The following is a 203,429-nucleotide window of genomic DNA, read 5'->3' on the forward strand; positions in this document are numbered from 1 at the left end:
ATGCCCATGCTTCTCCGCCGAGCCTGAGCGGCCCGCTTAGGAGACACGCGCTGCCTTGGCAGCCACCAGTGCCTACCACCCCAGGGGCTGTAGAAGGGAAGAGTGAGAAGAAAACAAGAATGTATTAGGTGCTGAAATAAATGGATACATGTGTCATAAGAAATATAGTGGAGGCTGCACTGTTTCTGCCATACAGTGTACTATAAAAATATTTTTATTATACAGAGGACTGAAACAGGATTGTTTGTATCACGCACAGGACTGAAGCAGATCTTTCTGAAGCAGATTAATGTAATCAAGGTCAGGAACATGTATAGCCTCTACATCAGCTAACTTCAAACTCCTGCTTAATGTCATCTTTTTCCCTAGATACTGAGGGAACCATATAGGAATCAGCTTCCTTAGTAGTACGGACAGCTTCTCAGCTGTTTCTTGGGCCAGTGTGTGTCTTTGCATCATTAATTCATGTGCAAGAGTGCTAACAAAAAGTCTAACGGTGTCATTTGCATCTGCAGTTTGTTGTTGTTTGTCAACATAAGGGACATGCGGAAAGAAGTGTCAGTGACAGTAAAATGGGCCGTCATCAGACTGAAACATTCGACAAAATCAAGAGACGAGGAGACCGGTTTGAGCTCAGAAGGTTTACCAGAAGATGCAAACCCATAGTAAGCCTCAAGAACAATAGCCAGGCTACAGTTTGTTGTAAAGTACACAAGAACGCCTTTACAATTACAGAGACAGATGAGACCACAGTGAAGAAAAGAGGAAAGTTTGAAAGAACAAAAAGAAACTGCTCATGATCCAAACACACCACTTTCATGACATCCAGAGTCTATAGAAATGCATACAAAGGGTAAAATGTAAGTGTATTTGCTATGCATTTCAGGTTTTTAAATGAAATATAAGGTTTTGGATATATCTATATACTTGACATCTTGTGCGGTTGGGGTTATGATGTTACAGCATCTTTCCTGAATCTTTCTTCATCCCGAAGTTGAATGGGATTGTACAAATGGCATCCAGTCAGCTCTTCTGCATACTTAACATCCCATCCTGAGGCTTACCCTTGAAAGGTGCAGCTGCAGATCCAAATCAGACTGTTAGCGAAGATCTAAGGATGCTCTCTATGGTAGCTTTGAAAAATGACATCAACAAGGGTGAGAAGCCCTTGAGCTGCTTCAGTCGTTTTGAAATTTTAATGATGTCCCATTTGATTTTATTTTGAGGTTTGCGTTATTGTGGTTCCTGACATCTTGGGTGATTCCAGCATGCTTCATTGTTGAATTGTATCGGGGGGGGGGGGGGGGGGGGGGTGAAGGGGGGAGTGTGTGAAAGTCTCCCAGCAATGCAACTGTTTCCATAATGTTAGACTGCAGACGGTGGACAGGACTCCCCCACGGCAAACAGTCCATCCCTGTCCATCCCTGTTCTGTGCTCAGTCCTGGGTACCCCGTTAATAAGCTCCAGGAGTGGTGGTGTCAGCAAACATTTTTTTACTGCTGCGTCTGGCAATGAAAATATACACTGAAGATAACTGAGAGGAGTGCACACAGTCCTGTACTAAACCAGTGTGACAGATGAGAGGCCAGCTGGACATAGGAGAACCCTTGAGCAAGTGTGCAGTATTACCGTTTTATGTAAGATTATGTAAATTTCACTTGTGGTCCCTTCCAATGGAGGAATTGTTGTGGTTGTGGCTGTCATGTAATGTAATATAATGTAATGTTATATTATATAAAACATGAGAGGTTTTGAAATTCCCAAAGGATGAGTATTTTGGATTCAGCTGTATAAATTAAAAACAAGCCAACAACAGGCAACAGTATAGACTTTCAACTGTAATGTTTCAGAAATACAGTGAAAGGTTGAACCCGAATAGTGTGCACAATAGCAGACTTCCTTCTAAGAACTACTTTATATGCCATGCATTGTGACTCATTCTGTCTTTTACTGAATTATTTTTATTTTGGGCTTGGTTGAGGGCTCTCTAGCATGCCCCTATTGTTGTGTTCTTGTCTCTGTCATATTTAAATACTCATATTAAAACCTCAGGGTCACTGATGTGCGGCCTGCACGAAGCAACGGCAAAATTGGATTCAGCTGCTCTGCAAATGAAATTAGACTTCATTTAATAATTTATTCATGTCTTCTGTGTAGGAGAGCAACCTTGGGGGAGCCCAGGTGATGATTACCGGCGAGCGGCGCTCATTAGCATTCAGAAATATGCATAATCCTTCTCTGAAAGGAAGAGGGGGGAAAAGGCACGCAAACAGTATCGTGGCTGGGCTAGAATAAAGGAGAGGGAGAGCACGGAGCGGAACGAATGATCAGATGCCAGTGCGTTGGCCTTGGCAGGGTGGAGCTTGTGTGGAGAGATTGTGCTGTTTTGCGGGGGGTGTTGGGAAGACTCACGTGGCCAGGTGTGGGGGGGCCCTTGGGAAGGAAAGGAGAAGAGGACTTCTTGCCACCTGCAGGAGCAGCTTACCTTCACCCATGATTGGCATTCCACAGGCCTGCCCTATCTAAACATAGTCTGCTAATTGGCTCGTCTGCACCTGAACATGACTATTCATGGTAAGTAGGTCTTTGAGGGATACAAAAGCGTTTCGGGATTCCACTGAGAGCAGCGTTGGATGGTTGGTGTTCCCTTATTGTTTTGCCAACCTACTTCTGTTTTTAACATTTCTGGCATAGGTGGTTCCCTTAAACAAAAAACATATGGTGCTTTTTTTTTTTTTTAAGAGAACCGTGGATGAAGGGTCTTGGCCAACCCATCCCCACTCCCTCACAGAAGCAGGCCAAAGGCTAATGAAACGCTTATTACTCCACATAGAGAGAAAAGGCTAATGAAGCGCTTATTGCTCCCGCATAGAGAGAAAAGGCTGCATAGCTGCAGAATGGCATTGTCTGCCAGTAGGATGCTGCCGTCGGCGCTGGTCTCTGCGCTCCAGTCGTGAGGAGCTCTACGGGTTTTTGCAGCGAGGTAGAGAATATTGTTCCACATATTTGTATTCAAATATCGTCGACTGTCTTTGACGTTCATTTTCTTAGCAAGAATAGCTGCTTAGTGACAAACAGCCTTCAGATTGGGGGAAGCCTGTGAAATAAGCAGCTTATTCAGCATCGTTCCTCCTACGATGATGTGCTTTTGGTCCAGCAAAATAACTGGAATATCAAGTGTTACAATGAATTGTAAACTCCATCTACTCTGCATATATTTAAACATTTTTCCTTTTTATTTTCTTTTAAAGAACATCTTTTAGAAGACAAGATAATTAATTTTTATTTAGTCATATCACTAACAAAGACATCTAAAAGGTCTTTCCTTTATGGTTTAATCGCAATGACTGATGGAGGCATAAATACACTCTACATGCCTTTGTCTGGCGTGACACTCATTGTTCGTTGCTTACTAAACAGGCAAGAATGGGAGTGTGCTATTATTTATGGGCTTCTGCTGACACTCCGAACAGGTAATTGGATCTGCAGGACTGTAATTGCTTTCGTTTCTGCCATTCAGTGAGGGACTTGAACAATGCGGAAACGAGAAATATTGAGCGAATTCATTTTACAGGCAGGACATTAAAGGAGCATTCCGTGAGAAATTAAACAATTTAATTAGGTGAATACATACTGTTTGGTCAAGTCCTATCCAGTGTACTCTGTAGCTAGCAAAAAACAAAATAAACTAGTGACCTTTGTGACATATTGTAGTGATTATTATTAGTAGTAGTAGTATGTTTTTTGTTATCTTTTATCAATCATATGGCTCAAAATTGTCTTAAGGAACTGATTTGAAGGTAACTTCATCTGTAGCTGCTTCTACTGAGAGAAAGATTCATGCTTCTATCCTATTTGTCAGTGAAGAATGACTATGTCTGCACAGGTTCTTGACAGCATGGATCAGATTGTGAAAAAAAACAGATTTGCTGCTTTGACTTGCGTTGTCATGGCACACCGCTGTATGTGTGTGCGAGCTGTGGATGCTACAGTGTTAAAGAGAAGGAGCTGTCCATGGTGCGCAACCATACACTCTACAATCACATACCTTTTTCTTGGAGTTTCAGCTTACCTCCACTGTATTCCTGGTGCAAAGAGCTTAGCTATATGGGGAAAATAAGAGAAATGTTGTTCTCTGTTAATGGTGCTGAGACCGTGTTGACCTATTCCAGAATACACTTGCATGAAATGGGGGGAAAGTGTGTTTTGTTATGGCTATTCAAGCGCTCATGCTCATATTCATGAGTGTTCTAACACTCAACTGCCGAGTAGTTTAACGAGAGCAGGCGGGACGGAACGTCTCCTCTCCCTCCTCAGCACTTCCATTCTTCAGCGTGAAAATGTGCCTCTCTTCTCCAAGCCTAGCTCTAGGCCCCTTCTCTCACCTACTCTCATTTCTTCTATCAGGACTGCTGCTACCTCTGTTTAAGCCACACTTGGCCCAGCGTTCGCGTGTGAGTCAGCCCACTTCACAGGCTGAGGATGGCTTATCCACTGTAGCTTACAAGCGCGCGTGTGCTATAATAAGAACTCATCCTTCTCCTCTCTTTCTCCTGCTCCTCTGTCGAGTTCCTCTTTCCTGCAAAAAGGAGGAAGTGACCTACATAGCAGGAGACGTCTTTGTTTCAGCACAGTATTTTGGCGTATCAGGAGGAGGGGGGGATGAATAATGCAGGGCCTCTATCACACCACATCACCACCTTTAATAAAATGATCAGCCTTAATGAGACTTAATGACAGTGAAAGCACTCAAGGAATCAAAGGCCGGGCCAGTCAGGAAACGATTCCTTATGGTCCTCAGGTTAGCCAGAGGTGCTGGCCCAGACTTTGAGTAGCAGATTAAAGCCCGATTTAACATCAAAGTTAGTTCTTGGTTCGGAAATAAATAAATAAAAGTACACTGCACGCAAAGCAAATGCTTAGGCTTTGAGAGGGAGACCAGTCAAACAATGGCATTTTTAGAGGGTGGAGCACTAATGTCCTTTCAGAGGGAATAAGCCCCTCCCACTTCTAGCTCTGATATCTTCACGTCTTCATAAAGGATATTGAACTTAGTTTTGAAATATACTCAGCATTAGTTTTGTTATATGTGTTAAGTGTTTTCTTAGGTCTGCCACTAATTATTTCTCTTTAGTCTGAAAGACTATATCGGAATATTCACCCCATGCCAAATAATTTGGTGTGACCCTAATGTCGCCATGCTAAATATTTAGCACTTTCAGTGGGCTGAGCGGTGCATATGTTATTCATTCAGTGGACCCGTGGTGCCACAAGAGAGCAGGGTGAAGAAAGCTAAGCAATCAGCAGATGCAGTACATCCAGGAGCTGAGAAGCAGCCACTGCTACTCCCACGTAGGTGCGTCTCTTCCACATGGAACAGCAGGCATTTCGCGAGGTCTCGTCCCTTCTGCCAGTGGCCTTTTTCAGGCACCAGGCAGATGGACAGCGACTCTGTGAAAGAAGAAAGATATCAGACTTTGGATGTGATGAAAATTAAGCAGACAAATCCATCTAATTGCGAAAGGATAAACCACTTTCTTTACCCAGGCTATTGGGGTTAATTGGGTTTCCTTCTTGGATTTGCACCCAAAAATATGTATGCTTGGCAATGCTCCTGTAAACTCCACCACAAATCTTTCTCTACCTTTCAGAAGGTTTTACGGACAGTAATATTTTACAACTTGTCATGACATTTTACGACCTTTCCAAATAATAAAAAAGAGAACTGTGACTTCATCACAATAAAGATTTTCCACATTTTTGCACTCATTTACTGATTTGAAATATTTTTTCCCCATTTTATATAGTATGTATATCATGTAGGTTGAATTCACCCTCTATATTAAACCACTTACATCAAACCAGAAGAAATGGGTTTAGATTTCTAGAATGCATTTTAACTGAACTGAAAATCTATTTCCAGCCTGATTTTTATTTAAAATTCAGATTCTAAATGATTACATTTGTATTCTCATGGATTCACACATTTCAAACTAACCAGAGCTCTGATCAAAACATGCCATGTGACATGTAGACTAGGCAAGTCCCTGAAGCACAAGGGTGGTTCTCTGCATTCCACTTCAGTGCCTATTAAACTATAGCCTACTTCCCACAAAAAGGGCAGCCCTTCATCCCTCTCACTGGGTCTGCATGCAGTCCGATTGCCATGCGCACACACGCCATGTTCAGCGTATGGAAAGATTCCACCATGGATTTACTGGACTCAGTTTTTATAATGGGTTCTGCTGAGAAAATGAGCTTACAGTTAAGCTCACTGAAAGGGCTTGTCTCCTTGGCTTGATGCAAAATAATGCAAGCTATTATGAAAATTCGCATACACGACCTGTCACAAAGACATAAGTTATGCTTGTGTTAGGGCTACAGAAGCGAATAGAGAATTGTGTTGTTATTTTATTTGTTTTTAACATGTGGCTCTACATAGATAGATTAATGGAATACATGTCTGTGCCCATAAATGTTAGTTTGTCCTATATGAAAGCTTAAAAATGTAAAAAATGTTAATAGTGTTTGAGGTCCTACCTCAAAGGTTTTGAGTCCAAAGTATGCAACTCTGTGACTGCTTTAACATTTTATATTCCTACATACAATCAATTGAAGGTAAATTACTCTTCTAGGAGCATGAAATTTTATTTCATGTCTTCTTAAGGTAGTTTCTTTTCTAAATATCTGACAACAGCTAAGTTTCCCACCTCCATAACATAACTAGTAAAATTAGCATTTGTCTGACACTGTTGTGTTGTGCATTCACACTTTGTAGTCCTGTGTCCAATCCAGGACTATAAACATCATTTTGCTCCAAGACATATTAAGTATATGGAGAAATGACAATAAAACTTGAAACTTGAAGTAAGAAAAAGCCCTGAGTTATTAATGGTAATTTTAAGTGTGCTCATAGATATTCAATAACCAGTGCAAACCACATTTTTGTATGCACAACTCATGTTTTTGTTGTTGTTGTTCCAACTAAACCTTTACTTTTCTTCTTTTATTTCTTTTTTCTCTTTTTCTGTTTGTTGCTTGTTTGTAGATTTATGACCTCACCACAAGATGAAATGTCCTCAGAAATATTCTTTTTAGTAATAAGAGCTGTGTCAGCAATTATGAAGCAGTGCATAATTTCCATCATTTTCATCTTTCAGTGCAGCTTTTTATATTCATCTGCTCAACAGATGTTGGACTTCTGCTTGGTGTGTACCCTGTATGTGTTCTTAATGCACTCCTACCTCGTAGACCACACTGGCACCCATGCTCTCTGTATACATGGCTGTCTTGGTAGCTAATGGGCCATGGCTCTAATGGGCAGATCAGTGCATGCTCTCTGCAGGAGAGAGAGGAATAATGGACTGTTGATGCTGGCAATTGTTTTGCTGTAATTGGGCTGGGGTGGGATGTTCCTGGCCCTAATGGGGCACCTTGGTATCGACCCCCCTTCCATCTCGCATTGACATGACTGTGAGATCCCACACTAATGCAGTGTCTGTCCCTCTGCATCAAAGCAAGCTGCTGGCTGCCGAAGCCTGTGGTTATGGTACACCAACCTTCCTGACCTAGTTTGAACTTCCTGTTAACACAGAAATGGACTATGCTTAATCACTTTTTGGGTCTGTTTTATTACCAAAGAATCAATAATTTGAAGGGTCATTACAGGCGTGATGTTCAAAAAACATTTATCCAAATGGATAATTATGTTTAGGACACCCTGCTGTTTCCTGAGTCATTTCAGAGGCGGTTACCTCTTTCTCCGACCATGGGAGCCTTCGATGGAACTGATACATGTGACAGGGCTGGTATTGCACTTTGTTCATCTCCAGTTTGGGTGTAATGGAGGTCATTGGTTCAATCCTCAGTATCCTCAAGGTTTTGTGTGATAGCATTTGACTCATGTTGCAAGCCCAAGAAATAATAAGTGCATGTGCTCAGAACATGGTCACCACCAAGCTCTCTATTATCCCCCTTTGTAATTTTTCCCTCTTTTTTCCACTCTTTTTACAAGACCCACAGTCAGCTGTGCTTGGGTTGTCCAGGCTGGCGGTGTTTTGTTGTGCTAGACTGGTGGGCAGCAGCGTTCGCTGTGTCTTGGGGGCTTCCTGAATGTGTTTTAATTGTTTTATCTGGATGACAGTGGTGAGCAGTGGACTAAACTTTGTGCCTGCAGCTCTGGCTCCATGGTGGAAAGTCAATTACAGCGAGAGGAATGTCCCGGAGGTAAACACATGGCCAAGAGATAACAGCAAGGAGGGCCGAGTAACGCTCTGCGCCTGCTTTCAGTTCTCTGAGCTGGTGAGGTTGGATTCTGTTCTCTTCCCCTTGCAGGATTATAGAGATACACAGCCTGCTTTATAAGTTTCGCCTTGGTGTATCAAGGAACCGCCGCTCTGTGTGTTCACTCAGGTTCATTCGGAGCAGAGGTGAGACACTCCTGCGTCTACGTGGGATAATTTCATCATGCTAACCTCTCAGTACTTGGGTGTATGCAGATAAGCTTGGAGAATCTGGTGTTCTCAGGTGCTGACTGACCATCCAGGGATCCCATCACCATGGGTCTAATCAGTGTTCCACAACATTTCCCCATTCCCAATACAGTCTCTTCCACCCCTTGGCCGCGGCCATTATCAATTATGGACCCATTAATGCGGTCTGGGCCTTGCACTACAGGGGGAAACGGAGTGATGGTCATCGCATTGGTCTATACGTAGCAGTACAGCAAATGAACTTAGGGAACAATTTAAGAATCAATGAGATCACTTAGCCAATTAAGATACTAAGAGACGGACGGCTATTACTGCAGGGGCAGATCAATAGGAAGGAGCCAGTGAAGACGTAGCACTCATGCTGGAGAACAGTGAGTCAGCATGACGTTGGTGGGGAACCCCAAGGACAGGGCTCCTAAGTCCTGCTCCCGGGAGAGACCGTTCCTGCATGTGACAAGTGTCAGGTGTGATGATACAAAGGCCAGTTGAAAAAACTGCCCAGTGCTTACAAAAACCTCCGCCCTGTTTGGATTTAAAGCCCTGAATCCAACAAACAAGTGACTGGGATGGTGTGGAATCTAAACAAAGCTGAGGATTTCAGTTAACTACCACTGACTTTTTCAGTAAGTACTGATGGCATGGTAGGAAGGGGTCATTTATGTCAAAAACACAAACCTGTTTTTGTGACAAGTTGAACTCTGAAATGGTTTTAATTACTGTGTCTTTTTCTTGTAAGGCTGCATATTTCCACTGCCTTTAAAAAAATCCAGAATCTTTCATGAGCGTTTGCTAATGATGTCATCAGTGGACATACAGGTAAATAAAGCTTTAGATGAAACTTTCAAAGCAAAAAACTTTCAAAGTTTTTGAACTCAATTATGCATGCCAGCTTTAACACATACTATACTAGTGTTAATGCACTTTTCTTCAACTCTCTGTTTCTGTTATTGCTACCAACAGCACGTGTAGCTCAGACAACACTGATGGTTCAAAAGAAGGAAGTAGAAACCTCTCAGGCTAATGCCGGACTATTATGCTAATGCAAGACTGATACAGCGCAATGTGAAGCCAAACCCTGTGTGACTCGGCATGGCTGTTTACTAGAATCATGTTGTGCAGGGACTGCAGAAAAAGACAAAGGCAAGAGCCAGCACAGTGGCAGAGCGTAAAGCATGGAGGATCAGGATGAATCCTCACACGTTATTACAGCAGCCTAAAGTCCCATTTTGTCTTCATCAGTTCTTAAACTCATAAGACTCCCTACCTTTCTCTACCTCAAAATTGTACCATCTATCAGCCTGGGCGCACTCATTTTTCCCCCTTCTCCTTCCCTCGGCTGTCCTCCCTCCATCTCTCCCTTCTTTCAGCAGAGGGTGACGGAATGGCACCGGATTGCCAAATTATCAAGGGACTCAGGAAGCAGGGCTCTTTTTTGAGGTGGTAATAACCAACCCCTCTCTCTCTCTTTCTCTCCCTACCTCGCTCTCTCTCTCTCTTTCTCTCCCTCTTTCCCTCTCTCTCCTCGCACCCTCTCTATCTTTCTTTCTCTTCATTTCTCTCTTTTTCTCTCTCTCCCTCTCCCTTCCTCCCTCCATTTTGCCCTCTCATTTCTCCTCCTGTCTCCCTTTCATCATGCTGGTGGCTCCTCATTTAAGAGGACCGGTGGCGTGCTCTCAGCGCGGCTGGTGCTAATTACGTGAGAGACAAAGGAAACTGATTCACACTCCCACTCAGGGCTGTCAGACCAGCGCAGGAGAGAGTTAATTTCACACTTACTGCATGCTTTAATTAAAGAAAGAGGAAAAAAAAACCCAAAGAAACAGAAAGAGTACACCCCTCTTGTTGCAGTGTGTGTTGGTGTCTCTGAGTGCCGGCGTGTGCGTGTGCACGTGTGCGCGTATGTGTGTGCGTGTGTGTATGTGTCCATGTGCGAGGTTGTATGTCTCCCTGGAGAAGTTCTGCAAATACAACCTGATATGTATCGCTGCATTCAACGTTATGCAGCTTGTGCACAGGCAAAAAGATGTTATCTTCACTGAAGACTGTGCCTTATTTTAAAGTGTGCTGGATCAATAGCAGAGTAATGCTTCATTAGTAGGGTAGCATGCTACTCTGTCTTTTACCCTGACAGCTGTATTCTATTTGTGTGGTGTAAGCGGCATCACAACACAGACAGATATAACCTAGACAGATTGTCAGTTTGCATTTAAAAAAAAACACAGAACCCCTCTTGTTCTGAACGCCTGGCTCTGTTCACAAACAGACAAAAAAAAAATCTAATTAAATGGTGAATAAAGCTGAGATGGCCTATTAAAATGGACTTTTCCATAAGTCTTTAAGTGTCATAAAAAAACAGGTCCATACCGTGTTTCTTCATCTCTTCTTCCCCTTCATACCTGCTGTGCTGATCAGACACACCACCTTCAATGCACTCATCACATTTCTGGGTGTAATCATTATTTTCAAGATGCCATTGTTCCTCATGTAATTCATGATTATATTCCATGATTGCAAGCGAAACTAAATAATAGAAATTGGAATCAATTACACAGTGGTGAGGCACACTTTGTGTGGTTGAATTCATCCTATTTTACTTTTTATTTATTTATTTGAAAGAAACACAGATGTCTAGTGTGAAATGGCTTGATTAAGTGCTCTTCTAATCATACTCTAATTACACTGCCCATTTTTAATGGCTTTGTTTGTATTTCTGCAGATATAGCAACTTCTGTGCTAACCTACATATAATGCACATTCGGCTAGTATAAGGGTATAACGCTGACCAGAACAGCAGACTGGGTTTTTAGGTTTCTGAGCAGTAGCGCAGCCTTCACCGCTGATACCTCTCTCCCTCTCTCTCTCCCTTTCCCTCTCTCTTGCTCAAGCGGGCAAAGGTGAGTCATACACTAAAGGCTTGGCCAGGAGCCACAGAGAGTGAGGGAAACACCGGGGCATCTGGAGAGTAACACAGCCCGTCTTTCTCGTCCTGCACCATGAAGATCACCCCAAAGAGGTGCCCCTGAATTACCAAAACACAGCCTTTTGCCTCAAGCAAAAGGGGTCAAAGCAAAAGAGTTATAGTCCATTTGCAGGCACTGCCGTGATGAGTAGAAGCCAGCAGTACAGTCCATCATGTCTGAGCCTGGTCCTGATCTACTATACCAGGGGCTTACTACAGTATTGAGCATTTCATAGTTACGTTGATGGACAACTTTTTAACAATCATATTAAGAACAACCTGTTCCCTGTTCCATTGTTGTTGTTGTTATTATTATTATTATTATTATTATTATTATTATTATTATTAAGTATTCTCAGGCAGTACTGATATATTCTCATTGTTTTGTGTCCAGGCTAGAGGCAATGACTTCCCTTGTTTTTTTCTTCATTCTTGTTTTGAAGTACTTTACTCATTACCCATAAACAAAGTTTCGCTGAAACTATTACCGTAGAAACTCACTAGCAAACAAGCCAGCTGCAGGTTCCAGCCACGCAGGGGTAATGAGATGACAAATGAACCAGCTTATAGGGAAATGACAAACTTGAGTTCTTCACACTTTTTTAACATGCTGATATTTTTGCAACCAATATAATGTTGCAAAAGTCTTATTGTTCCTAAATGGCTTTGGGACAGGTGAATGGAAAAGCAAAAAAAAAAAAAAAAAGATTTACAGGTCATTTTACAAAGACTTTGCTTCAAAGTAACAACTTTGGTGATGAAAAATGTCAAAGTACTTTTGAACTTTATGACTTCCTATGTGTGAATTTGACACACTGCTTTTAAATATTTTTTCACATTAGACCATTCTTTTGGTTGGTATCCAATTTTTCTAATACATTTGCCACTCGAGTGGATGGGACTCGGGGCAGTGAGTAATCAGCTAAAAGCGGGCCCAACCGCACATAAGCGCTGGGTCTGGGTGGATGCACAGAAGCTATAAATATGCATGCAGGTGCATTATCTCTGTTGGCCTGGCCCACTACTCTGATAGCATCATTAATTTGTTGAACCACTGATGTTCTCCAGTGCTCATTTTATATGTTATTGCCAGTATTTTCCAAGTGGCACTGAACATTTCCAGAAGGACACACTGTAATGGTCCTTCTAAGGAAGCACTGCACTTTGAGGAGAATTAAGATCATTTGTTTATTTCTATTTATGTAAATCAAACACCAGGTGGAATTATTTAAGTTCATCACTAGATAGTGTTGCAGCTAGAAGTGTGTCTTCATGATAAACAATGGAAGCCATTGAGAATTAAACTACTCTAAAAGGCAATAGACTTATAAAATAAAAATTCACAAAATATTTGTATCTTGTCTCATTGTCATAATAAATAAGGTTGTTCTACAGCTGTCAAAATTACCACATGCACTAAATATTCAAAATTAGATGAAAGATGAAGAATAATAATACTTTGCCAAGTATTGCTGTAACAGATTTAACAGTCGTGGTACACTATTAGCAGTGTCGTAATTAGAATCTTAAATCTGGTGCATAGTGTGGACATCGCGGGTCCACACAGCCAGTAACAGCCACTGCTAGTGACAGATAAACAGCAAGTAAATTAACTTATCAAGCATGTGTGCCTTTTCTTCAATTAAGTATATCTCTTTGGCTTTTCCGCCAGGTTTTCATCAACTGTCACTCATACAAGACGTGCCATAAACATCTTTAGTCGTGTTTCTTAAACTGGCCTTTTTGGCAATAAACATGACCGCTACAGAAAAAGAAGTGATCAAAACATTTAATTGCTAGTAAATAAAACATGTTGCCAATAGAGGTTTGGCAGAAGGGCGCAGACGTGTTCCTTTCTACCTCTGCGGGAGGTCACATGCAGAGGAACGAAACTACCGGCCAGCGTGAGCGGCTTGTTATGAAGAATAGCGAGGCTTCAGATGGAGCCGTCGATGCGAAGCGTGGGAGGAGGCAGAGGAGCAGCAGTCCTGCCAGAGATGGAGAAGACCAAAGGGGTCAACGTCGAGCGAATTAATTTTTAAAAATAAGCAATGGTGGAGAGGCTAGGCAGAGGAGGTGGGCATGTGGGGGCTATATTAGACAGTGGCGATAAGTTCAGGGTATCCTGTCATTTCTAATGAGTGGTTGGTGATTGTGCCTGAATTCATGCATATGTAGTTAGCGCTAAAGATGTCATATGTGCACGTGTGTACATGGATGGGGGGGTGTGGGTAATGGTTCTGTGTTACTTCTCAGTGCGAACTTCTGAGGAACTGAGTGAGGGTTCTTTCAGTGCTTTTCCTCCCAACCTTCACATGTCACATGACTTCATATCAATTTGCAAATTTAAGGTTTTTATTGATATTATAGTTTCTTTTGATTTTTTTCCTGCTATCTTCATGCCTGTTTTCTTTGTCCACAATCAGTGTGCAACACATCACACTCTCAAGGCCAGTGGAGGGCACAGTCATTTACCAGAATGGAATCATGATTAACTTCATCAACCTACAGCCCAGAGTGCTGGGGCCACAAGGAGCCAACGCCATTTTGTGTGGAATTAAATTTCTCTCGGCTTTCCATGAATGCCGAGAGACGTGTATCGATTTCGAAATCTCACCTCTCCGAATCAATAACGAGCAGTGCGAGAGAGAGAGGGAGAAGGAGAGAGAGAGGAAGAGAGGGAGAAAGGAGGAGGGAAGCAGAGATGAGAATGTTGGTCGAAACTGACCTGCTGGCTTGGGTGAAGATTACCAGACCCTGAAGGCTGAAGAGGGGTGCGGGATGTGGAGAGTAACCCCTGGGGCTCACCTCTCTGGGTGACAGGCCAAGGGAGTGAGCACAAGGAGGGCGCTGTCGAACCGCTCCAATTTGGTCTGTGTGGCTCTCTCCATGACCCCTGGAATTGGAACACAGACAGTCCCGCTCTGAGATGGAGAGCCTGCCAGCACTGCTGGCAACTTCCGCACAGGAAGGATGGGGAGAAGACGGAAATGGAGGAGAGATGTGAGAGGATCTAGTTTGGACCGTTCACACTCTCCTAGCCCTCCAAATACAGCTAGCCTAATTAGTGCGAGAGACCTGCTCTGCTGGAGGCGGCTTATGTGCCACCGCTAAGCATCTTGCCCGCACGCCCATAGCTGATGGTTTGTGTGAGGGGATTAAGGGACTGCCAAGCCTTCTGCTGCTGCTGGGAGGGAGAACATACATGCTCCAGCTTCTAGTGAAAAAAAATCCTTCACTCCATGGCTCTGAATTAGCAATTAGCACACCCCCCCCCCCCCCCACCCTATCTGCTAAGGCATCTAGAGGAAAAAAAATTATTTTCAACGATGGCATTTGTATTGGCAATTACCATTCTCTCTCCCTCTGTTACCCCCCCCCCCCTTTCTCTGTTTCCTCTGTCTACTATATCTGTGCATAATTATCACAGATCATACCAGCGAGAGTTATAGTGTCTTTTTCATTTTCCAAAGTAAACGTCAGCTACTTAAAATGAAGGGGAAAAAAAATGTAACGATATATTAACTTTACTTCACAACCTACAGTAGATTTAATCTCATTTAATTTGTTGCCATTTTTAAACTTGGACAACCTTAATTCTTGGACCCACATCATCACAGTTATTAATAATACCCCAATAGTAGAGAGATGGCAAACACTGTACTTGGGGGAACACTTGTTTTGGCAGTTAATATCTTTATGGATTCGAGACTACACAGGCTGCTGAATGTTGAATGGTGTCGGAATTCTTGATGCTGGTTTGACACACTATAAACATTTGTCACAGGGGATCAAAGATCTGTCATGCATAGCTGGCAAAATATTCCTTCTCAAACTATTAGCTGCACTGACACTGGGCCAGAATGTTTTCTCATCCAAACAAGTGTCTGTTGTGCTTTTGCTGGCTCATGAGTTCTTCTACTTATCATTACACCAGCAGAGCCTAAAATATTACTCCGACTCTTTTTTTTTTTTAATTGAGGCTGCTGGCAAGTACAAATCAACTAAGATAACTCTTAGTGTGATGTGTAAAGAAACCTCGAGGAGGATAAGAAGCATTTCACAGCTCTGGACTTCCCCAGAGGCACAGCTTAATAGTGAGTGTAAGGAAGCCACATCTCCCAGGCCATGTCTCCTACATGGGCCTCTGTTCTTACTTTTTGCAATACATGCACCAGAACATGGGTTAGGATGGTTAGAGAAAGGGCTAGAATTGCCCTCTTCACAGGGCACATCACTCATCCAGTAGACTACTGAATAATAAGCAAAATTTCAGCATTAACGTGTCTAGTATGTGCATGTGTTTTTGTTCGTCACACCCCTGTCGACGTCAAGAACATGAATGAATGAGTGCTGGTTGACTCTGCAAAGAGTAGGAGCAGGGATGAGATTTGTGGTTCATGCATTTATAATTACCCAGGAGTCCGCAGATGTTACAAGAAGTGTCAACCCTGGGGTGTAATTGAGTCACAGTGTAGGAATGAGAGTATGAGAGTATGCATCATGCACATTGAGCTGCGTGAGAACTGTGGCCAACATATGGCCAAGAAAATGAAAGCAGAAGCTTGGACTTTGGAGATTTTAGTGGGACATCTAATAAAAGCAACAATCTTACCAGGACGAGGGCAGCGTGTGCATCTGGTTAATGCAGTGTCTGTTGTGTGTGTGTGTGTGTGTGTGTGTGTGTGTGTGTGTGTGTGTGTTTGTACATTCATTCTTATTTGCAGTCCACCTCATATTGCCCTCATGAATTAACTCCAAAACTCGTATGTTCATAGAATTAACTGCAACATAATGATATGTTGATAATATGCTCATTGAATATGTTGATAATATGATAATATGCTCATTGAGTTAACTGAATTAATAAGCTTTATTAGATGTGAACTGTATGCCAAAGTGCATGAGCAAAGGTGACCTCAGAGATACCGGGTGTGCCCCCTCTCTTAAGCCCAGCCTCTGGGGAAGGGCAAACCCATGTAATGCCTCTGATCCCCCTCTCCGCTGTGAGAGATTTCATCCATGATCATGCCTGTTGACAACAGCATGCCTGCCTTCAGCACTGACAGTCAAGTACGACGGGTGGATCTGTGCCCAGGCACATGTGTGCACAGGTGTGAGGGCCATGTTATACTCACGTTAGGGCTTCCATGTGTCATGAGTTGTGTGATGATGTCTACATTCAATGTAAGACAGAGGAACAGAGCACATCACATATTGGCTGGTAGTATAGACAATATGTAAAGGAAGAAGGTAGTTATTTGATTTTCATTTAAAACATGATTTCAGACTGAATCCTAATTTGTTGGTGTATGCCTGTGTGCATTGGAGGGTCCTTATTCCTTAGTCCATAACAGTTTCTCCAGGTGAATTTGCCTGCCAATTGGAACATGTCCTTTGATGACAAAAATAGTTGCCAACTTGTTAGTTGTTACTGGCCATGGTAATATATTTTATATATATTTGACAAAAAGGCTAACATTAGCATCCTCCTAATATTTGACAAGCAGGATAACATTAGCTGCCTCCTAATATTTGATGAACATTAGCTGCCTACTGGCATCACTGACTACAATTAAGACTTACCAAAATCAACTAAAAATATCAAATTAACTGTTGCATATTGAAGTAACTGGTGTAAAGGTTTTCATTCGGTAGTCATAGGATGCAGTTGTTTTATAAGACCAGAGTGCATAGAGTTCCAATGCAGGTGATGTTTCATTAGCTTTATGTAACCTGCAGGCATTGTTACAATGGCTCAGCGGTTAGCCTCAGAGTGATCGTGGTAGATATTAATACTCGATGACATACACTGTGTCTTGCCAGTACAATGCTTTGCTGGTTGTAACTGCTTTATTGAGACCAAATTGTTTACTTGAAGGCATGCTTTGACATTTTAATAATACAAGACATCGTATGTGTAATTTTCCTTATGTAAGTTACTCTGCATGTGAGTGAATGGGCATGTGCTGCCCAGCTCTTCTAACCTACACGCTAGAAAAATAGATATAAAATAGATATATTAAACAAGAATCATCTACCTTGGGGTCCATTTAAGATTTTGGCTATGTGTGCAACTAAAACATTAACCCATTCCCCTGTATGTTACAAATGGAAGCTTTTTAACATATATAAAAAGGAACTTTTACATGTGTTGAGCAATATACATTGCTTTATACAGAGGAAAAGTGTGTTGGGTCATTCCAGGTGGCTGAGACTATTAATAAAGCGAGCTGTTTCAGGTGATCCCACCAAGGGTGCGAGACACTACCCTACAGGGAACAGTTCTGCGTGTAATACATGACTTTCACACCAAACAAGGATTCTAGAAGCACCGCGAGCATGATTTCATGTTGAACACTTTCCCAGCAAGGTGATGTAATTCATAGGCAATGGTTCTTCAGGGTTGGTACATGAACCCAGGCTGTTACTGTGGCCTCGTTTTTGAAGTTCCAAATGGTTGACCATATGGTAGAATGTGGGATAATTGCAGTAACAGTACAGTAGATTCTTACTGTGGACACAGAAATTCTACATACTACACTCTGAAAAAAAATCATAAATAAAATGCACATCATTGCTAAATGATTTCTTTCTAATATTTTTATTTTCAAAATATTGTAGATTGCAGTTTCGTGACTGGTTTGCAAAAGACTTAACATAGAATGACAAACATTCAGTGTTAAATGTTACATTTTTAAATTTGTGGGGTTTTTATGTTGATTTAAGATCAAGATGCATTTTTAATTTAATATTTTGTATTGAATAACATTTTAGAGAGTCCCTTTTGTACAAGTCACAAAAGTTTCCAGTACTTCTGCCACCACTGATAAATGTACCTGAAGTTATCTGTAATGGAGAATATAAAGCCCAGCAAGCAACTCTCTGCAGTTCTAGAATTATACAATCATAATAACATCAACAACAGCAACAACAACAATAATATCATCATCAACAACAGCAACACCTTAGAAGAGAGTCACACAGGTTTGATTTTTGGTTTAATTTTTAAGATCATTTCACCACATCTAAGGAGTGTAAAAAATCAAACCCTTCTGCAACACTCTAGTATCTCCCTTGTATACAAAACACAAACAGCCTTCAAAGCAGATTCTGTTTGTGTGCCCTCTGTTGTGGGACTCGAGCTTGCTTGTCCTGCCAGTTTGTGCAGCGTGACTTTGTGGCGTCTGCAGTGAGGAGTGAGGTCTCTCGCCCCAGGCTGCCGGTAAACGAGGGGTGGTGGAGTGGGGAGAGGCCTGACTTTGGCTGCCCTTGTGTATGACCATGTCCAGCTGTGGGTTCATTAGAGGGCCGCTTCAGCAGACGCAGCTGCCCGCTGGGAGCCGGGGTCAGCGAGGCATGCAGCATGGCCAGCCCTGCGTCTGCTCGCCCAGTGCCCGGGGCTGCGAGGGAGGCTGTGCTGAGGTGATAACAGCAGCCAAGAGCCTCAGCCTGCGCTCTGTTTGTGTGTGTGTGTGTGTGTACAGCCATGGAGAAGCCAACATTTCTTTTTTATACATTTTTAACAAATATTCTCTACACATATTCTACATGGCAGGATTTCCTTTTTATCTGTGTTTTTTTCTTCCACAGCAATCTTGCGTCACTAACGTATACACACATTGATCATATTATGCATAATTTAGTTTTGCCTTGAATTTCTTTAAAGTCCCTCCTTAATTAAGAGACTAGTGGGCCTAGTGGGCCGGCAGCTTCTCCAGCCATTGGACTGTGGGCCATGGAAGGGTTGCGTGCTCTGCAGCGAGAACATATCCCCCAGCTCTGTTTACACCAGCCACCCAGGCAGCCACACTCCTACACCGCAACCATCCATTTCCCCGTTCTGGATGATAACGCTCTTTAATTGGACTATGCTGGGAGCCCGTAAAATGCTGTTTGTTTACTCAGCTGCATCGGAGCAAACAAACAAACACAGGCCGACTACCATGTGTGGCGATCTACAAGCAAACGGATTACGGGAGACTGGAGAAGAAAGGGCCTAGCTTTTCAAACCACTGCATCCTTGATACTGTATGCTCCATTCCACTGCCAACATATATATGTTGATACTGATATTAGTGTTACAGACCGATGTTAGTCTTACACTTAATCTTGTGACATGATTTGTTGCAGGAACCTTTATTGAATAACAGGTCATAAATGATGCACGTTTTCACTACTGAGGAGAGACACAGGGTCTGCGACAGAGAGCACTGGATTATAATCAATAGTCCTTTTTTCCTTGTCCAACATGGGGCATGTAATGTTCATATTTTGTACTAAGCCTTTGTTTTATCTTACTTGTTTCATATTGTTTCAAAGAGATATACCACAGCAGGCTTTGTAAATATGTAATGAATATACTGTTTTGAAATTACACACAATTTTTTTTCTTAGCACAAAGATAAACCAAAATTGTTTTAATGCTTTTAAAACAACACTGTCTGTGTATTTCATAGGTGTAAATAATAAATATAAACACATAAATCAGCAGACACTGGGTTTCTCTCCTGGTTTCTTCTCTCTACTTCATGCTTGTTCTTGGGGTGTTTTACCTTCAGTTCTGACATGTATCAATTGGATTCTCAGGTGATTGTCTTTGCCATTTCAAAACATTCCACTTGTTTGCCTTAAAAAGTTCTCGTCTTGCTTTTGTAGTATGCCTTGGGCTGTTGTCCATCTGTGTCCAACCGTGAGGTGCTGTGAAGCACCGGTTATCCAGCTGTGAAGTGCTGTCTAATGAGTTTTGAACCTTTTGGCTGAATCTGAGCAGAGGATATCACCCTTTTTACTTCAAAACTCATCCTGCTGCTTTTGGCAGCGGTCATATCATCAATAAATATGAAGGAACCAGTACCAGTTACAGCTATACCTGCCTATGCCATAACACTACCACCACCATGCTTGACAGATGAGCCTGAATGAGTTGGTAGCTTTGGATTATGAGCAGTGTTATTGCTCATTTCCATATTTTTCCCATCATTCTGGTTCAATTTGATCTTTGTCTCATATGTCCTTTAGATGTTCTTAGAGAAATGTACATTTGTGGCCAAAAGTTTTGAAACTGACACAAATTTTGGTTTTCACAGTTTACTGTCTCAGTTTTTTTTAGATCCTTTTGTCAGATGTTTATATGGTATAGTGAAGTACAATTATAAGCATTTCCTATGTTTTTTAACTTTTTATTGACAAATACATCCAGTTTAAGCAAAGACTTAATATTTACAGTGTTGACCCTTCTTTTTTAAGACTTCTGCCATTCACCTTGGCATGCTGGATATCAGCTTCTGGGCAAAATCTTGACTGATGGCAACGTATTCTTGCCTAATCAGTGCTTGGATTTTTTTCTTTTTGTTTGTCCACCCTCTTTTTGAGGATTGACCACAGGTTCTCAATGGGATTGAGATCTGGGGAGTTTCCTGACCATGGACTCAAAATTTCAATGTTTCGTTCACCAAGCCACTTGGTTATCAATTTTGCCTTGTGACATGGTGCTGTGTCATACTGGAAAATCATCAAATTGCTCCTGGATAGTTGGGAGAACTTGCTCTTTGATGTTTTGATAGCATTCCTTATTCATGGCAGTGTTCTTAGGCAAAATCTTGAGCAAACCCACTCCCTTGGATCAGTCAAGATTTTGTCTAGAAGCTAAACAGAATGCCAAGGCCAAGTCTTAAAAAAGAATGGACAGCACTGTAAATATTAAGAGTTTGCTTAAACTGGATGTATTTGTCAATAAAAAGTTAAAAAATCATAGGAAATGCTTATAATTTTACTTCACTATACCATATAAACATCTGACAAAAGGATCTAAAAAAACTGAGACAGTAAACAGTAGGCAGAGGCAGAGGCAGTAAACCTTGTGAAAACCAAAATTTGTGTCAGTCTCAAAACTTTTGGCCATGACCGTACAGGCTTTTTAGATCATTTTTGGTAAACTCTATAATCTTGCCTTCTGTCTTGCAATAAAAGTTTCTATTTTGTGGTAAACTCTCTGTATTTGCTCTGGTGAGGTTTTATTTCTTGATTTTTCACTTTGGCAGAGACACACCTACATCCTGGAAGATATTCTTGATCTGGCCAACTGCTGTGAAGGGTTTTTTTCACTAAAGCATTCTGTCATCCACCACAATTGTGTTCCATGGTCTTCTGGGCCTTTAGGTGTTTCTATGCTCACCAGTGTGTTCTTTCTTTTTAATAATGTGCCAAATAGTTGATGTGGCCACACCTAGGGTTTTTGCTAACCCTCTGATGGGTAGGTTTTTCATTTTTAAATCTGATGATGGTCTGCTTCACTGGCAGTGACAGCTCTTTGGACTTTATATTGAAAGATAACAGCAACAGATTGCAAATGCCAATTCCACATTTCAAATCAACTCTAGACCTTATCATGTGTAAATTAAATAATGAAGGAATGACAGAAATCTGGCCATGAAACAATTGTCTGCCTGTCTGCCTACCGAGGGGAAAATAAATAAATAAATAAATAAATAAATAATTTATATATATATATACTTTTTGGAATTTTCTACTCTATGTGAGCCTCTGCTTTATGACCTAATGTTTAAGCAACTACAGTTTTGCTCTTCCCTCCTGATGTGACCTTCCTGAAAAAATCCCAGCATCCATGGAGGACATCCATCTTGTTTCCCCTAGGGCAAGCCAGCTCAAGGTGAGGGGTGCTGAACCTCTTCCACCAGCTGGAGCTCGTCTGCCCACATGGAGCACAGAATCTCTTTAAAATTCACTGAATCACCAGCCAAACATGTCTAGTTTACCATTCCCCCTACCTGGGCCAGAGACCCAGCACAGAACCCACGACCTCTGTTTGTAGTGTTTTATAGCACCTCTAAATGTAAATTAAAAATTAAAATGAGGACGAGCTAGCCTTATTTTAAGCTTATGCATTTAGTCAAATCTTTTTATTGCTACAAGTTTGCAAACATTGAATGTTTTTATACATGAAATTCAGTTTAATTTTTAAATAGCCATCTCTCCAAGACATGTAAAGCCTGCAATTTAGCCTGGGCTGTATTTTATATTTGTCCCATTTCACTTTTGGACTCTGTAGTCCAAGGACATACAGCCAAGAAGATTAGAGTCTTTATTTTTCATGAACTAGATGATGGGCATATAAGTAAATATTGTTTTAGTGTTAGTGCTAAGAATAATTTCTTATGCTTACTTGCATGACTGTGGTTAAAAAGCTGAACACATTTTTTGTCATGTTTTCTTTCACTCACTCAGGCTCTCAGTCAGTACTCCTTTCTTGTTGACATTGTCTATTGTGTGCTTGGGTCTCCTGTGGCTGGGATCAAGATCTTTGCTCCAACAGCAAACTGTTGGAAAGCAAATTTTCTTTTTCAGAGGCACCAATCAAATTAGCCACTCGATAGGGTTATCTGCACCCCAGATGATTAACATACCAGTACAAGCAAAGCTGAACATGTAATGATACATCAGTGAATAAGCACAGTTTAATAAGAAAAACGCAAATGGGGTCTATGTGTGAAATGGGAATGTTTGGTGGTGGAGATAAATCTTGTCGCCATTATATTTCATGAGATAAGATTCTGAAGTCTTGAACATATGCAAACACCGGAAGGCCACAGCCAGAGCATCACTTTTACATTATGTCTAACTGTATCTGTCTTATTCATTTTGCTCTTTCACAGATGAATCTTGCGTCTGACCTGACTAGAGGTTATTAACATTACAAAAAGCCTTTTAATTGTGGGTTTCTAGTATATTTAAAGCCATAAATGCTGGGAACCAAAACAAAAGTACCTTCATAACCTCTACACAACAAATTCTACCAATGTAGAAAAGATCCAGCCAGTGATATGGAAACCAGTAAGTTGAGATCCAAATGAGTTGCTCCATCACTGCTTACCTAAAGCTTGATTATAATGAACTATTAAAACTTTAAATAAACAGTGGATCATCAGTGGATGTTTACATTCTTCCCTTCCTGCATCTTTATATATGCTAATTTACTTGCATAGCTGTGTAGTAGATTTCTGTAGCTATGAATTGAAGCTTATAGTATGAAATCTCATCATCTCATGTGCTCTTTTGTGCAGATAATTTTTGCGCAATCTACAAATCTACAAATAATGCACATGACACAAATCAAGAAAATATAGGTCTGGGTAGAATGGCTTGAAATATGATCGCCACAGATCAGCTCATCAGCACAACATTTCAACAGAAACCGTAAGTGAGAAGGAAAATATTAGATCTGGCCACTCATTTCAGATGCAACTGGCTCGCTAGCTAGGAGTGTAGCTTGTTCTTTATAATTTAGTGGCATCCTCATTATTTGTAAATCAAGTGAATTAGAAGAATGTTCCTGTAAACTGAAGTAAAATAGCTGGCTGAAACATAACAAGGCAGGACTTAGCAGGGATCTTGGGCAGAGGGCTCTGGGATGGGGTGTCAGACCTCTGTGTTTGTAGTGCCTAGTGTGTTCATGAATAACTTTGTGGGAGTTGCTAATGCAGCTTTGATTTCACTGTGGTTTCTGTGATTGTGTGTGTGTCAGCAAAATTGTGACAGGTCATCATGATTTTTTTTTTCTCCAGCATGTCCGTATTTATCTCACTTTAATGATAACACTATTTATGATGAGCTGTTTAGGCTTTTTCAAAGTTCACTGACATATACACGTATGAAATGTACACATTGTGTACCTACCCACATGCATGAAATACACTGACATACATAAGTGAAACTGTCATAAATTAATAACACATGCATGTATGCTCCTGTATAATGTCATATACATGTGGAATACTCACATATATAGCTGAAACATATACATGTGCATATACATGTCTAGTACTATTGCATGTAAAACACCTTCTTATGTAAATAAAAAAAAAGTATACATATATGCAAATGTTGGCAACCAACCAACCTTCACAAAACTGTTACACTGCAATTGTACTCTTAATTGTTTTGTGTGTATTATAGATGGGAATTGTTCCCAGAATGCTGATTTAACTCACGACTGCTATGCACTCACTGATCATCAAACCTATAAAGTAACAGCATTTCATATGATCACACTGATCTAAGCTGAATTTTATTTGTTACAAATACTTATAGGCTTTGGGCCATATTATAGTCTTATAATACTGGATAATGTAGCATTAAATTAATACTTCATTATTACATTATCATAAAATCATATTGGAATGTTTTTGTTTGCATAGCACTTACAGAGTAAATAAAATATATATTATAATACACATGTCTGTTTTGGTTATATGTCATGCCTCTCTCAGGTGGTATGTGTCTCCCTCATTGGCCACACCAACATAACAACATGAACAGATTTATATCACTTGTTGATAGATTTTATACAACACAATTTATTACTGTTAACATTTAACATTTCCTTTGTTGTATCTACATTTTTGTTTTATTTTGTTATTGTTTTTTTCATTTCAAAATATTGTATTGCTTGCTTGTATGTATTGCTACTTCTTTCTGACCTACTGGATATGCGAGACTTTGTTAAAGTGAGTGGAAACCTGCCTTTTGATCAGAACTTCCATTAAATCTGCTCTAATCCTGGGAGATTTTGCTCTTCCACTCCAGAGAGGTATGGTCCTAATCCTAATCCACATGTTCCTTCTTTATGGAAGAGGCTGAATGTACCATGGCTATGTACCAAGAGCACGTCAAATCCCCCTGTCTTACTGAAGACCACCAATCTGTACATTCAATACTTGTGTCTTTTCTATTTCTCTCTCTGTCTCTCTCTTCTGTCTTTTTGGTAATAATATTGGAAGTTAGTATTGTGGTCTATGTTATTGCATGCTTTTTGACTGAATGTGTGCCTGCAATTTAATATGTAATATGTAAAATATTGCAATATGTGCTTGAAATAATGCAATATGCGCTTGATCTATTGCCTACAGTGTCCTACACCTGAATGGCAAACCCTAAAAGGGCACTAACATCCTTTCTGAATAACCTCTCATGTGGTTTACACTGACTGACGTTTGCATTTTGAGCTCAGATCCAGTGAGATCAAAGGCTGGCTGATAAGCATGGGTTGTCTGCATGTTTGCATCCTGTTCATTGGAGCTTTAATGCTGGCTGAGTGAATCCATTGCTGATACTCACTGCAAATATAAAACTATTTATGCAGTTTTCCTTGGACCTGTAACAACACTGTAATATTCAGTTACCACATTTATATTAATAACAAATATAAACTGTACATTAAAACACACACACACACACACACACACACACACACACACACACACACACACACACACAGAGATGCGAGGATGTGAGATACAAGATATTTGTAATTTTTTATAATTTCTTTAAACAAATTTGTGGGTGATGCACACATTATACCAATGCTCAACCATGCCATTATTTTTGTTAACACTCAGTTCTAGTAGTTGCAAGACTTTAGTGAAATGGTAGTTTCTCTGAGCATTTTAAAACCTCATAAATATGTTTATTAGTAGTTGGTAACTGTTATTAATCCTTAACATTACATAAATACTAATATAATAGAGTTAGATTTGTAATGATGTCATCGAAAATTATGATGTTTTATTAAAGTGCTATTACTGCAAAGTTACTTAAGTTTCAGACTACAGATCACTGTTCCTTGCCACAGTAACAACAGGATTTTTTAAGTCTGTCAGATAAATCAGCTTTACACATTAAACACTTTCTCTGAATTCCAACAGACATTCTGCAAGAAGCCAGTAATATTTTGTGAATTAGAAAAATTTGTGCTTTTTTGCACTTTGTCGTTACATAGCGATGTCACAACTTATGGCTATTCTACAAGCCCAGTTGTAAAACAGATTATGTTACTAGTCAGTAAACCCTATTAAGGACATACAATCCCAGTTTTAACTCAGAAACGTTACCTCAATGTTTCTGAAATGTTTTGCCAACTATATGTAGGGTACTAAAAGACAAGGTCATCGATAAAATATTCAGCCTACTTAGTTAGTTTACTTTAGTACATAATACAATCCCTGTGTTGTAATAGAGTAAATTGACCAGTTTGGTAAAGGAGTCCTTGTAGGGCACGTTCTCGATGGTTGATTAACCCTCTTTTTGCGAATCCAGCTGTAAGGCTCCTGAAGCCGTGCCTCTCGGACTCGGCGTGCGAGGGCTAATCTGTGTGCTGCAGTCCCCATCTTGGCTACACGCTGAGGCAGGCAGCTGCAGCCTCCAGCACATCAATCACCAGCAAGCGTGCCCCACTGCGCTCACTGCTCCCTTTAAGCCCCGCTCGCTGGCACCAGCCCCCACTCCCAACCCAGTCGAGTGGGACCGAAGCCATACCCCCCCCGCCCAGCCTCCGAGCGCAAGGGAGGGGAGAAAATGCCCACACAGAGGAGAGAAGAAGGAGCCCTTTTTTTCTTTTCTTTCTTTCTTTTTTTTTTTTTTTTAACCGCACACGGGCTGCCCAAGTCTTTCCTCCTCTGTAATTAGCTTCCATTTTTAGCCGAGTTTGTTTTGACGGAGGGCAGAGCGAATTCGCTTTGGGAGAGTAAAGGTGTCTGCAGCATTGAAGGCGTAGTCAGGTGACATCGCCCCATTCCCTGTCTGCCTCCCACACAGCTGGCAGGGTGGCTCTCTCCATGCTGGGGGGAATTCTGCTCTTGTCTGACATTTTGTAAGGGAGTCATGCAAAATAAAAGTATGTCCATTATTTGAAATGTTAGAAGGACTTTTAAAGGTTCAAAATGTATATTTAATTATTTTTTTAAATAAAAAGAATGTATTATGTGTGTTTGTTTTTAGATCATTTATTGGAGGTCAAATTTTCTAAAGATTCAGTCAGGTATTTCAATGTTTTGGCTGTTGATTGTTTCTTGCTCCATTGTTGGCCAGATATTATCACTGAAATTCTGTCCTATGTTTATCACTCCTCTGGCTCTCTCCTCAAGCTGCTGAGATGGTGTGAAACATTATGGATGTGCTGTAGTGTAAATGAAAAAGGTCTTTCCATTCCAAACATGGTACCGTTGTGCCAGTGGGGGTTCCAGTAACAGTCTAGTAATGGTGGAACAGTCTTTAAGAAGGATTTCAGAAACCATACTAAAATTCACATAATGTGACAATATAAATATGCAAACGCGGATAATGCTCACAAAAAAAAATTGATTCCAAGTGACTGAAATTGTTCATGCTGTGCGGGAAAGCTCATTAAAGCACTTCCGAGATCTGTCTGATGTTTCTGCAGCTCTTTGCCTGGGGGAAGTGTTCTTGTTCGCCTGCAGCACACGGTGGAATAGGGGAATGATGGATGGACAGAGAGACAATTATCAGTGTTTTTAGAGTGGCAAACGGAAGACTTTTACAACATATCAATTATAGTTGAATTGAGTCTTGCTGGCTACAGGCTGATAAGTGACAAATAAGGTATGTTTCCTATAATGTTATTGCCTATAATTCTATACACTTCACCAGGCCCTGTAACAGTGGGGGCTCTGGAGGTTCAATTTATAAAACAGGCCAATGGGAAGAACAAACACTAATAATAATTGTTGTAATTTTGCTTGGAAGTTTCATCCACAAATAGTTTAAATGTTTTATGTTAGATCTCCCTATAGCCCTTATTCTCTACATTTAAAAATGTCAATTCAAATTTCAAATCTGGACCAAAACAGACACAGCAGAAAATATAGTATGGGTAGCTAAAAAGAGTCCATCACACTGGGGACCATAAGTTAAATAATATATGACCAAGCGGCTGTCATTGTTGGGCTTCTCTGTGGTCAGCCACTGACATCTTGCACTTTGTCACATCTGGGGCATGCAGGGGAGTGAGGATACTTTCAGATTATCTTACCTCTGCTCACATGAGCACTTGACTGGGCTTATGTAATAGAACACACACACACACACACACACACACACACACACCACACACACACACACGCGCGTGCGTGCACGCACACTACCATCTTCCAGCATATCATTACGAGCTTTTTCTCCAGGCGCACACAGCACTCATCACTCCCACGGTGCCTTAGATATGCTCTCCCTCCAACGAGGGAGAAGAATCAGGCGGCCATTTTTCCCTGTGTGCGTTTCTCTGCACCCCTCCTCCTCCCACTCCTCCTCTTCCTCCTTCCCACTCCTCCTCTTCCTCCCGCCTGCTCCGAGTCTCTTCAGGCGGCCCATGTCCATGCAGCCCTCGTGCTGATCTGATTCCCCAGCCAATCGGCGGCAAGGCTGCGCGTACGTCATTAGCCATTCTGCTTCAGCTTGACGGCACACTCCTGGAGCTGCCTGGCTACTATTAACACACAGATAGATAGAGACAGTGAGAGAGAGAGAGGGAGAGAGAGAGAGAGAGAGAGAGAGAGAGAGAGAGAGAGAGAGAGAAGAAAAGAATAGTCTGCGGCAGCATTGAAAGGTGTCTTCCTCTTTCTTGTCTCCCTCTGTCGCTCTCTGTCATCGTCTGTTTCTTCCATGGCGGTCTCTCCATGCCCTCTGACCTTTCCATGAAGAAGTCTAAGGTTAATGGTTGGGTGAGGAGACTGATGCTGAATAGCCACAGGCTTCTGTTGTCTACTTACATGGAAAAAAAAAAAAACAGCCAACCAAACATTATAATAATCAAGCAGCTAGCTCGCCAGCTAATGCGCTACATAACACCAGGTAGATCTGAAATGTATAATTTACAGCGTAACATTGTAACATATTCCTACACTACCTATATATCAGCATGCAGTGCAGAATCTCCCTCCTCGGCTCTGTTCAGAGGTAGACACGAGGAAGCGCTGCACTGTGGGTATCTCTCCATCTCTTTATTCCTTCTCCAGTCGGCGAGCGAATGTATTATTTACAGGGGCGGTTAAAGTAGGACACAGAAGCCTTCGTAGATGGCCCGTCTGGGAGCGCATGTGTTCGCATGCATAGAATACGTGTTCTGCCTATCGCTTTGACTTCGTAAATAGGCACCATTTCTCATTCACTCATTACTGATGTATGAAATGTAAGTAACTGGTTTTGGAATAAGGAGAATGGGGAGGACGGCCAGTGAGACTTCTATCCGTCTTCCGGTGCTGGGCTGCTTGTGTTGGAAACACAGAGCTGTAGACTGGAGGCAGCGATATGGTGCTTTTCCGTTCAGCTAGTTTCGGTCGCTGCACTTCTGTCGGATGCGGATTCCTCCTCATTCTTCATCTGCATCTTCATCTGTGTCTCTGACAGGCCGAGATCATGCTCTCCTTCTACCCCTCCCACCTTCATGATCCAGCGTACCCTTTTACATTCCTGGATTTGGCTCTAATGGCTTCATTTCCCTCCACTGCCACTTAATATTGTGGCCAACTTGTTCTGCATTATCCCATCTTTCCATCTACTGCTCCATTTTAGCCTCTATCTTTATAACCTATAGCTTTCTCTCTCTGTCCCTCCCTCTCCCATTCCATCTCAGTCATACTCTCCCTTATCTTTGACTCTGTCCTGGTTTCCCATCTACTTAAAACTCAACCCTTTCCCTGCATCCTTCCCATGCACAGTGAGCCTCTCTGCCTTAGCCTCTGCGTTGTGGAGCTCCATCTGCCTTCTGCTCCCCACATTTTCATATGCTACATTAAACCACTGCAACTCCTCTCCTTCCCTCCTGTCCTTTCTTTTTCTCCCTCTCTCTCTCTCTCTCCTCTCACTCCTCTCCTCTCCATCCGCTCCCTCCTCCTCCTTGCATTCTCCCACGCGCCCCACCCCTCCTCCCTCAGCCAGGCTTTTTTAGTGGAGCTATATTCGGCCCAGGCTGGTGGCAGACAGAAGGAGCAACGCTGGTGTGCTACCCAGAAGGCCTGGCTGGCAGACGTATGCCCGGCTGCCTGTGCCATGCCCATCTCAATCAGCCTGATCAGAAAAGGGCTGATTCATCTCACAGGAAGTCAAAGCACAGGAAGGATGCGGGCAGTCTTATTACATCAGTCCTGCATTCCACATTCAAGTGAGAAAACATGCAATGTGCTTACTCAAGAAAGCTTTTAGGCTGCATTAATATCTGGAGAAGTATATACATTGATTGGATTTGTTGTTCTGTTGTATTGCAGGTCAATTAATAATGACTAATATTAGTTATTTGATTAAACCGTTGTGTTTTAAACAGCAGGTATTGTTTGCAACTTTAGGTTAGTGAGATCCTCAGTTTGTCCAGTTCAGAAGTAGAAATATTAAAAAATGATATGCAAAAGCCTGCCAATAGAAGCAGGCCCTATGACTTACATTTTTTGTCCCATTTGCTGAAGCTTCTTAGAGGTGATGTGATATAGTTATCCTCCATGTTTGAGCAGAGAACATTTTCTGCTGTCTGGCCATGTAACCATTTGGCTTTTAGTGCATGACATTTGATTGTGCTTCATCAACAGTTTAACCTGAGCATTGGTCGGATACTAGTTCATCATACAGCAGTGAAAAAGATTATATGTGAGGGAACCTTTTATTGACTTCAAAGGGTTGTTGTCATTCTGTCGTCTCTTGCCATCATTCTTTAACAAGTACTAAGGGGGGAAATCTTTTCATATCCAGTATTATCATACCTACCCTACTATTCTAGACCAGATACCATGTACCATATCACAAAGAATGTATTCATGCAAGCAAGAGCAAAATTGTAATTTCCATATTACATAATAACAGACTGCATACATTTACATTATATTAAATATTACAGTGTTCAGAACCTAACCTACATTATAGTGCCCCCCCCAACACACACACATACACACACCATTGTCTTACCGTATGATCAGTAAAACAGAAATAAAAGAAATAATTTCCATGATAATTAACTGGAGAGTAATTAGCCGGGCTAATGGCATTGTGGGGAAAGTGGAAATAATATCCGCTAGAACAGAGCTGTATCTCTGTCAGGGTGAGAACAACAGCAGCAGACCTCTATGGCCTCCGCCAGCCTTGCTTAGCTGCTGACTTTGATTCGCAGGACTGACAACCTTATTATGCACCACGCTTATTATTGATATTACTCTGAGCTTGGTTGCCATGACCACCGTGCAAGAGACATTTAATTTTCTCTCCTCCATCATCATTATCTATGAGACCATCTGTTGTGCAAAATGAATTCAGACTCATTTGCATGCCTGATAAGCGCATTCTTTATCTATTTAACAGAAGGTCATATGCCATGGGTTGGGAAGCAGAGAAGGAAAAAGAGAGAGAGAGAGAGAGAGAGAGAGAGAGAGAGAGGAGGTACACACATACACATCATTAATATTTTTTGGGAGTAAGTTCATGTCTTACATTCTGCGCATGCGTGCATGTGTGTGCATATATACATATGTGTTGCATGAGATGCATGCGCATGTGTGTTGCATGAGAAGTGAAGGCTAAACTGTATATATATAAAATATAATAAAACTTTAGCAAAATGGGCTTATTGGCTTCTTTGTTGCTTATCTTATCATTTTGATCTTTAATTCGATATATTAACCTTTATTTGAAGTACAGTGATTGAAAGGAAAAAATAAATCTTATCATGAAAAAATATTTTTCTCAAATCTGTGTGCCACGGTTGATGGTACCCCTTTATCTAATACTTTACAGCTCTGATTCTTCTCCTAATGGTTAATGAGGCTGCTGAGAAACACATGGTAAGGGATCTGAGACCAGTCCTCCATACCAAATCTCCCCACTTCCTTCTTGTAGGTGCTCCTCTTCAGCCCCTCCCACAGGTTCTCTGTAGGGTTTAAGCCAGAGGATTGGGATAGCCATGGCAAAACCTTTATGCTATAATCAGTGAACAATTTGTGTGTTCAATTTGAGGTGTGCTTTTGTGGCAGGTTACAGGTTACATTTCCCTGGGTAAGTCTGGTGCATTCCCTGGGTAAGTCTAGTGCATCTCTGTCTAGCTGCTGGACTATGTTGCTAATTAAGGGGTGTTGTGCTGTGTAAATGACCCAGGGGAGAACCATTTGACTGTTCGCACCTGAGAAGCTTCCCTGCCTGTTTCACTAACAACGTTGTGCTTTAAGATCACAGGCCGTTATAGCGGTCATCAAGGTAGCTAGTTTCACGCTGATTGTACTGTTGTCAATTAAGATGAGTAGTGGTTAGTAGCGTTACCCATTGGAGAACTCTCATTGGGCCATTGATACCAACAAGCTGAGCCCTATATTGATTGCTGCTGTGGTAAAGGAAAGAACGTCATGGCATGTTGCATAGTGACTAAGTTGCATGGTAACTATACTTTTCCAGTGCTGCTTGTCTATGTGGAATGTGAAGCTCAATATGGACAGATTTGATTGGGTGAACAGAGGACTGGTTTGACTCTGACACTAAGTTGTGTTATGTGAGAGGATGGTTCCCCTGTGGCTTCCAGGAGAGTTGTTTATGTTTTTCTTCCTTTTTTTTTTTTTACTCTTTTTGTAATTTTTGTTTAGTTTGAATGTGCTTTCCACTCTGGCTATAAGCTTCCGATTTACAGCATATTTTTCCAATAGGAGCTTGTATTTGATTTCAGCACTCTTGGTGTTCGCTGCTGTGAGCTGAGAGTTATCTGACATTGTGGTTAGTGTTGGTTAGCATTCTCTTCTTATGCACATTTGGTTTGGTGATTCATATATCTTGCTTCCTTTCCTTTGATTCGGTAGGTGCTGAGTGCTCCAGGTGGGGAGGTATGTTGCCTGCCGTGGTGTGCCCTCACTATCTGCTGTGGTGAGCTTGTTTTTAAAATTCCCTATTGTGTGCACATGGTTGATTGTGGTTTTAGATGAGCCCTAGAAAGTTGGCCTCCCCCAGCGTAAGACTCAGCACCACTATTAGATAATTCCCTGGGGTGAATGTTTTAGTTCATTTTATTCCAGTTAGTTGACTGATTTATTATGATATAATAAAGTTGTGTTATTCCTTTTTATTCCAACATTGCTCCATTTTCCTTCTGTTATCTTTAATATATGCTCCTGCCTCCTGGTACAACAAACTTGTGAGACCTTTTAATATATAATTGGAGGTGCTATAATTCCTTGGGTGAAATTCCCAAGGTGGTCTAGTCTGTTTTTCTTGCTAATTTTAAATGTAATTGTTGGAATTTAACATAGACTTATTATTCTAAGTTTCTAATTTTAAAATATATTAACTCCTCACCAACACCACTTTACCACACTTTGGATCAATGTCCTGCTGGAAGATCCAGTCACAGCCCATTTTAGGATTTCTGGCTGATGTAGTTGGATTGTGATTTACTCTCTGCAGGTACTTGGATGCCATCTATCTAAACATCTGGCCAAGGGCCTTTGTAAGAGCCCCACAGGGTCCATGAGGTACTTTTCTGCATGTCTGTCTGTGCCTACACCAAAGCCACTTATGATGTTTGTTGCCAAAAAGTTCAATTTTGTTCTCATCTCACCATAGAATTCTCATCTCAAAGGTAGTATCTAATAACATCTGGCAAACTATAGACGCATGACCTTGTTGGTGTTTCACAGCAAGACACTTTCTTCTGGCAATCCTCCTAAACAACTTTTGGTTATGTAGATGGTGCCAGACTGAAGACCTAGCTAATGTCTACAACTCAACAGCTGTGATCCTCTGAGATTCTTTGTCCACTTGAACAATTCTCTTCACTGTGTGTGGGGTCAATAGACACATACATCATCTTTCTGGGAGATTCATACCATCTCCAGTTGCTATAAACATCTTAATCATCGCCCTGCTAGTAGAAATGGGGCATTTTCAACTGTTCAGCTGTTTTTGTTCATGTTCTGATTTGTGCAGCTCAACATCACTGATGTATTCTCTGGTCCTTCTCCTAGTGAGGGATGACTAAGGGAATTTGGCCTGTGTCACCTCTTATTTATATCCCCGGGAAACAGGAAGCCACAGCTGACCATTTGCATGTTCTAACCATTTGCAGGTGAACTTTAAAGCTCATGAATGGGAATATACTTCAGTTAAATTTTTGTTAATATTTTAAATTAAAGATCAAAAGGATAAAGAATATATTTTAGAGCCCATTTTGCTCAGGGGCATAAATATTTATGGAGGGCACTGTGTGTGTGTGTGTGTGTGTGTGTGTGTGTGTGTGTGTGTGTGTGTGTGTGTGTGTGTGTGTGTGTGCGCGTGTGTGCATATATACATTTACAGGCTGGTATCCAAGAAAATTATTATGATAGTACAATGCCTCTATATATTTTATATTTTATATAAAATTCCCTACATTTATCACAATTCATTGTCTTTGCTGAAATTTGCCCTTTTGTAAGGTTTATAATTTTCCTGTTCACATATACTGTATCTTATGTGAGCAACAATGAAACGTGACCTAATTCCTAAAACTCTATAAGCTCTGCATTACTTCACACTGCCCCTAAAATGTGCGGGAGAGCAACCCATTCATCCATCTAGCAGATTGATCTACTGTTTATCAACCAACATTCCAACTCTTTTTTTTTTTGCCAGTGGTAGGATTTATGCAGCTCGTTTACCTTGCAGGAACAGCATTCGCATGGTTTCATTTCCCCCCCCATTACTGCTGTCTTCCTTAATCCTTACCTCTTTACATCATCACGTTTGTATGCCCAGTGCTCCCTGACGCTTATCCTATCACGCCTCGACAGTCACTAGCTTTCAGCACCAGGAGCTGTCCAGTCCACGAGCCGCTGCCAAGTATCACTAGCTTGTCGAGATTTCCTGCACTTGCAATTCGAAGTTCCATCCCATTAATGACTCTATGAATAAATATAAGGATTAAGAATGGTATGCCCAAATCAAATGAAAATATTATAGCCAATGTCTGAATTGGATCTTTTTTGTTTTGCTTCCCTTTAAATCTGGCGGTTGTAAAATTAATTTCTGCACTGAAACTAGGCTTGAACCTCGCCATACATGCAAGAGACAACATTCTTTATTGCTGAGAATAAACCATTTCTGTGGTGGTTGGCATTATGTATTGAAATGTCAAGAAGTGTAATATTAGATGACCTATAATTAATTTATTGGAAATCACTAATGGGTAATTGCATTGTTTTGAAACATATCAGCCTGCATGGGTGATGTGTAATTGGTCTCATGGGTTACTCCATTTAAAGAAACCATTAGAGATAAATTAGGACTTTGCCCAGTTTGTCCTCATGAAGTAAGAGACATGTCTGAACCGCTCTTCATTATCACATCTCTATATCTGCATTTTATTCACTCGCAAAAGCATGAGGCAAAAAGCTAAACATATAACTGCAGAGCAGTGGCAACACCAAGGCTTGCTCTCCAACCCTGGTGTGGGGCGGTGGACTGGTATCTCCTTTGTCTAGGCGGAGACACATCAGCTCTCTCTAGTAGGGGAAATTGCCTGGCAGTGTAGATTGGCTGGTTCCTAAGCCAGTTATCTTGCCACTTCACAGTGCTGCTACTTTGCCGGAGTTCAAAGCCCTGAGTGAGGGAGGACATTAATTAGCAGTGGCAGGCTGAGCGCAGTGCCACTGTCCTGGGTACTGTGGGAAAGGCTGCGAGCAGGTTTGAGTGGAGAATCTACAGGACTGGAGTCCTGCTTTGTGGCGCGAGCTAGAGATGCGTATTTGAGCCGACCTAATACTAGTTTAAATACAGCAATGCGGGCACATGCACGCAAACACAAACTCATGCACATGAACACGCAGGCACGCATATAAACGCACACACAGATCCGCTCCAGAGACCACAGGGCCTATGGGAGGCGCTGATGGCAGGAGCAGACAGTCTGTAGCTCTCTCTTTCTGTCTCACACAGACACACGCACACACACAACCACACACACACACACACACACACACACACACAGGGAGAGGGGGAGAGAAAAAGAGAGAGGGACCAATTTTAGTCTAGAACAGACAGAAGGGAAAGCACACATACCCTACCTCCCCCATCCCCCCCCCACCTCTCAGCTCTGTCTTTCACACATACACTCACCCTCACACATCCACACACACACACACACACACACACACGCGCACACACACACACACAAACACACACAAACGTGTGCGAGTTGTGAGGTGGCAGGAGGCTTGGTGTTCATCTTCAGGCTCTGTTTGGCCGCTCCTCCTTTGTCTGGGTGGCGCGTGCGCTGGTGGAAGGCTGGAGTCAGAGGCACCGCTGGGAGAGGCGTGATGGTGAGGGTAAGCTCAGCTCCTTCTGCTTTTGCACACACACTCGCCGCTTCAGCGAGACAACCGCTGTGACTCACGTATCGCCTGCCTCTCTCTCCCGCCTTCTCTCCCTCCCTCCCTCTCTCTCTCCATCCCTCTCTCTCTCTCCCTCTCTCTCTTTCGCTTCCTCCCTCTGTCTGCTGCTCTCCTTCGTGTTCTCTTCTCTGCTGTGGTGGCCCCGTCCCTGCCTTCTCTCGCTCCGCCTCATTGGTGCTGCCCCGATTCCATTTCTTCTCCCCCCCCACCCTCTCGCACTCTTTCTCTCTCCTCCACTCAGCTCCAGGCCCATTGGTCACTTGCCTTCAACCATTCTCTCTCTCCATCCTCACTCTACTGTCTCCGTCTCTCTCTGTCTCCCCCTCCTCGCTCCCCGCACGCTCGTTGCCTTTCAACTCCTCAAAAAATGATTTGCATACAGGAGGAGAAAAGAACTTTCCAGCGTGCGCTCTGAACAAGGGAGCGAGCGCGAGAGCTGGCGCATAAGAAGGCGACTGTTGACGAAAGAGAAGAGAGCAAGAAAATCAGGAACGATTTAAAAAAAGAAAAGTTTGAATGAAGACAGCGTTTCAAGACTGGTGGGTCCCTTCCATTTCTAAATGTTTCGATTTACCTAGCATGCATTCTTCCTACATGTGTATGACTATTTTATAATGAGTATAATTAGATATTCATGCACATAGGTTTATGTTGTTGTTCAAAGTGGATGGGAGAAGAGGAGCTATAGGCATGAGCAGATAACTCCAGCTGACAGGTCTCCTCAGATGTTTTTATGGATTCTTGAGATTGTCTTTTTTATAAACTGCAAGCATGGAATGAGGGTGATGTTGCTTACTTTTTACAGCCCTGTTTAGTGTTTGAAAGGTGAGTGTTGCTCACATTGGCTCAACTTTGTTTCCGTGGCGAGTCACTCCCCTATAGTGAGCCGTGGCGAGGAGTGAACTTGACTAAAAAGGCTCTCAGGTCATGGATCTTTTGTGCTTTGTCTCTAAAAGCTTTTGTGGGTTTGGGGGTGTTTGTGCTGTAGGTTACCACAGCACCATGATACTTATGCCTGTATGTGGGACTTGGCATTCCCTGCAGTGTAAAGGGGGCAGTTTGAGATTGTTCCTTTATTGTTAGGGGAGTTGCCAAACATGTCTGTGCACAGTGTAGGAACTTTTGGGAGCACTGAGGCAGAACAAATAGTTTGGGAATTAAACACCGGGCTTTGGAAAAATGAAGATTTGCATACATTTATGATGGTTATTTGTGTTTATATGCTTTTTCTTTTTCACATAAATCAGAGAACAAGGACATGATCATATTTTTAGCTAATGTTCAATTTTTGGAAACCTCATTTTGATTGTCATTCTCTGGATTAGAGAATATGTTAGAGTCTCTGGATTACAGTCTCAGGTCTTTTTAATGGTAGCATACCTCTAGATAGTGTTTAGTGGTGATACTTAAATGATGATGCATTGTTTGATCGTGTTTACTGATGAATTATAGTGCAAAAGTTGAGCATCAGTTTTTTGACCTAATGCCAAGCTAGCACCACTATGCTCTGTTATGTCCGGTATCAGGAAGAACCTGTGTAAAGTCTGAGGAGTGTCCATGGTTTGTGGGGTTCAGAGCTGGTCAGCCTGTGCTCTCCCGTATCTGTAACTCAATCTGCAGGATGTAAAGTGAAGCACTGTGTTCTGGCCATGGCACAAAGTGCACTTTAGTGAGTGCTAATAGCCCATCTCGGGGCAGCTGGAAGCACTAGGTTGCAGCGAGAGGAGAGGCCGATGCACGCCTCTGCTTGGAGGCTGGGCGGGAGCTCTGAAGTTCAATAAGAAAACTTCCTGAAGCAGCACTGAGAGAACAGAGAGCTCCAGCTGCATGTGCAATGCGGCAGGGAAGCGGCTGCCTGTGGAGGCACAGATATACAGTCAGTAACAGGAATGTGAATTATGGTTCAGTCAGTCTTGTAAATATGCAAACAGATGTATGTTTATGTTCATGCAGAGTAAACAGTTACAATCCAAACTTACATTCCAAAGTCTCAAATTCAGAAGTGTGGTCCCTTTGAGTTCCAGTCTGCATACATGTCATTTCTGGGTCACGTGTGGGAAAGTTACACACAGGTATGTGAGAGTGTGTGTGTGTGTGTGTGTGTGTGTGTGTGTGTGTGTGTGTGTGTGTGTGGTGTGGCTGGGAAGATGGACTCTATAGCAGATAGTCACTACTGTTCTTTGTCAGGAACTTTGATGCACAGTAGGAGAAAATCCTACCAATGTGTCTGCAATCATTTAAGACAGATGGCTTAATTAAGTTATTCTGGCTAATTGCATCATGACCACATTACCTTTCTTTTTGAGAGATAACTGAATTAGGAACAGTGGTGAGATGTATGCTCCTCTTCAAGTTTCATTCATTACTGTCATTGCTGTCGACACATCTGATACATTATATTCCTCCTTAGGAGATGGTTTAAATGCTACAGCACAAATTTTAAAAAGTGTCTTTTTAGTTGAATTTATGGTAAAATCACCTCACCATAAATTGCAGCACATTATTCACTAGTAATCATTTTTTCATGGAATACCAAATTCTCCATCAATACCTTCAATTCACTGATCAGTTACATACTGCAGGTATTATGGTGTGAACGTAACAGCTTTATTTTTCTTGTTCTGCTTTTTGCTTGTTTGTTTATATTACTTTTTACAACATTTTATGTCTCAGTCATTATAAAAAAAGGATTTTAGCCTTTTTAAAAATTGTTTGACACATACAGTCTGACACAGTCTTATCTGAGCATTTGCATACAAGTATAAACATACATGAGAAAGAAAGAGAGAGAAAGAGAGAAGGGAGAAACTAGGCTGAGCCTTTGGGCTTGCTCAGACCAAAATAACAGGCTTATCATGAGCGCTTGTTGAGCGCGGATGCCTCTGGACTGAATGGCATGCTGGAGACACACGGCAATGTGATTAAATTATGTAGGGATAGCCCTCAGTCACTGGGTCCTGCCTCCCGGAAAAGCCCTCCTGCCTCAGATAACACTCAGGGAGCTCTTGTTGACAGCTCTCATAACACACTCAGTGAGTCTTAGGCAGAAACACCTGGGCTATCAAAATAAATAACGAGGATCTGGGCTGCTTTCTTCCCTAGTATCAACAGTCTCGATGGTGAATGTATGTCAATTTAGTTACACTATAATTTGTAATTATAACATAATTTAATGTAGTAGATGGCCATTACATGATGGCTGGGACGGTTTTGGATTCTCTAGGCTGGGCGTTTATTGATATGATTGCCTTATTTGGTCTTTTTCCAGAATTGACAGAATCCCACTCATGGAGCTCCTGGAAGTTTGTGTTCAAGGGCTTAAGGGTTTGTTCCGTTGTGCTGGGAAGCTCATGGCCCATTGAGACTGAGGTGTGTGGGAGAAACCGGCTTGGGTGACCAGTCAAGTACAGCCATGAGAACTGGTTGGCTGTATACTTACACTCAAACACCTCACAATCAGAATGACTAGTTATGCTTGTTCTTTAAATGTGTATATGGACAATATCAATCTCCAGAATCCAGAAACTGCACATCTTCAAAATTCTCATCCAAAGTATTCATACAAAGGGTCACATGGGTATAAACAAATTATGAACTGACATAGTGAAGAAAATTATCTAATGTAATGAACAGATAAGCCTTCAGTCTGGAAATCCCCCAAATCAAATGATGGCATGTCAATATTTACCGATCCGGGGCGAGAGAGTGGCTCCCTCCCGGATCGTTGGCTGCACTGCCGCCGATGCTTATCAGGCGGATGGGCGTGAAGGCCATGGGAGCGACTGAGCTCATGCTCCCCAAGCAGTGCTGACGAAAACCCCACCTGCAAATGCTTATTCCCAGTGGCGGAGTCCACCCAGGCAGGGAAAACATGATGTATACCCATGCGGCAGGGCCAATTAAAAATCAATCTGGACTCGGGTGCGGGGATGTAATGGGAAGTGCGGTGAGGGGGGTGATTAATGCCCGCCCTCACCTTGTGCCATAACAAGGCCCCGCAAACATCCATCTCATGGCTGGTGCACACTGACCACTGCTGCCATCACAAATCATGCTGCATCAGAGGACAGCCAGATTTACATCGGTCATGCGCACTGTGGTCAGGTGAGGAGCTGGCACAGAGGGCCTGGGCCCACCAGGGGTCAGCATTCCACATCGAACTCACTCGCCACTAATGGAGCACCCATGCATGATGGGTGTCGTTGGGGATTATCAATGCATTTCTATATGGAGACCCTTCGGTGATTGGTGTGCTGGTCACAAGGGAGGGTGTTCACTACCATGCTGCCATTCCCCTTGTATGATTTATACTCACCTCATTTGATTTTATACTCGGGAAGGTCTCACACCCGCCTTGTGGACCGCTCTTCACAACCAGAGCCTTTTTTGAAACCTAGAGGCATGTCACCTGATCTGTAATTATCACCATATCACAAGCATGGCAGGCTGCCTTCAGCTCCACCCCCTGCCAGCCCCGTATGACGTGACACCTGCTGACAGAGCTCAGCTCAGACGCAAGTGCAGTTCTACTCATCTGGCACCATGTGACAGAGGTGTCCCTCACCTACCTCATGCCTTTTTTATTTCAGTCCTGGACTTCGGCTTTCCTCCTCCCCCGTCCATCCATGCCCTCCAGAGTCAATGAGGGCAGACAAGTGATGCCAGGAAGATGTTGCAGACTTCAGAAATGCCAATGCCAGCATCCTCCGTTGGCTTTGTAACCTCTTCATGCAGGTGCCGCTGACATTTTGCGGTATGTGTCACTGCGTCAAGAGGAAGCGCACGAGGTGGTGGTGCTGGGGGTTGATAAAATGGAGAGGCAAAAATAATCCTTCCTTTGCAGAGCTGAGAAGAAGCGGTATGATATTGGAAAATGATTACAAAACACACATCCATTATTCATCAGGCATATTGGTGAGAGTGCCCTCCTCTTATTTATGCCTGCTCTTTAAATCAAATTTGTCGGTTCTGATCACTGTAAAATCCCCCGTAATATTGCAGTCACACGACTGCAATATTGGCCGAATATTACACTGTCTAATGGATAATTGATAATGGCAAGTGACACTGGTCGGGATGCATGTGCTACCAGTGGGTGGTGTGGGAGGGAGCATGAGTGTAAGACTGCTAGAGAGAACTTGTTTCTTTAGCTTCTGCTTTTGTGAGCAGACTAAGCTTGAGGTGGTGGACAGTTGCAAAAGGCAAAGCTTTTTATTAAGTAATGGTGATTAATATAAGAAAGAACCATTAACAGGCATAGATTTGACCTGGTCAGTTAATCTATGGTTCTACTCACATTTCTCATCATTTTAATTTTTAAGCATATATACTGTAATAAGTTAGATATCGACTGGACAGTTGATGAGGCCAAATGCCCTGCCGATCACCCAGAATGTTCCTATGTTACGCTAGATCTTACTGACCCTGACGTAAACATTGCAGTTTTTCAGCAACTGGAGACGTTATTGCAAAAGTAGTTTTATTGTAATAATGTGTTCATGGTGTGGAGACATCATGCAGGCATAGATCAATAACATAACTGCTCCTTCTAGAATTTGGGCCTTTGTATGACCAAGGTAAAGCTGCAATATTCTCACCATTCTGACAAATGAAATGTGCAAAATGGTGAGATATTTCAAGCACCAATTGGAGCACACTTATTGCTGATTGCATCTCTTTTCATCATGTCAAAACTTTTTTTTGTTGCAAGAAGAATACCTGCCTAGGTACAAGTGTGATTACTTTTATGTATTGATTTGTTTCAGCTCTTTTCATTTGCCTTTTAGAATGGCTCGACAGCTGCATTTTGACATTTGTTAAAGTGATTCATTGGCCGTCTGCACCATTTTGCAGTGTAACCTCTATCAGAGAGCCTTGCTCTGAGCCTAAGATAAAAGTCATTCATAGTCTCAAAGTCTCGGAAAGTCCTTTGAAAAGGTCCTCTGTAAGAGCTTACTTTTGGAAAGTAGACATTTGGATTCTACCTGAAGTTTGATGGTTCAGAGTGTGCCACTGGAGCATGCAAGGTATCTTCACAACAGCCCTGAAAGTAAAGGAATCTGCTTACTTAAACAGTCTGGTATGTGTAAGTGCACATGTGGTATGAGTGGGCAGGGGGGCTGGATGGTGCCTGTGTTCTCAGCTGCCCTACATGACCTGAAATGTCCAGACAGAAAAGCGTAAGCAGGTGCACTGTCATAAGGGCGGCTAATGAATCAGTTTATCACTTCCTCTCAAGGGCAGCCAGGGCTCCTGTTCTGCCCTCCACCACCGAATAAGCTCTCATTACTACTGGCCTGACCACAGGAAGGTACGACAGAACACGGCCGAGACATTTGCACCTACTTCGTTGCGATCCTCGCAAAATGCTGTCACCCGCCTGGAGCAGGCGGCTGATCATGGAGGATCTCCTACAGCTCCAGCGGCACGGGTGTATGCCCAGGAGTGAGCGACAAATGGCCCAATAAGCACACTGCAGACGAGGGGGGGCGGGAGAGTGTAGCCGAGTGGCGGGATAAGGGCCCAGGGGTGCCTTGTCAGCAGGTTTGGCAAGAGGTGGGTGAGACTGTCCCCAGGTGCAGGGCGGAATTGCCCTACTTACAGGAGCTACCTCTGTCCTCTGTCACAGTCCCACTGCACACTCCTCTGCTTCACCAAAGCCCATTGTTTGCCCCACAGCCTACAAAACACATTTAAGATGAACCAAGCAAGACAAGGCCCACATGGAAAGTTACTTCACAGCTTCCATGCCTCTAGACCTACATAATAACAACCCCAACAACAACAATAACAACAACAACAATAACAACGGCAATAATAATAACAATAACAAAGGTTTTTTGTTATTGGAAGCTGAGTTTTGTGATGTCATGGCAGACATGTGGTGTTGTAGCTGGGGTGGCACTCCTGTCCACGGGCTCATATGTGCCCTGTATGAAAGCAGTGGCAGGTGAAGCTCCTTTCTGACCTAGTTTTTTCAGCGCTGCCCAGCATTTTCTGCTATGTGCAGTTCCAAAATAGCTCGGCACAGCAAAGCGTGGCGAGCTCATTTCCGTCTTGCGTAACAGGCTAATCATTCCGCAGCCGGGCCTTCGAAAAATTGCACACGGAGTGATGAAGTTTATGGCTGAGATGGTAGAAGCATAGTGTAAATAGGCAGCTAAGAGAGCTTGGAGAATGAAATAATTATTGCAACGACAGTGTTTCATAGACTTTTGGGCCAAGAAAGCACCATTCTGTGTAGAGAGTTGATATGTGATCTCCCGTTTGCATAGTTTGACATTACAAATAATGTTAGCACTTACAAGCTCATTACATTTTGGCACATATTTGCAGAAGCAGCAGCCTGGCTCTGTATGGGGAGGAAAGGTTTGTGCATACTGGCGTGGGCTTCAGACTGTTATGGAGGATTTCACTTTTGGCAGCAGAGCACCAGGTCCTGACTGGCATTGCAAACTAATGGAACCCAAAGCAGATTCACAACCCAGGAAACATCTGTATCTTTGAGCTGTACCCTACAGAGAACAGATGTTCTGAATAAATCTTTTACACTGTTGTGTCCAGGAATATTCTCTTGTAGGGGTCAATGTAAAGGGTCATCAAACAATACCTCTCCTACAGTGCTTCTTTTCCCCCTTTGCTAATGGCCATAGCAGCATTTGCTAGAGGCCTGTCTGATTGAAGTCTTTAGCCCTTCTGTAGCTGCACTGGTGCCTGCCCCCACCTCTCAGCTCTCAGTCGCCACAGCCCCGCCCTGTCCGGCTGAGGGGCTCATTCTAAGCGTGAAGGGCACTCCACTCGGACGTGCCCACTAAGCATGCCCCACTACCCCACAGGGCCCATCCACCCCCACTTGCCCCTGCTCCAGCTGCCTGAATGGCTGAGACTGTGCAAGCTAGCCAATCCCACGCAGTTATGGCCAGGCTCGAGCAGGTTACCATCGTCCTTGTAGCAGTGAAAACATAAAAGCGACCTAAATGTTGAATTAGCAAAGGATACATTAAAGGTTTTCCCTCATTGACAATGCATAGTTGTGACATTCAAACAACACTGACAATGCATAGTTGTGATTTACAAAGAATACATATTGGGTCATGTGTTACAGGAGCAGAGGAAATAAAACTCAAAATTCTTTAATTTAATTGCGGCATAACTAACCCTTTAAACTTTTTTATGGCAAATATTTCACTTGCGTGATGGGATTAGAAAGCTGCCACTAGAGGTATGGAGGGTTTTTGGTGCCCATCTTTCCTCTGCAATTGCATTATATGCTCATGCAGTGACATAGCGATGGCAGGAGCAGCATCGGTCCCGCCCGCTGGTGCTGCTGGTGTTGGCTGCCTGGCGCTGTCAGTCAGGCTGCAGGCTGCCATGCTGCTCCACTTTGCCCCACATTGCTCGCGTGACTGCTGGGCCACACCTGTCATCCTCAGTGTGTCTGACTGAAGCTGATACGGAGTGACAACTTGGTCTATTTGGGTGTGTGGGTCTCTTTCTCTGTCTGTCTGTCTCTCTCTCGCTATTGTCTCCCTGACTCTGTTTGTGTCTGACTCACAGCCAGGCCTTCATGCCAACCCCTGGATGCCTCCACAAGGCCTACTTGTGTCACAGGGCCGCACACAAGGTACACCTAAGTGTGCCTTAATCACTCTGCTGCTTTAGTTATTGAACTGGAGACTAAAAGTACAAAACCAATAAACCCTGTGCTGTCATGAAGTAATGTCACCTGGGGTAATTTGATGCACTAATAATTAATATAGGGTCCACGAAAATTGTGTCATCTCTGTACGTACGATGAAAATACAATACTGTTATGACAGTTTAATGTTTTCAAATCCCCTTTCTGAGCATTCCACCATAATGTACAAAATCTGGGGTGATCAATCTTTTCAATTTTAAAAGGTCATTTTGCTTAGCAACCCTTCTTGTCAGTGTGCACAGATGTGTGTGTGTGTGTGTGTGTGTGTGTGTGTGTACATCCAAGCCCTTCTCCCACAGACACCCATGAATATGCAGCAAGCTTCCAGAACTGCTCTGCATGTATAATGAAGTGTTATGCTGTTCTCTGCTGATAATGCTCAGAAACAATGTTTTTAAAAGGGAGCAATGAATTCCCAATGAAGTGTGAAAAGACTGATTAAAATGACTGTGGTGGCAAGCCAGAATCATCTGTCGCTCACTCACAACCCAGAGTGGAGGGAGAGAAGGAGAGGGAGCCATCCATTCTCACTGAATGGCAATGATGTGTTTGTTTGGACTCTCTCTACTAACTGTCTGTAGGGCTGTTATTGGATAAAACAGTGACTCCCATGCACTGTGTCATACTGTTGTCCTGGGTCCCAGTGGTTTCAGAAATGTTTTCTCTGCAGCTAAGATGGGTGTCGAGATTGTTCACGTTTTATGAGCATTTCTGGAGTCTTTTGTTTTGGTATGAAATGGGACTAAGTGTGAAGAGAACTGGGTCCTTGGTAAACATTCTGGTCGTGTTGGTGCAGATTTTATAAACAACAGATTACACTTTTATTCCCATTTCAGGAAACAGATTAGGCAATTTAGTGTATTTTGAGTGATACCGGTGCTGGTTCAGTGACTTGGTACAAAAGCATAAAATAGGGCTTATGTAACTCAGACAGTCTGAGAGGAGCTGCAGTTTATTCAGAAACAGATAAATGGATGGCTCAGTCTCTCAAAAAAAGGTAATAGAGGGACTACTCCTGGCCTAAGAGACACCATGTTTGGAATGTTCGGTGAGCACTTGGGCAATGCTTGAAAAACAGATGAGTTTTTGACAATTTCAGGACCTTGGACAGCTCACAAGAGAAGTCATTGTTTTTTTTCAAGGTCTTACAACACTCCTACACATGCTACTGCATTACAGTGCCTTGAAAAATAATCTTGGAAAACCTGTACTAAAGCAGGCAGCCATGCTGGTCATTGCTGAATGTAGAGACTGAGAGGACTGTGACTGCAGCTAACCTACCATTACCATTTCCATCCTATGCTAAATCTGTCTCAATGTGGTGCATTATTTCTTTTTATTGTAGTGTGACCCTCCAGATGAAGCTAAGCCCATGAACACAGGCTGATGAGGACTCCCTTGTGCTGTTTTTGTCTCTGGTGGCAGGATTGTATGGTTCTGGTTGGTGCCAGCCTCCTGCCCCTCATGCCCCATTTACCTAGGGGGTAATCTGGCAGTGTCTCAAAGCATTGGCACCGAGCTCCTCTGCTCTGTATTCTCCCATCGTCTGTCAGAGACTCATAATTGTCGGTTGCTAGCACATTACTGGAACAGAAAACAAAGAGAGAGACAGATGTGTGTATACGACAATTAACTCCTTCCCTGCTGCAGAGAAAATGACGAAGCCGCTGGCATGACCGATGGCAATGCCAGCCCCCTTTTTCTGCCAGTGCCCTGGTGCTTTTCCGCTTTCCCCATGCCACTCATGGCTAAAGGGCATACAGTGAGTGCACATGCCAGCACCGGGCACACGGAGTCAGGTGCTTGATGAGGTGGCACACTCTCAAAGCATGGCAGGCCGCCTCTGCATTTGGACAAAGGCAAGACAAGGGAAAAAAGTACAGAGAGAGAGAGAAAGAGAGCGAGAGAGAGGGGCAAACAAACAAAGAGTGACACAGATTGCATCTTTAATAGCGTTAGCAGAGAGTGGGTTTACCACCGAAAACAAGCGAGCCTCCCCGTTTTCAAAGGCAGCCTTAATGAGCAAGGAGGATCCTCTGAAGGGATTACTGAGAGATGTGCCCAGGCTGCCTCTGTGCAGCTCTTTGTGGGAGTGGGGGAGTAAACAGGGTTGCCAGGAGACTCGTATCGCTCCCATCTCCTTTGTTTTATAGGGTCATTCTATGCTGGGCCCGTATTGGCAGTGTCGTGTTGCCACCGATTACTGCAGTATTTAAACCCAAGAACTACTGGCTTGTGAGCACTTAGATATGGTCTATGCATGCATCAGATTTCAGGACTTGGACGTTACCAGTTGTCCTGAGAACCGCTAGTCCTCTACCAGTAGTTTTCCTCCTGTTTCTGTTGAATAGAATATGATATGCTGAGAATCACTGAGTTGCTACCTTCAGCCGGTATTGTTTTTTTTCCGTCCTCTGGAACTGGGGGAGCCAAATTGGAAAGCGTCAGGCTGGCCAGCCACTGTCAGATCCGACAGCGGGATTCTGCAGTCCGCCTCCATTGTTCTCGCCACCTGTACGTGAATTAGGCCCACGTGGGCTGCTACCGCTCTGTCAGACATTACACACCATTATGTATCATTTGAGGGAGCTCCACATGTCTGCTGGCTCTGCGTAGGTGGCTCTACCTGCCCTGCTTGGTTTGGCCAAAGGATCCCGCCATTCTTTCATCCCATGGCAATTAAAACACCTCTGACTGTCTGATGTGCTGAGAGTTTTTGGTCGAGAACAGACATTCAGAATATACCCTGACAGCATCAATGAGGAGAATATATATATATATATATATATATATATATATATATATATATATATATATATATATATATATATATATATATATATATATGTCTGGAAGCTGCAGAAACCTCTCAGACACTCAGGCAGCAGAGGAGACAGCGACTAGTGGGGATATCTTTAACTGTATGATAACAACACTGGTAATGGGAACAATAATAGGAGCCTGTGCACAAAGCAGCAGCATGACAGCACTCCATTCTGACTGTATCAAAGCTGCATGTGTGTGCATGTGTGTGTGTGTGTGTGTGTGTGTGTTTGTGTGTGTGTGTGTGTGTGTGTGTGTGTGTGTGTGTGTGTATGCATACACATGCATGTGTGAGTGTGAGCAGGCGACTGAAAGAAGGGATGATTGAGATGAGGTGTAATTGAGGCCGAAGATGTTTTGATGGGCCAGCGTGGCATCTCCCAGGGCTGTTTACTTAGGGAGAGGCAGTGCTCCAGAAGCCCTGGCGAGAGCTGAGGAACTGCAGTGTGCTGGGGGAGTGGCGAGGGGGGCAAGGGTGGGGCTTGATGGGTGGTGGCACGGCAGACAGCCAGTCCCAGGGCTCAGTTACAGCCTGCCTCCACCTGATTAGCATTCTACACGCACCTCATCAGCACCTCCAGGCGGACATGCCCCTTCTGTCCCTAATAAACTTATACTCTGGCTCATAGTAACTACCCTAGTGCAAATTTGCATAGACATTCTGATTAAAATTTAAATACTTATTTTTATTATATACATTATATATCGATTTTCATTTAATAGGATATCATTATAAAAGTGGATGAGAAAATTTAATGTCTGTATAATATACAAACTCTGCATGGGTGAAGCAGTGTAGCCTAATGAGTGGTGAGGATGAAAGAGACTGGGAGGCCCAGGCTCTGACTGTTCCCCCAGCCCAGAAGAGGGTTCAGACAGTGCACGATGAGTACGTTCAAAACATTGGTCTAATGAAGGGAAACAAGGTAAGTGGGTGGGTGTGGGTCCATTTGTGCGTGTATATGAGTGGGCGTGGGTGTGTGTTTCAGTGTCAGTGAGTGTTTGTATGTGTGTCTGCATGTGTGTGTGTGTGTGTGTGTGTGTGTGTGTGTGTGTGTGTGTGTGTGGTTCAGTGCAAGCAGAGGACTCCCCAGGGGAGCAGATGACCATGGAGATGTGGGCTGGACAGACTTGGACAGAACTCGCTGTCCAGGCTGTCCTCGCTGTTGGAAAGAGACAAAGACGGGCAAAGAGACAGAGGGAGATGGAGACAGGCAGAGAGACAGCCAGAGATGGAGACAGGCAGAGAGACAGCCAGAGATGGAGACAGGCAGAGAGACAGAGGGAGATGGAGACAGGCAGAGAGACAGCCAGAGATGGAGACAGGCAGAGAGATGGAGAAAGATGGAGTTGAGCAGAGAGACGACCGGAGATGGAGGCAGACTTAGAAATGGACCAAGATAGAGAAAGGCAGACAGACGGACGTAGATGGAGACAGGGAGAGAGACGGACGGAGATGGAGAAGGAGCAGAGAAATGGAGAAAAATGGAGGAAGGCGGAGGAAAATGGAGAGACAGAGGTAGACGGAGAGAGAAAGATAGATGGAGACAGAGAAAGATAAAAACAGACAGACAGTGAGAGACAGAAGGTAGGAAAAAACAGGCATGGTATGAATGGCAAATCATAGTTTACTGGGTATTTGTACAAAGTATTGAGAAAAGAATAAAAAATGAAGTAAAATTCATATATGCCATATGCTGCATTTTGATCAATAGCCTGTTTGGGAAATAATTCAAAGTAAAGGAAGTGAGAGCAACGCTCAGTAGCAATTCCACATGATTTTGCAGTCATATTTCAACATGTGCACATAATACAAGGCATATGGCTATAATTCTGCCCTTTTAGCAGGACATGATGAGGGCCAATGTGATTTGGAAAGCACACCGTATAGTCTGTGGGTTGTGGAGGGTCAGCTTGGGTGAACACTTACACACACACACGCACACAAACATACGCACACACACGTACATGCACCCGCGAGGCAGGCGTGTGTCTGAGATGCGTGTGGTCGCATGCGTAGGAGGCTGTGCTGTGGGCCCCTAAGCTTCTCCATACCTCCATCTGCTGACAACTTCCTCCAGAGTCTGCCTCCCACCTGAGCCCAGTCTGAATGCACAAACACACACACACACACACACACAAACACACGCACATAAACACACACACGTGCTTGCATGCACACGCACACACATTTGTGAGATCTAGGACACATGATCGAAAATTCAATGCAGAACAGCGAGATAGAGGCTTAATCGGAATTAATGAGAGCATGTCGAACAGGCTTACTGTATGCACTGCAGCAGAGCATTTCATTACAGACATGTGGTCTTGCTGTGAAACAGTGATGCTGCGTGGATTTTAAAATATGTGCTTATTGTATTACCCTTATGCTGCTTTTGGCTGCATGGCTTTGATGAAACCGGGGAGTTATCGCAAGCCTGCATGCGGCCTTGCATTTTTTAAATTTTGTATAATTATCTCCATAGACTCAAGTGTTAGATTGTCACATATGTGTCTTTGTTAAGGAGACCCGTCGTCTTTGCTTGGTAGCTGCTTGCAGGGATGGGCTGGGTGCCCATCTAATTCACTTACACTGAGAATGGGCATGATGCCTGCCTGCCTAAGATGCGCGCTCTGTTTATGCGCCCAAATGGATGCTGCTTTGCCTCTGCATCTCTTTAGATGCCAGCCTGTGTTTAACACCTCCGTAGAGTCGGGCACCCAGTGAGCACTAACCACTTGCCTCATAAATTCTTTTGCCGGTTAAAGGTGTAATTGCTGAATCCCCATTTTAGTGGTATACTGGCTTTGGCTTCATAATCTTTTTATTTAAGAACATCAAATGATGCACCCTATTTGCCCATCACACACTAATAGTGCTTATAAAAAGTGCAGAGCTTTTTCTTCATGTCACTAAATACAGAAATCTGAAGGATAATGACAAGCTATCCTTGGTAGCTTGGTTAATTAGCTTTACAGTTTACCAGAAATTATATGCAAATTATAATCTTACAAAGTTCAAAGTGCCAAACTATCATTTCAGGCTTATAACCAGGACACAACTTAGCTTGTCTGGCTCATCTGCCAGTTGAACACTGACCCCAGAATGTCATCAGCGATAGTAGCATTGAAACATCAGTAAAAGCCAACAGGCAATGCAGTACCACACAAATTGGTCAATTCTGAACTCATGAAAGAGAGAACATTTCTACTCTGCATGGTGCAAGTATGTAGTGTTCGACAGAAAATGTATCTTAGAAGTAGCTATGGTCATCAAAATATATTTTGAGTAAATTGCCCTGGTTCCACTATTGGTAAATGACACGTTGCAGTCGTTAATAGCCCGAGTGTTCCAGGCTGTCCAGGCCATGCTGAGTGCCCAGCGTGTGCCCCCTGGTTGTGGGCATGCCTGCTGCGTGGGCACAGGGAGCCTGCGGTCGTCGGTGGGCACATGGTGCCATGTCTGCAGAGAGGATCATTGGTATTCCGTGAGCTGTCTGCCTAGAGCTGCAGAAGCAGCAGCAATCTGCCTCCCCACCAGCCAGCCCAGCCAAGCACACGCAGAACAATAGAGCTCATCAGCGGGCCATTACCAGCAGGACTTAGTTATAACCCGGCAAACACACGCGCGCACGCGCACACACACACACACACACACACACACACACACACACAGAGAGAACACATGCGTGTAAACCTCACAGTAGCAGGCTGCCATCAGTGCATCCTAGAACAAACCAAACACCCTTTCTTAGTACATCCACACACAGCAGCCAACACATTTGCCATATTTGCTGAAACATGGAGATACTGTTCCTAGCATTAGATATTTCCATATCTGGAGGTCTGTAGCATTTCTTCAGTACTGATTGTTCTTGAACTTGATAAAAGCCTTTTATATGGTCATATGGTAAAGAGCCATGTATGGACGTACTGCTCTCTGTTCCAAAACAGTACTGTTTTGTACTCTTCCAAACAGTATTATTTCTGAATGGATGAGAAGCTAGATCTTTGTAGAAGACAACGCACTGGCTGCTGCTCCCAAGTGCACATGGCTCTCAGCTGGATCCACTGTTTATAACTCCTGGCATATGTGTTTCCATGGAGGACATGTTTCGCTTATTAGTTATGTTTATCCAGAGGTTGTGATTTATGATTCCAAGAAACAATCAAATCTCAAATCTGAAAAAAAACCTTTCCCTTTCTTGCAAAAGCGTCTGTCTGTCAAAGTGGCATGATAAATATTTAAAACCCAGAGCAAAAAAATGCGTTAAGACCTTTTGTTTGTTATATGGAGTACTTTTTGAAGAAAAGCTTCATATTCTCCTCATATGCATAGTCTTGGAAAATCAGTTATTTTCTCTATCTACACGTGATCATATGTAAGATTAGTCAGAATTTATATAAAAGAGAACCAGCAGCAGTCTAATTCAACTTAAATTTATACAATTAAACAAGGTTGCAACAAAACAATTCCTGGCTGTAATCCAAAGAATGCAAGGCAAATAAACACTTTCTGCTTACCAAAATATATTGATTTGTTCACCAAAATGTCTGCAGGATGATATGTACTGCAGCAAATCTGTGTTTGCCATGGAATAAAAAGTAATTAACTAAATAAAGAAAAGATTACTCAGTTGAGCAGATTAATATTTTCCACAACACTGTAGCTTTAACTTCCACCCAGTGCAATAGTCACTAGCCCTTCTAAATGATGTTGGATGCTCATGAATTTTGCAATAAGGGATTTTCCAACCTCTTTGATTAGTATGATACCTAGACATGCAGTACTGTGAAATACCTGCAGCACAAGTCCAGAATCATATAGTTTTAAAGTGGTTAATTCTTTTTTTACAGAGGCATTTTCAGCAGTGGAGATAACATGCCAATTAAAGCAACATTGCCGTCCATACTGGTGCTGGTTCGTCTACATTTGGTGAGAGAGTTTGATGGATTCCTTGCTCGTATGCGGCTAAACATAAATCATTCTCATTGCTCCCTGCTGTCGGATGCTGCCTTTCTAGCCCCCCCCCCCATTCACTCTCTCTCCCTCCCTCTCTCCTTCTCGCTGTGTGTGTTCTCGGTTGTTTTTCTGGGGTTTGAGCTGTCGCTTTCCCTGTTCTCTGAGGATCATCAATACAAAACTGATTTGAGCGCAGCTCGCTGGAATAATAAGGCTTTCAGCAGCCCGGCCCGTCACTTGGCTCATAATTAAGGCCCTGACGCCTGCATTTGATGGCAAATGAAAGAAAATGGCCCCACACTCCCGTTGCACTGCCTGATTGCAGCCTGGCATTTCTCACCTGAATTTCACAGCGCTTTGTGCATTGTGAGGGCGATTACTAGAGTGTGGGGTAATTGCACTGCGGGTGGATGGCATTCCCAACTTCAGTCTCCTCAGTCTGGCATCCAGGACACACATTTGTGTTTGTTTGGAAGGTTAAAGGGCTACAGTCCATGCATGATAGTCTGCAACTTCACTGGTCAGTGTTTGGCTGGTCAGTCTTTGATATTGAACAGGATATTATGCACTGTCAATGCCAATTTTTTCTGCATCATTTAACATGTGAGGATTTAACAGCTTGTGTTTTACCTCTTGTGCATATCTACATACATACACAGGAAAAAAAATGTTTTTACATTTGAGAATTTTGTCCAGGCCATTCTCTGCCACACAGCATTATGTATCAGTGCTTCTAGATGGTGTTGTGCATATAGCATGATAGGTATATTGAGGTGGATATGGTGTGGTGGACATGTATGGTTGAATGGTATGGTATGGTATGGTATGGTATGGACTGGCATCAATGGTATGCTATGGCATGTACTGGCATTAGTGGTATGGTATGGTATGGTATGGTATGGTATGGTATGGTATGGTATGGTATGGTATGGTATGGACTGGAATCAATTCTATGGTATGGTATGGTATGGTATGGTATGGTGTGATATGGAATGGAATGGTATGGACTGGCATCAATGGTATGCTATGGCATGGACTGGCATTAGTGGAATGGTATGGTATGGTATGGTATGGTATGGACTGGAATCAATTCTATGATATGGTATGGTATGGTATGGTATGGTATGGTATGGACTGGAATCAATTCTATGATATGGTATGGTATGGTATGGTATGGTATGGTATGGTATGGTATGGTATGGTATGGACTAGAATCAATTCTATGATATGGTATGGTATGGTATGGTATGGTATGGTATGGTATGGTATGGTATGGTGTGGTATGGTATGGACTGGAATCAATTATATGATATGGTATGGTGTGGTATGGTATGGTATGGTATGGTATGGTATGGTATGGTATGGTGTGATATGGTATGGTATGGTATGGCATGGACTGGAATCAATTCTATGATATGGTATGGTATGGTATGGTATGGTATGGTATGGTATGGTCTGGAATCAATTCTATGATATGGTATGGTATGGTATGGTATGGTATGGTATGGTATGGTCTGGAATCAATTCTATGATATGGTATGGTATGGTATGGTATGGTATGGTATGGTATGGTATGGTGTGGTATGGTATGGACTGGAATCAATTATATGATATGGTATGGTGTGGTATGGTATGGTATGGTATGGTATGGTATGGTATGGTGTGATATGGTATGGTATGGTATGGCATGGACTGGAATCAATTCTATGATATGGTATGGTATGGTATGGTATGGTATGGTATGGTATGGTATAGTGTGGTATGGTATTGACTGGAATCAATTCTATGATATGGTATGGTATGGTATGGTATGGTATGGTATGGTATGGTATGGTATGGTATGGTATAGTATGGTATGGTATGATATGGTATGGTATGGTATGATATGGTATGGTATGGTATGGCATGGACTGGCATGAATGGTATCATCTGTTATGCTATGGTATGGTATGGTATGATATGGTATGAACTGACATCAGTGGTCTGGTATGGCATGCTATGGACTGCTATGGTATGGGACCCATACAGCAGTCAGATCATTTTACATGCTGGAGCAGTGCGGTGTGTGTGTGTGTGGGGGGGGGGGGGGGGTGTAGATATGGTGGGACCAGCAGAGAGCTGACAGCAGGGAGGGTGCAATGGAGGTGCCGACAGGTGGGACGAAGACATGACAGACAGCTGCAGGTAGCCCCTTCGGTCCAGACCCTGCCCCCATCTCCCATAGTATCATGGGCTGTCCGATTAGAAAAACAAGGAAAGACACCGTGGTCTCACTGCATGGCAGGTCAACAATCACCTCCACTGTGGCATGTGGGCAAACAGGAAAAACAGTTGCAAAGGGGGAGGTGGAGGAGGTAGGAGAAAGGGGTTCTGTGACAGAAAGTGTGGATCAGATAGTGATGAACACTGACTTAAGATAACAGAGGAAGTCCTGATGCTATAAAACCAAAATATAGGTCAGGCAGCCCAAACTGCACTGAGACTGCACTATGAACTGGTAAGAGAAAAGTATGGCACAAAAGCATTTTATTAATCGTGTGTGGAATTGTTTAGAATGATAGAATTCAGATATGAGCTGTTGAGCAAACTGATGCATTCGGGATATGGAAGGTAACTGAATGAGGAGCTGTGACAGCAGCTCTCCAGAAGACCAACATTTCAGCATTTCAAGACCAACATTTCAAGACCAACATCTCAAGTCTTTTAAGATGGAATGTTGTGAGGTGCTTAATTCCTGTACAACTCAACGAAGGCAGGACTCTGCTGGAGATGGAGCACACAGTGGTGCATGCGGGCTATGGGGAGGCATGCTGATGTTTAATGCATGGCCCCATGTGTGCACTACAGAGCACACAAGCCCTCCCATTTCTCTCTCTCTGCCTCCCCCTCCCCTTGCTCTGCGCCTGGCCTTGGTGCTGGAGCAGGCAGCCCACTCACTAAGCAGAATTAATGCCCGCACAGAGAGCCGCATACTAAAGCAGAAACAATCAAGCATGCGTGTTATATAGGATGAGGAGCCACAGCAAGGATCCTGTGGAGGGATCTCTTTGGGCTCCACCCTTTCTGACGTACCCCCTCTGCCCGAGCACGGATGCAGAGCCGGACTGTCTGGGTTCCGGGCAGCAGAGCAGCGGGGAATTCTGCATGTGTGCCCCAGTGTTGCATCTTTTTAGGTGGCTGCTGTGTTTCTGGCAAGATTGTGCTTTGGCCTTCTTATTCTAACAGCAAAAAATGTGACAGCACGCGCGTGTGTGCAAGAGCATCAAGAGGAGAGAGCAACAATAGAGCTAAAAGAGGGTGAAATACTGGTGAGAGAATTCAGTAAGTGGTGGAATTTAGATGCATCATTTATCTCTTCCAGCACACACACACACACACATACACACACACACACACACACACATACACACACACACATACACACACACACCACCTCATAAAAGCAAGCATTCAGTGTTGTGTGTTGGATTGTGAGGTGACTGATTGCTGACTGTTAGTGAAGGGTGAGGTGTGTGTGCATGTGCGTGCGTGCGTGTGTGCGTGTGTGTGTGTGTGTGTGTGTGTGTGTGTGTGTGTGTGTGTGTGTAGCTAAGATTATATGTATGGTCCACTGCATTGTCCTGTGTTCTTTTCTTGCACTTCCCTGCTACTTTTAATTAGCATCTACAAATACAAGAGACTGATGTAAGCTTGAGAGTATTGTTCCAAAAGACACACATTTCTGTTTCTATAATGCTTCACCTGAGCACACAGCATTTTTCTGTTTACTTCTCTAAAAATGTGGAACTGCTTCAATATGCATGCCTTTTAATGTTCATATTAAAATATATGCTCCAGGCAATATATATTGTAGGAATCAACATTTATTTATCGATAGATTTTTTTAAACTTTATTTGCCTTATTTAACTTGATTTTGGACTCTTACTATCACAGTGTAAACACCAGCACGACATAGCAAGGCCTATGACCACAAAACTATAACGTATGATTGACTTGTCACAAATCGAAACAAGTGATCGATTGACTAATGGTGAAATCAGCTTTGTAAATTTTCTTGTAGCATTAATGTACATTGAATATGAAATGAATAGTATTTCCTCCCTCTCAATTGCTGCTTATTGCTCTTTGAAATAGAGCTGGCAATGGCAGCAATTAACAGCATCTATCATATTCTACAGAAAAGGGGAACAAATATAACTAATGATCCATGCAAGCTTCCATGATTTTTTACCCTGTACTTTTTAAGGTTCATGATGAGGGTGTGCATATATATATATATATATATATATATATATATATATATATATATATATGTGTGTGTGTGTGTGTGTGTGTGTGTGTGTGTGCATCAGCTTGGGTTCTATGGCATATTTTAGTAGGAGAGCACAAGGTCAATATGGTATGCTTCACAGAGAAAATGTGATTTGCATGCAGATTTGAATTCATAATTGCAAGTATATTTTTGTATGTTTCAGAACATGAAGTTGGAAGAGGAGTGGTGACCTCTGGGTGGGGGTTCTTATCTGACGTTTACCACCGTGGGCTGTGAATCAACCAGAGGTCTGGACCAAAGAGCAATCAAACCTGCAATCATATCAGGTACCATTTTTACCACAAGCACCTCTTTCTTTCTCTCCCTCTTTGTTTTCTCTCTCTCTCTCTCTCTCTCTCTCTCTCTCTCTCTCTCTCTCTCTCTCTATATATATATATATATATATATATATATATATATATATATATATATATATATATATATAAGGTAAGGGTTATATATATATTGAAGAAAAATTCTAATAAAATGAAATATGATATGCATTTACTATATTTGCATTGTTTCCTAATAAGATACTGTAACTTACACTACCTAAAAATATAATGCACTGTGTAAAGTTAGCATGACCATTCTAATTCTTAATCAATAAACAATACCTAAAACAGGCCCTTATATACACAGGTAGGTTTCCAGTTTAAGAAAGTTTTTGATATAAGTCTCTCTAATTACTTCACAGAGCAACTAACCATGGACTTGTTTGTCACTGCTTTTATGCAGACATACCAATAATAGCTTATAATGAGACAGATGTCTTGGGAAATTCTTTTACTAAATCCTCTTTCAGTATTCCACTGGGATTTTTAAATGGACCTCATTATCTTAATTAATTCTTTAAAATGAGAGGTTAAATTTTAGTGATCCACCTCATTTTGCATATTTACTGTCCCTCCTACATTGTGATTATGCATCAGAATTCTTAATGATGTCTTGGAACACTGATTTCCATTCTGTTAAGATGCCAAAGCCTTGGCATAAAAAAAAAAAACTCAATACATATATATTTGTACAATATACAATTTATATATTTTAATGTGACAGTCTGTTCAGTTGATTAGAAATTGTTGACAAATTATACTTTTAGGCATTCTCATTAGTTATGCAAAACATTCATTCACAGGACTATTAGAGTATTTTTCCCAGACTAAGGCTAAAACCAGATGAAAACAATTTTTTACAAGTGAATTACATTTATGTATTTTGCAGATGCTCTTTTCCAGAGCAAATTACAGTTTCAATCACATTACATGAAATTTGCAAGTGTAGTGTTAGGAGTCTTGCCCAAGGACTCTTATTGGTAGTGCATGGTTTACTTACCCAGACATGGATTGAACCCCAGTCCCCCATAGCAGAGGTAGTGCTATGATGAGTGGTCTTTTTTCACATGCATTAGCTGTTGCTGTGAACACTGAGGATCATTTTCCCAGACAATATATCACATTCCAAGACCTCCTATGACATTGTGGTTCTGTGGGCCATTGGACCCAGGTGGTTTCCGTGGCACCTAATGTGGTTACAGGCCTACATAGCATGCTGCTATTTCTCTGTGAGAATGAACGTACTGGATCTTTGACCTAACATATGTAGCGTCATAGAGCCCAGGGAAGCTAAAGTCTCTTCTGACCTGTCTAGCATGCACACCTGTGTCTCTGGTTCCTGGGAAAGTGTTGTTCCCTGTGCAGGCAGCAATAAATATCAGAGGCAGAGCAGCACCTCAGGAGCTGCTCATGCTGGATAATACTTCACTGTCTCTTCATATCAGTGGGAAGGGTTTCCATACATTGTCATGGTAACGCCAGTGGTGCTCAGAGTGAAAGCATTCTGTCACGACAGGTTACCCCTTCCGCCTGCACGATTAATAAGATTAAGTGGATGTTTTTAGCCTTGATTATTTTATTTTTCTCTCTTTGAAACATTCATGGACCTCATTAAACTACTCAGTTTGAAACATTTATAGACCTCATTAAACGACCAGGCTGTACAGCATTAGGCAGCAGCTTTAAGTGACATTTAGATGAATGTTATTTTAAAAAGAAAGGAAATTTTGCATGACTGTCAAATGCTTGCCCCATGAATATTTAGTAACACCTGGAAATGTTCTTAAAAATACTTACCATTGGCTCTTTAGTGAATGCATTCATTTAGGAATCCTGTGAACTTGAGCAGCAGTATGACCATTTCATATGCATGCATTTGCAAAAACTAATTTTACCTATGCACTTTTTGCTGGTGATCTCTTTTAACCTCCACCTCTTTTTACTGTTCCAGCATCCATTAGTTATATGGCAAGTGTTATTAGTGTTTTACACAGCATTCAGTGGGTATTGTTCTAATGGAAGTGAACAGCTTTTTAGTATTTAATGAGTTTGAATTTTTTGTTTTGTTGTACCAGACATGAAGACCACTTCACTTGTCTGACACGTGCCTTTTGAGATGTCTTTTAATCAAAAGTAAAGAAAAGCTAAATGCTATACCAGCACTTTTAGATTAGCAGTTACATACATGTGCTCATGGGTCATGCAGCACCATTTGTACAGTGAAAGGATGGAGGTATTTTTGCCACTAACTTGGCAATCGCATCTTCCCAGATGGAGGTGGATGTAGCCGACGAGAAGCGCCACCGCACACGCTCGAAAGGTATTTCCAGCACCTCTTTCTCTGACATCATGGCACTTTGGCACGGATAAAAGACATTTCTCACCGATTCTCATTTGGGAAATAACTGCCTCCCCGCCTGTTTGTCCCTCCCACTACACCCCGCCACCCTCCACCCCCCCCATCCTCTCTCGCCTATTTCCCTTTCCCAGTGCCCTTGGAACCAGCGATACAAGAGCTCTTCAGGTCAGTGTGTTTGAAGGCTACAGCTCGGGTGAAGACCCCTGAGTCCTGGAGCCATTAGTGAAGCCCAGGCCCTGCTCATACTCCGCAGCCGTGCTCCTCTTTAGCCTTTTACTCAGCTCTCTTTTATCTGCCAGCAGGATTAGAAAAGGAAAAAGACCTCCTCTTACAGCAGCTGCATTATGCTTTCTTAGAACCTTAGATGATTATTTAGTGTATGTCTTTAAAAGGGAGAGAGATGTGTTTTTTCTCCTAATGATATGAAAAACAAGAATGAAAGCACATTCTGAGATGTGATGATGAATCCTTTGCGTAAATGCAATGGATATGTGATGAGATGGCCCTGTTTGCTCCAGTATGTGCTGTGCGGTTGCATTGTCTGTGGATGGGGAGCCCCCGAGTGCTGTTTCAATGTGTTTCGCAACAGCATCTTAATAATTCTGTTTGTGAAAGTATGATTAGTGGAAGTCTTTGACAAAGGTTAACTTGGTAATAGGAGTATACTGCAGTTTGTCCACTGAGGCAGCAGTTCTGTAGTTTGGAAAGATGAAACAGCTCTGGGAGAACAAACAGGCAAATGGCAAATAAATTTGACCTACTGTAAATACAAGTAAAGATCGTGAGGGTGATGAAAAATAATTTTTCTGCTGCTGGCTGAAAATGTCTTGCTATCACTGCAGACACAAAGGCTCCTAATAATAATTCACAGCCCACTAAAGTTGTGTCAATGTGTTAACCTTTAAATGCTGGATATGTAGCCTTTCTGTGTGTGTGTGTGTGTGTGTGTGTGTGTGTGTGTGTGTGTGTGTGTGTGTGTGTGTGTGTGTATGTATATGTATGTTGAGCACACTGCAATTTTGACCACCTCTACATCTTTAACTACAGTAAACTGCAGTACTCCCTGGAATCTTATCTAAATGTATATGTATAGCAAGCAAGAAAAGCATCATGTGGAACATCCTCCCCACTGCTGTGCATCCCTGATTCAGTGCTTACCAATATCTGGTCAAAATTTTGCTCCCCTCTTCAGTTGGCTCTGCCACCCTAAGGTACCGATTAATCAACTGATCGATTAGAAGGCCATCTACAGGAGAAGACATCCATAACACTGATAATGTGGGATCAATAGCAGTGCTCTTCAGAAGCAAGATAGTTGTCATGACAAATACAGTTTGACTTTGCACTGGGATCTGGACTGAGAAGATATAGAACTGCAATCGTGGAGGCGGCTCTGAGAATTAAATGTGAAATTATTATGTTATTATATTATCTTAATATATTATTATATGCATACACACATACACACATTCATCCCTCAGAAAGAAACGTGGAATTTCTGAATATGCTGGCATATGTTTTGAGGTGATTAGCAGGAGTGTAATATGGAGAGATATACACATACACATTCACATGCACAAGTATACACACATGTTCCATGCAGCATATACACTCAGGCTGTATTTGTTTCTGTTGTAGCTGCCCTACACCACATTGTGATGGGAGTGGACACATCAGTGGAAAATATGCCAGACACCAAAGGTAAAAAGCTTCCTTTTCTCATTACACTGCTAATCAATGAAGTGTCCCCATGCACAGCAGCCTGTGAGACCAGAGCTTACGCGCCTCGATTCTGTATGTCAGTTTAGCTGCCTTGGTTCAATATGCTTCCACCAAATCTGCTCATTTCTTATAAGCCATGGATTTAAAACGAGGTTCTCTTCCTGTCACTCTGCCCTAATCACATTTAGTGGAGAAATCACCAATACTCCCTTTCTGGAATTTTTTACAGGTTTGAAAACCTTACTCACTGAGGAAATATACATTTCTCTACATAAACCCTATGCTCAGCTTTATGATGCAAAATATTTTCCCCAGGAAGTTTCCATGCAGTTCATTGCATAAATATTCTTGCATATTTCGGTGTTATTTGCATATTAATAGGCACACTTTTCAGGTTCACTTTAGAGTAGCCCTCTCTGCTCCACATTAGCCTAGTCTTTGGATGAATAGGGCCATCTGATACCTGAATCTTTGGGATTCAGACATGACCCAGTGACGGATTCTGCTGTTCCTGCAACATAATGGCATGTAGTGAACAGGCAGTGCGCAACTTGTCTGATTGTCATACAAGAAATAAATATTTGAAAATCACTTCCACTGGCATGTCGATAATGACCCAGACAAAGACCCCTTTTACTGAGATAGATCAAGTGTCAGTCTGAAACTGTGTTGGCCATGGTGTTCTGCTTTTGGTGAGCATGGCCCATGCTAACAGGCTCGATGTGAGTGTATGGTGGCAGATGAAGGTAAACCCCAGCAAATCAGCCAGCATGTTCCTAATGCAACAGGACTGATCCTCGCAACACAAACACAAGAGGCTCATTTTGGCATTACACTTGGAACCATAATATTGAGAGCTGGTCAATTCCATTATTTGTGCTGGTCTCACTTAGCCATCTGCAAATGGCCTTGTCATAAAAAGAGCAGCGTGAGGAATCAAATCTTACTGTGCTGTATTATCACCTGTCCTTTTCTCAACCGTGCCATCATTGAATTGATCTGAATCCGCCAATCGCAAAGCCCATCGTCTGGCAGCCATTTTGATTGTCACTGTACCTTTGATGGACAGCCAAGCTCTCAGCCATATTGATTTCCATCTTGGAGAGGGGGATACACAAGTGAAGAGAACGAGGCAGGAAAGGAGTGCAGTAAGAGATAGCACTGCTGTGCGCCCCTTCGCTCGCTCCCTCTCCACTGTTCGAGCTCCACCACCCACCGTTTGCCAGATAATTAAAGATAAATAAAACAAACATTCAATCCATCACCACCGGTCTCTCTTGCTCTCCCTCTCGCTTGCTCTCTCTCACTCCATCTCTCTCTTTCTGTCTCTCTCTGACTCTCTCTCGCTCTCTCTCATTCACGGTAAAGCTAATTTCTTCCGTGGTCCTCATTTGCATGCTTATCAAAGTGTTTTGACTATCCGACAGAAGCTGCAGTAGGAAGGTGGGATCATTAATATGTTAATTAGTCCTTTTGACACTTTTCACTTGGGTATGTGTGTGATATCCTCCTCATCCATGACTTCATTCACATGCCGGCTGAAAGTACGCACGTCCCCCAAATGCCATTAGCTTCTCTATTCTGGCCCTTACAAATAGGCAGGGGATATTTACAATGGCTGCAATGAGTATGGGGGTAAGTGGCATCTTTATTCATGTGAAGAGGTCTGTAGTGGGTTTATTCCCCCAGAGCTCTTCAGATGTAACTTACAGTATTGTTGCTTCTCCCCAGAGCAAAAGCAGAGAGCACTCGGCCTCATCTTGTGTTCCATGGCCAAATTAGTGTTTTTCTATTACCCTCTTGTCTATTTTTATGTGTTAATACTGTATTAAAAGGCAAACATCAAACCCTACTAAGCCCTGATGCCCACATACATAATGCTAAGTACATTCTAAGTACTTTGAAATGGACCTCATCTGGTATAACTGGTGATTATAACCTTATAGTACAAAGAGTCATTGTCATTAGGCAGGGTTTGGTTGTAAAACTACAAATTTTGCAAATATTTTGATCAAAGAAGCACAATTCCTTCTTTTACTCTTCTTCTGGAAAATGTTGCATCCACTCTATATTCTTCATAATGTAAACAACTGCATGAGACCTGTTTTGCTTTGCGTATAATAAATCAACTGTCGGTCCGAGATTGTCACCTCTTTAAGAATCTGTCAGGTTTCCTTCTTTCTGCTTCGGAGTTGTCTGCATACTCAGGTCGTTCTCTCAGCTGCAGTCCACCCACTCAATGCTGCGCTTAATAATTACTTTCAGCCGGTGCCCAATTTACTCCAGGCTACATGACTGACAAATTTTCTCTCCTGTACCTGGTGGTCAACACGCCCCTCTGAGCGTACGGTGGAATTACAGCAGCCGCTGGAGACAAATTACACCTCTGATAGACCTTTAGCTCAGTAAGAGAAGAACAAGGAGATGATGAATGACAAACATATCTAAAATGAGAGGGGGGAGCAGGGTGCTGGCAGCTCGGTGATGATGAGTGGGATTAGTTACGCTCCTCTCTCTGCCTGCACACTCACCTCTGCACCCCGGAACAATCACACTCACGTCACATGACCCCTTAACACTTTAACATAACCAGAGGAGGTCGGGTTGGACACGACTTCAACTGGATTCAAACACTTGTGCAGGAGTGGAGCAGATCGCAAATGCATAGCTTACACTCACTAGGTTGTGGGTGTTTTTCATCTATATCACAGTTAGCCAAAGGGGATCTGTAGTTTGGACTGTCCCTGGCATTTCCAGAGTGACAGGGAAGCAGCACTAGTATGGATTCCTTTAGGCTGTATCAGAGGGCAAAATTGTAGACCTTGAATTCTGCTGTATACCTGATTTACAGTATACCTGATTGGGCAGCAAGGCATGTGTGCATTGGTACAGCATACAGAAGTCATACTCATTATTCAGAGACAAACAATGCAGACACAAATAGCATTAACAACAACACCCACAGCGCTGACAATGCGCACACACACAGGGTGCATGCATGCACACACATATTCACACACACATGTACACACACACACACACACACACACACTCACACACACACACAAACAGACACACACACATGCTTGTGCACATACACACAAGTACACACACAGCGGCAGCTCTGTGTGACAGCGATGTTTTGGGTGACATTTAGTTTCTGGGCTGCACAAGCTGCTCCATAAATGAGTCATGAGCAAATCTGTGAAAGCTGAATAATGCATGTGTTGAGAGGTAGAAAACAAAGCAGCACTGTTATTATTTGTTAATAAGAAACCAAAGATAATGAGGGGACCACCATTTCCTGCCTACCTCCTTCCTTTTAAGGCATACCCGCAGACCTCCAGCTTAGCTACCCCAGTTACAGAAGATCCACCATATCATATACTGTCTGCCTCACTCACAGTAGACCCACTATATCATATACTCTGTCTTTCCCAAACCCCTTTCACACGTTCAAGGACAGCCATTTTGGTCTTGAGCCAATAAATTGAGTGTGGCCAGTAAAAAGGGTTTATTTTATGTACTAGATGAGGGAAAATCTCCAGAAAAGCCCAACACTAATGGCATATGCATACAGAATCCATCTGTTCTGACCTGCATGCAAATGTGCCAGTGTGCTTGTGTGTCGTCTCTTAAGTCAGAGCGCTGGCGGCTGTTGTGAGGATGAGCTCATAAACCCCTCCGGCTAATAGGCAGTGCGAGCTGGGCCACCCCATGCATTTTACTGAAGTGGCAGTCTGTCAGTCCGGCAGCGCGGCAGTCCAGTTCCGGTTCCATTCCAGCCCATTCCGAGTACTTGCTTCTAGCCTGTTCTTCAGCGTCAGCCGTGCTGCTCTCTCTGCCTCAGCTCTCCCACACAGCCCACCGGTTCCCTCCCCACTCTGAAGACTGCTAATTAAAACTGACGAGACTTAGCAAAGCCTCCACTTAATACGTCAAACGGCAGGCGAGCCGCGACATTTATTAAACACCATCCATTTTGGACTCCTCTCTTTATTTTTAGGTGCTTCTTTTTATCTATGTATTTATTTAGTTTTGTTTGTTTTCCTTTTTTTCTGAGTGAAGGGTTACTGGTGCCAGGCTCTTGATTGCCATGGCTGCAGTTGGGTTTGAATAATTGCCTGTCTTGGCAGGAGCATGTTGGGGTGCTGAAGTCGAGTGCTTTCCTCCTGATGTATACCTCATTTGGATTCAGCTGACAGCCTCGGGGCTGTATTATTCATACCTTGACAGATAGCACTCACTAAAAGCGCTGGCACTGAGCCAGGCAGGCAGGCAGGCAGGCGGGCGGGCATTGGGGGCACCGTGGCAGAACACTGCTCCTCGCTGGCTGTGCAGTGGCATTGGGGTTGGAAGGATGGGAGTGGGGGTACACCACCATGACCCAGCAGCAGGGAGGTGAGGGACGTCTGCCTGGCATGTCTGTGCTCAGCCGCATGGTCCCAGTAGATACCCAAGACGGAACCCAGTCAAGCATAGCCATGTGCACAGGCCGATAAGGTCACATTAATCACGCCACAGGCCCTCAACCCCACCCCATCAAAAGAGCCCCCCACATGCCATCAACTCCCCTCTGAGACAGCCTGCCTTTGCAGCCCACATTTCCATATTTAATTGGAGGCTTAATTTGATTGAACGACTGCATAGTGGAAGCAAAATTGCATAGGGAGGATCTATTAACAATAGGCACTGGCAGAGTGGTGAAGGCCTAATCAAGTCCTATTGTCAGGATCTTGGAACAGGGCATGAAATCACATGATGGTAAGATTCTGCATTCAAATATTCCAGTAACTGATTTGGGCACTCCTATTGGTTGGTTGGGATGTTCCAAGGTAAGCCCGCCCACATGGAACTGCCAATTGTTCTTTCTAAGACAAAGCCAATCCAGAAGTTTTGAGACTTTGACCATTTTTCTTTTTAGAAATTCAGTCAGATTAAAATATGTTTCAAACCAATGTCAAAACCAAGGTCAGGATTGTATTATTGAGTAATGTTTCCTTTTTCATTTCTAGATATTTATCATCTCATTTATTATTTTATTGCTTCATTTTGTCTCTGTACAACATTGTTTGTCCACTTTTTGGAGTTTGTGCTGGGTTTATTGGTGTTATTTTCTTTGTTTTTTTTTTTGTTTTGTTTTGTTTTGGCTCCCAGTGGAGGGAGACGCAGTGAGGAAGACGCTGTGTAGCCTGAGAATGCCTGGGTGCAGGCTGATGCTGTAGCCTCTCTCCCTGCACTGCTCAGCTGTCCCAAGCTTCCCTGTACCAGCCAGGACACAGCAGAGAGAGTGCCACCTGGGACGGCAGCCAAACTCTGGAGTGGACTTCAGCAAATGACACATTATGGGATAATTTCTGACATTTTAAAGTTGTGTATGACATTTGTTTAATATGTCAAAACTTTATGTTTTTTTATATAACATTTTGAATTTGGCCTCTGATGCTGATGGAAAACAAGGCAACTTTTTTGTCCAAATATAAAATCCAGAGCTGGCCAAATTTTGTTTACTGCTGTTGCCAAGAGTAGCAGAATCCACAAAAATCCAAAAGCAGGTGGTCATGTCTGGGCTGGGTAGGGCTTTCTAGTGAAGATTCTTTTGTTGTAATCAATTATATTCTAGATCTTTTATGGGTGTTACAATAGACTTAAAAATTATGAACCATGTGTGTTTGAGTGTGTGTGTGTGTGTGTGTGTGTGTGTGTGTGTGTGTGTGTGTGTGTGTGTGTGTGTGTGTAGTCCCATAAGGATATTGCCTCTTTGTGGATGTATGTTGCACCTTTGCCCTCCTGGAGGAATAGTCAGAATTCCATTGTTTACCGTACGGGTTGATTAATTGCGGCAATTACCCATCTGGTACGTCACCTGAGTAGAGCAGGGCTACATGTGCTGGAGGTGGAGATTCCTGTCTTACAGCCTGCACCCTGAGGACCTGCACAGGCTCCCTCTGCTGTAATTAACCCCCAGCCGCATGGCACAGCCTGAACGAAGGGTAGCACATAGTGCCTGCCCCACTGCCTATGGAGTTAACTTAGAATCAGCCGGCACGACAGGAGTCCTAGCAAGCGGGCTTCCTGTCTGGGTCAGAACTCTCACATATACCTGGGAAAGTCACAGTACACAGTTAGCAGTAACGGGGCATGCTTTGATTGACCTACAGTATGTTTATGTAACAGATAAAAGTGCCACTCTTTCACATGGAAAAAAAAATAAAAATGCCGTTGGTTAGTTGTATGCCATAATTGTTGTAAGCAGTTAGTACATTGGTGAATATAGGTGGTTACTAGAGTGTGGCATGTGTTTGTTGGAAGAGCTCTTCCAAAGCACCTGCTGCGGTAACATTCCTTCAGGCTACTGCTGAGAGCAAGAATCACTACCCTCATTGGTATTCACACTCATACTGTATCCGGCTGAATGGAGACTGCCTGGGAGGCTTGAGATGTGGCAGCAATGGTGTGTGTGTGTGTGTGTGTGTGTGTGTGTGTTTCTATTTCTCTGTGTCTGTGTGCTGTTAATCAGCTATGTATAAAGAGGATTTATATTTATGAAAGACTGTCATGTGTGTGTGTGGGGGGGGGGTACATGTGGAACATTTTGGGACACCCATGCTTTTTCCACCAGGGTCCTGTGTGCATCTGTGTGGAAACAGAATTGTCGCCCAAAAAGCATAGGCTGATGGATTCTCCAGCGTCATGCAAGCTCTTTTATTTGACTTTTCGATGGAGGAAGTCTGTTAGGTCTAATATCATCACTGTACACCCTCCCCACCCCACCCCACCCGCTTTCCTTCGCCTGCCTCCCTGCCTCCCTGCCTGCCAAGATGGCAAATCCCACTTGGATTTGAGCAGGAGATCACCATGGCGACGGCGCTCCTGCCACACGTGCCTATAGATCCTGATAGCTGAGGGCAAAAGAAGAGGGGTGGGCGTGTGATGGGGTGATGCCGTTCGCAGCACAGGAGGCTTTCCGTGCCTGCCTCTGTACCCAGCTCACCCCTCACGGGACGAAGAGCACGCGGCGCTAACGACCAGCTGAAGCCCGAACCCCTGCAGTGGGCGCACGTTAGCATTAATACTAACACAGCATTTCAACAAGACAAGCATGGTAGGATGTGAAGAGCTGGATCTCAGGACCACAATGTCTCTGTTTTGAAGACTTTCTCTGTAAGAGCCCATGCTGTGACATTTAAGTGACTTATTTTGACTATTATATCTTGTTACTGTTGAATGATTTTTTTCTTACAATTTTAAGAAATACCAGGGTTTTAAGCACATTCTATTAGAGAAAAGTACATATCTCACTGTGCTAAAAGGTTATCTCATGCATACCTATACAACGGCAGACGTGATTACAGAAATGATCAGAAAATCTTTTTGCATTAGCATCTTTATTCAACTAACTCAGGTACCTATAGATTTTCAAATGGTTTTGTGCACTGAATCATGTGTAGGTGTTTGTGTATGTGTGTGTGTGTGTGTGTGTGTGTGTGTGTGTGTGTGTGTGTGTGTGTGTGTGTGTGTGTGTGTGTGGGTGTGTGTGTGTGTGTGTGTGTGTGTGTGCCTCCAGGGTCATGTGGTAACAGAACAGAGAATGATTAGAGCTAAGACACTCTCTATGAGTCATCAGCTGTAGGCATCAGGGCCAGCATGCACACACACAAAACACGCACACATACACACACACACACACACACACACACACACACACACACACACACACACACATACATACACACACACACACACACACACACACTCGCAGTCAGGTATACTAGACATGGATGCAGAAAGTATTCATTAGTAATTATCTATAGCACATAATAGCACATAAATAAAAACTTGAGAATATTAACATATTGTATATTGCCTCATATTCTGAATCAAATAAAGACTGTAATCTTAGCTGCGTGCTAAACGTAGTGGTTTATGAAAAAAATATTATTAATTGTGCTTATTTATAATTTGTTTTCATTTGTGATTAGATACTGCTAAATTTTCTGGGGCCTTATACTGCTATATTGGTACTATATAGTATTCTGAGGAGTTTAGGAGGATTTTTAGCACTATACCGGTATGATGGTTTGGAATGGTTAAAAGGTGTCAGCAGCTATGGCCCTTCTGTGTTATCCATGTCAGTCTCCCTTCCAGTCTGATGGACGCATCTCGTGGGTCTTCTGTCCTTCTGCAGCCAGAGCATGGTGGATGTGATTGGACAGATAGGGTGTGTCTCCTCCTCCAGCCTGTCTGGACGTCGTGGCCGAGGCCGTGAGGGAGCCGGCCTCATTTATTTGGGGGGTTACGGAGGCGGAATGAGTGGCATTTTAATGTGCTTTTGAGATGTTTGGTCACAAGTGCTATTGATCACAGTGCAGCAGAACCCTCCCTGGAGAGGCAGGGGAGCTGGGCCTGGCTGTCAGTCCAGGAATGAGCTCCTGCGCCAAGCTCCAATTAATGATACGACGCCCTGGGTGGAAGGGTCAGCCCATTAAGTAATCTCCCAGCCCAGGGAGATTGGGTCTGCCACTGGGCCAGCCAGCTGACTGATGGACACTGGGTAATTTAGGAACTGAGTGGCAGTGTGTTGGTCCACATGGGAGAGGTTGGATTAGGAGTGTGCATGTGTATGTATTTGAGTCTGCGCGTGCATGTGTGTGTGTGTGTGTGTGTGTGTGTGTGTGTGTGTGTGCGCGTTTGTGCGCACGTATGTGTATGAGAAAGGTGTAATACGTTCCCACTTAATATTCACCATAGCCAAGTTATTGGTAGACATTACCGTCAACATAAAGCAAGATGATCGCTATTAACAATGGCCTTTTTAATGACATATAAGGATGAAAGCAATGTAAAGCCTCACATTTAGTGTCCATCTGACTAAACGCTCTTAATGGAGTGGCATCCGTTCCACAGCACACCGCAGTGACCTTGGCAGAGTGCTGTGTTTCACTGCAGCTAGTTTCACTTTCAGCCATCCAAACGGCACACCTCCACCACCAGACCCTGCCATGAATACAGTTCAGCTGCAGCCTTCCTGGCTAAATGCCATTTGTTTCCTCGTATTACCCGCTAAATCCAACTCATGAAATAGGGATAAACACTCTAAGTCCATTCAGTCATGAATCAGAAGCATCTCATAGCTGAATGGGTCTTAACTGAGGGCCTATCTGAGACCAGCAAGCCCAGATAGCCCTGTAAACTCAGGGCTCTTCCATACACCAAAGCGCTTTTGTCATATTCCACTGAAGATGTCTGTCTGTTTAGCAAGGGTGTTGTGCAGTGCTGAGAAACAGGTCATTACTGACTCCCTGTGGTTCAGGGAGTAAAATAGATTAATCTCCAACAGTCACTACTCTGACTGAATACACAGATTATCAGATTAGAGCATTCGCTCCTTCTGCCAGGTGGATCTATAGAATATATTTTAGCTTCAGGTACAAGATGCAATTAATCACCCTGTAATCTTCCAGCTGCTAGGTGGGTGTTTACTGCTGCAGCCTGTCTCTACATGTCACCAGTAGGGTCTTGGTGGGGACGTTTACATTTATAAGATTATCATTTCATTCTTCAATCTATGCCAGAGAAGAATACAGAACTTTCATTTAATCCTGGTAATTTCCAACTCTGTATGAAATGTGTACATGAAAACTATACAAAAACATTATTCTGTTTTACATAATAGCTAATAGGGCTGTCTGGATGCAACAGTTGTTGTTTACTTTAGCCTTATATTGTGAATGTCCTTTAGCATGAGAGGTTAAAGTTATTAATACATGTAAATGACATATTATAAACACTGCAAAAATGTTTTTGTTTTGTTTTTGAGTGCTTACATTTAAACTTTTACAGTATTTAGCAGATGCCCTTGTTCAGAGTGACCTGGCTTACAGATGTGGTGGCTTTGGAAACAAGACTAAAATCTACAGTGACAAATGTTGAAATATTATATGTCCCTCTGCTGTTCTACCATATAAACCAACCACCCTCCACCTTTAACACTGGACCCTATGACCATTTTTGTCAGTAGCTCAGATGAACAAAGTAAGAAACATTAGCCAGCTGGCCTTTTTCTCTTATATACCGTCTTCTACACATGGCACATTCACAACAACCTCTTCTATTACTGTAAAATCTGTTCATACAGTGTGGTCCATAAGTACCTGGACAGTGACACAGATTGTGTTGTTTAGGTGTTGTTCTCTAGCACACTGAAGTTCATCTTAAATTTCATTGAATCTATGTTGGGTGAGAATTATGGCCCTGTTTTGTTGTCCAGTTTCTGAAGCCAATTTCAGAGGATCATAAGTAATGCAAATACAGATCACGAAAGTCCACAGTTGTGGATAACAGTAAAAAACTTTCAACTGTAAACAAGTGAACAGATCAAGAACACTGTCCAGGATTAGGCACAGTTGTGTCAAAGAGTAGAACAAATAGAAGAGTATACCTGCTCGATCTCAGAGGGATCTTTGGAAGATACAAATATCTGGGAAGTCTCAAGAGCAGGAGGGCAAGGTTACAGTTTGCTAAAAAATTCAAATGGCTGAAGAGTATTAAAGCAAAGTCTTGCAGACAGATATAACAATGGTAACCTACAGCAGAATGCTGAAATTTTTACTGATTATATGAGTTCTGACTGAAGCACCAGGATGAATTGGGAAGTGTACAAAAGCGTCTTAACCATTGAGATCCAAACCAGAATCTCAGTGGACAGAGCATCAGATTAAAGCAAGGAAACAGAGCTGCTATGTACTACTAAACAAATTATGTAATTTTTCATGGCCAAATAACAAAACATTACCAACAGACTAAGGCAGTCAATCACCTGCCCAGATTCCACAGTGAGCACGTGTTTTACTTACTGGAGATAAGGCAGACGACAGTAAGGCCCCAAAGCAGGAGCTGAAACTGGATTTATGTTATAGACCTAGCAGAGCACTACCAGGAAGATACCAGGCATCTGGTGATGTCTGTGGGTGGGAAATTTCATGCAGTCATGGATTGCCAAGGATTTGGAACCAAGTACTAAGCATCACAATTTGATTTAAAATGACAATAATTTGTCCAATTAATTATGGTCCCCTGAAGTCTGGCACTATTCTAAAAAGAACCTACATGTTTCCATTATAGAAATAAATACTCATTTTAAAGCTGAAATCCTGTAGACTTAAATCTCATAGTCACTGTTTTATTTTCAGTATGCTGGACGGTACAGAGACATAACAACACTATTCAGGTTTGTGTCACTATTCCTTTACTTACGGATTGCGCTGCAGGTCTACTGTGCATAAATTAGCTCAACGTTTGTAGACTTGATATTAAAGGCATTTGCTGATGGGTTCCTCTAAATTTATAAAGACATACAACAGTTGTTTAATATGGTGTGAGCTCCGCAGATTTTTTTGTCTGGCTCCTAAAAATAGCCTGAAACCCAGGCCTGAGTAGCGTGTTGTGTGAGCGCAGGCCGGCGCGGAGACCAGGGAGATGGCTGAATTGAAGCAGGCCAGCGTTTTAATTGGCTCTCTCTTATCTCTCCCCATGCAGCGTCTACAGCTGCCCTCTGGCCAAGAAGAGGAAGACGCAGGACAGGCCAGCCCTAGAGCCACTGGCCAAGAGGAAACCCTTCCTGACTCACACTGAGCCCCAGCCCATGGAGGAGTGCTACGAAGCGGTGGATGAGAAAGACGTGGAGGAAGAGGAAGAGGAGGATGTGGGGGATGGGGAGGAGGAAGAGGAAGAGGATGGGGAAGTAGAAGGGGAGGAGGAGGTGGAGGAAGAGTACACGGACAATGAGGAACGGGTGGAGCGGGAGGAAGGAGAGGTGGAGGAGGAGGATGAGGAGGAGCATGAAGAGGATGAAGTATTGGAAGATGAGGAGGCTGAGGATGAGGAGGAAGATGTGGATGAAGATAGAGAGGAAGAGGAGGAAGAAGCAGAGAAGCAAGGCAGACAGGATCAAGGTGAGAGGGCAAATTTCTTTTTCCTTCCATCCGCTTTCAGGAACATTAACTCTACGACATTTGACTTGGCTTGTTCCACTGTGAGTGTTGTTGTTGTTGTTGTTGTTGTTGTTGTTGTTTACAAGAACTACTTTGCATTTCACTGTAGTAAGAGCTCAGGGGATCTGAAGCTGAAGTTAAGCAGCAGACATGGTCCTCCAGAAAAGGGCCAATGGGAGGGGGAATTGGCAGCTTGCACTCTATGGAGGAAGGTCACCGTAATTGGAGGTGCAGTTGGGCATTTTTGCTGTGACCTTCAGTGTGGTCTCAGTATCAGGCTAAAAACAGCCCCTTCAAAAGCATTGCCTCAGTTTCTCTACACACTCGCCCATGTCCTCATGCCCAGGTTAGTCAGGCTCTTAGTTCAAGCGGAAGCCGCAGGTACAAATATGCAACGAGATATATAATATTCAGTTAGCAGTCCTTGGTACAATACTGTACTGAGTTCAGATGCCAACCAGAGCACAATCGCTGTCTCAAAATAAAACCTTTTGGGTCACATATGTTGTTTTATTTACTTAGGTAAATATTTAAATTCAGTATCCAGCATCATGTACTGTGGTCCATGTGATAGCACAACAATAACTATTCTAACAGTACATTCCATAAGAGACACATTGACAGGGACACATTATTTACTATTCTGTGTGGTTTTCTGTACTCTAGCTTACCAAATTCAATGACCTTGAGAAAGTTAATTCATTTTTTTTTTTTTTGCATCTATAGCAACCAAATAGCAAGTTTACAACCAAATAGCTAGTAAACAGCTCCACATCTCAGATGACCAAAAGGACAAAATTATATCTATGTTTTGTTGATTTTAGAATTCTGAATTCTGAAATTCTGCTACCCATAACCAACATAACAAACTGGGTACATTTAACTTTCTCACTCTGAAAAACTCAGTTTATTTGGTAGCCTTTTGAGCCAATTACCTACTGCAAATTAAAGAGTCATCCACAGAGGTTTGAGGCATATTAACAAGTGAACATTTGGCAAACATGTGAGCAGTCACACCATCAGTAAAGATGAGAGCCAGGTCTGCTTGTCTTATATGCCACCATGTTTCACAGGTGAGGTCATGTGCTTTAGTGATTGTCCCTCACATTTTCCTTATTCAATCTATATTCTTCAGTAACATGTAATCACATTGAAGCATACGGGCCTCTCTGTTACACAGTCTCACCAGTGGTCTGCATCTTGTGGTGAACTTTCTGAGGTCATGCTGATTTCTCTTTATGGGGTATTTTTGACACATCTACACCTACAGCTAGGCCTAATGTTGTGGTTTTCTACATGACTGACAGTATTCTTCAGCTGTACACTACTGTGGTCTGTAAGGGTCTGCCTAATTGCTTAAAATTGCTAAACTCCCCACTGCATCTTTGTTTTTTATAAATGTAGGAAAAAGCTGATTTTGTCTCCAGTTGATGCTTATTTGGTTGTTATGTTGAAAGGGAACATCGGAAATTGAAAGGCGGCATCAGTAGTTTAGAAGCAATATCATAAGTTGAAAGATAACATCATTTGACCTCTAGACATCTGGTTTACCTCTGTTCTGCATGAGTTCATGATGCAACATTTCAGCTGATCAAGAAAAAAACTGAGCCACAGTCCAGTGTACTTCACCAAGTATAGATCTAAATACCTTCAAAGTCAAACTGAGATTCTGAATTTAAACCACAATCACTGTCCGGTTATATATGAAAAGCACTGTATGTAGGCTTTCTAAACAAAAAATGTACACATTATTTGATGCAGGTTCACAGCAGAATCCTGTTCACTTTGCATCCCTGAGGTATGCTGCAATGTTAGTCTTGTATTAAGTATTTCTGTGGCCCAGAAAAGTCTTGCTAGCTGCATTTGAAACTTGCACCAGAATTACATTACTGGACAGTATGTCTGACTGCCATGACAGCATCCTCATGGTTTGTGGGCCTGCGTGAGGGGGCGGGTCTCCCAGTGTGCCACAGAAATTAGATTAGGTGAGTAATGTGTCTCATCTCCCCCAGATGCTCTGAGTACCACACTGGGCCGCATGCTCCACCCAGTCCCCAATCAGATCTGACAGCACCTTCAAGTCTAATTATGAGTGCCGCCTCTGAGCTGAATGGTTTTAACCCTCTGTGATGTGTTTTGCGTTCACGTGAAGATGACGGTGAGCTGGCATGCCCTAGACTTATACAAAAAGTGTGTCTTCAAAAGAACAAAGCTAATTGTAGTTTGAAGATCACTTCCGTGATAGTAAATTGCACTCATATCACCATCTATTCTAGGGATATCGCTATATACAGAAAGGAGAACATATGCTTTCCATGTTTTTTTTTTTGTTTTTTCCCCAACGCATATCCCTACCAGGGAAAAATAGCAAAAGATCTCTCAGATGTAACTGAAGTGGAATTGTTATCGCTTTCAGTGGTATGCACATGGTGGCATTGCTAATCCAGCCAATTCAGTGTTGCTATGTCCCCTCCTCCATTCAATCTGTTTCACTTCCCACTCTCCTTTGTGTACCTTGATTGCTCTTCAAATTGCTTTTGCATGGCACATTTAAATCGGACAAAAATGACACCCTTGGCTCTGACCTGAAATAAGCGTTACTCTGGAAAAACACTCTTGCGACTCTTTCCACCAGGTGTCCTAGTGTCCAAAGCAGCTTTTATGATTCACTTTGAGACCCCGTATTATTCCTTTACATATATCTCGGCTTTGCAAATCACATGGTATACGTTGCCATCAGTGCTGACATTATGAACAGTCCCTGAAGCATATTTCGATAACTGGTGTGTGGGAATGTATGATTCAGAGGTGTATTATCAGTTGATATGCTCAGTCTTCCATGACATCAAGATCACACTTATTATCCTGAATCTTCTGTAGCTATTTTCTGTCTCTCTGTTGGGCTGTGGGAAGCAAAAGGGAGCATGATGCTCACAATGTGCTCTTGACAGTTCAGCATACAGATATGAAAGGAAAGGTGGAAGACACTGCTGTTCATTAAAGTCTGAAGGAACCGACAAAAGTGGCTCAGTAAATGTGTCTGTCTATCTTGGTTAAACCATCAAAAGAATTATTAGATATTCTGCCTGTTAATGCCAAACAACAAGATTTTACTAACGTGATGTTACAAAAAATCCATTGAATGGAATAAACAAATAATTATGAACAGATTTTTATGCTGGTTCCGTATTCAATAACGTAAGATTTTTATAGAAAGTATCTTTTGCTTTTTACTTTGATTCACCATTTTTCACTATTTCGATTCGTCATTTTTCAGTGTTTGCTTTGATGCGTCCAACTCTCCAAAACATTTATAGCTATATGATGAAATCTGGATCTAAATATCAGTAAAAAGCTTACTCACCTCTTTCACTGGCAAAAATGATGTTTATGTTCTTGTTCCACAGAGGGCAACCAGATGAATGGCAGCTACACCAAGCCCATCCCTTTGGTGGAGAAGGATGACAACAACAACGATGAATATGACAACTATGATGAGCTGGTGGCCAAGTCTCTCCTCAACCTGGGCAAGATCGCAGAGGATGCAGCCTACCGTGCCATGACGGAGTCCGAGATGAACAGCAACTCCTCCAACAGTGCTGAGGAGGAGGAGGAGGAGGAGGAGGAAGAAGAAGATGAGGAAGAGGAAGAGTATGATGAGGACGAAGAAGAAGAAGAGGAAGAGGAGGATTGCGAGGACGGCTCAAAGAAAGCAGAGCTGAGCCTGGATGTGGACAGTGACGTTGTGAAGGAGACAGTGGACTCTTTGAAGCTGTTGGCACAAGGTCATGGGGCCATGCTGTCTGACAATCTTGATGAGAGGACCTACCAGGAAGATCGGATCAAAAACGAGGACTGTGGCAGCGCAAACGGCCTGGCTGGATACGGTTGCAACGGGAATGGCAGCAGCTGCATGCAAGGCAAATCCACCAGCAACAGCCAGATGGTGGCGGAGAGTGACGAGGAGGTGTGTCTGAGCAGTCTGGAGTGCCTGCGGAACCAGTGCTTCGATCTGGCGCGCAAGCTGAGTGAGACGAAGCCGGCTGAGCGCCTCTCGCATGCCCTGGAGGACAACCCAGATGAGATGCTGCAGCCGGGCCTCTACGGAGACTGCCCGCAAATGCAGCCGGACCCTCAGGAGCGCTGCACCTTGGAGCGCAACTATTCGGATATGGTGAACCTGATGAAGCTGGAGGAGCAGCTCAGCCCTCGCTCGAGGGCGCCCCCCAGCTGCGCCCGCGTATATGACAGCTACCAGGGCCGTGACGAGGACACGGCCTCGGTGGCCTCAGACCGCTCCGACGACGTGTTTGACATGACCAAGGGCAACCTGTCACTGCTGGAGAAGGCTATTGCGCTGGAATCAGAGCGCGCCAAAGCCATGCGAGACAAGATGGCATCGGAGGCAGTGCGCAGGGAGAGACTGCAGCTCCACGAGGAGAGCCACGGCCTGAGGCTGAGCTGTGCTGAGGAACGGAAGATCAGGCTGCATCACGACGGCCTGAAGAAGCCCTATTACCCGAAAGGTTAGTGAGCCTTCTTGCAACAGTGTGGTCACATGATACTTACTTCAAAATGGCCTTTAGATGACACCAGAAATGTGTGATTCTTCTATTTGTTGTGGTTGCAATTCCTAGGCCAATAACTGCAATAGCTGCTGATTTAGACCTAGGAATATTGTATTTAGAATACTCCTGTAATACCACAATACTATATTGATAACAGATTGATAATGTATTTGTAATACTTTGTAGTTAGTTTTACAAATACAAATCTACATACTGTACAGAGGTGACGCTGTTTAAAAGCTTCCATAGAATAACGTTGTGCAGTTTATGTGGCACAGCCTAGTTCCGCTTTCTCTGTCTCTCACGTAATCATAGAGGGGCCGCGCCGTGACCCCGCGACAAGCTTCCTCAACCAATTTCAACATCAGCGTCCCCGCCGTGCAGGCGGCACCGGGTTATGTTGTTCCGATAGGCCAGCATGGGCACTTCGAGCGCGCCTGTCACGCATAAGTAATGGCAATCTTCATGGGCCGGGAGGACAGCGAATCGCTTCCCTGGGCTGCAGCCTTCGCTCGAGCCGCCTGTTTATAAACCCAGCGAAGTGCCCCGCTAGGAAATACGTTGCAGCTTTAATACAGGAGAGCGAGCCCACAGTTGAGCGCTGCAAACAGCGTGCACCAAATTAGCCAGGGCTGTATAAACTGGTTAGATTTAGTACTGGCTAAAGCAAAAGACTGCGATCGTGACGGTGAGAACTGTCTGCATTTATTACAGGCGCTGTTGGTCATCACTTAGAAATGTCATTGTGCATACTGTAGATCACTTAGGAGTGAAAGTAAGGTATGAGTGACCACTTTATTACGTACACCTTTTCAAAGCTGTTTAATAGACTGAACTTTACAGGCAACGGTAAATTGTAATCCACCTGTCACTAATATTGTATTCTAAAGACTGGCAACCTATACAACTATATAGTGGGAGTACCACAGGATGTGACCATATGTACAAGCTTTTAGTTTCGAGAGTGGCTCTCAAACTCTGAAGCAGAGTGCTTATACTGAAAGGCAGATTAACGGCTTTCCAAAACCACGCCAATATCATGCTGACATTTACAGGCAGATTATTGCTTCTTTAATATCATTTTTCCAGCTTAATAACTCTTGTTATCACTCGCTATATATGCAGACTTTAAGTAGACATTTGATCGCGGTTACCCATCTAAACTTTCTCTTTTGCTGAGATGGACGAGGGGAGGGGGGATCCTGGCAACCCACACCAAAGGACGCTTGGGCTGGCACGCGGGGCTGACTCTATCGCTCTAATGTCGGAATAATGAGGGATGCGCTGCCATTACGTCACGATAACATCTCTCCCCGGCACAGATAGCGGCAGCCGCTGCCTGACCAGGGGGCATTATGATTTATAAAAGTGTGCCGGGCTGACAGTTATGGAGGGAGCTCCTCCTTAAAGAAGGCACGCTGGCGGAGATGGAAATTGAACAGTATCAGTATGACCGATAACGAACGACAGGACCACTGACTGCACATTAATTATCCCCAGACGCTATGGTAATGGGAGCCATTTGCTATGCAAAGCGCGGCTTGTCCCGAGCCACAGTCGATACTAGACGTTTTCTAATGCGCATTCCGCCCCTCCAGCTCCCCTCTGTTCAGCGGCAGGGAAACAGCTGCATCGCAGAGCCTCGAGGCGCAGTGGCCGTTTAGGCAGAGGATATGAGTTTATATACGGCTGCTGAACACATATAGGTATACACACCCAAGAGATGCTAAAGGAGCTCTTGTATATTGTTTTAGAAGGGCCAAGAGATGCTTCATTATATCACAGGCATGTACTCGACATGAAATACTTAAACTGTTCTGTTCATAGTATTGATTTTTTTCATTCCACTTCCATGTCTCAGTCTAGCCTGTCTTCCCCAAGTCCGTTCTGTCTCTCTGCTGCTGTTTCTTCCTACTGTGTGGGCTTGTTTTGATAAAGAAGGCTATACGATGCTGGTTACTAGGTTACACTAGGCTTAAAATTTTAATCAGCGGTCGCAGTCTTTCACCCACTCCCTCTCTCTGCCCCCCCATTCTCTCTCACTCTCTCTCTTTCTCTCTATCTGTCTCTCTCTTTCTCTCTCTCTCTCTCTCTCTCTCTCTCTCTATTTCTCTCTAACAGTTCTGTTTATCTCCTCTCTGAATAAGGTTCCCTTGCTGGCAGATGTATAAATACTTCTTCAATAGTTATTGACTGGACAGTCTTGCATGCAATATTAATTAAGTTAAGCTAACAAGGACAAACGTGTGTTATCACATGAGCTGTATGGTATCTATAAACAGCGATGGAAAAGACAACCAGAGAGTCCTAATATGTACATTCATTCTCCTCATCATCATATATGGTGGTCTGCACAAGTTCACAACTGAATATATGCAGATATTCAAAGACAAATGAACAAATATAGGGCTGCTTTCCCCCCCAGCCAAGAAGCAAAAGCTCATTTAGTATCCTTCTTTAAGGATTCTTGTGTGTGTGAGTGTGTGCGTATGGGCTGGGGGGGAGGGTTGCATGTGTATCCGTGGTGGTGTGTGAGTGTGTTTGTGCATGTGTGTGTGTGCGTGTGCATATATATATATATATATATATATATATATATATATATATATATATATATATATATATATATTCGTGAATGCGTGCATGTGTGTTTGTGTGTACATGTGTGTGTGTGTGTGTGTGTGTGTGTGTGTGTGTGTGTGTGTGTGTGTGTGTGTGTGTTCATACGGTGGTATCACAGACAGCCTTATTCCTTTCCTTGTCCCAGTAATGCTGTGAATACTTTCACAGGAAAAGCACACAAATTACTGTTTTCTAGTGTAAACAGAAGGTCCAGTGCTCACTCATTCAAAAAATACAATTATCTTCAAAATGATTTCGTATTGACATGGCCTTCAGAAGAGTAGTCAGGTGAAATGTTTTTAATAACAAGCTGATATTTGCATGAGTGAGTGTTGCACATTAATTTCCACTCCTGAGTTCTGTATTTTTAAGGCAGCACTTGCTCTCTTTCGCTCTGTTTCTTGAGCACAGCTTTCAGTGATAAGCCCCAAAGAAGCAGAGCATGTAGGAAGCCTACTGTTGCTTGCCACTTAATGGGAATGGGAACGTGTGTATGTGTGCACAGTGTAAATTGGAGGCAATATTTCCTTAAGTGCACCCATGTGCCTTGGAGTGATGAGTTATTGGTCAAACGCACTTGCAGAAATACATATACACTTACTTTTGTATGCATCTGTGTGTTTCTGTGTGTGTGTTTGTGCACGTGTGTGTGTCTGTGTGTAGATTCTTCAAGGTCGGAGAAGAAAGAGAGCCGGTGTCCAACGCCAGGTTGTGACGGCACAGGTCATGTGACTGGGCTGTACCCTCACCATCGAAGCCTGTCTGGATGCCCGCACAAAGACAGGGTCCCACCGGAAAGTAAGCGTTCTCCAGACGCCCACGCCTCTCTGCCTGCCGCCTGGGCTCACTGTAATTGCCTGCCCTCCCGCTCACTGGCTCTTGTGGCAGACGTGGCTATCTCTGGGATGCTCCTTTGTTCTGGGCACAGATCGGGCTGTGCTTCTTTGTGATTGTCTTTTAAAGATCAAGGCTCATTTCTTCTCAAGTGGCATGGCGTTCGCTTCTCTGTGTGGGCCTGGATTCATTACTCGATCTCCCTTACTCATCCTCATGCATGCTGTGTTTGGCAAAATTGTGTTATTTCGTAAGTAAATCATTGCAGTCTACAATCCAGAGGCGTGGGAACATCCTTTGTGGTATAATGAAAGGAAGCTCAAGTATAACTAAAAAGTATTTCAATTCATCACATCAATTCTCAGACCGTCAATGGATTTGTTGCTTCAATTTAACAAGGAAACAGATTACACCTTATGTTTTTTAATTGGTCAGGTTATATTTTATGTTTTCATATGGTCAGATTATATTTTATGCTTGGTATATGGTCATATTATATTTTATGCTTTTTATATGGTCAGAATATATTTTATGTTTGTTTATATGGTCAGATTATGTTTTATGCTTTTTTATATAGTCCGATTATATCTTATGTTTTTTATATGGTCAGATTATATTTTATACTTTTTCATATGGTCAGATTATATCATGCTTTTTATGGTCAGATTATATCTTGTTTTTTTATATGGTCAGATTATATCTTTATTTATATGGTCAGATTATATCTTGTGCTTTTTTATATGGTTAGATTTGTTTTATTTGCTCAGTTAAACCCAGTTGAACAAACTGTAGTAATTGCACCTCTGTCAGGCTTGCGAATCTACAGCGAAGGCCGTAAACTATCCGTCCTCTCACTCAGCACTCTTGTTCACCTTGTGCAAATCTCCCAATAAAGCATCTTTAACACGATTCATTAAACAGCAGAGAGGACCTCACGTTATGGTCGCAAATGACCCAGACGGCAATCAAACCAAGTGACAGCTTTAATGACAGCCCAGAAAATTAGTTACCATAAAAGATTTGCCTATAAAGCGTCCAGATGTCAAGTGGTGCAATGTGAGTTGCCCAGGAGGCAAGAGTTCATGATATACTGAGAGACATCTGGAATGACCTTAGGGTTAGCTCACATGATCTGGACCCCAGAAATGCTGCGCTTAATTATTAGAAGGCCCAGTGGTTATGGTACCCACAAAAGAGTATAACACTGGTATGATGCGAAGGTCTCCAATCCCCATCAGCATAATAGAAAAACAGTTCTTTTGGTCTAATTATCACAAAATCTAAAGGTGTTTAAAGCTTTTTTTAGCACTCAGTGTCTAGAGGGCATACAAGAAACAATTCTTTTTTCTTCTTCTTCTTTAATGGAGACTTCAGTATTCTGAGAATGTGTGCAGGAGTTTCAATAAGAGACCAGAGAGAGTGGCAACCTAATTTAGCCATCATTTGCACGAGATTTCCCCTGGAACATCCCAGTGTATCGTGAGTTGTAAACGAAATGAAGACATGGCATCAATAATACATCGCCCACTCTCAGTGATAAATGTGTTTTATGGAGGCATTCTTCACTGCGTGTGTATGTGTGTCTGTGTGGGGACATGTATTTAGCTCTTTGTGTTTGCCATGTGTGTGTGTGTGTGTGTGTGTGTGTGTGTGTGTGTGTGCGCGTGTGTGTGCATGGGTATGTATGTGTGTGTGTGTGTGTGTGTGTGTGTGTGTGTGTGTGTGTGTGTGCATGGGTATGTGTGTGTGTGTGTATGTGTGTGTGTGTGTGTGTGTGTGTGTGTGTGTATGTGTGTGTGTGTGTGTGTGTGTGTGTGTGTGTGTGTGCCCGGGACAAACAGGCTGCAGGCTGCGCTCGGGTGGACTCTGTGCTCTCTGGGCAGTGTATTGAACCCACATTGACAGGGAAAGAGCGGCTCTGGGGCTGCTCCACTGCACATAATGCATTTTTTAGCAGCTAGATGTCGATAGCTTGCCATGCTCACAACAGGTCACCTTTCAGTGCACTGGGTATACCACAGGGTGGGCTCAGAGCAGGGAGCAATTTATTATGGAACTAGACGGAAGAACATGCACATGAGTGGGACTTTGCCTGTGTGTCTTATTTATGTGTACATTTCTGAATTGTGTGTGTGTGTGTGTGTGTGTGTGTGTGTGTGTGTGTGTGTGTGTGTGTGTGTGAGAGATAGATGATGAAAACAAAAATCTAAAACACATATTTGGAGAAAATGTAATGAAAACCAGACTAATAACAATGTTAAAATTTCTGCTGCCTGCACATGACTGAGATTTAAAAGCTTTGGCAAATTGTGGCAAATTAAATTCTGTGGCATCAGAAACAAGAAGATTTGGGTAATATCCATTTTGTTAGTGATGAAAACATTTTAGCTCCCACTCATGTGCCTCTAGAGGAACAAACTAAATTAAAGTTCTTTATTAGCAAGATTCCACATACCCTTTAAAGCACATAGCATTTAATTCACTGGGAGCCAAGTCGTGATACACTTGGAGACCAGGCACTAGGTCTGGTCCTGTTAAGCAAACTGTACATTAATTCATATGTCAGGGAGTGGACAGGATGAGGATAAGGGTGAGGGTTTAAGGATGTGATGATGAAGTTACAGAGAGGAAAGAGCGTCAGCCCTGTCCCCACCCCAAGCCCCTGTCTCTCGCTTCTGTCCTGTCCTGCACTTCCTAAAGATCATTAACTTACCTGGAGCCTGCAGGATCCCTGGCCTGCGTGAACGGGTCTTCTGCACCGACAGCTACTTGAAGCGAACACTCATTAGAGACAGGGGCGAGCAGTAAACGGGACACAGTGCCCCGTCCTGCTGTGTGACTCCTCTGATTTCCTAGTGTCCATGTCCTCGGTGCCATTATTGAAATGAAAGTCCTGGCACAGTTTCCCTGATAACAAGCCAGAACAGGAAGAACCTACTACACCAGACTGGTCATAATACATTCCTAACGCTGAATGCTTATGCTAAGATTAGCTGACAGCTGCGGACAGTGAGTCTAATCAGTGCTGTAAGTGTCACATTACATTGGTCATCACTGACTCCAGTGACATGTTGAATTAAGAGACATATTAGACCTGTGACAGGATTGTCTGGGAAACCATCAATCCAGACCCGTGTCCAAGAGTAGAAAGCATAAGGGATGCTTCCCACACCCTCTTTTCCCAACTGCTGGTTTGTGTCATCTCTAAAAAAGCATGGCAAATGGGCACGCTCTCGACCAGTCATGCCTCGCATGCACATCGATGTGACTCGACCACATGTGGAGTAACAAAGGTGTTTTTGCGTTCTTGCGGGTGACTAACTCTGCTGCCTCCTAATTCTCACTCTCTCTCGCTCCTTCTCTGCCGCCAAGTTCTGGCAATGTATGAGAATGTTCTTAAGTGTCCTACACCTGGCTGCACAGGACGTGGCCATGTCAATAGCAACAGGAACTCGCACAGAAGGTAAGAGCACTCACAGCCTGGACAGCCATTATGAAGAGCAAGTTGCCTCATCATGGCTGGCTTTCCTTCATTCTTTTGTTCTTTTGCTCTTCCTTTCTTTCATTCTTTCTGTCTTTTTTTTGTTTTGTTTCTTTTGTAATGGTTTTGTGTTTGATGGAAGTTTTCTTCAGCACGTCTTCATTTCCCTCATTCGTGTTATTCTTTCATCAACTTTGGTTTGGTCACATATTTAGAGTCTTCTGTGTTCTCACAGTTACTATACACACATCCTGATGATTCTCATAACCATTCTCATAAGTGTGATTTCAGAATACACTGTATATCATTGAGCCAAGACTGTCAGGATGGAAACATTTAAAAAATGCTTAACTGTACATAAATACTTAAATTGTCCTTACAAAAACAGCCTCTGTCTGTATATGCCATGGGGCTAATAGATTTGGAGCATGCTCGCAGTCTTTCACCTTAACGCACATATTCTTTTCTGGGGCACTGGAGGTGTGGCGGTCAGCAGCTGGTATGGGAAGGCAGGCGTAGCACCAGCCATTAGCACCTCTGTGACACCCAGGCAGGGGGAGTTGGGCTGATGCTTTCCCTCCTACTCATAACCCAGCACCACCTGTGCATCACACACATGCACGCACACACAGACACACACAGACACACACAGACATGGAGTCCACAGTGACACCCAGACAGACACGAACGCTCTGGGGGAAATGTATGCAAGCAGGCACGTGTGAATCTGTGTGCCCGGATCTCACGAGTGCTCTCTCATGTCTGTGTGCTCAGACCCTGAAGCAAGCTGGCAGCTTGTCTTATGCCCTTGCATGTAGACAGATCCTCACCTGCGTTTGTGCACATCCTGTATCCCTGTATCCTTCACCTGATGTTGTGGTTGAAACTCAGTAATGAACACTGAAACTTTCTTCTTAAGCAGTCTTTACAAACCACATCTCAAAGAGTGAAAGTAAGGCTTCAGTTTAGTGTAAGGTTACAGAGGAGGTATAGTGTGTTTGAGCTGTTAAAAGTATTTATTCTGAACCAGTGATTTACAGTGTAGTCTAAACTGGAGAAATTTGGACTTTCTCCAGACCTGGGATAAAGGCTTTCTAAAGCTGAACCTGTAGTGGCACAAAGACTTTGACCATGTTGACTGGATTGTCTGATAACACACTCCCACTGTATGGAGAGTGAAATCCCGCTCTGCGTTTCTCATTGTGTTGCTGCAGCCTCTCGGGATGTCCGATAGCAGCCGCAGAGAAACTGGCCAAAGCCCATGAGAAGCACCAAGCGTGTAATGGAACCAAGTCCAACCAGGCATCAGACCGAGTACTGAGGTGGGACAGAACACCTGTCACAGGCAATACACTCACATACCTCACATATGTGGGGCTGGTAGACCACACACCAATTTCTCTACATGATACTGATCGTATTTCCCAGTGAAATGAATAAGTTTCCTGATTCAAATGACACAAAGTCACAGCAGAAATGATGTCTTGTATCTAGAAAGATTTCTTTATTTCCTGAGGATATTATGTTTGCTGCTGGTTTGTTTGACTTTATGTTTGCTTGAAATGAACATTTAGTGGTCCGGTCCACTGTGCCCTGAGCTGCATGCCCAGCCACACAGTTCATGAAATGCACTTCTAACCACATTCCTGTGTGGTCCCCTGGACATCTAACCACACTCCTGTGAGGTCCCCTTGAATTGTAACCACATTCCTGTGAGGTCCCCTTGAATTGTAACCACACTCCTGTGAGGGCCCCTTGAATTGTAACCACACTCCTGTGAGGTCCCCTTGATTTCTAACCACACTCCTGTGAGGTCCCATTGACAATTACTTGGCATGCCAACAAATTACAGAATGGCTGCACGTCCTGCTAACTGTCCTGCTGTCGTAGGCCTATGTGCTTCGTGAAGCAGCTGGAGATCCCTCAGTACGGCTACAAAAACAACGTTCCCACCACTACGCCGCGCTCCAACCTGGCCAAGGAGCTGGAGAAGTACTCCAAGACCAGCTTTGACTACAACGGCTACGACGGCCAGAACGTCTATGGCAAGCGCGCCATTGCCCCCAAGCTCCAGGGCCGTGACACCTCACCCAAGGGTTATGATGGTGAGGCTCCACCCCCTGGACATGCCCACCCTTCACGTGCATATTTCACAAAGGCTAAAAGCTAGTAATTGATAATCCCAGTAACATAAGCACATCCCATCATGAATTGCCAGGGCAATTTCCAAAGATGCCACCAGCGCAGCATTTTATTAAAGGTTGCTGCCATTCTCCCCAGGCTCTGAGCAGAGGAATGGAAATGTATGGAAATTATAGAGCAGCAGATGCATAATGAATGGCTGGACAGAGGCGAGTCAAGGTCTAGGCTTTGGGGCGCAGCTAATTGCAATTCTGTGTGAATAGCAGTCAGTTCCCTTGCTGCACTTTAATGACTGAGGGAGGAGGGGAGTGAAGAGTAAAGGAGAGAGAGAGAGAGAGCGAGAGAGAGAGAAAAAATAGAAAGAGAGAGATGGCAGCAGGGTACTCAGTGGGAGATGCCACTTTGATGCCCACCCGCTGGCTGGGGCTCATTGTCCCTTTAGTCAGATGACAGAGACAGCAGCGTTCTCACCTCAAGCTCAAGGATGCAGTGCCATGCAGGTGCCTAATCCCCACTGCTTCTATTCTACCTCACCTTACAGCTCACAGCTGTAGCCACTATTGTGTGCTGGCACTAAGAGTGATCAGTGAAGGGCTACAAGTAAAATGTACAGGAGTTGGTCAGACCTCCTTATTGGAGCCTCTACAGCCTACAATCAACAATTGATGTGGTGCTTAAATTTAATCCTGATGTAGCCTTTTTACAGACTGCACATTCACATTTTTATTTTCTTCTGTCATTGGTATTTCTTCAATAAAGTAAAGGTGATAGTGACTTTTAACCCATATTCAGATACACAGTATGAGATATGTTAAGAGGTCTCTGTGATTCTGTGTGTATGTGTATGTGTTTGGTTCTGTGTATATGTGTGCGTGTATGTTCTCTCAGCCAAGCGCTACTGTAAGAACTCCAGCTCAGCGAGCAGCACCACCAGCAGCTATGCCCCCAGCAGCAGTGGCAGCAGCCTGAGTTGCGGAGGGGGTGGCACAGGAGCAACAGGGGGGCCGGGGCTGGGGGGCGGAGCCGGAGGAGGTGGCGGGAGCAGCGCCAGCAGCACCTGCAGCAAGAGCAGCTTCGACTACACACACGACATGGAGGCGGCACACATGGCTGCCACGGCCATCCTCAACCTTTCCACGCGCTGTAGGGAGATGCCCCAGAGCCTGAGTGGCAAGCCACAGGAGCTCTGCACACGGGTACACTCTGTGTGTGTGTGTGTGTGTGTGTGTGTGTGTGTGTGTGTGTGTGTGTGTGTGCAAGCATGTATGCATGTTTATGTGTGTGTGTGTGTGTGTGTGTGTGTGCGTGTGTGCATGTATGCGTGTGTGTGTGTGTGTGTGTGTGTGTGTGTGTTCTCCCTGTACCATGTCTCAAAAACTGTCTTGTCAAATCTCAAAACTCAACACACATCAGATCTACTCCAGAAACTTGTAGGCCCACACATAAGATCCAGCTTTGTGATTGTGTACGTCTATGTGCCATTGAGGTATGCGTGAGTGAGCTTGTGCATTTTATTTGCCTGTTTATTAAGGCAGGATACCACCTGATGATCCTCAGAGCTGGAGCTCCTGTAAAGACTATCCTGTGTCACTGCGATTACATCCATTACTGCACAGAGTTAGCGACCAGTGTAGCATTTCCTAGTAGGTTATTTTAACCATGGGTGAGATGTGGAAGTAGACATGTGATGTGTTTGGTGGAGTCCCCTGTCTGTGTGTGTGTTTGATGGGGGTAGGCTTGCATTTAGCTCTTTCTGGCATCCAGATGTCCCCATGCTGACACAGTAACATTCAAACCTCATCCCTGTGCCTGTCTGTGGCCGGGCGCTCGGGTCTACCCGCTGAAGTGTGGATATGGCCCCTTTATTTCCCACGGGGGAGACTCTGGGCTGGTGGGGGGCTGCTCCCACTCACCCTGCAGGGCAACAGCACAGCACCTCCTCAGCAGCAGCTGAAGGTTGACTGTCATGGCAAGAGTGCATGCCAGGCAAAATCTCCTTTCACAGAGGAGAAAAGGGGGCTTCCTGCTGAGTCCGTGCTGGAACGATGAGAAATAGTGACGGCGTGATGAAGTTCAAATGAGCTGTGCTTAACTCTAATGTCGCCTTCCACAGCATAACATACCCTTCCATTTTAAATGCAACAAGGTGATGACAACTGTCGGATCATTTCATTTTATGTAAAATTCCTTGGCAGAGATGCATACACACACACACACACACACACACAGATCATTTCATTTTATGAACAATTTCTTTGCACAGACACATGCATAAACAGACACATACACACACATACACATACACACACACACACACACACACACACAGAGATCATTTTGTGATCATAATGTACAATTTCTTTGCACTCTTCACTATTACACTCTTCTAACACGGACAATAATGGTGAGGTGTGCAGGGGAAGAAGGAAGACAAGGACTAAGGAAGGAGGGATGATCACATATGGCAACTGAATGGAAGTGCCCCAAGCAAGAGAGGGCACTCTTTCTCTGTCTCTCTATCTCTCTGTCTCTCTCTCCTTCTTTCTCTCTCTCTCTCTTTCTGTCTCTCTCTCTCTCTCCTCCTCACTGTCTTTCCCTCCTCCATCCATCTCCTGTCACTCCGCAGAGAGGAGAGGAGAATGAGAGGAGCAGCTGGCCTGAGGCTAAACCCATCTCCCACTGCCACAGCCCGACACGCAGTGAGGAGGCTCCAGTGACGGCAGTGTCTTCACCGTGCCTTCACTCCACTGGGCAAGCTTTTCCACAGGAACAAAAAAATTACTGCATCAAATGGAGCTGAAGTAAAGCTGTTTGCCACTGGAAAAGCTGGGTTGAAAGAAGAGTGAGTCAGAATGTCATAATCATACAACTCTATACTGACTCCATATAGGTCATTAGTGCTAGTAATTGCTGGCATTATATGGTATAAGAAAAGAACTTTCTTACATTATTCAAATGTAAGCATAAGCTAGAAAAGGAGTTTCTCTCTATCTCTCACTATATATATTTCTTTCACTGTCTCTATATTTCTCTCTCGCTCTGTGCCCTATCTCTCTCACTCTTTATCTCTGTCTCTTGCTTTGTCTCGGTTGCTCTCTCTCTCTCTCTCTCTCTCTCTCTCTCTCTCTCTCTCTCTCTCTCTCTCTCTCTCTCTCTCTAATTGGTTTGAGTTTGGGAAGTGTAGGAACACTAGACGTGGATTGTGGGTAGTGACCTATTGCTACTTCTTTCTCATTCTCCTGCAGTTAGGTCCCATGGCAGTGTGGTTCAGGCTTAGCATAAGGCTGGTGTATGGTGGGAGAGAAGCAGGTCCTAGGCCAGCTGTTTCCCTTCTCACCTGCCGCTAACGAGCTCCAGTGAGTCTGCTCTGCACACAGGGGCCTGGCTTGCTGGCCATGCCTATACATGCAGATGTACACTGAGTTACCTGACAAAAAAGCTCCACTGGCCGCTGTGTTGCTAGAAGTGATCCAGGCCATTGTCCCTCACGTGGATCCATTCACTTGATCTCACCGCGCATCTTTGTGCCGCTCTTTCTGTAGGTGTAGCTACAAGGTACAGCCCTTCCCTAGGTGGCTACAGCCAAAAGGCAACTGGTGTAGTGTGGTCGGGCAGTGCAGGGATGTGTGTTTAAGAGAGGGACAGAGACTGTGTGTTTGTGTGTGTGTGTGTGGGGGGGGGGGGTGTTGTATCTAGCGCTTACAGTTTATATACAGCTTTCAATATGGATATGGGTTTGAGTAAAATGAACTATTATCATCCGACAACATTTCTCCCAAATTACAAATCAAGGAATTGTCGTTTACAGTATTTATTTGCATAAAATGACATCTGGGCCAGATAACAAAAAAGACCTTGAATAATGCAAAGAAAACAAATTCATATTCCTTTTTAAACAACACAATACAAATGTTTTAAGAGCATTAAGAAATCAATATTTGGAGGAATAACCATGACTTTCAATCACAGGTTTCAAGCATTTTGGCATCTTTCACATTGCTCATTGAATAAGATTTGGTTCAGGTAATAACCTAATTAGTATTCAGACTCTGGTTGGTGTATATATATATATATATATATATATATATATATATATATATATATATATATATATATATATATATATATTTTTTTTTTTTTTTTTTTTTTTTTTTTTTTTTTCTGGATGGAGATGTTGCTCCTAGGATCATTTGTAGCCATTCTCCCAGTTTGGGGATCACAACCCCTAGTGCTCCAATTACAACTGAAACCACTGTTGCTTTCACCTTCCACATCTTTTCCAGCTTTTCTCTCATCCCTTGGTATTTCCGAACTTTTCATGTTCCTTGGGATTGCTACATCTATCACTGTAGCCCTATTCTGCTGTTTGTCCATCACTAGTATATCCAGTTGTTTAGCCATTAGAATTTTTTCTGTCTGTATCTGGCAGTCACACAGCATCTATGCATGGTCATTCTCCATCACCTTTGGGGGTGTTTCAGAAGTCCAAACTCTTACTCAGCACTGATGTTTCTGTATACTATGCCAGCCAGTTGGTTATAGCATTCCATATACGCTTTGCCTCCTAGCATCTTGCATCCCACTGTTATGTGCTGGATTGTCTCAGGGGCATCTTTGCACATACTATATATGGGGTCCTACCTGGTGTGGTAGATCCCAGCTGCTACTGATCTTGTATTCAGAGCTTGTTCCTGTGCTACCATGATTGGTGCCTCCAGTCTTTCAATCCAGCTTTTTCCAGTGGTAGAATTTCTCCATATTAGCCACTTACATTATTTGCTGCTGGTACATACCATGAAGGGGTTTTTCCTCCTATGATAGTTCCTGCTCCTCCTCATTCCCATCCTCCTTGGGTTTCTGCTATCTGATGTACTCACTAAGCACTTCATCACTTGGGGCCATCATCCTGGGGTACTCCTGTGGTGGTTGACACTCACTAGTCCTCGGCCCCCCTCCTTCCTCTTAGTGTATAGTGTCAGAATGCTGGATTTGGGATGAAATCCTTTGTGCATCGTGAAAAGTTTCCTTGTCTTGATGTCAGTTGCTTCTATCTCTTGCTTAGGCCAAATTATTATACCAGTGGGGTATCTGATGACTGGTAGAATGCAGGTGTTCAAAGTTTAAAGTTCAAAGTTCAAAGAGGTTTTATTGCCTGGGTCTTGTTCTTCCAATTCAGCTGACGTCTCAGGACTTCTCTCACTCTTGGTAGGTATTTGACTTTAGCTGCTTTTCTTGTGGCCTCTTCAAGATTCCCATATGCCTGTGAGATTCCCTGGTACTTGTAGCTGCCCTCAACTGTTATGTTACCTTCTGATAGTATGATCCCCTCTGTTCTAGCTATCTTTTATATATATATATATATATATATATATATATATATATATATATATATATATATATATATATATATATATATATATCCATGACTGGGCCTACAAAGTGTCTACTCTCCAGGGTGAGACACAAAACACCCTTCACAAATTGTTCAGGAATTCGTTTGAGGAGCATGACAATGAGTCGAAGGTATTGACATGGCCTCCAAATTATCCAGATCTCAATCTGATCGAGCATCTCTGAGATAGTCTGGAAAAACAAGTCCGATATATAGAGGACCGACCTTGCCATTTATAGGATTTAAAGAATCTGCTGCTAATGCCTTGGTGCCAGATACCACAGAAATACTTCAGAGGTCTTGTGGAGTCCAAGCCTTAATAGGTCAAAGCTGTTTTGGCAGCATGAGGGACACAATATTAGCCATGAAATTTTAATGTTATGGCTGTTATGGCTTCCATTGGATGTTTCCATCACTTGGGAGTAACACATCTATTACCACTGCTACTTTTTGCATCTTGTCTACTATCATAATGTCTGGTTGGTTCATCAACACTTGTCTTCCTCCCTGAAAGTCCAACAGGATTCTAGCATTGTTGTTTTCCATCACTCTCTGTGGTTCCTCATATTCAGACTTGGGGTTGTATAGCTCTTATGCCTTGCATATGTTTCTGTATATAATCCCTCAGTTCTATCTCTGCATGGTTTTCCTGCCAGCATTTTGCATGCTGCCACTAGATGCTAGAATGTGTCAGAAGCTCCAGTGCACAGTCTGTATCTTGGGTCTTGGTCTTCTCTGGTGTGATACCCCTTGGCTTCAATCAACCTTGTGCTTAGTGCTTGATGTTGTGTTGCCATGATTAGTGACTCTGTGCTGTCAATCAGTCCTGCCTTTTTCAGTCACTGGAAGGACTGTCTTATATCAGCCACCTTTGCTGTCTGTCACTGGTACATCCCATTACCTTGCTATGACACTTTCCACATGTTTATGGCTTTGATCTTATTGTTCCCACTGAACTGACCCCTGAGGAATTACTTTACCCTATGGAGGTACTTGGATGTTACTGTCCTCGTTTCTGTCTAATGGTTCTCGTGTGTTTGGAGAATCACCCGGTATTTGTAGCTATCCTCCAGGTCTGTTAAATGGCCTTATGGAAGTTCAAATCTCTCTGTCCTTATCACTGTTCCTCTTTTTCCTATCAGTGAGTCATTTTCCCTTTCCATCCTGGTGTACATCTTGATGTCATCCATGTACAAGTCATGGCTGATGGTAGTTCTACTCAAGAATCTGTACTGCTACCCACTCTTAACTAGCTAAGAGGATTCAGGTGTATGCAGAACAGCAGTGGGGGCATCACCTTGATATTTTCCATACCTTTATGACCTATACTGTCCTGCTTTCAGTTATCTGGCATTTACCAGCTGGTTTATTTCTTCTGCTAGTCAGCCATGCAGAGCTGTTTCTGTTTCTTTAGCCAGTAGGCATGGATCATGGCAGGGCCAGAAACTGCTCAGTTAATCATGTTTCTGACCCACTCTTGAACATCTGCTGTTGTAATGCTGACTGGCTCATGCTCTTGGACATTGCCATGCTCTGCCTTGAGATCTCTTAACCACTGAGCACTGGTGTTATGTGATGATTCATTCTCCTATAGGCTCTTCGGGTACTGCTCTGTTTGAGCTCTGTGTTGATCCACCACATTCAGGGTTGTGTTGCACTGAAACTGAAAGTACACTGCATTTTGGATATTTCATTGGCAAAGAGGACCAGTGCTTTTGGACTTTGTTTAGCAGCCTCTAGAGCCTCACTTATGGGCCACCCATTGTATTTCTTTTGCCGCATGAATGCATTTTTGATCGCCATGCCCTTCTGGAACTGTCAATTTCTTTACTTCCCAGTTTCTTGGTTTCCAAGGGGTACAGCAGGAGTGGCTTGTAGTCTAGGGTCTCAAGCATGCCATTTTGTTGGTTTCAGTTATACTGGTTCTTGGCAATTGCTGCATTCATATCTGTTAGTATACCATCCGATGATAATTTGCCACTCGGGGGAGTTAGCTTAGTCATGATTATCCTCCACATGTTCAGAATTGGCCCACACAGCATGTCCATATTACATTCTGATCACTCTTTTTCAAATCCAGTAGGTGATCTGTCTGGGCAGCGAAATTTCCCTTTGATTTCATCCCCATCTCCAGTGGCATGACACCCCCATCTCCAGTTGTGATAGGAGGCCTCATTTCCCTGGGTAACTAATTGCTTATCTGTGGGTGTGGACAGCCTTTTCATTTTCATCCATACACTTCATATAACCCCTTTCATTGGTCTTGCTGCTGTAGTAGCATTCCATTAGATCCATATTTCCCATCCTTGTCTATCTATAGTTTGTTCTTCCAGTTGGCCATTTATCATCATTCCACAGCTTTCGATGCTGACCTTGTTAATCCAAGCAACTTTCAAGCCAGCATGTTCTTAGTTCAGATTCTAATGTTTCAGATGTAGGTAAATTATGGCATTAGAAGTCTTGCCCAAGAACTCTTAATGGTATTAGTAGTGGCCTGAGATCAAACTCCAGTCTTCTGCATACAGGTCTGTTGTCTTAACCACTACAACTGTTGTACTTTTAGAGCAGGAAACTAATCAATATATTGCACATAACCTTCCTTACTTACTGAAGAGACTGATGCTGCAACAGTAACAATGGCTAGAACCTCCATTTGAGCACATCACATTTGTGCTCATACAAGCACCAAGTCATGTGACAATGCCTAACTCTCCATCTCTCTGCTGCTTTAGTGTTCAGATATCTCTTCCACACACTCAGTGGCACCACTTGAGCTGTTGGTGCCATGCACCACTTACCACACATCTCCAGCCATGCCAGGCAATACCAGGCAATTCCTAACTGCACTCTTAGGGTCAGCTGGGCCTCGCCCTTGCACAGTCAAATGTGATGCCCCCCCAAAACCCCTCTTCCCCCCCTATAATGTGGCATGCTGGTTTTAAGGGCCAGTAAATGACAACAGTTTTTGAGCATGTGTATGTGTGAATGTGCATTGCTGAATTAGGTATGTGAACCACAGGCATCATGAGCTCCAGAGGAATCTTGTGTGCCACCAATTAACATCTATTATACGATCATTAATCTCACAATCTAACAGTGTTATTTGTTATCTGTCATTCGTTTAATCCTCATTATATTCCATCTATTCATTCTGACTGAGACACAATCACTTCCATAGTGTTAATCATGTTGATAATCATCCATATACCCAGCCACACACACATACACAGAACATACACACAAAGAGCTATAACAGCAGACTGCAGCTGATGGTTTTGGGCAAACTGAGGAGAGAGACAGTGTGTAGGATATCTCTCACAGTGTCATTTTTTCCTCCTCTCTTCTTACCTTTCTCTTTCTCCATACTCTGTCTCTTCTTCTCTCATTTTCATTTCTTTCTCATTCCTTTTTCTCTCTGCTCATTTCTATCCTGTCTTCCACTGAATTTTCACCCTGTTGCTCTTGCTTTTCTCACCATCTTTCCTCTTGCACTCCTTCATCTTCTCTTGTTCTCTCCCTTCATCCCTCTCCCCGTCTCCCCCAAACCCACTCTCTCATCTCCCCCCCCCCTCTCTCTCTGCTCTCCCTTCCCCTCTACCTCCCTCTATATCCCTCTCTTGGGTAGAAGCGGGACGTTGAGGTGGATGGCACAGTGGAAATGGGCACGGGTAAGCGCGGGGCCATGGGCGGCCGGCAACCCGGCCCACTGGAGCCCAGCCTGGCCCAGCGGCAGGGGCGGGCGCTGCCCAGCACCCGCTGCTGCCCCCTCAACCGGGTCGCCTCCTGGGAGCTGCCCGTCAACTATACCAGGATCAAACGCCTGGAGCAGGAACCAAGCAAAGAGGTGCCCGCGCGCACCCAGACACATTCACCATGACATAAACCAACCCTAGATAAAGCACATGGAATAGAGAGCCAGACCTGGTGAAAAATAAGCAAAAAATAACCATAGCTGGAGCTGCAGAAATGGTCAGGTTATGGTTGAGTCTCTGCAGTTTTCTGCAATTAATCGTAATTAATTATTAATGCAACTCCGCATCGCAGTCATACATTTCTAGGTACGAATAGGAGTACTCTTCAAATGAGTATGCTAAAAATCGCAAATACTTTCACAGGGTGTAAATTTGGGTCATGCCAGCTCACTGTGTTTTGTACAGTTTGACATCACAGTAAACCATAAAGATGAAGATTACAGTTTTCTGGGCACCTGTTTAGCCCGTGTTTTATTTTTTTCAGTTAACAATCACATGTAACGTTTCATTTAACTGAATAATTGAGTTGAGAGCTGGGCCTGTCTGTGGAAAACCTTTAAGGATATCATTAGGCACCTTGGGCTCCTGTGTCTCCCTCTGACGTTGGCCTTGGGAAGTGGAGCATTTTCATCAGCAGCACGTGCTGAAATGGACCGCATGCTGCAAATGCTTAGTGTCCTGTGGCAAGATCCAGACATGCTGAAACAAAGCCATGCCTCTGTGCACACACATACTTACACATGTAGAGTCAGGCTAGGCGCTGATGGTTGTTTCATAAACAAAAAAAACCACCCACCCAAACACACACACACACACACACACACACACACACACACAACACACACACACACACACACACACACACACACACACACACCCACCCACACACACACACACACACACACACACACAACACACACACACACACACACACACACACACACACACACACACACACACACACACACACACACACACACACACACACACACACACACACACACATACACACACACACACACACACACACACACACACACACACACATACACACACACACACACACACACACACACACACACACACACACACACACACACACACACACAACCCCCTCTCTGTCAGCCCTTTCACCTGCCTTGCAATGACATGTCTGTCACATTGAGCAGGCACTTATAGTATGCGGCTGGAGGCTACTGTCCATTTTCCATCTCACATAGAAACATACAGACCTTTCTTCCTTTTAGGTAATATGTATACCCATCATAATATTGCTTAACAAAGACTGGCTACAGTTATTTAGGTAACAGGAAGTGAAAATAAAGTCTTCTCTTGCTGTAGTGGTTGTGTGGGGTTAAAAATAACAAATTTGAGACAAAAAGCTGCTTTTCCTAATTTTCACACTTTACTGTTTGTTACTGTGTGTTATCTCACTATTCAACTTTTTTTTTTCTCTTCTAGTGTATGTTCTGTTTTGTTTACTGCATTGATTTGACCTTGTTTAGCCAGAGTTGGTCCCACGATGCTTATATTTGATTTAAAAAAATTCACTATTACCAGCGATGACAGATATAGCATAGCACAGCTGCAGCTGTGTTCACATTTGCATGCACACACACACACACACACACACACACACACACACACACACTTTAAGTACACTCATGCTCCGTTTTCACCACACTGCCATCTAGTGTATCACAAAATGATTTTAGCTGCTAATGTGAGATCTTGTTTTAGAAAAAAGAGATGAAACAGAAATTCCATCAGCAATTAGTTTTCTGCCCTTTTGCCACAGGTTCACCCTTTTGAGCTACTGCAGTCTGCTTTTAAAAAGGAAACCCTTTCTTTCACTCAGTGCCATTTCGCACCTTCCCCATTAATGTCCTGTTGCAAGAACCAGCTCAAAGACATGCGCCCGCACATCTGTGAGACATTTGCTTACAAGATCCCCACATCCCCCTGATGCAGTGCAATCGACGGATTAATTTTCACTTCCCCTCTGTCACGTTCCCATGGATGCATTGATTGACTGACGCGGTTCAACAGCCAATTGAGGTTTCATTATTTGCATACAAATTGAGTGTGTGGAACGGCGCTGTGCTTTCTAAGTGAGAGACTCTTGATTTTCTGTGTGTGTGCGGGGGTGGGTAAAGACACCTGTGACTCTCTCTCTCTGAAGACCAGTGGGAATATTTGATTGTTATTAACCATGATGCTGGCTCATTCACAAGCTGATGGTATAGCTTGTGCTGTTAAATGCCGAGTGTTAAAAGTAATCTGTTTTTGTTTTCAAGGTGCAATTTTCAGCTTTTTATAATTAAATAGAGGGCACTGTTTGATGTGTGTGTGTGTATGTGTGTGTGTGTGTTTGTGCACATGCATGTGTCCGTGTGTACACGTGCATAAACACTTGTGAGCGCGTATGTATGTGTGTGTGTGTGCACATGCACACGAGATTCGAGAAGTTTCTCTGGCTGGTCTGAGGCCGCAGGGCAGATGGAGCAACGTGCTGTTGACAGTAGCTACAGCCAGGACCTCCATGTCCCCTCATCACTCTCTGCGCTGGTGAAAATGAGCAGACAGTGGTGCGGAGCTGGCAGCGGAGGAGCAGTGAATGGGTGTGGGGCAGCCGTGTCAGCCAACCCTCGCCAGTGTGTGGCCGCTACATGCTCCTCCACGCTTATGGCACGAGAGCCAACTGGAAAGCCTGCCACGGCAGCAGCAGCTATGGCAACACCGCACACACCGGGGCCTCCGACGAGCCAGACAGGGCTTTCCCAGACATCCACACACACTCCATCCACACGTCTCAGCCTTGCACACTCCTCGCTCACCATCATTCCCATCTGAAATCTCTAAGATATTCAGATAGATTCCCATTTCATGGTATTACACTGTCACATGGCCAAATATGCTGACAATGTGAAAAACTTTTTAAAGCAATGCTATGACAATTTTGTTGTCTCTCTCTCTCTCTCTCTCTCTCTCTCTCTCTCTCTCTCTCTCTCTCTCTCTCTCTTTCTCTTTCTCTCTGTCTTTACAGTCAGACGATCTGGATCCCTTCCAGGACATTTTAGAGGACACTGCCTATGCCACCGATGTCACTATCCCGAGTCCCAAACCGAAATTTGCCCCTTGCAAAGAGAGCAAGAAGGACCTGATAACGTAAGCGCGACAGGGAGGTGACATCCCCCCTCGCCGGTTTTCTGTCGCTCCTTTTGGCTTTTCTGTTCTGTTGCTCTGCTTAGAGCGATCGATCCTCAGCACAACTGCATGCTACATGCCACAGCAGCGTGTCAGCAGGGCCCCTTCATTCCCAGCTGGATTTCCACAGGCTGGTGTGCCCCTGGCTTCCCACGCTTTCCTTCCTGATGCTTTACCGTAATAAAACATCATTCCCATTCGACCCGTTTATGTCACAGCTGCTCCTTAGGAAGCTTTGAGAGTTAGCATGCCTGCACACAAGCAGACAGTGAAGCTAAACTGGAAACAATGAACTATAATCGACAGCAAAGCACACTGAGAATCTATGCGACACTTCATTTTAACCCTTCTAAAGAGTCGAGGCTCTGTGCAGCATTCTTGTAAGCATTACAGTGTTGTTTCAAAATGATGTCAGCAATCAGATGCCTTGACACCATTGGCCACAAATATCTAAAGCCTTAACTGTAATGCTTATAAAGGTGTTATGCAGGCTACTTTGCCAAAATGAAGTGTTTTTTTTCCCCAGTCATATGGCTGCATACAAATTTTGTTTCCTTTTTTGTTGCTCTGGACTTTGGGATTTGATTCTATCTACTTTTTTCTGGAGACAGATGCCCAACACCAGGGTGTGATGGAAGTGGTCACGTAACCGGTAATTACGCCTCACATAGAAGGTGTGACTTCATTTTCTCATGGTGGATTAATTTATTGTTTTCAGCTTACCTCGACAATACTGTCAAACAGTAGCTAGGACAGTACCTATCCACATTAACCCTTTGAGCAATGCACATGGTTATTTTAATTTTGAATGCCAAATTAATAATAATAATAATTAATGACAGAAGGAGGGTCTGCCATTTGCTACTCAGAGGGTTATAACATATTTTAGATTTTAGTCCCCTGCATTGCATCATGGCTTTTCTGCATTTAGTTTTTTTTAATTATTATTTCATTTTGTTTCTATGTAAGGTTTTGTTTTCTTTTTTGTTTTGTTTTGGATGTTTTTGCTTCTTTTCAGTGGGTTTTCTTAACCCTTATTTTGCCACACTAATGTCTACTTTTGCCATCTTCCAGTCTTTCAGGTTGTCCTTTAGCAGATAAAAGCATTCGAAGTATGATGGCTACCAATTCACAAGAACTCAAGTAAGGCTCTGATGGAACTCAAACAATATGAAAAAAAGCTTTGAAGTGTTTTTAACACAGTGTAGTCCATGACATGGTGTAGAACCAAAGCAGCAGTGACCTTTATATGGAATACTGAAGGTTTACACTGAGATAAGAACGAAAATAAAAAGTTCCAGAAACATTCTAAACCTTTCCAGAATTTGAAAGAGTATGGGATATGTGAAATTTCTGCTAAGAGCAGTCACCAAAGTAACTTCCAGCTAGATGCTCATAAGGGCAAGTGTACTATGAAAGCTCATGATCATTGTGTATCGAGATATTAGGATTTTATAATACCTCTGCACATACCCAAATAAGAAATGCTTGTGATCTTGGCAAAAGCTTAATTTTTGATATAAATTAGTTTTGCTCCATTTAACCTGAGCAGATTCCCAGATGCACAGATAAGGTATTTTGCTTCCACATTTAATCTATTTGTAATGAAGCACTAGTGTTATCAGGTGTGTGTAGCTACTCCACTGGTTCAAGCCTGTCTTCTTATGATGCTTGGCAGTAACTGGGCGTATTTCTGTGCCAGGTGCCCGACTCCGGGCTGTGATGGCTCGGGACACATCACTGGCAACTACGCCTCACACAGAAGGTAAAATACTGAATATATGATAGGCACATACCTGTAGAGCCAAATATAATACATACACACATACTTGTACAGATCAATAGACTACATACACACATACCTGTACAACTGAATATACTACATACACACACATACCTGTACAACTGAATATACTACATATACAAATACAAGTACAGATGAATATACTACATACACACACATACCTGTACAACTGAATATACTACATACACACACATACCTGTACAACTGAATATACTGCATACACACACATACCTATACAACTGAATATACTGTATACACACATATCTGTACAACTGAATATACTGTATACACACATACCTGTACAACTGAATATACTACATACACACACATACCTGTACAACTGAATATACTACACACACACGCACACACACATACCAGTACAGTTGAATATACTGCATACACACACATACCTGTACAACTGAATATACTGTATACACACATATCTGTACAACTGAATATACTGTATACACACATACCTGTACAACTGAATATACTGTATACACACATACCTGTACAACTGAATATACTACACACACACATACCTGTAGAAGTGAATATACTACATACACACACCTGTACAGGTACAGGGAACACAATTCTAGGAATGCCCTGTATTTTTTCGCATTTCACTTATGACCAGTGACTCCAAATCTAGCATGTTCCCTCAGTTTATCAGGATGTCCAAGGGCTCGCAAGAGCGGCATAAAGATTACACATAGCAAAGAGGACAAGGAGGACCAGGAGCCAATCAGGTAATGGCCTTTAAACTGTTCAGGTCCCACCCTTCAGAGACTTACCACTGTCACTTAGGCCAGAGGAGTGAGTGTAAATTGAAATAGCACACATGAGGGGTTGGCAAAGAGCACATTCCTCAAGCTTCCAGTTACAGCCAGCCACAGCCCTCAGGATCCCCTTGCTTTTGTGGTGAAAAGGTAAACAAGGAAGTCATCAGCTTCAAAACACCCATGAACATGAAGGTCAGCAGGAGGGTAATATTCGGCCAAGTGCTTCGCTGAAGCAGCTTGTGGGTCAAAGTCACATTCGGAGCTTTAGCTGGAATGAGGCACAGCTCAGAAAGCTCAGGAAGCTCAGGCTCTTAGAGGACTGTAGTGTGGAACACTGTGGCGCCTTTGCTGAAAGTCAGGGATGTGGAAATAGAAATGGAAATATTCTTTTTGAGAGATGTGAGTCAGATGGTTTGGCCTAATAGGCTCCCATATGTCCATCTAACAAACAAACAGCTAATTGTGCCTCTACCCAACATAACCAACAAAGACGGTTGAACGTTTGGAAAGGAACATGAATTCTGTGTGTAGTGAACACCATGAAGAGCATGCACACATGCATAATGCTGACCCTTTTTTACCAGTGCAAGTATTTGAGAAACAAGTTATATAATTCAGGCTTTTAGCACACAGGAGAAGTCTTTTAGGTCATATAAGTACATGGTAGCTATTTATTACATATTCAGCTTCTGCTTTTGTAACCCTAGGTGTCCTGTGCCTGGCTGTGATGGACAAGGTCACGTGACAGGGAAATATGCGTCGCACCGCAGCGCATCAGGCTGCCCTTTGGCGGCCAAACGACAGAAGGACGGCTACATGAATGGCGCGCAGTTCACGTGGAAGGCCGGGAAGGCGGACGGCATGTCCTGCCCCACCCCAGGCTGCGACGGCTCGGGTCATGTCAGCGGCAGCTTCTTGACCCATCGGAGGTGGGACTTCCTTATGTTCACAACAAGAAGTCATCACCAGCAGAGGCAGCATTATCATGCATGAGGGCTAATCCAGAGGATCTGCAGCCTCAGCATAGACGTAGCCAACCCAGATGCCTGAGGGTTAGTGTGCATGGGTCCAGCTTCCCAGCTTCTGTCTGACAGTGTCTTTTGCCCCTTTAGTCTGTCAGGCTGCCCGCGTGCCACGTCGGCCATGAAGAAGGCCAGACTGTCGGGAATGGAGATCCTTACAGTGAAGCAGCGGCCAGGCAATGGTAAAATCTGTCTTCCACAGTAAACATTCCCACGCATGGCTGTACAGAGCATGTGGTGGAGACATTCATCAGATGTGAACACAGGGGAATCTGTTGTGCACCACAGCCATATATTATTAATGCCATCAATTGCATACAAACAAAAGAAAGCTGCAAAATTGCATAAATTAATGCACAAGAATAAAATATTGTAGAAAGGAAATATTTTACTGTGTTGTTTGAATGACTAATAAGCATATGCTCCAGTATTAAAGGACTTCTCTGGTGTTAAACTTAAGAACACATTATTTAACATTCAGGTTTTAGTAATTCATTGTCATATACTTTTCTGTAGAGCTACAGACAAGGCCAAAACAATTACCTCACACAAACCTCCACAGGACATAATTCCAGGGCACCACTGTTCTGTAACTCTAAAATAAATATGTAACACAAAACTACTTAAAACTACTTTGAATACTGAATACTTTTTTTGGAGTATTCCTTTACATTAGTGCATTTCATTCATGCTTTAAAAGTGTGAACTGATTGACAACAGGGTAAAACCTATCAACCAACCTAGTTTTCACACCGATCAACCAATTCTGATACTCTTATTTCAGTAAATCAACCAGATAGAACAACACAAATCTGATGATTATACAATGACATCTACAGTGTTCAGGTTTGATTGTGATGGCACATGACAAAGAATAATTTCTATTCATGAGAAATATTTACCCTCTTTCACTTTTTTCCATTTCCTTTTATTTTCAGTAGGTTTAGACAATGATGAGGACATTAAACAGCTGGATGAAGAAATCAAAGATTTAAATGAATCAAATTCACAAGTAGAGGCAGATATGATCAAACTTAGAACACAGGTAAGAAATTCACAAAACATTAACAAAGTAGCTTTTCTGCATATGTTACATTTCTTACATTTCTAGACTATATGTTTGTGCACTAGTAAATGCATCACTGTGCTCTACATATATGAAGTCAAAAACACATCCTGGGGCATGTGTGGAATATGTCTGTAATTCCTGACCAGAAACTGGAGTGTTTGTGTTCCAAAATGAACACACCTTTTGCATCGCATCAGTGAGAATACAGTGATAAAAATCAGGAGATAATTACTGCACTAAAGCTAACCTCTTTTCACATGCAATACATCCATAACTGACATCTCCACCAATTCTTGTTTCCCAGATTACCACAATGGAGTCTAATCTGAAGTCAGTAGAGGAAGAAAACAAGGTGATTGAACAGCAAAATGAATCTCTCCTGCATGAGCTGGCCAACCTCAGCCAGTCACTGATTAACAGTTTAGCTAATGTCCAGCTTCCTCATATGGTAAGGGCCACCACTGAGAACGGATAGCGGGCAAGTTCTGGAAAAGCAAAGGGCAACTGCGTTACAGCTTGTTTGATTTTCGTATCACAGCTCTCTGTGGCTTCCGGCAGTGGCTTCTTCTGCATGCCATATTGCAATGCGACTGCTTTCATTTATATTGCCAGTGTGAGTGCTGAGGAGTGACTGAGTGAGTCAGCCTTATGAAAGGACAGGATCTGATCGGCATGATCACTACCAGCGCTTCTTTTCTTTTAACTTTTTTTTAAGCAAGGTCACTGGCAGAGATCATGTAACAAGGCTAAAGGCCGACAGTAAATAACCGGTGTCTGAAAACAAGCTGCCAGATACTGGCATTGCAAGTGCATTGGGACGTTCTGAAACCACAACCAATGACATACTGATAAGGCCCGTTCAGGGGGAAGCAATATGGATTGTGTGTTTTGCATTGTTTCATCAAGTCATCAGCTGCATTCTGATTGAACCACATGAATGCATAGATCAATGTCCTGTTCTCTCCCAGTGTCACCCAACAATATGTTTTGTATGAAGTATATACAGCCCGTCAGAACAGGCAGGGGTTCAAATCTTACTATTTGATTTCTCTGTCATAGAAGATGTATATATTGCAAAAGAGATACTAGATTAGTTGTACTGCCTACTTCACACATCACATGCAATGTTAAACTATTATTTGCAATGTACACATGTATGCATACTTATTTACAGACATCCCAAACAAACAAAGAAAAACTTTCTTCAATAGCATCCATTTTGCATTTTTCCTGACCTCCATAACATGATAGAAAATTAAATGTCAAAAAGATACTACATTTAACCTCATTCCATGAACAGATATCATGGCAGTACAGTTAGTACAAGTAATTTTACACATGGAATGTGTGTGGTTAGATATTTTATAACTGGGGAAAAAAATGCACTTTAAAATCTCTAGAAAATGCAATGTTTGAATGTATATATGTAAGTAAGACATTTGTGTGTTATGAGCATTAACAAATATGTTTATAGTTCACTCTCTGTTTTGTAGCTGTTCGTATGAACTCTACATTATTGGTTAGATTTGCTTTCAAGGCTCTGACCTTGCATACATTACATCTGATAACACTCACTTAATTTTCTTTATAAAAAAAAAAAAAAGTCAAATAAAAGGAAAAAAGAAGTAAGCAACCCCTGTGGTGCTGAAATGCTGCTCATTTTGATCTACTGAGAGGAAGTGTGGCGAGAGCTGAGTCAGTGAGACATACTCCTGGATCCGCTAAGAAATGCTGCAGTGGTAAACCTCCACTGAGCTGCGAAATGTGCATGCTACCAGTAGGCTGTGAGATGTGCATGCTGGGTACTGTAGGCTAATACTGTAGGCTAATAGATCTCTGCCTTCCCCTCTAGAAACCGCCGCTACACAAAGAGCCTCCGATTAGAAATAACAGCTGTTTACAGTTGCATCAGCGAGTAAGGAAAACATTTTCCCTGTCTACTTCTTTCCTCTCCTGTTGTTTTTTTCGTCCTTTCCATATACTTTGAGCTGTCCACCAATACTGTTTGCATGGCTTTTTAATGTAGTTTATAATGTTAGAGCTCATTTAAATGCTTGTTATATCAGAGAGAGCATAACATGGCACAATTTGGTGTTTAGTGCAAAACTGCACTGCTAGTGCAAAAGCAGTAATAAGGGTCTGTGTGCTTGTGGTGCTACAGTCTCTGAGAATGCAATGGAAATGTTGCAAACCACTTCCAGAATGACTGTGCCCAATGTTGTGCCCAATTTTTAATGGGAACAATATCAATCAGTGAAAATAATTTTTTGTGATAATAATAGAAGAGATTTGTTTATGAAGGAACTATCTTTGACACTTTTTCATTGTCATCATTTTGCATCGATTGTATTTTTGCTGTCAGTGCTTTCATATTAAATTGATTAATTTTAAGTTCATTCATAAAACCTGAATATTCTGTCAACAAATCACTGACATGTTCAGTCCTGCTAAACCTTTTTTGGTGAGAGGTGGGCAATGCAATCCAATTTAATGAAAGTGCAAAGAGAGAAAAAACAGATTGGAAACTTTGCATTTAAAGAGAAAAAACATACATCAGATTGGAAACTTGTGTTATTAAAAGTGAAACTGAGCAACACATTTATATTCACAGTGCTAGTGAGAGACTGCCCGAGTGCAATTAACAGCAGCCTGTAAAACAAGAAAAAGTTATTTGCATTTTGAGATTTAAGCTCTTCATTATGTTGACAGTTCAAGGATTGTTTTTGTACAGAACAGATGTGGTGTTGCCATGATCCTGTAGAGAAGCCATGTTTCTTACAGTTCTAATTCCAGTGCATTCCATTCAACGGTTCACCACAACACTCCCCCATACCTCCAGCGTTTCTTTCCATCTTGCAGAAAACAAAGAGCAAACAAATCAAAGCCCCATGGATGAAAATCACGACTAGGGTGCTGTGCACCATCCGAGCTCTCCTATCCGTTTCGCATTCCGCTTGTTTCCCTTTCATTTAAAGTCCACCCCCTCCCATCCCTGTTGACGGACGCTCATGACGGCGCACTGGTGCCTTGGAGCTGCGTTTGTAGCAGCCCTGTGAGAGACGTATTCCTGCTGATCTTTGCCTAACAGAATCATTCCTCTGTGTTTCCCAGGACCCGATAAATGAACAGAACTTTGATGCTTATGTGACTACCCTGACAGATATGTATACAAATCAAGACCAATACCAGAGTGCAGACAGCAAAGTCCTTCTGGAGAATATAAAACACGCAGTGCAAGGCATCCAAGTCTAGCTCAGCAAACTGAGAGGATGCTTCCGGAGAGGGGCAGCGTGGGGGGGAGACACGCAGGAAACGGAAACAGACAGATGCCACGCCTCAAGGTTTGCTGCTGTAATTTAGCAGACAGTGTTAAATATTCACATACATCCTTTAAAAAAAAGTGTTATGCTTACAAAACTTCATGATTTTTAATTTCTCTTTATTTTGGGTCTTGCTTTAAAAAATAGTTATTGGCAGAATAGTTTTTTGAAAACATTCACATTTTGTACGTTTTCATATGAGCTAACATAGTGTGATGTAATGTTTGTAGCTGCCCATGTATGCACATTTTAGTGTATATTTCTGAACAGTAAGGCAAACAATATTGGATATACATTCTTTTTAATGCTTGTTGACAAAGCATTTTAGATTAAAAATCTAAACAATTACATCTAAACAATGAACAAGCAAAGATATAGTTACTTTTTAATGATTTTCTCCTCATTGAATGACTATGGAATTTTGGAAGATGTTTTGTGTGCAGATTGTGAAATGGCAGGGCTGTGTTTTATTTTTAACCTTGCTTGAGAAGTTGTTGACTCTTGTGAAAAACTAAGTTGGCACCTGTATACGGGGGCAGGTAAAGAGTGGTTGGAAATGAGCTTTGAAAAAGATATCAAGCTGATGTATGAATGTCACAGTTTTATTGTAAACCTCATGACACGGAAACCTAGTGGTGGATGTCCCAGAACTTTGCAATGAATATTATCAGACACTGAAAAAAAAGATTTTAAAAAACAACAACTAGATTTTGTGATGGTGAAGAGCTATTGTCATTACATCCACATTGGTGTAATACCAACAGAGGTTGTAAAGCTCACCCCAGCATCAGTGTTCATTTAGCTTGTAATAGGCACTAGAATCTCACACCATGTCAGCAATATACTACTTAACAACATTTATGGCCATGAGAGGCAATCTGCAGGAAAACAGATGGGGTATATGCAATTTCCTGTTTGTAGAAGTAGTGGGGAGGCAAACGAAGCTTTTTACTATATGTAAATGATTGATTTTTATATAAATCTTTTAATACAAATTTTTCAAAGGGGGTATACATGGACATTAAATTTAGAGACAGGCAATGATTTGTTTAAATCCATTTCCTTTATTTACAATTTTGCACAGGGACACCTTAGTTTCCATGTTGTGATGGATTTACATAAACTAAAGCAGTACTTGAGAGCCTAACTGAAGGATGAAGGATTTTGTAGAATATATAGAGATATATATAAGCTATGAAAGCGGGACGTACAGGGTCATTGTCCCCACTTTTGTGCCAGTACACTGTTTGCACTTGTCCTAAAGATATATCATTACATGTGGTGGTGTGCAATGTCCAGGTGTCTCTTTGGCACACGATTGGAACAAATAATAGCAAGGATGTTCGGCTGTATCAGAGGAAGACTACTGGGAATCAGAATAAAAATGAGGACAATATCTTTACCAATAATGTAATGAATTATTAAATGATGCTGTTTCATTTTGGTATCCTCTTGGATCTTTAACAATCCCCAGCTGCACTTTATGTCTGTCACTGTACAAAATCATTACAAAAAAGTCAGTCAAAAGGGAAAAAAAATATTAAAATCACGAGGGAGAAAAAATATTCAAAATGATGGGGAATGGAAATGGAGTGAGCAGCAGATTTGCTGGGTGTTGCAGTACTTCCGTATGTCTGTGGCCCTATGGTTTTGGTTCGGTTATTAGCTGTAGCAACCACATTAAGACACTTGCCTTTTGAAGAGCGAACGCAAAGGTGCTTGTCTTTCACCTGATCTCATCCATTGTACAACTCAGCCCTCTTCTAGGACGCCAGCCTCCATAACTGCATATGCCTTCCATCACAGCATCGTGTCTGCAACTTTTTGCCAATATAGTAATGCTTTTAATAGAGTAATAGCTAGTATCAGTTTTTGAATAAATGATTGTTATCAGTACAATGGAAAAGGGATTTTAAGCACAAACATGCTGCTCATCTACTGTTGCTACATAATATCAAATAATAATAAAAAAGATATCTGTGACTATTTACCTTGGGAAAACAAAAAGGTGTCACATACTAGAATGCTGAAATTTCATATGAATTATTGTGAATTCATCAGAGTTTATTTATAAATTCTTCATTTCGAGGTTGATTTGAGTAATCATCGATGAAGACGGGATTTTGTACGAACTATTGTGCTCTCTGTGGAACTGAAGTTTGATTTATTTTTGTACAACACAGCATGAATTTGTTGACCTTTTAATTTTGCTATAAATGTGTGAGATCACAAGTTGCTGTGATTTTTCATTTTTAAATTGTGGAATTTGTACAATTTTTGTCATGCTGGATGTTGACACATCTTACTCTGAATAAAGAAAAATTGTGTTGCCACAGTCTTGCGTTATCCTTATAATTAGAAATTCAAAATTATAAAGTTTGAAATATGCATTTATAAATGGAACTGTTATACACATGCAAAAAGAACAATGATTTTCATTTGACAAACCTCTTATTTTCAGTCCACAAGTACGGTAAAAAAAAAAAAAAAATAAAAAATAAAATAAAAACTATTGGAACCAGCGATAACTTAAGATAGTGAGTGTAAACTTAAGATAGTAGTTCAAACAGGAACAATTTACTGTTTGTGTTTTTAATGAAACGTCACCATGTCATCAGCCACATAAGGATACGCATTTATTTAGGAATTTATAGCATTCTTCCACCAGAGGGCAGCAAACCTCTAAATATCTACGCCTCCTCATATGGCAGGCAAATACTGGTTAAATGAGTGAAAAATACAACGGTAATGACGTTTAAAAATAAATTTTGAGGTAATCAAGCAAAAAAATCAAACAAATAAGAGTACGTCAAAATATTAGGTTATAATAACTCAAATGATAATGTGCTTTAGGCTGTGCGGCCTAAATAAATATTGCCTTGCTTTTCTAAATACCTAAATGTAGTTAAGGCATAGCTGTAGGCAATTCTTTTGTTAATATGCTTTGATTTACTGGAGCTAATCATATAACTGATTACTGACAACTCGTCTAGCGTAAAGTTAACTTGTAGCATAACCGAAACGGATTCCAGAGCGCTGTTGTAACTTAATAAAATTACTTGTCAACATTACCATTTAAGTAGTTTGTCCAGAAATGCATCTTCAGTACAATGCAGTGCATAATCGCATGTGGAGAAGTAAAGCGGCTGTAGGAAGGACGTTCTGTCCTGCATGTTGGAGCCCACTCTGATTGGCCTCTCGCGCCGTGTGATCCGTGACCCTGGCCCACGTCTCGCTATAGCACGAGCGCTCGGGGACCGCTGAATCCCAAGCGCTGGTACACCCGGTGAAAGTGAGTCGGCTAGAAGGGTCGCTAACCTAACCTACCTGGCGGTGTACTAACGGTTCACAGGCTGACGGCTTTGCCATGGCGTTGCGGACTGGCCGAGCCTTACCCTCGTTTTTCCTTTTAGCTGGACTCATTGTGCTCGCCAGTGGTCCGTTTATCGTCTTTGCATGTCCAAGCCGCTGTTTATGTTTCCGGACCACTGTAAGATGTATGCATCTGAATTTGGAAACTGTGCCAGCTGTCTCGCCTCAGACGACAATCTTGTAAGTATTGTTCCAAAAGACTTTTTAAAGAGAATAAAGCCTTTCTCTTCTGGAAGCCTGGAAGTTTGGGACTAGCTGCCTAGGATGGTAGCTAGAAACATCTACTTTAGGTAGCTTGTTAACTGTACTGTAAAAGGGCGATCTTTGCACAGTACTTCACAACGTACTTCACAAAACGTACTTCACAAAAGCTGACTTCATTTTATTTATTCAGCTGTCCTTCCCATAAATTCCAATAAATTAGCTACATTCCATACATTCATTACTACTCTACGCTGTAAAGCTTAGGCTACGTCGTTAATTTATTCGTTTTCCATTAGTAACCGATTAATCTTGCTGTCTTCGCGTTTGGTAAACTTTAGTCATCAACTTTTAAATGTGTATGTTAATTAGCAAGCTAGCTAATAAATTCGTTGTTTGTAAAAAATAATAACAATAATAATAAATAAATAAATAAATAATAGGCTAGCTAGCTAGATCATTTTGGTTCTTTGTGTACGCTGTCAGTGTTGGTCACTCACAGTTCTTCAGTAAAGACCGAAACCAAATACATTCATAAATATTTGTCTAAACCGCATAAGGTCCTATTGCCTAAACAGGCCTATGAGAATGCGATAAGTTGATACTGTGATAAGTTGATAAGTTTAGTGGCCAAAGAACGCGTTTCTCTCCTTTTGTGTATGTGTGGTGGTGTGTGTGTGTGTGTGTGTGTGTGTGTGTGTGTGTGTGTGTGTGTGTGTGCTGCTTTGCCTTCAGCTTGTGTGATTAAATAATCCATTAATCACATACTTAGGACCACTTAACTTCCTCTTGGGTGATCTGTATCCTTTTGATTTTGTGAGGCGATCCCTGGTTTGGAACAAGCTCAACTGAACTTCTCTGTCCAGTTTTTGGTTCTCGATTAGCTGTTTTATCCATCCAAAGAACTGTGTCCACTGTGGCTTTGCCAATGAGGTCAATGTTATATTTTCCCAAGAAGTCAATGGTGTTTTTGAGTAGATCTGATTGAGCAGATTTGGAGCAGATTTGATTGAGTGTCTTTTTGGGTTTCGCTGTTGTTTATTAGTCCAGCAGGCATGTGGAAATGTTGAGTCAAACAGCAAGCCTTTAACTATGCATGAAACAGTCACTCTTGCACAATGTTTACTAGCTAATAAGGAGACTTTCGGGCAGCAGTTCGGTTTCAGCGGTACCATTGGTTCGGCCCTGTGAATGACTGCATGTTGTAGGCAGTTTGCTCACCTTTGTTGCATCAGTGAAACAACATTAAAAACCAGGCACGGTTTACAGAAGTGGCTTGAGGAGAGTGGATATGGATGACTGAAGCGTGCAAACATGAACCTCTTTTGTGAGTCAGAGCAATCGTGTGAGAGGTCACTGGAATATGTTCCCACGTCGATTTGGAATAGTCTCGTGTGATTGCAGTGTACATTCGTTTCCCAAACCAGTATATTGTGGAAACAGAGACCTCTATTCACACTGGAGGGACCAGGCACAAAGAAGGAAGTGAGCCCTAATACAGGACATAGGCTGCTCACTATACATGCGACTTGACATCTGCAAAGAGGCCTCCGGCTCTCAGACTTCCAAAACACTAGTGAGCCTATAAGAACTCCTCAGACACTAGCGAGGGCATAAGAACTCCTCAGACACTAGTGAGGGCATAAGACCTCCCCAGACACTAGTGAGGGCATAAGACCGCCCCAGACACTAGCGATGGCATAAGACCTCCCCAGACACTAGTGAGTGCATAAGACCGCCCCAGACACTAGTGAGGGCATAAGACCACCCCAGACACTAGCGATGGCATAAGACCTCCCCAGACACTAGTGAGTGCATAAGACCGCCCCAGACACTAGTGAGGGCATAAGACCGCCCCAGACACTAGCGATGGCATAAGACCTCCCCAGACACTAGTGAGGGCATAAGACCTACCTTTTTTTATAGCTTGCTCCACAAGCTAAAATATGTGGACCTCATAGTACTTTTTATTCTGAATTCAAATCTGTTTTAGAAATTTTCTATCAAACATAGAGCAATTTCATTTTAGATTAATTACATATTACTTATACATAAATAACTCTATTATTACATTTAAAATATTACTTCTAAAATGTATAATGTATGTTTTTTTTTCCCTATATTTGGCCTCAGGAACATCCTTGTTCAGTGTCCAATAGTCTGCCAGCACAGAGGGCATCCACTTTGTACTGCTTTGCCATACTATACATAATGACATGAGCATACTGGAGCAAAAATACTGTGGGTGAAAAAGAAATTCTGAAAACACATTTTGATTCAATATGCAAAAATACATAAAAAGTATGCTTGCAGGAAGGAAAGTTATTGTTGACCAGTGTAACTGATTCAGAGCGAGCCCTACTTCTCTCTCTCATTTTAATTAAGAATTAAGAATTAATTAATTCAGAGTTCTGCCAGAGATGCATGGAGTCACGTCGGTTTGTACTGCACTAATACATCTTGGCTCGCGTGGTGTAATGCGGACACCTGTTCTCCGTTGCTGTGCTCTGTGCGATCTTGTTTGAACACGCATGGGCCTAGTTAGCTTCCTTGCCCAGACCCCTCCTCCACCCTATTTAACTTTCCATGTAACTCCATGTAATATCATCCACACTCTGTCATCCCAGTTGGCAGGTTCTTCATTGGCTATTAAATAATGTTATCTTCTGACTTGTGTTGATGAAGATTCATAAACAGTGGCAAAAGGGGAGCAATGAGAAGATATTTTATAATTCAGAGTTGAGATTATATTATCTAGATTATATAGAGCAAAATATACACAATATCTTTTCTAGTTCTGAAAGCAGCGTGTGAACCAGTGCAGTAGACAGTAGACTGTTAGGCTAATTGGTAGAGCTAGAGAACTCTACTGTAATAAAAAGGACATTTTAGAATATTGTGAAAGTGTTTTACATTTGAAGCAGTTTCGTTCTCTCTGCACTTGGACCCTGTGCTCTGAGAAAAACAATAATATCTCTCATACTCAATAGTGTTGGAACTGTTATGCCCTCAACAGTTTTGAAAGCATTTCTTTAACAGTAGTAATGGCTTGTAATGGAGCTGATTTATTGAACAAACAAGTCTATAAAGAAAAGTTCTATTGTTGTTGCTTTTTGTTTCTTTTTCCCTTTTCATTTCAGTCCTGTTTACTGGGGTGTTTTTTGTTTGTTTGTTTGTTCGTTTGAGCCATCCTGCTTAACACAACTTAATGTCATCCAAGGAGATGATAGAGGTCTTTCTCCAGTTTGGTCTGATCCGTCTTTCCATGGCTGTGAGCAGATGTAATTTTCACCTACTCTTTCGAATGATGTCCGTGGCTCCCGGGACTTCGGCAGATGGAGGAGTGATTTCTCTCGCACCACAAGTTCAGTTCTGATCACATCATGCAAGCTTTTATGGGCGCTGCAGAAATTCTTCTGCATTAGTTAACCTAGAAATCCTGTGCTCATTGTAATTGGACAAATCACTTGGCATTGTTCAGACATTGGAGGGCAGTTCAACATTTTATTATATCACTGATATTTGTGTGTGTTGGCAGTGACCAGCAGCTTATAAAATGTTTCACAGCCCCATGCTGTGAACTATAGCAGTGATTACAAACACATGGATGTTACCATGGCAACACAGGGGATGATGTATTGTAGCGTGTTAACTGTGCTAGTCAAAAAAAAGTTCTGAAGATCACATGACTAGAGACTATTCACCATAGAGAAAGATGTGAGCTGCTCCAACTAATTAATATGGCAAGAACAATGTTTTCACCCTTTTTTGACTGATGTGACAGCATGAAAAATTATTGGGTTTTGGGAATTGTATACTCTCATAAATGAAGATACAACTATATATTTTAATATTAGGTGGTTGCACAATCACTATAACTAAAATCAGCAACAATATCCCTCTTTCTCTTTGCCATGCTTGCATATGTGCGTGAGAGAGCACTCAGTCATCCTATTAGTCAAAGTCATGGAGAATGTCATAGGAGTTATTAGATTAGGCAGGAAAATGCAGAAAATTCTGTCATGCTAGACTTTTCATCTGAGTGTCATAGGATGTCTTTTGAGCCCAGTGTTCAAAAGCCAATTTGTCAGCTGTGACAAAACTGTGATTAAATCACATCAAATCAAGTGGAATTTGTGTAGTCTGATCCCAGCATAAGGGACGGCTGGTGTGTTAGGTACAGTGAGATCAGTAAGGGACCACTGGTGTGTTAGGCACTGTGTAGTCTGCCTGGCCAAACTGATATCTATAGAGTGACCATACTGTCATTATTCTGCCAGTTTCATTCTGATAGGCTCTCCACATTCATACCCTGTCTGTGCATCATTTTGTACTGGTCCAGCATGAAACATTTTTCTTGTTCTAGCTCAGTTCAGACTTAGAGAACAGTCTTGTAAGTAAGAGAGACATCATTGCTTGTTTGCCGACAGGCTACAGGAAAAGCCTTATATGCACTGCCAACTCTTGTCAGCAATTAGCAGGGTTTCCAATTCATTCAGTTTCCCATGCATCCAGTTAATCCAGTCTAGTTTCCAATTCATCCAGCTCATTCCATTTCCAATTTCCAATTCATCCAATTGTTTGACCCTTCTATCAATTATGGAAATACCTCACAGACAAAGACATAGCTAAGGAAATGCCATTACACAGAGAAAATTAAGAAACTGACACTGACATTGCATCTGGAAAATTTAATATAGTATTCAGAACTCCTGAATTGCTTGTGGGCACTAAAAAGTAGAGAGAGGTCCTACAGACCGATATTTACTGTGAATGCCTTTCCAGCTGTTTAGTTGGCATTACAAGTACAGCATTTCCGCATCTGACTGAGCCATCAAATGCTTCCGTTTTCCCAAGGTCCTCTTTATGACATGACTCAATTTTTAAGATTTCCTCCTTCTATATGTCATGTTAAATAGCAAATTTGCACAAGACTCTCACTAGAAAGTGTGGCAGCACAAGACTAGGCAGAGTTAGATCAGTAAAGGACTGGAAGTGCTTATGCAACACAGCTGTAGGATGGCTGCCAAGGAGCTACCATGTTAAGGCCTATTCATTTGTGACCACATTTTTGACCTCTGCCTTAACACAACCCCCCATTTGAAATAGCCTTGATTTTGGTCAGGTGCCACCTGACTCCTGTTAACACCTCCTTTTACTTAAGTCAGTCTGGGCCCTAGCTTGGATTCTTCTTGCTGAAAACGTTGATCTTGTACAAGTGAGGCAGTGAGGAAGAGTGAGTCTATGGAATTCACTGTTGTCATTGTTTGTCAGGCACTTCTTCTCCATGCTATTGTGGAATACAAAGCCCAAAAAATCCCTAAAGCCTTGTTCATTCGTCCAGGCACGCTGGGAGGCGGAGAGGCACTGACAGGAAGCCTCCCAGCTGCTGTCCCGCTGTGGCAGTGCTATGGAGAGACTTTGTTACCCTGCTCACAGCATTGCTGCAGACTGGAATATAAATCCACATGTAGCCTGGGACCTTGTAATCAATGTCTGTGTAGCCAGAAACAGTTCACCAATTATTTCTTTTTCATCTCATAGCTTGAGCATACTAAATCACTTCACCATAAATGGAATGGTTTACTACATGACATGTTTTCATTCATTATTACCTCACTCTGTTACAGGAACTTGCATGTTCATTGAGTTGGAGAGTTATTTTCCAAAGCGTGGATAAGGGTCTTTTTCTGTGTTTGCTTAAGTTTGCGTACTTTATGTTTGTGCATGTGTAACTAGGGCTGCAGAAATATTTTATTTTAGTAATCAAGTATTCTATCAATTACTCCATCAGTTATTCGGATAAGAAATGCTCTTGTTTTATTAAAGAGCAATAGTAAATATATAAAAGAGACTTTAAGATCTCTTAAAATGAACTAATTGGTCTCTATTATAGAAAAATTAAGATTTTTATTGCTTAAATTACATACAGGCAAATTGCATATTTAAGTACCATATTACACTGGGTTTTAAATAAAACCTTTTTTGAAATGCTAAAACAAATAAGTACATTTAAAAATAATTTAAATGATTTTTTAAAAGATATCCATGATACATTTCACGTGACCTTTTTATTTTTCACATGATTTTCAAGATATGTGCAGAACATCCATTTGTGAAAGGAAGAGTCATTAAACATTATTTTGATGAAGCTGGTGTAGCGATTCTACGTGCTTGTTGATATGAATGGCAAACACAAAATAGATTGCTTTACATGCTTAAAAAATCCATACCAGGTAAAACTAAGTAATTTGCTATTTGCGACTTACCCTAAACTTTACAGTACACTCAGTGGGCCTCAACATTTGTTTGAAAGCAGAACATTTTTGAAAACAGTAGCTAGATTTCTCAGAACACTGAGCAATTTATTACTTCCCTGGTGTACAAAAATGATTCCCTAACAGGATATTTGTTTATTCATTCATTTGTTCAATATACAATTATATGTAACTTAACTTACCCCAATCCCCAGTAAACATGACGACAAATCGCTCTAATACAATTCGACAATCTCACAAAGATAACAAAATACTTTACCAGCTAACTGTCTGGAAAATAGCAGACCTAGAATAGAACCTTTTCAATCTTACTGTTATGAAGATACTGGATTCTGGGAACTTATTCATAACCTCTCCAATGCTTGTTAATGAATAAAAAGATTCGCAAAAATACTTCAAAAAAGTCAATTTTGGCTTCCTCATATTACACTCCCACCCTTCTATGGTAGAAGTAATACAATATCACCTCGCTTTAATGATGTTTTGGTATGACCCCACATTTTTGTTGTTAGCGAGCCTAGTATCTGTATTCTCTATTCATCTTGATGGATGCTTTGCACATATTTCGTGCAAAGCATGATGGGGTGTAAGAATATTGTGGCTAGAGTTGTATGAATTAAAAGAAACTTTGATGCAAAATTTTGCATCAACGATTTTTAGTAATCAAGTTTCTCGAGTTTCTCAAGGAGTCATTTCAGACCTAGATGTGACCTTTGCCCACTAGTTCAACATCAAGTCACTTGAAGAAAGATTCCAGGGCAATTTGAGAGGGTGTTCCTGTTGTATGTGGGAGGCAGCTTTGTTCTTGTTTAACTTGACATCATCAATCTATGGTTCCCATGATAATTCTTTGGCCAGCACAGATTTGGCCTAAAGCCCAAATGTTCCTTTTTACCACTCTATGTGTTCCACATATGGCAAACAAATGCTCACTGGTGCTGCTTATATTTGCAACAATCATTAGGGTCCTCAGTCTTCAGTTACAAAAATTGGTCCTCAATTCACTGACAATGCAAAAATGATATACAGTGTGTAAAAAATTAATCACCTTCTTTTGAGGCCTTCATTCTCAATGCAGATGGAGTCGTAATATTAAAGTAATTCTTACCAATTAAAATAAACAGTTATAACACTTAGCAGGCCAGTTTAGGTCCAGCCAGTTTGTTTCTTTGCCACGCGTGTCTCAAGCTAGCCTCATCTGTCATCGCTGTATAGACTTGAAGGCTTATCCTCCTCTAAGCACTTTGTGGTCACTTGGATGGTGGAATTTCCCCCATGGAATCCCTTGGCAGGCAGCAGAACTACAAGAACCAGGGCTGCTGCATCCTGTTTCCAGCTGTTGTCATGGATTCTCTTTAGGTCACGTCACTTTGTCATTCCCAAGCAGCATATCACTTTGGCTGTGGAGACATGGATATGCCTTGACCTCAGGAAACATGCTCATGCACAAAAGAGCGCTGTTAAATAAATTAAGATTTTACACAGACTCCAAGTCCAAGTCAGTTGCAAGAGAGATGTTAGCCTTGTGTTTGATAAATATGATGACTTGCTGACTTGGTAGAATTGCAGTCTCTTTCACATGTTTTTGTTGCTGTTGTTTGTTTGTTTATGTTTTGTTTTGTTATTTTGATGATACGATTAACTGGTTACACATTTTCTGCAATAGTTTTAAAACTAGCATAAAAAACTTCGTTCCTAAACTTCGGTTCTTTAGGGGTGTAGTTTTGAGGACTTCTGTTACACAACTCTCCCGTTAAGTGAAAGTGACTCCTTCATGTGCAGCAAATAAAACATATAGTGTAACTGTAGATACAAAGAAAAAATTCTGGTTTCTTGTGGCTTAGCTTTAAATCAACCAGTTTGGCTTATGATTGAACAAGAATGTTATGATTATTATGTGCTTTTGATTTTCCCCAATGTCAGTCTGGCACCTAGTTGATGAGCTCGAGCCCTTTGAGATCTTAAGCACATGATGCAAGAAGCAAAGCTCTGTAAACAGAGCTGGCCTGTGAAGCAATGTCTCACTGCCTCTCCAAATCTAATCTCCCAGTGGCCCTCCCTGGCCTTCTCTCTCCTGCCTCTCTGGCCTCTTTGTCTAAAATTCACCTACATTTGTTGACTTGCTGAGTTCACACTGGTGATTGCGGAGGTGTAGTTCTTCCTCCACTTGTTGTGTCTTTCCATATACATGGGAAGCACCAGGTTGCTGGTCTTTGTCATTTGATAAACTGTATGGGTAGGATTTGAACATGTTTTGGTAATCGAGTCGTTTGAATGCTTCAGCTTGCCCCAGAGGCTTGGGAACAATTTCATGTGAGACAGAACCTTTCCATAAAGGTTCTCTTAGGAGAGATGAGTACAATTGTTCTGCTGTGTAATATATAATTATAGAATCTGCCAGTGTGTAGCACTTTATCCAAACATTAAGACTTTAAACCTGCACCACCACACTATTGCCATTTGGTCCCAGAATCCTTTGAATTTTACAAATGTTTTTCCTTGTGGGATTTTGAAAGACTTCCAAAACAGTATTAGCCCTTCTAGCAGGGGCAGGGATTGGCAGCCATGCTGCAGGCATCTAGCCTCTGGAGTTGAGGCGTCTCCGTTGAAGCCCATTCAGCAGCAGTAGTACATGTCTACAAAATGCATTACTTCAATCAGCAACAGTATCTAATTCAGAGCAATTCATTTGAAACTATTCAGTAAACTGCATATAGTGAGTTTCTAGTAGTTTTCTTCCCTGCACTGCTTTACGTTCCCCATCTGTACCCATTTTCAGAAACAATGCAAACATTGTAATATTTGGTTATCAAAGAACTGATAGGATATAAAAGTGGTATTTAAACTCGTATGTAAGGCCCCAAATGCACTGGATAATTGGATGAATTGTTAAGAAATTGCACCGAAATCCAGAAGTGTAACAGTGCCCCTCCTTACCCCCCCCACCCCCCCCACCCCCCCCCCCCAAAAGCATGACACACTGAGGCACACAAAAACAAAGCACAAAACCAAAAACAAGCCAAAAAACAGGACTCGGACAAGATAGGAACAGAATGGGCACAAGGAGCAGAAATAGGAGTAGACTCGTGGGTATAAACAGGACATAGGTAGACAAATGAACCGAAGAGGCAGAAGACACAGAAATCGTATACTCAACAGGAGCAGACAAACACAAGAACCAGGAACGGAAGCAGAAGCGGGAGCAGGAACAGAATACACAACAGAAACAGACCAAGGACGACAAAATGACCGGGAGGGAGGACGAGGAGACAACAAAAGACAACAAACAACGAGGGACGCTCAGAGGCACAAAAGGACAAGGAAAACAAAAACGCAACACAGACCAGGCTAGGGACAAAGGGATGAAGGAAAATAGACACGAGCACTGGAACGGACACACGGATGGGCACATGGACAGAAACAAAGACACAGGAATCAGAATGGGCACAGAAACAGGCACAGGGACAGACAGCACAATAGGGGCAACAGGTTCCTTCACGCAGGAACAGGCTGCATGGAGTCTTCCACGCTGGGAACCGGCTGGTTGGTGCCTCTCACACCAGGGACAGGAAGTGGCAGCATGGCGTCTTCCAGGCCAGTAACAGGAACAGGATATGTGGAGTCCTTCATGCCGGGAATAGGAACTGGCTGGGCGGAGTCCCTCGCACTGGGGACAGGAAGTGGCAGGGTAGCTTGCGGGACAGCCACTGGTACAGGTGAGAGGATCCTAGAGGAACATACAGATACAGAACCCTCTTTGCGGTTTCCAGAGTGCACATGGGCTATGGGGAGCTCATAGTTGCGCTTGAGCACACACTGAGTGCCATAAAATCTGAGCCTTCACGCCGCCTACTCAGTCTTGCGCTGCAGGTCGCTCCCCCCACAGCATTTTCAAGACAGGCAGATTCATGGCGCGCACCTGGGATCTCGTCGTCGTCATAATACACGGGATCTTGTTTTTTCCGGGAACGGCCAGATGCCCGTGTACCCGCAGCGCCAGGGGATTTGTTTTCTCTGGCTTGATGGTGCCAAGACCTGATAGACTCAGAATGTGTCGAAACAGCCGGAGTTTCATCCCAGTGGAACAACCTAATACCAGAGTATTGCTTTCTCGCTGCGTCCTTAGTATGATCATTCTGTAACAGTGAGTGGTAAGGAGGCAGATGCATGTGCGGAGAAGAGCAAGATTTATTAGAAGCTAATCCAGAGTCAGCATCGTAGTCACAGTCCAGGATCAGTTTACCAACATGTAGAATGCGAGAATTCATGAAAAACAAACAAACAAAAGCACACAAAGACAAACAAGGGATGCAGGCTATAACAAAGGGCTAGGAATCGCACAAACAGCAGCTAGATTTACATATGGCTAGAATTAACACAGCTAGAAAACACAAAGGCATGGATTAACACAAACACGACAGAGGCATGGAATCACACAGAGGCTTCAATTCACAAATAGCGGCTAGACTTTCAATGAACAGCTACAAGACTTAACTAACACAGGGCTTAAATACATGATCTAAGGAACACTAAAAAAGACACAAGTGCAAATCATAAGGGGCAGATAAAACAAAACTAAGGAACAGAACCACAACAAAGAAGTAAAGCAAAAAAAGACACAAGACAGGGTAACCATGGAGACAGGAACGCTAGGAGGGTGGCCAATGATGACAAAAAGCAGATTTAGAGACACATATTTTTCATTGTAATAATGACATAATACACTGGGTTTTTTTGTTTGTTTTGTTTTACCCAGATATTTCTATTAGTCATGTGCCAATTTATTAAATACTGATGAAGCCTTACATTGTATGTGTTGAAAGTTGTCTGTGCAGACTGCTGGATTCCTGTTTGAATTCAGATTCCTGGGTATTGGTGTGTTACTGCTAGATCATATTGCTACAAGAAAATCTGAACTTTGCTTCTAGCATCCATTTATGTTCCATTAACCTGGTGTTTAGTAACATAAGCAAAGAGAGGACACCAAGAAATGAACTAAGGTGACCTGTATAGGTCAAGGCTTGTAGACAGCTCGGAAGCTAGGTCACTGGAGGTGGTACAGAGCTATGTTCATCCTAATGATACCTTTAATTGTAGGTTATATTTATAAGATGGCAGTTTGCCCATCCTCAGAGTTTGACATTTCTAACCTGGAGAGAAAAAGGTAAGAGAATAGGTGGGGCATTTGGTCATATTTCCAAAGTGTTTTGTGTGATTTATGCAACTAGTCATTTCAAATGTCTCAGGAGTGCCAACAAAGCCCATTTTCACCCCATTACACGTCATTATATGGGAGGCTTTCACTCCATTATTCATGGTGTAAACAAAGCTTAAGGTTATTAAATACTTGTATTTAGAGCTCTATGAAATAAAAGGAAACAGCCAATCCAATAACTGGTTCACCACTTTGTAATTCTAAAATCATAAAACATTAAATATTGTTTATTATGTTGTGTAAGCTAATGAAAATATTTACTGTAGTGACAATAAGGGGCTACACAGAGCACTTCTGATTTATTTCTCACAAGGTAACATGAGAGTAACAACTTTAATTAGCAGTGTTTTCTTTATTTATTCTGTTTTTTTAAAGTTTTGCCATCACTCTTGCTTTGCTTTGTGAATTGTGTAAATTGAGTGTATTGTACCTTAAATTGTAGGCCTGGTTTCCTATTCAGAGAAGCCACTACAAGGTCAACTGTAGACTTTCCTGAATAAGCTAGTATTGTACTTTGATTTCACACAATATTACAATTTTGATTTCAAGTCAAGAGACTTTTACAATCAAATTATGTTGTGCAGTTATATAGTACAATTATCTTCTCCCAAAAATATACACATAACATTCCTATAAAATGTTTTAATATGTGCAGGTATTGGGCTGGAAAGTGGAATAAAACTATTGTACATTCTTATCAGATGGATTTCATAAAGATTTTGCATGTTCTGTTTCAATGCATGCTAGATGTCTCATTTACTTATACCAAATTGTGGGAATAGTTTGGGTCAACTAAGGCAGCATTGTTAGCCAAAGTGACTCAGCAGTAAATGATTAGTCATGTGACATGGGTTGGGCTAGGGATGTATATGACCACCAGGGAAAAAAACATATGAAATAGGTCCAGTGTGTTCAGTTGCCATCCTGATTTGTTAAGCTCATATCGAAGGCTGTTGACAGCAAGTTGTGCTGAGGCAAGTCCATGCAGTCTTGTTCTGGAGCTGAATAGTTGCCATGTGTAGTGCATCAGATCTTGGCTGAAGGCCTCGCCCGGAGCAGTATGGAGGAGCTCGTGGAATCCAGCCAGCCCCGTCTGAGCATGCCCCAGCACACACAGTTCTCCTGCTGTTCCCAGCATCTGCCAGCAGGCCAGCAGGGCCACCTCGAAAGCAGAGTGGGACAAGCAGGCACTTTTTGTTCTTTGTGCTTTCCTTTTTTCCCCCTGACTTTGTCAAGTTGTGGTGCCACTAGGAAAGAATGTCTTGTAGTTCTAATATTAGGCCGAAGGTTTTTACATGTACGCCTGTGCCTTCTGGTAGTCTGAGGGAGAGGCTATCATCACTCTTTTTCTCAGCCCTCTTTCTAATGTTAGGCCACAGGAAGAACAGCAGGAGCTTCTTCACTCCTTTAGTGCCAAGTAGATAAAGGCATTGCTCTTGCCATACGAAAGCTTCTGTAAACATGGGCGGATGCAGGTTGGGCAAAGATCCAGCAGTCCAGTGACCTGTCCTACCCATCTGGTTGCATGCTGCTCATTCCTGCTGACTAGCTGTGAACCAGCAGAGGATGGGCTTAGTGTTGTACATCAGGCATATGTGCGGTGGAGACTCACACACCTTCAGCCCAGTCTTTGTTGTGACTGCAGATTGTTTGGGTTCTGTGAATGCTCTTCTCATTTCCATGATATTTTGACTACATTTGTAAACATAAATGCCAGAAAGGTTTGATGCTGAATTTCTAACTAACGAAACAGACACCTTTCCCAGAAAGATGGTCATCAGATTATTGACACAATCGGCTTGTAGACTTCCCAGGGTTAGTGGGTTTAACTGTGGGTTTACTAACATATCATGTAAATGTGCATTTTGTTTGCACTAGTACTACAGGAAGATTAGCTATCGCACTTCATTAACACTAAAAACTGGTTTGCAGCAATAACTGACTGGAGCTTTAAATAAAACCAGTTTGAATATATAATAAAGTACCCATGGTTTAGATATTTAATACTTCATTAAATAGGAATTGTCCCCCAAATGTTAGTATTACCTGAAATTCATCATTGCTGAATGTATTTATTTTTGTTTATTTGTTTCTACAGAGACCTAAGGTTTAACAAAGTTAGGGACTTGCAGCCCGGCTCTTTCAAACGACTGAAGAACCTTAACACACTGTGAGTACCTCTCTGGCCGATTAGACTCCCTCTTTTTTGATTGGAAACATTGAGGCATCATTACAGTTTCACAGGTTGACCTGTACCCTGTGCTCCTCCCCACTCACACAGTTCCAGCCCACACGTGCATGTCGCTTCATAATTGGTGCAGCACTTGTTTTTTCTTTTGGCTCTTTAAGACATTTATTAATCACAAAGCACAAAAACATCAATACAGGTATTTCAGTAAAGGTTTTGCATAAAAGGTCAGACCCTGTTTTGATTGCAGTGTGTGTATGTGTATCCTACTTCATTTCTTCTGCGTAACACTTTAAGGAGTGAAATGTCAAATATTGCAGTGGCTCACACAAATATTTGATTTGCAGTGCAATTTGTTGAGTCATTTGGTATTTTCTATGTGATATAGAAACCACATAGTAAAGAGAACACAGAGAGTGTGCAAAGCTGTCATCAAAGTAAAGGGTGGCTACTTGTATAACAATGTTTATCACAGCATAAGCACGTTATTTCATTGTTTTGATACATTCACTGTTGCTTTTCTAAAATGTAGAAAATAGTAAGACAAAAAAATTAACAAGGAGTAGTTGTGTCCAAACATTTGACTGGTAGTGTCAAACCTTGTCAATCTTATAAAAGCGAACATTCACTGTTGTTTGTGAGATTTTGAGGTGACGATCTCCCAAACATTGCTGATTTGTAGAAATAAAAAAGTAGAGCTCCAGTTACTATTTGCTGTGCTCAAGAAGAGCTATTTGACAGAAGTCATGATGTGTCATGCAACTGTATAATCATGTGTTTAGATTGCTTAAGATGCTGTTTTTCTTTTGTTGTTTGTTTGTTTATTTGCATGTTTGTTTGTTATTTTTTCCTTCACTTGCAGCCTTTTAAACAATAACCACATCAGAAGAATACCAAGAGGAACCTTTGAAGACCTGGTAAACCTGAAATATCTGTGAGTTTGCTTCCACACTCATTCTCACCAAATCCCAAGTGTCTGATGTTTGGACAGAAGCTGTGCTGTGCCTTTCTTGTCCCACGTGGCTGTTTCACATCAGAAGAGAGTGAAGTGCAGTTTGAGTGGAATTCTCTATTAATTGTGTTCTCTCACTGTAGCCATTATCAAAAATCTAAATTCTATCAGACATTCTTTCTATGTTTAAAATCTTATTCAACCATTCACCATTGTTTTCAGGATGAAAATCTTAGACGTATTATGACATTAATTGGCTGAGCTATGAATGAGTCTATCTTAAAGCTGTCACCTGAAGGCATGGGAGGGAAAAGAAGCAGATGGAATAACAAGCCCCCACACAGTTCATGCCTTTGTTAGTCAAAGATACATTAAGTGACCGCAGGCCTCAGCTGTGCTGTCTGTGTTTACGTTTACATAAAGTGAGTTTGTCTAAAACATCTGCTTAGTCCACCCTGGCTTCTTTATCACTGGCTTCACCCCATGTAACCCCTTCCAGCATCATTTAGATGTTCTGAAGCCAGCGCCAGTTCACTAATCTGTGAATGTGCAGTTTTTAAGTATTTAGACATCCATTATGTTGTTTTATATATACTTTTTGCAAAAAAAAAAAAAAAAAAAAAAAACATTTAAAAACAAGTCTTTTGGTTTGGTTTTGTGTACTTTTACTCATAATATTTCCTGTCAGCATCAGAGTGTCCCTAAAGACTAGATTCATGAAGATAAAAATTTAGAATCTGGAGTGTTCAGAGACAGTGGTTCTTTAAATTGTACCAAAACCTACCAGGACCAAAAACAGTATTATCGTATCATCAAGGTGACGCAATATAAGCTTCTGAAAATAGCCAAGGAGCTCAGCTAGCACAGACAGAGTGATGATCTCTCAGATTAAAGAATGTGAACATTTCACCTAGGTGTCATTCCCAGGACAGTCCTAAGAGTGACTTGGTGGGTTCTCTGTCTGCCTGGAAGGGTCCTGTAATTGTAGTGGTGATTAAACCTGTTACGACTGAGTTTCATTAAGCATGCAACTTTTAAAGTAAAGCATGACAATTTCCTCTTGGGTCACTCCTGTGTCATGTGCATTTTGACCAGTACATGTAGTAGATGTTCCAGAAGGTATATTACTTTTAAAAATAAAGAAATGTTACCAGCGACTAGAAAATCTAAAGCCAGCTCCATCATTTCAAGGGTGCTTGTAGCTCACCCTCGAAGTCATCTAGTATGACAAAAAAGTTGTCCCCATCTCCACTACCATTTGCTACATTCAGCTCATCCAGTTCAAAGCAGCCATTAGATTCCACTTTACATTGTTTAGAATATTTCTCATCATCTTGTCTGTATGCCAGTACCGAGCTTCAGCTGTGTGGACCAGCGTTCCCACAAGGCCATGGTTGCTGCTGGGCAGGGTGAAATACACGCCTCCTCAGCTGGCTGTATCTGAGGCCTTTGGACCTGCAGTGGTATACTCTGGAACTAAGCAGAGAAGAATTTGTCTGATACTCACCCAAAGTGCAGGGTTGGTGCCATTATGGCATGCCTGTCAATCAAGGAACCTGGAAATCAAGACTGTTTTTTTTGGGGGGGGGGGGTTTGCATGGTATTGGCCTGTATTAAACTTTACAGTTTTCTTCCATTTCTAATTTCTGACATATTGTTTTTCATGGATATAGTTTCCAACCGATGTGTTTAAATTTGAAAGTTTCATTGTTGTTGTTTCCTTTCTATTGACTATCATATTAACACATGCTGCAAATTAATTGTTTCATGGGTCCAATTCTTTTAAAGTGTGTTGACAGTCAGATACCTTAAGAGTTCCTGAATTGTGTAGTTGTGGGTATAATATGTGGATAATTAAGCGATCCATGGTCTCAGACCTGCTCTGCGTAATTTTTTGAGAGCATTTTGACCACTGTGACAAAAGCTCAAAACTTCAAGACAGTTCACAAGTATTACAGCCTATATTTATGCGGTTATCTGTGGGAAATAGTCATCCAAGTTGCCATGGCATTTAGATTCCTTGACCATATTCCCTGCAACCCCCCCCCCCCCCAGTCACAACTCCTTGGAAGGAGTACGCATGGCGCTTACTTCATGTTTTCCACAGATCATCCTGGCATTCCCCACACTGAGCTGTTAGGTGGGGCGCATTCATGTGCGTGCAGTCATGCACTTTTTACACTGTACATTCCGATCTGACTGATAAAGCAAAACCTTCCAGTCCCAGACCCCACCTCTGACCTCCAGGTCCTGTCCAATCAGAGACAGGTGCTAGACACGAGATGTTTACTCTGGTTTCCACTGCAGTATCCTCTTGTGCTTGTTGATGACATGACAACATGTCATGTTCTCAATGCCTAGGTATTTATGAACTGAGACTGATACCTTAGAAATATATTATTAATATTTGCTGTGCAACTCAAGTACACAAATACTAAAAACAAAAACTGCAATGTATACTCTTGTTAGTCAAATGCTTTTACCAGCTGATAGGACTATGCCTAAATGCAATATACATATGTTTTATGTAATTTCTGACAAAATACATATTCTGAGCAGAAAATACAACACACTTCAATCATACTACATTTGCTTAATTTCTCAAGGTCTAATTTCTGGACTATCAGACATTGTGCAGCTTCTTAGTAGGTACAACTATAGCCATTTTTATTAATAATAAAAAAGTGCAGATTATTTTGAATTTTTTTTTTCAATTTGTTTTTGAAAACTAGATTGTGTGAAATAGTGTTTTAATGTACCTGGTTATTTCCTCTCCAGATATCTCTACAAGAATGAAATTCAGGCGATAGACCGACAGGCGTTTAAGGGGCTGGTCTCCCTGGAACAGCTGTAAGTGGTCTCTCCCTCCTTACTTTTCATGCCCTGATATCTCAACCTTAGGACATTTGACTCCTTCTTTCATAGAGATTATTGCTGCTAAAGGAGGTTCCATCACTTTCTAAATATAAGAGTTTACCTTTTCCCAGCCTGATGTGCACATATGTTCAGCATTGACAAGCAGCACAATCTGTGTTGGTTTAAGCAGATTGTATTTGTCTATTATTGGAACTTGGTAGATGATTGGCCCACATTTTATTTTTGTAAGTGATTTAATGCAGAATTCCAAGTAACTCCAAAGTTTCTCAAACTTTTTCTCATAAATGAATCGAACCAAAGAGAGATAACATGCTAATTGCCCAGCATTTACATAGTTTTTCAGTGTATTTAAAGACCACGATTATAATGTTATTGAAATTATTCATGAATATCCATGTGGACCAAGAGGGAGCTGCTTTTTTCTGTTTAATGGCCAAGAGTTGCCACAGGAAGACTGAAGCCCTGCTCTCATTTTCAGGACAGACTATGGTGAAGGCACACATGTTCTGTTGTGTTCAGGACAGAGTATGGTCAAGGCGCACGTGTCACCACATCTGAAACATGCAGCGCATACCTCTTTAGTCCATTGTAGGCTGAGTGTAGTTTGATAGATAATAGCAAAGCAGGCCACTTATAAAATGCGGTCAGTCTATTGAGGTTTTTTTTTTTCCGTTCCTTTTAGCTGAAAGTGGTGCAGCCACAAGCAGGGTATGTAGCATGAATTAACAATTACCACCAAAACCATTTATTAAACCAACTAATTTAACTTGCAGACTGACTTGGAATAAGCGATCTAGATAAAAAATCTGGCAAGCTCACACTTTTGACTTTTCATTTGATTTCTCCTGGTGATTTGACCCATTATGTATATATTGGGAAATTGCTGTCCCTCATGGGCATGTGCAACGGTTGTTTCACTAAGTGCACTTGACTGAACTCTACATGGTTGTCCTTAGTTAGCCCCCATGGGCCGACATGTCCTAAAGAGCGTCAAATCAGGATTAGGAGACTTAACTGCGCATGTTCTCATGTGGGGACAAGTGTTTTTCAGCATTTCAGAAATCTATGTTTTCTGTATGTCAGCACCTGATATAAAACACATGCTTAAAAAAATGTTTTAAAAATCAGTAGAAGTAGCCTAGCTCACATTTTGCAGAGCACTTATGCTGGCTGTGTTTTGTCTTGCAGATATCTCCATTTCAACAACATTGAAGTATTGGAGGCTGAGTCCTTCTCTCATTTGCCTAAGCTTGAGCGACTGTAAGTCCTTCCCGGATATGAACTCTCTGATGTTTCCCGTTCATTCACAATGGCTTTTTTTCAAAAAGCTAAAGAGCCTCAGAAATGAAGATCAAAACAACAATATGAGCTAACAGTATGAGCACAAGTGTGAGCTAAAACTATGTAGCCCATTCAAGAGAATAATGGCAATCGTGCTTGTTTGAAGGGTGGGGGTATATCCCAAAAAAGCTTGAAATGTCTCCATCATGACACTGAAGTCTTGTAATTTTTTTTATGGGACTGCACCCTTTTATTTGTTCTCTGATTCCTGGAACATCAGTGGCTCTTAAATAAGTCCCACGTGACTGCTCAGTTTCAAAAGCTGTGATTTTTTTATCCCGCATGTTCGTGATGATTAATTTGAGCCAGCCTCATGTGGTGCCATGGAGATGGCTGCAGCCCTGAAAGCAGCCAGTTGGCTCTGTGTCATTTTCTCAAAACTCTCCTTCTCTGCATCATGCCTTTGTGTCTTACATCTAAGGAATACATGGCAACCTTTGTACACCAGCTTCTAGTACACAAAAGATAGGCTGTCTGTGTCTCATGAATCACCTGCTATCTTCTGGACTCTGGATGAAAGCGCAACTGGAGCTTAAGCTTGGGATGTCCAAAATTATACATGAGTCAGAGCTGCTAACACTTTACAGCGAACAATGCAGATGTTAGGAAAGGAATCCTTTTTTCTCCTTGTTGCTCTTGGGCTCCAGACCAGGTGTATTCAGTTTGGTCTCTGATTTGAATTCCTTTTATTTTCTTATCCATTATCTCTTGTTTACGAGCAGTGTTGTGGAATCTGGAGCCCCTCAGGGAGCAGGATGGGGGAGTCACCTGGGTTAGCACAAAGGGAAGGCAGCCTCACAGACCACCAGCTGCAGGAAGCGCTTCTGAAAAATGCCTGAACAGAAAACTCAACATAGGGACTTTTGAGACAAGGGTTAGAATGGAACTGTTTTGGTGCAGTGGCTTAGCATGTGCAAAGGAGCCTGGCCAGCTGAAAAACAGGAAGTGGCTTGTCTCAACCAGGGCTTAATGGAAGATGGTGCTGTTGGACATCTGTGATGTCTAATAACTGCTGATAGATGATGTATAGGTTTCCAGAACAAGTTTGGTAAAGAGTCACAGGGTTTGCCACAGAGACTTTGGTAAAGAACCCATATTTTTTCCTGTGTAAAAAAAAGTGTCTTAGAGAACATGCTCTCCAGAGAGCATATGGTCATCCCAGCTGAGATCAGACCACTGTCCAACCTCAGAGGAAGTTCACTGACATCCACTAACACTGAGGTCCACTATGAATTGACATCCACTAGCTGATGTCCGATATAAATTGACCTCCACTGTGAATGTGAAAGATCTGCTGTTGTGAAAGAGATCTCATATTTCTGATGTAGAAGAGCTTCCAGAAATGTTAGTCACAAGAAATCAATTTTTTATACCTTAAAGTTATTGTGTGAAAACATTCCCACACTCTGGGAAGAATGTGTCCACTGTATCAACTACCAGACAGAGAATAAACTTAAATTTGCACATAAGGCTGACTTTTGTTTTCTACAGCCCATTGTGTATTAATCTGATATAATGCCTTTCCTTTGCAGGTTTTTGCACAACAATAGAATAACACACCTGGTGCTGGGGACCTTCTTGCATCTGCAGTCCATGAAGAGACTGTGAGTGCTTAGAGCTGAAATTACCATTTGGCCGCAAATCCGACAAGCATGAGAGGAAGATCACACGGTGCTCAGGGCATTCTCTTAGATTACGTGCTAGGCTTGGGCATAAACTCACTGATTAAAAGTCGCAGAGAGACCAAGCCTTTATATCCCAAAGAAGTGGACATAATCTACCTATCTCATGTTGAGGCAAAGTCATTCTCATAAGTTTACAGTAAAGAATTGAAGTTATTAAGCAGAATTAACGGCTGTTAGAAGTATTTAGCACCAAAAGTTTAAGGATTTAATTCCAGGCTGTCCAGGACAAATTCACCTTATCTAGGGAAAATGTTTTACTTTTTTTTGATGGATTGTATTAGTGTTTTACTGATTTCCAGACGCAGTTTTTTTTGTAATAAATCAGTTTTAATAGTAGCTCAGCAAAATTAAATCACTAAAACATGGACAAGTCCTGACTTGACCCGGTTACTGTTAACCTTGTTGACAGGAACATTAATGAAGTTTGTTTCCATGTGTTTCCATGCGTGTGTGTGCGTGCGTGTGTGCATGCGTGCGTGTGCCTGCGTGCACACACACGTGTGGCTCCGCGCAGACGTCTAGACTCCAACCCACTGAACTGTGACTGCGAGTTGCTGTGGCTGGCAGACCTACTGAAGCAGTATGCTGAGTCAGGCAATGCCCAGGCCGCTGCCACCTGTGAACACCCTCAGCGCCTGCAGGGCCGCTCAGTCGCCACGCTCACCGCCCAGGAGCTCAACTGTGGTAAGGCCCTTTACACATGTGCACACACCTGTCTGAGAAGAGCAATAGCACTCTTCCACAATATAGGATTAGGACTGTAGTGTATTAGTATTAGCACTGTTCTACAGTGTGTCCTTCTATTTGCAAGCAAATGACATATGCAAGCAAATGACAGAAACGTCTGGTGAAATGTCTCCAGTGACAGCTACTTCACCAAAAATTTGCTTCTGACAAATACAAATATGTGGACTGAAGAACTCCTTCATCACACGTGTTATTCAGAAGATCTTGAAGTGTTCTAGTTGTGTTGCAGTGCAACAGATGCTGTTGTGGTTTAGTGGGGGTTGGAGAAGCAAGTTTCCGGATGCACGGCTGGTGTGTTCGGCCTCCTACTCATCAGCTGCTCCTGAAGCAAGTAGTGGGAGAAATGCAACTCCCCGGGTCTCAGACATCTGTTAGGCAAATGAGGGTCAAGTCTACAGAGCCTTCTATGGACGCTGGGCTTTTCCACAGCAAAGCGGGCCAGACGTCGAGCTAAATCATATCAGGTAGCGATCAGCGCGCCAAGATATTTCCTGCACCAAGGAAGCAAAGTGAATACTTTTCTTATTTCTCTGACCAAAAGCTCTAAAGCTTTCATGCGACTTACAAGTAGTTAAACACACCTGAATCGTATTCAGAAACACCCAGTATGTATATGCTTTAAGGGAGCCACAAACCTTTGTAGCAGGCTTGCCTGTGCTTGTCTATGTAATCTGTCCCCTAATGTTTCCATGGTGGAATGTCTCCCACTGGCCTTCCTCCAAATACACACACAGGAACAAAACAGAGTGAGCTGCGGCAGCTGTGAGAACGCAGCGGGGCTCAGTGCAATACTGTCACCGCAGCTGCCAGCATGCGCGGCCGGTACTTGGAGCATGGCTGACAGAGACACCCATTCGTGCTGCTACAGGGCTCGGGGGCTGGGCTGAGTTGAGGTCCCATACTGCTGAAAGGAGGCACCTACCTTGTGATCCTGGAGCCCACATGTGTGGCATTTAAGGATGGCAGAAGTGGGATGGGTCAGTCAGATGGAATATTGAATGCATATGCATGTATGAGGGGGAGAATGAGAAAGAGATTACAAAATATGTCATTCTTGAACATTTTGTAAACCTGGGAATTGAATCACTCTCCCTCGCTCACTTCTCAGAATTTCCAGACAAGGAACTGGAAGGGGTTCAGTTAAATAACACATGTCATTTGGTGTTATAGATATTATTTGTAATAAGAAACCACCACAGCCCTCTATTTCCTTTGTAGACAGTCTAATATGAACAGAAGCCTTGGTCTTCTGAAGCAGATAATAAACAGTTGCAAGATAAACAGTTGTTTTGGCTTCTTTCAGACATGCTGTAATGAATGTGATGGCCTTAGAAGTGGGTAAAGATGAGAAAAACGCCAGCACTTGGAATACAGGGCCTGTCAGCATGTCCACAGTCATCATTTGTCTGGTGTTGTGCCGACACATTATGGTCCATTCTGCCAGAATGGGGATCCCTACAGCAGAGAGGGGAGTTCTGTCCCTCTGGTGCACACATCACCTACCAGCCAGCCTTCTACACAGCACACCCAGGCCACCTAAATGTTCCTTCTTTTCCCATATTTTTTCTCGGCACCACTCCTCTCCATATTCTTCACTCATGGTTCTGACCGGACACCCCCCCTCCCCCACCCCCCACCCCCCCCGGACAACCTGCACGCTCGGCTGCTTTTAGAGATGCCCCGGATTACGTCCGAGCCGCAGGATGTGGACGTGACCTCTGGGAACACGGTTTACTTCACATGCAGGGCGGAGGGCAACCCCAAGCCCCAGATCATTTGGCTGAGGAACAAGTGAGAGCAACTTTTCCTTCAACAAAAAAATAGTTTATTTTTTTAAATAAATAAAAAGGGGGGAGGGGCCAGGTAGGGCCATGTTCCCCCATTTCACTAGATGAAGGCACTCACACCTCCTGTTTTCCCAGCAATGCACTGAACATGCACGACGATGCGCGCCTGAATCTGCTGGAGGACGGCACCCTGATGATTCAGGACACAAGGGAGACCGACCAGGGCGTGTACCAGTGCATGGCCAAAAATGTCGCCGGCGAGGTGAAGACCGGACAGGTTACCTTGCGCTACTTCGGCACCCCATGTGAGACCTGCTCCCGATCACAGACCGCACCCCAGCTGCTAAGTGTTAAAACATGAAGTGGAGGGCTCTTTGATACACACACACACACACACACACACACTCTTTCTGTCTCTCTAACTTCGTCTCTTGCTCCTGATCTCTCTTTCTCGCTCTCTCTCTTTCTTACTGTCACTCTTAACTTCATCTCTCTAACTCTTGCTCTCTCTTGCTCTCTGGACACCCCTAAATCCACACCCGTCTTATAGAGATCGTAATCTAAACTTGTTCTTCAAATATTTGAAGATTCCATGGAGTAACTGCAGTGTACTGCAATGCAGAGTGTGTGTCTGAAAGAGCGGCACTGTTCAAAAGTTCAGTTTTCAGTGTTCAGCTGCAGTTCGAACCTCAGTGGCAGAATCAACAGAGGTGCCATTCATCTCCTGTGCAGCTCGTCCCAGCTTCATCATCCAGCCTCAGAACACGGAGGTGCTGGTGGGCGAGAGCGTGACCCTGGAGTGCAGTGCGGTAGGCCAGCCTCAGCCCCGCATCACCTGGACCAGGGGTGAGCGAGGGGCCCTGCCCACCGACGCCCGCATCACAATCACACCCTTAGGCGGTCTCTACATCCAGCACGTCCAACAGGGTGACGCCGGCCAGTACACCTGCTTTGCCAGCAACAACGTGGACACTATTCACGCAACCGCCTACATCATAGTGCAGGGTAAGAGCTTCACAGGCTCCTTGAAACAGAGCCCCTGTTTAAAAAGAACAAAAACAAGCAAGCTTTTTTGCTTAATTAATGAATTTTATTTGTTTGTTTGGGTTTTTTTTTCTTTCTTTCTTTGTTTTTTTCACAGAAATAATATTCTGTTTGGAAGCTGGTTTTCAATGCAATTTGCATTCATTTCATCAAGAAAGGATAGTATTGGTGTTAGTAGTATGTAGTAATTAACAAAGATTTTTTGTAATATGTTATTTTTGTTAAAGTTTCTCTGAAGTGCTGTGCATCAGTGGGAACATATATGCCAGCAAGATAAAAGAAACAAAAAGAGAACAGCCAAGGTTCACTTCTGTTTACTCTCTCACTTCTAAAACTAATGCTGCCTTAGTCTAACTCTGAATCAATGGCACCTGTATGTGTGCATTTGCCCCCACCCCCAGCTGTTCCTCAGTTCACAGTGACCCCTCAGGACCAGGATGTTCTGGATGGCCATACCGTGGATTTCCCGTGTGAGGCCACAGGCTACCCCCAGCCTGTCATAGCCTGGACGCGCGGAGGTGAGATCGCTTAGCTGGCCTCTTTCACACTTTAAAAGGAGTCTTCTCTTAAGCAGTTAGGGATACTTAATACTAAACTGAAAGATGCATATTTGATTTTAATATTGTCTTTAAGCTTAAAGATGGCGGTTCCCCAGACTTCCCACTCATAGACAGCGAGCACGGCTCTTTGAGGCCAACCTGACCCAAAGCCTTTCTCCCTCCCTCGTAGGCAGCCCTCTGCCAGCCGACAGACGCCACACTGTCCTGTCCTCTGGCACCCTGCGCATTTCCCACGTGGCCCCTCACGACCAGGGCCAGTACGAGTGCCAGGCTGTCAGTCCTGTGGGCTCAGTGAGAGCTGCCGTGCAGCTCAACATCCAGCAGAGAGGTAGGATTCCACCTTAAATCCAGCAGGGCTTGATCAGTTCACTTGGTCGGAAGCTTCGCTATACTTACTAATATTTACATGAACAAAAGCAAACACCATGGGTTATGGTCTTCCAGCTGTGTTTCAAAAACAGGGAATCCTGTTTTTAACAGTTCTGAAAACCTGATGGTGGGTACACTCACCAGCAATAGTTTTATATGAAAACAGACAAAGGTTAGTTAGTAGAAATTATCTTCCTTTCCTCAGAGAAATCCCATCCAGCTTCAGAAGCTGTATTTTATACTCTTTTCCATATCCTAATACTTACGTTCCTATTTTTTTAAGACCAAGTATATTAACTGAATAGAGAAATGCAGGAGTCATCCGTGCTAATGTGCCTTTTAGGCTTCAGAAACAAGAAGAGCACTTGAGGTCTAATTCTTAGATCTTTTTTGCCAAGACTGTGTTGAGATGTGTCAGTCACACCCTCTTCTTTCTATCCAGTCATCATCACTCATGCGGATTCATAGATTAAAGTTCCATAGTTTCACATCCAGAAGTGAAGGTTTCTCACATGCTTGAGAGGAAAGAACAGCTTCAATGTTTATGGAAAATTATAAAATAGATCTTTGGGAAATGCATGAGATTGACCTAAAACTGCTACCTAATTGCCGATCCCAAACCGTTACTGGTTTCTCACACATCTGATTAGAACTGATAAGGCATGTAGCTGTGCTTTGCAGCACTGCATTGGGCAAAGTTAACTTAAAACATGTCCAAGCTTCTGGACAGGCCCCACGTAAGCATGCTAAGGGCCTAGAAGTTTAAAAAAGAGAAAGAAAATGAAAAGAGTAGAATCAATAGAATACCACTTGAACCCATGACCTCCATAATCTTCAGACAGTCCTCAGAATGCAGGCTTTCATTTACAGAGCGGACTGAGGAAAGGAACGCTCCATGCGCACACTCTCCCACATCTGGGGCTCGGCCCTGGAGAGTGAGGGGGCTTTTAGCGCTTGCTGAGAAGGGAGGCAGGGAGTCGACCCCTCCAGCTAATTTGTCGCTTACACCCTGGGAGAGTGCAATTCTAACAACAGTGCCTTCATAAAGCTTCAATGACAGACATGTGGCAGAGTCACTCTGTGTGTCTTAAACCAACTCTTAACTGAAATTACAGGCTTGCAGAGCGGCCCAGGAAAAGCACGTGGCTTTGTAATTCCCACATGAGATGATGTTTTCCATGTAGTAATAGTTGTGGAACACTAACACCAAAGTGCGTGCTGCATAATGCCAGCTTTGTAAACCAGGGTGACAGCACCGCCCAATTTGGAGTTCCACTATTCAGGCAGGAAGTCCATACATTGCCAGGGAAGGATAGAGTTCACATTTACATGCATTTGAAGATGATTGTTGCTTCTTCTTTCTGCTGATTTGAAGTTGTAGAAGAAAAAAGTTACAGAGCGGGATGAACAGAAGGTTTACATACATTTCACACACATTGTGCTACTGTTACAGGTTCTTTTTGTCACAATCCAGATGAGTTTAATTCTGCTTAGTTGAGTGTATCCCTGATGATTTACACCTCTTCAGAGACACCTCATTCTTATGACCTAACTTATAAGAATCGAAATGGGCACCATCACCTGCTGTGATATGTACAGCTTCAGCCCAAGTGCTTTTTAAAAATGTGCGTGTGTTTGCTTGCTTGTTTGTTTGTTTTGCACTCTGTAATCATTAACACATGTTTTTAAATCATCAGTAACGCCTGTTTTCACAAATGCTCCAAGGGACATGACGGTGGAGTCTGGCACTGATGTCCAGATTCCCTGCAGTGCTCAGGGAGAGCCCACACCTGTACTCACCTGGAACAAGGTGACAGAGCTCACCCCATTGTCCAGACTCAGTGTCCTCCAGTGCTGCAGTGCTCACACAGCTGTGTTCTTAGTTCTAGCAGCGGCATGTTTTTAACAACTCTCTCTCTCTCTCTCTCTCTCTCTTTTTCTTTCTCTCCAACCTGCAGGATGGTGTTCAGGTCACTGAGAGTGGCAAGTTCCACATCAGTCCTGATGGCTATCTGGAGGTGCATGATGTGGGCCTTGCCGATCGGGGGCGTTATGAGTGTGTCGCTCGGAACTCCATTGGCTACTCCTCGGTTAGCATGGTGCTAACAGTGCAAGGTAGATCAAGAGTTGGCGCTGCCTTCCTGCCTCTAATGGTCCATTCACCTCCTGCGCCCTTCAGCTTCCCTTCAATCTGCCTACTAGTGGCATTTTCTTGGCCTGTTGGAACCATATTTGCACTTTGCATTAAGCATTTTAATCTACTGATTTCAAATTATGATGTTCATTTGAAATGAAGGATATTCGTAATGATAAACATTATTTCCAATCAAGTACAATGTGGTGCTAGCTATAAGACTGATCACTGACTGAACTTTATACTTTGTATATGTAGGGATACTTTGCTGCTTTACTCTTTTAAGTCCTTTTTAGTAACTCCTAAAAGAGTGATCTACTGTGTGGCTGCTTTCTTGACTGCTTTGGCACAGACCTGTGCTTTTAGGCCCATCCACTCTAAACCTGTTTTGTTAAATGGCTCTGTTAATGTCCTATTCTCCCAAGCTTGAGGTTATGAATAGACACATCAGGCTGTGGATCATACTAAGCCTCTCTTTAGGAGTCATTCATTACGTACCCCCTCCACTCCAAAAAAAAAAGAAAGACAGCAATTTTCTGTATGAAACCCTTCAAGATGTTTGATAGCAGCTTCTCTCTGTAATACGAGTGAACAATGCAGAAAAGTGTAAACAGGATTCATATTCTGCTTGTCTGTCACAGAGTACTCTTATCCAGTGCTTCTCATCTCCTCAGTCCATGAACACATATCTCCCCTCCTGTGCTTCTGAGTGTGGGTACATCTCTCCCTCTCTCTCCAGTCCCACCAGTGAGCAGGGAGGGTGATCCGTTTGTCTCCACATCTCTCCAAGAGGCCATCCACAGTGTGGACAGCGCGATAGACTCCACCAGGAGACGCCTCTTCAGTGGGTAAGCCCACAGCTCCAGCTACTGTCATGCGTCACTTAGACGTTTATTTAAAAAAAAAAAAATCTTCTGTCACACTAAGGTAAGGTAATACGTCAGGAATTTAGTGAGCCAGAGTGTGCCTTGGCTTAAGACACTTTCCACTGTCATGATTCCTGTCTAGTTACCGGAACGGAAAGCTTCAGCTCAGGCTCTGTCAACTGTGGCTGTGTGCTTGCTGTGTTAGGAAGCATGCCAGCTTTCACAGGATCATCGACAGTGTTTGTGTATATAAGGAAATGTCCGCTGAAGATTTGGTTCGGGGCTTTATTCCCAGGGAAGAAGGGTTGCCAAACTAACTGCCAAAGTAATAGAAACACTTGAGCACATGAGCAATGAAAGCAGGTGTATCAGTGCAGACTGCACTGCACAGGTTCCAGAATGAATAGCACACCTCCCTGCCGAACATATCCATAAAAGTCATGCTAAAGCCTGCAGTGAAATGCTCACTGTTGTTTATTTAGTACTTAGTGACAGAAATAACATTATTTCTGGTGTTTTAGATATATCCGTAAGAGTAACCTTTATTGGCTTTGTTTCACAGCACTGTATCTAGAGGGGATTAAATTGAACAGATCAAATGAACAGATCAGCAATTTAATATCTGAGTTTTTGGACTGCTCGACCATCATTTAGTGCACGTTTCAAAGAAACGCATCAAGTCTCCTGAATCAGAGCACTGCACACCATCAGCCTAACTTAACTTCAGCCGAAGTCTAACAGTCCAGAGCGCTGGTGATAGCTGTCTGGCGACTTGGTGTACTGGGGTGTCCGTTTGTTCTCCAGCTATAGGGACACACTGGTAGTGTGTGTGAAGTAAACGAATGCCAGGACCACTTTGGTGGACTACAGGGCTGGTGAATATCTTCATGGTGAGAGGGAGGGCTGGGCACAGACCAGCTCCACTTAGTTCCAATCAGCGCTAATGAACGCATGCTCACTAATAGCAAGCTTTCATTCAGTGGCAATCTATCACTTGTCGTTTAAACAAAGGACTGTGTGTGTGTGTGTGTGTGTGTGTGTGTGTGTGTGTGTGTGTGTGTGTGTGTGTGTGTGTGTGTTAATATACAATAAAATGGCCTGGAGCACATCTTATGAACAAAGGAGCATGTCTAAGTTTGATAACCACTATTAACGTGGTGATAAATGATATGTGATAAATAAATGATTCTGAATGGAAAAGGCTGGAGTTCTTCTTGATTGAGGGATTGCAATTTCACCAGTGAATTACAGTCGCGCTACAAAAACGTACAATCATGTCTGTGATGTCACCAGTGAATTACAATCAAGATTTTAAGGTGACAAAAATGTTAACATGCCTATGTAATGAAAAGGAATGTACTTTGTACTTTCTGTTGAAGTCTATGTTTTGTCGCCCTGTTTGGCCAGCTCGCCCCGCACGCCCGCTGAGCTGCTGGCGCTGTTCCGCTACCCGCGAGACCCCTACACCGTGGAGCAGGCCCGGGCAGGGGAGATCTTCGAGCAAACCCTCCTCCTCATTCAGGGCCATGTCAACCAAGGACTGATGGTGGACACCAATGGAACAGGTATAACAGACCGTTCCGAACTTTGTTAGGACCAAGTTTCTTTGGCTTTGGTTTGTTAAAAGAAACTGCAAAAATTCCATCTGCGATTTACCCTTGCACAGCAATTCAAATGTCTAGTTGTGCTTAAAAGAGCAGTGAGCCTGGAGTGTTTTGTTTTTTTTTAATGTCAGACTCTTTGGCCACTGGAGCGCTTTGTACTGTCAAGAAGAAGCCTCCCTGTTTTTATTACTCATGACACCAGCCAGACTATCATGGTCAGCAAGCAAGCACAGACATTTATGGTTCCTTAGTGCTGAAGAGCTGGGGCTTCAGTAACTTAGGTTATCATTTTACACATCATTTCGCACCTCTCAAATGCAGGTTATGAAAATGAAAGCAATAAAGCATTATTAGTAAGCTGAGTCTCCCCACAAGCAGACTGAACAAAGTAGTTAAGTTTTGTGGGGAGGGTCATTGTTAACCTCAGCTGACAGTTCACATCCATAGTTCATGTTTCCCTACTGGAGAACTTTCAGGTTGAAACATGGCGTTTCAAATGCATGTTACAGCTAGGGCAAATATGCTTAATTTTCATTCTTTTTTCCACATGACTAGCTTTCCGCTACAATGACCTGGTGTCACCACGCTTCTTGGAGATGATTGCTAACCTGTCGGGCTGCAAGACCCACCGCCGCATCAACAACTGCTCGGACATCTGCTTCCACCAGAAGTACCGCAGCCACGACGGCACCTGCAACAACCTGCAGCACCCAATGTGGGGTGCCTCGCTCACTGCCTTTGAGCGCCTGTTGAAGTCTGTTTACGACAACGGTTTCAACCTGCCACGTGGCACCACCAATAGGCGGCACAACGGCTACGCCCTGCCCCTGCCACGCTTGGTCTCCACCACCATGGTGGGCACGGACACCATTACGCCCGATGAGCGGTACACCCACATGCTGATGCAGTGGGGCCAGTTCCTGGACCATGACCTGGACTCAACGGTGGTGGCACTCAGCCAGTCGCGCTTCTCCGATGGGCAGCTGTGCACGGCAGTGTGCACCAATGACCCGCCCTGCTTCCCCGTAATGTTCCCGCCAGATGACCCGCGTGGGCGACGCAGTGGCAGCGCACGCTGCATGTTCTTCGTGCGCTCCAGCCCGGTGTGCGGGAGCGGGATGACCTCACTGCTCATGAACTCTGTGTACCCACGCGAGCAGATCAACCAGCTCACATCCTACATCGACGCCTCCAACGTGTACGGTAGCTCACAGCACGAGGCAGAAGAGGTCCGCGACCTGGCCGGCCACCGCGGCCTTTTGCGGCAGGGCATTGTCCAGCGCACGGGCAAGCCCTTGTTGCCCTTCGCCACGGGCCCACCCACTGAGTGCATGCGTGACGAAAACGAGAGCCCCATCCCGTGCTTCCTGGCCGGTGACCATCGCGCCAACGAGCAGCTGGCCCTCACTGCCATGCACACTGCGTGGATGCGTGAGCACAACCGCATCGCCGGCGAGCTCCTGCGCCTCAACCCGCACTGGGATGGCGACACCATCTATCACGAGGCGCGAAAGATCGTGGGCGCCCAGATGCAGCACATCACCTACAGCCACTGGCTGCCAAAGATCCTGGGCCAAGCAGGCATGAAGCTGCTGGGCGAATACCACGGCTACGACCCCAACGTCAACGCCGGCATCTTTAACGCCTTCGCCACCGCCGCATTCCGCTTCGGACACACCCTTATCAACCCCATCCTGTACCGGCTAGATGAGAACTTCCAACCCATTCAGCAGGGCCACATCCCGCTGCATAAGGCCTTCTTCTCACCCTTCCGCGTGGTGAACGAGGGTGGCATCGACCCACTCCTGCGTGGCCTGTTTGGCGTGGCGGGCAAGATGCGCGTGCCCACGCAGCTGCTGAACAAGGAGCTGACCGAGCGCCTGTTCTCCATGGCACACACGGTGGCCCTCGACCTCGCCGCTATGAACATCCAGAGGGGGCGTGACCATGGCATCCCTCCCTACAACGACTACAGGGTCTTCTGCAACCTCAGCTCTGCCCAGACATTCGATGACTTGAGGAACGAGATTCGCAGTCCCACCGTTCGGGAGAAGCTGCAGAGGTAAGTGAGTGATGGATTCAGCAGTATAGATGAAGATGGAGTCAGCTGTGTAGATGGAGATTGAGTCAGCTATGTAGATGACAGATGGAGTCTGCTGTGTGACCTGTTCACAATGAAGTATGTTTGAGTAGCTTCACTCCAAACTGTGTTCACACTGTTCCCAGGCTCTATGGAACACCCCTGAACATTGATCTGTTCCCCGCTCTAATGGCCGAGGACCTTGTCCCTGGTAGCAGACTGGGACCCACCCTCATGTGTCTGCTGACCACCCAGTTTAAACGAGTTAGAGATGGCGACAGGTGAACTCTCTTGACTACTGAATAAATCTCTTAGGCACAGCTGCATCTGTAAGAGAGGTTTCATACTGGCCCAATTGCTGTTTGTCAAGGTTCTGGTATGAGAACCCTGGCGTCTTTACCCCGGCTCAGTTGACACAGCTGAAGCAAGCGTCTCTCACTCGGGTGCTGTGTGACAATGGGGACAACATCACACGCACCCAGTCAGACGTCTTCAGTGTGGCAGAATTCCCCCATGGCTATGGAAGCTGTGATGATGTCCCCAAGATTGACCTGCGACTGTGGCAGGATTGCTGTGAAGGTATGGATGCTGCAGACTGCACAGACTGACGAGCACTTCCTGATATCGTGTGACCACTTTTTCCATGATTAGATATTAGTCATTGTGTAATGACTTCTCATAGGGGATCATATAGTCTTATTACAGAATTAAATGTTAGTTGTAATGATTAAAGCTGTCTAGTTAACGCCCCATGTTTCAAGTTACACTTGACAAAATATTGATCTAAGAATATCATCACATAGTGTTAGCAAAGCAGTGGGACTAGGCCAGAATTTGTAGCTGTGGATATAATACCATGTTTAGAATACCCTTAATTCTTTAAAAGGAAGTTTAATGTGGGTGCTTAGTATAATGAATGTGTGCATAAAGATTAGTTTCAATAATAAGTGCCATAGTTGTATTAAATGAGTCGTTTCCTTGAGCATAATTAAGTGTTTAAAATCCCTGTTAATTTTGGCTCCTTGTTAAATTTGGCAAATTTTGAGCATGAGTAATTACAGTTAATTAGCCAATTACCGTGCCATTACTGTAGTAGCTCCCAGCTACTACTCAGCCCTTCATACTCTCATTTAGACTGTTGCAGCACCCGATGGAACTGTCAGGTTTATTGCCAGATATGTTATGTGAGCATTTAAGATATGCTATATTTATTACATATGCCTTAATTGCATATGTCGAACTTTTTCAGGGTCATGAAGTAAATGAATTTGGTTATAAATCCAGTATTGGTTATGCAGATTAAAAATTCGAGTTCAAGCTTAAACATAGTTTAGCAAAGATGTTTTTCAATGAAGTGTTTCCCAGCAAAGACAAATACCAAGAATGGCAACTTCAAAAACATTTACTAATGCATTAATATGCTATGATTTAGTCAGATACATCATTTCGGATGTAGTCTAATTCACTTTATGGCACTTTAATCATACATGTCACTTTAATCATGGTCAACAAATAGTACTTGATTTATGTTTAAACATATAAATCCTCCTTTAATAGAGTCAATTATAGGAGGATTTGTTCTTTAACTTCAAAGATGACTTTAAATTTTGTCTTTTCTGTGTTAGTGGTCTAACTAAAGGACCTGTTGCTAACAGAAGGCTCTTTCATGTTCCACTTACATAAGTGCCTTTATTATGCTGATCTGTTCAGACAAGCTCCTTTGTATGGGTGTACCATGTTAAAGCAGTGGCTACATACTCACAAGCTTTGTGTAGATGATGGACAGATCTTATACATGCAGAACACCCTTAAAGGACATTTGAAGATCTGCACCCAATGATTTCAAATGATTTCTCTATCCCCTGGTTTGAGTACAGTGTGGGCAGTGTTGCCAGTTCTTTTAAGTTCAGTCAAATTACCTCCACAGACTCACCTTTGAGCAAAAGAGCTGTACTGGTAGTTGGTGTTCTGGATAAGAAATGCTGTTGTGGGTTTTTGTTGTTGTTGTTGAGAATTGACATATCCTGTATGTCTGATGTTACATACGAGGAGTGTTGTTTTTTTCCTGCTCTCAAAATACAACTATGGTTAAACCCACAGACTGCCGCACCAAAGGTCAGTTCAATGCCCTGTCCTACCACTTTAGAGGTCGCAGGTCAGTGGATCATAGCTACACAGGAGAGCAACCTTCTAAAAAGCTCAAGGATGATTACAGGTAAATCTCAGTTTGTACTTTTACTCCAAGTAAGGTAACTGCTCAGAATGACCCTTGATGTTGGTTTTTAACATTTCAGTCGCATTAGGTCACCTCTCTAAACCTGCCTATTATCTATTTAAAAAATATCTTGAATAAAATGTGTGATAAGCTTATGTTGTCACTGAAAAACAAGTGCACACCTGTATATGTAGATTAGACCTCCTGCAAGGTTTTACTGCCTGATTACTGGCTGGTTGGCCTGCTGTTCTCTAAGTGAGCTTCAGATAAAAATGCAGCAACCACATCAGTACCAGGAAAAGAAAATCATAGCACACTATGGTCATGTAGTTTACACTGACTCAGCCATTTCCACTAAAAGAGGCAGGGTTCCTGCTAGTCCCTAAGATCACCTGCCACTTTATCACCTTTAATCGTATATACTTCCTAAACACCAACCCACTTTTTTACAAATCATTAGGTTTGCAAGCTTTCTAAGTTCTTTTAAATCCAGATTTAAAAATATACTTACTTTTTTAAGATGGTCTATGGTATTTATGGCTTTTAAATAATTTTTATATGTATTTCTTTGTAGTATTGTGTTATTAATATATCGTATACTTAAATGTGTAATTTTGCATATGTAAAGCACTTTGAGATAATGGAACTAAAATGAAAAAACTCACAAAGCTGTTGTTATCTATAACAACATCTATAATGCTATCTAAAATGAATATATGTTGTTTTTCAGCTTTGTTAGTGACGACAGCACATTTGTGAATGTAACTCTCTCATCGAAGTCGAGCACTGAATCCTCCCTAAATGAGTTCCAGGACTTTGTTGTGGACATGCAGAAGACCATCTCTAGTTTACGAAAGCAGGTAATACTGACCCACCTGTCCCACAGTGGGGTTCTCTTTAAGCCTTTATGATAAACACATGCCTTCCTGCTTGAGCTGCTTCATAACAAGCAATAGCAGTCAGTGTGTGCTCAACTATTGTACAGTGATTTCTATACATCTAGACCCAAATCCTAATTTACTACATCTCTTTCTGCATAGCAGCAAGCATATGTCAGAACATAAAATGAGGTTTAATTGGGAAACCATGCCAATTTAGAATTGCGTCAAATCTGAATGCTCTAGAGAGTAGATGTCATTGGTGCTGTTTGAACTGAAATAGGATATCCATATCTGTATCAGATAATACACATTTGCAGAGTTTAAGATGAGTTGGTCCGTGCTGTAGGCAAATCTACATTCCAAACACATGGCTTTAATTAAGGCATCAGAGATTTAATACATCTGTAACTTACAGCACAGCCTTAAACATCAGCGACTAGGGACTTCAAAAATATTATTTTTATTTTCAGCCTTTTAACCAAAGACATATACAGTGATTTGCCTTAACTTTTCTCCTCTGCCACTTCGGCTTGGACTCAGGGAAATTGCATACAGATGTTTTTTTTCTGCTCTGAGCACCAGTAACTCAAGCACAAATAATGACTGGATCAGTCAGCACTGCCCGGCCACATCCCGAAGCAGCTGTTTAATGGAGCCAGATGTCCCCAGTGCTGATTCTGTGACCAGCTCCAAAACAAGGGGCGGTGGCAAGGTAGTGCGCTTCACTGTGCCACATGGCCTCTACCCCACAGATCCAGAGACTTGAAAGCCGTCTGAGTGAGGCAGGCTGCACTGACGATGAGGGTCGGCAGCGGGCAGACGGCGCCAACTGGAGGAAGGACCCCTGTACCACCTGCAAGTGCAGAGTATGTAGGCAACCCTCCCTGCATGCATCACACCTCTCAGAATCTAGTCATTAAAATGTCAGACTGTCAGTGGTCATTAAATGACAGAGGTCATTTAACAGCGTGTCTGTTATTAGCTTTGTGTACTTTACATATTCTGGCAATGAGGCATTTCACTGAATATTCCTAGGTTCAGCCAGTCTTGTCGTTCAACAGCAGAGCCAGTGTTTATGGGCCACCATGTGACATTGAGGACAGGATAAGAAGCACTAATGACCTGTACCTGTGGAAGGGCATGTAAAAGGCTAGGTCTGCTTCAGCTAATTGGATTAATCAGGTGTCTGTCAGGAAAATAACAGACACCACTGTGACATCAGACAAAGCAAACACCACCATGGGGCATTATGGTGTTGTCCTGAAATTTCCAGGTTTAAAATGTGCACCATTCGTAAAAGAAAAAGGCATTAAATGTATTTAGTTTTGCATGTATTTGAAACAAACACTCCCCTTCCCCAAATTAGTGAGATGATACTTTTTCAGTAGTGCTTGTTGCCTGGAATCTGAGTCACAGACATATGTCATAAATCAGATATGACTCAGCCAACTTAAAAAAACAAAAATTAAAAAAAATTGGGGACCATCCCCTGAGATATGTCCTAGCCCACTCTGCCTTTCTACTAGGAGTTTATCTTGCAGCAGACACACCAAATGCCATTGGCTCAGTGGAGCTTTTATCTTCCCATGCCAGCCTCCTGCCAGCCTCACACTGGTGTGTTTCGGACTGGGTAGCAGCCTTCTCCCTGTCTGGCACACACTCTCACTTTTGTTCTCTGCTCCCGGCAAGGAGTTAGACCAGCGTGCCAAGCGACATTCTTTTCAACTGGTGCCCAAACGATTCTTCACCTTTTCCCTTGTCAGTTTCTCCCCGAATAACTTGTATCTTTGTCTCATCGCTAAGACAAGCAGAAGTTTTGTCTGGCTTTACTTGGCTGTAAAATCTGCTCATTATATCCTCTCAGGAATAACAGTAAAGAAGGCAGTGGCACATAATGACTGGGAAAAGAATCACATTAAGTTTTGTCTTTGCCCCCACACACCATCGCCTTCACCCCCAACCTTCTCCCCCTTCCTCGTGCCTACAGGAGGCCCAAGTGACATGCTTCGTGGAGAAGTGTCCCCTGGCTGCATGTCCCACCCCTGAGACACTGAAAGGTGCTTGCTGTCCTGTGTGCCTTGACCAGCCATCGAAACAGCAGGCCACAACACACAATGTATAACCTCAGGACCCCCACAAAAGCATCCTAGAGAGACCCAACTGACACCGGCCATCCCTTGCGGCCCACCATATGCAAACACCGCCTTTTCTTTTTTGTTGTTGTTGTTGGGTTTTTTGTTTGTTTGTTTGTTTGTTTGTTTGTTTTCTTTTGTTTTTCCTCCTAGTTCACCAGACATGGCTTCAGCTCTGATAAATGCAGAGAAGTTGCCATATTATCAGCCTTTAATATAACGGATGGATGAATGGATGAAGAGGGACTGCATTGAGGATGCTTTATTCCTCCATCAGGCCTGAACGAAGGGACCAGAGACCTGTAGCAGCCAGCAGAAGTGTTGGCCTGACAGATGCTACCCTAATGCATGCACTGAAGAGGAGAGGATTACATTGCAAAACAAGATTGAAATGGATCCTACAGATAAACCATTATCAGCCATGTAGTCTCTAAAAAGCATTCTCAGGTTAGTGATGCCAGATAAATGGTGCTACTTCCCTTACGTTAATGACACATATTTAGTTTAATCATCCTTAAAAGTATTGTTTTGTACCTTTTCAATGTTTTTTACACATAAAGTAAAATGTTATTTACACTCATTATGTGCCATTATGTGCCTCAGTGTGTTCCTAGTTTTATATTTACTCAGAAGACATTGTATATTAAAAAAAGATTGAAATGTGTTACTCCAGCTTTTATTAAATGATTATGGTGCTTTATATCATTTATTGAATATATACGTATTACACATACCACCCACTTTGTATCAGCCTCTTGTATGTGAAGATAATGTGAAAATCTTATGGGGGAAAAAATGTAATTGAAGAAAGTCTACTGATCACCAAATGTTCATTTTCAGATATCATCTGGCATGTGCTGGTTGACATCAGGCATTTTTTCCTGACAATAAAAGAGGGCTTACAAGGGCTTAAGGTGTGGCAGTTGAAATAAAGATCTATTTGTAGCCCTTTGTTGTCTAATTGAACTTACATCATGTTCTTACATTGGTAGTTAAAAAATGCTCTCTGACATCTTGCTGTGCTATCCAGCATAGTCTTTCTGGTCTATTCCAGAAAGATATGATTTCCTGTTTGAATAGGCTCTCTCAGCACTGTTGAAGAAGGACGTTAACCACACAGGGCCTGGTCTCTATGCGGCACAAGGCTCACACACTCTTGTCAACATTGTTAGTTGTCCAAAGTTATTTTAGTGGTTTGCCTTTTGCTTTTCCTGGAGACATAGCTCCACCCCCTTGCTACCCCATCCACCCTCAGCTCCACCCCCCTGCCAAACCAGGGCCACGGAGAAGTCTGTTACATTTCACTGTACCATTAAAAGTTTCCTTAAAGAAATAGAGGATTATGCAAGCGTATGGTGGCCTGAAAGAATATGGATCAATTCTCGTGTTCTCTCCCCTTCTCTCTCTCTGTCTTTAATCTCACACTCTAATCACATGTACCGTGACTTGCAGACATTTTTCATTGTCTCTACTGCTGCCTTGTCTTTGGATATTAAGAACATTTCGTTGTGGTCTCCAGAGTTTTCAAGTGGCATGTGAACAATGCCGATGTCACATTTGTGAGAATGATGCTCTCTGACCTCATAATCAAAAAGCCATATGGAAGAGTAGGGAGGGAGAGATATCAGGAAAAAAGTGTGTTTTTCCTTTTTTTAAGTAATATAACCCATAAAAATATCTGAGAATCAAAGATTTACTCACAGGCACATAAACAGACCACACTCACTTAAGTTTGCAGTTCTGCTATACCACTGTCTTGTGCATTATTTGTGTTTGTTTTTGGTGTTGTTTTTTACTTAGTTTGTTTTGTTTTTTTGTCCCTGCTTGGGGACAAAAATTAACAAGATAATACGATTGAGAGTGTGTAACTGTATTACTGGCACAGCTTTACATCCAAGCAGCTTTGCTTTAGTTCATGTTTATGTGTTTTGGTTTTTTGTATGATTGGTTGATGGTTCTTCCTTCTAGCCCCCAACTATTGGGTCAAAATATCTGTTCATCTGGGTCCCTATGGACCCAACCTCCAATGTAATGTTGCCCTGCAGCCTGCTCTCTGTACTCTGCCTCAGTCTGGACCGGTTTTCCATGCAATGCCCCACAAGGCTGACAAAACTGAAGCAAGTACTCTGAGAGATTTGCCTGATATGTTGTATTGTATTTCTGCCAAAGACTGTTTGCACTGTATTATTGTATGCCTCTCAACAGTAATAAAAAGAACAGACATTTTATTTGACATTAAAAACATGTAATTGTGTAAAACACACTTTGATCACTTTGGTCAAAAGTAAATAAAATCAATCCTACGGACATTTTTCTTAAAATGGTGGAAGCTAAACTAAAGTTTATTTCTCAATTTTTGTTTCAGGACGTTTGTTTGTTTGCACACAACACGTGAAGGAAGAGGGCAGTACCGACCCCCTCATATCGCTACTGTTTAACTGACTTAAATATGAACATGTTCACCCTCCCCAAATTTCATTATAGTGTCCAGGAAAAGGCTGTTAAGGCTGTTCTGTGTGTCTCATTTACTGATGCATTACAAAGCCAGGTGGTCTTAATGGGGTTTCTATTTCTATTAGCTGTAGACCTATAAACATACTTTTTATAGATGCAAGTTTACCATGATCTTACTAAGCAAAGCAGTTCTTTTCATCAAGACACAATTGTTACTGTCATATAACCAAAGCGACAAATATATACATAGACCAGATAAAAATGGACTTCTTAACAGGATCCAGCTGCAGGTTGTTTTCTTTCTCTTCTTCTTCTAGTTCACAAAGTTCACAAAGGCTTCGGTATGAAGCACAACATTTTACAATTATGAGGTCCCAGCACTATATGGCATATAAGATAAACTAGAGCCTAAAAAGAAAATAACGAACCATTAACTTTAATAATTGATTACACTTGGACACATTCACTTTCGCCCTAATCAGTCTAGAGATAGGGATTCCACAGTCAAAAATTTGCTAACACGTTTGTTTACGTCAAACTGCATATTCACTCTGGAAACTGCAGATTCTAAACTTTTCCACCCCCCTCCCCCCGTGAGTCCAAACAGCAGAGGTATTCTTCATTGTTCACAAACAATATGAAAGTTAGTAACTGTTAAAGTTTTTGAATATGGTAGTTCCTAGTTACTGACTGTTGGTTCTTCATTCAGTATCATGCCCTTGATTTTATCTTGGGTTCTTTACTGTTCTGAAATCCCTGGTTATGTTTAAAGTTCTTTAAAGAGGATTGCAAATACATAACTACATAAATTCCAATGGCAGTATGTAATGTTTACAATGAAAAGACCCCTATTCCAATCCTGGATCTCCCTGACTCTCCGTGCTCCACACTGCAACTTTGGTGTTGGAGTTCTACTCTCCACTGGCAGGGGAGTGAAAAATAACTCCAAGCCAAACAGGCAGGGCAATGGAAATTGGACATAGAAGTTAGTTTTTCAATAGTGAGCTGGATTTTAAAAGCGCTTCCTAGACTTAGTAAGGAAAAATCATTCATGAAGGCAACATGGGACATGCACACTATTACCAGAGGAAGTCTTCTAAATTTCATGGCCAGGCATACAGACAGACAAACAGTCACTCACAGTGACAGTGAATTCAGAAAGCATTCAAGCCCTTTCACTTTTTGTACATTTTATTGTGTTCTAGATTGCATTATGAATGAATAAAACTGACGTTGTTCCCTTCAATCTACTTCAAATTATCCATAATGACAATGAGAAAACAAGTGTGTAGAAAGGTTGGAATATGTATTAATTATCAACACATGGAATTTCTCTTTTTTTTAAGGATTCAGGCACTCCAAACTGAGGTCAGGTGCATTCTGTTTGCTTTAATTATCCTTGGCACGTCTGTGGAATTGAATAGAGTCCACCTGTGGAAAACTGGATTAATTGGACATAGTTAGAAAAGTACATGCCTGTGCATATGAGGTTCCACAATTCAGATTGCATGTCAAGACAAAACCTCAGCCATGAAGTCTAAGGAGCTCTGCATAGACCTATGCTGAGGCACAGATCTGGGCAAGGGTATAAAGCTCCCAGAAAAATAGTGGCCCCAATAATTGAAATGGAATAACCTTGGAACTGCCAGGACTCTTCCTAGAGATGGCTGTCCAACTGAAATGAGTAACCAGCCAAGGATGACCAGGATCAGGGAGGTAACAATGAGCCCAATGGTTACTCTAACAAAGCTTAACAAAGCTTCAGACATACTCTGCAAAGATGGGAGAACCTGCCAAACAGATAACCAGCTCAGCAGCACTATACAAATGGAAAGCACTCTTGAGAAAAAGCCAATATAACTGCCTGGGTACACTTTGCCAAACAGAATTTAAAGGACAGCGCATGAGGAAAAAATTATCTTGTCTGTTGAATCAAAAATTTAACTCTTGGAATAGAATTCCAAGCACAAGTCACCTGGCTAATACCATCTTTACAGTGAAGCATGGTAGTGGCAGTATCATACCAGGGTGTTTCTTAGGAACAGGGACACTGGTCAAAATTTCTGGGAAGGATGAATGTAGCCAAATAGAGAGGTCCTTCAACAAAGCCTACTCCAGATTGTGAGTGACCTCAGACTGGGACAATGCTTCACCTTCAGTGATAACCAGATGTATACAGCCACAAACAATACTGGAGTGGCTTCAGGACAAGATTCCATAGAACAGTTAGACTTGAAGATCAGAATTCAGATGCTTCCCATTCTGTCTGTCAGCGTCAGAGGATATGCTAGAAATAATAAATGCCAGGTGTACAAAGCACATAGAGACTTAACCAAGAAGACTTACACCTGTAACTGCTACTAATAGTTGGAGTTTTTTATTGGGTTTTTTGCAATATTGAGTTAAGGGTCTGAATACATATAAATGAGTATTTTATTTTTAATACGTTTTCAAACATGCAAACAATTTTGGTGGGCAAAAATGGCTATTATAAATTAAATCTACACTGTGTGTAAAATGCAGAAGGCTGGCTATTTTCTGCATCCACTTTATATTAATTTCTTCCTATGCACTTACATTTGTGTGTTTTTTAACTTTTACATTTTACATTGCTTTTTCCAATGCTTGCCTTTTTTACCCTTTGCTGATAAACATGTAGAAAAGTCAGGTGGCAGCTGCCAGCTGTGCTCATTGAGTGTATCCTACAGAGGGTCAGCATGTTGCTTTTGTCTTTGCTCTATTTTATTTTTATTTTTTAATGGGTCATCTGCTGGATTTTCTTGGGATGCATTACTCTCCATACAGCTATTTTTCTGGGTTTTGCAAAAGCCAAAATGAGTTAGAAGGGAGTTACAATTCTGCAAATGATGCCTTTAGCATTACAGGAAGTAGATACAGTGATGTACAGAAACCATTTCATCACACCAAACTAAAACTATTTTGTGGCACAATTGCTCTTATCCATGTTCTGATAACTGTTGTTGAGTCTGTTGCACTTGTGTAGCTATGTGAAGGTGATTTAATAGTTCTGGAGTCAGTCAACAACAATGGAACAGCTGGAAACACCTGGGGAAAACTTGGAGCAGGGTCATTGTTTTTCACCAAGTGTCTCATTTAGAAAACTGTTTACCATCTAAAAATTATGCAACTTGTATTGTTTGTAAAATACTTCCTTCTCCCTGGTATACTTTATGCATAATGTGCCACTATGTGTCCTTCATATAATTTCACAGCCTATAGTTTTGGTTTCCTATCTTGAATCTCTTCTGGATTCTTTTATTGTACTCTCTAAGAATGTTGTCTCAGCATCTACTTACTTATATGTTTGAAAGTAAGGTTTGCATGTTGGATGTTCTTTTTATAAGCAGTCTGTCTCAACTCTACTGAAACATGGCCTTGAAGTCTGACATGCTGACCAGGCAACATGTGTCCAATATGAAGTGGCCTTTTCCAGTTAGTGGATGAATTAAATTTTCCCATATTAATGCCACAGTAATTTAGATGTATGGATAAAGACCCGACCAAAAGGGGGATATCCTTCAAATCTGGCTTTTGCTGTGAAAGGTGCTATATGGATATGACACCCATCCTTGCCATGGCACAGTAAAATAATTATCTAAACAGAATACTTCCTCTTACTTCAACTGCAGAAATGAGGTCACATACGTAATCCGTGATCAATTCTTTCATTTCCAGAAAGCCCTCAGACAAAAACCTTACAGTAATGGGAAACTTTACAGTAATGTGTCTGGTCAATAGTGAGCTCAGAGCAGTGGCATGAAGTCACTGTTGTTTTTGAAAAAAGAAAAAAGACATTCTTCTCATCTAAGGAATGATGAACTGGCCTGCACGCCATAGCTGAATCTAGCCGAGTTCAGCTTATGCCAGTGATAACAAGCCTATTGCCAGCACTCTTCATAAGCAGACTGAGGTTCGGAGTATCCTCAGACATAAACCTCCATCACACACACACACACACACACACACACACACAAGGTACTAGGACCTGATCATCCCAATCATTTATTGGAATGTGAAATGTTGAGGTTCTTTCACCTATATATTAAACCAACAGCAGGAAGTTTCTTCAAATTAAATAGCACTTCCATATATATGTATTCCAAATGTTCAGATATGAATATAATAGAGCTCTTTTGCAGGGTCAGATGTAGCAGAATCTCCATAACCTTACAAGTTGCATATGTGTGACATGCACTATATCACAGTACAGGCATCATCTAAACTAATGGAGAAGGCAGGAGAACATTATGTGTTTGGCAGGGAGCAATTTTTATAAATGTAGACCCCTTACTAAAGACATTTGTGTGCCTATGGAACTGTGTGTCTATGGAACTGTGTGTGCCTATGGCTGTGTTGACACATCTGCTCTGATATATGTGTCCATAGCATTTCTCCACACTCTCAAACAGAATAATATTTAGCCAGCCAATACTGTCAGACAACAGAGCTCAGAGTAAGCCAAGCCATATCACTAAATTTGTGTGTGTGTGTGTGTGTGTGTGTGTGTGTGTGTGTGTGTGTGTGTGTGTGTGTGTGTGTGTGTGCATAGAACAGCTGGACAAGAGAACATGACTCTATGTCTTTCCTGAAAACAAATGGGCAGGTTGTACAAATATGATGTTGGCACTGAAGAGAAAAACTAGAAATGCTTTCTCTTCCATGTGCGGGCTTTAATTGTAGCCAGGCTGCACAATTAGGCCGCACAGTTTTTCTTCTCCCCATCTGGAGGGCACAGAGCCAGCTGATGAGGGAGCCCTGCTCTCTAACTTCAGCTGGGTCCTGCTCCACATAAGCCGTCTGCCATCCCTCTTCAAAAAAGGGTCTCTTAGCAGTTCTAGCAGAAGGAGTCTGATCATAGGTGGGAAAAAGCCAAGGGCTATAGTGAACCCACAGCAATGGGATCCAGACTTTAAATTAGGGCAGTAGATAACAAATGAAAAGAATGATTTTCATCAAAGGGAAATAATTGTTAATCATTCTACCAAAAGAAGACGTTTTCAGAAAAAAATATCTGTGGCTCACACGTATCTCAAATGTGTCACTGTGTTCAGTCATCAAATGTTAGTGAAAAATCATATGTAGATGAAGTAGAAGAACATATCTCAAATGCTAGATGCATCTTGCCCTGAAAACACATCATTTCATTTCACTGTATGCTTGCATATGGTTGAAATGATAAATAAAGAAGGCTAAGTCAAAGAACAATTTAGCATCTTTATGAGAGAATTTTTATGGGAGAATTTTTAGTAGCAAGTAATGCAAAGACAATGCATGTTTAGGTCGAGCAGTAAAGTATTGCTTTCTAGGTATTGCTTTCTAGGGCCCTCTAGGGGAGAAGAGTCAAAAATACAGTATTTTAAGGGCAACAGGAAGAGATACCACAGAAATGCACAGCCCTCTGTTGGTGAAGGGAAAGGAGGACCATAGGCAACAGCTTTCACTGTCTATTCACAATGTGCTCCATGCAGAGCATGCAGTCTCTGACCTCCATCCTATGAGCTGTCCACTGTATTGATTAAACAACAAGAGGTTTGGCTTCTATGTTGCTTGGATATAATGACTTGTAACATTTGCATTAAGGAGCAATGAACAATACATACCATAATAAAAAAGTCATCTTCATTGGTGGAAATGTTGTGCTTTTCCACCCTTCATCACCGTGATTTTCACAAGCAAAGAGGAGTGAACTTAGGAATGCCCATAGTTATTTCAAGCAGACTAGTACATATCAGTGACTCTACAAATATTGAACTGCTACCATTAACCTCAAGTAATTTATTCGAATATGGATCCATAATATGACTTATTTAAAAGGGTCACAAATCCCACACTGTGATTAGAATCATGAGCGATAACTACAAAGTTATACACTGAATACAAAATGCTTTTATTGTTAAATAGGCAACACGTCTACACAAGAATTAGGTAACTTGCAGGAATCGCACGACTAAACTGATGTTTCATGGTACAATACTGCGTTCAACAACCTTGTTTGGAACTACATATGCCACTCCCAGCTTTCCTACCAACCTGCCCATAGTTTGTAGGCTTCACCGTAACTAAGCCAAATTCCAGAAAGATACCATCACCACCAAAAACTACGTGATTCAAACTAGCTGACATCATCATTATCCTGTTCATATGTCTTGGTGTACTGTGTGCTTTACTTGTACTGTGTACTTTACTACAATTTTAAAGCTCTCTATAGATAGTGTTTGCTGGGAGCTTACTCACTGATGGTCAGTGAGCTCAACTACTGGTAAAAGAGCTCTGAGCTATTAACAGTGAAGCTGCCAAAGGCCTTTGTGGAGGCACACTTAGCTGAGAGACAATTCTCTCCCAAGCAGGAGATTGTAAACTGAGTCTGTATTATTTACTGGTTTATGTTTTGGCAACCTTTGCTTTTCGTTGCTAAAGCATGTTTGTTCTTTTCACCTCATTTTATGTTTCGTGATGATATTTAATATACTGGCCTTGTTTTTTCAGGCCTGTGGGAAGTTGAACACAATCATCAGCGATGGGGGAGACTATGAAAAAAACCACACCAGTCAGTTTATTTGGCATCATGCAGACTTCAGTTGCATTTTTCTTTTGTTCAGGCAACTAAAGGTTTGTTCTTACAAGAACTTTTGTGTGCCTGTGTTTTGGAATGTCATGTCATAAAGTAATAACACAGGCTAATCAGTAGAAGAAATGTTTCTTGTCATATACAGTTTCACTGTAACTGCTTTAGGTCAGTTTTGCGAATTGTATTTGCTGAAGCATATCCACAAAAACACTGTTCTTTTGAGTCTTTTTATCATTCATTAGTGAGTGTCCTCACTTTTTAACAAAGGTTTTTTTTAGTGCATCCTGGTTTTTTTTTTACCCATGACTTCCTATGGCTTTACCTGTTTATTTAATTACACACCCCCACTCCACGAGTTGATTTGTGTTTTTTAGTGAAGTTGTGGACATGCAGCTCTATATGTACTGCAAACATGTAATGATCGTTCTCTTTACTGCATGTGTTGTCCAGTTTTTATCTTGAGAAAACTTCTAAACAAAGCTGGAAGCAGATATCCTGTACAGAGTCTAAATGACTAGTCTGTTTGTTGTGAATTAATGTTTATTAGTTTGGATTAGAGGCCCCTGCTGGCATGTCTCATGATGGTGTTTGCAAACATTTTAATATACTGTCATCTTGTACATTGTTTCCTCATCAAGTACAAGGAAGTGTTTTCCATATGCAAATATACTGTAGTCAAAAACACAACTCCTTAGTTACAGCTTGTTTTACCCTAATGTGTTCTTATCATGAGTTAGCCCCAACTCTAAATCCAACCCATTTCCCTTTATGTACAAAAATATCCAGAGTTCAGGTCACAGTTCATATATGAAATCAAAATAATTGGCCATCATGTTAGTTTTGTATTGGAACAACTGACAAGGCCATTTACATTGCACAGTCTACTATGTGTGGTAAGGAATTTATCATCTCAACTATTTATAACTTCTGTCTGATGTTATACCTCAGTGTAAATCTAGAACATTCAGGGAACTGTAGTATGAATAAATAGCTATTTAGTGCAAACATTTTAAACACAATCAAATATATGCACTTTTATGCCCTTTAATGAATAAATATATGCCCTTTAACGAATACATTTGTACTAAATATGTATTCGTTTGAATCATTTTAATAGAATGGCAAAACAGTTTCACTGATGATGTAAGAAGGGTGACCCTGTAACAGTAGGCTGCTGTTGTTGATAAAGGATCTGTAGACAAATGTCAGAGGTGGCAACTGATGTAAAACATGAGGTAAATGATGCAAATGGTGCTTGAGGAGACACTGAGCTTATTTTTTCCTCTAACCAATTATGCAGAATAAAACATTTACATAATATGTTAGCAAGAAAAATAGATCTGCATTAAATAACTCTGGAGTATGATTTTGAAAATGGATTTACAATGTCTTGGAAGTATGCAAATACTGAGAACCTATAAACTAGTTATATTCAAATATTAGTTCTTCAGTGTGCTCATTGGCAGTGTCTCTTAAACTGTTAAGCCTTTCTTTGGTGTCATGGGCTGATAGGCAAATAGCAGTGAAGGAGAGCACCTATTTGAGAAGTTCAGCCAGAGTAGGCCTGTTCCACGAGGCTGTGTCCTAGGGGTGCTCAAAAGGAGATGTGAGGCTGGGTGTGTACAAACCAGCTCACAGAGAACAGGTGTACAATTTTACATCTATAAAACATTAAACTCATGTATTAAACATGGAGGAGTATATCTGTATATAATTGCTGTATAAAATATGAAGGTACATCAAATAAACATATATGAAAATAAGATGTACAAAAACATAAAGAAAGACCTATACCAGAAATCCTGTTTAAAGTAATCCCCACCATCTTTGACCTTGTCCTGAGAAATGCTTAATGCAATTTACATTGAAAATGAGGATGGATTTTCCTGAACAGATCCACCAGTGAACTTGTGAGCAGGAAGGTACAGTTCTGAAGTCTGCTGGGAGGAACGCCCAGAGATAAAGTTTCTCTTCCTTAAGCACCAAATATCTGCCATAATCTTACAGAAATGGTTTCTAAACTTCACTCCGATGAAGGCGTAGAGGATAGGATTCAGGCAACAGTGGAGATAGGCCAGGTTCTTGGTTACAGACAGAGCCAACAGGACCTGCTGTTCTGACTCACAGCCCCTCTCTTTGAACAGCTTGATGGTGTGAATAAGGACCACGGCATTATATGGGAGGTGGCAGAGGATGAACGCCAGGACGACTGCCAGGACCACACGTACCGCTTTGTGCCTCTCATAGTTCCGCGCTCTGAGTAGAGTCAGTATGATGCTGCAGTAACAGAAGCTCATCACAAGGAGTGGTGTGAAGAAGCCCACAGCCACCTGCAAGCTGGGCACCAGGATCTTCATCAGCTGTGCAGTGCCACTGGTCGCAAAACTATAGCTGCATTCAGCTTCCGCAGTGCTATTTTCCACATACAGGTCGTAGTAGATGAATGTTGGCATGGATAATCCAATGGCAAGAAACCATATTACGGAGCAGACGAGTCTGCTGTATATGTGAGTTTTAAAGTGCATTCCAATGGAATGCCTCGCTTTTACAATGGCGATGTAGCGGTCTCCGCTGATGCAGGCCAAAAGGAGCATGCTACTGTAAAGGTTGAGACTGTAGATTCCTCTTAGCAGCTTACATGCCCAAGTGCCCATACTCCAAACATGTTGCTCATTGTATATGATCAGGGGCAAGGCCATAATAAAGAGGAGATCTGCCAAGGCCACATTTACTAGATAGACATCTGTCATGGTCTTGGCTTTTTTATAAAAAGCATATGTGATGAGGACCAGAACATTGCCCAGTAGTCCAAGGGCACAAATGAAGGAGTAGATGTAGGTCTGTATTGTGACCACTTGCTCATAGTTACTTCTCAGATCACATGGTTCTACATCATAGTATTCCATGTCATCAATATATTCATCATCAAAATCCATCTCCCTTTACCTGAAAAGAAAAAAAAGAGCGAATATAACAGTGAAACTGGTAAGTATTTATCTATCACTTTGTGATAGATGATTTTTCAAGTGTCACATTGCCCCAAGCTCTGTTATCATGAGTGTCACAATAACTGGAATTTTGTGGAGCCAGTTTGATTGCACTCACGCACCAAGCAAGACAAATAAGCATTATGACTCACAACCTGTCTTGTCATATCTATGTGATCAGTTGATTTGCTGGATGACAAGAAAATTATTTGTTTCTTAGAATGAGATGGATTTGAGCAGGCATTAGTATTGTCAAGAATGAACGTCATTCATAAATAATAACTGAACAGGATACAGTTTTCCCCAAGGTTTAGTGTTAAGATATAGTTTTTGACGAGAAACCAACAAAAATCTTAACTGTGACTGTGAAAAGCCCACATACCATGTTTGGCCAGAAGGCCAGTTTCAGGTGCTCTAATGAATACACCAAGAGACCCATGCCTCAATCATGCAGGCAGCTTCCATGTCTCCTGCACAAGGATACAATGCTCGTTCCACAACTTTTCCTCTATCCCGGTTTTTCCATGGAACCCACAAACTGTGTATTAAAGATTGTTTTGGGAGGGATTTATTTGCTTTTTGTTCTTTGCTTTGATTATTCATTCATATTCATTTTTCATCACAAGTATAGCCACCTTCGTCCATATTCACACCTATGTGAACAGTTTGTGCTTCTGAAACTGCTGATACCATCAGATATCATTTCACCCAAACATGAACATGAACATGTATTGATACAACAGGCCTCTGTGCCTTATCTCCTTCTAAAAAACAATGGCTGGGTCGTAAAGCTCACACTATAATGCAGCATATTTACTGTGCATACAAGGAACATGGTGATTAATGTTGATTAAACTGGCTGATGAATATAAATGTTTTTCACTCTCCTTATTATTTTTGCAAACCTTTTTAGTAATATTTTTTCATGATGCCATTCAAAATTCTGTTTAACAAGTAAATGAAATCAAAGGAATATCATTCTAGTCTAGTTTTCTATACATTATATAAAACAATATACACCAATATATACACCAATAAAAGCAATGATTATGATTTGAGTATATAAAATATAATGGCTTTAATATGCATTTGCTTGAGTGATCAATATTTGGTCCTGTCAGCATGCGACAGTGATGACCTAAGTAATAGCAGCAGAATTTATTGAAGCTTTAATGTTTGAGTTAGGAAATACTGCAAGAGTGATATAACTCCCCTGGAACTGGCTCTGAATTTATAATGCGCAATCCACACATACTTTCTACAATTTTGCCATTAGTGAGGAGGGACGATGATGATAATTTAACAGGGTTTGTTGTCACTTCACTAGCCTGTAAGTCACAGTAATTCCTGATCATTTCCATGACACGGTTATTTCATAAGCTATAAAATGTCTGTGAACAGAACAAAGCCCTATTGTAAATCACTCTCAACAAGAGAATCTCATAAATGCTGTTAATGTAAATGCTAAGTTTTAAATAGCCTGTTTAAGTCTGTTTTTATAAGACACAGTAGTTTCAACAGAGTAGAATTATGGATTAGAGTAGAAGAATTGATCATTTCATTTTGGTTTTATTTAGTTATGAGTATGTATGCATATAATTCAGCAAAGCAAAGGATGTCAATACTTCTGATTTTAGCAACATTAATATGACTTTACTTTAATTTATCAAAAAGTACAGCTCTAAGATTAATAAACATTTACCATACCTTCCACAGGCTTAAGTATCCCTCTCTTTTTCTTGAAGAATAAAACATAAAAACCTCACTGTTCTGGATGTCCCTTTAAGAGTTTAGCTTTAGGGCTCCTCAAATGTTGAAAACACAGTAAGACAGGCTCCTGTGATAAGACAGGTACTGCTGACTGCTGATCTTGGGTTTTCATCCACTGCAACTATTTTCATGTGCTGAGGCTTGTTGTCCTGTTGCTAACTTCCTGCCTGTGCTAACAGTGTTCTTAAAGTTAACTGCAGCTCTCCACAGTGTGCAGCCCTTCATGCGAGGCTCTTTTCAATGGTAGTTCTGAAGAATGATTCATTTTTACATGCACTTTACGGATGTAAAGTGAAGTCTGTTCACTTTACAGACTTCAGTAATAGTCATCCTGTTCATCACAGTAGACAGAAACAGTCTCCATGTTATTTGAAATCAGTGGTGAGCTGTGTTTTTGTTTATACCTCTGTGGAATGATGCATTGATGTGGTGATAGCAAACTTATTATGGTGCATTCAAACATTTTTGCCTCCAAAAACAAAAGCAGAAAACTCTCTTAAACAGAAAGAACCTTCAATGCAAATAGGAAGATTATGCCTATTCTTCTGTTTGAAGTTCCTTTAAGCACATTACAGCATGTTGTACCTCTTTCAAAAACAAAAAAAAACTATATATAACATGTTCCTATGATACATTATTTTACATTTTTCAACTTTTGCCAACACTGCCTTCCTGAGTTTTACTTTTATATTTACAGTAATTAGCTGATGCACTTGTCCAGAGTCACTTACAACAGTGCTTAGTCGTCTCCAAGAAAGAAATCCTTAAAGGCTACTAGTATACTAAGTCCGAGCACCATTAAGATGGAACCCTGTCAGGAGGAATGCCGTCTCTAGAACACTATCCGTCTTTGTGGCACTGATATCAATTAAACATCTAAAAAAGGCATGATTAAAGAGGTGAGTGGCATTCTGTGCCCCAAACAATGCAAGGAAGGTACATTTAAAATTGCTTCTATGTTTGTGACCTGACCTGCTTAACATAGATTATTTTAGAGAGGGTCTGTTAGGGCTACATGGTTAGGGCAGAACATCATATACTGCCTATTCTATGGAGGAAAATGTATTTGAAAATGAGCTGAGCGAGCCAGAGATGAGGAGGTGTTATCTTTCATTACTTAAATCCAGCAGGCAACCAAACATGTAAATTTGTACTGTAACTTTTCTTTATTTTCTATATTCAGGTGCCTTCTGCTTTATTTAATTCTCCTTTAAATACTACTTTGTAAATAATTATGTAAACAACACACTGATACAACATTTTTTTAATCTTTGCACATTCCTGCTGTTTTATTTCATTGTAGACTCCTTGCAAAAGAACTTTTGGCTCATCCCAACAGACAGCTGAAAAAGAGAATTCCAGGAAGTCTGTCTCAAAAATTGATGAAGGACTGGAAGTTGCCATGTGCAGGCATGGCATTGTTTTGATGGCAATGGAAACATTCAGAGGGGAGATTTATGTTTACCCTGTATATCTACAGAAAGGCCTTCTCCCTCAAATGTTTCTTTTTTTTTGTTGTTTTGTTCAGATGTGGTATGTACTGAAGCAAATGTTTTTGTCTTTCATCTTTAACATTTTTTTTCCCCTCCTGGCCAATTCTAGCTTTGAGGGTGAAGCCTTGAGGGTGGTAACTCTGAATTAAAACATTGAGAGCCTGTACCTTGGTGTCAAGCAGAGGAAACATTGTCTTTACCATCAGACCGGTATGATTCCTTATTATTTAACTATTGTTCCCTTTCAGCCAACTTGGTGTTTCTTTCTTTCATAATATACTTAACATAAAATACATATTAATATGGTCTTCTGTTATTCAGGTCTGTATTTTCTGTGTTATCGATCAAGTAGATTGAATAAGTAGATTTTTTTTTCAGACAGCAATAAGAGACATCAGTTGCATCAGAAAATGGCAAAGGAAAAGGTGGTTTTATCTTCGGTTATGAAAGAGCTGAGTGGTCATGTGAGCATTACTCTTCCTGCTGTTGAGCTTCTGCTGACTGAACTGCCTTTTCATGCAAGTCGTGGGCAATGAAGCACACTAAGGACTTCACAACATTGTGTGGAGGAGCTTGAACAATATAATTGCCCAAATACACCAGAGTAAGATATCATTCAGTGTGGCTCTTCATGGAGAAATGTTCTCCTGAGAGATGTTGTGCAAGAACAGAGAAGAAACGAGTCAGAGGTGGAGGGGACAGCCAATGAGGATTAAATTGATGCATCATAAGTACTGTAAGATGCCAGTTTATGTACACTTGATACCCAAGTCACTCATTTTGCTTAGTTGAACACTGTGTTCAACTAATGCTCAGTTGAACACTAACTGAAAAGGCCATAAATAGAAAACACTAACTACTAAAAATTATGGTCTGTCAAATGTACCACACATCAGTCCAGTTATCTATACCTTAACATATGTACCTTTTGTATACTGTGGTCCCTGTTTATTAGGCACAGGTACAACCTTCACACAAATTGTGAACCATACCTGGTTGAGACCATTATTCATTTGAGATTCAGTTTTTTTTCCACACAGCCACAAAAAAAAAAAAAATCAGATTTGTCACTTCATGTTAATGTGAATTGCCTAAGATGCATACAAAGGATGCAATCTTTTGTTCTCTGAATCTTACTGACAGTTTAGTTTTGTTTATGAAGTCATCCAGGTGGGGTTTACTTTTGATTTGTAATGATCAGTCTGCAGTTGTATATGAAGCTTGTCTAATTTACATAGAATTTGCAAAAAGGTATAGATACTTTGACAGTGTTGGGCAGAGAATACAGCTGCAGGTGTGTTTATCCCCACTGCTCCCTCTTGCTCTTTCGCTTTCTCTCTAAACACAATGCTTTTGTCTTTGCATTATGTTGAATGGAATTATTTTTTGCATTTTTATCCATTCTTTTCATTGTTTCATGTTCTTGTAATCCCAAAAATACTTGCATTACATTTTATAATTTGTACTTTTGAAATTTATTGTGGTCTTTGTTTAGTTTTTGGGATACATTACATCTCATTCTGAATGGGTGTTTTTCATACATATCTAGATAACTTCTTACACATGTAAGTCAAATTTCACTTTGTAACTATGAGCAAACATCAGACAGAGTTGTAAAACCACCTGCAGTCATATTTATTTATTTATTTAAAATATCTCTCTATAGATCGATAGATGTGTGTAACTACACTCATATAATGTAAGCAGCACCTTCCAAGCTTGTATGAAAAGCCAAAAAAAAGGTTAAAAATGAGGTTTATAGAATACGTTTTGGTCTTATTCTGAATTTTGGTACAATTAATGTGTTCTGATCCCCAGGTCAAATAAAATGTAATTTTAATATTAAGTTACTGACTTCATTAAAAACACAATTTGGGACAACATGACGCTTTTGGTGGTTCACATAACAGACTAGGGTTATGATCGGATTTTTCTTTTAAATAATTGTCTGCATTTTTGTGCTCAGATGGCAGAAACATGTAAAGGAAACTCAGCCAGTGAACCTGTTAACGCTGAACAACTGAAAACGGGTACAAAAAAACCGTGTTTCATTACAGGTTCCTTTTGGACGATAAACTGCGCTCAAGCTATCCGCGCTTTGTTGATTCACGGTCAAGTCAGCCGCGCTATAAATTTGAATGTGCATATATGTGCGAATTTACGATATTTTGATGCTAATCGCAAACTAACGCTCCTTAAAGAGACAGACGCGTTTTTTGTTTTTTGTTTTTGTTTTTTTGTTTTTTAAGAGCTTTGAAGACACGACCTTTTGCATTTAAAATTACGAAATACAGTTTACTACACTGAAGTAGTTTACTTGCATCATTACATTAAACACAATTGGTAATATATTTAGACAGCTCAATAAGCATTGTGCAAAATGCTTTTTTTATATGCTTCTCAAAAGCATATAAAAAAGACCTTGATTGCCAGCCAAAACGGGGGTTATCACTAGTGAAATGTTGCAAATGTGCAGCGTATGGGGTACTCCACGGCTGAAAAATTCCACTGCCAACCAAGTGGTGGCACTTGCCTATCACCAGTTTGAAAATATTCTACTGCACCAGTTTTTAATAAATCTATATTGAAGCCTTTGTATTTGTAATGATGTTTACATGCCCATTTACTTCAGAGAAAGTATGGTTATAAATTGAAACATAGAAAATGCATTTTGCACAATGCTTATTGAGCTCTCTAAACATATTACCAATTATGTTTAATGTAATGATGCAAGTAAACTAGTTCAATCAAGTAAACTGTATTTCGTAATTTTAAATGTAGTAAAAGTGCGTATATTGATCAAAGCTCTTCAAAAATACGCAAATGTCTGTTTCTCTTTGCTTAGGGGGCTCCCATTAGCTCGCGTTGCGCAGCGAAATGTTGTAAAGTCGCGCATATAGCCGCATTCAAATTTAAAACGCGGATGATTTGACCGTGAATCACTAAAGCGCGCATAGTTCAAGTTCAAAGTTCAAAGAGGTTTTATTGTCCTTTCAGCTATATACAAGTACACAACAAAAACGAGACAATGTTCCTCCAGGACCATGGTGCAACACAAAACAACAGTGCAACAGACAACATGCTACACAAGCGCAAACAGTCCAATATAGTGCAATATAGCTTGACCGCTGTGACAAGGCAACACCAAAGCATTTGACAAACGTCTCACTCATGATAATTGAGGCTCTGCAAGGGATTTCTTTAACCAATTTATTCATAGCGATTTTTGATTCCGTCAGTCTGTAATAAATTATTTAACTTTAAGATATTTTGAGGTCACATCGCATCTTTTCCTGCTGATACGTATCGTCAAAGAGCCAAAGCACTACAATACCCATGTGGCTGAGACTTGAAAACCTAGCTTGTGCTAAGTCCTGTAGTTCAAACGTTAATACGAACAATGCCTGAAAACTTATTATGCTAAATTAAGTTGTACACTATTATCGATTAAAAATGTTTCAGAACAGCACAAGTTCAAGTGATAATGACTTTACCTTATCACAGGTAGTACAACTATCACTAGTTTGTTATTTGTACAGCGTTCAAACAGAACACAGAATAGTGCATTTGCTCATCGAGACTATGGCGCCTCTGTTAATGTTGTATGAGTGCCTCTAAGATTTACTATGACTTTGTAGCATGTCTCCGTTACAACAGCAGGTATATGTCAACAGGCATCGCTCATTCAGGAGTTTGGACACAATAGTTTTATTAGCTATGTATCTCGGACATTTTCTTCTTCATAGAAATTAGAATAAGCGCATGTCGCCAATCGCGGTTTAATTAATCATATGAATGAAATAATTAGTTAATTAATTTATATGGTGCCTTTCAAGGTCGCTTTACAATTAACACACCCGATGAGAAGCGGCAGCCAATTGTGCACAGAGTAACTTACTCTCAAACGAAAACCTCAGCCCCCTGGGGGACTGAATCGGGTGATTCATCCCCAGGAAAAAGCATCATCCAACACTGGCCAACTTTATTATACATGCAGAGACACACACACACACCAGGACGATTTATTTGGCAGTCAAAAGAACATGTAAATTAAAATATTTAAAATTTAGGCCTAAACTGAAAATATAACGTAAATCACATAATGTTCTATTTGATTACAAATATGACGTTTTTATAAGCGTTTTAACTATTACGAGGGACCACTCCAAGAAAACACCTATCTTGTATCTAAATACCTCAGTTACATGATGGTACGTAAATGTCTGATTGGACTACTTGTGGTCCAGTCGCTTTATGGACCAATTAGAGTAAGACACGGCAAGTTTCGATTCATAGTTCAAACTCTACCAAACATAGCTAGTCAAGGAAGACGGAGCTATTCGTACAGTCAGTGGACAGCAATCAGTCGTTTTCAAGTTACGCTCGCAAACATGAAGCTGTTAAATGGTATGTTCTCCTCATGGACTTTGTTAGGATTTACACATTACTAGCAAGCTTTGTTAACCATAGTTAGCTAAGCACAGTGCTACTTTACAGATGACATAACATTTTTAATATTTAAACAAGGTTAGCGACTTGGACCACTTAGTGCAAAGTGTCTTAATTTTACCCAGCTAGCCAGCTGACTTGACGCAAGCAGTCTGCTTTATTGATACACGGAACATTTGTCAGTCTGTGATTGTGTGTGTGTGTGTAATATCAGTTGTACTTGGCTAGCTAGCTAACGTAAGTTAACAACTAAAAGCTAACCAGCTGATTAGCAACGTGTTTTGAATGTTTCCGTCTTCGACTTCCCGCAGGTGTCCTGGCGTCTACCCTCTTCCTTACTGTGCATGGATTCTACACAGCAAGTGACGACGTGATGGAGCTTAGTCCTTCTAACTTCAATAAGCAGGTGCTGCAAAGTGACAGCATGTGGCTTGTCGAGTTCTATGCACCATGGTGAGTCTTTCCACACATTTTTATTAGTGAAAAAAAAAAATTTAGTTTATTTTTATTAATGTAGCCTTGCCATGTGCTTACTGTACCACCGTTGCTCCCGGAGATCACGTTGGAATATCAGTTTTTAGGGAAGTTTTCTGTAGAATGCGTGACTGGTATAAGAACAGGAGCAGACCTATTGTTAGAAGTGTGCTGCAATTTGAAGTGTGAACTTAAGCAGAGAACTTTGTCTCCACAGGTGTGGTCACTGCCAAAGACTTACACCTGACTGGAAAAAAGCTGCTACTGCTTTAAAGGTAAATGTCCTACAGCTGTAAACTATGGCTGAATTTCTAAATCATGTGAAAAGTGTCCTGCCATTAATTTTGAAGTAGCACATCTGCTTATGTGTGTGTCGGTGTACAGGCCATTAAATTGGCAGAACCCTTTTTTCCTCATTTCCAGGGTATCGTTAAACTCGGAGCAGTGGATGCTGATCAGCACAAGTCGCTTGCTGGTCAGTATGGAATCAGCGGCTTCCCTACCATAAAAATCTTTGGAGCCAATAAAAATAAACCTGAGGACTACCAAGGTAAGCATTCCATTATGGCTAGATTTGTAACCAGGCCTACCCATGATGTAACTACCACATTCTTTTCTGTGTCAAGTACAAGAGGTTCAGCATTTGCTCTTCCACATTTGCTTTGTGGAAGTTACATTTTTTTTTCTTCTTTCTTATTGCTTTCTCCTCTTGTGAGGTGGTCGTACAAGTCAGGCTATAGTGGAAGGGACCATGACAGCTCTGCGCTCTTTGGTGAAGGACCGACTCAGTGGATGGACTGGAGGTTCTGGGCACAGCAAACAGGCATGCAGGCTTCTGTGCCTCCTTCACATCTCCACTCAATGATCTAAACACATTTTTCATCATGGACCAGACATTTTTGTTCAGGGTCCAGTTAACCATTGGAGATTGTAGCTTAAACCAGTGTAAACCATAGTTGGCCATGTGACCAAAATATGCATTATCCATTCCTTAAGTATACTTCTGGATTGTGTTGTGTGTATGTACTGTATGATGCTGTTGCTTAGAGTGTGGGAAGTGACCCTGGATGATGTTGTATTTGCTGTGTGCAGAGAGGTGGAGAGAGTGGAACAGGCAGTAAGAAGGATGTGGTAGAGCTGACTGATGATAACTTTGACAAGCTGGTTCTGAATGGGCATGAGGTATGGATGGTGGAATTCTTCGCTCCTTGGTGTGGCCACTGCAAGAAGTGAGTTTGGACCAGTCCCATCCTCCCAACAATATTTTGCTTGTTTTTAGCCATTAGTGGAGATGGCCAGCAGTCTCTCATACATGTCTCTCATATGCGCCTCTGTTCTCCAGACTTGAGCCAGAATGGACTGCAGCAGCAATAGCGGTCAAAGAACAGACAAAGGGCAAAGTGAAACTGGGTGCTGTGGATGCCACTGTACATCAAGGCCTGGCCAGACGTTATGGTGTAAGGAGATCAGCGTGGAAAAACACGCGCCCTGAAAATGTTGATCCAAATCCAAATGCAATCCATGACCATCTTCACACTTTGAAACGTGAAAACATTTAGTTAAATTGGCTAATATTTGTTGCTTTCTGTTCAGATTCGTGGATTTCCCACCATTAAGATCTTCAGTAAAGGAGAAGAGCCAAAGGATTATGATGGAGGAAGGACTCGGCCTGATATTGTGGCCCAAGCCATAGAATTGTTCTCTGCAAACGTTCCACCTCCTGAGGTGCTTGAGGTAGGTCATCCGCCCAGCCACCTTCTGGAGCTCTGAGCACATGCTCTACCTCGAAGAGTGTACTGAAAAATAGCAGAGGTATTCCAATTCCACTTCTTGAGGTGCAGTTACCTATGGATTTTTCACCTTTACCTAAGAGTCTAGTGTGACCATATACCCAACCACTTACCATAACTGTTCGTTTAACCAGTGATTTACAAAATCAGGACCAGATTTGGATTCGATGTGCTGAGTTGAGTAAAAGTGCAATGATGTGTTCAGAGAAGAGCATGCTCATTATAACAGCAGAATCTTGTGAAGTGTTGGAGCTTAAGTGCTGTTGCTCTCCTTAGATTATTAACCAGGATGTTTTCAAGAGGACCTGTGACGATTACCAGCTTTGCATCGTTGCAATACTTCCTCACATTCTTGACACAGGTACCTGGCTTCACACTGGAACAGAGATGCAGCAAATTACAGCGCTTACTGTACTGTACTTTCAGACCAGCCCCACCCCACATCATACCTTTCTCACACTACACAGAAGCATATTAGTACTGAGACTTTCAAACCTTTGTCCCTTCTTTTCACTCCTTAGGTGCATCAGGTAGAAATGGCTATTTGGAGGTGATGAGGAAGATGGCTGACAAATATAAGAAGAAGACATGGGGGTTAGTCTGAATCTTTTATTTAGTTGTCTTTTTAAATGTTTTCTGTTTCTGTGAATAGTTTTATTCGGTTTCAGATGTGTTCCTCTCTTGCACACGGTGTGTGTGTGTCTTTCTACATTTCTTTCTGTCCAGCTGGTTGTGGGCTGAAGCAGGATCTCAGGCAGAGCTGGAGTCCTCTCTGGGCATTGGTGGGTTTGGCTACCCTGCTATGGCTGCAATCAATGTTCGCAAAATGAAGTTTTCCCTGCTGAAGGGCTCTTTCAGTGAAACGGGCATCCATGAGTTCCTGAGGTTTGTCATACATGTACATTTATTTCTGAACATTGTGCCTAAAATGCAGCCAAGTATGCATAATGTTCAGTGGGCATTGTTTGTTGTAGAGACCTGTCCGTTGGCCGTGGCTCAACCGCACCAGTTAGAGGAGGGATACTACCGACAATCCACACTGTAGAAGCCTGGGATGGCAAGGATGGCCAGGCAAGCACATTTTGGAAACTGAGCTACCAGAGTTATCATCTCTCAGATGATCATTTGTTATTTCTGTCCATAATGCTTGAATGGATAAAAAATGACTGCTTCAGTATGTAGACTTTTGGAGAATCTGAACACCTTGAAATCAAATGCACACACATTTACAGAAGTATTTGTACCTCATCTATATTTATTAATTAATTTTTTTTCCCCACAGCTGCCCATAGAAGAAGACATTGATGTCAGTGACGTGGAGTTGGATGATTTAGAAAAAGATGAGCTGTGAGGTGGGATGCTTGTGAAACAAAGAAAATATAGACCTGGCGAAAGCCTGAGATGTTCTTACATCTGACATCAGGCTGGTCTCAGAATTCAGTGTAGGACTAATGGCATGCACTCTCTACCTGTTGCAGTGCCTTAAACATGCTCATAAGCCTGTCATTGGATATCACAAGCTCTGCCACTTTGTACACAGCTCTCTGACTCTCAGAAATGTGCAGTAGAGTTTCTTCTTTTTATTGTTCCAGGAAATTGATGAACCTGATATTGGCTTCTTTGTTTTGCACATTGTCATGTATGTATGTATGTATGTATGTGTGTGTGTGTGTGTGTTTGGTTTTGGGTTTTTTTACTTATTTATATTTGGTTTGATGTCATTTTTCCTTTATTACTACAGTTTTATCATTTGGCCTCTGGATTGTGCTAGAAAGCAAGAACTGTGCCTTGGAGACCTTTATTATTTATCGGGGGCAGAATTAATTGTAGCCACAGCAGTTTGGTATCCTAAGTTTCTGAGGTTTGTAAAATGTGTTTTTTAAAAAATCCTTGCGAGTCCAGCTCTTGTCAAACTGACATGCTGAGGTGATGGGGGGGAGTATTGATACAAATACTATAAGCAAAAGAAAGATCATATGCCAGGTACTTTGGTGGGTGAATGAATAGAAGTGGTGATCAGACATTGAACTTTTTACAGCTCTTGTTGCTAGTGTGAGCTGTAGGCTTCCTAAAATCAGTCTCTGTTAGAATGCTGGGTTTGTTTAATTTGTTTTGGCCAATAAAAAATGACACCCATTGGAATATATGTATCTCATTTCTGAAGTTGGTTCCAGTCACGTGATGAAGTGAAAGTCTTGTTGGTCTTTAAAATATAGAAATGTAAATAAATGCATATTTATATAGATTTGACTGCTAGCTGGATATCACTGAGGTAATGTTGATGGGGTAACAGATGTAGGAAAAGTACTCCTGTTGTCCAGTGTTAGACTGGAGGTTATCAGGCCCCACCTAAAAACAAGAACATACATTTTAAATCCAACATGCTCTGGGCAATCTGTCAGTGGCATGCAGACATTACAAAGGATACCCCTTCTGTACCACCCCCCCATTTTTGTTGAGAAGCCTTTTGTTATCCCTCTGGAAAATTGTGTTAATCAGAATTAACAGTAAACAGACAAGTAAGAACAGGCATTACACAGAAAGGTGTAAAGGGTGCAAACTATAAAATGACTTGTATAATAAAATGAGAAACATTTAAAAAAAAAAGATTTAACAAAATTATACACAAGTTATTGTACAATTGAAGGTATTGCACAGGAACCATTATATGGCAGCATTTATATAAATACTAATATTGGCAGTAGGTATAGGGATGATGAGGTACATGGCAAAAACTGCACATTAACAATAGCTGCATTGGGTGAATTGACATCTAAGTGCTTGTTGTATTAATTATAATGTAGAGTCTGATGCTTTGCTTGGGGGCAATGCTGGTTGTAGAGCCTAACAGCAATAAGGAAGAAGGAGCTGTAGTATCTCTCCTTTACACATCACAGGTGGAGGAGTCCATCGCTGAAGGAACTGCCCTGTGCTGCAACTGTCTCCTGTAGTGGGTGGGAGATGTTTTTCCTTAAGGATGCCAGCTTGGCCAGCATCCTCCTCACCCAACTACCTCCACTGAGTATAGTGCACAGCTCAGGACAGAGCTCGCCTGCATGATAAGTTTGTCCAGCTTCTTCCCATCACAGTTGTGACACCACTTCCCCAGCAGAAAATTCCATAAAAGATGAATCAATGTCACCAAGCAGACAAAGAACAATAAAAAAGTGAGTGCACCCTGTATTCCAAAAGCTTTTCTTGAGTCTCAGTCCAGTTTATTGTTCAGATAAACACCCAGTTACTTAGAGGTTTGATATTTCAATGTCCCTTCCCTGGATGTTCATTGGTGTAGGTGGTAAGAAATTTAACTTGCAAAAGTTCACCACCAGCTCTTTAATTTTGGTAGTGTTTATTTTGAGGAGGTTCTACTGGCACCAGTCAACAAAGTTCTTTGCAAGTTCTTTCCCTGTCTTCTCCATCATTGCTGCAGAGTATTGTCTTTGACACAGTCCAATCAACCTTTAGGCTTCTACCAAGAATTGGTGCTGACGCCACAAAATCCAGGACCAATCACAAGAAACAGTGCTGCCAAGAATCTCCGACCACCGGTCAATCATATCCCAGTCCTCTTCCAAGAATCCAGGAGGATTATGTCATGGTATCCAGTGAGAGTGATTTATGAGAGTGTTGCGAATCGTTTGCCCGCTAGGCAACCTTTTCTTTCAGAGCATCTCAGAGTCTGCATGGCAGCAGTTAAGATATTGGACTAGTAATAAGAAGGTTTTTAGGTTCAAGCACAATCATTGCCAAGTTACCCTCTAAGCAAGGCCCTTAACCCTCAGTTGCTTGAACTGTACATGTTGAAAATTGTAAGTTGAAATGTTCTGCCACTCCATTCACTATAGTGCCAGCTAGAATAAACTAATGAATTTATTGGCCTTCACAGCTACCCAAACAGGTGAGCATGATCTCAGGCATGAAAAAGGTAAACCTCTAGTCCGCGGGCAGCTGCCGCAGGGTCCAGGTGGGCGAAGAGGGTATTGAGCTGCTCTCTCAGCCGCCTGGCATACTTTCTTCTCTGGCTTGATCAGGACTGCTTGGAAACTGACCGGCAAGCCATACCTGACAGAACGAGCACCCAGTCATGTATGCATGTATGTTTACAACAGAGCCTTGCTATAGCATTATGGAATGTTGCTTTCAGTCATAAATTCTACCTGAGAACTCTGAGAGCCTTGGCATGGATCCAAGGGATGAACACTTCCTCAAAGTTCACTTTTAGCCAGCGCACAAATGTTTCCTGTTGGAACAAATCTTAAGTTACTGTTGGCCAAGGATTTATTGGTTTACACTATATCATGCAGGTCATGCAAAACAGCCTCACCACCTTAAGTAACATGTTAAAGTGAATGTTCTGTGACTCTTACCTTTTTGCCTACAGGGTTTCTCATTTGCCTATTGCTGTTTCCAAAATCTGTACTCACATGCTGTTCTTTCTTCTCGACTCTCAGGCAACTGATCTCTTGTTTTTGCCTTTTTGCTTCTTCTAAGTTGAATTCTCGCACTGTAAACCTATGAGGATCCAAAATGTTTTCCATTTTTCACAAGTCAGTTTTTTAATAGCACAAAGGTATGTGATGAAGTGGCCATTCTCACTTTAAATTTGCTTTAAAATTGGCTTTAAATTTGCTGACATCTTTCTTGATGAGCGCTACTGTGAAAATTATTGCATCCTCCTCCTCTAATAGTGTCCTGTGGCACAAAATGATGATTTAAAATATTTATAACAAGATAGGGTATCCTGGCAAGCTTTACCAGTATACAGGCAGATTAAGGGCCATGTGGTGTATTTTAATTTTTTTTTTTTCCAACATTTAGATTAAAAGTAGTTTTGTACTTGATATCCAACTAATAACTTTGAATAGACTCTGTTGCTATCGATAGGTTTTTATGAAATATGGGATAAACATCCATAAAAGTCACCAGTATGTATCCCAATACATGGTGAACTACAGGTGATGTGACACTGTCTACTGAAGAAGAAGGAGTAAAGTGAGCCAATTGGTGCCATTGAGACAGACACTGGTTTCCAGACTGTGGTGAAACAAATTCTTGCTTTCTGTCAGTGACGTTGCCCTAATGTGGCTTTTACCTCCTAATCCATGGCTAAAGATTAGCTGTGCTGTGGTCTCATGCCTGGCAGATTATGTAGCTAGGCTACTCCACGAATGTCAATAACAAACCTGCTGGAGTGAGGAACCACAAACTCTGACATGGATTCATAAGTGTTCTCCCACTCCCCAATGCTTTCTCTGAAGAGACAATAATAATATCTATCTAATCTCATATCTAAACTCCTGAGAGCTAAATGAACATGTAGTACAAGCAAACAAAACTAAGATTACCAAGACTGACAAAACCAAACTGACCTTGACACCACCACCACTAACGTAGTAAGATACTCTGAGTTGAGGACCAAATCCTCCTTCTTCACAATGTGAGTCAAAGCGTGGGTCTGCAGGCACCCCCTGATGGTTCATAACAGTGGAAATCACTGATGTGTTATTTTTTGCATTGGTTGTACTCTTCATGTGAAGAAAATAGGATTGTGCAAGAACTCTGCTTTTTTCTCAAGGCATTGCATACTGGCTTTCACATTATTGTATGCAGCAGTACGTGACTTCAACTCCGTCTCCACCTGAGTCACTTGCTGACGTGCGCACATACACGCGCGCGCACACACGCACGTAACCACCAACACAGATGCGTGCACACACATCAATACTAACACCATTAAGCATATGATAGCGGGTTTTCGTTACATCAGTGAGGTCAGTGTAGGATATCTAACTTTAGGATAACCTCAGCTAACAGATTGAGAGACAGGGCAGTGGGGTACTTGGCTCTGTCCCATTGGAACATTGTCATATATGTAGTCAGGTCCACTGAAATATCAACCAGTGTGTTATGGGAGAAAAGAAAAATTCTATTCTTATGCACTAAACCCACTTCAGCACAGCACAGCACCCAGTGGAAGGAATATGAATGACACTACATTCTCAGTCTTAAAATTCAGACAGTACTTTTTTTCTCCATGGTAAAAAGTTTACAATGAAAATTAAATGCTGTAATGGTTAGTCCTGACAACTGTCATATATCAGAAAAAGAGAAGAAAACAAAACACATGAACACATGCATGTCAATTTTCTAATGCATGCCACTTGCAATACCCCATCAAGCCTAGAAATAAGGTTTCAAGGGTGGCTGTGGCACTTTGTGGTGGGCTCTGTGCTCTAATGGAAGTATGAACAGATTGATGCAAGTGCAAAATGTTTGTGATGTGTATACAATGTGTATATAAAAAAAATAAAGCTGCACCTCTTTGTACCTGAAGTCAACAATCACATAACACATTTAATATAATTGTCATGGGCTAAATATCATAAAAACATATGCTAAGCTTTGAATTAGACTACACTAAGCAATGTAATGTGTATCACACTTATAGGCCTACTAACAAGTGGCATGATAACTATTCTGAAATATATATAGTTAACCATGGGACGGCCTTGTTGTGGTGACTGGAAACTGTGCAGATGTCAGAGGCCTGCTGCCTATGTTTTTAGCTCCACTTGTGCAAAGGGGTTTGTGTTCACAATGATTACTCCCTGCACAAACCTACCTCCACTTGCTGATATGTTCTCCATGAGGTTGTCACTGGACTCTTCCATGATCTCTGCCATACACTGAGAGGTCTTCCGCATTACTATATGAGAGCACAAGAGACACTGACTTTAAAACTCGCTGTTATTGTTGTAAACCTCAGGTTTCCCAGCCTGGACATTTTCTTTTTTTACAGAAGACTATAGAAATATATAGTGATCACTATAATAACCCAATTAGAACGGCAAGTACTTTAGCAAACTAATCTATAGTTTGTACCTTGAAATATCTGCAGGAAGCACTGTGATTTTGAAACAGAGAAAAGTTGGGAAAATGCAGAGCACAGTTTCCACAACACAAGCATGCATGGAACATTGTGAGACAGTATCTGATATAGGACACTGCTGGCTTAAATGTCTCAGTAACTGAGAAAGTTGCCTGTGTGTTTTTTCCCAGATACTACAGGGTTTCAGAAATGTGTGCTAGGACTCACTACAAGGATTCATTACAATGAAATTGGCAGCAAGATGGATATGTCTCATGAAATAAAACCCAGTAAAATTAAACTCACTTCCTTAGCTCAGGACTACATAATAATACATCTGCTAATCTTAGATTCTTGCTTAATAGAAGTCTAATTCAGAAGACAAAACTAGAATGATTAATGTATGATTGACGCTGAGGCTTTATGTACTCTCAGGTTTGAATAAATATGCCAAGATTCTTCAATGTTGAAATAGACAATCAATTAACCACCATAAAGATGAGATCAGCTTGTGTAAATGAAATTGGAGGCTTGCTTGCTTGTTAAGAAATACAAGCTAGCCGCATTTGTGATGTTAATGCAATTTCTATTTTAAATAAATTCATAGAATATACTTACACTTCTACATAGGAGTCCAGACTGGAGAGGTCATCACACACATCCAGTAACACATCTAGGGTGCCTAGCTGGTGAGACATGCTTCATATTCATACTTAAACATGTAAGACATTTAAGAGAGTCCTATGCATGTGAGGGATAAGTGACAACTCTGGGGACATCCAATGCTGTAGGGACTACAGTGGTGAATATTCAGGTACATGTAAGTGGGGAAAAAAAGGAAGATTCTAGTCATTTTAAGAAATTAAGTATAGATCTGTCACTACATTGGTCAGTGACTTACAAATTGAAAACTGTTACTCAGGTATGGAGTCCCACATGCAGGTCTGTAATAATACTGTAAAAGTAGTATATACCACATAAAATGCTTAAAAATATATATGTAATATAGAATTAGCAAGTGCATTTCTTCCTAAAATGATCATGCGTAATATACACATATATACTTCATATTAAAAATGTATCTGTAAGGTGGGCTCGAATCCAGGTCAGCTAGGTGATGACACCAATAGCCTACTGGGTGAGCAACCATGCTCCAACAATGGTGGGCCCATGTGCAGGACAGTTAGATCTTGGATCAGGTAAAACAAAAGGAAAAAAACTACACACCACGCCGAGCATGGAAAAAGGGAGAACAAAGGACGCTACGGGAAGAAATGGCAACCCCCATGCACCAGGGGAAAACCAAACTAAAATTTCCCAAACAAAATGGGGAGGAACTTGAATGGCTAAGGGAAGCCTCGGGAGAGAGACAGACTCAAGAGGGGAAAACTGGAGAGATGTGTAAAAACACAAACACCCTCACAGACAAGAAGTGAGGTATAGCACGAGGGCTCATAGACCTCAATACGTGAAGTTACCAGCTAGGAGCTCAAAACTTTAGCAAAGACCCAGCACTGAATTACTGGGTCACTCTGCTTTTATAAGGTCTAACCCAGCTGTTGGGTGTTAAGCCTGATTAGTGGCGTGGTTGACTGCTCAGTTTGCTAGGGAGCATAAAGATTGGACTCTGGAGTAATGGAAGAAGTTCATGTGGTCTGATGAGTCCAGATTTACCCTGTTCCAGAGTAAAGGGTGTATCAGGGTAAGAAGCGAGGCGGCTGAAGTGATGCATCCATCATACCTATTGCCTACCATACAAGCCCGTGGGGGCAATACTATGATCTGGGGTTGCTGCAGTTGGTTAGGTCTAGGTTCAGCAATGTTATGTGCCCAAAGAATGAGGTCAGCTGACTACCTGAATATGCTGAATGACCAGGTTATTCCATCAATGGATTTTTTCTTCCCTGATGGCACAGGCATATTCCAAGATGACAATGCCAGGATTCATCAGGCTCAAATTGTGAAAGAGTGGTTCAGGGAGCATGAGACATCATTTTCACACATTGGATTTGCCACCAGAGAGTCCAGAATTGAACCCCAATGAGAATCTTTCATGGAGAAGACTTTGTGCAGTGGTCCAAATCTCCCATCAATACGAGATCTTAGGGAGATTATATATATATATATAATGATTTATTTCACTAATAGTGACAACCCAACACACCTGACCTCAAGAAACACAAGGTGCTGTTATGACCCTGACTTACCATATGTGTGTTCAGTATGAAATTAAGTGGTTGCTTATCCAAGTTTATCTTATGATATCTAGGCCTAATTGTAATGACTAATTAAAAAATAACAACAGCCAAACAGCCAAATTCAGCATGGTCAAAAAGCATTTCAGTGCGTATGATTTAGACCTTAAGTTTAAGGATGAGGAATTGGACACTGGCTCCCAGGCTCCCTTTGGATGCTGCCTGTTTGAGATCTTCCAGCACCTGAGTATTGACATTGTCACAAGGCACTGAGACCAGCCAGAACTCGGTCATGATCTCTTCACCTACTCGGACAACTCTGATTTTTCCTTGTTCAGAATATTTGATTATAAAAACTTGTGTTTGTCATCTGTACTTCTGCAAATTGAGGAAAAACAAATTGTGTGGTCTGAGATTACCAATAATCAGTAATATACTACTGCTTGCAGTAATGTACTGCTCTGTATATAGGTAAGTAGGACGAATAATTCTACATGAGGTGTTGGATTTAAAAAAATTATCCTCAGTTCAAGATAATAACATTACTTATGCATTACAGAGTTTGAAACACAACTAAAGCTTTAACTGACGCTTCTAACGACTTTCATTCTGAAATCAGCAAGAGTATATTTTAAATAACTCCACACCGATTAAATATAAACTTAGGCATTATTTCAAAATGTTTTGTTTTTAAAAATTTGGTTTAAATTTGGTTTAAAAACCAAACTCATATGTTAGATTAGCTATAGATTGTTGCGCTTCAGCCAGTATCGTACATCCTAATGAGAATATTTTAAAATAAAGCAAAAAACCACTGATTGTCTTACATTCACGATTTAAATGCATAGTAAAGATAACCTACCCTAGGCAATTAGTTAGTTAACCTAGTCTTACGTAGGCTATAAAGGGTAAAGACTTTAAACACAGCCATTATTACTACAGTTCATCATGTGTAAAAGCTATAAACCTCCTACCTTACAGTGAAAGCTTCCAATCTGTGACATAACCAGTAACATAAATGCAGTAAACTAACAGGGTCAGAGTGTGTTTATTAACTACAATATGTGGGCGGACGGAGTTAACATACCACTACCACTCCTCAAGATCAGCACCTACATAGGAGGGTGGATCATCCTGGCAGGTTACAAAAGGGATTTAAGTCAATTCGACGGATGATTCTAAATTAATAGTTCTACTCCATGGAAAGTATTCGTTTATATGCACAATAGGCTACATGTAATCCTAACAAAACTTCCTGAACAAGGGAAGTGCATCACTTACTGCCAAACCCACCATGATAACGAAATCGTAAAAGAGTTACCATGACAACGAGAAGCTGCAGAGCGTTTTGTCGGCGTGCTGTCAATATACCTTGCGTTTTAAAGTAGGCTCTATGAATAGGTTAACCTAGGTAGTATAGCAAAAATATTCCAATAGTTTCTCATCATTAGAAGGCAAGAAGAGTGTAACGCAATAACTTTTTTTCATCAACAGTCCAGAGTCCAGGCATAAATCCAGCCTCATCAGGCACCGTGTATTGATGCTCAGTCAGTAGCTTAACCTAATTAAATTAACATGAACAAAATACGCAAATGTTGTGATTGTAGTCGACCATTTATTTATTTAATGTTCCAGTAATTATCCTAGTGACCATTTGATATTCGAATTGATAATACAATTACACTTAGCTACTTTAGCTATATAACTAACCTAGCTAGATGGTCTGTGCCGGAACAGTTTACAATAGTGTCTTGTTGTTTGCATTGTTTTGAATATAGCAAGAAATAAAATATAACAAATAAGAAAATAAAATCATACGGAGCATCAATTCATAGGCATTTAATTGTGTGTGGGAAGACAAAGAAATGGAAGATGTTGTTAGCAGCGCAAATACTGTTAAACGGCTTAGGAACCAATGTGTTTTCAGTTCTACCATCCACACGGACAATAATCGACAAACACTAGAACTTGTTGTTACAACGTGGGACTAGTGGTGACTGCTGGCTTTGGAGTCGTCCGATTTTATAGCATAATTCTTCATATTATGTCTAATTAGACAATTTGGCTACAAAATGCAGGTGTCCAGTATAAATAATGTTAAGATATATAATCTGAGCCATGGCAAGTCTCTTCCAGAGGTAAGACACTCTTGGATAGCTAGCTAGCTGTTTGGCTAGCCACTTGACATAGCCTATATATCTATAGCAATACAAGCAGTTCCTTGGTACTTATGAGTTATGTCAGTGTTCAGTGTGAGCATTAAGTTCTGGTGGATGAAGTAGGGATCCTAGCGGTCTCTCTGATGGACTGGCCTTGCGAGAAATTAAGTTGTCAGATATAATTTGTTTATTTGTTACCTTTTGATATGCGGACGTTGTTTCTGATTTTATTGTTGTGCACTCTAAGAACGAGTAAAATTCGTCCAACTATTTTTTGACAGTGGCTTTCGGATCGAAAGAAAAGAGCATTACAAAAGAGAGATGTTGGTGAGCGCATCTTATTCTCAATAAAGTCAGTTTGCTTGATAGCACGCACACTATAAAATATAACTAGACGCCCAGTTGATGAAATGAAACTTTTTTTTTCTCTTCGTAGGTCACAGTGCTTGTGTGCTAGCTTTCTTTATTCTGATCTCTTCCTTTCTACTTTCCAGATGTCCAGAGAAGGATTGAACTCATTCAGGATTTTGACATGCCCACTGTGTGCACAGCTATCAAGGTGTCACGTGATGGCCAGTATATTTTAGCAGCAGGTCTGTGCTTCAGTATCTAAAATCATTGCTTGTTACATAGTGGTCTTATCACCAAAATCATAGCAAGCATTACTTTGCAGTAGCACCATTGTCTTGTCTTTTTTCATCTGAGAATATCCATCAAATCACACTGGAATACTTTTGTTTTCTCTTGAATGATCACAGGCACATACAAACCCAGGATTCGATGTTATGACACCTGTCAGTTGTCTCTGAAGTTTGAAAGGTGTTTGGACTCTGATGGTAAGAGTCTTTCTTATAAGTTTGCCAATAGTGCGTTGCAGTCTACACTACAGCAAGAAGTATATTGAACTGTATGTTGATTTACCATAAGGTAGTTTGACCAAAAAAATAAAAGCACATAACTATAGTAGATATGCCTGGTAGATATGAGTTGTAGTATTAATAATGATTTTTATGGCTGATATAGATTAGATTAGATTACATTCAACTTTGTCATTGTGCAGAGTATAGGTACAGAGTGAATGAAATGCAGTTAGCATTTAACCAGAAGTGGAAAATACAGTATTATTTACATTAACATGCAAGCAAGTAACTGGCAAGTGATCCTGTAGTTACAATATGTGCAGTTAAGTAAAATGGAGTCTTAAAAATAGATGTTGCAAGTATAAATATAATAGACAAATATACAGAGTGATTGGAGAAAATGCAAATGGTTGTGCGTACTGTGAGAGCAGCATATTTAAAATAAGTATGCAGAGTAAACATAGAATATGCAGTGGGTTTATATACATTATGTACGGTAACTCTGTGCGGATAGTGTAGTAATGGACTGTGCAATAATAGTGCAGTAAGTGCAATGATGCAGTTAAGTGGCTGTGTGGAGTTCAGCAGGGTCACAGCTTCAGGAGAAAAACTTTTCCTGAACTTGCTCATGTGGGAGAAGAGACTCCTGTAATGCCTGCCAGATGAAAGGAGGGTATATATAGCTATCAGAAGGAGGTTTTCAAGTATAACACTGTTCAGATCTGTTGGCTGACAAAGAGTGAATTTTACTTTTGGGGTGTAATTACTTGTCAGTTCACAGAGTACAGACAGCAGGGATATGATATGGCGTATTGTAAGCCACAATTTCTATAGTCTAAGTCCATATTTTAAAGTGGATCTACAGAAGACCTGGAATCCTCTTTTATATAGTGTTTTTGTGTACCCCATTATATGTATGAAGTATGAACTCACATTTACTAAATCCGGGGTATCTATTTTCTTCATAATTAGTTATGTTTCATGACATATGCATGACAAGTTGTACCATCTTGATCAATGTTGATAGATTTTGTCTTATTGCAGTTTCTCTTTTGGCCTAAGACAAACCTAATTTCACCCACATCACAGGAGAGATTGCATAACATTTCACTTTGCAATTTCACTCTTTATCTCTAAGGCATGGTGATCTTGCAAAGTTGGAATAGTTCCAGAGGTATTAGGCAGTAGCTACACTAATTAACATGTCAGAATTAAAGATGAACGGAACTGTAATAAACCCGCAAGTCTGCAGCTGCTCAGCTTGTGTGCTTAAAGTCCTAAACCATTATTCTGGATTCCTGATTATCTGGCACTTTTGCTATATGAACCAAATAAGGCTTTCAAATAGATACTTCCAGTTTCACTGGCTGAATATGTATAGCTGTGAATGTGGATGGTGGTTGTTATGTTTGCTGGGCCTGGTAGGTGTGGAGGTTGTCAAACTGTATATATTTATACACACAATTTTTATACTCTTCAGTGGATATTGTCACTGACCTTCGTTGTGCATGTAATGCAGACATAACCAGAGCAGAACCCAGTAGCACAGATGTTATCAGCTTCAGGGGCGGTGTGGTCAGGGGTTGTTTTTCAGAATTGTTGTTTGAGACCATGCTTCCCATCGTTCCATTTAAGGGTTTTTCTTTTGCTGGTCTCCAATTGGCCAGAATGTTTAACATTTATTAAGTAAAAGATTAGGAAGGACAGTTTTCTTAAGCTCCTCGGGCCTCAGAGAATACTCAGAGAGTGCAAACAAAATAGGCATTTTTGATGTATTCAAAGTTTGTAGATTATACATATAAAGCCTCAATTTCCATATAGTAATAACTGTTAGCTTGATAAAGGTTTTGACATCGTTAGATGCTTCTAGGTCCTTGCTCTGGACAGCTGTGAATGTGTGCAGTCTTAGCCTTTGCTTTTGCTCATGGCTCTTACTTTGCAGTCAACAGACATAAATGAACATGGAGACGCACTGGTCTTTGACAGCCTGTCTTAAGTACATTGTGTTTAAACAAGCCTGTCGAAATCGGCCCATCAGGATGGTACCTCTTGTTAAAAACGGTGCAGTAAAAAAAAGCAGTTAAAAACAGCTGAAGCATGCAGCTTTTGCTGAGCCTGCTAGGGTCAACAGGGAGCCAATGAAAGTACGGGCGTCCTTTCTGCCGAGGATAGCACCTTGGCGTGCCAGCGCTGGTGTCAGGTAACCGGAATACTCCAATGGTGCTGCGAGGATCCTCTCCATAATGAATGCCCAACATGGTGGATGAGTGGCCTGGCCTTAATAATTCAAAAGTGCACTGACACAGACAACTGCAACTCTGCACTCTTCCTGACAGGCCCCCACCTTGTCTTGCGCTACGGGCTGGAATAGAGAGGTGCATTTAGGGTAAATGAGAGGGCATTCTCTACTTTTATGTACTGTTTGTAGGTGGTCATATCTAAATCTCCAAATCACTGTCCTGCAGAAGTGGTCAATGTAATTTTTTTGTCCTAGATAGTTCTTTCAAAATATTTCAGATAATTCTACATTTGCTGTAGGACTTATGTTGTTGAAACATGATATGCTCATGGGCTTTTAAAGCCACTAAAGAGAAGTTCTGTTGTTCTGTTTTCAAATGACTTATTAATTATATAAGTGCTCCATAGTATAAGAGTCCTTAATAGTCTTTGCTGGGAAGTGACTGTATTGGCCAGATGTCTGACTAATATTGAAACAAGACAAATACAAATCTAGTTTTAGGCAATTAAAAATCATTTTATTTCCACTACAGTGGTGACCTTTGACATCCTGTCTGATGATTACTCAAAGGTAAAACCTTTGCTACAGTTTCAAAAATATAAATGAAAGTCAGCATTTTTTTAATCTATTTTTGTAGCTATGTGTTACTAATAGAAAATACTATTAACAAATTGAAAGGTCTCATACTTTGTGTGTGTAGCTTGTGTTTCTGCATATTGACCGTTACGTGGAGTTCCACTCCCAGCACGGGCACTACTATAAGACACGCATCCCTAAATTTGGCCGTGATTTCTCCTATCACTACCCCTCCTGTGATCTGTACTTCGTAGGGGCCAGGTAAAAAAAACAACACACAAGACTATTCATATACAGTGCCCAGATTTAAAATAATTTCTCTTCATCTTATATTGTATCATTTTATCTGTACTACTACTCACTTTCATTTTTTTATGGTCTTTATAAAACAGAAGTTTGATTTACTGACATGAGTGTGCTCTAACAGCCTCTAGTGGATGCCCGTCGTATAAATGCAGTTCTCTAATTTTTCCCATTTCTGGTTCATCTAGCTCTGAAATTTACCGGCTGAACCTTGAACAGGGGAGATTTCTGAACTCTCTGCAGACGGATGCTACGTAAGTACTCAGTCACCAGAGGGCGCGTTAGCACTATCGTGGGTGTGCAAGTGTTGGCTCTCGAAGGGCCATGGCTACTGTTCCGTATTTTTGCTGTAAAGTCTAATTCCTACTGCTGTGAAGACGCTTTCGCAGACACGTTGGCAAAAGGTTTGTGGGTAATCATAGCTTGTGGAGCAGCCCATGGGCAACCCATCAAATGTCAGATCCACGTTGTGCATATTTGCAATGCTTTGCGTCAGGCAAATGTTGATTGGTTGATGGAGGCATAGCTGGTCTGTTATTTGCCTTTTCGGTATGGTTTGGCAAAGGAAACACTGCCAAGCAGTGCAAACATTACTGTTGTGAAAGTATGTTTTCAGTCACCTATGCAAACAGCAGACCACAAAGCCTCCGTCAGTTCACCCACACCCGGAACCTGGTAGAACCTGGTCATTAGTTAGAATGAGATTAAAGTTGTCTTAAGAACTTTTTAACAAATGTAAACATATTTGTAAAATATGTTAAGAAGGTCTTTTTTTCTTTCTTTCTTTTTTTTTTCTACAGACAGATCAATGCATGTGACATAAACCCTGTCCACCACCTATTTGCTGCTGGGACTTTGGAGGTAAGGGGCGGTAGGTGTAGCGTGTAGAGTTCTAGCTAAGGCAGTGGCGGTGCTGTTAACTCTGGAGTTGCTGTGTGCAGGGCAGGGTGGAGTGCTGGGATCCACGCATGCGCACCCGCGTTGCCCTGTTGGACTGCGCCCTCAGCAGCGTGACGGAGGGAACAGAGTAAGCAAAATCTTCACAAGTTCGCACTGCCCTCACATACCCCCATCTTCCACGCCCCACCTCCTGTACAATACTCTCAGGAAATTTGAGCTGTTTTTTGTTAAACACATACTAACACCTACTAACTAAAGTGTATACTTTATGGTCACCTTTACGGTCATGTTATTCCGAATCACTATATTCCAAATCAAGGTTACCTTGGAGTATGCAAATGCTATTCTTGATAGTTTGCCAGTGTATGAATGCAAGCATGTCTTTTTTTTTTTTTTACATTATTATTATTATTATTATTATTATTATTATGACTCTTATTGTTATTAAGGTAGTAAGATAGTAATTTCAAAGTAGTAGACCTGTAATTAATGGCCAATCACCATCATGGCAGATTGACCTCTATTAATTGTGTGTGTGTGTGTGTGTGTGTGTGTGTGTGTGTGTGTGTGTGTTTGCACGCATGCTGCCTTACAGAGTGGAAGGCTTACCTTCTGTCAGCGCGCTCAGATTTAACAGCTCACTTGGTATGGCTGTGGGCACTACCACTGGACAGGTCTGTGGCTACTGGCACACTTAAGGGTGACATTCTATACTTTCTGAGCTTTCTGGTCTCTGTGCTCCAAGCCAGGTCTGCTGAGTATGTTTCCAACTGATGATCTGGTTTAGCTCTTATCTTGTCTAATGGAGATTGCAGTATTAACAAGAGAAAACAATGTCTGTGGTGAGCCCTGCTATGGTGTCAGTGAGAACATTATTTAGTCACTCATTTAGGCTAAGAGAAATGTCTATTTTAGCCGCCGTGAGGGAAACCTGCTCCATCTTGGAACCAGCTGCTTGGGATTCTGATTGGCTCTCCACAACAAAGGGGACCAAAGGGGACCTCGAAGAGACTGCATCAGCATAACAGTCCAGTCAATTGCATGGCAATCACTGATAGCCCATCCAACCTTTGACCCAGAGTAAATACAGGCTGAGGACTGATGTGAAAAGGGCACTGATGTGGGTCATTCATCCTGTTTGAGAGCTATGTTGGACCCATCTTTATCCCAGGTGTCTTCATATCACAGAACTGGGCTGGGTTGATATAATCTAGGTGTTACATGGCCTATGTTGTTTACTTTATGGTTAATTGTAGGCAACTGCCTGGATAGGTAGCCTTACAGTATAGGAATTGTGGATGGTTTACATCAGAAATCTGAAAAACAAACAATGCAGAAATAACAGAAAATATGATCAGCTATTGACTTCAGTTTGATCTCGTGGTAAACGAAGCTCATCTGCTTTTCACTACAAGTACATTAGTGTGAGGACCCTTTTAAGAATGGTGATGTCCATTGCCCATTTAAATAGATGACGCAGTGCCAGCCTATTGGTCTAAATGGCTCTGATCAGGAAATAACACATCATGTGTTTGATGTGAAAAGGATCTCTGTTGGTCCCTTTTTGCAAACGCAGGTTAGAGCATCTTGTCCCTGTAAAATTGGTAGAAGTAAAGACTTGCTACACCTCTTGGCTTCGCAGGTTTTGCTGTATGACTTGCGTTCCTCACACCCCCTGCTGGTGAAGGATCATTATTACGGCCTGCCCATCCATTCCCTCCATTTCCATGAGCAGCTGGACCTAGTGCTGTCGGCAGACTCTAAGATTATCAAGATGTGGCACAGAGACAACGTGAGCGCAACATAACACCATGCCAATGTCAATACCCATATAACCCCTAGGCCTTATGGTTGGCCTGTGGAGTTGCAAAACAAAACAAGCATGTGAAAACTTTTGTGCCCCACTTCAGGGTAAAATATTTTCGTCCATCGAACCACCAACAAACATAAATGATGTTTGTGTTTGTCCTGGCTCAGGTGAGTTCTGTTCAGAAATGACCTACTTACCTTCACCTTGGGACTGAATCCTACATTTGCTAAGGCTCGTTAAATTGCCCCACAGCACTTAAATGTAACTTTGCTTATTTAGACACTGACCTTTGTTTGAATATAAAAAAAACATTTTGTATATATTTTTATACATTTTCTTCAATACAATGCTTCTTTGAACTGCAAACAATTTACAATCATTGCTTTTTCTCATTAATTGGTTAATGATGCAGTCAAGGTAAGTGACGTCATTACGACTGCTGCTGGAATGTAAAATCAGATTTTTATTTAAATGGTTTGCACATGACGGTTAACTCATTTAAGCGCTGTGACGATGTACCCAGAATGTCTGTGGGAGCCATTTCTCCCCAATGAGCGTGATGTTTGGGGTTCCAAAGGCACAACCCCTTCGCCCGTAGCAGGAACTTGTTGACTTTACTAGGTCAAGCACGAAAGACTGCTCAGCTAGGCAAGCCGTGCCACTTAATCCAAGCTGAGACAGTGAAATCTTAGCTAAAGATCTTAGTGAAATCAAACCTTCAACATCTTTTTATTCATTTTAAAGGTATGATCTTCACTGCCAATGAAGACCCTAAGATGAGCACGTTTTACATTCCTGTAAGTGCCTGTATAACACTGAACTTGATTTGCTTGCCCACACACAAGGTGTAGAATGTAGAGTCCTCAGGGCAACACGTTTCAGTGTATCATAACACTGTTTTGAAACCTGCGTGATAAGTGTGCTTCAGTGAGCCATTCTGTTGTTGTGTACATATTTCTTCACTTTTCTTTGTCTTTCACACACACCCCCACACAGACACACACTTGTTTAAACATTAACATGCACATTCTGGATTAACACTAAATGTTGATACTGTTTCTTGCTGGCCACCTTCTTTAAAAGTATGCTCATGCTAGGTGCACTAGGTTCACTCATTCTAAAAGACCAGTTTCTCTGGTTTAAAAAACTTCACCTGTCCATCTCACTAATTGACTGTTTTTTTGTTTTTTTTGTTGTTGTAATGTGTTCATTAAAGCCAAGTTTCTTCCTTCTTCCTGACCTACCCTTTCCCCCAATCCTCACTGGTCCCTCAGGCCCTGGGCCCTGCTCCACGCTGGTGCTCCTTCCTGGACAACCTGACCGAGGAGCTGGAGGAGAACCCAGAGAGCACTGTTTACGATGACTACAAGTTTGTCACCCGCAAGGACCTCGAGACCCTTGGTCAGTTTCACGCGGTCATGTGTGACGTGCTTTGTTCTGTTAATTTATCACTGGTGTGTTCTGAAACGCCATGACTCTGTTGAATACACATGACAAGCACTCCATCTGTCAGTGGGTGGCATCATCTCCTAAATACTCTGTACTAGAGTTTTTCAGAACATACAAAAAATTGACTTTGCTGAATTTGAACCACTGGAGTTTTTATTTCAAGGTCTAATTCAAATGACTCTTGCATCTAAATCTGGAAGGGTAAACTCATCAATGACCAAGGAGTTGGCAGTTTTTCTGCTCTTGTGCTCTGAAGTCCTGCTCAGCCTCGCCAGCAGCGCAGCGATGGTGACGTTTCTTGCTGTACCATAACACTGGAGCATTACTGAGTACCGCATGAATAGCATGCAGTCAGGACTGGTAGCACGAGCCTGTTCTCATTACCACAACAAAAGAGAAGCAAAACTGTCACACCTGGTGTGTACTCACCACGCTCAGATCAGTTCTGTTAAGAAAGCAGCTTTGGTGGTATAATTACTGAAATGAGAGAATGTAGGTGTGATTCTGCCAGTGTTTAAAATAATTGTGCTTTTTGATGATTGTGGCACTTAAAGGTAATGAACGATGAGGAGTGTAAGCTCAGATTAGAATGAGTTTTCAAAGTCCCTAGAAAGCTAAGCAGTAATAAGTGGAATTAGGCAAGAGGCAGGTTGGAGGTGGTGGGGAGAGCATGATCCTTGAAAATTATATTATATTGAGGGAGGGGACAGGCAGGGGGTGGGAACCATGAAGAAGAGGATCCCAGGAATGCTGCCCTCAGCAGAAAAGGGATCGGATGATTCCGGGGCACTAGGCAGCAGAGAGGAGAGGAGAAGACAGGGCAAAATACAAAGGGGGGAATGCCTTCACCACAGCTGTGGAATGCTGGCATTATATAACATGGGGACCAAAGAGGAGGGGTGTAGATCTGTCTGGTGACAGTCTGCTTTCTTCTTGCCCCTCCTTGCGTGCCATACACTGATCATTTTAAGATTCCGCACATTGGACTCCTTGCCACCCTCCCTTACAAGCTTGTCGCCATGGATAAACCTTTGTGTAAGCCAGGTAGAGAGAGGAGCCTCTTACCTGAACTGGCCTGCTTGGCATTAGATGCTCTCAGGGTTCAAATAAGTTCAACCCTCTGACTTTATGTTGAGTTTGAGCACAACCTGCAGTAATTCTGTTGGCTGGGTAGACCACCCAAGCCCTCTCCCAGTCCACAGGCATCCTGCCAGGCCTTGTGTGCTAGAGACTGTAAATCGCACTGCTGCTGCAACAGTAAACTGTCTTAGGGGAAGAGGTGTGGGGTTCCTGCATTTAGTTTATCTTTGGATTTTTGGTCTCTTTTCCGACTTCAGTTGTAATTGGGTGACTTGTCCAGCATTACCCAAAAGGCTCCGCCTCCCTGCTCTTTGCCCTTAGTGTATCTGCAGGAACATATCAGTTATTTGTCTAGACCAGCTTTTATCCTGTTTCTCCCCATACCACATGACTGTCAATGATAGCTAGCAGTTGTGCTTCTTTGATCCCCAAATTTCGCGCGTGTGTGTGTGTGTGTGTGTGTGTGTGTGTGTGTGTGTGTGTGTGTGTGTGTGTGTGTGTGTGTGTGTGTGTGTGTGTGTGTGTGTGGTCTGCTGCTGCATTTTTAAACCATACAGTACCGCTCATTGTTGGAGGATAGTTAATTAATGCCAAATGAAACTGTGAAGTAGTACACATTAGTAGTGTACTGTTTCAAAGGAGGACTGCTGCTGTTTGATTTATTTGAGCTTCCTAAAGGGTTGGCTGGTTTTGTTTCCTCAGGCCTAACACACCTAATTGGCTCACCTCTGTTAAGGGCCTACATGCATGGCTTCTTTATGGACATCCGGCTTTACCACAAGGTGTGTGTATATAAATAGATTGTGTAACAGTAAAAGCTATGTGTATAATTAATACTCTAGGTTAATTAGTAAGGTACTTTTAGTTTTTATGTACTATACTATACGCTTACGGCCATGAACATGTATCAGTGTTTGCGGTATGTGTTGCTTAGAAATATAGTATGAACTACTTCATCATTCAGTAATGTTGTAATTTTTCTGTGTAATGTAATATAATGTAATGTCCACTAGGTTAAGACCATGGCAAATCCATTTGCCTACGAAGAGTACCGCAAAGAGAAGATCCGGCAGAAAATCGAAGAGTCCAGAGTCCAGCGAGTCCAGCTCAAGGTGATGAAGCTCACTTTCTGCACCCTTCATGTGAACACCCCTTCACCCCTTTCTTACAATTGTCCCTTTCTTTCTATGTCTGGTCCCCCTCACGCATTTTCTCTGTCTATGCACACTGATAGAAACTGCCCAAGGTGAATAAAGAGCTCGCCATTAAGCTGATGGAGGAAGTTGAGGACGAAGATGCGCTAAGTGTAAAGAAGACAAAGAAGGCCAAGGTGAGATACTGGTAGTGTTACACTGTTGGCACCACTGATGGCAAGTATTCCCTCACAGCTACTGCTAAGTGTGTGAGGATATCTTGAGCATGAACCTCACTGCCTGTAGGGCTACAACCATTTCCAGGGCACTACGAGCATACTCAGAGACGACCGCTTCAAGGTGATGTTTGAGAACCCAGACTACCAAGTGGATGAGCAGAGTGAGGAGTTCCGCTTGCTCAACCCCATTGTGTCCAAGGTGGGCCAGAAGAGGAGAAAGCAGCTGCAGCGGTTAGCCGAGCAAGACGCCATTCAGCAGGTAGGGGCTGGTATCTGCTGAACCCGAGTGGGACGCCCTTCAGCAGCTAGGGGGTGGTATGCTGCAAGACGCAGTGGAGACTTCAGACTTCAGGCTTCCTCGTGGCTTGTTAAAAAGATAGGAACCTTTAGCTTGCTATTACTTAGAGAATGCAAGAACAGAGAATTGTCAGTACTACGTTTCTTCATCTGTTTGTATGTTTGTTTAATTACTAATAAATAATAGGCACGTAAGAGGTGTATAATTCAAGTTGCTGGCTTTAGAACATTAACAATTCAGTGACTGAAAAAAAACCTTCCCAAGGATTCTATCTTGTGAATCTAAACTGTACTATATCTCGGACCCATAATACATAAGCATGCATGATGTTAAGGAGATGGAATTCTCAAAAACTGAAGCGTTGGCAGATATAGCAAATCTGTTCACAGTCTTATATCTGTGGTTAGGGGGATGATGAGGAAGAGGAGGTGGAGGGCCGTGCTAGCTCAGAGGAAGAGGAGAGCTCTGACGACGACAAAAGCTGGGTGGAAGAGGTGAGGGTGCAGCGGCGCCTCCTATGGGCCGAGAACAACGCGCGCAGGTTTAAAGAGAGGAAACAAGAGGACCGTGATGCCCGGCTGCAGGGCTCGGAGCTGGCCACAAGCTCCCAGGTGGCCCCAGCTCGGGGCAACAGCCGGCCGCGTTTCTACCAGATCAAAGATGGAGAGGAGTTCCGGAGCTTCGGAGATGTGGCGCGCAAACAGAAGATGCAAAAGTATGTTTTATCATATTACATAAAATGCAGCCTAAAAGCTATTTTCAGTAATATTCTCAAAAAGTGAATAATGAATGCTAACTATGGTTAAAGCATGGTCAGTTATATTATAAGGAATTTTCGGTCAATCTTGTATACGCACCGATCATCCATAATATTAAAACCACTCACAGGTAAAGTGGATTGATTATCTCATTACAATGGCACCTGTCAAAGAGTGGAATATATTAGGTGACAAGTGGACAGTTAGCATGTACTATGTTAAGAAGTCAAGCAAGCAGAGGCAGTGTGATGCTCTGACATTGCTCTGCTGGGAAATTGTGGGTTCTGGCATTCGTTGTTGCAGACCAAGGTAGATCTCTTCATGGCAACGGTATTCGCAGTGGCCTCATTGAGCAGGAAAATGCACCCTACCACACTGCAAAAATTGTTCGGGAATGGTTTAGGGAATATGATGGTTCAAGGTGTTGAATTGGCCTCCATATTCCCCAGATCTCAATCTGATTGAGCATTTGTAGGATGTGCTGGAAAAAACAAATCTGATCCATGGAGAACCCATCTTGCACCTTGCAAGACTTACAGGATCTGCTGCTGTCAGATACCACAGGACACTTTCAGAGGTATTAAGGACTCCGTGCTTCGACGGATCAGAGTTGTTTTGGCAGCATGAGGGGGACATGAATGATATTAGGCAGGTGGTTTTAATGTTATGGTTGATCGGTTTCTATTGTGGTTTAGTTCTATGAAAACCATGAGCAAATCACAGTCTGTGACTGCCATTTTCTGCAGTAGCTAACTGGTGCTAATGTTGACTAATTTAAAGAGAATTTTGTGACTTGTTTCATGCTAGATTATTAGCATCATAAATAGTACAGTGCACTGTCATATCACTGCCATATTTAAACCATCTCATATTTTGACCAAAGATCCATTGTATTGTTTCAAGAATGAGCCAGAAACTGAATAAATTAGATTATCTAGACAGTGAGAGTGGTTGGCGCCTGTAGCCGAGGAGGTCTGTGTATGTGGATGTTGCTGTGAACCTCTACGGTTCATTGGTGTCAGATGAACCACTCTCTGTTGTGTCTGTGCCAGGGCTTCTCTTGAGCAGCGTGTGAAACGGGAGGAGAGCTTAGGGATGCTGGATCTTGCCGATACAGCCGTTGGAAGCAAGCAGCTGACCTTCACACTCAAGAAGGTAAGCAGGAGTTCGGCCATAATGGGCTGTAGGCCTTGCTCAGGAAAGTGCCTAATCATCATGGTATAGTGTAAATTTGCATAATGCATACCTAAAAGATTTCTTGAGGTACACTGTGCATTCCCCTTTATCCATTATATTACGGTAGCATTCATGTCATTTACACCTGAGAAATTTGGTGTCACTGATGTGTGACAAATATTTGTCATCACAGCCAACTAAAGCATCGTTCATGGCAAAACCTTATCCTACATAAACCAGTATCCCCTCTTTAATACAGATACAGATGAAATCCTTTCTGATATTAATGTTAGAAAAGTATTTGGATGCCAGATGTCCAAAAATTTGTCTGTTTATTTGTTGTCTTGTATACAATTACACTTTGATTGAGCAATGACACAGTGGAAGCTACCCAGCACTCTGTTAGCCTTTTAGAACAGAACACTTTGAACCAGTTTTGGGGCATTTGTCCAGGCAAATGCTGCATCCAATGAGGAAATCCTGCTCAATCAATACTTGCATATACTTCACATACAGTAAACCCTGTAGATACGTCAGGCTAGACATGCTGTCTGGGAACCAGCAAAGAAAAACCTTTACTTTCTTTCTTTGTCTTTCTGTCTCTCTCTCGTTTGCTGTAACAGAGGACTCAGTGGTAATGCATTTGGGAAAGCAAGAAAAATAAAAATGAATAAAGCACTTCTTTTGGCAGAGCAGCGGCAGCTTTCTCTCTGCCTTTCTTGTGTAACTCTAATTTCTTTTGGGAGTCACTTTGGTCACCCAGAATGCCTGTCTTATTTACTGACATAATCTAGACATTCTCTTTGGGTCCTGCGTCATTTACTTTTCTCCCACTCTCCCACCTCCGTCTTTCTTGTGAGAGCCAGAAGTCATATGAGAATCGACTTCATGCCTCGTTGGTTCTATAACGAAAATATGACCTTTTAATATCATGCTTCAGCAAACTTACTTGATGCTGAGCTCACGTAATCTGGATTTTGGGACTACAGTCCCAGAGTAGCCGTAGCTGTGTCCTTTTAGTTTGGAGATCTGAGGGAGTTGGACGTCAAGCCAAAGGAAAGCAGTTAATGGCTCAGCTAATGTTCAGTTTGTGCATGAAGAACAGTTCAACAGGAGGAAAGAAAAAAGGTGTCATCCCAGAGTAAAGCGTAAAGATGAGGGATGGTCTCAGTAGAGCAGTATGTGATGGCAAGTTTCAGAGTTGCAGATAATGCTCTAATCATCCTACTGGAGTGGACGGAGTGTGACTAGGGCTTTATACTGTGATTGGCATACTGGCGTATGGGCAGCAGGAAGTCTCTATTCAGGATTTCTGAATCCTGTATATTCCGAATGCAGTGGCCTTGTTGATAACCAGAAAGTGCTCAAAAAGTGGTGCTTAAGCATTTGAAGTGATTGCTGTGAAGTGAACTGAACTCACAGGGTGCATGGGATTTCTCAAAATAAACGTCCTTTGGGTTTAAAAATAATAGGAGCTAGTAAGACGTTATTCTTTTTAAGTATGTAATCATTTGTAATGTAATTATCTCTTTTGCTGTCAGTGTTTGATAACTGAACCTACTCTCTTCGACATGTTTTTCTCGCGGTTCTTTGGGTCAGACGGAGAAGCAGCGACACCAGCAGCAGGCCGAGCGGGACCACCATGAGGAGAGGAGGAAGATCAGGCGGGCCGCAGGCCACCTCTACACCCGGGGCAGGGGTAGAGGAAGAGGAGGCAGAGGCAGAGGCAGAGGCCGACTATGAAGCCCCCCCCCCCCCCCCCCCAACCTAACCATGTCTGTCAATTCCAACATCCGTAGCATTGGTCTTCAGAACTTCTGCAGGGGTGATCTGTAAGTCTCAGTCACTCAGGGTTTAAAGTGCAGCCTTTCAGGGGGTCTTCCTGGCCCAGTGGGAAGAGGGATGCACGTACTGGTTTTAATGCTGAATGCTTTAATGTGTGGCCAGTTCAGGCTGTGAGACAAACTAGGGATGTCAAAGTCTCTTTATTAATTTTATAAAAACTGTGTAATTGTATGTGTGTGCATGTGTGCACCTGTGTGTAAATGTGTGGTGTGGTCTGTTGCGTGTGTGCATGTGTGTGTATATTACCGCTGACCTTCTCATTGCTTTGTCCCTCAGTGCAGTCTAAACAGAACTTTGTGTGCTGTTAAAGAACCGTGAAATATTTTATCCACGTCTGCCTGTCTGTGTTCTTGCTGTTCTTTCTCTTTTATATTCAGATCTAAGGGATAAACCTTTGCTTATTTCTGTAGTCCTTTTCAAACTCTTTTTCAGCAGTATCTTAGCCTAGCTGACTGTGCTCTCCTAAAAGTAGAGCCAATTTGAAAGTGAGAAGAGGTATTGATAGAAAAGGTAAACAGAAGGAAACTATTCTAGGAATCTAGCACAGGCCCCCTCCCAGACTGACACATGGTAGGATCCATGATATCATTTTATTTATGGCATTTTATCACCCCTTCCTCTGATCCAGACCCCTTCAGGCAATTCTTGATGCCTCCATACAGCGCATTCCTCCTCTGTGCTTCCTGACCTTTACAGGCACAGCTTTTCTCTGCATCTCAAACTGCTCTCTGTTACTCACCACATAGGGGGTCTTTTCTGACTGATGGTACTAGTTTGAGTCTCTTCACAAGCTATCACTGTGACTAGCTGTTTTGTCAAAATGTTTGCTGTCATCTATGGTTCATCGAGTACAGATGGAGCAACAGTAGACGCTCATGTAACATGTATATTTTTTAAAAATTGTTTAAAATTGTAACCATCAACCTCTTCAAATAGCCCAAATAGGAAGATAATTTCAGTATGATAATGTTATTTCCAGTGCTGTAACATTAAGTTATCAAGTTTGTAATTTTATGGCTAACATATTTCAGGGCCAATAAATCAGGTGAATTGAACTGCGCAAGCAGGTCATGGTAGGCAAGTCGTATCCAGTCCAATCCAGTTATAACTGGTATAAAACAATATGCTATTCAGGAGGATGCTCAGGAAGTACCCCAATTTAATGTTCTTTCAGTTGATCTACACCTGAGGAAGACAAATGAAATAAAGTGTTTTAATGCTTATTTTCATAATAGTCCAAAAAATATAGAAATCAGTCATTTCTTTGTAAATATAAACAGCTTGTGGACAGACATACAGTCTCAAGATGTATCTGAAAAGAAGAAGCTTCTCTGGGGCCTGTCAGGAGATTCACCAATTCATGACTAGGATTTAGATCTCTGACCTGTCCCTGCATAATAAGGCTCTAATAACACATAATAACACTCTCCCAAAAGACATCTGTCCTGCCCAGCCCTGTGTGCTTCTTGGAGCTTTCCATGACAACAGCTTATTTACCAGTCATTCTTCATTACACAGGTAAGTAATGAGAATTCCTGTGTGAATCCACCAGGTGTAGGCACAATATGTCTATAAGAAGACACCATGGATGAAAGGAGGCGTAATTGATGGGTTAAATACTGAGAAGTTCTGAGTCACCCATTTGTTCATGTGAGGTCAGGGAGATGAAGAGTTACTGGAGTGAGTATGTTTGTCCCATGGCTTTCCTTGGAGGGCTCTGCCCTTGAATGTTTCCCTCTGATTTCCCCAGGGAAAAAGTGCCTCGCTCTCTGGGTAGTTTTTGATGATACAGTTCTGTAAGTAATGGGCTTCACATTAAACCTCCTGTGGCTGTAGGGCATGGATATTCAACAAGGCTTATATTAACCTGTTTTGTTCCAGTCAAGTTTGATCAATTTACAGTTTTCCGCTATAATTTATTTTTTATTTTTTTGAGTGGCATAACATTTGATGGATCTGAACAAATAAAACTAATGGTAACTAGATTGACATAATTTTAAAAAGCCTATTCAAATTTGATATATATGTGGTGTTCCCAGTCAGATTTGACTGGCCAAAGAAAATGGGTTAGACTGATATGAAAATGCAGAACAATATTCTCTCTCTCTCTCTCTCTCTCTCTCTCTCTCTCTCTCTCTCTCTCTCTCTCTCTCTCTCACGCACTCATTTTACCTGTGGCTTACTAATATACCCTGCCATAAGAACCTACCCTTGCAGACAAAATCATAGTATTGTATCATTTTTCTGAGAAAATTGTGTTTTACTATGGGGTATCTTTTTTTTCTTGTGCTTCTGGGCTATAAATATGTTTTTGGCATCTTGCTCACATTGCACTCTACATTAGCACAGTGAGCAAATGTTTCACTGTGTATGAGGCTCTTGATCGTGTACATGGTCAAGACTGGTGTCGATAAAAGAGGCCTAGATACCACTAAAGGTGTAGAGAGAATGTGTGAAACAGGGCAATACAGAAAATAATCCAAACCATCAGTCCACTGATGAGGAAGAAGCAGTAGAGAAGGAAGTGGGACAACCTTATGTGGAAGTTGGATTCTTGTCAAAGAATGGGAATTTCGTGTGGTTTTCATCTCCCCTCAAAAGAAAGCAAAGCATCAGCTCAGAATATTATTCGGATGACTTCAACAACATATACTGCATCCTGTGTAGAAGATATAAAGTCAAGCTTTGAATTGTTTCTAATAACCTGAGTATAAGTATAAATGGTTGGGTCCCGGTCACCCTGGGCAGAATTAAGGAAGAGACTTTGAGAAGACCACATGTCAGAGGTAGCCCATCATCTTTTGGTGATCAACCTAGTCCGTGGTATATAATTTGATGTAGCTGGTTTATTGTAGGTTTAGGAATATACAGGTCAAAGAATGAGGCCACTACCAGTTTATGGTATACTGTTGATTGTTCATTTTACCTAATGAGGTGACAGAACTTGTGATGTTTGTCAAGTAAATGATCCTTTGAAATCTTTATTTTTGTTTTATCTTTTATTCAAAAATAAAATCATATTGGCCATTTTTGACTGGAAACACAACAGATGTAATGTTCTGAAACCACTGCTAAATATGAAATGGTTTTAAAACCAGTATATTAGTCAAACTTTGACATATATTATTCTTTGAGTGTGATTTTAAAAGTTCTCTGGTCTTTGCTGTAGTGCAAATACCACAAATTATGCTTATTTTTCTCATAAACAAGTGTTACAGTTTCAGGTAAATGAGGCCTATATTTCACAAATTTGAAAAAGAAGTAATAAAACATGCAATGCTGAGTAGGGTAGAAATAGATTAAAAGAAGTAACAAAATTAAATGATAATCTGGGTTTTATAATTGTTTTACAATCATTTAAAATGGGCCACCCATTTTGGAGTGGGAACAACAAAAACAGGACACTCATTCCAACACAACCGGAGGGTTAACAAAGAAATGTTTTTAAAGTTCGTCGTCAGCAAGAAGGCCCTATTTTCATTACCATTTTCATGTGTATTTCTGATAGGATGAGCTCATCACATGCATACTAGAGACAATGGTAGGAAGGTAAAAGTGACTTTTGAAAAATGTATTTATCTGCCTACCATTTCAAGAACACATTACTAGAACAGAACATGTTAGCTGTTCTGCCTTTGACTGTGATCATGAGCATCATGAACATTAATTTTTAGTTCATGTCTGGCCACAGGGAAGTGAAGAGTCTTGGTGGGCTTTCTCACAGCCTGTGCCTCATTGGGTCGGCCTGCTGCTTTTACAGGGTAATCCCCCCTGACAACCATCTCAGTGAGCATGACCATGGAACAGATCCCCCGAGTCACTGTCTGGCCTGGGAGTGCCAAGGCAGATTTCTTTGAATACTAGACAGTGGGAAGGGGATATGACAAGTTCCAGGGAAGTTCCAGGAGGCTAATGTGTCCTTAGCGTGCTTCAGCTGCCATGAAGCACCTTTTACCATCAGGTGCCCATTTAATGGGTGAGAGAAAGAAAGTGAGAAAGGGAGATGTCAGTGGTGTGGTGCTACACAAGATCACCCACCTATGATTTTAGAGAACTTTCATCTCAAAATGAGAGTTGTAATACAGTAATGGCACTGGCATAATTCTCAAAAAATAAAGACTGCAATAAATCTTCATTGTTGATCAATGCTCTCATTTATTTGTGTGTTTATTTATTTGGTCTGTGTACATGAGAAAAGGTGAGTTTAGTGGGGTTTTTTCTGAACGGTACCATTTAAAATAATGTGAATGTAAAGAGAACTTGGTAGCACTTTGCAATACAACTCCTGTGTAACACAGTAGCTATGAAATGATGAATAATCGATGAACATAGTAACTACTTAAGATCATCATGCATCTTGCGTTGTTAATGTTGAAAAAAGATTACATGAAAAAAAAAACTCCCAGCAGTTAATGTCAAAAACAATATGTTCATATAATTAATAGGTAGATATACAACCTAGCAACTGTCAAGAGGAAATTATTAACAACCTTTTTGAAAGCAATAATGCCTTACACCACAAATGATACACATATTTCCACAAAGATTAACATCTGATTCACAAATGTATTGCAATAAGCAGTAGATTAACTATTTAGTAACATATTTATAATTTATATTTTAATTTAATTTATAATGCCTCAAACATAAATAAAAACATTGTAAATAACACAAATCTGTTCAGGCCTATCATATATATATGTGTGTGTGTGTGTGTGTGTGTGTGTGTCTTAATTTCATCTGTGAAGTTGCTACATTACTCATGATATGAGGTTACACACATTCTTTAGTACAGGCAGTGACTGGTGTATGAGGAACCCTCTCTTTTATGTCTTTTTTCTGTTCTTTTCCCTCCCTCATCTGCCTCTCCTCTGTTGTTTCTTTTGATCCCACTCCTTTGCATTCTCCTTCTGATCTACCCCTTTTGTCTCTGTCTTTTTCTGGTAGAGAGATGAGGGGAAAAAATGTGCTGACTTGCAGGGGCCGACTGGAGCGAGTGATCTCACTGCCGTGGGTCTTGGCATCTGTCCCGTCTGTCTGCACTGCAGGAGCTACTCACTTCCCCGAGGTTTCCCAGCCTTGCCACTTCGTATGTCATAAAAGATACAGAATGGCATCTTATAATCCCCCTGCACTGCGCAGCTGCTCAGCCAATGGACTAATGACCTCACAGAAGATATGCAAAAGAGTTTTCTGTTTCCTTTGAATCTAGATTTAATAATGCAATTTCTCAGCTGCAGAGCTCCAATTAGTGACTCAAAATGTGGTTAGTGTTTTACTAACAGTTACAAAGTGATCAAAGAGTATGTGCCATTCTCCAGTGCTTTTTGTTTCCTAATAAGAGTTTAATGGAGATGTTTGAGGTTTCCCTTTACCTAAAATATCTACAGTGGTCACAAGCCTTCTGATTTATGCACCATTTGAGAAGTGAGGTAACAGGACTAAATCACAGAGAGAAAACAAATTACCATGCGTTTTTTAACCACGTGTATGAAGTTCATAGCAGTAATCCAGATGGAATGATGCAGAATTTGATGGTTTGTTATCTTTGTCTTTTTTAACTGAGCAAATGAGCTGCAAAAAGGAAAATATGGGCAGACTGGATATTGAGGGTGGTGGTGAAATATGAGAACTATATTTTTATAAGCATTTCAAGAGTTCTGCCATGTTTGTGGTCTAACCCATCATCATAAACATACATCAGGTTCTTTTTGTAGTGAGTCACCCTTTTAAAAGAAATTTCATCTATCTTGAGTATCTATAGTCAAAATAGTATGCTACCTCAATTAGGCTAAATTACTAGCACAAGATATTTAATTGTGAATACAGTAATATATTGTGTTAATAGTGAACCTTGCTTTTTGTCTTTTCATGCAAAGTTTTATTGAAGATCTGTATTTCTGTTTGAATTTAAAGGTTTTGAAAGAATTAGAATTAGAATTATTCCCAGTTGAAGCTTTCAGAAAACTAGACACCATTCTTCTCAGTCACCATGGAAAACCTGCTTGAAGGAGTCACATCGCAATAACCATTCCATATTACTAGTATAACAGAATAGAGGAGATAGTGCTTTGAATTTTGAATATATGTTGAGCTTTGTGCCTAATTTGAGGTTGTTTTTTTTCTCGCATGTTCTGACAAGACTATGTGATGTCTGGTGGCTGATGTTCTACAAAAGAAGTCAGTTTATGTCTCCCTCGAGCTGTAAGGGAATCAAGTTTAACTGCCTAAACACTCCTTGCAGGTGTGTCCAAATAAAATAATACACTAAATGCAGGGAAGCTAGTGTTTTGATGTGAGTGTGTTTTGGCCACAGGGAAGGCCACACTGTGTGAATCATGAAACCATGCTGGGGCACCAGAACACACATTAAGATACTGAGCACAGGTGAATACAACAGAACATGAAGCCTGAACAGAAATACAGTGTGAGTCATCCTCTTCCATAAGGCTAAGAGTCCATCCATATTTCAAAGTTCCCGTTTAAATGTCATCTTGGCTCAAATACATGCTGGCGTTTAAGACCTACAGAATTTAGTTAAAATAAGTTCATTTGATTCAAGATTACAGACAATACATTATTCGAAGTTGAAGATATATTGTAGTCATATCTCAAGAGAATCCTGTAATGTCAATCTGTTTTTCAGGAAAAAAAATCCAGTATTACCCAGTAGACTCCAATTACTTAAATACCAGTTAATATTGTTCTCTTACTTGTTATGATTGTAGTAGTTGTTGAAACACAATTTCCATATGATTGTGTATAATTGTGTCATCATACAAGAACACTGTCACAATAAAGGACACTTGGGCAGTTCAATGAAGAATGACTCACCTCAGTTCCATCTGTAAAGGGATATGCCACATCATGAGTAGTAGAATGTTTGTGTGTATGTCTGTGTGTGTATGTGTGTGTGTGTGTGTGTGTGTGTGTGTGTGTGTGAGAAAGAGAGAGAGAGAGAGAGAGAGAGAGTGTGTGTTTTGTTAGGGGAGGGTGTATGCCTCCACTTGTATTTCTCCTCCCTCCATATCATTATACCTTCATATGTGCAGTGCCTCTGACGTGAATTGCAGGACAGTTTGGGGAAATGGTTTTGATATTTCACAGCCTCTGTCAGAATCTGGGGAGTTATGACTACAATCCTCACCCCACATCGCTC

At 41.9% G+C, this 203,429-nt stretch overlaps 6 protein-coding genes across 17 annotated transcripts; 4 read left to right on the forward strand and 2 right to left on the reverse strand.

Annotated features, from left to right (window-relative positions):
* The first annotated feature begins 36,418 nt into the window (after positions 1-36,418).
* Positions 36,419-110,200, forward strand: myt1lb (myelin transcription factor 1-like, b). 11 transcript variants are annotated; one of them, XM_035533107.2, is made up of 25 exons: positions 36,419-36,578; positions 36,886-37,183; positions 57,605-57,728; positions 60,048-60,096; positions 60,267-60,300; positions 61,774-61,836; positions 73,396-73,811; positions 77,258-78,376; positions 81,704-81,838; positions 85,247-85,337; positions 86,570-86,677; positions 87,246-87,460; positions 88,386-88,693; positions 96,515-96,733; positions 99,688-99,809; positions 100,460-100,522; positions 100,923-100,991; positions 101,551-101,613; positions 102,321-102,404; positions 103,145-103,366; positions 103,550-103,641; positions 104,398-104,504; positions 104,833-104,976; positions 106,381-106,443; positions 107,640-110,200. In XM_035533107.2, the coding sequence occupies exons 4-25, from the start codon at positions 60,048-60,050 to the stop codon at positions 107,778-107,780; spliced, it is 3,927 nt and encodes a 1,308-aa protein (XP_035389000.1). In that variant the 5' UTR covers positions 36,419-36,578; positions 36,886-37,183; positions 57,605-57,728; the 3' UTR covers positions 107,781-110,200. The 11 variants fall into 11 exon arrangements, with proteins under 11 accessions (XP_035389000.1, XP_035389006.1, XP_035389002.1 ...); XM_035533113.2 differs by having other exon boundaries at positions 104,833-104,880; XM_035533109.2 differs by having other exon boundaries at positions 104,401-104,504.
* An 826-nt stretch (positions 110,201-111,026) lies between these two features.
* pxdn (peroxidasin) lies at positions 111,027-150,609 on the forward strand. Of its 2 annotated transcripts, XR_004776802.2 has the most exons (24): positions 111,027-111,400; positions 125,013-125,084; positions 125,965-126,036; positions 128,833-128,904; positions 130,120-130,191; positions 131,805-131,876; positions 132,472-132,641; positions 134,378-134,495; positions 134,627-134,796; positions 135,224-135,496; positions 135,937-136,053; positions 136,265-136,423; positions 138,162-138,274; positions 138,423-138,579; positions 139,338-139,446; positions 140,872-141,029; positions 141,624-143,130; positions 143,295-143,429; positions 143,519-143,727; positions 145,249-145,363; positions 146,094-146,223; positions 146,997-147,110; positions 148,232-148,823; positions 149,217-150,609. XR_004776802.2 is itself a non-coding variant. In XM_027015356.3 (23 exons), the coding sequence occupies exons 1-23, from the start codon at positions 111,216-111,218 to the stop codon at positions 148,364-148,366; spliced, it is 4,434 nt and encodes a 1,477-aa protein (XP_026871157.3). In that variant the 5' UTR covers positions 111,027-111,215; the 3' UTR covers positions 148,367-150,609. The 2 variants fall into 2 exon arrangements, 1 of the variants encoding a protein (XP_026871157.3); XM_027015356.3 differs by having other exon boundaries at positions 148,232-150,609.
* Positions 150,610-157,953: 7,344 nt separating this feature from the next.
* On the reverse strand, positions 157,954-162,274 carry ccr6b (chemokine (C-C motif) receptor 6b). The gene is made up of 2 exons (XM_027015355.3): positions 162,114-162,274; positions 157,954-160,365 (listed from the first exon to the last, which is right to left on the reverse strand). Exon 2 carries the CDS (start codon positions 160,353-160,355, stop codon positions 159,279-159,281), a length of 1,077 nt encoding a protein of 358 aa, XP_026871156.2. The 5' UTR covers positions 160,356-160,365; positions 162,114-162,274; the 3' UTR covers positions 157,954-159,278.
* Positions 162,275-167,953: 5,679 nt separating this feature from the next.
* On the forward strand, positions 167,954-172,518 carry LOC113580652 (protein disulfide-isomerase A6-like). Its single transcript, XM_027015338.3, has 13 exons — positions 167,954-168,076; positions 168,430-168,571; positions 168,810-168,867; positions 169,016-169,142; positions 169,309-169,415; positions 169,685-169,821; positions 169,935-170,049; positions 170,186-170,326; positions 170,659-170,743; positions 170,904-170,976; positions 171,109-171,267; positions 171,357-171,453; positions 171,665-172,518. Exons 1-13 carry the CDS (start codon positions 168,061-168,063, stop codon positions 171,731-171,733), a joined length of 1,326 nt encoding a protein of 441 aa, XP_026871139.2. The 5' UTR covers positions 167,954-168,060; the 3' UTR covers positions 171,734-172,518.
* Positions 172,519-172,635: 117 nt separating this feature from the next.
* atp6v1c2 (ATPase H+ transporting V1 subunit C2) lies at positions 172,636-179,739 on the reverse strand. The gene is given in 15 exon segments (XM_035532916.1): positions 172,636-172,731; positions 174,314-174,394; positions 174,396-174,444; positions 174,540-174,622; positions 174,807-174,894; positions 174,979-175,074; positions 175,566-175,634; positions 175,752-175,850; positions 175,941-176,034; positions 176,175-176,288; positions 176,559-176,615; positions 177,005-177,088; positions 177,265-177,286; positions 177,877-177,936; positions 179,611-179,739. Coding segments are annotated over 15 exon segments (1,221 nt in total).
* A 1,676-nt stretch (positions 179,740-181,415) lies between these two features.
* Positions 181,416-196,597, forward strand: nol10 (nucleolar protein 10). Its single transcript, XM_035533026.2, has 21 exons — positions 181,416-181,583; positions 181,886-181,931; positions 182,099-182,197; positions 182,363-182,440; positions 185,236-185,273; positions 185,404-185,540; positions 185,771-185,836; positions 186,383-186,443; positions 186,524-186,609; positions 187,078-187,156; positions 188,125-188,274; positions 188,393-188,459; positions 189,037-189,089; positions 189,567-189,693; positions 191,524-191,603; positions 191,835-191,933; positions 192,056-192,151; positions 192,279-192,452; positions 192,899-193,206; positions 194,302-194,404; positions 196,025-196,597. The coding sequence occupies exons 1-21, from the start codon at positions 181,518-181,520 to the stop codon at positions 196,166-196,168; spliced, it is 2,157 nt and encodes a 718-aa protein (XP_035388919.1). The 5' UTR covers positions 181,416-181,517; the 3' UTR covers positions 196,169-196,597.
* The last annotated feature ends 6,832 nt before the right edge of the window (positions 196,598-203,429 follow it).

This window comes from Electrophorus electricus, chromosome 10, assembly GCF_041902795.1.
Source record: "Electrophorus electricus isolate QZ-2024a chromosome 10, ASM4190279v1, whole genome shotgun sequence".
Classification (NCBI taxonomy): Eukaryota; Metazoa; Chordata; class Actinopteri; order Gymnotiformes; family Gymnotidae; genus Electrophorus; species Electrophorus electricus.

Coding starts and splice junctions, on each gene's coding strand:
- ccr6b (XM_027015355.3), bottom strand. CDS start 160,355: ATGGATTTTGATGATGAATATATTGATGACATGGAATACTATGATGTA.
- pxdn (XM_027015356.3), top strand. CDS start 111,216: ATGGCGTTGCGGACTGGCCGAGCCTTACCCTCGTTTTTCCTTTTAGCT. Junction 130,192..131,804: donor TTGCCTAAGCTTGAGCGACT/GTAAGTCCTTCC, acceptor TTTCCTTTGCAG/GTTTTTGCACAACAATAGAA. Junction 143,131..143,294: donor GTTCGGGAGAAGCTGCAGAG/GTAAGTGAGTGA, acceptor CACTGTTCCCAG/GCTCTATGGAACACCCCTGA.
- myt1lb (XM_035533107.2), top strand. CDS start 60,048: ATGGAGGTGGATGTAGCCGACGAGAAGCGCCACCGCACACGCTCGAAA. Junction 101,614..102,320: donor AACTACGCCTCACACAGAAG/GTAAAATACTGA, acceptor ATGTTCCCTCAG/TTTATCAGGATGTCCAAGGG. Junction 103,367..103,549: donor AGCTTCTTGACCCATCGGAG/GTGGGACTTCCT, acceptor TTGCCCCTTTAG/TCTGTCAGGCTGCCCGCGTG.
- nol10 (XM_035533026.2), top strand. CDS start 181,518: ATGCAGGTGTCCAGTATAAATAATGTTAAGATATATAATCTGAGCCAT. Junction 181,932..182,098: donor ATTACAAAAGAGAGATGTTG/GTGAGCGCATCT, acceptor TCTACTTTCCAG/ATGTCCAGAGAAGGATTGAA. Junction 193,207..194,301: donor CGCAAACAGAAGATGCAAAA/GTATGTTTTATC, acceptor TGTCTGTGCCAG/GGCTTCTCTTGAGCAGCGTG.
- LOC113580652 (XM_027015338.3), top strand. Junction 169,822..169,934: donor TGGTGTGGCCACTGCAAGAA/GTGAGTTTGGAC, acceptor TCTGTTCTCCAG/ACTTGAGCCAGAATGGACTG. Junction 171,268..171,356: donor GGCATCCATGAGTTCCTGAG/GTTTGTCATACA, acceptor TGTTTGTTGTAG/AGACCTGTCCGTTGGCCGTG.